General features: G+C 39.4%; 1 protein-coding gene across 2 annotated transcripts; it reads right to left on the reverse strand.

The window, feature by feature from the left end:
• Positions 1-53,781: 53,781 nt before the first annotated feature.
• TRIQK (triple QxxK/R motif containing) lies at positions 53,782-210,502 on the reverse strand. Of its 2 annotated transcripts, XM_059863553.1 has the most exons (5): positions 210,400-210,502; positions 192,258-192,338; positions 164,932-165,017; positions 123,781-123,831; positions 53,782-54,861 (listed from the first exon to the last, which is right to left on the reverse strand). In XM_059863553.1, the coding sequence occupies exons 2-5, from the start codon at positions 192,316-192,318 to the stop codon at positions 54,730-54,732; spliced, it is 330 nt and encodes a 109-aa protein (XP_059719536.1). In that variant the 5' UTR covers positions 192,319-192,338; positions 210,400-210,502; the 3' UTR covers positions 53,782-54,729. The 2 variants fall into 2 exon arrangements, with proteins under 2 accessions (XP_059719536.1, XP_059719546.1); XM_059863563.1 differs by lacking the exons at positions 53,782-54,861; positions 123,781-123,831 and adding an exon at positions 151,914-155,003.
• Positions 210,503-288,358: the final 77,856 nt, after the last annotated feature.

Raw genomic sequence — 288,358 nt, forward strand, 5'->3', positions numbered from 1 at the left:
ACTACTTTATTATTTGTAAGGACAAAAGAAAACTACTGCAGATTTTATAGGAATAAAGTTTTTTTGTTTCTCAAAGGGTACAGGCCTATCAAATCTAGGAGAGAGAATAGCCTCCAGTGCAGATGGGTAGGTATGAGATACCCTCTCACTCCTGCTACTACTTCAGTGCAGCTACAGTAGTATTATTTTTAGCAGAGCAGGTGTAGAAAAGGGTGGTTTTGAAGGAAAGAAAACAAAAAAAAAAACCCTACAAATAAATTAATTATTTATGCAAGTTAAATCAAAATATGCCCCATATAAATGTTTAATCAGGTTTTCACCAACTTCTCTCCATATGCTCTGCCTTTCTCAACAGCAGATTTCTAATGGAATCACTAAATATAGTTTAATAGCTTTGTATTATGCAATTCAGCTTCTGCTTACAGAGTTTTTTTTAATTCAAAGCAGCTTCAGTAAAATAAGCACTAAAATCTCTCAGAGTTAATATGTAAAGAAAAGTAGTAAAAACTATTGAAGGATTTGCCTTCTGCAGCCTATTTGTCACAGACAAGTGTTACAGGAGGTGAAGTCATGTGATATAAGCAAGTACAATCAATTCACATTGGGACAGATGAAAGCCTTTGTCATATTTGAGAAATACAATTTGTATTTATCGGACAACTTGTTGGGACAGCCAAAAGAGAGGGCACTGGCTCTTTACTTCGGGATTCTAGAAAGATACCAAAACCTTCCACTGCCTTTTTTTTTAATGTTTTAATTTTTTTCTCAATTTTGGAAAAGCATTCAATTGAAATCAGAGACAATTTGGGACTTATTAACCCCAGCTTGTTCAGTTACCAGGTTTTACCCTACAGGGCCATTTTTTTAGGAGCGCCTAAGAAATAAAAGTCAGTATCCTGGGTGGGCTGCCAATCATCACCAGCAATAACAGCTCCTCAGGCAAACCAAAATACCTACAGAGGTCTTCTTCCTTTTCTAGCACACCAAAAGGCTGATACACAAGTGCTCACTCCCCCTTTCCCAAACGCAGCAATTCAATACCCTCAGCTTTCCCTCAGCACTAGCCACTCTGTTTCTTGTCTTCCTTTTTATACGAAGCAGCTGGTCCCTGCAGATTAACAGAGCCCAGCTGCTCTCCAGCCACTTAACCCCTTCTGAGCTAGTTCCACAACCCCACAAAGGAAAACAGCATTGTCAGCTTTCCAGGACTCTCCCAGGGCTCGCAATAGGCACATCCCTACCAGCAAAGACAGTATAGGCTTTAATCTGGGGAGAAAAGCTTGCCATGGTCTGAAAAGACTTTTATACAGTGTAGTAAGCCTAACTCTTTATAGAGGTTACAGACAAGGATGTGATAGAACTAAGTAGACTTGAAAACAATAATGTCAACACAAGTGTGTTAAGGATTTATGGATACTATCTATAATTTGTTTGGTTTGGTGTGGAATGATCTCTGCCCTATAACTACCTTAATTATTTTGTAAAATATTCTACTGGTATGCTGTCATTTTTCAAGCATATTGTGTAGTGGTTAAAAAACATTTAGACAGAGCCCCATATTCAAAAGGATTTATTCTTAGGGCTTGTGAAATCCTCAGAAATATGAGGTCAATATGATATAGGTATTTGTGATGGCTGAAGTATTTGTTACCTGCTGGAGAAAATCACAAAAATTAAACATGTGTAGTTCTGTTGAAAATGTCTATGTATGAATTTAGCTATATTTGCAGTAAGAATTTAATTGAAAATTTTACACTGACTATTTTTCACCAATCTAAACTTATGAATAATCATTTGAAATTAGGAGTAAAGGTGTTTAAATAAAATGTATTTGAGGAGAAGCCTTCCCTCTTGCAACATAAAGTGATTTTTTGATATCTTTAAGCACAGAGCAACTACCAATACCTTGCGAAGATGAAAAAGGGATAATGGAGTTTAAAGAATTGAGACCTATGAACTTAAAATTTAATTTAATTATAGATCCAGTAACCTGTTGTCTCCCATTCCTTGAGGTTGGTTTCAATCTATAAAGTTGTTTCTCTATCACTATAGCCATCTCCTTCTCCCACCAAAGAATTTCCTCTTTGGAAGGCTGTTGTACCCTTTACTGGCAATTCTGGTGTGAGATTGCAATCTGCTTAATATTAGTTATGTTGTCTTCCAAATGAACCCTCTAAAGGACACTCAGGATTCATGTAATTGCAACTAGAGCTGTTCTCCACTTCCCCAAATAGGCATCCAGACAAGTCTGGACACCACCACTCATCTTTCCAGACATTATGTAGTTCAACTTTTGCTTTGATGTAAACACTTCTTGTTGCATCTGTGTCTCCCTTCTCCAGCCACGGGAGGAACTGTGGCTGACCAACAGAAACAAGCAACTGCTTGCATCTCAGCCCAGCCACTAAGACTTTCTGAAAACATGAAGGTGTAGGGCAATAACCCACCCTTTTACTCCTCCTCAAAGGCATCCAGTGCTCTTTCTCATCTTTGGCCACATTGTAGTGGCTCCTTTTTGTGGGAGTCCATCAGGTTGTCTTGTATCCTCTGGACCAGAAGGCTTCTTCTAAGTTTATATGAGCCAATATTTTTTCCACATGAGAGTCGTGAAATTCATTGCTTCATGATGTGCTTCTGACCCTGGAAAACCCCAGAGCTACAAGAGATGGAGACAGCTGTTAGTCTAGCAGAAACTGCCAGGTTTGCAAAGACCTTGCAAGAGACCCAGAACATCAGCAGAATTAAAGGGCCCTGGGGGAAGAGCAGACCTTACCTCAAGTCAGACCAAGAGCAGAGCAAAAGGGGAAACAGGAAGGGAGAAGAGTTAAAGTGAGAATAGCTAAAAAGTCTAAATCTGAGCCAAAAAGATCAGCTGGAGAGCTGCTAGTTTATGCAAGGGTGATAGGTAATGGTCTAGGGCTGGACTAAAGCAAGTGTGAGGCAAAGAGTATGGATCTGGTCAAGTTGGGAAGGAAAGGATTGAATACAGACGTGTATAAAGTGAGAAGGTAATACAGAGCATAAACTTTAGAAGCTAAGACAAACATGTCTTAGAAATGGAGTATTATTTTCATTTTGAGTCCGCTCCTTCTTGTGCTGCTTGTAAGTAAACTAACACATTAATATATGATGTTGCCCCAAGTGCAGGGACTGTGTTCTTTGCATAAAAGAGACTGAGGGTTTTTGCAGGGAGAGGAGCAGGATTGAGCATGAAGGACTTCAAAAATCCTTGTCTGATTGTTCTACTTCTATTTCTGAGTAGAAAACCAAAATAATGTGGAGCCAGCGCAGTCTCCATTCATTGATGCCCTGAGAAACAACTGCTGCAAAGGAGGAGACAGTGGGTTTTAGAGGCTGAGAGACCCTGCCACTTGCTGGAGAGTCTGAAATCAAACTGCTCACCACTTCCTACACCCGGTAATCAATCACCTCCTAGTCTCCGGTCATTTTTCATCCCATAATATTCAGATCAAAGCATTCTTGCCATACCATCCCTTTCCAGAGTGTAATGTAAAAAGGTTAATAGTTGAAGGTCACCAGCCTCCATCTCTCAGCACCTTGCCTGTGCCCTGCCCTGTAGGGTGCAGCTGGTGCGGGGCTGGGGCGCAGCCTCCCTCTCGCCCGGCGAGCAGATGCGCCGGGCCCGCCGCTGCCATCAGGGTGCACCTGTTGGGCTGCCACCATCTGCTCGCCAAAATGGGAACGAGCCACACCCAGCGCCGGCTGGCCGGCTGGGGACAGCCTAATCTCCTCCTCACAGCCTTCAAGCCGGCAGCCACAGCATGGGCCACACAAAGGTCGCCTGCACAAAGGCGCCAACCAGCTCGGCTCAGCCTTGGGGGGCACCTAATCTCTGGCCATGGCGGGGGGCTGCCGCCTGTGCTGACAAGAAAGGGCTCTCTGAATTAATCCGGAGAGCTATTACCTGACAAGAAAGCGTCCTGCAAACTGCCCTTTTTTTAAAAGAAAGAAAGGTATTAAGTTAACATGTATACTAATATTAAGTAAATTAAGCCACAGTGGTATTTTTGAAGATTATTTAGTGATGTGTAAGCATTGTAAAGACGCCGCCAGTGCTGGTCCTTACTAATGGGGATGAATTGTGAGCTGCATAGGCTGAATGCTTGCTTTGGAAACTGGAGACTGTGCAGCACAGGCCACAGCCGGCTCCTGTAAAGAATTACCTGACTTGCTGGTGTGAGTCCCAGCAGCTGGTGTCAGCACTTTCCAAAAAATATGCTCTATCTGGAACCTGTCACCAAAGTGCTTAAAAATGCCTTTATTATCAAATTTATAAGAAAGCAAGAAATACATGAAACACCAACAGGACTTATGCAAAAAAAAAAGGTTATTTCTGAAACTTCACATTCCAATCTCTTGGCCACAATGAAATACTGCAGAACCAAGACATATAATAGCATGACCTCTTCAGGCTCTGTTCCAGTGTTCATTTTTGACATATTTACCAGCATTCCATTTAACACTGAGGTGATAAAAGAGACGAAAAGACAACCTGCCTACACTGACCCTTGTCCTGAGCCCTTCTTGCAGAGCACCCTTATTTCCATTAGGCCACAGTAGCAGCAGCATCAGACACTGGCTTCTTTATGATGCACATCTGAGCTTTTTCTGAGTGTTTTTCCCCATTAAATGAAGAAAGCTGAAACCTTAGTGTCTTTGAGGGAACCCCCTGGTTTCTGGGATTTCATTCTATAATAGCTCAAACTCTCCAACACTCCACGCTGCTAATGCACCAGCTCACACTGTGCTGGACAGGATCACTGGTCCAGATCTGCACAGGTGATTCTGGAAACTGAGTGAAAGACTGGTTTTCACCCAACCTCCCTCCTCACAAGCAGTAAGAAAGCAAGATCCCCTGTGTCTGAACCCTTAAGTGCAGATACCTTCTGTGTTCCATCAGCACTCTGTACTGTTTGTTTGCTTTTTTGTCCACCTGTGTATTTATGCCCGAGGGCTACACAGCGAGCTCTCGGAGACAGACTCATTTTTGTTATGGGTCACTGCACTACAATGGGACTACAATCTTCTTTTTTTTTTTTTTTGGCATCAGTTCCCAGCAGGTACATTAATAGAAATATAGCAAAATAAAATAATAATGACAATATTGTAAGAGCTGCTCATCACCCTTAGGCTATGCAGCCAGAGAGAATTATTTTGTTATGGTATATATTCAAGCAAAATATTAGATGTTTCATCACTTGCAATATTTTAATTTAGACTTGATAAAGCAGTGGAGAACAGGGTAATGATTTTACCTCTGGAGGGATTAGGACTTTTCTATCTTCAAATTTGCAGCAGCTATCTGAAGGCAAACACTGAACAGAAATACATTAAATTACTGTGAGCAATCCAAATTTTTTAAGGAAGTTAAATATTAAGATATATAAATAAATGACAAGCTCCCTCTTTAAAATATGCACAAGGTAATTCAGAGAAAATGTTAGAACAAGTCCATCTGCTAAATTAGTTGCAAGATACTGGTGGCTACTTTTCCATTTACACTAATGATGAGAAATGTAAAAGGCCAGCTTCATAATTCAGGGTGTTCACTTCAAGAGGTTCCAAGAACACTTATGCTAAATGTGTCTGTCTACCTAATCAGCCAGTTTCTTCTTTCCTTTAAAGACTGAAATACAATTACAGAACCTGTAGTCCCACTTTTGAAATTTCCCTGGCCCCACACTAATATATATTTCAATGTAAGGAAAGCTGGAAGATGATAGAGTTGAATTAACACCTTTAAACTAAGCATATTGCATTCTCTTAAATCAATGGTTTCACTTGTGCCCTCAAGCAATATGTGATTTGTAAATTTGAGACATGCTACCTTTAGGCAGAAAGCAATCTCTTTAAAAACACCAAAGTAGGCAACATATGGTGGCACTGTGCAATATGAAATTGTTCTAAAGATACAAGTTTCCAGCCTCAGTGGTACAAGCCCAATTTTAAATAAAACATAGAATCATATGGTTCCTGCTTAAACACTGCAGTGAAAAAAAGCTGGCTAGATGGTCATCCTCTAAACGACAGAGGGAAGAGTTTACACACGCACACTTGGAAACCCACTGTCTACAAACACGCCGTTACCCACTACCTTTCAATACTTGTAAATACTGAAATACGACAGCTTGTGTATTTGCACAGCCTTATAAGCTCATGGATTTCTCTCTTCTTATTTTTATTTTTGGTTGAATCACACAAACAAAACAAGTTTTGGTGTCAACTTATATGTGTGTCTCATAAAATACACATTCTATGTTCACATTTTTCTACCGCAGAGACCAGCTGGGTCACATTAGTCATGTCAAAGCATGTCAAGGACTATAACATGTAATTCAGCCCAATGTTACGGTGAAGGTGAATCTGTTCCATTACCCATGCAGAGAGGGGATAGTGGTATTTTAGCTTGGGGACATGACTTTTTACTTAACTCTTCTCTTATTGACAAATGTATGTATAAATTCCCTAAACATAGCATAACTATTTTTTTTTTTCCATTGGTCACAAGGAGAGGAAAGAAATCAGAAGAGGGAAACATGTTTTATTGTTGGTCATCAATTATCTGATCGAGCAGCTGAACAATTGATTTGAAAAGGCACAGGACTAGACTTGGAAAAGGAATTATTACTGTGCTGGTATGTACATGGCCAGAGCCCAACTTCTCTTCCAATTCTTGGCATTACAAAAACTGTACAATTACTTTGGTCTGTAATTTAACCTAGCATACACTGTACTTCACTGTTCCAGTCTGGAAAATGAAGAACTCTTCCTCAGGAATGATTTTCTTGTAAAATAGGGGTAAAGAAGTTTATATAAAGGCTTTGTGCACTTTTGTCTTGTCTCTGTAGACATTGCACATTCTCTTTCCTGCAGGTGGACCTCAAGAAGGGAAATCTGAATGTTCTGGCCACTAACAGCTCTGATCAGTCATTAATTACATAGGCCTCTTGCCTTGATTGGGTTGTCTCTCAGGCTTAGGGTCCTACAGGTTTTTTACAGCAGTCTATGATAATCTATGGGCTGTATGTTGGTAAGAAAGCAGTGAAAGAGCCATTGTGAGCATGGATTTCTTCTACATAGGAATTCTACAGATTTTATGCCACATTATTGATAGTGCCAGATTTGTCAGTTGTCCTCAAGCATAGACACTGGAAAGGAAAGCAGTGCTGTGCTCTTTTGGAAAGCAAGGAATTGGATTAATCAAGACCTCTTAGAGAATGTATCAGCTTATTCCTGTGGCAAACACCTTCTTTTCAAACAAATGACCTCTAGGCTAGTCCTTCAAAACTGGATATTTAAAGGTGTTTAGACATTTAATATTCATTGACGTCAATGAATTTAGACACATTCCTTTAAGATTCTGCCTCTGATCCTTGTGACTGTGAAAGGGTTAGGGCATGGCTTGCTTTTATCTGGTCTCCATCCCCATTTGATCACCTTCTTCAGGGATTCAACAGTGACAAATCACAGATAGAAACAATGAAAAGTCACAGATGGACTAGAAGTGCCTAGTTAATTTAGGGAAGTTTTCTTTTTCTCCTGGTGAAAAGGTCTGAATCCTGCTGAGCTTTGTGTTTGTCTGTGCCCCAAGACAGCAGAACATCACTGCACATTGGCATGCCTCTGCTGTTGCAGGGGGACTCCTCAGGACAGACCAGTGATGTAGTAGCCTCATCTTGTCTAGAACACCGTGCCATTTAGAATATTTAGGGCAATTACACCAGCTCTGTGGTTGGTATGGGACCCAGAAATAAAGTAAATATACTGGTTTTATTTAACCTTCATTTCCTGGGCAGCATCTACATTCAAATCACCTTGAGACATGCCTTGATGAATACTGCAACCTCTTCCTTTCTGGATTCCAAATATGCAAAGCAAAACTACCTTTTCAGTCACAGGTTTATATGTGGATCGTTTTGCTGTGCATCTTCCCTGTTTTGAAAATTTCCACAGGATATGAGTTAGTGTGCTCTACAAGGGCTAATTTTATCACAAGCATTCTTACCCACTGCTTTTCATCTGCTGTTCTACTTACTTTTGCATGTCAGTAGTTGTATTAATATGTTGTGTAATCATTGCATTTCTGACTTCTAACTGGATTTTTGGAAAGACAGATGGACTCCTTTCACAAAACAAGGTATAGTTGTGCTGAAGTGTAATGAGCTGGGAGCTGTTACAGGGGATATTGATCTTATTCCAGCTTTTTACATGTTATGGTACTAATTGTCTCAGGGTTTCTTACCTGATAAACAGAAGAATGAGATTACACATGTGGACTATAGTCAAAGTAATGATGCCAGGTAAATATTTTGTCACTACTATTAATAATGGCAATTATGGAGTTCACTTCAGCAAAACCAAACACAGGTAAGACCTTACAAAAGACACACTTGCAACCAAAAAATCTCAAAAATAAGAGCAAGTTAGGCATCATATTGCAGAGGAGCCAGGAAACAATAGCATGATGTGACTTTTTTCCATGATTTTGTATCAACAGTGAAATGCTTCTCTTAATGGGATGCATTAAAATGCTGTACAGGGGAACAAACAAATACAAGGTAATTAAATGAGTTACATTATGATCCTTACTAAAACTGGATAGCTTATGCTTGACTTCTGATTTTTTTTTTAAATAATGTCTTTTTATAGAAAAAACACTAGTGACATTAAAATGCTCAGTGATAAAAGAGAGTCACGTTTCAGTTTTAGTTTACAGGGCCCTTTTGGCAAGAATTGAAATCCAAAAGGAGTTTTTGCTACCTTGCAAAACTTGGACTGTAACTTGGTTTATTTTTAAACTAATTAGAGATTCATTCCACACTGCCAATCTAGTATTTGGGTACATGTCTTTGGAAAAGTTCCAAAAAAGTGACACTCAGTTACCACGGTTACACCCACAAGTGTATCAAGTCTACCTGGAAATGATCAACCACAAACTTAACTGGTCCCCTGCGCATACAAATGCTGTGACCTGTGAATACAATGCATTATAATGATCTACAAAAACTATGTTTGCTGGGAATAAAATGAGATGAAAGGATGCATACAGGATTGTAAAAATCCTGGTAATACTGTCAGACAGGAGACATTGTGACAACCCTCCTCTTGCCCCTGCCCCCTTCTGCTCCCACCCATTGAAACTGGGTAGAAGATTTTACCTATTGGATTGTGCTAGCAAGATACATGGGATGTTTGATTAGGTTCTCAAAATTTCAGAACAGGTTAGCCTGCACTTACATTTTCACAACAGGAACAGGTAATATTTGTGGTATTCCTTGGCAGCAGATAAGACCCGGGTGAAACATGGCAATTTTAAATATATATTTAAATCAGAATTCTAGGACTGCTGAAATGGGAAAATCAAACAAAACAGAGATGTTTTTAATATTGCAATAGCTACACATAAAATTTGCATGTACCTTTATTCAGAAGTAGCTTTAACAGAAGTACTTTTCAGTGAAGAAAGTATTCCTATTCCTGTACGGAACCGGCCTAAAGACCCGAGGTATGCATATATCTGTGTGGAGAATACAGAGCAAAGAGTATGTGATAGATTTGGCAAGTCTCTCTTTTTTGTCTTTGCCTAATGCAAACAGGATTCCACATGTGATCATTTTTTCAGACCTCTCATAAATACAAAGCAGAGGAAATGTTCTCATGAACCCCTGCAAAGAGAAGTCATCAAACTTCACCTCTGAGTTGTAAAACAGTATCATATGCTTCAGGTACTATGATAAAATCCCACTTGCAAATGCCCTTGTGCTGTCTGGGTTTCATAAATCAGATTGCAGTACAATAGAAATTCGATGTAGAAGGAGCCTGATAAACCATCCTGTTCACCTCATTTCCACTGCTGCATGTTTTAGGCTGTTTTGACAGCCCTTGTTTCAAATGGGCCAAGTGGTGAGGCTTTCATTATATCCCTTACAATTTTATTCCATACTTTAATACATCTCATTGTCTGGGAATTTCCTCCTCTCATACAGCTTGAAGTTTGTCTGCTTTAATTTCAGCCAATCATTTCTTGCAATATCCCCTCTGTGCTAGGCATAAATATTTAATCTTTCACTTGAGGTTTGAATCGTTTCAACAACAGTCGAAAGGAATTGAGCATTTGCATGAATAACAGAAATATCTAGAATCATTATAGCTAAAAAAAAATGTGGATTTTGGAAAGGAGATAAAAGCTATGTTTGAGAATGTCGACCACCTTTTTACTACCAGAAATTATAAAATTACTTTCTTGAGTGCAGAGTTCATTTTGTCTCACTGTTCTGATCGCCGACTGTTTAAGTCTCCCTGTTCCCAGCACCTGCTGTAGACCATCCTTGGGGATAGAGTGCTTGGAGTATTCTGAGAATTTGGGGTTCACAAGAACTTCAAAGCCTGCGAATGTCTGGTAATTCCCTCATTCTTAAAACAGGGAAAATGTGAATTTCACAGCAATACAAAACATAGATCCTAAATGGTTTTCAGTGATCACCAGTAACCCGTATTTGTTGTGTCTGGATTCATGGGGAATTAAGGAGGGAAAAGCATTTAAAGACCATTCTACCTTTCTTTAATAATTTTATCTACTTAAAGCATGAACATTTTCTACTATTTGTATCTGCAAAGGTCTGCACTAACTTCAGCCAGTGCCAGCTGAAGCCAGAACCTTGACACATGCTTGCTCGCTACTCTGAGTGCAAGAAACTTGTGGTATCTTTCCGCACTTGAAATTCTTCCCCACTCTCCACAGTCCCTAATAATATCCTGGACATGTACCGTCATCTTTATTCATGAGAGTGCAGATGCAGCCAAATTAGTGGCAGCAAAGCACATTTTACACAGTAGAAAATACAATCTGTCTTCTTTTTGATTTTTTTTTAATAAAAAAAGTTTTATTTAAAAAAAATCAGACAGTAAGATTTAAATTCAGCACCACCCGTTGCAAGAGTCTGTTTAAAAATGCACAGCTGGCTTGATGATGAGTGACAAATCAAAAGTCAGAGTGAAACTTCCCAATCATCTGAGCCCTTGCCACCCGATTAGCAGAAGAAAAACAGGGCAGATGGAGGGAGACGCAGCAGTTCGGAGGGAACAGATGGCCACTACGAACTTGATATATGAAATTAATAACACTTTCTCAAATACAATTAGTAGCAGGAATACATTACCTGAATTTTCATAACTGTGAGCAAGCTGACATTAAATGAGGTTTTTCAGATTAACAGTCAATATAACATTGATATTTGGAGAGAAATAAAAAATTATATGGAAAGTAATAAGGACCTTTCTGCTTTTTGTGCTATAACTGATTATGAGTGCCCAGCTGTACAAAGCCTGCATGATTCTATAGTTTGAAACTCCCCAGATATGTGCTTTCGTGATTAACTCATTTATTTCTTAAACCAAAGACAGGCAACATGAGGTTTCACACAGACTCTCACCGTGTCTCACTGTGTCATGAGAATCCGTCTTACGGTGACGGTTTCTTCGGTCCTTACAGCCAAGGGCTTATAAAAATTTGGAATAAAATTTTTGGAAGATAAGATTGGTTTTAGAAATCTAAGCCAAGATGTCTTACCATGGTGTATTTCCACATCTTCTGAAATGAAACCAGGTCCATTTACTTAGTCTTTAATTGAGCCTCCAACACAATTAGTCTGCTTTGAGAATGCTGATTCCTTCTTTTATAGATAGTCTGTAGAGAGGGGATGGGATTCAGAACAAGAACAAGGGAAAACATGTAGTGCATTTCAAAGCCTGGCTCAAGGCTTGGGAAGAAACATTCTTATAATACTGCACATAAGCCAGTTCAGTGGATTGCACAGACACATGTCTGGGTGAGGGAGTGACAAGGACCTTGCTTGGCTCCTTACAAGTCCTGGCATACCTAGGAGGATGATTAAGTAGGTGTTTCTTTAATCATATGTACTGACACTTTTCACAAACCAGAGGTGGTAGAATCAGCTGAGAGGTCATTTTCTCAGCTTAGAAGAAAGTGTCACAAAAAGAATTAATAAAAACAAATGCTGGCACTCTCCTAAAGAAACAGAAGTAAAAATTACTGTTTTCAAGTTAAAACTGGCTATTGTTTTCAAGTTAAAAATGTCTTTTTTAGAATGTGAGCATACATGTACATACACCCACCAAAGAAAGTATTTTATTTTTCCTAATATGCAATTTTTTACTGCAATGCAACAGCTGTCCCCAGAGAACCTTCCATTTAGAGTTGAAACCTTCTGTCATTCATACTGGCTTTTGAAACTTAAATTCAGATGTATAAAAAGGACATTCTTGAAAAGAGAGGACCGGAAGTGCAAGAGATGGGATTGAAAGTGCAAGAGTTATTGTATAAACATTTTCCTGAAATGGTCTGAAGTAAACAATGGCATTTTCAGTCTACAGGAATTAAATAGCTTTTTTCTGCTTAGAACTCTCATGAAAGTTCTAAGAAACTTTTTAAGCCCTTGCTACTTGATACCTGGGATGATATGGAAATGTAGTTAAGATTCTTCCTTTCACTGTCACACAATTATCACTTTTTTTCCCCTTTCCTCTCTGTTGTTATTTTCTTTATTGTTGCTCCTCAGCCATAGTCGACAGATGCAAATGTAATTTGTTTATGAATCACAGCACATATTTATGTGAATATACCATATGAATATGCTTGCAGTATGATTTCAGCTGGGTGAATACTGCAAAAGATGATTTGCAAACACTGCTACGAATAAAGGGCATGATACAAAGCTCATTGCAATCCATGGGATGACTCCTGTTGGCTTCCAGGAGTCTGGCTCAAGCTCCAAGCCAAGACTTTCCATTCAAAGGAATACTTGCTTGCTGATTGTCTGTTGTTCATGTTTATTCAGGCAGAGCTTTGTTTGTGCAAATACTGGGATGAAGCTTCTACTCGGGGTAACGCACATTTCTGCACAAATACATGAATTTTCTCTTTGACTACATATGGTCATATGGAAGTGTTATCAACACAAGAATCTATGAGTAATCATTTTTGATAATGATTTCAATGAACTATGGAGAGTTCAGTAGTCACAGACACATGTATTTTATCTAGTTTTTCAAACAAAGATTTTTCTGTCCCAAACAGAGCTGCCAGTCCATGCTTGGGACACAGTAGTACTGTGTCTGGAACAAACAGGTAGAGCTTGGCTTCATGTTGCCTGAAAGCAATATCACACTTGGCTTCAACAAAGGCAGGTTCAAGATTGTTCTCAGCACTGTCACTTAAGAAAAATGCTGAAAATAGAGATGAACTTGGGCTTTAGGTTTCAGAGTTTTTAATAATAATAATTTTCTTACTACTTTAAATTTCAGTTCTGCAAGGTGTCATTTTGATGGATGTTAAACTCACAGGACCTTATAGAATTGGGTTTGGGTCACTGCCAGAGAGCATAGCTGTTATTGTTTGGTCTTGTATTCATAGACAATGTCTATTGTCTTTACCCAGATAAGCAGGTTTTGGCCAGAAGTATCATTTCTCACTCCAGACACACAACAACATGATTGGCATCAGACTCTAATGAACAGTAATGAGAAAAAGCGTTCCAACAACAGAATGAAAATGCCTTTTAGTGCAAATGTTAAAGCATCTCTCTTTTGATTTCCACTGCCAACGTTTAAGTTGCAGAATTTGGTAATGTTTATTCTTCAGTTCTAGAAACTCTGCAACTGCCTTCAGTCTTGTCTTTTTCACTTTCTTGCATGGCAGAAAATATCTTCAAATGACGATACAAACTGGCACCAAACAAAACCTTTCTATGTATTTAAACTTTTGCTGTTCACTTGACTTAGTGACCCAGTGGTATTGTCCAGAATTGCATTAACCAGTTCCAGGCAGTGGAGACAAAAATTCCTTTCATTCATCAACAGATAAGGAGTTTTGACAACTATCCCTTGGGAGCAAGAGAGGAAAAAAAAAACCCCACCAAACCAAAAAAAAAAACCCAAAAAAAAAAAAACAACCCAACAAAAACTCAAGGAGAGATTACAATGTAATAATGTAAAAAGCACAGTCAAAGAGCCAAAGAAAGACTGGAGGAAGCTGTAGGGCTGCCTGGGCAGACAGGGAGACTGCTATCAGAATTGAACAAGAGAAAATCCAGATCTCCCTTCCACTCCTCTACCTGTTTCTTCTCAATGTCACTATCAGTGCACACAGTGATATAAAACAGGTCCAAGAAGTATTCCAGTAACTCCTCAGGACCACCAGGGCAAAACCAAAAACATTCAGGGCTTGACACTTAACCAAGGCAACATGCCAAGCTTATCACATGTGAAAAAGCCTTGTAGAGGAAAATAATCATCTTCATGTTCACAGGGTCTGGGTGTTAACTCTCCAAAGACTCTCCTGTATTTTCCACTCCTTTGACTATTGCAGATGAGGAGGTTATTTGCACGGAAATTCAAACCTCTGAATAGATTTTTGTTAACTACAGAGCATGGGAATGAGACAGAGATTTCTCTTTCTATCTTAGTACTGATAATAAACAGGGCACTTATTACTGCAGAGGCTTGCATGGCAAGATGGCCCAAAGGATGGTCAGCTTTCTGCTGTGAACCAGAAATCACTCAAGGAGGGAGCTGAGGAGGGGACAGCAGTTCCACTTTCTCACAGCCTTCAGAGTTTCATTTTCCCCCTCTGTTTTGCAGTGGAAAAATAAATTTTTCAACAACATAAAAATGGCTTGTGTCAACAAACTGTAGTGACCCCTAACCAGAAATGGGCCCCTGTCCAGCTGACTGCCAACGTTTGCTTCATGTCTTTCTTCACCTCTTATGCCTGGAGGCTCTGAGTCCAATTCCAACATGTTTGGTAGTGACACCTCATGGAAAATGTTCTTTTTGGCTCCTACCTGAGAGGACGTAGAGGACTGGTTAGCTGGAAACAAAGAAGACCTAAATTCAAGTTCCTCTTCTGCAAGATTCAGAAAGATGAGCCATTCATTACTCTACCCTCCTGAGACATTATTAGGACCTCCCTTAGTTCTCTTCTCCCCAAATCACCCAGTGCTCTGTTGTAGCTTAGTGCTGTACCACTGGTTATTGATCATGATGAAAGAATAAAGTTTGTTGATGAGTCTTTTCTAGGAATAAATCAGGGCATACTTTGAGTTTAGCATCTGATATAACTTGAAGGTAGCATGCAGTTCATTTGCACCTGAAGATGCATGATCCTGTGTGATGCTGAAGGCTTCAGATCCTCAGCCCTTAATCACAAGTGTTAAGCATTAATCAATGCTAATTACAAATATCATACTCATACACATGTAGCCATACAAGAAAAATATCACTAATTTTAATTGGATGCTTCCAAACATATTAAAATTTTGTCTTCTTTTCTTTCACTGAACACTACTTTATTTCTCCTCATTAGATTCCTGCTGCCAGTATCTTAAGTTCCCCTCCAGTGTAATTCATAATTCCCCTTGTGTTTACTTTCTTTTGAGTTGAGGACTTGAATCTCTGAAATGCTGTATATGTGCTGAGCACTTGCTTAATACTTAGCTCTCCACAATTCAGTGATGCTCAGCTTCACAAAGTATCCAATACTATGATATTTGGAAAATCATGAAAATTAGGGAGAAAACTCAGAAATACTGTTTAAGGCACAATTTTTTACACTTCCATCTGCATGGTGGCTGGCCAAGTGGAAGAGGCGGAGGTAAAGACAAGCATAGTGTTTGCATATTCTGAGAAAAACTTCCTGAGACTTCTTTCTGAAGGGATATGGGAGTTGCATACATTATTTCTACCTGATGCTGGAGGGACATTGAAATATTCATTTAGTCAGCATCTAACATCAGCGGATTTGAGAGCACAAACTTTAATTTCTCACTGGAATCAAATGGAATGACACTGACAACTAAAATAAAAGAGATACAGATTCTGTCCCTCCTAAAAACACAAATTGCTTCAATGTAGTTTTTGGTATTGTCAGTTAAAAATCAATAAATTAAAAGAGAAAGCCTAATGAGTATGTTTATGACCAATGGGAACATCAACAAGCATCTGTTGATGAGAACCTAATAGAATTAGTGCTGAAGAAATATGACTTGGTTTACTACCTATAGGATCTCTGTTACATTGGTGACATGAATTTATGAAATGTTATTTTTCCTGCAGGTAAAGAAAACATTAGTTAGGAAATACTTGCTTTGACTGTTATTTTTCTTACCAATCTATTAGAGAGGCTGCAAATGCTGAGGGTGCTGTGATGGCTCTGTAGAGATCATCTTGGTTTCTTACTCACATTATGTAGCCTTTAAGCTAAAGTGCCACAGCTGGAGCCTGGAAATAGTTGTATTATTCACATGTCTAACAACCATGGGTTTGCAATAATGTATTACGTAGGTAAATAAATACTATGGTCCTTACAGGTAGGTCAACAAAATGAATGAAACTGATGGTTCTGTAGGTGAGAAGCAAAAGGATTAAGTCCTCAATGTTGTCTTCTGACTGGGGTCCTTTTTGCCTAATTTCTCTTTCTGGGATTTCCATCGATGGTAAGTACCCTCTATGGAGGGCTCCTTTTCCTCAAGCTAGTCTAAGGATTTCTTTTCTGACCTCACACTTTCTCTCCTTGCCTCTCAGAAGAACTTGCTTTCCTGTGTTCCAGTTTTCTGGCCCATCTGCTGCCCTCCCACACATGGCAGAGGGCAACAGATGGGTGATAATCATGCGGAAAAAGGCAAATGGAGGCCATGCGGAGGGGAAATGCAGCTCTGTGGCATCGTGCCCTGGCAACACAAAGCCACCACTAGTCATCCACTGCACACACACCGCGAATCCGTCAGTGACAAGTAAGGCGTGTGGCTGGCTGGAATAGGAACAGTTTGGGACACTGCCAGTGCTGGGTGGCTGGTTTCCCCTGGTAAACATTGTCACTTATGGCACAGCACTTCTCAGGAGTAAGCAAAGAGCACCTTGTCCACCTCTTCAAGAAAGGCTCATCTCCATTTTTGATGTGAGGGCAAGATGACATTTCGAGGTGTCCCATTTAGGGCTCCTCTAGGTTGCAGATATAGAGCTAATTTGTGAACCAGTGAGCTCTGATGCTGGATGGAAGGAGGCAGGCACACAGCAATAACTAACATGTTTGCACAGGTCTGAATCCACAGCAGCTCATCTGCTTCCAGTGACAGCTTGCTAGGACACGTAAAGTCACCAGCAGGAGATGACAGAAGAAATGGACTTTGCAATGTCAGTCAGCCACAGATGACTGTGTAGCTATCAATACAATCCTGATGAAAAACAACAATGTAAAAAAAGAGGCAAATATCATATGAGGGTATTATCATGTTTAAAACAGCAGAAAGGATATCTCTCTGGTATGTTGGTGCATGGCTACCTCAAAAAGGCAAATAAGAAGAATAAAAAGATTTGCTTATGTGGCCTATTGGTATATTGCAGCACAAAGACCAAGGATTTGATAGCCTTAAGGTTTCTTTCCAGTGCAATGTAATTCACATCTCTAGGAAGTACATGCAGTCCCATTAGTGAAGAGTACCTTTCCCAAAGAAATGAAGCCTACCTAAATTACAGTTCCATCAATCAAATGGTCTTAAAAATTTTAAAAAGTTTTAATTGCATACAGAGCTGTAAAACCTTACAACAGATACAGAAATACTAACAGGTTGAAGCTTAATATTCTGCATCAATTTCTTTAAGTGTAACTTTTCTACTATGTTATGAAATGGTATGTAATTGTCACCAGTGACAGGACTTGAGAAAATGGCCTGAAGTTGTGCCAGGAGAGGTTTAGGTAGGTTATTAGGGAAAGGTTTGTCACCCAGAGGGTGGTTGGGCACTCCTAGAACAGGCTCCACAGGTAAATGGTCACAGCACCAGCCTGGCTGTGTTCAAGAAGCATTTGGACAATGTTCTCAAGCACGTGGTGTGACTCTTGGGTTGTCCTGGGCAGGGCCAGGAGTTGGACTTGATGATCCTTGAGGGTCCCTTCCAACTCAGCTTGTTCTGTGATTCCATGACATCCCATGTGTTAACTAGCAAGCTGGAATACAATATATAAATGTGGTAAATATGCTGAGCAGTTGTGCATGTTGTATTACCTTATGTTTGAGAAGCCAAATGAACAGAGAAGTTCTGACCTGCTCCCTTCCAGCAGTGAAACACTCATGGAATAATGCCAATGCTGCTAGATAGATAGGCAATATCATCTGCAAAACTGCAAATAAAAACTCTTGACTGTTCAGACAGTATACACAACATTCAAAACTTTGCTTGTTCTTAAAAAGTATTTTTACTATTCTTGTTTCCTATCCTATAGAAAGAACTTGTTCATGTTTCTACCATATACATACATATACACTGTATATTTGAAGGGTTCATTTTTCCACTGCTTCTTCCCCCACACTTTCTCATATTTTACCTTTCAGTTATCAATCTTTTAACAACAGTATTTGAACAGTAAAGAAGATATTTCAAAAGGATTTTATTAAAATTACTTTAAAAATATGCTTTCCAAGACCTTGGATCTACAACAAATAAGTAGTAGTATGGTTCCCAGATAGTTTCTACCTACAGTGAGATGCTCCAAAGTGAAGTGAAATAAAAATGGATAAAAATGAGACAGTGGAAGGAAAATACACATAGATGCTAATGACAAATGATCATGCTAAGAGATAAATTATTTGTTAAGAGAAAATTATGAGCTAGTCTGAAAGATCTGTTTGCTCTGTAAGGCCATTTCATAATAAACAATATCAACAGGATTTTACCATTGTCCTGTGCAGAACCAAGGTAAGGAAGAGCAGTACCAAATCTATATTAGTTTTGGAGGATTGGCAAGGTAAGACTAATTTGATTTCTAAATTTTCTCGCAAGCCGTTTCTTGTCCAAAAAGTAAACCCTTTGCATTCCATATTATTTTCCAAGAATAACAGCTTTGGATGTTTAGTTTTGCTAAATTAGAGAAGCTGACCACCTGTTTGTAGAAAAACAAGACATTCTTGCAGATGGAAGTCCTGAGCTATGATAAGGAGTTCTAAAAGCAATCGTGTTGGGTGCAGAGAGTGAAGTAGGCAAAATACAGACACAAAAAAACTCTTTGTGGACAGTTTTGAGTGTAGGGTAGATGAAATGGAATAAAAATCTATAAATGTTCTCATCTCCAGTTTCATAATAAATAGCAAAAGCATCATATCTTGAATTCTGCAGAAATGTACAGGACAGTATTGATTACTGTAAAAGGAACAGCCTTGTGCTAGCAAAGAGATGGATGAGGTTCTTTATATGCTCTTGAAGATGAGTGTCCCATAAAACCGGAAATTTGCAGTGTGTATATGGCCGTTCTTATATACAAAATGGTCCTTCAGCAAATGAATTATGATGTGTCAAAATGACTCATAGGGACTTTGCCACAGTGAAGTGTGTTTGAGAAAATTGCTGCCACAGAGTAAATATTTTTTATGTTGATTAACAGTAACACAGCTGGCCTGTGACTTTGCAAATTTAATGGAAATTTCAGGGTTAATGAATGAAACTAATCCTCCCTTGCTCTCTCCTTCTTTTACTTTCTCACACATGCACAAATACACACCAAGTTTGTACAAAAAATCTCACTGATGTTGTTGCTAATGAGAAACATCCATGCAAATCAACATAGCTGCACTACACAGTTACCAAAGAAAAGTACAGAGGTTTTAGGAGACTGATTTCTTCCAAAAAAACACATTATAGTGGACTGCACTGCTGTATCACAATTAATAATCTGCCTTATCACTATTAAAAGTTGTGCATGATAACAAAAAAAAATGCAAATAAATGAGAGACACTGGGGGGAAAGACTGATTCCCAAGAGAAATCAGAAATGTTCCTGAGCTCTATGACCTGGCACTTGAGAGGAGAGAAAGGTCCTTGCTTTGGGGTATGGCCTTGACATCTCTGCTCATAGAAAGATTTCACTTTAAATCTTGCAAGGTCAAGCTTCTTTTGCAGGTGTCTGGGTCCCCTTTTTATCAGTCAGGCTAGAAATTTCATACTTTAAGTGATGATTTTGCTTGGTTTTCTTGCCTGCACTGCCCTTGTTTATGCTCCTGTGCAAATGGCGGGGTTGGGCAGGGCTCCTGCAACTGCTTTGCAAATTCCTGCTGTTGTAATTGCAGATTCATCACCTTTAAGTGTGCATATTCTGCCATAAAGAGGACATAATCCCACAGAGGATCATTCTCAGGTCCTCAAGCACTTTAGTTGCAAACAGTGTTGGGAGATAAAGACATAGGTAGTAGCTCTGCAGTTTTGGGCAGGGATATAAGACATCATCCTCCTTGTCAAGGAATTCCTGGGGAGTGGAGGTGGATGGTGTGTGCCATTTTCAACTCTGATTCCTCTGATCCCTTAATGCTGTCCAGGTTCATTAAAACACCCCATTATGTACTTCCAGAGGCAATATAAAAAGGAATCTACCTGCTGAAGCCAGTGAGAAAATACAGCAGGTGAGTGCTTACAAAAGCAAAAAGAAATCTTACAAAAGGCAAAACAAATTACAAATAAATATATGGTTAGAGAAATAAAACAGCACACCTCTTTTCTGAGACACCAGGCTAGAACACAACCCTCGCAGCATGTTTTAGTGTGGTGGGCATTAATCAAAGTACTTCCTATTCTTTTATTTTCTTCCTCCTGCTCTACCTCCCCATACTTTTATTTTCCTTAGAACAATTCTATAATAGCCACTTACTTTAACTTCCAGAAAAAAGGTTTATAGAGTGCAGGGAAATTTGATTTGCAAATTCAATCAATTCTATATTCAGGAAAAATAGATAATAATGATTGTAGAACCAACAGATACCATTGACTTACTGAAATGAATCCATTCTAATAATACTGATCTCTTCCCAGATCAAAGGAAAGGTTGGATAATTACTTTTTTTTCCCCCCATTCATACAATTACATTTTGTTTGCAAGTTTCTTGAGGCTCAGCTTGCAAAGGCTTTAGAGGCAGTTCTGTGCACCTTACTTGCCCACTCCTCCTGAGACAAAATTAAGCAAATTTTCCACATGATGTGGTTATGTAGGCTTCTATGCAATTTTCCTGCAGAAGTCACAGGAATGCTCTGTGCATTTGGTATGCCTAAACTCTGTAATACTTGTCTTGGATGGTGGAGCATCAAAGACTCAAGGTCTTTCAACATTGGCATAGCAAAAACTTGAGAATGGTCAGGATACTCCCTACAGAAAAAATGCTCTATGGAAGGTGAACTGGGATGGAGACCATCATCAGAGGGTTGGGCTGCCTGGTCCTTTTTGCTGACAAGACCACAGGAGGGGCAGCTGATGACACCTCAAGGAGCCAAAACAGGAGGCACCCAACTCTTCCTTCTCTGGCAACAGCAGCAAACCTGACTGTGAACTTGGCTATGGAACAGTTAAAGACAGACTGCTCTCCTGAATAGGAATGTCCTGGGCACTTTTCTGAATCCATAATGCCATGAAAACCCACTGGCCAAAATCTAATTTGAAGCTCTAAGGTTTGAACTATGAATGAAAAGTTATACATGAAAGCACATAGGAAATAAATGAAAAAACCCCAACAAAACAGTAACATTGTCCTATAAATAGTGCTTGGCAAACAAAAGCTACCATCTATTATGACATGGTTGTCTCCATTTGTCTGGAGATATGACTTCCAGTTATTATGGTTACATGTTATTAGAAACATCTATATTTAGGTCTATCCAAGAAAAGAGGTGGCATTTGTAGCAAAGAAAGAGCATAAATAGCTTAACTGGTTTTACTGGAGTGGGATATAAGTCCAGTAGGACCACTACAGAGCAAAGCCTTGCCTTTCATATGAAGTGTAAGTTCAAGGTCTCTGAATGTAGCTTTACAAACCCCCCGTTTCAGTGATTTTTCTTCTGTGTCAAGCCCTTAACTATTTTCCAGATTAATTTCAAACGTGAATGAAATCTCCTAGAGACATGCTTAATCAAATATGAAGGCACCTTTATGATTCTCTTAGCTGACAGAAAAAGTCTGACATCTTTTAATCTCAGCCCTTCCTCAATCTTGAACCCAAACCCAGTTTCTAGGTAAGTCAGACTTAGCACCTTTTTCCTGTTTTGATCATTGTGGCACAAAAGAGCCAGGAAATCCTACTGTTACAGAGGGGAAGATTACGAAAGATCATAGAAGCATCTCAAAACCCTTGCCATTAGAAGATTTAACACTTGTGGAAGTCTTTCTAAGGGTGTTGGTTTGATCCATGAAAAGCATTCATGAACATCCCCACCACAGCATGGATGATTTGTATACACAACTCCCACTTCTGCTCATGGGATAAATCCACATCACCTCCCTCAGACATACAAAACCAAAGCAGTATACTCCACATCTTCCCTTCCAAGAACAGAAGACAATATTCCTCTGTGTGTATGCATGTATCTGGTTATTTAGGTGCTTCCCTGCCTTTCCAGATACAAAACCAGAGCTGATGAAGTACAGTGTACTCCAGAATTTTTTTCTTTTTCCTTTCAGTCCATTCCTCTTTTACACTTATAAAATAAAAAAGAATCATCCCAGGAGAATGTTATATCTGTGTAATTTTTTCCACTGTATCGATAATTACTGTATTTCACGTGCGCCTTTTAATTACTTAATGTCTGAGATTAAAATTCAACAGCCTCTCTCAAAGAGAAAGTGCTTTAATATCTGAAGTGCTGCTCCTGTAAATTGGCACCTGAAAGATAGGCTAAAAAAGGGGCATAAATACGAACACTGCCATCCTTCCTAACTGACTGCAATACCAACGAGCTGCACCGACTTTACACAGACCTCCCACATTCTTGATAGGATGTTTTCTAGCAGAGTGATCCACAAATATTATCATTCAATGACAATACAGTTTTATCAAGGTACGTCTCAATCCACAGGATGCAAGCCCCACACAACAGACGGAAGATTTGGCGCGGCGATGCGCACACTGCGTGTGTTACTTACTGGTTATTGCAGTGGTCATACCGAGTCCCGTATGGCGCTACATTAACGAATGGCATGCAAGCACCTTCTGTTGAAACATCTGCGACAGGGAAATTTCAGGCATTTTTCCAGATATTTTTTTGTGCTCTCGACCAAATTTTCATTAGGGCTATAAAACCTGGCAGGCAGCATTGTTGTGTATGATTTTTTAATAAACTGGGACATGCCTTTGTTAGAGGAGTGAAGAAAAGGGCTCTTCAGAGACTTCTTCCTATTACAAAAAGTTCAGGAAACATATGACAGCTCACCAAACCGTGTCTCCTAACTTTTTTTCTGTCTCCTCCAAGACTAAGATTTCCTGCCTCTTTAGATGTATACAAAGATTTACAGGTTTTGAAATGAAACCAAAAATGTAGATTTTTTTCTATCTATCAGATTAAATGATTCCAACAGTGGCATTACTAGAGAATGTGTTCAAAGAGAGAGCACATAGCTAACATGGATTTTTAGCATCTTTTTGATGCCTGCTGCCAGGAATCTCACAAAGGATTTTCACTTACTTAACAGACAAGGTCCCTCAGAAAAAAAAAGGAAGAATGGAAAGCAAATGCACACGTGCATATCAGATCTCATACACAATGCAAGCCCAGCCTTACTCCTTTCTCTTTCTCTTTTCCAGAAACATGCCATTGCCTGCTCTCACTCCTCTGCTCCCCTGCAAGACAACAGCCACCGGTCACAAATTGAAGTTCCATTTTGCAATTCTCCCTGCCACACTATGAACACTAATGCAGAACAAACATTCTTGGCAGTAAATATGTACATTATCATTATGTAAATAGGTATGTTATCATTATAGCAAAATGATGATGTTCTTTACTAAGTCTATATTCCCTTTCCAAGAATATTATGTAGTTTGAAGTATAATTTCCATTATGCCACTGGGGCTGAAAAACACTTCAGTTCAACAATAATTAGTATACCTTATATAACAAAATGTTTACCATGGATAATGATGATGTGCAATCCTAAATCTTTTTTGGACAAACAAACAAATGCATTTTTACATGGTAGTGTTCAGCTTGAGTAACCAACAGAAAGCATTTTCAGACTAATACCCATTCCCACATCCAAGGTGAGCATCATATTGACATTTTATACCAACAACACCATGAGCAATAACATTTTAAATTGTATGAGGTGAACGATCTACTGTTAGCATGAAGGTGACTTCATTTCTGAACCTTGAATGAACTAGAAATGACTGCATGTCACAGGCTGCTGGCACTGTTAACAGTGTTTACATGAAGTCCATTGCTCAAGCATAGGTAAGTATATCAGCACAGCAAAACCCAAATCCTTAGGTTTTAATAATTCAAAAAGTTCTTGTGATCAAAGAGCAAGGCAAGGCCAACTCCTAAGTCCAGCAGCTGTAAGCTACTTGTACATACCTACATGCCCCATGCTATTACCTGAGAATCTGAGATATGTGTGTCCTAGACTGAGGTAAAATAAGTGCTGAATTCTTACAGAAAAAATAGAATTGCTGGCATAAGGAAAATTGGATGAAAGTGTTAATATTTTCACGGCTTCTTTGGAGGTGAGTAAATGTAAATACTTGTCTCTCATTTTCCCTGAAAAAGTGGATTAGTTATTTAGAAGTATGTAAATGCATTCAAAATGTCTTCAGTTTCTTCTCTTTCCTTTGAATGCTGCTTTGAACTGAAAAATCAATTTTCAGAAAGGAAGATATGCCAATTAGAATTAAGAAAAAAAAAAAACAAAACAGAAGAAAGGAAACTAATTTATAAATTATAAAATATATAATGGCCACTTTCCCACTGTTCTGCTACCCTTTCTATCACATACCACATTGGAATTGTGAAAATATTGTATGAAAATATGCATATGACTCTCAGCATTCTTCATTATGCACCAGCTCCCTTCAGAAACCTTTTCCTGGGAAATATTAGATAAGGAGGATAGCCTTTGAGGACTCTCACAGAGATTGTGCATGTTGATTCCTCCTTTCCCAATGCCAATAATGAGATAATTGTTTTGCATCTTCAGGCAAGTATTGTGGAAGCAAACAACAAGCTACTTTTCCCTCACATTTCTATTGCCTTTTTACTTCAAAGTGTCTGATGCACTTGTGTTCACCACACAGGTGTGTAAAGTGTTTCTGCACAGGATGCAAGCACACATTGTCACTGAGTGGTTTTCTCCTCTGACATCAGTAAACAGCTGCTGCTGTTGGGCTGCCCAGTGTCTCTGGCCAGGCAGGACCAGCACATGTCCTGGCCAGTGCACTGGATCAACAGCTCCCAGCCAGGTCCTGCCTGTGAAGCCAAGCCAGTTGAGAGGAAGAAGCAGCAGGGAAGAATTTCCCATATCCCTTGGATGTTTGTTTCAATTTTGTTTCAAACTGTTCAAACCATGCAAAAGTCTAATTTCTTACCGATCCTCTCCAAACTTAAGGTTCCTCAGCAAAGAGTATTACAAGATGAGACTGTGACTGCTATAGCAGAAGCATTTCTCTTTTAGTCCTGCTGTTTAGTAGCACCACTGGATTCCCCTTATTCTTCTACTGAGCTCCCTTTTTGTATTCTCTGAAATATCCATTATTCATGCATCTCTTTCATATCATCTGAACATTTTTATAAAGCTGAAAAGTCGTGCTCTGTTCAGTCTCTTTGCACACAAAAGCCATACCATACCTATCAATATCTACCCTTGTCTAGGATACCTTTCCTACTTCTACCACACCTTCTGCACACAATACATGACATAGCTGATTGATAAGATAATCCAGTGATATTTTCAGTCATTTTCCACTACAAGTGGAAAAGAAAATTCAGTTTCACATAGGCAGTTACAGCTTGAATGATGCAAATAATTGACTAGGAGAGTTGCTGGTCAAATGGAAACAAGTAATCTAAATGAAAAATTCATTGCAAGTCAAGGGGAAGCAAACAACATCAAAAAATCCCACTTATTTCTGCAAAGCAAACAAACTAGTTTTAAAAAGCCTTATCATTTCCAGATGAGATGAAAAGTTTCTTTTATTCTAAGGACTTCAGCCATTTTAAAAGAAAACTTATGGAAAAGTTACCCCAAAAAGCTTACTTTTTTTTTGAAATTTAAGGCAAAACAGGTGGCTGGAGTGAATGATGAAAAGGAGCAGTATGAGCAAATGGATATAAGCAGCACTTTATAAATCAGACCTGAATGCTCTAGGTTTTCCTCTCTAATCTAAGCACCACAATCAATGTATTTCATGTTCTTGTTGCTTTGATAAAGCCAGTTAGGACACGTACCTGGAAGATTTCCACTGATATTTAGCATTAGGGTCCAGGTCATCAAAGCCAGCATTGGGCTGCTCACACAATATTGTGCTGTTGGAGCTCAGACCACTTCCTACGCCTGTAAGATTTAAATGTAGCACTTGGACAAAATCATCAAACACAGCATCATCCACAAACACAACAATATCCATCAGCCAAGTCTTTCCAAGACAAAGAGTGAGCAGAGGATGTATCATGGTGTACTCTAAACAAAGCAGACAGAGTGCAAGGAGATCAGTTACTCAGACTGCTGCTGTACTGTGGACAGTAACTAAGTGTTGAAGCTTCTCATTTCTTCCATGTGAAAAATGCAGCTGCTGAAAGAGATTGACACAGCAGTATCATGTAGATAGATGCATCTTATAGTTGTCTAATAGAACAATGATTTGATGTAGCCCAAGCCAAAACTGAAACAAAGCTTTAAATAGTGGGAACAATTAATTATCAAAAAACATGCCCATGGAACAAGAGGGCACTGCCATAATTTTGAAGTTTTAAACTTTCTGGAGTTAGTACTTCTGTTTCTCCAGCTGGTGATATTTTCTCAATTTTGTGCCTGGCAAAGGTCTCTCTCCTCTCTTCAGATAGGTCAAGAATTCTGTTGAAGAAAAGGTTTAAGGATCTGAGAAGATTTTGCAGATTTTCTCAAGAATCCAACATGTTCCAGTCAGTAGCAGGGAGGAAGATGTTGGAGGTTTTTCTGTTTTTCACGGATCTTGGTTATTTGCCCTGAGCCCAACAGAAGCTGCTGTAAGACCAACTTTCCAAAAGCTGGTGACACATTATGGAGGAGGAGTGTCATGGTGGAGCCGTCCTTTGTTGAATGTCACATGTCTGGGTTAAAATACATGGTTAATTTTTTTAAAGAATGGCACATAAAATGCTGTGGTGCAGGCAAGAGGATCTCTTGATATCTGTATTTTGCATGCCCTTTTGTGAAAAGAAGAAAATACACATTCCTCTCCCACTGAATGCAGGCAGCCCTGCAGATTGATTTTGGTCCATGCCATGAGGTTAATGCACAGCTTGATCTGCACTGACATGAAAATACCATCTGCATAACCCCAGCTTGCCTTGCTGGGAGAAGAGAAGATACAGGCCTCAGCAGCTGGTCTCAGCTACTCTGGGAAAATATTCGTCTCCAGACCAAGTTTGGATCCAGCCATATCTGGCAAAAGTATTATAACTATATCACATGCATACTCCAGAGAAATCTTAGGAAGCTTAATGGAAGTTCAGTTCATATGTTGAGGCTGTTACATGAAAAGCATCAGGAAAAGCATAAACTGTTCCTATTTCAAAACTGTACCGGGAAATAGTATATGGTATAACTTCACAGCACCGTCATGAGTTACTCAAATATTCCTAACTTCACATACATAACTCAAAAGAAGACATTTTCTTTCTCTTTGGTTAATATCAAAGTAATAGTTTTCACCCCTAAGCTGTGCAACAGAAAGCTGATTTCCTTTTTGGTGAGCAGGACATAATACTGAATCTTGCCATAAGCATGCAAGCACAATAATCTGTTTTGTGCATTACACAAAGGAAGGACTACACTCAATCTCCTGAACTTTCTGACAGCAAGAGTGCAAGTTTGAAACAATGCTTGTCCCAACAGAAAAAAAACCTTTCTGTTCCAGGTCCTTTCCTATTACACCAAAGAAAAAGGCTTTTGTTTGTTTGTTTGTCTTGTGTGGGGTTTTTGTGGTGGTGGTGGTGGTTGGTTTTTTTCAGTTTTCTGTTTCCTTAAATATAAGTGTGCACTCTGTTCATTTAAAAGTTAATTGAGCTTAGTAAATTACTGTGATCTTTCGTAATGTACCAAATTTTTAAAAATATCAAATTTGTAATCAGTTTAGTATATTGTTCCACCAGGAGTGACTGGAGTGGAATAAAGGTAATTATAAAGCCACAGGGCAACATTTACCTCAGCTAAAGTCAACATATGGCTACTCTGTGCTCCCCACATCGCATGGCAGCCCTGCTGAAGAGTGGGAGCAGAGCTGTCAGGAGAGCCTTGCCCAAAAGCCCAATCCCCTCAGGCTCAGGGATGCTGCTCCTGGCGGTGCCTGGTGCCCGTGGGGCTGGCTCTGCCTCCCGCCCCTGCGCGCGGCCGCGGCCAGATTGCGAGGTGACATGGTCAGCCTGATGAAGCACACAAAAGCTTTTGGCACTGCATATCTGCAATATCATGGACAGTCAAGGAGGCGCCTGTTATAAAAATACACAGTGAAACACAACTGGAGGACTGCTCTTTCTCAAAGGCTAACGTAATGCATTCCTTCTGTTTAGGCTCATTTTCCAGCCTTTCACATTCTTTGTGAACAAGAGTTATAAAACAAGCCTGATGCAGTCCAATTATTTTTACTTTGAAGGCCATTAATCAAGATTGACTAAGAAAATGAAGACAGCTAAGCAAAATTTCATATGTGACTAGAGTGAGATTAAAATAAAACCAGATGGGGATGGACAGAGACGTTAAGCTGCTTTCTCTCCCCCTTCCCTCCCCTTTTTTTTACTTTTTTGACTCATGTAATAAATGTCTTTTACAAATTACAGCACTCTTATTTTCTTACAGTAAATCAAATTGGGTCATAATGTACAAGTGGTCTCATTGCTGAAATGTCAAAAATAGAACCCGCCTTGTTCTTCCAAAGCAATTCCTCAAATCTAAACCAGCAGTGTGGCCTGACAGTCTATAAACCATCTACCTGGATGCAGATCCCTTTTAAGGTCACTGTCTGTAGCTGATAGAAGTATTTCACAAGCATCCAACATGAGCCATACGCAGAGATCTATAGCATGCAGTCATTTGCAGCAGTCTGAATCAGAAGGTCTTACATACATTGCATTTCTACAATTTTCAGGGAATTTATGGAACCAGGACTTTTTTTTCTAAAGATCAAACAACTTTGAGGTAATGCCAACCAGTGGGCCTATAAAAAAATCCGAAAAAGCTTGCATTATTTTCACAAAACCCCTTTTTAATTGATTAGATGAAAGCCAGTGTACACACTGAGGAGCTTCTTTAGAGATTTAAGGACACAGCAAGAAAAACACAATTTACAAGGACAGGTAAAGATCCAGAATGATGGTCACATATCATGAAGATTTTCTTTTTATAAAGTGACTATTACAAATTATCTTAGGTAAGAAGATGAAACAGTCATGTACACATTATTGCCCTTTATAAAAAAAAATATTGGATGAAAAGAGGGGAAAATTTTTCAAAGTATTTTTAGACTCTCAATGTAAAATAAGCTCTGCTTTGGAGCCAGATTTTGAACATGTATATACTTGGTAAGCAAGCTCACTTACAGCAGTCCTGACCTCTCCAGAATCACATTTGACTAAACACAACTATCTCACTGCCAATCAACCCACCAAACAAAAAAATCCAAAGTAGTTAATCAGTATCTCATTTGGGGGGTCTGAGGCATACTAATTTTGCAGAAAGGTGACCTGGTATTGTCCAACAGAGAGGCTACATCCCCAAATTCTATTGTGCTTGAAATGTCGAGGCAGAGATTGGCCCCTATTCCTATGAGAACATCTTGTTTTTAAGAAGAGAAGATCATTCACATGTAACTTGAAATTTTGTATGTTCTATGAGTGAATATTTCTTTCCCAAACTTTTTCATGCATCACCTGTCCTAATGAACACAAACCCACAGCTTTCTTCCACCCATTCACTATAATGTTGCAGAAATAAGCCTGGAAGGCATCTCAAGGGATCATTTAGGCCATCCTCTCCACCAAGTCAGGATCAGCTGTTCCTAAATTATTCTTGACAGATGTTTGTCCAACCTGTTTATCAGGCCTCATACAGTGAAGTTTGTACAGGCTTCCTACACAATCAATTCTGGTACTATCACAGAAAAGATTTCCTCGTGTTTACCCTTAATCTCTTTTCCTGAAAGTTAAGCCTGCTACTTCTTTTGGACATTCACAACAGTTTATTACTTTCCTCTTTGCAGCTACCTTTTAAACATTTGAAGACTTATCATATACCCCTTCAATTTGCCTCTTTCTAGACTAAACAACCTCACTGCCTTGAGTCTTTCCTCACAGGTCATGTCTTCCAGACCCTCAATCACTCACGCTCCTCTCCTTGGACTCTTTCCAAGCGATTCGCATCTTTCTTAAAATGCAGTGCCCCAACTTGGACCCAGTGCTCCAGATGAGGTGAGAAAGCAGAAGGACTATTTCATGTTTCTTACATATGCCAACATTGTTTATACAACCCAGTATGATGTTCGGGAGTTTGGTAACAGCCTGACCTTCCTCACTCATGTTCCTTTTGTGTTTGCTCTGGCCCCCTGCTCCCTCACTGAAGAAAAACTAATTTGCAATCCACTTCACCCCCTTGCAGCCCCCACTGAAGCCCAAGCACGCTGCCTTCTCTTCCACACTGCATTGCACCCTCTCTGCTTTAGTCCATTGCCCCAGTTTTTCAAGATCATTTTCACCCTCCAAAGCCTTTGCAGTCCATCTCAACTGGGCATCATATGTAGTCTCCTACCTAGGTTTTTAACTAAAATAAATAATGGAACTGGACCCAAGAAAAAGCCTGAAGGATCCACCCTTCTGGTCAGACAGTGAACTGGCAGTGAGAACTTTTTGTGTGCAGTTTCCCACAGTTACATTCTGATGGTGTATCCTTCACTTATTTTAATTGAACATCATGTGGGACAGTGTCAAAAATCTCAATGAAGTCAAGATGCATGACACCTATTTCTTTGCGTTATCCAGAAGTCCTACTAACCTTAATTCCTTCTGTAGTGTTATCTGGCATGTTTTGTTTCCTTCCACTTGGTAATTTATTGCTCTGCTATCTTGTAGGAGTCTTGTTACTGTTTGCATTTTTTTTCTGCAGAGAAAATGAGTCTTACTGACTTTTAATTCTGTTAGTCCACCTTTCTTGATTTTTAAGTGAAAATTACTTTTCATACAATGTTTTTGTTTCTATATTTCACTTTTTAAAAAATAAAATAATGAAGTTTATGTTTCTAAGAGTAGCAGAATATTTTAAAGCAATAGCCTACTCCATATAGTCTTGAAGACCTTATTCTCTTTGTCTTATAGCTTCCCATTCTTGCTTGGGTCTCCTGTCACTATTTATTTGTTTATTTCTTTCCTCATGGTACTTGCTCCATCCCAGCCTATTTTCTTCTTCAGTTCTTGCTGTCCCTTTTTTGACTGATAAATGGAAATGTACTTCAACAATATTCAAGTGCAATTTAAGCTTTTGAACCCGAGGTATTTGTGGTGCTTTAGTGTAAAGGTTAATTCACCTAATTCCTGATGTTCACATTCAAATATCCTTATGAACAGTAGATCACACGATTGTCTCTGAGGGTAAAGCTGCTTAGGAGCATAAAAAAGCTGCGCACTCTGCCTTGGCTTTTCTCAGATCAGAGAGATTTGAGTGGTGCTGATAGTAGCTTTCAAAAGATGTTACTAGTGGCAAAATTCAGTAGCTGTCATCCTGGATGCTTGTTTATCTCTCTCACATTCTCCTTCTTAATTTAGCTAAACATATACCTAGGTCAACCTTCCATTGTCTGTTGCCCTTGATAATGCCTTTACTCGCCTCATTTCCCATGTCTCACTTGCTGAGGAATAAAAATGCAGATGTATTATTATTACAGTGTACAGAGAGGGATGAAAGAAAAACCAGAGACCTGTTTTGGCCTCTGCAAAGCCACAGTGTTTTGGAAGGGTGGTTTTGTGGCATTGGATTTTAGATGGCCTCCACCCTGAAAAAACAAAGCAAGCAAAATATAATTTTGAAATTATAAGGTAAACAATGACTTAAACTTTCCCATTTGCTTGAAGGTGTTTTTGAACTAATACTATTCCTCTGAGCCTGTGATTCTGCATTTCATTGTATCCATTTTATATAGGGCTTTCTGAGAAGCTGAGCCTTTCCTGAAACAATAGCTGTGGAAGATTTCTGAATCAGCTGCAATGAAAGCACACACCTTGCCAGGGCTCTGCTTAGCTCACCTTGCAGCACCAGCAGAAGCCAAAGAGCTGCTTCTCCAGCTATGCCAGTTTCCCACCACCTTCCCAGTCTCTGCTCTCACATCTGTTTTTCCAGCTCTCTCTGACACTTCCAGACACAAACTACCTCTTTTTTTTCCTCCTAAGTGCCTAGATAAATAAAGCAGCAAATACAACCTCTCACTGAAGGAAAGTGTTTATCTATTTTTGTAAATAACAGCTGTGTGGAGTTAGTGAATGTTCATTTCAACATATTTCTATGGAAAGCTGCAAGTATTTATATAAAAAAAACCCCAAAACAACACCACCTTTATTAACCTGGTCTACTTGTTACACTGGTCTGCTCTGGACTCTCTTTGAAGTTAATGGAAAACCAGCAGATCCCTTCTATCTCCAGTTCTGTGGAACCGGCTCACCAGCAGAATAGAGCCAGCACCACTGGAACCCCTGTAATACCCCACTGCTTTTGGGACATCAAAGTGGGAAAAAATTCATTCTCCAAGTGAGTATCTTCAGCTTGAGCCCAGATAGTTCAAGATTCAGCTATCACATATCTCCTTTCAAAACAGAAGAAAGATTAATCCATTTTCTTACATTCTTCACAAAAGTTCAGCATCTCTCCCCTGTTGCACCTGACCTTAGGTTATCAGAGCACTGCACAGGAGGTGCATTGCCATGCTCTGCTAAAGACATTGGTGGTCTGAGGCTTTCCAGATGCCTTACAGAACTCAACCTGTTCCCTAGACAGCAACACCTGCTTGTGAACTCTGCTTCCCCGCTCAGGTGTTTTCTTTGTCACATGTACCATTAATGATCTGCAGATGGGCTGAACTGCTGGCTAGTTCATCACTCCAAGGCTTGACTCAGGGAGGAAAGACTTAATCCAGATGGGATTTAACCTGCAGTGTGTTGCACAGGCTGTCCATTCGAAATTGTTGCCCACTAGCCTAGAGCTAAAAAACATTTTCCACAGTGTGTGGTGAGACACACTGACCCTGCAACACATTGGTAAGCATCTAAGAAAATAAATAGTCTGTATTTGCTAGTATTCACTGACAATTAATGACAGAACTGACAGAGCCTCCCAATCCTGCTCCTTTGCACGGTCGAGGCTGAAGATACTCTCCTGCCTACTCACCAGACACATTTTATAGCCCAAGCAGTGCAACTCAGTGAGGCGTTTCAGCCAATGTTAATGAAGTGGAATTTATGGCAAAGGTTGAAAGACAGAATAACAAAGCAGGTAATTTACTCTAAGAAGTGTGGGGTTTGTGGTCTGTTTCCATTCCCAGAGGTAAGGTGAGGAAGGAAAACCTAATGGGTAATACATAAGAGTCTCAAGACCAGCTTGATTCAAAGTGGTGCTTTAAACTTCTCGAGTAAGCCACATATTTGTGCCTCCTTGTCTCAGTGAGCAGCTGTAGGTTAAAATCATGCATGGTGGAAATGAGCAGTGTGGAAAATCCTGACATGGAAAAACACCTCAAGAGGAAGCTGTGAAGTTATTTCCTGGTAGTTTGGGGCTGGATGGAAGACAAGCCTGTACTTCATCTCAAGTGTTTTCATCAGACTGTTGTGTGAGCTTTTCAATGATCCTGTGCTGAGTCCAAGCTACAATTTGTTTAGGATACTAAGGAAGCCAGGAAAACTTTCAAACCATAACACGAGTGACTGTTAGCTCCTACATAGAGGCTAAAATATTAATACAGTGTTTCAACAGCATGCAGGCATGTCTACTGGGACAGAAGTCTGCCTTCAAACTTGTCTTGCTCTGTTTCTCACCAGCCTTTCACCCCACATCCTCTCTGGGAAAGCCCCATACTTTTTAAAGAACTGGGCTCTGCTACCTTTGGTCTCACCTGTTCCAAAGAGCAAGTCATAACTATGTCTTAACCCATGTGTCCAGGGTTTCTTGCTAGCAGAGCAGGAAAGCTGGACTGTGTGGTTTCCTGGGGGGACCCTTCTAGTAGCCAGACAGTGCTACCTTCAGTACCAGTCAGGAATGCAGTCAGCAGCCCTTTCAGCACATGGTATGATAACATCACACCGTTTTGATATGGTCATACTACAGCTTTTAAAACACTTCTAAGAAGTATATGTAAATGACATTTCATCTGCTAGTGTTTAAGGCCACCTCAAACCTTCAATGAGACCATCAGGCAATAGCTGTGCTCCTGAGGCAGATTTTGATGGCTGCCCATACAGAACAGTCATCTCTATTTGCTCCAGATCAGTAACAGTAAATGAAGAACAGTTTCTGGAGCCCTTCTAGTTCTGAAAACTACCTTGACTCCTTGTATTGTGTCAAACAAGTATTTGCTGAATTTAGTGCCTTATTTCTTCCACCACCAGTTACTGATACCATTGTTTATGGTTATGGCTATTATATTTACCAGGTGTCAATGAAGAGATGCATTTGACTCTTTAGTGTAGTGAAGACCTTATTGTAAAGAAAAATGAGAGGTTTTTTTCTTCAGTCACTACCTATTTGGAATAAACTCTGAAGGAATTAATTCTGTTCTCTTCCGGATGGGTGAATTCACATAAAGAAAGTGGAAAAAGAAATATTATCTCTTGTAGGGAGGAAATGCTTCACTTTAAGATAGGAAATAAAAAGGATTATGGAATTTTAGAAATAATTTCTTTCTTCCCTCCTGTGCTACCCTTGTTTTGTCTAAGATATCACTTCCAGAATATCTAGGCTGCATGCAGTGTTGAAGTATAATTTTCTGTCATTACAGTCACACAAAGTTAAATATGCATATGCAGTTCTCCTTAGGAAGGGTATGTTCAGAGCCTTACCTGGCTACTTTAAATGCTTTTGCCATATGATCTCTCATACCAAAGAAATCATACAGAAATGTTTTTCATGTTGTAGAAGACAAGGACCTATCTCACACTAAATTCATTCTTTTCAGTGATTTGGCATAATAGTGAACTCTGCAGAGCTTGCAGCTCATTTCCAGTGTCTTTGTGCACACACAGCTCAGTTGTTGTTAAAATATCTGACTTATAGCATGAACCCACAGCAAAGAAGGCACTCCAAAGACTTAGCTGTCTGGCACTTTTTTCTCAAATCTTACTGTTTTACTGAATGATTTCTCTCTCTCTGGCATGTCCACGCTCTCCTTTCACATATCCTGTTGGTCTGTTCAGGGGTTTTTTCCAAATATAACTAAATTACAAAAATTATTTATTCGAAAGCCAAGTATCTGCAGAAGTGACAATTTTAAATGTTTGATACAGTATGTGGCTGGCATGAGCACATTTGGCTTACCACTGCACTGGAGGTATGCCATGCCAAATTCTCTAACTAAAAGCACAGAGACAAACGGGTGGGTTTTAACATCTGATGGCCTGTGGCTCCTCAGCCTGAACCATACAGTCAGATGTTGGTTACAGCTCCACTGACAGGGAGGAAACCTCAGAATAGATCTGCAGCAAGGTGTGAATTCGTGCCTCTGGTCTAGGGTACAGTAGTTAAGGCAGTTCACTAACACCTCTACACACTGTAAGAGTATAAATCAGTATTTTCAGTCTGAGGAAACAATACTTTTGAATTAGGTCTACTTCTTGATCATCACCACCCTAAGAGAACTGTTTGCTCCATTGGACTGTTTCGGAGTAAGAAATTAACTTCTGAGATTAAAGTGAGAAAGCAAACTGCATATGAATATATCCAAAGAACAAGGAAAAGAGCAAGCATCTGGAAAAAATCAAGTTCACTCTGCTTAGATTATTCCAAAACAAGATTCTTAAAAGTTTTATTGGGCACCTGAGAAATGTCTCACAGTCAGGTTTTTCACCTGGTGGAAAATGTTGGAGGTGCCAGTTCCAGAACAGCCATCAAATCTATCACACCTACTTATTTTCTTGTTCTGTAGGCAAGTAGCAGACTGATATTTCTAGAGGCCTCTCCTATTTGCTACAAGTTTCAATATGTTCTGTGCTTTGTGGCCCCACATTTTCATCAGGACCTATTTCATCTCTGCAGTACTGACACTAGCTAAGTTGTCTATGTGAGGCAAACTACAGAGCATCCAGGTACCTGAGCAGACCAGGCATCCGTGTTCTGTCTCTGTGCTCCAGCAGGATTTCAAATACTGGAGAGCTCAGTAACATACACTGACTGCCTAAGAATTTCTAGGCAGAGATGTAGTTGCCAACATTTTAAAATACTGTGCCTGAGAAACTACTGTGATGTTAGTTGCTAGAAGCCACTTTTTTTCTGTCAGATCTGCAGATTGAGTCTGTTTGCCTTAGCTTAGAATGTTGAACTCCCCCAACCCACTCCCCTTGCATCCCCAGCCCCCCGCATGGCCATTTCCATCTTGGACAGGAAAATTAGTGCCAAAGTGCTCATCAACCTCATCAGTTTACCACCAACCTCATCCCCTTTAGCACACACTGTCCTGACCAAAGACATCCTCACAGGTACCAGACCCTGGCTTGCAGAGTTAGTCTTCTCATTTTATGCTAGTTTCTGTTGGGCATCAAGGTCTTTTTGTTTTACAATTCAGCTGAGACACTTGAAGGCGCACATAAAGAACACTTTAAGACAAGCATTCTGGCTTGGCAGCCTCTATTCCCACTGAAGCAAAAGTGAATTTTACAGGTTTTACTGAAGACACAGCTACAGCAAGAACAAATATGTCCAAGCACCTCACTCCAGCTGTCTTGTCTTGTAGGTGAATGTTCTTCCCTTTAAAGAATATGCTTAAAGGGACTAAGCATATATGTAGAGGGATTATCTCCTGTGACATCTGTGACATCTAAGATGAATGAATAGTGGGTACTTAAATTGAAATTCAAGAAAGCATTGAATGAGTCAGAGCAATTAATTCAAGGTCTGCCAGACCAGTTAGCCTATGACCCCTTAAACACTCAAAGAGAGGTAGACACAACATTTGAGTTAAATAATTATAATGGCAGTCTCACTACTTCCATTGATTCTAGAGGGAGCCAGGTTCTGTTAGTCTAGGGAAGAAATCTAAATCAATCATTGTCTTCTAAAACAGAGACACTGATGTATACAATCCCAAAAGATTCCTTCATCAGTTTGGAAAGTATGTGGATCAAGTTCACACCTCCTTTACACCCTTGGCAGACACACTGAGTCCCATGAGATTCTGCAGCTATAATAGAAAAGAATTTAAAACATTGAGTCATAAAGACAACATCTGCATCTCTTTCCTCCTGCCTTCTCCCTCTTCCACCTTTTCCTTGCATTCTGTTTTGAGATGCTTTGAATATACACGCATGAAAATTGCAAGGGGATTGCTCTGTTCACCTAATTAATGTTAGCATTGCAAATTAAAAAAAAATTAAAAATGTAAACATTTATCTTGTAGGAACCTACCTTTCATTTCTTATACATTTTCATAAAAGTTTTTTGTTTCTTAGTTTTTTTGTAGCTTGGATTTTTTTTTTTTTTTTTTTTTTTGTCTCCAGGAGAACATGTTCTCTGTACAAATTGGTACAACAAACCCAAGCAGATCCACAGGCAATCATTTAAGGGAAAATGTTTGCCTTATACATATTCAATGACAAACCAAAGTGTTCCTGTATAACAGCTACATAATATATATTTCAATAAATTATTTAAGTGTGTATTTATGTAGAGGATCTGAACAGCACTAAGAGCACCTTTCTGATGCATGGATGGCTATTCTGGTCTGGAGGAGAAATAAAAACTGATTTTGCAAAGTAATTTTTTGGTAGACCAGGGCTGCAAGTGCCATCACTCCACACCCTCTCCCAAGGACACTCAGCTTCAAAGCTACTGAAGGACTGAGGCTGCCCTGTGTGCTGCCAGGACACTCCTCACAGAGCAGCCTGTATCTCTTTGTGCACCTCCCCTTCTCTTTGTGCCAGAGTATCTGTTTGCACCTTCCTTGCCCAGCTGCCTGCAGCACCCCACCTTCTCACTGCACTTGGTGGCACACAAGTGCTCCCTTCCTCGCATGTGCCCCCAGCTCTCCCCGCTATCACTACGGATTATTTTTTTGAGAATTAACCCATCCTGCATGTCAACACATTCCATAGGGAGCATGGCACAGATATGATATAGATTACAGAAGAGCTATCCAGACTGAGTGCAGGATGTTGCAGCTGACAACACTTAAATAATAATTAATAAGCCACACACCTTTTAACTACATCCCTTCCATGATCTGTCTCAGAATCAAGTTCTTCTGACATCAGATGAACAAGACAGGCTTTATGATTTAACTTTGCTTTTTCAACTTTTTTTTTAACATACAAATCCATGACACAGATTTTGCTTCTTTCTGCCAGTCCCTTCTCCATTATTCAACATTAGTTAGAGAGATAAGACTTGTTAACTTAAATGTGTGCAGAGTAGAATATTTAGATTGATGTATAGAGATGTTGCTCATAAAAGTATGCACAAGGCCTTGACAAAATCATGCAACCTGTTTTCTCCAGGCAGTTAAAATATTTTCCAATTTAGCCAATGACTAGACTTATCCCCTATTTTATTCATGAAAACAGTGTCAAAATGCGAAATAAGGGCATTCTGCTTCCTCCCCTAATTTAAAATATCATCTTGAATTGGAAATGAAACAGTTTTTAAAAAAACCTTACATGCCTGAAACTCATGATTTTTTTTTTTTATGCCGAGACATTTAATTCCCTCCCCTCTTTCAAACTGTGATTTCTTAGACAAGTGAGTTTTTTTTCCAAATGCCCTCAACTCCCATGAAATAGTTCCAAGACATCCTCTCCAGTTATGTCAATCAGTTTCAGGCAGTCTGCAAAGAGACATGACATTTCATAACAATGACATACCAGCCTGGGAAATGAGTGGTGGGAAATAACTGGTTTGCTTAAAATAATCTCATTCATCTACACAGACTCATATATATCTATATATACATATATATATCTCACATATTATCTGTCTTCAACTTAACCCAGCTAAATGCAAAAAATATTAAAAAGTGAATTAAAAATTGAAAGGCTTGCTACCTGGGAAAAGATTCAGGTTTCACAAGTAATGAGTGGGAAGGAAAAAATGTCTGATTTCTCTGCTGCTCATGGGTATTTTGATTGAATTTAACACATCTCAAGCTGCCAAAAGCCAATGCTACTCATATGAAGCAGTACTGCTTCTCCAATTAAAAAGTGGAAGCACAGCTGCTTCCAGGCAAGTGGAAAGGAAAGTTGGATTGAGTGGCAGCAAAGAACAGGAGAAAAATAAATACATGTGCTAATTCTTGGTAAGGAGTTTATTATTTGGATGTTTTTGCAAGCAGTTGGCTGCTGTGGTTGTAACAAGCCAGGGCACAGGTGGAATGGTTGTTACTGTGTGTTACCAAAGGAAACACGGGAACATGAACTCCTTCCCTGACCACACCTTGTTTTCTATTCAACATTTTTACCAGCCTTGTTCCCTCTCTCTTTTACTTTCCTGCCAGGAAAAAAATTGTATATATTGGACCCCTGTAGTTCACTTTTCAAGGATAAAAAGATTAACAAAAATTTCTTTTTGAGATAACTCAGGAGTAAGATTCACTTCTCAAGAATAAAAAGATTAACAAAAATTTCTTTTTTGAGATACCTCAGGAGTAAGATCTGTATAGATGAGGTGCACTCTTCTATGGTGTTTGATCAAATATAGACAGTTTAAAAGGGTAGAATCCAATCCAGCTAAAGTACTGGTGTTTTCTCATCCTTCCTATTGAACTGATGAGCAGACTAGGTCTCATACTAGATCATCTGTCAATATTGTGCTGCGTATTTTACACAAGAGCTGTGAAAAGCAGTAAAACTGCCTTCCATTGCAGGATAGTGCACATACATGCCAAACAGCCAATATCCACCACATGCAAACATTATTGCTATAACATTAATTAGCATACCAATAATAAAACATAGAAAGTAATCTGCCATCACAGTCTTGTCCATTTCTCTTCAGACTCGTGGCTTTATGGAACACAAATAATTAATTAAATAAATATAGCAGCCTTAAAAGAAAACCTGCAAACAATTAAAGACAAAAAAGTAAGACATTCTCAGATTCTAGGATGTGTTAGACTTCGGAAAGCACAAATTGCTCTGAACTTTTCCAAATATCCACAAATCATTATTGGGTCAGATTCTAGATCTGACAGCATACCTTTTGGAAGTATTTGGAAACCAGACATAAGTTTGAGAGTGCATCTTAAGAGCTGAGAAATCCTCAGGTAACTGTGAGATACCAAATCACTACATATTGACTAAGAGAAGTTATACATGTGCTTTCATTCTTCACCAAATGTGAAACAGTTTGAAGAGGCATAAAATAATCCCTGTAACTTTGCACTCCTTTTGGTCTGTGTACATAGAGTCTATTCACATAGAGTTTATTCATCTCTCCTGACCTGCAGGTACTTGTGCTGTGATACCAATTCTGCTTTTCAAAGGTGATTTTTAAACGATGCATATAAGTAAGAAAATAGACCAAACAACAAGATCTATACTAGATAATTTCCAGTAATGAAGATGGATCAAATATTGTCCCACCCTACAAGGGTTCAAGGTCCAAGAGGGTAGGCAATATATGAACTTCCCCTAAATGAGAGCTGTCAGATGGACTGAACTTTCCAAACTGCTTAAATCACACAGGAACTTACACTGCATTTTAAACACGTGATATTACTGTCCAAGAGACAGGGTTTTCTAAGGCAATTTGGCATTTATCCTTGCAGGTAGAAGTTGAGTGGGGTTTTCAGAAATGCCCAAACACCACTTAAATCAATGGGACTGAAGTCAGTCCCACTGAAATCAATACTCAGTCAATACTCAAATGTTATTTTGCAGTGACAGGCAAACTTTCCAATGGCTAAATGCAATAGGGTTGAATCCTGTGCCAAGTCTATTATGCCAATGACTGTTAAATAAAATAATATAGAGTATTTAAAAAAGTTCACCATTCTCTGCCTTTCAGATGTACTTGGAATATTCTGCTTGCATGCATTGAGAATAAAGTATTGGACAACTTAGTGCCAGGCATATGGCTAAAGCAAATCATACTGCTGCCATGTCAAATTGTTATTCTAAATAAGTTATTTGTTATTTAAGTTAAAATCTAGACCAAATAACAATGCAGCTCTCTTATCTGGAGGAGTAAAATGGCAACTAAAGCTTTGTGGAGCTTTGTTGTAAGGAAGATCAAACACAAAAGGCCTTATAAGGACTTATAAGGTCAAAAGAGTGAAAATGTCATTGCTATTATCATTCTCTTTGTTAATTAGATGCATATCACCATAAAAACACCTTCATTTTAAGAAACCAACAAAAAAAAAACACAGCAAGCAAAAAAACCTCTGGTAGTATTTCTGGGTTTACTTTCCTTCTATTTCTGTTTTGAAAACCAGATGAAAAAAGCAAGAACAGGTTGACTGTACTGAACAAATTTATTGATAAGTAATATACTCACTATAAGAAGAGACTGGAATTATTTTTAACTTCTAATTTAAATGACATTCTGAAAAAGAATATGATGAAAAAAATTAAAATTTAAACACACACATTCCCCCCCCCCCCCAACTTTATGGGTTTGGCTAGTATTTTGAAATAACTAAATTTTTCAGTTCACTTCCCTTGATATATGGCAACATTATTTCATTAGTAATAGATTTTCTAATAGATAATTATTTTTGTTTGCTGAAATGCCTATGGTTTTCTTTCATTTGATCTAAACCAAAGTTCTATTCCTAAATTTTCAAATCTATTATCAAAGTTAAAAAAAAAAAAAGCTTGAAATCCCAAAACATTATTTCTTATCCCTAGCTAGCAATTGGTAGCTAAGGGCCAATTTTTCAAAACCATTTTTACACTGTGAAAATCATGGCTCACAAAAATTTGAAGTCTTCATTCTTAAGGCATCACGTAGAAATGCTGACTTGAAAATACCTTGTCTGAAGCAAACTCTTAAAAGTAAGTTTTTCTAAAGTACCATGGTGGAGTGATGCCCAAAATTCTGAACAGCAGGTCCCATGCATTTGGTTTATGGACAGTCACTTTCAGATAAAGAATTTTTACCAACTTGAAAGCTGACTTTTGCAGTATCTCTTGAACTGTCAGCAAGACCTGCTAGAATCCTGACAGAGCCAAATGCAAACCTGGCTTAAGCCCCACTCTTAGGAAATAAAAAGATTTGCTGGTGAAGTTCCTTCTCCTTTGAGATCCTTCCGGTGCAGATGCGATGCTTATCGACAGGAATGCCTCACCCGTCCCTTGGATGAAACAAGCTCTGCTGGCAGGAGGATTTGATGGTTCAACTAAGAGTATGCTAGGGAATCTGTCCTAGTAAAAGTGTCATAAAAAATAAATTACACTACCAGATCACACAACTGTATTAACAAAAGTTGTTAAGAGAAGATCTGGCTTGTGCAGAGCAAAGGATCATTTGGGCAGGAGAAGCTTTTGAGATAACTTCAGGTGAAATTAAGCAGACTTCAAGAGCTGTGACCTGGTGCTAGGCAGAGCTGCGTGTTTTTTCTCTGTGAAGCAAAGAGCACTAAGGCTTCATGCAACTTCATTAGTGCTGGGATTACTATCTGACCTTGCTCACCAATCTGAAAGCAGACTCAGACCCTCACTGTTCATCATTACAGGCAAGGTGTTACCAGATTTAAATAGGTACCCTCAAAGGAAAAGAAGATCAGTACATCAAAGCATTATCTCTAGTTTATTTAATGTGGAATGGCCAAATGGCAGGCCTTTTTCATGCTTGAGGCTAGAACTGTAAGCAATTATATCTGTACCATTGTAACTGATACAGGCAAGCCTGTATACTTACCAGGATGTCTTTCATCCTGTTTAGTTTATATAGCATTATCACCCCTAGGAGCCCACATTGCTTTCACAGTTTTCTAATGTTTTATAGACATATTTGGTCTCTAGGGAAGAAATGAGGTACAGAAAAATAATAGCCAGTCCCATCCAGATATGGGTATCTGCCTTTATCTGCTGCTTTAGCACTACTGTGAAATACAGGCTATTTTTACAGCTTAAGAAAATATCTGTATCAAAGCAACACCACAGTAAAGCAGCAAAAATACTGCATAATTCCGAACTCCTGCTAAGCCAGATCTGAGGATACACTAAAACAGAGCTAAAGAGAACACAAGTGAAGATCTTCTCTGCGGTGTCTGACTGTGGATTTATTGTTGTCCCATGGCTTGGGAGGCCTGCAGAAAGCTAATATTATTCAATCTCCACTCAACCTAGCTGTGCAACCAAATCTGAGCATTTCCCTTCATTGCACTTAGCACGTGAAATGTTATTAGCATTCACTAAAAACCTCTTTGGGGCAGCTGAGATGCCTCCTTCCCCTTCCCTGTGTCCCTCCTGCAGTGTGAAACACATCCTCTCCTTCCAGCTGCCCTGCCCTTTAGGGACCATCCTCCTTGTGAGGAAGGCTAAATGCTTTCTCTGCAGCAGTACTTCAAGGGAGTTTAGAAAACCAGGCTTGTGACACCACGGCAGAGTGGAACACAGCCCCAGGAAAGGGCACTCAGAGCAAGGAACTCTGGACTCTGTTTTCCCACATAGCTTTAAGTAGCATTTCAGGCATGACCAAAGCTGTGTAGCACGCAAACAACACCTTCTTTTCCATGCTGGAGTAACTTCTCCAGCATGGAAAATGGTCAGGGGAGGAAAAGACAGGGGAAAAGATGAAGTGTCTGCAACAGTGAGTGATGTGTTGCCACCAAGTAACAGCCCTGTTTCAGCTTTTATCCAACATCCTAGAGCTTTTGCCTGAGTCTTCAAAGTCTTCAGTTGAAGACTTTGTTCTGTGAAACTGAGAAGTAATTTGTTCATGGGAAAAACAGCAACAAACAAGAAATGCTGCTCAATATTTTGATAATTCTCTTTCTTCTTTTTTTGATAATCTCTTTCTTCATGTACCTCGATCTGACCCCAGTGACACCAGTAACAGAGACTTCATCTGCCAGAATGGCTTTGGACTGGGGATGCCTTTGGCTTTTATATACAGGTGAATGTGTAAATATGTTCTGCTACTTAGGTGCGTGTCATTTGTCTGTGGTAGGTTCTGCTGTGGGACAAAGCTGCTTATTGCTCTCTGCTCAACTTAGCCTGTCCTCAACTGAGTTTAGTGGGACATTTGATTTTCTTTCTCCTTTGCCTACCTGTCAGTAGGAGCTGTGGTTTTGGGATATGATCCAGGAGGCTGAAGGTACATCTGGAGGGACTAAACCTAACATAAACTAGGAAAGAGCAAATGTAAAATCCTAGGTGGATCAGCTGAGATCTCTGGATGATTTTGTAAAAGAAAGGGTTGTGCCTTCAAGTAAAGCAACAGGAAAATAAGAACTTTTTATAGTATGGCTTGAAAATCTTTCCAGTCTCGAAAAGACAATTATTATCATTAAAAAGCAGGTATGTACTTTTTTCAGTTTAGAGGTAAAGATTGTGCTCTATAGAAATACTGGTGCAAGACTTGTAACAACCAAAAAGTGTTCTCAAGAGCATTTCTCATAAGGGATGTGTCTCTCATGAATTTCATGTAGCAGACTAATTGGGATGGGCTACCTTTTGTCCTCAGGAATTAATGACCATATGACTTGTGACACAAGCCAGCACTTCTGTAGCTCAGCTTAGCACTCTGATTTCTCCAGACAGAAGAAATTAATCTTGCTACACACCTCTACAGAAGAAACTCATCTCTCAGTCACATTGTTTTTAATGTGATGCTAAATGCAGTCACATCAACATAGACTGCTTCAGAAGGCACTGGATGGGAGGTGGGGAACAGAAAGATTTGTTTCAACAACAGAAGAAGAACTAGAATTTTCCAAGTCTTAAAGCCTATATTCTGATTCTTCTGCAATGGTTTACTACCCTTAACAGATGAGCACTGAAAGTTCAAAACTTCTTTCTTGGGGCCAGATCCTGAGACATCTACGGCAAAGGAAGTGGCAAAATTAAACAGAATGGAGAAAAATGGGTTTTTCAGGAGATAAGGGAGCCACAACACCTGGGTGTCCCAGAATTAAATGCACAAAAATCTCTTTCTTTCTTATGAAGACCAGTTCACTGCATGGACAACAAATTGCCATATGGCTCTTTTATGCTGGGTTTTACATTTGCTCTTTTTAAATTTCACTCAGGATAATAATGAATTTTATGATGAAGCTACATCTCACCATCTAAAACAAGTTAGTGGCAGACCAGTGTTGAATGGTAGTCTCTTGCCTTCCCTTATCCTCCATCATCTTCACTCCTTTTCCTTGCACAAGCTCTGAAATTCAGCCCTGTGCTGGGCTAGGTGAATTCCCTGGCAAGACAGCTAAGGTGACCAAAAAAAGTGACAATTTTCCTACTGGCTTCACAAGCTGAACCAGAGAAAGGCCTGATGAGCAGCAGATGTGACCCAAAAAAGGAAGAGGAAGAGCCTGACTGAGAGAGGAGCAGGCAAAAAGAACCTCCCTCTTGGCAGCAGTGAGCTGTTAAACTACCCCAGCTTCACCCTCAGAGAAAGGAATGTGAAAAAGGGCAAAGTAAACAAAACAGCAGCAAGGTTTTAAAGGTGCTGGTGGAACGTGCTGACAGGGGAAGACAGACCTGGCTGGGTTATGATGACCTGTTGTTTTTCACCCTGACTCTTGCACTTGGATGGAGAAAGAGCTGCTGAGAGCCGCAGCCTCAGAGGGAGCTTGAGGAGGAGGGGAGGGAGAGAGGAGGAAGCAGGAGGGTCTGCTCTGGCAACACTGATTCTGGATAATTTCTCACATCCTTTGATAGGGAAAATAGCCTCTCATGGGAAATACAGAGCTTTTGATATTTGATGAAAGTTCTCATGAATATTTTGATATTTCAACCTACCAGTGACTCCTATGGACAGGAAATGTCTTATGGGAAGCAGAATAAAGCAACTTTTAAAGCAATCGTCATCATATTTCAAGCACTACTAGCTAACAGGATTCTCAAGTTACCAAAAATTTTCCTCTGGCTAATATAGAGCCTATTAGTGGAGTATTATATTATTTGTCAAGAATGCTTTATAACACTGCCCATGCCTGCCTACATGAACTAGAAAACCACAGTCAGCAGTTTGCTAGTGAGATTCATGTTTAAATGCTGTTCTGTTGCTTGCAGCCTGGGACAATGCGTTAAATAAAGTCTTGAGAAGGAAGACACAGACAACCAACCATTCAGAATCTGAGTGTGGCTTGGGGAGGTACCAAGACGGTTTGTATTGCTGCTTCTAGTGACAGCACTATGTAGAAGCACTTGCAACATTCTCCTCTGGAGTATTTTCATTCTCCATCTACTTCCCCTTTTTTCTGCTCCTCTATTGTTCTGCCTGATGGGTAACATAGTAACAGAGTGGAAGGCAAGACCAATAACCAGAATATAAGTATTTATTCTTCAATACAACCATTTCCCACTCTAAGCTTGTACACTTTTACTTGGCTGGATCTCCCTCTCTCTGCACTGCTCTTTGAGAAAATGCAACCATGGGTATGGTTTTGCTGCTGTTTTGCATATTGCCTCTCAGCTTTTGCTTAGCCCTAACAGCTATTGTGTAGCAAATGTTTCACAGCAGCTCATCTCCTAGTGTAACTGCAAAACCAGAATACACAACATGGGAGAAATACCAGGTTATAAATTCTTTTAGAGCTTTTCAGAATGTTCATAAGATATTTAGCAGGACAAAAGCATGACTGATCAAATTATTTGAGAGCTTTTAACTGAGCATGACAGCACATGACTTGTAGTTGGTTTGTTATCTTGCAGAAAGGATTCAAACTGGTCTGGAAAGAAAAAACCAGGAAGGGAATATGGGAAACCAAGGCTCAGCCTATGATGTCCTTAAAAGACTGTGGTCAGACAAGCAAGGATGTGCCACTCCAGGATTTTTTCAGGAGTGACCATTCAGAGAACATTTTTTCTGAAACAGAAGAGGGAAGAATGAAAATGTCACTTCATCAGACTGATTACACTACTCAGCTACAAGAAGGACAACTGTGATACAATCCCTGCTCTGATTAGTGTTAAAAGTGTAATGGATCTTAAGTAATTATTAAGGAATTATCATAAGGGAGTATAATTAATACCTATTATTTGTAATAGGTATCATGCATGTGGATGCATTTGAGAAGATGAAATCATCAATCAGAGGTAAGAATCAGATTTTGTCCTCTAAGTGTCCAAATTAATCATTAAACCCCTTTAAATTCAGGTGTCACACCTGACTTTAGTCTGTTTCTGGGGTTATATGTCATATATTTTGTTCTATAGTCTGCTCCTATACAGAGGAGAAGCTGTCTTGAGAACCACCAGTGCCTTACCATGGCCTTGTCTGACCCATCTGGGAGTGATGAAGGCACCCATCGTGTCCCCTCCATGGTGAGGATGGCAGGAGCTGGCTGGGGGCTGGGTGCCTCTTGGCTGGAGCACAGAGGGCAGTGCAGGACTAGCCTTGCAGGAAGTGGGATGGAGGTGTGGTGGTTTAACACCAGCAGGAATTTAACCTCCAAATAAGCCACCCCCATTCTCCACATCCCTTCCAGTATGGGACAGAAGCAGAGGGCTATGTATTGAGATAATTCACTGAAAGCAAAGAGCAATGGAATAACAAACTCACAGAAACACCAGCAACATTAATCACAGAAGTATGCAAAAAGAGAAGATGTTCTATCCCCAGGAAAGGTGTTCACCACCAGGAACAAAAACATGATGAACATACTCTGTAGGTCGCAGGCTGGCTTCCCCAGATGAAGATACGATGGTGACCATTCCCGCACACTGCCATGCAGCAGCCAGGAACAAAGGCCCTTTAGGGACTGCTCCCATGCCCCTGGCACTTGGCCATCAGGAACATGGCCATGGCTGGGGGCAAGAGGGCTCCCACAGCTAGTGTTCTGCCCCTCCCAGCCCAAAACAGCAAAAAACAATGACAAACACAGAAAAGCTGCATCTTCCAAGTCGGGCCATGTTGCTGCTCTGCTGGGCTCAGTTTTGCACAGGTGCCTGTTCCACAGTTTTACACCTTCACCATGCTGGAGGTCAGTCCCACAGGCCCCTGCTCCTTTCCTCCTGCTCCGCTGTGCTGCCCTCAGCTCAGCTGGGCTGGATTTGGCTCAGCTCAGCTCCTGTGGGCTGGGCTCCCTTCAGCCGGGCTGGGGGTCACCCCCACCAGTCCATTCCCTGCTGGTGCTGCCATCCAACACGGATTTGTTTCTCCACCCCCCTTTCAGCACCACATCCTTTACCTGCATTATGGAAAAAAGCGCAGGGGCACCTGCAGGGCAACAGAGGGACCAGAGCCATAAGGCCAATCCCAACATACTGACTCCTGCAGACAGAAAGAAACAAAATCACACTCACTCTCAGGGCAGGCTCATTTTCTTCCTGAGGCCACGCCCCCAGTGGTGACATAGATGCTCTAGAATTACACTTGGCCACGCCCACACCGCGCTAAGCTCCGCCCCCCGCAGCCAGGACCGTGCCCTGCTGTGCTGGGGTGGGGACAACTGGGGTCCAATTTGGGCACAAACCAGCAAAGCTCTTCACAGCTGAGCAGAACCAGCACGGGCACAAACACTCCTAGAGGCAGCTGAGCCAGTTTGTTCTTCAGCACGAATCTGATACATGGGACCCACCAAAAAAACTTAGAATTCCTATTTTTCTCTTCAACATAAGGCCTTTTTTGTAATAATTCACTATAAAAAAAATCTGTGATCATTTGCTTTTGATTAAACACTACAACACCAAAAAACATTGATGAAGCTCATAAAGCTCCAGTAGTTCAGGGCAAATACCTTTGCCCATTTTCAACGTTGGACTGCAAGAGTCATATGAAAGTGTTACTGGAAATTCAGCAGGCTACAGGGGTGAGAGCTGGTGAATTGTAAAATTATTTTGTCTTTTCAAGCCTGATAAAACCTGTGGCTTCATTCAAAGCTTCATTTCTGGCTTCCTTGCATGGTTCAAGAGCTGCTTCAGGGGACATGAGGCACTTTCCCATGAGCCAGGTGTATCCCAGGAGTTCTCTGAGGAGCACCAAAGGGTGATTCCAATTCAGCAAGAAGTTTCAGCTCAAAAAGAAAAAAGGATTTTTTTCAGTTTGGTCCCTTTTCCTGATTCAGGTTTCTTTTCATCCTTATATTTGTCACAAACCCAGAAGAAACCCAGCTCTTTCTGAGAGCAGTAGAGAGTACTTAGAGAGTTTTCCATTGAAATTTTGATAAGACAATTGCAGAAGTATTGCAAATGGCCATCTTATTTTTCCCATGGTTATGAATCAAGCATGTTATTTTAAAATAGCATGGAAACAGACATCAGTAAATCAATCCAGACACATTAAATGGTAAATCTTATTTTTTCAAATATTACCTCTTTTCTCTGTGCCCAGCTTCTGGAAGACTGAAAGATTTAAAAAAAAAAAAAAACTAAAAAACACAACCCACATATCTAAAAAAGCCAAGTTTTTTTAAAGCTTGAGGATTATTATTTTTTCATCTTTCCCCAGGTGCCTGGAGTGAGCAGAGGTTTAGATTTTGCCTCAGAACTGCTGTAAAAAGTTAATTTAAGTGAACTGCTATATTCATGAACAAAGAGACTTTTTACACTCAGTGACGTGGGTCATTAATTGGACATCTCATTCATCACAGACCCTTACCAGAGAAAACAAAGACCAAGAACAAAAACATGGCCCTGGCTTTGTCAAAAAAAAAGAAGAAAAAAGAAAAAAAGTTTAAGGAATCTGCATTTAATCAAAACATGCAAAACAATCTCCAGATACTGTCTGGCAACAAATTTAGGATTTGCGGAGCTGAAGTGTTCATTTGCTTGGCTATAAATATTACGTTGATGAAAGACAGTCCTAACTCTGTCTTCCACCACTTCACTTCTGATAGGGAAGTTAAGGTTTTATGTGTTTGCTTAGAAACCCATTAGATCTAACCTTTCCAGAAGAATTACAAAGGGGAATGATAAATGACCGTGTATCAGTTCAGGGGAGGGAGAGGTTTCATCTGGGGTACTGCAGGGGTAGGTACTCGGTCTAGGCATATTTGATGTTATCATTCATGATGTGGCATATAAATGAAAATCAAAGATTGCACTAAGGTGGGAGGAACTGCTAATGCTAGAGAGGAGAAAAAATTTAATATGACATCAGGCAGTTAGGAAGAGGAGCAAGAAAATAAGATTAAAAGCGGAAAAATGCAAGATATACCTGTGAGAAAACACTCCAAAGAGAGATTTAGTGGGAGGAAAAAAACAATAATGTAAGGGCTGAAGTTGAGCTGAATATTAGACATTCACTTGCAACAGGGAGACAACAACAACAAAAGCTAAATGAGCTGTTAGGTTTTCACAGGCCTTAGCTCACAACTGTGGAATTAGTAAACCTTTTCCATATGAATTGGCAGCAAAAGCACATTTGGAGAAAGGAGATGATCTGTGAAGTGTATGATCAGAGTTTTGTATAACTAAGTCAGAGGTTGCTGACTCTTGCTGACTATTAGGTTCTGCAGCATCTTGGCAGAAAGATTTTCAGCTACCTATGCAAGCCTTGCCTCAGTTCTTTCTATGAGCATAAATGTGAAGTCTGAAGAAAGAACCAAGAATTTGGGGTTAAATTTTTGCACAGTGGTCTCCCTACTTCACTGCAGAATTTAACCATCAGTAAACATGGAAGAGAAAAATACTGAGCTGCATACAAATAAAAGCATCACAGACACAGTCTGTTCTGTGGACTTAGCACAGCATGGGTTGTGCTAATTGCTGATTTTTATTTGAGCATCTATACTGGGCTGAAACAAAATCCTTGCAGTTGAAATTATCAAACTGCAGTATTTGGTGATGGAGTTTAAATATAATTTTGAATGGAACTTCTCGGGAAAATATGAAGCTATACAATAAAACTTTACACAGACTTTTATGTGCTTATGTAAAGCACAACACCTTCTGAAAGAAACATTACAAAACAGAAAGCAAGAAATAATTTTAAAAGTTCAGGAATCAGAGAAAAATAGTGAAAAACCATCTTTCAATTGGTGACAAAAAATGTATAAATATCACTAGTACAAATATTTGCTAAAATCTGTGCATTTGCAGAGCATACTATTTAGAATATACACAGCATTTCATCCTCCTTAGGATTAGTGGCTCCTATTAAAAAAATCATATGAAGAATAATTTTTCTCTACTCAAATATAAATTTTCACACTTTGTTTAAAATTTTCCACACATAAACCCCTGGTCATGTTTTACACAATGTTACCTGTTCAATGACTGTTCACAATCAACCTGGGGGAATAACACCAATTTATCAGGAACTGGGTTCAGCTCTGAAAGATTATCAGAGAACACTATAAAAATGCTTATGTTTGCAAGAGACCACTAGGAACTGTACCTTATGCCCTGTAAAGCAGCCAGGGCAATTTTATTAAGGTCAGATGGCACTGGAAGAAAGAATCACGAAGAAACATATTAAAAAAGGTTTTTATAGAATAGTCTTTTTGTGAGAACACCTTAAGGACTTAAATGCATGCATACATATATTACTTGATTTTATTTCCATGACTTCATGTACAGTCACCAAGCTCACCAGTCAAAAAGTTTCTTTTTTATCCCTGCTGTCTCAAAACTTCACTGTACCTGTGTTTCATACAGCATGAAAATAAATTAGGCTTTTGTCCATCTCACTGAATATTTTAAAAATCCAGCAAAACCAGATCAAAGAGCAAAGATTTAAAATGCAGATTTGAAAAAACTGTTCAAAATGCATTCTTTTATAATTAATTCATTTTTAGGATGTTAAGACAGGAATTGGTGGTGTCCCTTTGAAGGCAGACACTGAGCCCAGCAGTCCAGTGTGTTCTCCAAGGAATGAGGTGAGCAAAACCAGGGAGCCAAGTTTTAGTGCAGGGAGACTCAGAAGGGGGAAGAAGTGCAGAGCAGTACATCAGCACAGTCCTGTTTCCGAGCTCTTTTCTCAAGGACACAGCTACTGATTCTGCAGTCACAGGTAGCCTAGCAGGAGGTAAACAATCCTACTGGTGAAGTCTTGAGTCAGACCTTTCCCCTTTTTTAGGTACATTGAGCAGCACTCTCTTTAAAGCTGATTTAAAAACATGCATGTAAACGAAAATGTGAAGAAAACCCTTTTATAAGGTGTTTTCTTACTTAAAAGCTGTATTTCTGACTTAGCTACTGTCCAAAGAACTGCAACGGTTGCACCATTTTTTACTTTCATTTGATTAAGATACCAAGTTGTTCCTTAAAATTGCCTTGACTATGCTAAAGAGTTCTGGATTTTTAAGAATCACTTCACTATAGATCTATTCCAGATACCAGACTAATTTTGCACTGATTCTCTGCATCTTCAAGTTTCCTTTATGAAGTACTGTCAACAATACAGGAGTGACAAATCCAGCATTAATCACAGTATTGTCATCAGTATGGTGACATTGTCTCTAAGTTCTTATACCCAAGGTGGCTTCACATCATGCTGATATTTCATGCAGATCTGGCTGTTTAAGCTAATATCCCCTCCATCTTTCCTAGTCCTAGGGGACATGTTTGCAAGAGGGAATCCTATTTTAAGATTGGCTGCTTTGTTCCTAGAAGCATGACCTGACATTCACTTGTGTTACACGGAGCTCATTCTCCCAGCATATCTTATCAGTCCCTGTCGTTATTTTCTATTTACCTTTTTTTTTTTAACCGTTTGCTAATATTACCAACAATGATTTTATACAGTTTTTCCTACTATTACCAAGGACAGTGTGTGTAGACAGAGAATAAATCCCTGAGAGACCCACTAGAAACCCCCAGGAGACAATTATTTCAGTTTACAATTGCCTTTTACATTCTGTTGGTAACTAGGCTTAACCTGTACAATATTTGCTGTATGTATTGCATATACTGTATTATACCAAAATATTGTGGGAGACTAGATTCTTTATGGGTATTTGTTATTCCAGCACACTTTTCTTATCAATCCTCTTTGTGAACTTAACAATTCAATTTTTGACAGAGCTCTTTTCATGCAAACTGTGCTGAATGCCATTAATAATTACATTTTTAATTTTTTTTTCTCAGCTGGATTGCCTGGATCAATGTTTTCCAGGTCATGCTATTTACCTTCTTGACAGTAAATGAAAAACAAATAAAAGAAACTAAATGCACAAGCAGAGAAAGATACTAGATAAAGACAAAGTGTATGAATTTACATTTCGGACTTTTTTGAAATTATCATTATAATGAGATGTTCAATTTCAGTAACTGGCAAAACTTTATAATATGGTTTTAGTACTATAGCATTTTATGTAGAAGTAAAACTAAGATTTATATTTTCATTTAGTTTTTTTTTGCTGCTGGGAAGAATTTAATATGTGTGTACCTATATTATTTAAGTAAAGTGCATATATTATTTAAGTAGAATTAGAACATAGCACACATTTAACATCCATGTTCTTTAAATATATTTATTCTATTGGAAGATAGAGACTGACAGTATTTGCCAGATGACAATCTTTACACATGATTTGTTCATGTTACTTTGGACAGGACTTAGAATTCAACTATGGTACACAAAAGAGCATTCAAAATATCTTCATTTTTTATTAAGTATTACTATTTGCCTCTGCTGGGCACCATGAGAGAAGAAAGAAATTGTTAGGAGCATTTTCTTCTTATCTTAAAATACATCTGATTTAGGAAGTGTTGTTTGTGATTAATAAGTCTACAGCATCAAGAAACTTCTTTGCGCTTCATCACCTAAGCAGGACTGTCATCTTTGACTCCTTTTGGTTCTCTGCAGTCTTGAGATGGCTGCAAATCCCTCAAGAGTGTCATAACTCTGAACTGTAAGTATTTGATGATTTTGTAGGAGATGGTCACAAGTACAGAGTGATTTACAGCAGCACTCTTGTAAGAATACAGCTGATTGAATAACAGTAAATATGTCCTGTCAAGGAATTATCAGAAGGAAAAATATATACATAGTGAAGAGAATATATGAATTGGACAACTTTTAAACAGTACTATTGAAAATGAAAAAGGAAATACATTTAAATATTTGTAAAATGGGAATAATGGAAATGAGTATTTTTAAATTTCCTCTCAAGAAATTCTAAAAACAAACTTATACAAATTTGAAGTTGTTTGTCAGTATGGGCATTATGCTACACACTGTTATAATGCTAGGAAATCTATTATCACTTCTTTGGGTTAGTCACTGAGTTCCTTATTGTTTTAAAACACATTCAAGAGAAAAAAAGCCTGCAAACCTTGGAGAAAAAAGCAGTCTGAAGCAAACGGGAGCTTTTTCTATTGTTTTCAATACACCCCAGAAGCCAGCTTGGTTGGTCTTCATATTAGGACTTGACTTCTTTTTACTCCATTATTTTCAGACACATTTCAGATTTCCACAGCTTCAGTCACAAGGTCCCAGATATGAGTGTTCTCACTGAAGTCATGAGTCCCAAATTGGTGTAGGACAGAAGAGAGACCTCCTTGGTGCAGAAAACTCACCCATGCCTCTTTTGGCATCTGCAACACAGATAAAGTTTCAGATAAAGTTTTCATCAAAATTCACAGACAGCAGAAATGCATTGATGGCATTTTGGGCTAAAGCAAGTGGTTCCACTGCTGCTTTTTAGCATCATATAAGGCATTGTTGAAAGTTAAACATGAGTATCAAACATGCCTGCAGTTCCAAGAATTCTTTCAAGATGGCTTCAGAAATTTGCATTTCTTAAAATCCAATCTATCACAATTGTGCCACAAGCCACAAGCCACAAGCCACAAGCTGGGACAGAATGACAGACGTGTTTTAAGGTGAACTACTTTTAATGGGATTTAGGTGCCCAGAATGTTTAGAAGTCTTATTTGGAAGATTTGGAAGTCAATATTCTTTGCATTAGTAGCAAATGGTCTTAGTATTTTGGAAAGGTGGCACTTAGTCAAATATTTATTCCCAGTGAGCACTCAGACAGCACACTAGAGTTTGCAATATCATACACAGTTGAAAAAAAGACCAGTCAATCCATAAACCCTTGTGTTTTAGTGCCCTCTGAAAGGCTTCATAGTATGGTGTGGATTCAAATACAGAATGCAAAGATGTTACATTCTAGAAAGTTTATTCCCAAGTCAGAAGTCAAAATATGTCTATAGGGCCAGTGGGCATTGAAAAAAGATGAAAACAATCAAAAGGTCCAGAAGTTTTCCCCTATAATTTTTATTATTAACACTCTATCTGAAACAAAGACTATAGAAAAGTGTGAGGGGGAAAAAATACCAGCTGCCAGATCATTTTGGAAGCTGATCAGACATTTCCAGTTTTGCTGTGCCTTTTTTCCCCCTTTCTTTTCCACATAAAACATTGCAAAACATTGCAATTGCAAAGAACAAAATGAAGGGAAGATAATCCCAACCACCCAGAAACATGCCCTGGATCACATAGGAAGATCATGAAAGGAAGGAGGGAGGGAGAAGTATACCTCTGAGATATATAGTTTGTGTTTTTAAGAGCAACACTAAAAAGCCAAGGACCAGAGACTCATGAAGAATGAGATTATGACAATCCAGCTTGGCCTTTCTCTACACATTCAGATACTACTTAGAGGCATACCAGCACCTACTCCATCTGCCAGCTGAAGTGTATGACGTTACATAGTAGTTACAGCTCAAAATATAAATTAATTTCAAGGTCTCATGGTCTGGACAATTTGCAAAGAGATATCCACCAGCAGCTGAGTTACACAGGGGTGTCAAGGCTTCACATCATAATTATTACAGTTCCAGTATCCATACAAGCCAGGTGTTTCTTTGGAAGAAATAAGCATAAAACCTAGGCCAGGCAGAGATGGGAGATTTGGGAAACAGAGAAAACATGGTTTTTCATTACTTTATCACCAACAGTATCAGTTTGTTTCACGGGGACCTTTATGAGCATTAGACAGTCAGACCAGCTCAGGGTGATAATTCAAGGCAGCAATGGGGGTCCCAGGTTCCCCTGTGCTTTCTGGGGCTGGAGGCCTGCCACCCATTCCAGGAGAAGGCCATCTACCTTGGATGGCAGCCATCCAAGGGCAAAATAGTTCACTCCCTGCTGGTGACACAATTTCATGTTCCACTGTTTTAGTGGGAAATAAAGATTAGTTGCTATGGCAAGTGCCCGTTTCTGAGTGCAGCTGTCTCCCAGGGTTCTTGTCTGTCCCTCTCCACACTGTTGTTTGAAACTGTCTTCAAAGGGGGGACAGGCAGAGGTGAGAAACCACTGCTACCTACAGACATAGTTAACTAAGTGACAAGCTCATTTTCACACGAGGCTTTGCTTAGAAAGGGCTGCCTGGCTCAGTCCTTCAGGAAGTTCAGGAAGATTCTGAAGGAAAACTGTTTAATTCAAAGCTTTGTGGCAGCAATTAACCCATCAGCTTCTCAACCATCTCTAACTAGGTGCCAAAGGAGCTGTGAAGACAAAAATTCCATAGGGCATTGTGGTACAGTGCAGGGGACAGAGCAGCTTTTGCATTTTGACTCAGCTTGTGCCTTCATAGCTGTGAGAAAATCTTTCAATCTCTGTGATTTTATTCTTATCTCTAAAAATTTTCCTTTTCCTGTGAGACTAGTTTTCAGGGACACAGCGTCTCTCAGCAAGTACCATGTTGTTGCTGATTACACTGTTACCAGTCCTAGACATGATTCAAATAAAATGACTACAGCCTTTAAAAATGAAAAATGTAGCAAATCATCCCTTGCATTTTCTTTTATGTAGTCTTGAGCTCTTTTGCTGGGATATGAAGTTATGCTGATGGGTCTAATTTCCCAGGGTAAGCCCTGGCCCTATTCCATGCCCTGGAAGACATTAGTCCTCCACAGATTCCCAGCCATTCTTTCCAATGGCTCAGCCATGGCCTTGGACAATGGTCTAAACACTGCAGACTGGATTGCATCAAGCTCAAAAGAGTACAGAAAATAGAGTTGTACTCTACAGTTTTCCTACAGAAGTTGGAAAAGGAAAAAAGAGCTGGAAAAAATGCCTTATAAGGTAAATATTCTAGGGCATAATAGGGTTCAGCTAAAACAAAGACTGTGTCCCAACATGTTCAGAAATATAGCAATAAAGAAGGACTTCCCAAAAATATGTGTTTCAACTTCTAAAATGCATTGAAAAATAATTTTTCGTTGTAGCAAGGAACAGAAAAAGAAAATCAGAAATGTAGGTAACATCAAATTACAATGATGTAAAGGCAAATTGTTAAGTGTAGGAGGTTTTCATTATTTAGCTTACAAGACTTTCAAATTGTTGTGTGTTTGCCCATCTTGTCTGGGAAAATTTTCATAGCTGGCCATTCTACATTGAGAATGAGTATTTTCCATGCAGACAATATTTATTTTAACTCAAGGAAATGTTGCTTTGGCTTCTTAATTAACCAGAAATCCCTAACACCAATTGTAGAGTGTTCAGTTTCATAGGATACCACGTTGATCCTATCAACAGCCCTTGCCTTACACAAAAAAAAGTAGGAGCTCCATGCTTTGCGTTGTGTCCTTGCATTGTAAAAGTTCCATACCTCTATGAAATCCATCTCACATGTGGCAGAACTTCACCTTTAGGTCGGGTTCATATCCTCCCTTTTGTGCATTTCTATGTGAACTGTGTTTTATGTTAAGAAAATATTTGTAGAAAGCAAAACAAGAAGTGCTGTGAATCCTCTTGCCGTGTGAGAAAGCTGCCTCCAGTGTTCATGCAGCATACTGAAACAGCTATCACGGATGTTTTGTAAAGAAAACCCAACCCAAACCTCTTGAATTGGCTAGCCTGTGACAGTGCCAATGCCATGCCAGCTGTGCCTAGACTGACACATATTTCTGACCACTGGAAGGGTTCCTTGTGTGTATTGTGATGCTTTCCACTGGCTCTCAGAGATGTGCATTTGATCCATGTGGAACCTTAGCACAACTACAGGGGATATCTCCATATATCTGCCTCATTCACAAAGCAGTTTCAAGCACAGTGGCCCATTTATACCTCCCTCAATTAAGTGATCTTTGCTAAGTATTTACAAGACATGTAAATTCAGAGAAGGTCCAATGAAAAAAACCAAGCCCTGCAGGCAATTCCCCAACTTTCCACTGCTTCATAAATAAGTTTACAACAGCAGTTCCCAAACTATAGTCCACATCCAGCCAACAATCTGATGATCTGCTCCATGGAGTGATGCCAATTTTGTCCTGTTTTTAAGTAAGGGTGCAGGACAATTTGTGGAAAAGATGTGGTCTTGGCATGAGTCTGGGAGCCCTCCACTCCTGCTCTCCCACAGGAGCAGTCCCCTTGTCTGTGCTGATAAATGGATCTAAGGGACTCACACCAGAACACAATGCTGGGTTCCATCTCAGAGAGGTGTTTTCCAGAGACCTGAGGGATGTGCCTCCTCCAAATTTGGCTGGCACTTGCATGCCTGTACACCCTGGCTGAACTGCAAGTGGAAACCTCTTGATGGAACACACTGACAGGGAAAGCCAGCAGCAGTGGTTTGACCTGGCTCTCTCAGAACATAAAAATTCATAATCATCCCAGAGCATGTGGAATCAAACAAATCATCTCCAGAGTTAAAATGTCTAAGAAGGCATTATGGACGTTACAAACAAATTACCAAACATAATCAGCCAGATCATCAGCTGGTAGAAGTTGGCAGAAATCCACTGTAGGAACATAAGTTTTGTAAAACTAACCTGAATTACACCAGCTGAAAGTCTTAGTTTATTTTTTCTGCCATAGTGCACATGGAATAACCTGGGTAATAAAGCCTTTCTTGTTTTGGGTTTTGGGTTTTTTTTTTTTTTTTTACTTTTGATTGTTGTATGAATCTTGTCTTTATATACACATGCATGCCAATAAATTAAAGGGTCAACTCTCTGTTCCATCTGCTCTACAGCAAACCATTTGCTGCTCTTTAAATGACAGCTGCTTGGCCCAGGAACATGCTTGGCTGCCACTGTGCAACACCCATGTGTGCTGCTGGCACAGCAGCTCAATCCCCCAGCTCCACCCTGCCCGATCCCAGCCAGCCCGTGCCCTGACCCAGCACCTCGCCTGCCATGCTCAGGAGGCAGCCTCAGGTGCCACTGCAGGGCTCCCTTGAACAGGAAACATTTCCCCCTCTTGTTCATATTTTCCATGCTATTATAGCAAGGGCAGGAGGTCCTGGTCTACAACCATGCTTGTGTTTCAAAATAAGAATAGCATAAGGATTGTCTTAACATGTCTAGGACTAGTCTATAATTTCAGATTTAAGAAAACTCTAAAAGCTCTACAGAACTGTAGCTATGGTGCCCACAATAGGGGGCTTATCAAATTTCTGCATTGCATTAGGAGCTTGCCATTAAGTTTTATTAATTAAAATTATCTGCTCTCACCCTCTTGAATTAATAAAATGCGGCAGGCATTCACTGCAATATTACAGGCCATGGCTGTTCTGAAAATACAGTTGCTAGGATACCTTCATAATTTCATCCTCACGTTATACTGGTCTTTCAATTAATGAAGAAACATTCAAGTTACTTCTCAGCACTTCTATGCATGTGTTTGACCTGTGCCTTCACTCTTCTTGTGTGACACTCCTCCACGTGTTTGCCCTCTAACCCCAGTGTGGGAAACAACAGATTGACCACAGCCATTTGCAAACTGTAGCAATGGTGCAACTCTTCTACTTGGCCTTTTCATGTCTCTGTTAATATGAGGACAGAAAACCAGATGTCTTTACATACAGTATTTCTTCACTGAATGGACCTGAGAAAATAATGCTTTTTCAGGGGCTATTTTGCAAACCTATGTTATCCATTATCCATTTAAAACTTTTTATAGCACAACCTCAGCAGTATAATGCCTATTAAAGAATGAGATCCTGCAAAATTATATATTTCTCAAGGCAGTTATCTAATAAAATGCATGAGGTATTCTCATTAGATAGGAGGAGGCAGCCAAGGCTCTGGAAATACTCAGTCCCAGGACTGAATTTGTTTGAAAGTCTGATGCAATCTGATAGACTACAATGGAAACTCACCTTGGATACACATGCTAAGCATTATCCTCTGCAGGAACACAGCCCCTGCACAACACAAAAGGCCTGACACAATCTAAATGAAAATAAAGTAGGAAACAGGCATTATACAGACTTTCTATTTTCTGAATTTCACAAGCAAAGCAGAGCATGCACCCTTCATGTTATTCCTAGAGTAAGACTGGATATTCAGAAAATACTCTGGCTGAATATTTGGTGAACGTTGAGAAACAAAGAATAAACAAAAGCCATATCTGCATTTCAAACTCTTTTTAATAATTAGATCAAATATAATATGAAAATCAAGTGAACAACCAGAGCAGCTACTGGCACTTTCAGACAGATCACCACATCTAAACAGCTGATCTATAAATAGTCTGCTCACAGTATTGCAGCACATGCTGACCACACAGATGTGATCCTGCAAAGCAAGTACCAGAGATTGTACACAGCTGTTTTCACTTGGTTAAAGCCTGTGTGGTCTTTTCTCCAGTACAAAGAAATACTCTCAGTTTTTTGAAAAAATTACAACTTCTGCTACATGGACTAATAGATTTTTTAATGTTAAATAGGCTCCTTTTTGTCCTGGAAATTATCAGTGGCTCAAAAAGCAAATAAAGGCTCTCAAAGAAACAAGCAAAGTAGTTTGCATAAAACATTAGGAAAATATTCCCAAAGCACTCCAGAAATTTCACAAGTTATTAATAATTTGACATTATTATGTATGATTTGTTGAACACACAAGCACGCTTGAGCAGACATAAGGAACACCTACAACTGCCCAAGAGGCACACACTTCATCCAGGAGCCTGACTTATCAGGGTGCTTTGTGTGAAGAGGTGCTGAGTATTCTTGGCTCTCACTGAAACCCTGGGAAGCTGAGGAGGCTCAGAGCTTGCAGATGTACAGAGCATTGCAGAAGATGTTCAGCATTTAAGAGCTCTAGGAACTCTGGACCGAACTTTGGTGATGCCATTTCTCTCCCTGGGAGCCTCAAGAAAAATGGTTTCACTTTTCCCATGCTATCTGGGAGCAGCTTTGACATTCTGCTGTGTCCATGCTGCAGCTTGGCTGTTTGCTGTGGAGGAAAACCAGAGCCTGACAAGAAGTACCCCATGAGCCCCTCTGTGCTCAGGGCTCCCACTGCAGTGTTGTCAGCTGGTGCTGTGCAGTGATCTGCTCCTTTCTGCCAGCAAGCCCCAGCCCACCAGCTTGTTCTCTTGTGGGCTGCTTCTGAGGAGCCCCACAGCCTGTGTCAGCGTCCTGTGCATGAACATGCTGTGGGCCAGGCAGATGGACTGGTGATAGGGCATCCTGATGTTGGTGGCTTCCATGGCAGAGGAAAGCTGCTGTCTGTGTGAGCTGTCCCAGCCCAGAGCTCTGTTCCTCTGTACGGTTGCTCAGGCTGAGCCTTCACTGCACATAATGCCAGCTCATAGACTCACTTCACAGGAACACGTAACAGCGCTGGGGAGGACAAAATGGTGCTTTGATCTACATGACAAAAACGCTATTTGCTAGCAATTGATAAATTGACAAAATCTGCATCATCAAGGAGAAAAATATATATATATGATTTCTGATTTCAGTTCCTTCAATGTAAATGAGTTGCACACATATTTGGCTTTCTTCACAAGACTCCACTTGTTCTATTTGTTCTCTTTATTCTATTTGTTTTAGGACATTGTCTTTCATTGTTATGTTCTCCACCCTCCTGTTATAATCAAGTCTTCTGCCCTTTGTTTATGTCATGCCTATTTTTCTTTAATTAGACCTTAATTATAGCCTGTGACTATAACTTTCTGCCTTTGGCTGTTTACAGAATTGGTTTTCTGCCTTTCTCTCATACATACGTTTCGCTCCTCCTTTAGACCTCAGCTTCTATATACAGTCATCACCTTTTGAAAGTGCAAAGCAGGACAATTAGTCATTGTAACAAGTTTTCCAAGGCTGGAAGGTCACATTACAACTCTTAAACTTCAGTGGTTTAGATGTTTGGAGATGCAATGTGAAAAATGTCTTTGATCTTTTTATTGCCTTGGTAAACTTTTTATGGGGCAATCCATTTACCTAGTCCATTAGAGAGCTCAATAAAATATTCTGTGTACAAAAATACTGCACTTCACCAATTACATATATATATATATATATATATATATATATATACATATGTATATATATATACACACATCTTTGCTCTGTAAAATTTACACTTCTGTGCAAAAGTCTAAAATATTTCATGAATAAGAATTGTTTTACCCTCAAAGCCCCCCATTGCAGAAAATTAGTCACTACCTTATTTTCTCATTACTTTTAATCCGCAGTATTAAGCATCCTGTTTTGAAAGTCTTGCCTCCCACTTACTGAAAATGAAACCTTAGACCTGGCAAGAGTGCAGCTGATGGAATTGTAAGCACAAGTTAAATGCTTGTTCATGAAGGCAACCAGATCCACATATTTCTGGTCAGCTGTTACCCTATTTTTATGTCAAATTAGCCCCACAAAGGTGCTTCAGTTTGCACGCACTCCATTCTAAAAGACCAGACTTCAAAGATGAATGCAAACTCACAACACAAACCAAGGCTGGAGCTGGAGTCACCAGTTTGGACTCCTCATTGCCAGACCCAATATATACATTAAAAGTATAAATATATACATGATACTGGCAGTGTCATCTTCTCTCACATCCAAAATGATCTGCTTTTGACTTCTAGACAGCAGAAAAGAAATTGCTGGCAATTACAAAACCATGGGCTCTGTTGATGATAGCCCCTTTGAACTAGCTCAGCTCCTTCTCTCTGTGCCACTTCAACGAGATGAAGTAATCACAAAGGCAGCTTCTCTGATCACAGAAGGTTCCTCTCCCAGACTGAGTAGCACTTTCCCACAGTCAACATAAGAAGCATGGAAGAGGGCAGAAACTGGATCAAATCTTCTCAGAATGTATGAAAATTTGGTTTCACTCCTCAGAGAGGACTTCTCAAGGATCTGGACTAATCAAGAATCCTAGGACTGGAAGCAGCAAAGTGAGGCCAGTGTGGAAGAAAATTCGCCATTCCTGCCACTAGTATGAACAAGAGGAAAGTTGGGCTATGGACTGATATTGGGCTATTCTCCTGACATAGCAGGAGAATACCCTCACCTTCAGTAGACACCATGGCCCCAAACGCCCAGGCACTTTCCTGGTGGCAGCACCCGTGGCAGGTCTAGAAGTGAAGGAAGGTCATGGCTATTTCACTGCTTCAGCAATCATTTACTGTAGGCAGTTGCCTACTGTGTTTCTTTGGCAAGTTTGAAGTGAGCAGAAGGTGGATAGGGCCTCAGTTAAACATCTGCTGACATCTTTGGAAGCCAGTTCACATTTCAGTAACACTATGCTTTAAAAAATTGTTGAGGTGGCAGAAAGCCATAGCTGTCCTTGTTGAGTACCAAGGTTCATTTGTCCCAGCCTAAGAATACAGACTGTTTCCTTTCCTTTTTTCAGCCACTGAGTTGACTGGATACTTTTCTTCCTTTCTTCCCTATCTCTTGTCTTTTGCCTTTGTTGTACCATCATGCCTCCACTCCATCACAGGTCTATTTTCCTCTGTTCTCCACCTTGACTTATTTGCTCTACAGATGGACTTCCATGTAAGCTCCCTACCTCTGGTCACTGTTCCCCACTGCCCTGTGAGCTCACTCATCCAGTCTCCATCTGCTTCATGGGATTTCAGTCCCCCCCAGTTAGACTCATGGAGGCTCTCCAGCCTTCCATGCTAGAGGCAATTGTACACATTACCATTCACTTAGCTCATGGGATATATACCCTTCCTTCCTTCTTACCCTGCTAATTCAGCAATTGACCTGCATTATAGACTCATGTTGGTTGCAAGAGGAAACATGGTCACATCAGCAATCATTAAATTGGATGGGTGAGAGGATGAACTGCAGTTACCTCATATGCTCAGCAGATTTTAGAGGGAAAAATCCTATGGAAAGCCTGCTATCTCAGAGGGTCACAGCAATTCACAGTGTTAGTTACTTAGAGACATGTGAGGGTCTTATTCCCAGTGCTGCCAGCATCATAAACCTTTACAAACACAAATTTACTTGGCAAACGAAAGGAACTAACAGCAGACTAAAAAAAATAAAATATTTCTATTAAGCAATGTAATCTTACAGGTATACCAGCATCAGTGCCCTAACTGCTGTTTAAACCATGAAGATTCTGTGGTCCTGGAGAAACTAAACAATTCCCCAGTAAGAACAAACAGTAGCATGAGGCCTCTAATTGAAAGCCTAGCTATGGTTCTGCAGTACACATTGTAATCCCACTAGGCATGATGTAAAACTATATTTATAAAGTTAGAAATGGATTTAAAAAGCTCAGAACCACAGGACATAAATATAAAATTATAGGATAAAATATTGCAATACTTCAGATACTATATAAATACAATTTCAGGACCCTTGAACCTATAGTGCTCTGCATTGCACTATCAATGTAGGAATGGATGAACTCATTGATTTCAGTACTTAAATTCATGTTGTCTCAAAATAGAAAACAGAGCTCAGATTTAATCCAAGGAGATCACTCTCTGTAGCTGTTTGTACCACAGTTGAGAGAATGTATTTCAGGTTTATCTCCAGTCCCCTTCAGAGGCAATATCCCTATAAAGGAATTACTTACATTCAGCAGTAACATCAACATTTTAATTACTATAGAATGAATCTGATCTCAGTCAATCCCTGATAGGATCTAGTCAGGTAAAAATCTGGAGAAATGTACCAGTGTATATCAAAACAGTTAAACTGATTTTTGGCTGCAATTTCCCCTCCAGCTCTGCCCACTAGCACTGAAATATTATTTGTTAGATCTTTGGAGAAAATTTCAGGTATTGCAAGTGACATTACTAACATGTTAAAACAACCAAAACAGTCAACTTTAATGAATGTCTGTATCTGATATAGCAAGAGAAGTAGAAGGGTATATCTTGATTTCTTTTCCCTTGAAACAAAAGCTAGACAGGTCAGAGTGGAGAAAAACTTCTCTGCAGAGTACATGCAATACCATGGCATGAGGCAAGTTATAAGCACTGTTCTCAGGTATCACACTGCAAGAGCAATAGAGGGAAATCCATGCATGTTGTGTTCTGAACAAACACTTTTTTCCCAAACTTATTTAATGTTAATGCAAGCTTTACTCATTCTGTAAGTGTGCTTAGATTTGCAGAAGTCATTTTTGATTCTGAATTCTGTACACTAAAATTGATTTTCTTTTTGTGCCTTGATTGTAGACTCATTAGGGCTAGAAAAGGCCTCTAAGATCATCAAGTTGTTAACATAACACCTCTGTGTTCACCAGTAAAACCTGTCCTCAAGTGCCAAATCCAAAAGCCTTTTGAACACTTCCAGGGATGGTGAATCCATCACTACTTCCTTGGGTAGCCTGTTTCAAAATCCAACCACCCTTTCAGTAAAGAAGTTTTTCCTAATCTAAATATTTTTTGGTGCAACTTGAGGTCATTTGATCTCATCCTATTGCTCTTTAACTGGGAGAAAAGGCTGGCCCATGCCTGGCTACAGCCTCCTTTCAGGTAGTTGAAGAGGGTGAGAAGGTCATCCTGGTCCTCCTTTTCTCCAGGCTAAACACCTCCGGCTCCCTCAGCTGCTCCTCACAGGACTTGTGCTCCAGCCCCTTCCCCAGCTCTGTTTCCCTTCTCTGGACACGCTCCAGCCCCTCAATGTCCTTCTTGTGGTGAGGGGCCCAGAACTGGACACAGCACTCGAGGCACAGCCTCACCATTGCCGAGTGCAGAGGAATGCCATTGGCCTTCTTGGCCGCCTGTGTACATGCTTGCTCATGTCCATCTGGCTGTTGACCAGCACCCCCAAGACCTCTTCTGCTAGGCAGCTCTTTGTCCTCTCATTCCCAAACCTGTAGCATTAGAAGAGTTTGTCGTGACCCAAGTGCGGGACTCAGCACTTGGCCTTGTTGAACCTCACACCATTGGCCTCAGCCCGTTGATCCACCCTGTCCAGATCCCTCCACCCTGCAGAGCCTTCCTACCCTGCAGCAGATCAACCCTCCTGCCCACCTTGTTGTTGTCTGTGAACTTACTGGAGGTAAAGTGCATTCTTTCAGTTTTATTATGTCTGCACATATATCTAGGACATTGGAAAGATGGATAATATCCATCTCTTGCAATCAGGACTTAGGACATGAAGTGCTTCCTCAGTATGATGATCCATGTCATTCAGCCCATGAGATGGGACTGTGAGTTACTCCGAAGTGCAGACATCTCAGTGATGGCATGAGTGCAGATGTTTGAGGCATGATGTAGCCCATTTCCTATTCATGATCTAATTCTCCACCACAGCCTTGAATACACCCTCTCCCCATCACTACTCTTTACCCCAGAAACGAGTTTTAGCCTTGGTCTTAGATCTTTTCTCACCTGGACCAAGTGCAGAGATGATGCCTACCCTTGCAGTGTCTTGCTGGAGACGAAGGACAAGTTCTTTAACTCCACCATAATTTGGAGATTACAGTTTTGTGGTAAGGATTTAGGAGTCTTACCCCAGTATTATTGTAACAATATGAGGAAATTTGCTTTCTAAAACCAAAACAGATCCTCTATTCAGCTTCGCTCTCACTGAATTTCTCCCAGCCAGGTCCCCCACATTAGGCCTGTTTGCAGTTCTTGAGACACTGCTCAGTCCCAATCCTGATGGAAATTTCTTTCTTTCTCCACATCATTTTTGCAGTGCAGACTCCCTGTACACAGCATATTAAGGCATTGAGGTATAAAAATGAGAATATCTGTAGAGGCTTACGCCACCCTTACCCCATTCATTTCAAGCCTCTTGCTTAACTAAAAGGTGCCCTTTATATCATCCAGCAGACATGCCATCGAGTCATCTATCCCACTATATGACCCCCCAGGCACTCATTCACTTCATCTGAAGAGGAACTCTGTGCAGGGCAAAATGAATCTTAGTCCCACCCTCATAAAGATCCAGCACATACTGGGACATGGCGTGCATGTATTTATTGATACAGTAATCACAGCGAGTCACATTCTCTTTCTGTGTATTTAATGGAGACATTATTATTCTGCCCCCTTTGCCTCATTATAATAAAATCTTACCTTGGATTTAATAACTAAAATAAATCTGCTTGAGTCAGGCCAAGAGCTAAGTTAGTATTCTTCCTAAGGACCATCTTAGCAATGCAATGGAGAGATGACACTCTACATCAGCCAGCATATGATAACCTATCTTTAATTTCTCTCTGCTCTGGTGCTATTATCTCTTCTCTGCCACAGCTGCATGCTGCTATTGTCAGTGGTAAAGACAAGACATCTCTAATTAGAGGGCAGGATAAATTGCTTTTATCTACTTTTAACATGCTTTTACATGGCACCTGGTACACAAGTCTTAGCTAGGCAACGATAATTTGAAAAGCAAATCACTGCTTGGAGAAATATGATACATTTTAAAAAGAAAATTAAATGTATAGAATAGCAGAATCAACATATTGGAGATTGCTGAGCTTTAAAGCTGTCAGAAGTCTTGTATTCTTATGTTTTATATTGAGTTAAAATAAGCAATCACAGTCTATATACCCAGCAGTTTCTCTCCCTCTGTCTTTCTGGATGATCCAAAGAGCAAGCTGTGATTTTGGAACTATACATGCAACACAGCAAAGGCACCCTTGCCATACAGCAACTGTGTCTTCTTTGATGGTAAGTCCAACTGAGCAGTTTTAAAACATGCTCTACAGGATCAGCATTGACTCATGCAGAATCATCCCTGGAATGAACCCATCCTGTACAGTAGAAGTCCACAATTACTGTTTTATATCATGCTTAATAAAAATGAAATGTAAAAAAAATGCAAACATGCAGTGACAAATGTTCAACTCTGAAGAACACAACTTATTAGCAAATGATTCACTTGTTCTAATGAGTGTCCTGTTACAGAAAAAAACAAAAACAAAAACCCACCAAAAATCAGCTAGAAAGGTCCAAAAATTACTGATCTTTTGGTAGCAGCAACTATCAAATATCAGTCAAAAATTTCATCTGCCTCTTACATCTCTGAGTTCAGTTCACATAGCTGGGAGTGCATGACTGCTGTACTAAAACCACACTGTTCAATCCCTTTGCTCATCATCAGAAAGTATCAAGTGCTCTCCCATGAAAGGCATTGCTACAGAGACATATATTCTTTATAATGCACTGTCAGTTGGCTTCATCTGCACTAGCAGAGTCAGGCAGGGCTCATACTTCTAACACATCCTCCAGGCTTTTGATTACACTTCCTTAAAAATCTGTTGAGCTTGTCTGATTGTTAGGAGCTTTCTGAGATATAAAAACTTCATAGATCCAAATGATGACTGGGCCAAATTATTTTATTTGCTATTTACTGCAACTTAGCAGTTTGGAAAGTCTATAGAAACATCCAAGAGTGACAGCTTGCAGGGAAAAGCTCAGTAGAGCTTCTGCTGTTAGTTTAATGAAAGGGAAATCTCTCTGCCTCCAGACTATGATTTCTGGAGGCTCAATTTTCTCCTGTGGTGGTGTGCTCATTACTAAACATGCTCACGGAGCTGTAGTCTGCAGCATGTACCAGTTGATATCTGTCAGAATTCCAAGTACAGAGCTGATAAAACAGGGTCAGGGAAAACATCCCAGGCTGGAATAGGGTTGTAGTCACATTGCATGAGTTTCCATCTAATGATAAAGTTGTAAGGGTCTTGTTTTCCTTAGCTCATTTACATGAAATGTTCTGCTAAGAGAAACCACTTGCTCTCTGTGTGCTTTAATTTGTAAGCTAGGTGGCCTTCTTATTTGAGCCCAGATTGGGTCAGAAAGAAAGCAAGCAAAGCAGTTTCACCAGGCCATACTATTAATTTCTCAAAGCCTGCATGAACTGTAAAAGAGATGGTGTGCATGTGGAGCCACTCACCAGAGCAGCTGACTGCAGCAGGCGCATCAAGAAAGGCGATGGGAGAGCAGAGGCAGGGCCATCCTGGTGGTGGTGGCAGCCTAGGGTAGTGAGGAAAGCTTTGCAGGGAGACTGAGTCCCTATTAATAACCTTGCTGGTGCTTAGGGGAGAAACACAAAATCAGGAAACCCACTTTTCATTCAACTTCAAAAGGGAGTAACTTTCAAGAACAGGTTGAGAAAAATTGCCTCGGTGATAACCTGTGCTAATACACAAGGCAAGAAATGCTTGACTGGGATATCTTAGCAGACACTGAGCAAAACTATGAAGTATAGGGGGCAAGATGCTTATAACAATGTTTGATGACTTATGCAAATCAAAAATTTTAAAAGTGAAAATGCAATTTAATTGTCTGTTTTTAATACAAGCAAAATATTTAAAAATCAAGTTGAATATAACAATATTGCTTAGAAATCAAGCACTTAGAAGTTATAAAATGCATTTTCTGTAAGTTTGTTAATACAGTCTCTGATAACCTCATCAAAAACCATTTTTGCATGGCATTCTGATTTCACTTAGGGCAGAAGTAGATCATGCTTCCTCAGTTAATGAACAACTAGCCATTCTTCTTCTTCCTGTCCCATTTGCAGCCCCCTGACGCATACTATTCAAACAACCTTTGAAAATCAGAATGATTAATGTTTCTCCAGTGCTCATCACAATGTTATCCAAATCTTGTTTAATCACACTTATCTTTATAACAGCCTTGTGAAGTGATGGAGCGGCTACTCTTTATGTTTCAGCTGGGGACATGAGGCATAGATAGTAATCCTAAAGTGTCTACTGATGCAGGGTACCAAACCTAAGACCTGTGAGACCACTTTTTTGATTAGTTGGCATTATCTTGCTCTTTGTACATTCAAAACAAAACTGTTGTTGATGTCATTTGGACATGAAAAATCCATCTCAGACCAAAACCCTTAAAAGGCAAATTAATGCAGAAGCTCTGCTTAGTTTATCTTTTTCAGAATCACTTGGGTATGTGCTGTAGAGATGAGAACTGAATTTACTTCTTTCCATAGGTATGTAGATATTAATGCATTGATATACACACACATGTACACAAAAATGTGCGTGTACATTCATTTAATTTTTTTTTTTTCCCAAGGAAGGAGGTAAATTACACTATTACAGATGACAAGTATCAAACAACAGAAAACAAGGATGGCAAGGATTTACCACCTAAACACTGCATAATATGTGGCATAACAATGTTGCTTTGGGCTAATTTTAAATTATAAAATTTTTCTCTGATACTCAGTTTTCTTCTTTTAACATACTGGTATTGTTTTGTTGGAACATATCCCTTATATTTTTTCCGCTGACTTTGGTCTCCTTGAGGCATTTTTACCCTGTGAATGACTAAGTGAATAAAAGGATCAGATTAGATGGAAGAAGCAAATTCAGCAACAAGCACTTTGCAGTACTTATCATCAGTGAAGAAGGTCTACATGTCTCCCAGATAAATAAGCAAAGTGAAAACCAATGTAAATACAGGGATAACCTCGATGAATTCAGTGCTACAGACAGAAAATGTACTTTTTCAGCGAGCAACACTGACAGAATCTTCCTCAACTGGAGAGTGACATTGTTCTAAATGAAGAATTCTATGTGCATCATCCTCATCTGCTGGGACTAGTTTTTATTCAAACTACAAAAAATTGGCCAAGCCCTATTTGAAAATTGAAGCTGATATTTGTGCTAATAAAATATAATTTATAAATATGAAAAAGGGGTTAAGTTTTCCTTCACAGTTGTAATGTTTTAGGACATTGTTTTCCTACATGGGTAGTGGATGCACAGGAAAGACATTTATATTTTCTCTACTGCAAGATAACATGACACAATAATGTACTATGTAACTTGCATTGGTATCTACATGCCAACCTAAAAAGGCTCATTGTCCTTATTAGACTTAATTAGATCCAGCCACAATCACCAATGAAGCTGTCACTTAAATATAGAACCAAATGTATGGATCAGATACACAACTTTAATTGAAATTAGTCAGTCCTAGTTGTACTTTTTTCCAAAAAATTGTCTTCCTAGATAAAGGACATATTTATTTTAGCTTTAATTTTTGCCAGTTCACTGTGAATGCTAAAAATAAAAATGGATAAATTCAAAAAGGAGATATTGTTGTAAAAATAGGAATGTATGTGGTCTTTATTATTTATGAGTGACTAGGGAGTCCAGGCAGAAGGGAAAGCTTGCACTTACAAAGCAAACCACATACCTTAGAAATATCTTGGGCTTTGAGATAGGGGGTGTTTGTTTGGTTAAAACATACATTTAAAAGCAAGAAAAATTACATTTCTAGTCAGTTCAACATATAAAAACTTGTGTAAAATCCTGCAGATAGACTAAGCATGATCCAACAAATGGACCTTTTCATGTAAGAGTGATTCTCATACAAAGTCCACTCTTGGTGACTCTTTCTGGCATGGCAACACAGAGTAAGAAAAATATCAGTTTTGAAAAATCAGAATTCCATCAATCTAAGCACAGTTCAAATGCATCTGTTGACTTTCAACACCAGTGCCTAAGCTGAATTTGAGCTTTTCGATGGAAGTTAACATGCTCTGCTGGCAAACTCCCCCAGCAAACAGAATCCCTAACACATAAAAATATCCATCCTCCTATCCACTACAGATTTTAGAAGGCACATATCCACATTGGCTATGCTCACAGTGAAATGATTTGCAAACAAAAACTGGGAAAAAAATCTAGCTGTTACTAAGAAGACTCACAATTTTTTCTTCCTGAGTAGAATCATACCTTTGGTTATAAAATGCCTCTTCACATTCTTCAAGAGCATTTTCTTGACAGAGCAAAGGCACAAGTATTAAGGCATCTAGTACTACTTGCAAATGTGGTGATGGTGGACTATTGATGCTACAGCTCATACTGATTCAGCTCCTGTGTTACTGGCACTAGAAGCACAGTTTTCAGCTCAGGTAAAACCATTTATCCAGAGATAGCAGCTTTGGAACTGATCCAAGTACAGAAAATTTTATACAAATTCCCTCATAATAGAGAAGGCTACATTTATCCATCTTCAACTTTTTATCAAAGACAAATAAACAATAAAACAATAAAAATTCAGATCAATCTCATTGCAGCAAAGTAGGAGAAGAGGACTTTTCTAAGAGGAAAGTCTACAGGTTGAGGAAGTTTTTTTTTTTTGTTCCCTCCTCCCCAAACAGATTTCTAAAGTGGAGACACAGGGAAAAGATGACAAGCAAGCAGAGAAAAGATTTATTTCTGGTCAAGGTTCCAAGCCATCCATCAATTGCTCACATGTAGCCTAATTTAGGCACTTAAGCAAGTGAGGTAGGAAAGTGGATGAGAAAAGGAAATGGCTTGTTGCATTCAATATTCATTCAATAGCCAAAAGGCTATTCATATGATGGAAAATAATCTCTCTTATAATCTTTTCCCCACATAGTTTGTTATGTAAAATGACCATAATTTTTATGATAGAAGCTGATTTTAGGTAAATGTTCCAGCCTCAAATCTCCAGGTTTAGTCTAAAGTTCTACCTTTTCATGTAGCACCTTTTACACACAACACCTCCCCTTTCTTTGGCAAGTTTTCTGGATTTTGGGACTGTGAATCTAATCTGGATTTGGTTGCTTGGGATCCTCCCTCTGTGTAAACTGGAGCCATCAATAACTTCTTATAGATCTCTGAACTGTCTTTTCCACTGTGAAATGCATTTGTGGTTTTCACCTTGTCAAGCTGTGTCACAGTGGGTATCAACCACAGCTGATGCTGGGCAGCAGAAGATTTACAGGAGAATAGCCTCATGATGTTCCCTCTCTACAGCAGGACACACCACCACAGTCCTGGCTGCAATGTGAAAGCTGGTTCATGCTTCTAGACAAGGGAATCTAATCCCTTAATAACTTTCCCAGGGCTAGACAGCAGTGTCAGGTTTTCTCTGTTAGCTTTCCTTGAGAATAGCAGAAACAGACAAAATTTCCTGTAAAAACATATGTACATAGCAAAAATTATGACCAAAAAATGTCTTTCCAAGACAAACAATCCACAGCACCATTACCTTTGAGAGTTCAGGTATGTATTCTCATATGTAGGTAAATCTGGTTTGCAGCTCTGAATGGCTCACAAATTAATGGCTTTAACTGTTTGAACAAAATTGCAAACTTCCACGAAAAGAATTACAGCAATTTCTTTCCTTATCATGTTTTTCTAAATCACAGAAATCAAAAACTCTGACATTGCTTCATCTGAGAATGTTTTCTTTCCTGAAATTCATATTTAGACAACATATTTATTTTTTAAAAGCCTTGCTTTTTTGAGATTGAACTTGAACTCTGCTCACTGGTAAGTCTGCATTTACAAGGCTAGCAGCTAAAAATAACACATGAGGAAAGAAGTCATGTGGAACAAGTCAGGGCACAACACAAACATTAAGAAATAAAATTCCTTGCAATATTCTGAACTCATAAAGAAGTTAAAGTTCATGGTCACAGAAGAAAAAGCTCACATGAATCCTGATATGGTAGACTAACTATTACTATAAATTGAAATGCAGCCTACTCCAAAATATTCTTTTCATAGTGGTATGGCAATATAGCAATATCAGTAAAGATGAGCAGGTCACCGCTTTTTACACACCCTGATTGTTGTAAGGTGTTTCCTGGATTTATGCAGGACCAGTAGCAGAATTTAAAGATACTGATAAAACTGTAGAAAACCACTGCCATGAATAAAACCATTCAAATGAGCTTCAATTTGAGAAACAGTTTGGAAATCAGTTGATTTCAGAGTCAAAACTCTGCACAAAATTGATAAGACAATAGGTTCTGCTGGACTGCAGCATTATCTATTACTTGCAAAGTGCTTTGAAGTTTTTAGGAAAAGCTTGATCAGCAAGATATTAAAACATAAATAAGCTTCAACATGACGTTTGCATATTGAGAGCATTTAAAGTTAGATACAATTTTTACTGAACTTTTAATGATGAGAAACAAAGGCCCACAAGATTCAGTTCTATAGTATCTTCAACTTAGTATATCTTCCCCAAGAGCAATAATCATCTTGAAAATATTAATATTTCCAATAGTATTGGACATAACTATGACATAACTACCACAGCCCTCCGTAATAATTCTTAGGAAAATAACTCAATTTATGGTAGTTTTCTAATAATTAAATTTCAAATTAGAACACTGATTTTTGAATCTTCTTTGCCATGTGGTTAAAAATTCTTTTTTACCCAGTTCTACTTCAAAATAGGAAGGCCAAGACTTTCAGACTGCCAGGGCAGGATAAAGTGGGTTTGTGAATGGACCTAATCGTGTGCACATGCAAACCAAGAACAGTGGCCTTTTATACTGCTGTTTGTGCAGCACAAGTCATGGAAATGTGAAGCATAAATGTGCTGCTGCCTTTGGGCTACTGAGTAGCTATCGCACAGCAATTCATCTCAAATTAAATGGCTCCAAAGACGCAAAATAAGCATGGCATTCACCTGCCAGCCCTTCCTTTATTATGCCTGATGCCATCGTGCCGTGTTCTTCCACTGTGGGTGGACTGTTTGCACCACTGCTGGTCTGCCCCTGGCTGCAGCAGTATCACTTTGAGTTTTCTTTCAGCAAAACTGCTTTTATTTGGCAGCATCATGACATCTATCACAAGAGTCAAGAGCAAGTCCTTTTTGCTGCTTTGCCAAGATCTTGAAACTCACCTCCTTGTACAGTGAGCAATTTTGCCCTGAGCTAATGCGATTCTTGACCTAAGAATACCGAGAATCAAACCACTGTCTCTTGGGAGAGGCAGATTTAGCAGAATAATATCAAACTCATCGAATCACCATGGCAGCAGAAAGAGAAACAGAGTTCTACTGAGTGAAAGGATCTACAGATTGGAGGCAAGGACACAGAGAAAAATACCCTCTTCCCTCCCTTCCTCCATCAATACTTCGGAAAGAAGTTCTAGAAAATAACTGTGGGGAGGGAAAGCTTTATCATTGTAGGTGGAGTGAGGGACAGCCATCAAAAAAAAGTCACTGGGTCCGGAGGGAGCCCAAGGGAGATTAATCAGTGTATGTGTGCACACATGCAGGATATAGCTGGAGATTATTCATGTAGCAACTTAGTGCCTGTGATCCCTATCTCTGATGTTAGCTGAGGTATGTTGGAGAACACCTGAAACATCTCAACTGGTTTGGCCCACTAATCATTCAGAGCAAGGTTGTGGCACCCTCATTAACACATTTAAATCAATCTGGCTGCTGAGAAAGTAAGCTGCACAGCAAAGTAAACAGTGAAAGAATTTGGGCTGTTATCAGCTCTTCTCATATGCAAAGAAGTATTAATTGACGGAAAAGCTATACTCTGGTAAAGTTTAAAAACAGACTTGCTGTTCCCTTCATAAACAATCAAAAAGAAACATAATTACCCAGAAGTAAGGCAAGAAAAAAGAGAAGAAATGGATGTGGTCCTCTCTCCTTAGGTGGCTGCTGCTCACCTGTGAGGTTTGGGATGGAGAACTGATGCCCAACTGTATCAGGTCTGCATAGGAACCACTACACAACCCACATTTCATCCATCCAGCTGCAAACCTGCTCCGTGCTGTACACGCGGTATTAATGTATTCCTTCAAAATCCACAGGGAATAAGATAATAACCTAAATACAGGACTGGCAGTTCTGATGCTTGAACTGATGCACAGGAAGAAGGACAGAAATAATTGAGGCAGCACTGTTTACCTCCTAATTTGCAATGAGATGTCAGTGAGGCTTGCAGTCCCCCCAATTCCCTGGAACACAAGAGAGTTTCGGCTCACTGCTGTGGCTGGTTGTGTCAGGGAGCAGAAGGAGGGCAGAAGGAGGGCACAACTCGCAGAGGAAGGAACACATTGCAGTTTTGTGTGGCGAGCATGTTCATTTTAATTGCTGGGGAACAATGCTACTCCACACCACCCACAGCTTGGGCCTGTGGCTTAGTGGCACAGTCTGTCCCTACACATGCAATATGGCTTGCTTGTTTTTTATTATTTTTTAACATTGACTTTACAATGAACAATTTAACAGTTTCCTTGCCTGTTTTGGAGTGACACTTGCACGTTGCTTTCACTGTAGCTTTTTGTAATTTGAAGATCGTGTTTCTCTCACCTATGACTCTTGCCAGTTTGGAAGGAAACTGCAGAGGAGTTTTTGGTGCCCTGAGCTACTACCTCAGGCAAGCAGCTGCCTACTTTGCCTCTTCAGACAGTCCAACACTAAAGGAGGGTTAAAAACGCTCTTTATGCATTGGGAACACACTGATAGTAAATCTGTGCTATTTTAAAATAATCACAATGAAAACCAATGTCAGATTTTCCCTGGTGCTGGCATGCAACTGAACCTTACATAGGGTTCCCCTTCTTGGAACAATTTTTTACTAATCTTGATTTGTTTAAACTGCTTTGGTGCATGATTTGATGGAATGTGTGGAGCAGAAGGAAACTTCGGATTGAACGCCAGATGCCTGCTTCATTCCTCTAACCTACAGTGTTATTAAAATATTACCAACTGGTTCTCAAGATCTATCCACTGCAACAACTTAAAAATAATTTGGATATCAGTTTTTTTGCTTACTGTTGTGTTGTGATTGTTGTCTCTGTTGTCACAAGTATGAATATCAGGTAATGGGTACCATTCATTTTTGTAGTTAGTAGTTTTCCTGGGGTGCTAGTGACAGGAGAAATGTATGCATTAAAACAAGCGTGATGGAAAGCAGCTCTCTTTATAATTTCAGCCCAGCTGCTGTATTGATGGATACAATCTTTACCACATGCTCCAGGTGGCTTCTAATGCCTGACTCCCTGCAGAAACCTCTATTTACACATCTTAAACCACTTATTGGATTTGAACAGGATTTTTCAGCCTGAGTGCAGTAACAGTGTTCACTTATGTAATATTTGTAAATCCTGGCTTTACATTTCACTCACCAGACTATCTTCAGAGGTATTCAACAGGGCCTTTATGTGGTGTGATTCTTGCTTTTTAGTGAGATCCCGTCAACATGTATGGCTACAAAGCACATTGCTAAATTTATTTTCCATCATTGTCAGGGCTTTACAATGAAGTGTAACTCAATTAATCAGCCCTTGCTGAATAGTGCTTTTCTTTGTCACCCGATTTCATATAAAATTCATCTGAAAGCTTTGTATTCAAAGTTCACAAAGGTTAACCTTTATTCAGGGCATGCATCTCCAAAGGCTCTAATCAACTTGTCTACTGTTGTTTAAAACTTCACTTACTACTGTACCAGTTGCTTTGAATTATTGTGTTTGAGACCTTTATTTGATGCCTGAGTGACTGAACAGACACACTGAAGGCTGAAAAATAAAGGGCTTTTATAATTATGGATGGGTAGAGCACTTACTAAAGGTTATATATTCCATCTTGTCTTATGCCTTACAACTGTCCACCACCCAGATATTTACTGTATGCTTTGTAGCTGTGCAATAAAACTTCAAGTGTTCTCATTCCCCCAGTAATTCTGTGCACAGCCCAGATCTTGTATAATGTTTAAGGGACTTAATAATAAGTTAGTGTACTAATTAGTGGAGACAACAGCAGACACCCATGATTTATAGCAAATGCCCAACAGATGATTACACTGCTGAACCACAAGTAAATCTTTTCAGCAGTGAGCCTTTACAATTAATTGCACATCAGTATACTTATTTTGCTCCTTCATATGAAAGAAAAGGGGAAAAGATGAAAATGTTCTCTTTGAAAGGTGGACCTCATGGTGGCTGCAGGTGTTTCTGCTGATAGAAGACATTGGTATGCAGAAACGGAACCATTTTCAGATAGGATAAACTTCTATTCCTGTCCTCCTTTGTTTAGTATGAAATATTATTCTCCACTTGAGTGATGTTTGCATTCCTTTCCAACACAGCTGGTTTGATTTGTGACCTAAATACAATGACATACATACCAATGATCCGTTACATGAGCCAACATATTTGGGATTCTTGAAGGTGGGAATGCGAGGGGACAGCAATCTGACTACATTATTTTTTATAATTTCAGTGTAAATTGCATATCAGCACTCTTAAACCTTTCTTCTGGGTGGGTTTTGATTGGGTTTTTGTTTGTTTGTTTGTTTTTGGGGCTTTTTTTCTCATTTTAGCTGTAATGTTCCAAATCTTAAGGCAAACTGAGAGATAAGGAAATCTGATGGAGGGGAGGAGACAAAGAATTTCAAAAAGTTTCTAACAATGTACTTTTTGAAATAATATATTTATTTTTTAGAGAAATAGGTTTCTCCATTGATATAATAGAAAATTTGAGACTATCCACAGTAACCATTTTTCAAGCAACACTACTATATTCACAAGGCTGCTAATGACATGCTGCATGGCTTCAGGGCAAATCAATTAATCTGAACATCAATATCTCCATCTGTGAAATGAATATAATAATTCTTCCCTTTTTCTTAATTAATTTGCCATATTTTCTCTCCTTGCTTGCCAAGTGCCCGTAACATTCATTGTGGAGGTCTAATTCTGGGGAGCAAGAGGGGCTGACCAGCAGAGAGGTCAAGAACTCAAGGTTTGGTCCAAAGTGCTCCCAGATAGTGGGGACCTCCCCAAGAAGGAGGTCTTTTTTTCTGCTTGCCACAGGGAAACACTGTTCTATGGAGTCCAGGGGAAAGACTTTTTCCCATGACATCCAGGGAGCCCACTCTGACCCCGTGTTTTGGTCACTGGCCAGTGCTGCCCATCTTTGGCTTAGGGGCATTTGTGCATGAGGCTGTACCTAGAGTCAGCTCCCTTTGCACAGTGCATCTCTGAACAGCTATCAAAATATTTTATTCAGAATAACTCTAAGGCTGCCAGAAGCACAGCAATAAACTGCCTTGGTCTCTCATGAGGTACTGACTAAAAGCTCACCACAGTTGATGGGCAGTGCTGTCACTACAAATGGGGTCCGCAGTGCTTCAAAACGATTAGAGCCAATTTTACTTGGGAACCGTCTCTTCCAGGAGTTACCTATCAGTCACTCTGCTGGCACATTGCAGTCACACTGCTATTACAGCCTAGTCACAGCCCCATTACATGACAGTTGCTTTAGAGCACAGAGCAATCCCATTGCACTTACTGTATATTGACAGTTGTACGATGCCACTGTCATATCACAGATATTTCCTTGTCATAACTTAGCGACATTGTAGTCACACGGCAGATACTTTTCAAGAGCATGCTGAATCTTTTGCATGGAAAACTCTGATAATGGCAGTCTCTGCTTAGTTATCTCTTACCTGTAGTTATGTCAAAAGCATTTTGTGGTGGTCATTTCTTCTTGGTACTTTGACTGTCGTGCAAAGAACCATGGAAAAGTTACCATTGCTGACTACAGACCAAGTCCTGGATCCTTAGAACCACTTCAATGTAAAATTACATTGGAGCTAATGATCTTTACAGCCAGCTTTATATTTGATAGATGCTGCTTAATCTTACTGTTGAAACACTGTAGGCATTTCCTCTGAATTTTGAATTTCTGCCCTTATTAAAGCTATGTGAATAATTAACCATATAATTCTGTTTGCCTGTTTTCACAAAAAAGAGGAACCATCTTTTTTCCAAAACATTCATCATATAATTTCTCTTTTCAACTTTGTCACCATTGTGTTGCATGTATTTAATAAGCAGCTTGTGAGTTGAGTATCAGTACTGTTCAGATGGCATAACCCTGCTCATTCATTGACTGAGGATTCCAAGGAGAAGCCATCACTGCTGCTAATGTTCCTTCAGGATTTTTCTACAAAATGCTACACTGGAAACTGAAGCAGATTTTAAGAGACATTCCTCCATGTGTCTTTGAGAAGTAACCTTTTCCAGCTATTATATCACAAGAATATTTAGAGAGGTAAAGGAGCAGTATATGGTCTAGGTGAGAGAGTTTAAATCCTCCGTTTCTCTCAATGGAGATTTTGCAGTATTGCCATTCCTGTATACTTATCTGAATATTACAAAATCTTCTTTTCCCTAAATTTCCATCACAACATACCAGCAAGGATATTTTGTCCTAATTTAATTCATCATCAAAACTCATCAGCTTGAAGTTATTTCACCCCAGACCCTCCTCTAGTTACATAAAACTTCCCAGCACAGAAGAAATAATAATAATAATTTAAAAAATACCCTCCAAATTTTTATTTTGTCTGCCTTTGACACTGTAATGAACTATTGATTCCATGAATAAGTGTCCAAATATCCTGTTCAAATAATCTTGGGACTCATCATTTGAAGACTGGCCTTTGTCCCATGTTCCCAGCCCTATGGTTGGACTTCATTATTGATCCTACACATTGCAGGAGTTGCTGCTATCCTTCAAGCACTGAGCTGGATATACCAGAATATTTTTTTCTTAGTTGCAGGCAATGTCTGCTGAAGACAATATTATATTTATTTTTTAATTGTAAGATGTGAGGAAAAAAATAATTTTAGGTCTTTCTTTTAATTATTTAATTGCTGTCCCTCCCTTAATTTCCCAAAAATCTATTTGTTTGCTTTAAATTATCTCAAAGATATGTGCTGGTCCTCCTCAGGGGAGGAGGAACATGCTGTTTCTATATACTCAAAGAAGCACTCACTACACTGGATGTCATACCACAGCATGCCCGTTCTGGAAGGGGGACTGATTTTTAATACAGGCTGGTACATTGATTTGTTTTCCTCTATCTTGCATTGCAGCATTATCTTCTAATTCTTCAGCTGGTATATTTGAGATGCGCCTCTAAGTTCTTTCCCTAAATGTCTTGTTCTCAAATGTTCTTGTTCACAAAATGAATAGCATGCTACAATTTGCATCAAATCTTTATAAAATTCAAAGACAAAGGCTGTCCTTGAAGACTCTATCACTGATACCAGTGGTGGCAATATGGATCTTGAAGCCCAAATTTTAAAATTACAATCCCTTTGCCCTTTGACAGTGTTCAAACTTGAGTATGACAATGTCAGTTATGTGAAAACCAGGACGTTTTTAAAAGAAAATCCAGCAGGAACCATACAGGTTTTGTGTCTGGATACTTTATAGACTACTTGTGCCAGTGTTTATAAATGACATAGGTACATGGTGTGCCAATGCAAAACCACATTAAACAAGAAGCCTGACGTTCTGGTGATGATCTAACATTTACTCTACTTGATACCCTTAACACTTACACTCATTTTTAGCACTGCATTACTTGGTCTCTTGAAATAAAATTGATAATTAAATAATCTTAGTGGAAAGTCAAATTAGAAAAGAAGAAATAAGAATTAACATTTTAAGAAATAACCAGGGGAAAATGAGAAAATTATCCCACAAAAAGAGATTACCTTAATACAAATGAAAAAGAAGCTAAACAAGGAGAGGAACCTGAACACCCATAAAGGAGTTTGCAAGCTGTCCTACATTGATTTTATTCTTATGATTTTAGAGATAATATCTGATGACAAATGAACACAAAAAACTAAACCCTACTTGTACTGTTATATGAATAAAATCATAAGCAGACACATTATGCCAACCTGCCAAGTGAAGGCTTCTAGGAATTTCCCTTCTCACAGCACATTGCATTCTTACACCACAGACATACTCAGCATGGAGCAGATCTGCAGCTGGTCAGTGGCCTCCAGATTTAAGATTTCTACCAGAAACCAACATGCAACAGATGTTCATGTGGTCTCGTTTTGAGGCTTTACGTGGTGGGACAGATTTTGCACTAAAAAAAACCTATTTTTTTTAGGTACCAAGAACTCACCTCCAAAATTCAGACCTGAGCCCATGAACTAAAATGTGGTCTATGCCAGCTTCAAAGGAATTGCTCAGGAAGTAGACAATCTTTTCAGAATACTCCATCCCTATATACAATTTTCCTAGCACCTCAAAACAAACATATATTTTTTCTCACTTTGGAGGAAAATTGGTTGAAAGCATCTGTTTTTCATGCCTCCACACTTTTTTAATTTAAAGAGCAAACCCAGAAATATATAGCGGAACTAATATGGGCTACAGTCTTTTTACACTCATATGTACTATCTGTAACTGAAGCAATAAAACCTTCAAATACAAACGACCTTTTTTATGTCCACTTTTATTTGTCTACCATTCAAATAATAAAGAAAGTCTATAAAATAGTTCTACTCTGTAACTCGTGAAGTTAAATACAACTCACCAAAATAATGAAGGAACAACGTTCTTTTAAATATAGATCCGGTTGTAGCTTAATTAAAGTTAAATACATTCCATTGCTATGAGGCACTTCACAGCAATACACAATTTATTATCTGGAATTAGTCACTGGGTGAATAAAAAAAAGAAGTTAAATGCTTGCTGTTTTAGATTAAGGTAGTAGAAATGTAGGATGCTACCAATCTATTTTGTCATTATTTTTAAACCATGCTAGCAATTAGTTTCAAGAAATTATAAGCAAAGACAAGGAGCTGATTCTTGGATTCTTTTTGTTCATGCAGATAATTTAATTGTATTTCTATATATTTCAAAATATAAAAATATGGTAAAAAGTTTCAAGTTAGTATGCTTTAATTTTTAAACTGTTGATTAATAGGTTAATTTATGAATTGAAATTACCCTTTATTTTGGGTTGTTATGAGCAGTATTCTGCTTGTCACTTGGCATTACATGACTCGTGTGTGTAGTGTTTATTGTGTATTATTCAGATTAAAAGTTTGTGTAGGGCCAGTATAAATGTCCTATAATCTACAGCAAGGAAGTCCTGGCTAGGGAGCTGGTCTGTCTCTCTGGTTGCACAAACACTAAGGGGATGACTGGCCAGCACACCAGAGAAATGACTGCACCACGGGGCCTCGGGCCTGCCCATGGCTGAGGGTCACTGCTCAGCCAAGCTCTGCCCATGCCAGAGCCCACATGCTGCAGGACTAGCTGGCCAAAAAAGATGATTTCACAGGTCATGTGCAATGCAGACCTCATTTAACTCATTTAATAAAAAATTAGCTGTTCTGGAGTGGATACACAGATTGTGTTGATGGTTTCCTGAGTTAAAAATACTTGTGACTTAATCAGACCTCAGTTCCAGAAAAAAGACCCCAATACTTGCTTTACACAGAAGTAGAATTAGAGGGTTTTGTCCAGAAAGTTAACTTAAAAATTGGAGATTGTCTTTCCTTTGTATTATAATGATACCATGACTATGCATTGCAGAAGGTTCCTTAGTTTATGCCCACAAACTCGCCCAAAAAAGCCCAAAATTTGAAGAAGTTTGAATACAATGACTGAATACAATGATTTACTATTTGATTTTTCAGCAACTAGAGAATAGATGTGAGGTGGATCAGAAAATTCCAGTGTGATTTTTTAAAATAGTTTTAGGTAAATTGGAAATAGCAAAACATTTGGAGGTCAGAGTGACAAGTACAAGAGGGAACACACCAAAAAGCAAGTAGGAGTTACAATGCAGGTTTAAAAGTCATGGTGGAACTCTAGGTACTAACAAGCAATTGTGAGCCAAGAGAAAATATAATGTTACTGAGGCACGTGTGACAAGACAGAAATAATGAAAACAGAAACTGTTATGCAATAACAGTCTCAATGCAGAAATTATTCAGTGCCTGAAATGGGCACTTCCATGAACTATCACAGAATGCCAGAAACACAGAGTGGTTGAGGTTGGAAGGCACCTCTGGAGGTCATCTAATCCATCCTGCCTGCTCAAGTAGAAAGATAAGTTGGAGAACACGTGCACCTAAGGACAAAAAAGGAAAAAGGATAGAACCCTTGTTGCACAGGAAATCATTACGAGAAGATCTCACAGCATAGCACAAGCATGACAAATTACATGGCAAAAGTTCAAAATCACTAATGATTGGTGCATAAAGATGATGTGTCATAAAGGTTTTTGCCTAAAGAGAAGGACTTCATTTTGCCAACACGTACCTTCCAACTTCAGCAAAAAAAGTCATTGGATTCCAGCAGTACGTGACTGGATTGCATAAAGGTCATGATTACCTGCTGAGCCAAATGGGAAATGCAGATGAGACACCACTTTCCTTTGATGAGCCATCCAATAACATCATTGGAAAAATAGGCACAAAATCCGTCATCATCAAAACTTTGGGGAATGAAAAAATGTGCGTTACAGTAATGCTGGCAGTGTTAGCAGATGGTATAAAATTGCCACCGTATGTGATCTTGAAGCGGAAAACAATGCTGAAGGACCAGCTGCCTACTGGAATATTTGTTAGGTGTCAAAACAAAGGATGGATGTCTACAGACTTAATGAAGGATTGGCTGAACATCGTTTGGAGCAGGAGACCAGGTGTGCTGGTGCACAAAAGGAGAATGCTTGTCCTAGGTACATTCAGAGGGTATCTAACACCAGCAATGAAGGATATCATTGGAGGAAAGCAGGCAGCCCTTGCAGTCGTACCAGCAGGAATGTCACAACTGTAGGTGCCTGATGTAGCAGAGAACAAGCCCTGTAAAGAATGCTTGTAGCCTTTATGGCTCTTGGCATGGGATCCTGCTGTAACTCCTACAGGGAAGATGAAGTCCTAGTGAAGCACAGCTTTGCCATTGGCTCAAGACAATATGGGATCAGATAAATCCAGATGTTGTCACTTAATGTTTTAGGAAAGACTGAATTTCAAATTCCATGAAAGGAGCCAATGATGATTTGAATTCAAAGAGGAAGATGAGGGTGATGAAAACACTAAACATGGGAAAGAATTTGAAGATGGTGAAGAGAGTAGCAGTGATAGAAATGATTGTGCCAAGTGGAAAATTTAAACTGCAATTGTAATAGACCATTAAAGGTGAAAATAGTCTAAATTCAGGCAAATAATTTATGAAATTTCTATCCTTGATGCATGTCGGTAAACAGATATGTAATATACTTCTTTGTTTATGACCTTTTTATTTAGGGATATTATTTTTAATTCAACATCATTGTCCCTGGGTAGCATGAGATATTGTCTTTAACTTAAAAATGCTAGGGAAAACATTTAATAGACAATATTCTGAGAAAGCAGTATTAGATGAAGAAATCTGAGGAGATAACAAAAGCAATTTGTCTCCAAACTATTTACCAATCTGTCATGTAAACAGAACATTTGTCAAATTATTAAAAGAAAAGCCAACAACAAACAAACCACTTTTCAACTAGTACTGCTACTGGACTGAACGATAAATTCCCTAAGTTTGGGAAAGACAAGGAGGAGGATTTGTTGGGAACAAGGTTCAAAGCCTTGCCCATTGTTTTTATTTCAGTGTTGACATTCATCAAAACCCAAGGAAATAACCCAAGTATTGCTTTGGCAACCTGTAAAATGGGACACAAAAAGGCCAGTCTGGTTCTCCTCACTCAAACCAAAACAATAGAGCTGCCATTGCTCACCTTCATCTCTGGAATCTGAAGATCTGTAGAGTTCACAGATCAAGCTGCTTCAGAGACAGCTGAAGAAGGAAGCTACGTCCAAGACTTTGATCCTTATTGAAACCTTGCCAGAAGAGATCCAGCTCTTGTGACTTCACTTTGTGCAACAAGGCTGCTGTCTACAAGCAGCAAATCTCGAAGGTTGGAGCTGAAAGCCATGAAATTCTCACCCTGGAAATCAATAGCTCACCAAAGCTGTGCTGTAGAACAGTTTAAAAAGTCAGTGTCCAACTTTAAACTCAACACATATCTGTGCCAGGAATGGCCTCCTGCAATGAAGGGCACCAATGCAGTTGCCTGTGCTGGAGAAAGTGAGAAGCAGAGACACCAGCAACAAGGTCAAGAAAAGACAGGAGTGAGCCAACAAAGTCTTTCCACTGACTTCGGCGGGATTTGGATATATTTGCAAATACCTTCTAACTCAAAGGTCAGCAGTGGAAAATTTGGATGTTTAATATTAGTCTCTTTTTTATAACAAAATATTCTCAGCCTAAGAATTTCCAGGTGTACAGCATTTTTTGTGTTGTTGTGTGGAGGAGATCAATGGTCTTTTATTGTGAAATACACTTGCATTATAACTGGTTCCTCAGTACATTTATTTCTTCAGAAACATATTGCCTTATTTATCCATTCCTATCAGCTTTTCTTTTCAGTTTTTTTTTTTTTTATAAACATTGGTACTGGATATAGAGAAGCCAAGAAAATTCAAGGCAAGGTCCAAAGCTGACCATTTTTTCCTTTCTTTTTAATGAAGACTGCAAACCAGCACTGATGATTTCAAAATGTATGTCTACAGTTTATAAGCACATCGACCTCCCTGCCATTCTGTGATGGAGCCTTAGAATTCACACAATGCCTGTCACTATTTTTCAGATATTTAATAAATCTGGCTCAATGATTTTCTGACAATTCTCTACCAAAATTATTCAGGCAGTCTGAGACGCTCTTAAAAAACAAAAAAAAAGGAAAGAAAGAAAAAAGGTCAAAACCACTGCTATAGGGATTCAATTTTGAGTCAATAAATTGTTGATTAATCTGGCTCATGGTGTGTATAAACTCAGGTTTAGCTCTATTGGTAATCATCTCCAGAGTGCCATACAGCTGCATGCTTTCATTTCACACCAAGGGAGCAAGGATTAAATCCCTGATGGAGAAGACATATAAACAGGTTTAGTCTCTGCAACAAGCACAGTCCCCATGGCAGCATATTTGTGTATACAGCATGTGAACGTGTGGAGAGGAAGGAGAGACTGGTTAAAAAAAAGAAAAAAAAGAAGGTGAAGGGTGACAACAGAAAGGAGAGTGAGAAATCCAAGTGGAGCAGGCAGTAAGTTTAGCAGGGTGCATTGCTGTTTGCTAGGCACCTCCACCAGCCACACTCAGGTGGCATAGCATAAAATATCTCCCCTGCTCTGAGTGACAACATATGTGGGGTGACAGTCTGAGACTCTGAGCTGTTGTGTGCAGGCTGCTGATAGCCCTAAACTCCTAACAGCTCCATGAGCTCATTAGTATGCCACCCTGACCATTAGGCCTTCTGTAAAATGTGGTTTTACCCAGACCCGTATTTTCCATCGTATAATCTTCACAAAGCTGTCCCAAGATCTCTAATATAACAGTGTTAAACAGAATGCATTTGCAAGGCTTTCTTTTTTTCTCAGAGAATTTTAATCCCATTTATTGGTAACTAGCTTTTAAAATGACATTTTTCCTTGCTGCATTTAGCTTAGTCCAAGGGGAAAAAGAAAAAAAAAAAAAGATGCCAGATGTCACGGGGCCAATAAGCAGGTGGGCCGAAGCTTCTGTACCAATTCAAACTGGCACCGCATCAAACCTGGTGGGTATAACCTTTAATTCAGTGCTTCCCTGGCACCAGATCTAGTGCCATCTGCTTAGCTTTGCTAAGCTGTGCTTGTTTCTGTGCAGGGACGATGCCAACAATGCAAACTGTCTCCTACATGTGCAGGGAATCATCGGTGCAACTAGTTTTTCAAGACCCATATGGTGGCATCTGCAAATGTACACTGTCAGCATTGCTACTTGTACCACCCTTCGTGTTTAAGAATGGAAGGAGAGAGCCCTGCTTTGCAATTCACATCAAGCTGAAAGGATATTCTCTCCCTCTGCACTCCGGCTTTTAAGGGCAACCCTGGGACAAAGAGAACATGTAGCTTTAAAAGAGGAAGCAGTATAGAAATCAGGCTTGGGAACTGGGGAAAATCAAGAAACAGTTGGCAAAAAAAAAAAAAAAAGAAGATGATTTTATAGAAACCCTCTTAAATCATTGCCTGAAAGCTTGCCCAGTGTAGTTAAAGCAAAAAAAAAAAAAAAAAAAATCACTTTATCTTGACTCTTGGGGCTATTAAATGGGTTCAGTTCCAAGTCACCCCAAGACATGAACACTTTCACTCGTCAGGAATGGATGTCATTCTGTCACCTCTTCTCCATGAGGTGCTACCATCAGAGGGACACAGTAGGTAGAGGCTGGCTCCAGCACAGCTACTTTAGTGTTTGTTCCAGGCATTAAGAAGAATGGCTACCCACACAGAGTATGAAATTATAGCCTATGCACAAAGATGAGCAAACCAGAGCTCTTAAAACTCCTTTCAAGCTCCCCAGTTTAAGTTTCTCTTTCTTTAGAGAGCAGCAATACTTTCTTCCAGCTGCAAGGACAGCGAGGGGGTATGTGGCCTTGGACAGCTGGTGCCTCCTCCTGTCCTCTCCTGTCCTGTCCTGTTCACTCCTCTTCCCTCCTGCTGCCACACACTATCCTCCAGAGCACAGGCTTTGCCAGCACTTTGCAGAGCCAACAGGTGTGTGTGTGCTTGGAGGGGAAGGGCAGAGAGGCACCATCCTTGCTCACACCTCTGAGCACTGGCTTGGCATTTTCCACTCCATGATTTGGCCAGTCAGACAACGCCACTGGCTCTGACATGTTCCCACCTATCACTTATGTCAGCAAGCAAGTTCCTGACACACTGCTCTGCCAACCATCATCAAAACACCTCTGTGCGGTCAGGAAAAGTATGTGTTGACCACAAAGAGCAGCTCTCCTCACTGCAAAATGATTAAGTGCTCTCACAAAAGGCCAGAAAAATTGGCACTGAGGGTTTTGAACAAAGACCCTTCCTTCAGATTGCAGATGCTGTGGTGGAATGGTTAAATACAAATAGAAGAGTTTTCTTCAGTGGAATAACATTCCACATTTGATTTCATAGGGCTTTTCTATTGATCTAACAGTCTTCAAAAAAATCACATTTATATAGAGCATAATTCTACCTGACAGTGTGGCTTCAATCCTCCTTCCCTTTCTCCATGTTCCTCTGATTCCCAAAGAGTTCTGTAACATTTTAAATAAGGAAAAGGTTAACCCAGCAGTTGGGGAATTATGAAGCCTGCTTCCATTGTCCTTTTAAACCTCAAACAGGTCTCTATTCCTACAACAATATGGGCTCCCCCCTCCCTTCCTTTAAGTGTCATTGCACTGCCGCTGCATCATCAGTATTTCCCTCTCTGGGTCAAATTTTGCTTATAGGTCAAAGAAGAGGCAAAAATTATTCTTAATTTGCCTGAAAGTTATGAACATTCACTAATTCATATCTTGGTTTCAATCTGTTTGGATTGAACATGTAACACTGGTATTACTCTTTATTTTGAATTCTATCAGTTGGGTTGTCTTTCCTTTATTTAGTGCAAGAAAACTGATCAGCACCAAACACAGCTGCAAGCCATGTCATTGGTAATGAATGAGGACTTTTTTGTTGCTGTTATGAACTTGCAGATAGCTTTAAACTGTGACCTTTAAATCACACTAGTCCAAAACTGCCATTTTTTATTTTTATACTCCATATGTTCCTTTCCTTGACATTCTATCTCCTGAAAAAATTATAATTAAAGATTATAACTAATAGAAATTAAAACTTCCTTTATGGAAGGAGCAGTCTCTCTTAGGCAGAAAGATACAAGTAGAAGAAAGATTAATTTATTACTTTGAGACATTGACAAAGAATTTATGCCACAGTAACTGGCTCTGAGTGTAAGACCATAATTTCTTCCTCTAAATTCACTATGATTGGTGTACAACCTGCATGAAGTTTCTGAAGTTTCATCATGCATACTTCTACAAACAGACAAGACGAAATTGCACTTGTTGCAAGTTTGATTTGGGTGTTGCTAGAGCATTGCAGAAAACAGTTAATGGCCCAAACCCACTGCTTGCTCTGTTAAGCAGCATTTTTGTTTTTCCAGGGAAAGATTATTTGCAAATACTCCCTCTTGTGATCAAAGCTAGAAAGCCAATGGAATCATTTCCCACTGGTTCAAAACTCACTGATTGACATTGTTCAGGTGTTACAAGTAGCCTGCATGCAGGATTTTTAAGCCCTTCCATTATTTGATCTTGTAAAAGTGATTGTTGCCTTTCAGAGACATTTTAAAAAGGCTCATTCATATCCTGATGAGGCAATGCATATGCTGAGTTTCTTATTTCATTTCATTGCGCATGTGAAGAGGCCATATTTGAAAGGACATATTTGTTTCTCCTTTCCTGGTTGATAAGACAATATTTTAAAATTGCATTGGTTGGTGAGTCTTCAAGGAAATAAAGGAGTGTTTAAAACAAAACATCAAAGATCATTTTGTCCTCTTAGTGTCTTCACTGAGTTAGAAAAACATCCTTTATTCTGACACAAATACCTTCACCCTTGGATTTCACCCTTTGACATGGAGTAGACACTGGGCATTATGAAGTGCAAAATACCTGCCTTAGACTTTCCAGAAGAGGGATTAAAATGCATACAAAGATCTAAAAAACAAAACCAAAATGCATAACCCATGTTTGAAAGAGATCTTAAGCTGCCTTTTCCTGCTTAGTCCAAAAGAAATGCTGGTCTAAGAAAATTCATTTTAAGCCCATGGAATGACATCTGAGTTCTCACTCAGAAAGCTCAAGTTTGCAAAAATCTGACTGCATCTCTTAACTAATTTTTATTTTTCATAAAAATATTAATTAGGCCCTCAGTGTTGCCTTGTGCAGATTTAAGTCTTAAGTTTAGTGTCCTCCTGTTACTGAGAGTTTGTCATTAGTGCCTGCTCTTTGTTTACCTCACAGCTCACTAGAGGAGCGCCACCGTTGGTTTTGATCCATCAGGAACCATGGAAGAGGAATGACACTTCACAAATGAAGTCTTGGGAATGGTTTGATGAAGAGAATTTTGGTTTTGTTTTGTCTTGTTTTGGTTTTGGTTTTTTGTGTGTGTTTTTGTTTTGTTTTGTTTTATTTTGATGCTGAGAAGGTGTTAGTTAAAGGCAAAAATTTGCTAGGGAAGGTAGAAATTAAATACCCAGACTTTAGTTCATTTATGCCATTTCACCAAGCTCTAGTTGCCCTTTCCAGCTACCCAAGGTAAATTAAAAGGAACCATGATCACTCATGCTTTTCTATGTGGAGACCAAAACTGTGAATGCATCTGGATTTGCTTCTCTTTCTAAAAATTACCACATGAAATGTACACACACTGTTGCACAGTCAGTGGAGAGCCTCTATCCTGAGCCACATCCAATCATGTCTCTGGAGGATCCCAGCTCTACATCACTCTCCTTTCCTTGCATTCCAGTGCAGAGGTTTACCTGGTTCTTGTTCCTCTGGGTTTGCTCCTGAATGTTTTTCTGGATGATCTTACAAATACCACTGAAGTGCCTGAATCAACAAATAGCCTTTGCATGCTATTTTACTGCTGCATGTTCTATGCCATTTACATTCTATATCTAAACCTAGAAAATAACACTCATGCCTTGGCCAGTTTTCTTCCAAGGTCCTCAAGGCTCAGCAACAGAGTGCCACATGCTCCAGAGTAAGAAACGATCAATAGAATGTGCCCCCAGTATTTTTGTTCATCTCACTTATTTGTGCCAAAACATTCATATCAAATTATTTATTTCCTGTCTGTAAGCAACAAGTTAACCTTGGTTTGTCTTAGCTTCTGAATAAAAAATCTGCAAATAAACTGAGTAGAATAGAGCAGACAAGGCACAGCCCCTAAGCCCAAATTTTGCTAGAGCACCAGACTTGCATTTCACAGGAAACAATGGTCAGGGTAAAACCCTTTAGTGCTTTTCACACTCCACTGAATACTGTTCTAGTGCATTTTCTTCAGGGCCGTTAAAAAGCACACACAAGAAACAGTCTCTGGGTTTTGGAAGTTTGGAGGACAGCAAGGCTGGCTCTCTGCAAGCAGGGCTGACCTTTCTAAAGCATTTATTCTGGCATTCCAGGGGCTGAATAATCTGAGAGACAGACATAGAGTGCATATAAATAAATGAATCACACAGAGGAATATGAGAATTCCCATGCAGGATATGCCTTTTGCAATGTGTTAACCCTTTCTGCAGAAAATTTATGGACAAAGATGTTGTGTTGATAGCTCCAGTCATCTGAGCTAACTCTGCCATAACTTCATCCATGTGGAGTGAACTATGTCTTCAGCAATGTCTGGAATGTTCCCACATCTGCTTAATTTGTTTCAGAAATGCCAGCAGTGTCACAAAAATGTTCATCTACATAGGCTTGTACAGGGTCTCAAGCTCTAATAAATACTACTACTTATGAATCAGTGACATTATTTTTGTGTATTTAAACCGATTAAACACAATGAACAACAACAGAGACAAGAAAAGTATAATCCCCACTGCCGTTACATTCCCATTTAAACAGATGTTTCCTTCCCTTGTTTTATAGACTGGAAGAAGTAAATTAGTTGCAGAGTTTGACAACACATTTTTTACAGCAGCTTACAAACTATTTAAAATCACTAAGCAGGAGTATTAGCATTGCATTTGCTCCAAGGCTACTATGGTGGTGAAATAGGTTTAAAGGCACTTCCTGAAGCCTATGAATGATTCAAACCCACTTAATATGTAAAATCATATATACATGCCCTCTCTCAGATATTACATGCTATGCCTATCTGCAAAGGAATATCCACCAGCATCTAAAGTATAGTCTTTATTTTTATTGAGAATTCCAGCTCTGAATGGGATCACTTGCCAACCACTGTAGAAACATATAATCTCTGTTCACAAAGAATTTATAGTAGGATTGTAAATCAGAAGGCAAAAGGAAGATCGAGTCAATGAACAAGAGTATGAGAAATCCAGGAGAGGCTGTAGAATCCTAGAACACTGAGATGCTTAACCACGCTCAAGATTCAGACAGCCAGGTGTATATTGATCTTGTCAGAGCATGTGCTTATCCTTTTATGTCATTCCTGGTTGGCAAAACCAGTCCCTGCCTGTTCAGCTGATAATTATGCAATTATGCTCCATCCTGACATGCTCTCTGTCCCCACCCCCAAAAAAAAATTGTTATCAAATCACCCTGGGAACAAAATATTAGTATTTATTTGCTGTAAGGAATGCCTGTCAGAAGAAAAAAAAAAAATTGAGGTGGAGTTGTGGAGTTGCACTACCAAACTGTTATAGACAAACATTGAAAAGCATGGGCTGAACATATTTTTATAGAAGGTTGTCCCGGTTCTCACCAGGACAGGGTTAATTTTTGCATAGTGGCATGGCTAGGGCCTGGATGTTATTCTATACCACCTAACTTTCTGGGGATGGGGCAGGGCTCCCCTCTGTGTAGGGGTAGGGTGGTGGTGGCTCCCTGTGAGATATGGTGAGCATTTACATGTGAATCCCTCACATCTCTTAAACACCTTTGTTATTAAATATCAATGCTGTTACTGTTAGTTTTCTTATCTAATTGCTGGGTCCAGTAAATTGTTGTTATATCAACCTGTGCTTTTTACCTTTTGTTCCTCCAATTCTCCTCTCCAGCCTGATGCAGAGGAAGGGGAGGAGTGAGGAAGGGGGTAGTGAAAACCTGGAGAGTGCTTTAGAGCAGTTTCAGTGGGAACACTAAATTGGAGAACACCATTCCTAAAGCACAACAGAGGTGGATTTCCATGCTGTGAAATGCACATGTTTCAAAGAATACACGAAACCTTGGTTTAATTCTTGGCCTCACATGCAGCACATGTTGGGTTAGGTCCTGCAGGAAACATTAAAGGTGGAGGTGCATGAGTGAATATCCAAAGGTCAGGTCAATCAGCAGAAGGAGTTTGCACAGAGGCAAACTACCAATTTCAGGTATGCAAGAGCAGGGAAAGATTTGGGCTGAGAAAACACTGAAATACAGCTCTTTTGGAGATGGCTGAAGTGTTGTGGCAAATTAACACTTTCTTTTCCTGAAAGCTGTCTTATGACCTTGGGGAAGGAAGTGAAAGGAAACTCTATCCTGCTACAGCCTCAAACCTCTGCTGTGTGGCAGGAACACTTGCATGGTGTCAAGGACCACCTGGTCTTACAGCCTCCACATCCCTAGGATGCCAATATGCTCTTAGTGCAAAAGATGGAATCAAAGACTAATAACATTCAATCTGCACCCATCCTGAAGCATGGCAGTGAGGTAGCCCATGGCAGTGAGACAGAGAGCTCCACATTATGGAAGCGGAATCAACAATTCTTTGTTTTCTTAAATCAGAAGCTTGCTACTATGAACAAGCAGTGCTTCTCCTAAAGGCTTCTGTTTTTCCCGACTTTGTGACTTCAGCATAGTCTCAAAGAAAATATAGACAAGAAAAAAAAAATCTCTGTAGTGTGTGTAACAGCTTGTTCAATGCAAGGGAGAGAGACACTGTGGAATCAAAAGAGGACAACAATGTCTCAGAGAAGTCTCCAGATGATGAGAAAAACTGAAGTAGATTAAATCTGTTGGCAAACACACTCTCTTTTATTCACTTCTGCAACTGAACTGCTTGATCCATTAGAAGAATGGCATTCAAATACAGCCCTCTGGCCTAGCTACCTGCCTGGAGGTTGGCATTAGCCCTCTGACAATATGGTTATGAGGAAGATGCAGGAGACAAAATATCTGTTCTTCACAACAGAAGATTCACATCAGAGACAGTACACCCATATGACTGAGCAGAAGGAAAGTTTGGGACACAAGATACATGAGCAAAACTTCAAAAACATTTAAGAGAATCTGAAGTCTGTGGAGCAGAAATTCAGGAGAGACATGAAGAAGAATACCATCTTAAGAGGGAGAATTGAAGAAAAGCATGTTTGAAGTTACAGCAAGAACACAAGGACAGGAAAGTACTGGCACAGCTAATGCAAACTGTTACATTGATATATACGCCTTGATCTAGAATAACTCTGGATTTGAACTTTTTATACGTTTAAAAGAAAGGCAAAGAATAAATAGCATTGAATTGGTTTGGATGAAAATATAATACTTAGGAAATGAGAATTGAAACCTGACTAAGAAAACCAATGGTCCCACAGAACAATAAAAGTAGATAACATATCTGTAATTTAAATTGCAATGCCCAAAGTGACCCTAGCAGTGCTGTCATGGGATCTAAGAAACCTACAATGCAGCTAGGTGCTCTATGTGCACCTCTCCCACAGCTCTGCTGATTTCTATGCTAAGAGAAGCAGCAGTGAAAGTAAGAGAAAGTTGAAGTACACTGTGGGTTTAGTTCCAAGAAAGGACCAAGCAATCACCTGTAAATTATTTGGAAAACAAATAAACAAACCAAAACCAAAATTTAAGAAGAAAAAAAAAGAAAACAAAATCCCCACAACAATGATAATGACAAAACAGGAAAAGAAATTGAAAAGCAGTTAAGTGGTGCACTCTGAAATGTCTCCACTGAATTATGATAAGTATGTATTAGCTGCAGTATGTTTATCTATGTCCACAGGAGAGGATTAGCTGCAAACATTCTTCTGAGATAAACCAGAACTATTTGGTGCTGGCACTGTTAAATTTTTGTGATATGCAGGTGTTTGAAGTATGTGTGCAGCTTCCTCATTGGTTTTGTTCCAGGTATTTCCACTGAGAGCATTTTTACACACTAGATGTGACGAGGTACGTAGAACAATGGCAAACACTCTGTGCATCTAACAAAAATAGCTTTATTCACATTGAGACTTAAAATAGTTTTGTTTACTAAAGGCAATGAATGTAAATACTCCCTTGGGGTCAGTCAATTTCATCCACTTCCAGTTGGCAGGCATCCCCAGAGGCTGTGCAGTGCAGTGCTCCTTACAAATGGACACCAGCACAGCTGCCCCATTTCTGACAGGAGAGAGGGCATGGTGTGAGCAGGGGTTTAGGGGCCCTTGGGTAGAAGGGTGGGTGAAAACACTCCTCCACGGTGCCTGGTATCTTTGTAATGCACCTGTGCTGCACCAGAGCCCTTCTTCCTGCCCACTACAATTTCTGTCCTGCTCTAAATGGCTTCACACAAAGTCAAGATCTGCAGTTTGTCACCTCCCACCTCTTCCTGTTCCCAAAGCCTTCAGCTCAGCTAGGCTCTAAGGGTCCAATTTTCCTAACCCTCTTGAGGTGACAGGCCTGGAAGATTTCTCGAGTGACTTTGAAAGTCACCTGCTTTCTCTCTGTTTGCTGTCTTTTCTGATATCCTCTGCATGCTTATTGCCCTGAATGTAGTAGCTATCATTTAGCAGTAATTTAGGTATTAATTTCAGAAGTGGTGCTCTGTGTGACTTACAAAATCTAGGCACAATTCTGATGACTCACTCCAATAGCCTTGATGCCAACCTAGACACCTGGAGAGGAGGTCAGTTAGACAAACTCCCTGAAATTTTACAACTGCACATTTTTAACTTCTCCAGTTTTCACTGAAAAGCAATGTGTTCCAGTTAGAGGATTTTTCCAAATAAATAATTTCCTACTTCAGCAAATCTAATGCTTACTATGACTTAGAAGTATTTCAGTCTGCCAAAGGACTACTTGTTAATTGTTCTTCTCCTGCCATTCCTGCTGTTCCACAACTGCTTGTACACTATATGTACCTAAGATGTTGAGGCAGCTCTCTCCCTTCAGACTGATTCATGTGTAAGGCCACTATAGACTTTTACACTGCGTGTTTTAATGTTTTTTCTTCTGCCTGCTGAAAGCCACATTCTCAACTCCTATGCAATGTGACCTTTTGTTTACATGTAGTTTCCTGGGTGTTGGATGGTTTATTTTTTTTTTAAATCTTCACGTGTCAGTGTTCCAGTTTCTGAAACACATTATTTTGTTCTATGGTGCAATGAGACCTTGAAGTCTCCAACTATTTATCTACATGCACCCTTCTCCACTACATCTGTCTTTCATCACAGGTGATTCCCTCTGGAATTCTGAATTGTCTATGAGAGCACATTGGTATATCATTACTAGTAACAATAAAACTTGTTTCACTCTTGCTTTCTAAAATCTCACATTTAACTTCTCATCAAGTCGTACAACTTTCAGATGAAGCCATCAAGGATTTTTTGGCACTTTTTGGATGAAAGAAGTGTATTTCCAAACATTAAAGATTACAAGTTACTGATAGGTTCCAATGGACTATGGATCTACTCCTGTGTCTCTTGAGTTAATGGGATTTTTACTTCTGGTCATGGCTGGGACTCCATCTGGCTTTCATTAACTGTAATGCCAGAAGCATTAAAAATTTCCATTAAGTAATACACCTAAAGTGGACAAAGGTTTACCTACATTAATTACAGGGCAAGAATATATATATATATATATATATATATATATATATATATATATGTGTGTGTGTGTGTGTGTGTGTGTGTGTGTGTGTGTGTATGTATATAATGACTTGAAGTTAAAGTCTTGACACACTTAATCTGCTCATAATTAAGGGAACAGATTTATTAGTGCTACTAGAAGTTGAAAATACCTATGTTCTAATGGAACTTATGGACTTCTATCTTCCTAACTTTTATTCTGAGATCTGTAAAAACAACAAAAAATAATTTCAAACGGCTCACATAACAATATGGCATTAAAATATTCTGCTATGCATCTTAAAATGACAAAACAGAGCAAAATTACCACAAAAATTAATGGAACAACCCTAAAATATCAGCCCAGAAATCTCTATGGTCTTAATTCTGCAAACTGTTTCAGTATGTCCTTTAGCCTTCCACACTAAGCAGAGCACTGTAGCACACAACTAATTATTGCCAAGAATGTCAGTAATAGAACTGGATATCAAGGTAGAGATACAACTTATCAGAACATCGAAAAAAGATCAGCAGATACGCATTCTGCTCAAGGCTTTGTAACTACCAACCTGAACCATTCTCTCATCTTCTTCCTCTGTAGGCCTGTAGAGCATCTTACCCACTTGTCAGGTCTTACCAACGGCTGAGACTGAGCCACATTGTATAAAGTGATTTTTACATCTCTAAACTGTTAAAAAACCTACAGCTTTTAAAAAAATCTTTTTACATGTTTTTAAATTCCTATATTTTACATGAGGTTTCAAGTTCCGTGAAATTTCAAGACTTTATTCTGAAATAATCTGACAACTTTTCATTCCCAGTTCCACCTTCATGTATGGTCTGGTCTGCTTCTAACTATTGCCTTTAATCAGTTGTGTCATATTTTCAAATATACTTTCCACTTCCTGGTTTTTTATTCCTCTGCTGGACAATAACATGTTCCTTCCTAGTTCTTTTTCTATGAAGCAAACACACCAAGATCTTACAATCTCTTCTCATAAAAGCAATCCGTCATTCCTCCCAACAACCGTTATTCCAGTTTGAATTTAGATGTCTTAATATGAGTGACCAGAAACTGCAAAAACTTCTCTGTATGCTCATAATATGTCTTCAAGGTGAGACATGAGGCTCAGCTGATTTATCTAAGGGCAGAGCCTGCCACTTTCTTGGAAGCGCCTCTTGGATTTCTCAGACATATCCTGAAACCAATGAGGGTATCTTGCTCCCTCTCCTCTGCCATTTCCTGCCATTGAGCTTATCAGAGAATTCCTCCTAGTTGCCCTTCTAAGTGACTGCTCTTGCACATTCTGCTATTGAATTACAGCTCTTTTCTGCTATTCCAGTCCTCTAGGTAACACAGATCTTCCTGCATTATGCTTCGATCTTCTCCATATTGACAAAACCTCCAATTTTGTCTCATTACCACACTGCCACTTTTTATGCCTTTGTCATTACTAAAGCTATTAAGGAAAGGTATGAGGAGAGGAAATAGTAACCAGAGGGAAAACCTGAACACATAATTTACTGTGCAGCAACTGCCCACATGCATCCAACTACCTGTAGTGAAACAGAGTGGCTGTCTCCTATTTATCACAGCACACTGAGCAGCAAGTGTCTTGAGAGAAATAGGTACTGTGCTTAAGCTGCAAACTCACACTCTTGCCCATGATGGTCATGACAATTGATTAGGTGTCCTTAATCAGTCCCTAATGATCCCTCAAGGATCCACAGTACCTCCTCCCAGCCTGATGATCCCCTTCAAGCAAGAGCCATTGCATGATTATGTTGTACTCGTTCAGCTCGTTAGCTTTTTTCCTAAATTCCCTTCTAATCCCCATTCTCCCTATTGCAATTAGTAAATTCCAGGGGAGCACTATGTGAGATGCCCTGCTAAAGTCCAAGCAGATTTGACCTACCCTACTTCTTAGATAAGTCACTCAGAACCTGTAATTGCCCAGATCACAATTTTTCCTTTCTTAATATGGGTTTATACTTCCTATACTCCATGCATGCTCTCTACCTTGTAACTTATAAAAATAACAGCTATCAAACTCTTACTGTTTCATGTGTCATTGAAAATTAACTTCATGTTTACTCCTGATGCATGATAAAATTCTGATTTTACTTCAGCTGTGGAGATTTCAGATTCTCTTCTTTTTCCCTTGGGTACCATGATTATTATTCAATCTTGAACCTTGTTATTACTGAACAATGATTCAATAATTACCTATTATTGAATAATTAGTCATCTTTGTCCTTGGCAAAAACTAGGAAAAACCAAAACATTTTGGGTCTGATCTGTAGCTAAATCTTAACCTCATCCCCTGCAAAGAAGAATGTCTTTCTTTTTTGTTCTTTTGTTAGCTTTGCTACCAATAGCTTTCTGCTATTTCATAGAAACATAGAACACTATCATCTGGTCCAAGCTTTCTTGGCAAACAAACAGTCTAGACAACACAGCCCAGCATCCTGTCCAGCTGAATATCAAAAGTGTCCAATGCTGGGGAACCAACCATTTCCTTAGGGAGATTATTCCAGTTTTGTGGCTGATTGTTCTCATTGTGGAATATTTTCCCTTTTGTGTCCATCTAGAATCTCTGCACAATTAGAATCACAGACACATAGAATGGTTTGGGTTGGAAGGGACCTGAAAGATGAACCAGTTCCAACCTCCCCTTGGGCAGGGACACCTTCCACTAGACCAGGCTGCTCAGAGCCCCATCCAGCCTGGCCTTGAACACTTCCAGAGATGGGGCATCCACAGCTTCTCAGTTGCACAGATTGCCACTGGCAATCTCTTCCAGTGTCTCACCACCCTCACAGTAAATAATTTCTTCCTAATATCTAAGCTGAATATCTATCTTACTTTCTTTCATTCCTCCTTGTCCTCTCACGACATGCCCTTGAAGAAAATCCTTTTACAGATTTCCTATAGACCCCTTCAAGCACTGGAAAGTTGCAATAAGGTCTCCCCAGATCCTTCTCTTCTCAAGGCTGAACAGACCCAGTTCTCTCAGCCTGTCTTGGTTTAAGTCTGTTTTACTTTCAATGTATTTGTACCTGATGTATTTTCTACATTTTCTCCTTAAAATTTTTAGAGAGATTTTGCAGTTTTGACTTCAACATATCCCAGGGCTCATCCATATTTAAGACGGTGAATTTTTAAATCCAACACATTCTGCTAATTGGGTTCTTAATGTCTTAAACAGTAAATAGACCTTACTTAAGCACCTATTTTTATTTAGATTTCATTCAATTCAAAAAGAAATCACTGCTGATCAGAATAGAATGTTATTGTCTGAGACCGTAATTTTTGTAACGCTCTCACTACTCACACCAATTCATAAATTCTTGTTGGTCTGGCAATTTTGCATCAATAGGGCAGCCACCACTTCCAGAACTAACTGCACCAGGCAAACCTCTCATGTTAGGCTGGCTCCTTCAGCTGTGGCTGAAGTCTCCTTTAACAGCACAGCCCTACAGCTCCTGGCAACACTCCCTCTATTCAAGAAGCTGTCCATTCTGAATCTAAGTGTGCTGATTACCACTATTACTGCCATGTGGAAAATAAGGTGTTTATTAGCCTTCTCAAAAACAAATTTATTCCAAATGTGTTATTTTGTGTGCTGTATTCCTTTTGAGCAGTTTATTGCACTGTTAGTATTTAAAGTCTTGCACTAACTTTATTTTTTTTTCCATTTCCTTTGACCAATTTTTTGTCCACTCCTATGGGTTGCCACATTCCAAGCTCAGGTTCCCTTTTACCAGGGTTCACATAAAAAGTTTCAGGTGAGTAAGAAGTGTGCCCTGACAGCCAGGAGTGCCAACCTGGGGTGCATCAGGCACAGCATCACCAGCAGGACAAGGGAGGGGATTGTGCCACCCTGCTCTGCACTGGGGCAGCCTCACCTCGATAGCCGGGGCAGTTTTGGTGAACACAACATAAAAAAGACATTAAACTATTAGAGAGTGTCCAAAGGAAGGCAGTGAAGATGGTGAAAGGCCTTGAGGAGAAGCCATGTGGGGAGTGGCTGAGGTGACTTGGCTTCTTCAGCTTGGCAAAGAATAGAGTGAGAGGAGACCTCATTGCAGTCTGCAGCATCCTCACAGGGGGAAGTGTAGGGACAGGCACTGATCCCTTCACTCTCATGACCAGTGACAGGACCTGAGGAAACGGCCTGAATTTGTATCAGGGGAGGTTTAGGTTGGATGTCAGTTGGATATCAGGAAATTCACCCAGAGGGTGGCAGGGGACTGGAACAGGCTCCCTGGAGAAGGGGTCACAGCACCAAGCCTGAGAGAGTTCAAGAATGTTTGGACAATGTCTTCAGGCACTTGATGTGATTCCTGGGGTGTCTTGCACAGACACAAGAAGTTGTACTCAATCATCCTTGTGGGTCCCTTTCAACTCAGGATTTTCTGTGATTCTAGGTTTCCCTTATCTCTGGATTGTCTGCTTTCACAATCTGTATCAAGAAAATATATTTCTCAATTTATGGTCAAATACTTATTTCTTATAAAAGGCACACATTTTTCTAGTCAAACAGACAATACATTGTATCCCTCCAGCTACTTAATCTGCTTAAATGATCCTTTTCTTCTTAGTGGCCATTCTTTTACAACCTGCTATTTCTTTATCTATGAGTTCAAGAGACCTACATGCACATGAGAAGAGCTTTTATTTTTGAACTGTAGAAATGGTAGGAAGCTGTTGGAATTTTTTTCCTAGCTGGGGTTGATCCACCAGCAAAATGCTTTTCTCATGTAACCATTCATCAAAGTATTTGCTGAATGACTTTTAGTTTTGAATAAATGACTGCAACCCAATTTATTGTGAAACATTTCCACTTTTGATACTCAGTTCCACAGTCTGAAAAACAAATTCCTGTGATCAGAAGCTCTGTCTCCAAAGCCAGAATTTTTTTTCCTCAGATGAATTAGTTATTTGTCATTAGTATTGCCAACAAACGAAATACATTAAAACAGCAGCTGGACATAAACAAGAAACAAAGTTTTAGTTACAAAATTAAAAATACTGAAAATATTTACAGAAGCATTTTCTCAGATCTGATTTTTTTGTATTTATCTCTTTTTGATCCAGCCAACATCCAGAACGCACTGATACTCAGAAAGAGTAATAAGAAAAAAAACCATCAGTAGCTAAAAATCCCAAGCATATAGTCTTCAGGAGGAATGGCATTTTGAAGAAAAAAGCTGGAGTTAGAACCATATTCTGTTTATTTTCTCTAAATGAATTGGACACATTTATAACAAAATAATGCAATTTTTTATCTGTTAAATTAATTTAGGTAAATTAATTATAAAACAATTATCTGAGGTTTTTATGTCATGCAGGAAGTGTCATTTATATGCCAGTTGTATGCAAAGAGAGAAAAGGTTGCCCTCTTAATTTATTTTAATGCATGCAACAGTGGAACACGATTTAATTGAAACAAAAGACAAGAGGATGAAAAGAATTTTTTTTCTTTTTTTTCCCCAGAAAAATCCAAAGCATTTGCATTCAGGGCCTTGAAGCATTTCCACATTATAAATTATATATTTATATGTAAATGGACTTCTGGCTTCTGTTCAGAATATTTGGCAAATTGAATGTTAGATTCTGCTGTCTTTATCTCCATTGAGTTGTGAACTATTCCCTGAATATTCCTATAGATTTCTAAAGCTTTGCATAACTTAAGCTACCATATGTAAGCTACATGTGAAGGGTTTTATGAGAAAATGCATGCGTCTGTGAGTTTTCTACTCCCCATTTGAAAAATAGGGTCTCATACCTGCAAACCTGAAGCAATTGAACCTTGGGATCAAAACAGAAGGTTTAGACTCCTCTTTAATATAAAAAAAAATTTCACCATTGGCATCACCTCCCTTCCATGTTGGCATGAATTCATGTTAGCTTAAAATGAGTGTTTTTGAGGAAGAAATGAGAAAGGAGAATAAAAGAAAAATCCTGGTGTACTTACAATAGTCCATGGATTGACAAGGAATACCCTAACACTGAGCAAAATCGTGATCTCTCAAAAAGGGGACACACGTGCAGGAGGGAAGGAAATCAATTCAGACTATCCAACAAGGTCTTTGTTTTGCTCAGAAACCCCAGACTGAATCCAAGAAATCTTTTCTGAAGAAACTACTTCATATCTTCTCAACTTGAATGTCAATTAACTGTTTCCTGGAAAAATTATTTTGTCAGTGCAGTTCATGAGCAGTTCCTAATTATGAGCCTTATTTCACAATCTTCCATAATGACTGTACTACTGGAAAGACAACAGGTTTAAATTACTCAACTCTGACTGCACAAATTGACTTATCATGTTAAAGGTGACTTGTTAATAGGAGCTATAACTTCAATACCAAGGAAGTGTAGGAAGACATATGGCAGAATACACTTTACCATACTTCTTAAAAAAGGGAAGGTAATACGTTACTGAATCTTTTATTGTTAGTGGAAAAGAAGTCATAGAAAATGACAATAATATGGCAATATGAATAATAATGAACCTTGGAAGAACTTACCTTTCCTAATTATTTCTTACCACAAATAATTAATAAAATATTTGTTTTGTTGACAATTGATGCATATTTTCCTTATAATGCTTCTCATGAAATTTTGTCGTTGTTTGGGGAAAAAAAAAAAAAAAACCAAGACAAAGAGAAAAAGAAGAATTTGCCTTGGTTTAGAAAACTGAGGATCTCCATCTAGAGATCTCGAATTTCAAAGGAAAAGCATTCCAGAATTCCAGGTGAATGTTTGAACATAAACCCTCTACCCCAAGGCCTTTTTAAAGAAAACAATTCAGTGGTTTTCTCTTTGGAAAACATTTTAAGTACTGCAGTCAGAGACCTCATGCTGCCATTCATTTATCTGGGCTGGATTCTCCATCACTACGTTTGTCTCCACCACACTACTGATAAAAAAGCAAGAGTATATTGTAGGATAGCATAGAAATTTCCAAGTAAGTTTACACTGGAATTAATTAAGCTTTATAGCATATTATAATGTACAGGATAGAGTCCCACACTCTTTCTGAAGCCTGAGCCACCTCAGTTCCTGCTACCTCTACAGTGCTTTGTGAGAGTCTGTCTGAGCACCAACTCCATGAGAGCAAGAAGACAGATGGAGGTACCAGGACATCATCTCCACCTCCACCTAACAAGTCCTGATGTATGCCAAAAGTTGAAATTTTCCACTCCAGAGAAAAGAGATCTCCAGAAAAATTGTAATTTCACAGTTTGTTGATATAGATACAAAAATTTGACACTAAATGATAGAGCTGATACTGCAACAATGACATAAGAAACAGGAAAAATGTTAGTTTGCTGTCACATGAAACTATTAAAAACAATATTTCACAAATACAAATCTGATAGAAAGTCTGTTGGTTTCCATATGTAGATTTCAGAACACTACTTTATAGAAAAGCTTTGTTCCAAAAAGCTACGAAACAAGTATTCTTGGTTGGAATCCCATAATATAATTTTACAGCAGAATTTAAGACAGTAGCTCTACTTGTCAAAAGTTCCAAGGGAAAGGTAGAAGCTCCTGCTGATAACTTAAGATGAAAAATAAATTCTGATTTTAAACTAAGACTTTCTATTTTGGAACATGTATTTGCATACAGAATGGGGTTTGTGTCGTTTGAGCAAAAAGCCTTTGCCTTGCAATAGAGAACAGGGGGTGGGCTGTGTCATGAAGCTCAGACACAGTAAATCTGGAGCCATATTTTCGTACTGGGCTACCCACGAGCTCAGAGGCACAGCTGATCTCCTTCAATCTGGAGTCCCTCCTGGAGTGTTAGTAAATAACTAACTGTTCCACTCAGGCAGGTGCTGTTACAAGGCAGATTATAATTACATCTACGCTGTGGTTGCAAAAAGAAAAACACAGTGCCTTGAAACCTTAAAATTAGAATGACTCCAGGTTCACCCAACTCTATTTAAAATGTGGACTACAGCAAAACTAGAAAGCCCAATAAAATAAAGTATCACAGCCACCTAGTATAATTAAAGTGAGTCATGCAAGGGATTTACTGGTTAACTGGTATAATTCCCCCTGGATGGGAATAGATCTGATCTGTAGCCAGCACTGCTACAAACACTGTTTCTCTCTCTGGAGTCCAAAATAAATATCTCTGTTGCATTTTGAGGGGTTACAATCTCCTGCAGGGCAGGAGGTCAGTGCCCTCTTCAGTGTGACACTAAGCAGAAAAGGGGAAATACTGCCGATGAGAGTTTTGCTATTGACTTCATCTAAGCCAGGACTTCATTCCAAGTGTTTCACCCACTCTTAAATTTTAGTAACGCTTATCTTATCTATCCTAAGAAATTTAAATGGCAAAACAACATCTGACATGCATGTAAATCTAGAAGCTTGGAATCTGGGGTGAAGGAAGACAGGTTCTCAAAAATTGGTTCCACATTCACTGAGATATGCTCAGCCTGCTATGGGAATCTCCAACGTGTTAGTGCTTGATCCTACCTTTCCCCAATGTCAAGGCCAACATCTCTTCAAACTTCCAAAGGAGAATGTGGTAACAGGCATGCAAAAATGAGTGAACTCTGCCTTTTTCTGGTATCCCTCATAAATCACCTTTGTTTGCATAAAGCCCAAGGCAAAGTCTATTGAAATCAGTATAAGCCTTTTTCTTTTGGATCAAGGCCATTATCTGTGTTTCTCCTGCTTCTTTCTCTTTTGGCTGAAATGTCACATCTCACTTAAGCATAGAAGGGTGGCCAACAGAAGAGATGGAGCCAGCTACAGGAATGTCATGAGAATACATGAATGAGACATGTATATTCATAGAAAGATTCATTTTAAAACAGAGTAGCAGAGCGAAGACACATCAGTTGCTCTTGCACACTGATAATTTACACATTTTACACATTAGTACTTTGCTGTTCTACAGCAAAAATGTAGTTACTATAGCAACTGGTTTGTCATATGACCAGGATTCTATTTTTAATAGCACTCAAAGGTACATATTAACATGCATAATATACGGACTACTTATGGGGGCTGAAAACATATATATTAACATTTTAAACCTTAAAAGAGACAACCCTTGCTAATTTCTTTTACTATCTGCATTTTTTTATTAGGCTACCTATCTAAAGACTCACAAAGAGTGCTGGAATGAAAGTGTCATTGCAGCTCCTAGTGAACTGATGCAGTTCTCTCCTTTGTGGTACAGGAGACCAGAGGTGTCTACGAGGTTCAGAGCTCCTGAGAGTTCCAGGGCACTGCCAAGGTCCTGATGGATGTTTCCAAGAGCTTTGGCTCCTGTGTATCTTTATCACCACCTTATCGTCTTCTCCTTCTCCCTTTTTGTACCATGCTCCTGAGCAAGCTTATTTTTTTGGATGACTTATGTTGAATGAATCAAGAAGGCATCTTAAAGCATCAGTTTCTTTTCTCAGTCTAACATATAAATTGTTTCTGTAAAGATGTCATCCATCTGCAACAGACACACATAAACCATCTCCCAGTATCAGAGAGCTCCTGGAGTCCCTTTCACATGATGGCTGATATGACACCTTTCTCATTGCCACTAAACAGAATTTATCAAATTGTAGATTTTTAGTCCAGTGGTCAAAATTAGTGTAGAAAGGGATGTTTAGGGAAAAAAAATAATTTTAGAAAAGGGGTGGGATTGGGCTGTACATTTTTTTCTTCTTGTCTCATTTGACTTTAACACTGACAAATTTTTGGTGGTGTGGGTTGTGGGAAGGACTTACTGATTTTGAAACTCCCATACTGAGACCAGAATACCCCTACAATAATTTACTGCAGCAGCCAGGGAATATACTGCAGCAGAGCTTCTCAGGTTGTGCCACTTTACAGTTTGTTTTGGAGGCCAATGCAAAGCACTCCTATTGCTCTATTGAGCCTTAAACTACTTAAAATTGTAACTGGTTAGGGAGGGGGAGGGATCCCAATTCAAATTATTTCATCCTTTTTGCTCCCTGTGGAGACTTAACATGCTGTCAAGCCCCCTCTGACTTCAGCTGATGGCAAACTTAGATGGTTTCTACTCCAATATATAGTTTTAACCTTACAGATCCCTTAACACAGAACTCCATCTATACCATGCCCTATAGCCTTCAGCAAAGTTGTCCACGTTGCAATTCTGAACTCTCAAAGGTAACCTTGAAGTATAACTCAGGTTCTTTCATGCTATAGGAGGCTTACAGGAATCAGTCTGCATGTCACTGACTTATGGGTAGCAGAGAGGCGACAGATGCAGAGCTGCCAGAAGTCAGGAAGGAGGACTTGTGGTATTGCTCCTGCGTGTCTGAGCCCAGACAATCAGGTCAGTTCTCAACATCTTGCAGGAAAAAAGTGCATCTGTCTCTCAGCACGCTCATGTCATCCATGGAGCCTTCAGTCTGTGGTTGATGCTGCAGCTGACATTCTCTGGCCATGTGACTGTGTTGCTGGTTGTCTGGCGTGGCTAAAATTATTCTCACATTGACCCAAACTTGAGCATCAAAGGAAAGTGTTTCTCTTCTGGTGTCATACTCTTGCAACAAGTGGCTTCTAGGGTGCCCACCAGTATTTTTCACATGAAAAGACATGCAAACAGCCTATGCAAAGAGCCCAAATGAAATCATCCCCTTGCCTGACTTAAAAAAAAGGTCCAAAAGCCAGCATCTCAAAAGGTTTGGGATCACAAGGAGTGTCACAGTTAAAGAAGGTTTGTCGTATTCAGTGGCTAAATGGTTTGGACAAGTGAAAAAGACCTTGCATTAGATGGCAGCTCTGATATCTTGGCAGGAGGAATTTGTATGCAATTATTTGTGCAGGAGGAGAGAATCATGAAGAATGCCTTCTATAAATCCCAGTAAATAAATCAAAACTGCTATCGCATGCAGCTCTGTTTCCATTACTTTGCTATTATCATGGTATACAACAGAAAGCTTCATTATCTATTTACATCAACACTCTCACAGGCCAGAATGCTTTTTTGCTTTCTGTTGCCATTATGTTGTATTATGTGTGGCAATGCCATAGCAACCCAAGATAACACAAGTAGTGTAGGGCAACAGTGTAATATTTTCTGGCTTTTGTTTTGAATGAGACAGAACACAGCTACCCACTCTATGCAAGCTATACACAAATACCAAAGATTTAGCAAAATAAGAAGCAATTAGCAAACCAACAGTACTTATTGCAAGCCAGCATTTGTCTCCCTTGTGTTCTAAAGGTTTAAAATCACTGAAGGGTACCACTACAGCATCTCAAAGGACTGAGCAACGCATACAGCAGTGTTGTTCACAGGTCTGGTGTATGTCACCACCCACTGATACACGTTTGATCTAATTGAACATACATAAGAGACTTCTGGGCACCCATGTTGTATCCATCCCATCTGAACTGGGTCAAGTCTTGAGTTAATAGGCTAAAGGCTGAGGATACCTTAGGATATGTTTATTTGGCAATCACCACAGCAGTGCTATTTGTAATAGAACTGGTTGAGAATAAATAATCAATATGTGCAGGCAGAGTGGAATGACATTTTCAGTCTCCTGAGACAATGAGTTCAGAGTGCCTTCTCTGAAACATGCACTGATTACCATGCCATGACCTTGTGTGAATAACGTGTTTGGGCAATCAGGCACGGAAAGTATAAAGAGTATGATCAGCCAAAGTATCAAACTTTCATCCTGCTTGTTTAGCTTGTGCCCTGAAATCTCTCTGATACCCTGGGGATGATGTAATCTGCCAGAGTTCAGCTTTTCAATATATTGGGACATTCACCATAGATTGTCCATTGCTAGTGGCGTGGTTTTGTGTCTTCTATCTAAAAATGACACACAAGCCAGTTCACACAAGCAATATACACTCTTGTAGAAGGTCACTTTGCATTAATTTGACTGCTTTTTTCCCCCTTCATCATTAGAGGGTTTTTCCTGTGCTGAACTAACTTAGTTACATTGGACAGGGACCAGATGACAACCATTTTGCAAACTCTGACCTATAGATGCTATCTATGCACAGAAACCAGGCATCTAAAAAGATTTAAATATGCTTTGATAAGCGCCAATAAAAATGGTCTTACTGCCAATGAACAGTGTTACAACTAATATTCCATTAGAGTTAGTTTTGAGCATTGTTAAGGTTGACTTAGGTAGCTACTGAGCTGATGTTCAGATGTTTGGGTGGAAGCGAGAATCATATTTGAGCAAACAGGTAATGACTGAAACAGCTTCTTGACCCAAAATACAGAAGTATGCAAATACCCACAGGAACCAAACTTACATGGATGCCAAAGCTTTTCTGACCTCCGTGTGTAGGAATGGATGAAAGAGAAAGAAATGTTCTCAGAGGCAGACGAGGCAGATTTGGTTAGTGCCAGAATCAGGATTACAGTGAGCCTCAATGGAAAAGCCCATCTGGAGCAAAGGGTGCTGTCCTGGATAGGCTTAAAGACACAGATAAGAGAAGGCAAAGTAAAGCCCCTAAACAATCTGGAGTAATTTGATCTTCCTGTCCATGGAACACGATATTGGTATTTTCTTGTAAGCAGAAGTAAATGTACACTCCTGACTAATATGACTTTTTTCCTTAACTGGTGTGATCTGTAAAATGTTCAAACTACTGGATAATTTCTTGGGTTAAGAATGGAAATACACCTTATAAATATAGTTGAGTCACAAGATTATTTCACAACCATTTAAAAAGTGCTCATTTTCATAGTGCAGGTGAAGCCAGAGTTAATTAGCATTAGTCACTGGAAAGAGCAATAACTCACCTAATTTTTTTTTTTTTTTGCTTTTGCTAAATGGATTGCAATTACCCCCCCAGTAATACAGTGAGAACAAAGTTTGATACATAGAAAAAGTATTAAAAGCAACAACAATGCATCATGGGAGAGTAGTAACTAAAGAACAAACTGAGTTCAGCTTTTTTGTTCAAATTTGGAAAAAAATATTTCTCCTAATAAAGACAGGTACTTTCAACATGGTTTTCATGGTTTTCTTTCAACCCTGAAAGATTGCAAAGATTAAAAACAAGAAATCTTAAATAAGCATTAAATATTTTTATAATTGCATACATCTGTATTATTTTATACAGATGTTTACAATTGGGAAGGCAACATAAGAACAACCAAAGGTCTTTTCTGTGTATAAGCAAGCAGAGCCACATGTTCAGGAAACTGAATAAAACCTATTTATTGTCCCAGTAGGTTTGAGGTTTGGGGATTTTTTTCCTGTTGTTTTGCTTTTTTATTCTGGTATTTCATTTTAATGCAGTTTGTTAGCAGAGGTTAAAAATATCCTAGTTCCATCCCATCAAGTGTTAATAATACTGTTAAAGAATTGGATATCAAACATTGCTGATGAGATCCCAATAGTCAAGGGAATGGCTAAATAATTCCATAGCAGCACAGAATGGACACTGCAAGTACAAGGCTATACAAAATCCAGGGTTTTCATTACTGTCCCTAGAAAGCAGTGAGTAATGCCACCATTGTCCCCCAGATCAAGCTGGAAGATGAAAATACTTTTGCAGTTCACTAATCATTAAATTTTAATATGTCATGAACAGATAGGTTGCTCTATTTAGCTCAACATGCAGAGCAAGTCTCTCACAAATCCTACTGTAGGTAAAAGCTGAAGTCTACAGAATACAAAATGCTTTAGATTTGCATCTATTTTACAATATATAGTATTTTTTTTTTCCTAAGGACTATGCTAGAGAGACATGCTGCAAAAATCCAGAGATGCTGCCAGCAATTAGGCAGTTGGGTGACCTAGAAATCTTCTCTGTTACACTTGTGTTTGCTTGCCAGTTCTTCATGTTCTGTCCTGAAAGACTGTTTTGTTTTTGTTTACACAGCTCTTGTAGGCAGAATGAGTAAACTTTTTTCCCCTGCATTTGCCAGGTTTCACTGATACAGTATTGGCGTCTCCATTTAGAGGCTTTGGATGGGCATTTCAGAATATTTGGTTTGACCAGAAATCAATTTTCATGTCACCTTAAAGAAAACAGCTTTTTAGAGCTGAAAGTATTTGGAACTATCAATCAGGTAGAGCTGACGATGAAGCTTACTTGTGGTTTATAAAAGAGATCCAGATGTAAACCTTACTTAATCTGAGTCAGAATCAGTGAGGCACCTGCTAAAAGGAAAAAAACCCACCTTTCCCAAAAATATCCCAAATTTCCCATCTCCCTCCTTCCTTTTTTTTTCACTGTAGGTGCTATGTCTGTTCTGCTGAGATATTTATAATCTCCCCATGCAAAGCCCTCCTTTGGGGGTCTCAGGCTGAGCAAGGAAATAAGGCAATGGGAGCTCTCAAAGGAGAAGCAATTTTATTTGCTGCCTGAAATATTTTGGCAGAGACTCATTAAGCATGCAGGGGAAGAGCTTAGGCAACTGCCTGAGATGTTTGTGAAATCTTCTGCTCAAACTGTCCAAGTATGTGATCCTGACTGAAGACAACATTTCAAAATTCAATAAATTTTCTTGCTTCTTGGAATAGCAAAGATTAAAATTGTACATTTTTGATATATGGAGCACTTTCTCACTTGCCATTGTCTGAAATGAAAGGAAAACAAAAAGAAAATGGTTATGGGCTTTATTTCTAATTTTCAGAATAACTATTTTCCTTTGGGTAGGATCTAATCACAGTGTGTTCAGAGTAAGGGGAGGAAGTTTCAGAAACTTATAAATTCCAAACATATATTTTAAAAATACACTAATTTTTCTCTTGATCAACAAATATTAAAGCAAAATGTAAGAAGAAATAGTTACTAAAAGTAGAGATATAAATATAGCAGAGGAAGTATAAATTTAAGCAATTATAAAAAGCAGAACTCCTATAGCTAGTTTCACTGGAAGATCCTCAAAATATATTAAAGATTAAAAAGCTTAAGACTTCAGTTGCAGTATGTTCTTACGCTGAATATTAAGAAAACTGAAAGTTCTACTATTTAGAATAATATACACAATAAAAATGTGATGCTGCTACAGAAATATTAACACTTTCCTTACCAGAGTTTGTAATTTAACATACTCTGCTAAAGAGTGCATTTTTATAGCCACCTGGAGCAATCACCAGAATTACCAGAAGAATCAGAACAGGTTTTTTGACATTATATTTTTCATTGCATACCACTTCTTATAGATACTGTCCACTATTGAACATTTTTAGACATTTCCAGCTCCAAAATGCTCTGAACTTCCTTCTCTGCTCTGAAAATTTCTGCAAGTCTGAAAACAAATGAAAATAAACTGTTTTACATTTTTGAAGTGGAATAGATTTTATTTTGTAGCAGATTAAAATTAAATACTCTAAAGATAGTACTTAGCTTGCCACAAGCAACCTACATGACTATATTCAAGCCACTGAGTCTATTTCTCTGTGTTCCTATAGATAGCAAAAGATACTTCTATATTTGCCAACTGCAGTGCTTTGTGCATATACTTAGCTGTCATCTCACAGTTCTTCTGAAACCCATGAAACCTGGAAAGACACTGAATGCATAAATGCTAACTCTCCATCTCCTTTTGCATCCCTTTTCAAAATGCACACAATCCATACCAAAAAACTTAAGGCTGGAAACAGGACATGCTCTAGGCACTAGTTTTAGAGGAACTTGCAAGTGGACCATAAATTTTACAGCATATAAAAAGCAGAAGCCTGCAAATAGCAGGCAAACGCTTGCTCAGTTTAAGACCAAAATAATTTTTCTGTTTCCAGACGTAATCTTTCACACTGCTGTGTGTACCTCCAAGAGACACGAGTACAACCCTTGCACCCAGCACAACTGAGGCTTCCCTCACACTGCAGTCCATCCATCCATCCATCCATCCATCCATCCATCCATCCATCCATCCATCCATCCATCCCTACCAGCAGGGTCCAAGCTGTGCAAGCTGCCTTCTTCCACACAAGGGACGTGCACTGCTTTGAAGCAGTTCATCACCTGGATAAATAATGCAGCTGTTTGTTTTGACAGCTGAAAAAACCATCACTGTATCACTGACATGCCACTGAAGATGTCAGAAGCCAGGCCATTTCACTGTGCTGAAGTGCTTTTCCTTTTATTGCCAGGCCTATAACGAGATTATTGAAATGATTCAACAATAGTCAAGCTGCAGTTATAGATACTTGTTGAAAGTAAATAATAAAAGCATTTTATCAGAATTGCTGTCATTTTCCTGTTGAGGGATACATCTGTTTCATAAGTACATTTTTATGTGTGCCTGCCTTATGTGAACCTGCTCTAATTTAGTTACACTGATAGGTACAGTTGTAGCTTTCTTTCTAACAGTATTAACAGATGAATAGGGCAGTCATTTTCAGACAGCAATTTGACACAGCTACAGTCAAAGTGGATTGCATTGAGACTGCAACCTAGCAAGAACTAGGATTTTATTATTATTGTTGCTGTTACTTTGCTGTTAGGTTGGCTTTTTTCTTTTTTTTTTTTCTTTTTTTTTCCTTCTGTTTTTTTCTTTTTAAGCAGGCTACTTGTTTGGCATGCATTAATTTTAGACAAAAGTCCAAAGGAAAACTAAATGGGGGTCAAAAACATTCTTCTGAGAACACCAGAGGTAAAGTGCAGCCTACAGATAGGAAAAGGTACAGACAACATCACCTTTCCTAGTCCCAAATAATGTCCAGAGATGCAAATCCTGATCACTCCATGCAGCTGTCCAAAAGACATGCAAACAGTGAGGGACTTTCTTAGACAGCTAAGGAGAACTGCAAAGCAAGTGGATGCAACATTGCATTTCTGAGGAGAGGAATCTGTACCTGTACTTGGAGATACAGGGAAAACACACAGTTTTGAAAAGCAAGTGCTTTTGTACTCAGACCCAAACCTCTGAGCTATCCCCTTGACAAGTCTAGGTGTTGTTGTTCAAATAGCAATCCCACAAACCCTGCTCAGGCACCTAAAGGCAACTAACCTCCTGTCCAGAAGCATTTGTCCACATTTGCTCCAAGAATCAACTTGACCACTTCCAACCAGTGTTAACTGACAAGGGTCTGAATCCTACGAAGTTCCACCCAGAAGTCAGTGACCTCACAGGGGAAAGACACCTGAACCAACATCCCCAACCTAAAGAAGTGAGGTTCAAGAGCATAGGTTCCCCTTTCTGCTTGACTTCAGGGCTAACTAGCCAAAACACTGCCAAGTGTCCTGGGCACTGGTGGCCTGGGGCTGCCAGGATCTCTTACCTCCACTTTCTAGATCCTTTAAGCAGTGAACCTGTGGTCCTGCAAACATAAAGATAACTCTTTCTAATTCCATGTTTATGTACTGTAGGTTTTCTCTCTTCCAGGGGAAGTAGGGAAATGCCTTGTTCTTTGAACACTCACAAGGAAAGCCCCATGGAGCTTTTCTCCCTGTGCTTTCCTCACAGCAAGCTTGTCAGGGAAGAAGATGTTTCACCCAAGTCTTCACCCACACACGTTACTCCATCACGCAATGTTGCATCAGACAGCAGCATCCACCTTGCATCTATTTCCAGTGGTAAACAAGGCAATGAGTGGTAATGAACAGCTCCAGGAGATCATCTGCATCTCCTCTCCAGTGAAGGAGTGGTTACAGTGACACCCCTGCCCCACCACCCCACCCCTCCTGTGTGATGAGACACAAGGAGAAAGATGGGCATGAAGAAACTATTTTATTGTTAAACAAATAATTACTTCTTCCTGAGTTCAGAGGCTCCAAAGGCTAAATTTACTGGAAATTAAAATGAGCCAATAAACAGTAAGATAAAACAAACACTGAATTAACAGCTTTTCAGCATACAAATTTCCTCTGCTATGAGTTTACCGACATCAGTGTTTAACTTTCTTTTCTCTAATTTTCTAGATGCCTACTCTTAGCTAGCAAAATCTGTGTAGTGGGGAATTCTGTTGAAGCCCTCTTTCCTTTAATTTGCAAGGAAAGAAGAACAGGAGCCCAGTCAGCCTCCAGAGACAGTGGATTCTGAACAATATTGCAACTTGGCAATAATGAAATCCTTTCATCCTCTTTAATGTTTGCACCTGACAGTTAAATTCAAAAACTGTCAATTACTGGAACCTAGAAATATCAAAGTGTGCTTCATTATTGATTGCTACTACTACTCCAAGAATATCTGTTGGGAGAAACATGGGCACAGGCTGCCCATCTCCTCCTCTGCTCCCAAGAGATATGGGGCAGCAAAACCTTACAGGGTGAAGAAAATTGCAAAGCCAGCTTGGACTGTGTCAGAAAAGTTTCTTTCATCAACTTTCATTTTTCAATACCCTTTGTTTTGCTTAGAAAAATACTGCTTTCCCTCACATTTATCTCCATCCTCTTCTCCTTTTAAATAATTTCAGAAGGAGAAGGTTAAGCAATCAACAACCCTGAGGGACAACCTAAGTCAAAGGTTACCTTCAGGGGTATTTTCCTTAAATTTATTTCTATAAAAATATGCAATGGGAACAAGTTATCTATTCCACAGCAGAGAGGAAGGGAGAGCTGCAGCTGCATGAGCTCAGAGACCTGGCATGATACAGGCTCTAGAGGAAACCCCCCCAAAAACCTCACTCCAGAGTATGGAGGAAGAAATGAGCTCCTCCCTGCTCCTGGGAGTCCTGCCTCTGCTTCACTTCACAGGAGCTGGCAGGAGCACTGATGGGAGCTTCCACAGAGCCAGAACTTCTCCCCAGGATATGAGAATCAGCACAGCGCTGTTAAACACATCCTGAAAATCTGCCACGTCTCATGAAAAAAAAAAAATTGGAGGTGGTTTCCCCTTCTCCTCTGCAGAGAGGGAAGCTCCTCACACTGTTTGTATTACATCCAAATATCTTCTTCAAACAAAATATTTCCCTTGTGAAGCAGCACAGCCAAAAACCTGGAGGAAACCTTGGTACAACTTTTCCTCTGAGATGACAGTCCTTACTGGGAAAAATAAGAGCACAGTTCTGTGACTGGGGAAGACACTGGCACTAGCAATGTGGGGTGTTAGATTAAGAAAGGGAAAATACAGTTGAAATGCTATTGTTTCTAAAGTAAAATCTGATCTCTTAGTGTTGTTAGCCTTTTTTAAAGGACTGAAGGCACACTCAAAATTTTTTATGTATACACATGTATAGATAAATAGTTAATTTATACAAATATATTATGTATGTTAGGCATTAAAAGCCTGACTAATTGTGGAAGTTTGTTTATTTTACCCAGAAAATATAGATAAAGATCCTTGAGGGTAGGGCATTTTTCTTCCTAGTCATACAAGGATCAGCACAAGGAAGCTTGGCTAATACCAGACGTTCCTGGACAGCACAGTTGCATAAAAGGTAGGTTACCTTTCTTGTCCCATTGCATTATTTGCTGTCACTTTGTTGATAAAGATACGCCCATCTTTTTCTTCCTAGTTCTCAAAGCTTTGCTGCTCTTGCATTTAAAAAGAAAATTTCAGTAAGCCAATAATTTGCTGTGCTTTAGAAACCCAACTTAATTTGGGTCTCTGTTTACAGTTGTTGTACAGACAGCTGCTTGTTGTCCTTTTCTAAGTGATCACACTGAAAAGAAAAATTTTGAAGCTTTCTACCCTTCTTCTAAGTCATCTGGCCTGTGAGCTGTGGAAGCAGCAAAGTCTCTTGCCCTAAACATTACTTCCCAGCAACCCACACTTACATTCCCATCCAGTACAGATCTTCCCACAATACCTTCAGTTCCTCCTTCAAATCCTCCCACTTGCTGGGTCTCATCCCCATCAGACAGAAAACTCAGTAGTAGCTTGTGTGGTGGCTTTTTGTGGAACAGGCATCCAGCAGTGTGTTGAGGAAAACACATCTGTTCCTCCACTGGTGCAGCTACACAGCACACAGCTGCTGGGCTCATGCTGCAGACGCACTCTCAGTTGAGGATTTAATTTTGGCTATCCTCTTCTATCCACTTAGTAAATTTTCATTGATTTGGTACATTTACATCTTTGAAGTCAGTTATCGTAGAAAGTGGTAAATGGGTTCAAAAAGATAGGGGAGATGAGAGGACTAAGATTTTGTGATTGTTTAAATTTTTTCACATAGAGCTAAAAGTGCCTACTCTCAAAAAACGTCTTTTAAAATATATTTTATCCACCAAACATTCCATGCAAGTGGTTAATGTGCCACAAGGAACAGAAAATCTGGAAAAAGATGTTTTCAGACTACTTTTCTTGGGCCCAGAGTCTCTTTTTTTCATTTCCACATTAAACAAAAAAGCCAGTCATATGTAGGTTAATAAAGTGAACACAAGGGAGATGTACCTCTAAATTGGAGCCAGACGGTGAATAACAGAGCAGGAATGTACTTAAACCTCGGTACCAGCTCGTGACAAGGTCTGCTCTCTGTCTTAGCCCGTGGATTTTGGAAAAAAGCTTCAGGAGCTAAGAGAAAAACTTTCAAGCTGACAAATACTCCTTGGCTGGAAAAGGCTCCTGTTTTAATTCAGCACAGATGTGACTTTTAATGAAAGCATTATGGCTTTGCAGCTGCATGGATGATACAAACCTTTTTAAAGGAATAAATGACTCAAAATGCTTTATTTTCACTGCACCATTATGTTTGACCTTTGCTGGGGTGCAATCCTAAAACCAGCTACAATGCTGTTTATGCTTACCTGTCTGTTATCCAGCCTAATCTTGGGAGAAATGGGGCAGCCTGACTCCTGCTAGATGAGAAAAGAGAACAGCCCCTACCTCCCATGCGGGATTTAACGCTTTGCAGGATTAGGTGTCTGGTGAGTATAGACACCAAAGGTAAACAAAAAGGAAAAAAATCTAAATGCACCAGACAGGGAACTGCAAAGAAATACTGGGTCACATTAGCACAGAGTCACTAGATAACTGAAAACTAGGTCAATGTGAGGAACACTGGGAGCTTTTGCTACAGCAGCCATTCTCCAGAAATTAAGCTGGATCCAAGGGCCGGCTATTTGGCTCGTATTCAGACACCTGCTTCACACAGGCATAGGGGTAAATTGTAAACCTCATTTCTTTCCTTTGTTTCATGTCTTAATTCTGCTGGGCAAGAGACAAGACAGACACCTGTGTAATAAACTTTTTTTCCTATTTAGTCAGGTAGCATCTTCTTTATCTCACCTGGCTTCTGTCTGATTAGAGTCCAGTCGTTTCCTTCCATGAAGCAGCAGCTCTGGGGGGTAATTAACCACACATACCTTACAACAGGATAAATCAGCTCCTAGAGAGAGGCTGTCTCTTTCCACCTACAGAAGCTCAGACCAGACAGCTTTCTGATAGCCATTAAGGTGCAGCAAATCCCACCCTTATTATATACAACCCCACTGTGTAATTAAAAAAATAATCCTGAAGTCAAGCATATCTTTTCCATCTCACAGAACAAGCACTGTTGCTCTGAACATGCAATCTAAGGCTAATTTTAGATAAAACCTTTCAGTCCATCTTCTTTCCTGCTACTGTTTCTGTATATTTATTTCAGATTTGTTCCCCTACGAGGAAGAAGAAATCAACCCCCTGTGGTCAACATTTTCTTTCACCCAAAATGCCCTATATTGACACCACACTAGCCTGGCCCTGATTCTGCAGAGCACTTATCCATTTATTTAAAGACTGCTGAATCAAGGCCAGAGGTACCATCCTGTGCTCAGCAGTGAACTAATAAGCCAAATATTGTGGAGTCAAGTTCAACATGCCAAAAAATTCACATTTATCAACTTGGATTCCTGGAAGTCTCCACATTTCTGAAAAAAATTTGGACTTTCACTGATTATGCTCTCTGTACTGGTGGTGCAATATATTGCATCTTCTTACCTACTCAGTAAAGTTTTAAAAGTATTTACCAATACTCCTGTAAATCATCGGTACAACAGCCTCCAATAACTGACCCATAAAATGTGTGTAATATGCAGAGCATATGGAAATAAAGAAAGCATTGTAAGAGACCAGTTCATTTCCTAGGGTAGCTGGAAAAGGAAATAAGGAAACCCTGGACAGCTGATGAGAGAGCCTAAACAATTCTGTTTAAACGGAGAAAGTTTAAAGTTATTATTCTTTAGCAAATCATCCTGAATGAATTTCATCATTCTTGATTCAAATGTGGTTTTTTGACACTTTAATTATAAAGAAACCATTCCTGAACTATACAATATGAACAGAGATGCCATAAGTTTAAGTAAAATGCTATTACCAGCTCATTTTGCAAAATTCACAGCCTCATTCAAATTAAACAGCATTTCTCTACAACAGATGAAATGAATATTACAAAAATGAAATTGTATGCATGGGTTCAGGAATATTTTAATTATTTTATACTTTCTATACATATGCATGCATGTGTGTGTGTGTGTGTGTATGTGGTTGTCAAAATGGCATGCTTGCAGTTTAATAAGTATATTTTTTTTTCCTCACAGTAAGATACACTCTTATGTTCTTGTAAATTAGAGACATTCACTACAGCAGTATAATGAAGCAATGTTCATTAAAACAGGATATGTAGGTAACACATTCACATTCTATTACCATATTACAGCATCCACTTAACTAAAATACAGATGACTCTATGAATTCAACTAATTTTTTTGCTTGTATTCTCCTGCTCTTCATTTATTACTGAGCTACCACATTTATACACATTTGGACAAATTTGCTCCAGAATAAAGCACAACCAATCTGCACAGTACAATGTTTACCTCTCACCCCTTGTCTTTTTTTTTTCCCTTCTCTTCCCTTTTCTAGTCACAAATCATTTTCACAAGCTCTGACTGATTAGTTGTCAGTTTTCCCCCCATTTTAAATTTAACAAAACACCAAAGTTGAGCTCAATTTGTTTTTCTTTAATAAACACATGCTTCTGAATAATGCAGGGTAAGCAGTTACTTCAGGTATTACATAACACTGTAGCTCAATTGATAATATTTTCAGCCTGTAAATCATTTCCCAAATTTGTATGACAAGCACAGTTCGTATGACGTTTAAGCTAGTGACTCGCTTTACAAATTTATGGACTCTTTTCTTCCTATAATGCTAGAAAAAAGGAAGCTTTAGTGCTAAAGTATTTTGATTCCAAAACGTTGCAAACTCTGTTTCACACTTATGGGATCTCTGTTCCTCTGCCATGCAGTGAATATTCAGGCAGCAAAAGGGCACTGCAGAGGGTACAGAACATAAAGGGAGACAAATTGTAAGAAGCCCTTTTCAACATCAGCCAGAAGTGAATTGGAGCCCTTTGCTTTACCATATATAAAAAAAGAGAAAAAAAAGGCAAAAATCTTTTTAAAAAATCTTTCCTTAGGGAACAGAGCAGACATTTGTAGAACCTCTTTTCTTATAAGGTGTCCTCAATTCAATATTAGCTGAGGGAGAAAAGCAAGATGATAGTTGCAAACAGAAGCAAAAGCACAGCAACAAACCCAATGTCCCATATTACCTCACTTCTCCATTTTCACATTCAGGGTAGACAAACATGCAAATTTAAAAAACTTGTTACACTGAGGTAAATATGGTGATATTTTTGTCCCACTGGCATTAAGGCAGCTTAGGCTTTCTCTGAGTTACTCAGCTCCTTACTGTACCTCCTTTGTCCAGCTCTATTAAAATACAGCACATGCAGAAGCATATTAATTCAAATTGCACAGTTGTATATACACAGACTGACCTGATTTATAAGAACAGTCTTCAGTAAGTACTTAACACCTTGAATCTCCAGCTCAGCTGCACTCAAATAACATATATTGGACTCAATTCTCACCTCAGCTTGCTCAAATACAAAACTCCCTGTGGTTTGGGGAGCTGGTGGCTAATCAAATGCCAACCAATTAATGAAAAATAAGAGGTAAGATATTAGCTACACTGAAAACCACCAGCCAGCACAACAGGAAACAAGGCTGAGTGAAATTATAATTTCAGAATGCTATTAATTATTAGCAACTGAAGAAGGAAAACCAGTCTTGTGGTTAAGAACCTGTGATAGGACTTGGGACCAGACAAGTGACTTGCTTCTTGGTTGTGTTGAAGTTTCTCTGAATAACTTTGTGTTGGCCAATTTCTCTCCCATATCATTATCTTATATCTGACATGATAATACCTACACCTGTTTGTCTTCCTGCTTCTGAGTCCTCTTTCCTCACCTTCACCCATAGAAACACTGCTATGGGAAGTACCCTCTCCTAAGTGCCTGGTACATTTTTTTTTCCTTTTCATGAAAAAATACCCCATGAGGTTTAAGTTAAAGGAATATGATATGCAAAATTTTACAGTACGATTGTTTTTTAAAAAAAAAGGCTGTTAGACTTGCTAGAGAAAAATGCTGAGGTCTCAGTGAAACTATATCTGTATGCTATTCATAAAACACAAATTTTATGCATATTAAGTTATTATATATTTCAACACTATTCAACCTTACCATATCACAAGCCCTAAGCTTGACTGCAGAAACACTATTTTTCAGCAACACTGAACTGCACGAAACCTTCTGCAAAATAAATGGAATCAGCTATGAATTAAACATTATTCAATCTTAAACAAGTCTGCATATATAATTTTACTATAAAATCAATAAAATTTTCCATTTTTTTATTAAACCATATAGTCAGCATTTTTCTCTAAGCAAGACTGTCTTTTGGTGAGGTTCTAGGGCTTATATTACGCAAAACATCAAAGTCCAGGGCCCACTTCATGAATATATATACCTTTTCTTCCAGCAACCTCAGCAATTATAAAACTTGCCTAATTTTTTTTTATTCTGCAATGAAATACATTAATTGAATGGACAATATGCACGCTTGTTAAACCACAGGGGGTTGAGTGACCAGATAAAAGCCTTTTTTACCCTTATCAGGAGGCCATACCGTTTGACTGAAAGAGTTATCTTCCCACAAATATAATCAATGAAGTTTAAATTTAATATTACGTAAGACAAAAATGCAGAACTGCTAGAGTAGGCAGGAAAATTAAAAGCTTTTAAAATAGTTTTCCTCTTTTTTAGCTGTCTGTACAGCGTGACATACCCCAACACACTGACTACATTAATACATGTATGCCTGAATAGATCAATACCCAGAACACACTTGCTCATAATGCATTACAGATGGTTCTCTGCTAATTATTTACATTTTGCTGTGTGGAGGCTGTGCTGCTTACTGCTTTGATGATACTTTGACTTACTGTTTTGATGACTCCAAATAACTTTGAAGACTTCAAGGTGATGCTGTGTTCCACTTACAAGTCTTCTCTTGCTCGTATATATGTGCTTAGCATGCAAATTGGAAGATTTCTATTTACAGGCCAGACACTAAGTGAAAAACAATCTGTATCAGATAATCTAAAGAAGATAGTAACCTATGCTTCTTATCCATTGCTTCTATACTTGACCAGTCAACAATTCAAAATCTAAAAATTATTTCTCCGCTTGCAATATTTGTGTTGCTTTCTTAAGTCTTGTGAATAACTATATTCAATATCTATCCCAAGTTTTTCAGGAATAAATCTCACACACTGATCTACCCTATTAAGTGTCATCCTCTGTCAGTTAATTTTCTTCATCTTATTAAAATATTTATTATAAAAATCTTATTTTTAATAACAAAAGATACTTTTGGGGGAGAAAATTATATTATTTAATGTAATTGAAAAGAGCAGTGCTATATTTATCAGTCATAATATCATTAACTAATTCATCATTCCAAGCATGTACATTTTTTAATATACCATTTCCATTGTTTAGCTAGAACTATGAAGTCAATTTAAATTTACATATTCTTTTCTGATCATCCTGAAGGAAGAATTATATAAATCAGAAAAGCAAAACACTTCAGAAATGGTCTTGTAGGGGTGGAAGAAAATACTTTTTTAGTTTAAAGGTGGAAGAAAGCTTTTGCAAAAACTTCCAAATTACTTTGTTCTTCTGAGTCACTTTAATCCCTTGCAGAGAATATCTTCTGGAGTGACCTCCTTGAACCTTTGTGACCAAGGCAATAAAACACCAAAAGACCTAGAGATTAGAAAAGAGAGTCTTGAAACTAAAAAGGGTGTTCCTCAGGGCTATAAGTTACACCAACAGAGTGAGAATGAATCCCAGGGGGAAGGGAAGATCCTGTATCCCTATCATTAATTATCTGCTTCGTAATCTACTCCCATTATAATTGCAATACTTTCCAAGTGCAGCTCTCCTTTCTCATGCCTGCAGCAATGCACATTGTTCCCTGTCTGACAAAACCAGTCTTTGTTTGGGAATCACAAGCTATGTAAACTGCAGAGTAGTCTTTAGGAAAAGAATCAGATCTTTGTAGTGTTTACACTACACATTTCTCTTCAGTGTTTTATACACATGATTTGCCCATAGAAACTCACAGATATTCTGATAGCATAATTTAAGAGATATTGATCTACATGTCTAAATGCTGTTTTGTCCTTTGCACGGTTTTACTCACCCTATGTGTCCTCATTATTTGCTTGCTCTTCTCTATTATGCTTGTTCTTTCCTGTTATTTAAAAATGAAGAAAACCAATTTTACTCTGGGGTACAAGTGAGGACACCAAAACCTTGCTCAGAGCATCCCATAAGAATCATCTGGACCACAGACAAGCACAGTGCATATGTTTAAGAAGAGGAGTGTGTTTAATCCTGCAGCTCACTCAAGTGGCCTCCACCGCGCGCTCGGAGCGCTGTCCACCCATCCAGCAGGAGCTGCAGGCCAAACAAACTCCTGCACAAACCTTCAGGCCAAACAAACTCCTACACAAACCTGCCAGAGACACCACAGCCTGACCCCACCCACTGCTGACCACCCCATGCCACAGTGTCCCTGTAGCACCAAGTGCTGTGCCCTCTATTTGCAGAAGACCACCCTTGTCTTGCCAGGGCTGCTCTGGCTCTGTCACTGCACATGCACTGATAACAGAACATCTCTCCTGGACATGGTCCTGGCCCTTGAGAAAGACAGGAAAGAAAGCTTTCAGTGAAGACAATAAGAGGTGAAATGCACGCCTGAAGTTTCACAACAATGTCAAGTTTAATATTTATGCCAATATTTTATATGGCCATATATAGTGTAGACAAATTTGAGAGGCTTTCATCATTTTTTGCTCCTGTTTTTTTTTCCTTTTCCAGAGAGTGCAAAATTGCTGGAACACTCACACTCCTTCAGTTGGCAATGCTATTTTTGCTAAAGCTAACTCCTGATTATATCAAATATAATTCAGCAATGGCTCAGCTGTTAATGAAATATAAGAAAGAACATTTAAAAAAAGAACAAGGCCTATGGTTTTTGAAAGGATTTGTGGGAATTGGGGAACAATTACCATTCACTAAGACACTTGTTTTGCCAGCTGCATACATATATTCTGTCTCCATGAAGACCCCTAATCCACAAAACTGAAACAGTCTTTCAGGAAAGGCAATTGTTTTGTGAGGTTCGTTGTTACAAAGGCAAGCAAGATAATCAAGAACTGGTCATTTATAATTGTATCTTTTAGTAATAGATATACTGGCTTGAATCTGGAATGTTTCTAAATTACTTTTTAGTTATTCAATATCCTTTTTGCCTCTTTGCTTTGATTTTTTTTTAATAACTTGGGACATATTTTGTCTTTAAAGTTTGCTGTTTAATTTTCTAATACTTTTAAAGCACAGAAGAGAGGTGGCAATAAAGTAATCATTTTACATTAAGCATCAGGAGAGGAGTAATGAAGTGGAATCACAGTGTTCAAGTCCTTCATTTACAAAACACTCTTTTATCCCAAACACCTGCATCTTTCCCCAGGCTAAGGGAGTATTTTGACTTAGGATGTTAGAAGCTCTAGTGCATTATCACTTCAGATCACCTACAGCCAACTGATTCTGGGTGCCAATTAATGTTATTACCACCTAATCAAATGCTGCTTAATGCAAACTGTGGGCTATACCCTTGGCTTTGTATACAGCCTGAGATTCACAGCTGAAGAGAAGAAACGATTTGCCAAGGGCAGTTTACAACAACTGCAAATATTACACTAATATCTAAGCCAAGACAGAGAATTAAAAAGAATTATATGTATTTCAAGAGGGAGATCTTATTATAATTACTTCCAAGGTATTATATGCAAAGGTCATATTGTCAAGAGTATCACAGGTTTAGAGGTTTCAAAAGCATAAAGCTAAGTAGGACTCACTCCATGTTCTGTAGGAATATTCCCAAAACTGGAGTGGGGGAAGGGTGGACTAGGCAATCTCCAGAGACAACTTCCAACCTCAGCTGTTCTGTGATTCTCTAATAATTGGACTTCCAGGTGGTGGGCATGCAACTGTGATATACAACCATCCATGGTACACAGTCTCGTGCCCTCTCACAGCCATGTGAATGGCTGCTCACATACCAAATCCAAGGTATCTCCCTTTTCACCTTCATCTTCCTGAGAAAACACCTTAATCAGCAGCCTGTAATCTAAGGTGGCATTTTCTGAATTTCTCCTATCTTCTCTCAGGTGTTACTACAGTATTAATGGTAAATGAACAGACACAGCAAGCTTGGGCTTCCTGTGTTCAGGAGAAAGCCCGAACACAAAAGGATTAGCTACACTCATGTTATCATATGAAACACCAAAATATGCACTGCAACATGTTTTGGAACTCAGAAACTCAGGAAAAACTTTCCTGGGTGATGCCAGAATCACTGAATCTCCTTGGTTTTTTGGTTTTTTTTCTGTCCCAGGAGCTGCCAACAGCTCGCCTCCAGATCCCATAAGGGCCTCAGACACTTGCAGCTGTCTCCTGGGAGTTTGCTGGTAGAGTGTCATATCCCTGCAAATGAACAAAGAGGAAGCTAAACCTAAGATAATCCTCCCTTGCTGTTATTCTCCAGCTCCTGACACTGACAAAGAAAACAGCAGCACCAACTCTCTCCACAAACATAAGCACTGGTCAGCATGGGCTTTTCCACCAGATCAAAGTTCACTAAACAGAACATGCACAAGCCTCCTCCTATAAATTCTGATGGGGCAAAACTTGCAGTAGTCATATGATAAAAATAGCTAATCAAGCTTTCACTTTCCCAGTGCAAATTCATGCAAAAGTTCTGACAAAACTTTCTGACAGCCTTAATGCCTTTGTCCTATTCTTTCTCCTGACAAGGAATGACATAAAAACATGAGGACTAAACCCTAGTGCTGATTTGGTTTGGCTAATTTATCAGGAATGCTCACATACTAGTTTTTGATCCAGCTCAAATGTGGACTTAACAGACCCAATACTGTAGTGTGCAGCCACCACCTTCCTGCAAAGGGGAGTAAGTGCTTCTCACACTCCCAGCAAAGACCATCCTATCCACATGCTTTCAGGATTTTGTGTGTCAGAGCGAACAGCACACTTCTCCACTTCTGACTCAATTTCAGAAAACCTTGCACACAGATTGAAATTTTCCAATATATTCCCGGAATGCCATTCAATTTGCATGGGAGCTAGGCTTCAGTAGCTGGGCCTGTAAAATGTGTTGGGTTAGTTGCAATCCATTCACAGAATATGTGATCACTATCTGATACATTATTTGAAATGCTGCCAAAACATACTTGAGAAATAAGTTATCTCACAAATTATTTCTGAAGAATTTCTTTTCTATTATAATTAAAAGCCCACTTTATATACACGAGGCATCTTATTTCCTTAATTATTATCAAACAGTTCCTGAATGGTTTATGCATTCATCCCCAAACACCCAGGCCGTTATTCCCCACTGGAATATAACATACACTGAATAATAATTATATGAATATCTAAATGGCAAATATTCTTTTCCGATATCTGTTTGCTGACCAAACTTTTCATTATCAATTAGACAAGACTAAAGAAGGCAGAAAAGAGCAGTGTCATCCCAGCAGATATGCTCTATGTGCTATGTGATGCCTTGAGTATAGGCACACTTTGGACAATCCTGTAGCTGATTTACACTTGACATCATTGCCAAGGGTTCTCCACCTGGAAGGGCAAAGTCCACTGGCAGACCACATTGGGTCCCCAGGCCTTGCAGAATCCATTCTTCAAGTTGTGTTTGATTCAAGTTCATCATGCCCAGACCTTAACTGCTGACACCCTCTTGGTCTATGTGGTCTTCTTTGCTGGCCTTTCAGATCCAGCTTGAGAAATTTCTCTCAGAGTTGATCACCACTGAGTTTTGATGCCTACTGCTTTTATTCTTCTCTTTACTACTATTTTCTAGTAAATATAGACACAACCATATTCAAACATTTAAAGCATTCAAACAAAATCATCATTATTCTCTTTTGACCAAGTGCTAAAATAGTTTAAAATAATGGCATTCAATCCCTTAATGGGATTGAAAAAAGTTTAAAATAATGGCATTCAATCCCTCACACCTTTCTCCAAGGTGAATATGGCAAAGAAACACTCTGAGTTTTCTGGTTTAACTGTTTGGATTTTATTACTGTGTCACACATGACAATAATCCTAACAAACTAGGAAAACAATATTTTATTATATAATAACCTTGTTTAGTAACAAATTAAATTTTTTGTGTAAAGCTTCATGCAGCTATCTGAAATCCTAAGATATGCTTGAAATTGCATAGAAATATGGGAATTATAGTTTTAACAAAAGAGAAAGGCAATCAAAGTCCAGGGTTTCTGTGTGCTTGAAACTCCTATTTAATTCTCAGCCTAACTGCATGAGGTCAGTGCCTTGATTCTAATTCTCAAAGAAGATAACAGGTAAAGTCATTACCATATTAATAGCTGCTTTTAACTTAGACCACCACCAAGGCAGCTGCAACTCCATATGCTAAAGTTTACTGTAAATGGTTGCAACCATAATGAAGGCTACTGAAATTTAGCAGTAGAATATTTGAAGAGGTAGAATCTGTGAAACTAACTCCTAGAAACAGGTCAGAAAAATGCAAAGTGCAACTATTTGGGAATGCGACTTCATAATTCAAGGTCCTTTTGACTTAAACCTGCTTTTGCTGCAATTCTTCCCACTAATTCAAGAGGTATAATGGTAAAATATTTGTACCAGAAAAACATAGACAGTCAAACTGAGAAAAATGTGAAAGAGTAAAAAAGGGGTTTTATCTGGCCAGTTTTTGAACAAACAAAAAGCTAGTAATGCAAATTGCTGAATAAAGTATAAAGCTTTCTGAAGTTTAGGCTTTTAGACATCAGGGCTTTTTAAAATTTTGTTTCTTATTGAGTTTCTTTTAAGGCTCTTGTTCTAGCCTATTAAGGAAGTGTGGTCTTGCTGTAATTACAAATGAAATTTTAACTCTCACATCGATGAAAGAGCACAGCTAGTTCTTTTTGAAGTGATATAAAAGAGTCCATGTAAAAGAAAGGAGTCATATTTTGATGTAAGAAAAATCTTGGCTACAGAGTTTCTTCAGAGAACGCTCAAAAGCCAACAAAAGTTGCCTGGGAGTTAGATTAATTTTAATGAGCTTCCAGGAACATTTATGACATATCTACCCCAGTGACCACAGGTGGATATCCCTGCTGGGTAACACTTGGCTGCTCCTGAATAAAACAGCAGAGAGAAAACAAACAGAAGAGAGGAAAGAAAAAAAGAAGATATTTGTGTCAGGCTACACTTAATGAACACCTGCACTTCACAGGCATGGGTAACTATTTACCACCTTCTTCTCTCCAGATAAATATCTACTAAGAAATTAGTCCTCTTTCTGTATCAGTGACAAATTAAATGAAACCCTTGAAGACTGCTTGAAGGCAAACCACGCATAGGTTAATTTTCCTTTTTTGTATGTCAGGAAAATAATCATCAAGGGAGCATCTAATTAAAAAGGACTCAAACCTTTGAGCACAGTCATGCTTGTTGCTTCATAACAGAATGACTATTGACCTGGACATGGAGAATGCAGTTAAACAGAGCTTCCAACTTTAATGGTCCAGCTGCTTGGCATCAGGGCACCCATCAGAAAATCACCTGTGTAAACTTCAAACTATCCACAGTAAGAGAAACCACAAAGTATTATTATGCATGGAAGAAAGGTCTCAGCATCCTTTGCATCACTGCTAGCTTGGGAACTTTGCCCATTTGCCTTGGTCTGCCTCCCCTCCTCTCATTTGCAATGGTGATTTATGCACTGGGGGGGCTGTGCTTGTGCAACATATTTATGAGCCCCAGATCAGTTACCCAAACAGGGCAGAAGCCTGAATGCAAGCTGTGTATGTAGTCCATGTGCCACAGCTAACAGGGGAAAACAGCTAACAAACACCAAGAGTGCCCAAAAGCTAATTTCACAGAGAGTGTAGAAGGGCAGCAAAATAAGCAGTACATTGTAGATAGTGCTGAATAAAAGTCCTGATCAGAGCATGGGAAACAACCACCCTCCACTGCACACCGCAAGCAAACTAGCGGCAATTTCACAAGGGGAAGCCGTAAGTTCCTCCAGAGCTGCCCAGAGCAGAAGCTGTAATTCTGGCATGTCCAGCACACTTTTGCTCATAGACTGACATCTGTCCCCAGCAGCATGTGCCATCCTGCCCATCAGAAGTGTCTGTAAAACACCAGTGTCCTTGTGGTATGACAAACGTGTATGCCAATACAGGACAGCGTGTTTTTCAAAGATGCTCAAGGACTGACAGGAATCTGGAATAGCTGAAGAGTTAATTTTAAAGGCTAGATGTAGAAGTCATCTTAATGAAATTTACTTAGGTGTCCAATATAAATTAGCCACCTGAGCACATCCAGGAATTTTATTCCCACTTAGTTTGAAATCCTGACCACTGGCTGGATGTCAGTTCCTCTGGAGAGGAGTGTTCACGTTCAATGAGCATAAATGGAAATTAAACATTGTCCAGAATAGCCATGGAGGGCCAGATGGCTTAGACTTGTTTTAGATTAAGACACTTGCATTTAGGTAATCAAGTATGGATATCTTAATATCAGACTGAACACTGCCCTGAACTTCTGGCCTGGCCTAGGAAAATATTGTCTTCATGGGTTGAGGAAAAGAAACATCTGCAATAAACTTCCCCAAGATCTGCAAATAAGAAGTGTGTGCAGGAGTTTTTTGGCTCCTGACTAATCCAAATGGGTCACTTTCAGACTGTAAACCTTATGAGCAAAGAGCAACTCACAGAAAAATCACAGAGCAGTTCTTCCCCAGGTATTAATCCCTTATTACTTTTTGGTTTGCCTTTAAAATATTCTAGAGGAAATAATTTCATTTAAGTAATATTGGCACTTCTTTCCTTCTATTCATCTTGATCCCCTCTTTATTTCTCCTACACCATAAATGATAGCATTTTTGCTTCACCGTCTCTCTTTTCTTGTTTTGTGGCCTCAAATGATTCTTTTTATAAGTGATTATACAATCTTCTGCTGCACTGACCTGGATCTGACGAAAACAGACCTTGTATTCCATATTTTAAATGCTAAACAAGGAGAAAAAGGATGAAAGTTCCATTGGCAAAAGATTTTTCACTCAGATCCTATTTTGTATCTACTGAGGGTTTTGCATTCAAAAATTTTGGATACACAGTAAGAGAAAAATACTTAGAGAGTAGCAGTATTGGTATTATTGCATTAATGTCAAAACAAATGTTCCATGCTCTGATGGCAAGCAAGTCAATCCATCACCAAGGGTCAATTGCTTTTGCTAAAGGTGGCTTAGTTGTCATTAAAACAAATACACTGTTGTGACAAAAGCATCATAGGAATTATGCTCTGTGCCCCTTACAAAAGGAGCCTTGACATCCTACAACAAAACTGGACCTTTGGTACAAAAGGCCAAAAGCTTCAAATAGTCTGTGTATGACAGAAGAGAACAGGAGAGGTCAAAGTGCACCTCCTGGTGTCTTATGTCCTCATAATAGCCGCTAGTGAAAAAATGGATTATCCTAGGAAATTGGCCATATACTACAAAGGCAGAGAAAGTACTCTCAGTGCTCTTTGCCAGCCTGTCAAGGGAAATCCTGACCTCAAGTCCTCAGCGATTGAACAGCCAGGTACCCAAACTGTTTCACAATCAACTTGGGACACCCCCTCTGCCTTGCCCAACATCCCAATTCTGACTGTGGCCAAACTCCAGTGCTACTGGGAATACTGGGAAGTATATTACAGAATTTGAGATTCTGCCTTGTTTGGGAGGTGTAGATTTGCAGATTCTTTCAAAAATATTGCAAGATGTTTATCTCACAGCGTGTTGATACCAAAAAGATCCCTGCTACACTGTAGTCTTCATAAACAAAACGATATATTGCCTCAAACTAAAATAAGACAGTAATTCAATATGGAAATTTATAGACAACATGTGACACTTGAATTAATCTTAAAGACTGCATTTACAGTCCCCCCCCTGCCCCTTCTAACACATCAGGAGAATCAAGCAAACAAAAGTCTATGTTTCTGCACAGAGTATTTTATGTTCAATACTTCAATATTTATGCACGGCATTATTTACCCTACAAAACAATATAGATTTTGTGCTTTTCATTTATTCAACACTTAGGAATTGCTAATACCCATAGGTATATTACACCCACAGGTTTATTCCTTTGATAATGCTAACCTCAAGAAAATGAAATTTTACATTTTAAATTAAAGGTAGCTCTAATTTGCAATCATAATGCACTGTAAGAAATCATTTTACAGTATGTGTGCCAAAGGAGCTACCTTATGCTGGTAAGGAACACCATGGTAAGGATGCTGTGAATGAATGTGGCACATGAGAAAGAGGAAAAAGATACATCAGGTAGCTCCAGCTTCTGACTATAACATCTCCACACTGGTAAAGCAATTTTAGATGTGGCTGATAACCTGCCAGAAGCCACCAATCTCTCCAGCCTGGCAAAAAAAATCACTGACCCACTACTCACCTGCAAAAACAAACCATGTCTTTGTAACTATGCAGAAAAAGTGATGCCCCCGGGGTATCTCCCTCTTTGAATGGCCTCGGCGTTAACTCTTCTGTAGATGAACATTTTATCGAGAGATTTTTCTGATCTTCCTGCGTGAACAGGAAATTCTCGATGTACCAGTTATTCATATTCCTACTTAGCCTAGATCTATGCTGGGTGTCCATGTCAGTGATCCCTATTCAAAGAAGCCATTCTGAAACAAAGTTGCTAAGGGTCTTCTCAGACGATTAGCAACTGAAATGCCAGCCTGCTAAATTACTATTGTTTAATTCTACTCCCGGACCAGGGAAGCTCCTGGTTCATCACTATCTCTTTCTTCAGAGCTAGGAGCAAGAGACCCCCCCCAAAGAAAGCTTGGCTGTACCATCTCCTGTACACACTCATATACTCCGAATGGTGTAAAAAGGCAAGGTTCACTCAGGATGATGCTGCACTATCTTATTTAGAGTTGCCTAATATATATCACGCCTAAATTGCTCCCTGAATCCCAAAGATCACTCCCAGAACCCTGCTACAGCACACAGCAGTTAATAAATCTTCAGAGTGCTACCATTTCTCAAGGTGTCGTTTGTTGTCCTTAACGCAGCAGGAATAACAGAGTTCATGTTCCTTGACAGCCTTAAGTGTCCTGCAGAAAGAGACTGCCCATCCCTCATAAACAGCCACACGGTTTCATAGGATTTGTGGTCTGAAAGGGGCCAGATGCTCCCTCAGAGCACTTCCAGAGGTCAGAGGCAGCGGTGCCCAGGGTCCTCTTACACTCCTTGTGTGTGTTAGCTGGTCTTATATTAGGAGAGCGTCTTAAAAAGCCTGTATGAAAACAGACCCCTTTGCCTTCAGGCATTGTTTGCTGCCACTGATCGTAGCATCAGAGTTACTCTCCCTGATGTGGTCTATCGAGTATTTCCTGCTTAAAACTAATAAGCTGTGAGAGTGTTATTTGTTCCCCCACCTCCCACTTTTTCTAATTTTCACTGCAAACACAGCTTATTTACACTCTGTCTCTTTTAAAAATCAAGTGTCAACCAAGTGCTAAACTGCTGCTATTTGCCAACGTTTCATTAACACCTTATTAACTTCCAACAGCTGAAGGTGACTGGACCCTCACCTCTGTTTATTTCCTCAAAGTAACAGTTAACTGAAGCATCAGGATAGAGGCACCCCTGCAAATATGACTGAAAACAAATATGCATGCGGAATATAATCAGGCACAACTTCAGCCAGATCTGCTAACTGACACATCTAGTTAATTTTATGCACCGTCACATACTATCAAGTTTGGAGCTCAGATTTTTATTAGGATGATAATAAAGATCTCTGCTTTTCTCCCCTAGTCCATATCAGAAACTGGCTAAAACAGAAATACAAACCTTGTCCAAATTAGGCCACGAATAGTTTGCTATTTCAGTTTAAATACCAGGTACAAAGGTGTGATCCTCTTGTCATGTAAATCAGCACAGCTCCACTGATTCCCATAAAAACTGTAGTGATTACACAGCTGAGCCTCCCCCGTGTGTATATATGTATATACATTCTTCGGTATTGAATTCCAGTCTACGTAGATATAACTGTAAAAAAAAGGCAGGGGGGGTGGGACACGGGACAAGGCAAGCCCCAAGAAGTGGGACTCCCAGAACAGGAGGATGGGAAACATCCTCCTTCAGAGGTATCTCTGAAAAAACGGAATTAAAGCTTTTCTTCAGCTTTCCCCTATTCCCCTGCCCTTACCTCCCTCTCCTACCACCCACTTGTGTGTCCTCATTTAATTTGAAAGGAAAGGGACAGGAGAGCTTAGATATATATGTTTGCTACATCTCTCTCTTTCTCCGTTTTTGAAACCACAAAAAAATCTTTCCTGCCAGTATGTTTTTTTTTTTTTTGAACCCACTCTTCTAGACTATCATTTTGCACACCTGGAAAAAGTAACTGATTTGGTGGAAAGCGATATAGAGATTTTTGTTCCTCTGCCCAAATAGGCAGGGGCATTGAGCTCCAGCAATGTTGGAGGAGCTGGAGCTGTTATGGTTGTTCTCCAGCGCATACTTTTATTTTTGAATGGCATATTATTTTCTACGACTGCATAACGTATGTGCTAACTGCAGGAGCTCAGCTGTCAGAAGGCTAGTTATCACTTTTCACTGTCCAAACAGGAAGAATACAGATGTTTCCAATAAGCTAAACAGGGGGAGGTCTCTCTATGAAAAAGCATTCAAGAACTTGAACTAATCAACAATAAAATTTTCATGCATATAGTCAAAAAAATCACTTTCTGAAATAATCACTGGAAAAGCTGGTAAATCACAAAGCAGCTAAGGTGAGAAGAGTAAAAGGAAAGGAATTGGCCAGTATTTAGTCAGAAGTCTAAAGTCCATAAGTACAAAGAATCATATGGGTGACTAATAAAACATGGATAAAATAACATGGATAAAATGGGATGCCGGTGTCACTAACAAAAGCAATGTACCTAGATATTTGAAGGGCAGAACCTTGAATTATAGTTCTCATCTCAAAATATTGTGTTAAACTAAAACATTTAAAAATATTTGCAAGCTCATAATATGAAAAACTAATGTAGCTTATCTGATTTTTTTATTTTGCATTTACCCAGGAACACTCACAGGTTTTACTAGTTGTGGTATAAGCTGGAGGATAACTTTTAATCTTTTATTCTCTTAGTGTTCACTCTGTTTATGCTTATTGTTACACAGAGACTTGTGTTCAAGGATTTTAAAAAGTCTGTAGGGTGGTATTTTTTACTTGAGGATTGAAATGAATGCTTTGATCTCAGATCTCTGCAAGTACATTGGACCAAATTTTGGTCTCATTATCACCAATTTAAATCTGGAATAGTTCCACTACTCTCTGTAATGTTACTCCCAATACATGCTGATTTAACTGAGTTCACAAGCTGGTCCATTGACCTAAGCGGTGTCAGTGGGAATGTACTGTGAAGAAAATTTGATCTACTAAATTCAAATCCTCAAGGTGTTGTTCTAGCAGCCAAGTTGTTTAGAAAGAAAACACTGAACTTGAATGTTGACCCTCCATCCCAGCTGGATCTCCACCTAAACTGTGCTCCTGCTGTAGCCTTTTAAATAGATCAGCAATTTACATTTTAAATAGATCAGCAATTCAAATCAGTGAAATGCCAGAATGTAGGTAGTGTGTGGTGAGGAGATTTAGCACTACCTGAAATTTCATCAGTGTTCAGCAGCATAACTCTCCCTACATTTTCTGAGGGCAGGGACTGGATGAGGGGGGGCTGTGAGGATTTGGTGACTGCATGTCTGTACCCAGGGATGGCAGAGGTGACTGTGAGATAAAGGACAAGCAGAGATGGACATAGTGTCCCAGATTGTCACCAGACCTTGACTGGTGATAGCAGATGGGCTGAAGCATGAACCTTGCTGGGGAGAAACATGCCCAAGGAGCATTTTGGACAACTGAGGGAGGCACAGCCATGTTCTGGCCTGGCATGGTTTGTTTATGTGGATGTGTCCCACAGGTATTCAGAGTGTGGGGAATGGAGTATATGGAGCAGGGATGCCACAAGATGATTGCTCTGTGTTCCAATTTGTACTCCTTCAAATGCCCAAATATTTCCAAGAATAGGAAGCATTTGTTCCTGAGAGTTCTGGGATCTGCTTAAATGGATGTGGGTGCCTCTAGGTTTAAATTACAGTGGCCTATAGGTTTTTATATCATATTCTTGAATTTTAGTGCCAGAGTAGGAGATCAAAATCACACCAAAGATAAATGGCTGGTTGTGAGAGCAATGCATAAACAGAGGCAAATGGAAAGGCCAGTGTAAAAGTGTACAGCTTTGTGGTGTTTTCTTCTGAAGGTTCCTGCCCACGTCAGTCTGTGTCACACGGTGGCTCATCAGGCCCTGCTGGACAAGGATCTGTCCTTCTGCCTTCCCACAGAGCCACACACACAGCAACAGTCACTTGTCCGTGAGGGCCCAACGCGTGCTCCATACAATAATCCTGGGGGATTGCTTGTAAGGCAGAAGCAGCCAGTTCTTCTGAATTAGTGGTGGGAAGAAACACAAGCATCACAAAATGAGATTTTAATGAGATGTTTTGTTTGTTTGCTGCTTTTTGCTGTGCTTCCTAATTTATTTGTCCCTCTCTTCTCGTATTTAACCATTGCTGCTGGGCAGCAAAAAGACTTGGAACTACATTATGTGCACCGTTGACCTTCAGCATTAATCTTACTGTGAATGGGTCAGATGATTTGGGGGTGATGAAATGCCGCTGCAGTTCTCAAGCCCAAATAATTTCCCCGTCAAATAAATGGTGAAGCTTCGATACTTATGCTCATCTACATCCCTTCCTGCACACTCACAAAGAGACTTTAATTGCTGCCGCCAATTAAAGGCTGCAGAGGCACGCACCCCTCGCCCCCCACTGTGCTAGGTCTGTCTGTCCTTGTGTCGAGGAATTCCACGGCATTTTATGCGCCTCCCTCACGGCCTGACACACAGCGCAGAGCAGTGTCACACACCTCCGCCTCTGCCTTAAAAAGCATCTGCGCCAATCACAACACAATTATTCTTAGTCCCTCCAGCTCTGGCGTTTGTTCACCTCACACCGGGAGGAAGAATAGGGGGCATTTGCTTGGGATAAACACGAATGACTGTGGGAGATCCTCTCAGGAGCAGCTCTGTCAACGAGGACATTTGCCTCCTTGACAGCCCCACGCAGCCTGTCGGCTTGGCTGCTGCTCTCCACAAGAGGAATGGCAGCATTTCAGGCTCTTAAGGGTGTGATTGATGGGTGTTGTCGGTCCCTACCTGTCAGCTCATTGCACTGACAGGCGTGAGATCCCCCAGGGGAGGCAGCCTTACACAATACAGCCCAGCCGTCCTGCTCAGCGAGACCCTGATGTCCCTGTGCAGCGCTTCTGGCAGGTGGCAATCTGCTTGGCAGGACGGGGGAAGGGCAAATGAGGGGCTGGGAGCGCAGCTTTCGCTGGCAAGGGCAGTGACATCTCTCTCAGAAGTACCTGGAGACGCCGGAGCAGGGCTGCCAGAGCAGCTGAGGCAGGCTGGCTGCTGCAGAGCGCTGGTTCAGCCTGGGGTTAGGATAGATCCTGCTGCTGCAGCTGCAGCCGAGGGGACGTCAGTGGGAGAAACTTGTGGGATGCTGGCACGACTCCATGGCTTTGCATGTGCAACATTAAACACGTGCAGAGGGTTTACAGTACGTGCTCCTGAGCCCAAGGGATGACAGAGGTGATAGAACCATTTACCCCCGCCTGGAGGAATCCCCCACAGATGCCCATGGCAGGGCTGGCACACGGTAGGTGTGAATTCCTCACCCCACAGGAGCAAGGCTCAATGTCATCTGACTGTTCCTCTGGTTTTGCATCTAACTACATAGAAGAGGCTGGTCGGAAAAATAATTCACCCTAGGAACCAGGAGCTTTTTTTCCAGTTTGTGTTTGACAGCAGGAGGTTTAGGGCTATTTTTCAACATTGAAGTTTAAAGAAGATCTTTTCATCCACAAGAACATACAAAACCTCAGATCATTCAGCCAGTGTTAACAGGAACAAAGCAACCGCAAGAAAATCCAGCTGCCTTTCAGCTGTCCATTCCCTTTCTAGCTGTCCCCTTCTCTTCCCCACCCTCTGGCCCTCCAAACCAGCAGCGGTTAACCTTTGAGCGGCTCTCCCTGCACCTGGCTCCATCGGCACCGATGCTCGGGCCAGGAAACCCCAGTGGGGCCACCCAAAGCCCAGTGAAGTCAGTGGAAATACTCCCACTGGCTTCAGGGGAGGCTGCAGCAAGCCCAGCTTGAAGCAGAGCCATCTTTCCTTTAAAACCTTTTGCTCGACAGTTCGGAGCCCACAATGTCTATGCATTAATACTTTTGGGGACTTGCTAGGGTGCCTGCAAGGCAAGCACTGACGTCACAGCTGGATCGCTGCTTTCAGCTGGTGCCTCGGATATCAGTCTCACAGCTTCCCTTTCCCCTCCAAATCAAAGGCAGCGGCTGCAGCTGCACAGACCAGCGAGTCTGTTTAGTTTGTGTGGGCCAACAGCCACCAGCTGTAGAGGCTGCTGTGCTTTTTGCTGGATGGGAGCTTTTAATTCCAATAGACAATGTGTACAAATATTTCCCATACCAAAATTGTTCCATATCTTCCTAAGTTAATTAAATGCTAATTTTCTAATGAGGTGGCAACAATGGCAACAACCTGTTATCAACATGCTAGCTAGGTCCCATAACCAACCGGTGAACACAGAACCCTTCTGCTGTTATTAAACTGCATTCCTATATTAATTAATTACTTTTGCAGCTGTATTATTCTGAAGCTGGACACAAATGTGGATAGCAATTAAATGAAAAAAAAAAACATTTAGATCATTTGAAGATTCCAGGGTTGCTTTGTGGAATTTATTATTTCTCAGTGTTGTTATAGAAACCCCTCATGTGTTTTCATGTCTGCTGTATGCTAGTTTAGCAAGAAATGGTGAAAGGAAAACTCAGGATGAAAATGCTATTTGTTGTGGTCTAAACCCAGCCAGCAGCCAAGTCCCACACAGCTGCTAGCTCACTCCCCCACCAGCAGGATCAGGGAGAGAATCCAAGGACAAAAGGTAGAAAACCCATGAGTTGAGATAAAGACAGTGTAACAGGGAAAGCAAAAGCCATGAACACAAGTAAAGTAAAGCAAGGAATTAATTCACTGCGTCCCATGGGCAGGCAGGTGTTCAGCCACCTCCAGGAGAGCTGGGGCCCATCACAGATAATAGTCACTCGGGAAGACAAACGCCATCAATCCCAACATCCCCCCTTCCTCCTTTTTCTGACCACTTTATGTACTGAGCATGATGCCACATGGTCTGGAACAACCCTTTGGTCATTTGGGGTCATCTGTCCTGGCTGTGTCTCCTCCCAACCTCCCATGAACCCCCAACTTCCTCGCCGTTGTGGACAAGAAGCAGAAAGGGCTTTGGTTCTGGATGAGCCCTGCTCAGAAATAACTAAAACATCTTTATATGATCAGCCCTGTGTTCAGCAGAAATCCAAAACATAGCCCCATACCAGCCACAGTGAAGAAAATTAACTCTACCCCAGCCAAAACCAGCACACTCTTCAATATACATTCAGCATAAATTAAGGTTTAAAAGTTTCCTGAGTTGTGCAATAAGAATGAAATCTTGGAGTTCAGATGGAAGAGTGTGGATGTATCTGTCATGGCTTTATACTCAGAAGAGGACTTAGGTGCTTACAACCTGGCAGAGTTGGAATTTATGTGCTTACATCCAAAAGAGAGATTCTGCTGTCTGCTTCAGGAGGTTTCCAAACTCTAAGCTCAGCTGCCAGTACAAAAGCTTCCCAAGCATCTTGAATTTGGGTCATACTCAACAGCTCTTTGGTGTTAAAAAGATCAAGTTGCCCAGCATCCACTTCAGGCACCACCTTAGTTCAGACACAAAAATATGTTCCTCTGTTTATCTTCCCTCAGGGCTGGTTTAAGCACTCCAAGATTTTCTACCAAAGAGCTCTGAAATTGGATTTTTCATAAAACACAATGGCAGCTATTGATTTCTTTAGAAATATGGCTGCTGGAGTCCTCCCCTGGTCTAAGTTACTGTAGTATTTGAATGGGATATAAGATGCAGCTCAATGCCTTACTATGCCCAGTCAGAGCTCACAGAACCACAGAAGGTCCTGAGTTGAAAGCGACCCTCAAGGATCATCAAGTCCAACTCCTGACCCTGCACAGGACCATCTCCAAGAGTCAAACTATCTGCTTGACAGCATTGTCCAAACAATTCTTAAACTCTGTCAGGATTGGTGCTGTGACCACTTCCCCAGGGAGCCAGTTCCAGTGCCCAACCACTCTCTGGGTGAAGAACTTTTTCCTGATATCCAACTCAAACCTCCCTGACACAAATTCAGGCCATTCTCTCAGGTCCTGTCACTGGTCATGAGAGAAGAGAGCAATGCCTGCCCCTCCTCTTCCCCTCACAAGGAAGTTGCAAACTTCAATGAGGTCTCCCCTCAGCCTCCTCTTCTCCAGGCTGAACAGACCAAGTGACCTCAGCTGCTCCTCATGTGGCTTCCCCTCAAGGCCCTTCTGTAGTATTGTCCACAAGGGTCCCAGGATGAGGGAAGAGATGAGAAAGTTGACTCCATGTATCAGAAAGCTAGGTTTATTATTTTATGATAGATAATATATTAAAACTATACTAAAAGAATAGAAGAAGGGATTTCATCAGAAGGCTAAGCTAAAAATCGAAAAGGAATGAATAACAAAGGCTTGTCTCTGACACAGTCTGCCCAGGTGATCTGTGATTGGCCTTTAATTGGAAACAACCAGACGAGACCAATCACAGATTCCCCCTGTTGCATTCCACAGCAGCAGATAAGAATTGTTTACAGTTTGTTCCTGAGACCTCTCAGCTTCTCAGGAGGGAAAAATCCTAAGGAAAGGATTTTTCATAAAACGTCGGTGACACCCTTCTCCATCCTTGCTGCCCTCCTTGGACACTCTCTAATAGTTTATTATCTTTGTTCTCTTGTGGCACCCCAAACTGCCCCCAGGATTTGAGATGAGGCCACCCCAGTGTAGAGCAGAGTGGGGCAATCCCCTCCCTTGCCCTGCCTGTGATGCTGTGCCTGATGAACTCCAGGACAGGGCTGGCCCTCCTGGCTGCTGTCAACTCATTTTCAACTTTTCACTGACCAGGACCCCCAGAGGAACATACTTCTCTTGTGATATACTCTAGTCAGAAGATTTCATCTCCCTGGAAGTTATTGTGAGATTTTAATCCCCTCTCATAGAAAAAGAATGGTAATTTCCATCAGGACCATGACTAAGAGATCCAAGAGGTGCTCCACTTTGGGCAGAGGTGGCACCTACCACCATCAAGAGAGCATTCAGATGGTGGGGAAATGGAGAAGTCTTCTTGATGGCATTGAAATTAAAAGCTTGTTAAAAAGCTATTCCAAAGTGGGGAAGGGCATAGGATTTCAGACAGGGTCCTGACTTCCACATATCTGTGTCCTGTCATCAAGTATGCTTCACCCTCCAGCACTTCCATGTGCTGTTCATGGACCCTGGACACCCAATCAAGGATCAGAGACTGAGAAATTGCATACATCAGTGGCAGGGTGTTGTGATGGGTAAAACCTGCACTGGGTCTGAATCCTCTTAAATCCTGGAATTTTTATTTGGGAAACTCCAATTATTTTTCTGTCAGTGGCCAGCATGCTTCAAAAGGACAAAGGACAAACTTTTCCCCACTGCTGCAGAACAGACTATGTTTATAATGACTAACAGATTTTATTAGGAATAAATTTTATGCACTATGTTTACATAATGAGGTAATGCACTTCCACGTAGAACATTTTACAGCCATCCTCTTAATGGTATGAATTTCTTCACAGTGAATTTCTTTACAGGTGAGATGCACCTGTAAAACATTTCTTTCAGGGCTTCACACAGCCAGTGTAAAGTGTGTGGGCTTCACAAAGCCAGTGTCCTACAAAGGAATAATAAAGTCTGCCAGGAAAATTAAGACATAATGTAAAATTCATGTTAAATCTGTTTAAAACAACTTGCTTGCTGAACTCAGACAAATACTTCTCAAATGTTTGCATTACATTAACTACTACCTGAGTTAAGTAAAAAAATACCAAGCTGATAGTAAACTGTGTTTACTATCTATCACACTAAGGAATAGGCAGACAATTACCTCCACTGTATTCCTGTGTGCGGTATTCCTTTCTACTGCTAATGTGGATAGAAAAATCCTTAGTATTCACCCTTAGTAGTTGATGACAATGACAGTAATAATAATGATGATGATCATGATGATAATAGTGAAATAATTTACATTTAAATAAAATGTTTCCATTAAATAATTCTACAAACTTTGCAAAATGATGCAGTGGGACCACTTTAGTCAGTTACTGAAATGCAGCCACCTCTGGAGTGAATCACAACATCTGCTCTAATATGAGTAAAATCAATCCTCTATGATAGATTAGGATCAGGAGAAGGAAAAAGTACTATCACCTAACAATAAAAAGGAAAGTATTTGAGTTCAGGTTTGTAGGAAAACAACAGCTAAAACCCCTTTGCTTCAGAGAAAAGTCCTGCAAGGTGTTTAGTAATTATTATGTTTTTGAGGTTTGCTTCAACCTAATGGCAAAATCTTAAGCTGTGCAGCAATCCCTACACTGTAGTGGAGGAAGGAAAAAACCTGTCTGTGACATAACCAGCACTGCAACTTCCCTGGCTGTAAAACATATCCTGAGGAGGTTTCAGGAGGAAGCCTGTTGGCACCATGCACTGAATGAAGTGAACTGCATTTTAAGATGACTCCTTTCATCCCAACCTATCACTTTCATCTTAATGAATTTGGTATTATTCAGCACAGTGGATTTAATTAAAGATATTTAAAATATTTAAATTATTAATGTTTTAATAATTAGAAATAAGTATTTTAATCAGTGACTGAATAATGTATATTAATAAATTCATTTTTTTGCAAATAATGGGCTAGGTTTATTCATTTCTCTGTATTTTCAATTCAGCACTATTCAGAAATTGCAACTCTATTATACTGGCTTGTTGCAAAATATAGTGAGTGCAAAACATCTCATTTAATGCAGCCCAAGAAAACACACATACTTGTGGGAGAAAGAAAATGACACAGTCTACTAGAGCTCTGCTAAGATCTCACTGGTGATTAGATACGGTGGTGTGAAAAACACTGGAAAAAAACAAATCACAAGTCATAAACAAAAAGGTTAAAATTATGCCAGAGAAAATTTACAACTTTTATACCACTAGAGATAGGACAAGATGTAATGGCACTAATTTGGAAATGGGTAAGTTTTGATATTAGGAAAAAATTCTTTACTGTGAGGGTGGCACTCTGAGACATTGGAACAGGTTTCCCAGAAAAGTTATGGACATCCCATCTCTGGAGGTGTTCCAGGCCAGGTTGGATGGAGCTCTGAGCAACCTGGTCTAGTGGAAGGTGACCTTGTTTAGGGCAGGGGGCTGTGATCTAGATGATCTTTAAGGTTCCTTCCAGCCCAAATCATCCTATGCCTCTATGCATGTGCCCAGAGTCTTGCTCAGGAGAGTATCATGCATAACTTGAATATTCATCCCTCATACAGGCAACAAACATGGGCTAGCCTGGGAGCAGCTGGAGAAAGCCCTTCAGAGACCACACACCCACAGGTAAATTTAATATGGCATGAAGTGGGTCAGACAGGTTGTTGCAAAGGCCACCTGTGATTCCACTGTGGACTGGGAGCAGACATCCTGGCAGATGGTGGCCTTTTGGTGGCATATTCACTCGTCTGCAACTCCAGAGTGCCTTCTGCTCTACAGAGACTTCTGGTGTGTCCAGCTGTTCATTGCACACTCAGGATCAGTTGATAATCAGCCCTTAACCAAACCCACCTCTAAATTCCCTTCATTTCTGACCAGGGTTGGATTTAGACACCAGCCTACAGACAATTGAGCAAATCTGGGTTCTGCGTCCCCTGTGGCTTCTGCTCACCCTGCCATAAGCATTCCTGACTTGGTTTTGTCTCCAGGGTATTGCTTGCTCAGGTCCACTGCAGAGACCAGCCCTGCCTGCCTGGAAGGCTGATGCAGCAGCAGGGAACACATCAGCTGCACTGGCCCTGCAGGGACTCTGAACTCCCAGAGCAGGCAATACCAATGGGAAAAGTGTGTCATGATGGTGTAACCACAAACAGACTTCTGCCTTCCCCAAAACAAGGTGCCCTGCCAGAGACACTGCACCCATCTCTGTGCCAGCCACAGTGAATCAAGCCACTATCTGCATGGGCTTTTTTTCCCCCTTTAATGCAGCTGCCATATATCCAAAAAACCAAGTAATTAGGAGCATAGCAGTATTAGTCAAATCAGCTTTGTTTTTCAGAGGGATGAAAGGCAGTGATACAGTTGACAAGTAGGGAGTGTCAGTGGGTGGGAGTATTACAGTTTTCCAAGCTGTTTTCTTCCTTGTGAGCAAATTTTCATTCTTGCAGAGACCTCCTGCATAATTGCTGCTGGAGGTCACACAAGGTTTGTTTTTCCCAAGCTCCAAGGCAGAGTCAACTGGCCAGAGGCTTGGGATTCAGATGGAGAGGAAGTGCTGCTCCTCCAGGCCATGGCACTGCTGTGGATTTGAAGCTCTGGAAGAAGAGCATGCTCGGCTTGCTGGTTGCTTTCATTTCACTACCATCTATTCAGCCTTCCACATCACTGATTATTCCTCCACTGGGACATAGATGGCCCAAAGCTTTTTCCACTGAACTTTCCAAAGAGGAACAACAGTGTCTTTCCTGAAATACTTGATTCCAGTTGCACCTCCAAGGACAGCTGTGATATCTGCCTTCAAATTATTAAGACTAGCAAAAAGTAGAGGTTTTTACAGACTATCCTCTTTCTCCTCCTCATTAGCCTGCCAACTTCATCTCTCAGCTCATGCTAAGGTCAAGAAACACCTTGTGTGAGGACCAATATAATACAAAAATACAAAATCTCTCACAGAGTCTCTGTATTCCTCAAGACTTCTGAGACACAGAACTTAGAGCCTGAACATGTTGCTGGTGGATCTGTTTTTGATATTTGGCTGTGAGGGATGTAATAGTGGGGTATCTATATAAGCTATAATTTAATGAACTGAGAGCTTTATTTGTGCAGGTCTCTAAACCAGTGCAGTGAGATAGCCTGGTGTTTTGTAATGCTGTTTCACTTAATTAAAATATTCCTGTTGGCTGGGTGGAAAGATGCGTTACCCTGTGTCTACCACGTGATGAAAGGAGACATCAGGAGTGTACAGGACTCCTTCCTCAGACTCCACAATAGCTAGGGCCTCTGTAGTTCCTCTGGAAGAGAATTAGCATACGTCTTACTGAAATGTTTTTGGGGTTTAGTATTTGGGGGTTTTTTTCTGGTGTGTGTTTTTTCTTTCTCCCATATCCATATCCAGCTGCATCAATTTCCTGATTACAAGAATTAAATTGTTTAGTTATCTGTAATGTGCATAGACTTCTGTGAAGCTTTACAAAAGAACCTTTGCTGATAGGCTAAGAATGGTTTATTGTAGGTTTATTATAGGAACCTGCAGTTCCTATAATCCTGAATTGTTAATGAACTGAACAACTTTTCCTCCTTCTTAGCATGAGAAACACTTCTCATGATCTTACTCATGAAAAGATTGCATTGGGGTCCTCTCATAAGTTTTCTTGGGTTTCTGCCATTGGAGGAGGGAATCCATAAGCAGCAGCATCTGGCAGAACATCTGCATCAAGTCCCTGCTGACATCCCAAGATCTGTCTGCCCAGGCTCACTCCTCCCTTGATACAGAACTTGACACATCGTGTACCCCACTGCCAGACAACCTCAGCAAATATTTCTCTCTCAAAGGGAGGCTGTGTCGGTTTTTCAGCGTATTCATCCTGTGTTACCTCATTGCTCACCTGATGGAAGACTATTCAGATCCTTTTCAAACTGCTTAGGCTCTCTGGAAGGAACTTGATGAAGAACCTTGATCTGAGCAAGCTGGAAAGCCTGGTCTAGGTGCAAAGATCAAATCTAGCCTTCTCCAGACCAATGACCAAGGAGTTTTAATTCTTCACAAATGACAAGAAAACTCAGTAACTAAGATAAATGCCAATGAGTGAATGTGACCAGTCTGTTCCTCAAGGCTTTGCAAGGAAGCAACAAGGAAGTGGTGAAGGTCCTCATGCCAGCTCTGTAGCTGTTTGGTTGAAATCCAGTTATATTTTTTTTTCCTGTTATTCTACATCACTTTGAGTTATACATTATTGTAAATACCCTCTGGTAGACCCTTTCAAAGCAATTGAGTAACTCAATGTTTAACAAAGATACATTAATTTTCTTGTTTAAGTTCTGGGAAATACAAGATCATTTTTCATTCTGAGTTGGCAATGACAATCCTTAAACTAGTGGTGGAATAGGGGGAATAATAGCTTTGTGGAAATTATTCTAGAGATCTGTACTGTAAGGAATGGTGGATCAATGAAATCTTCCTTTCTGTATTTGTATTCTTTTTTAAATTGAACGTGTTTGATGCCTATGCACAACTCCTGTGCTGCAGGAATAATTCTTATTTCTAAATGCCCTTGCTCGTGGGGCACATTTTTTCTTTTCTCTATCTGTAAAGATGTATAGAACAAAATCCATCTTTTTCTGCAGATAGGAATTAATTTAGTAAAAGATATCTCTTCTGTGTACAGGAGCCTAATATAGTGTAGAAGAAACACTTGCCACTGTGGGTTTGAGGGTGCTACATTCACAAGCCAAGTGGGCTGTCTCAGATGCGCTGCCTCCCCATCACCCCATAACACTGACATGAGCCCAGTCACAGCCGTGGGTACACGAGAGGTTGAACAATGCATGGGAACAGTCTCCTGAGCATTTATTTGAGTCCTTTCATTTGGTCTTCAGGCATTTCCCACTCTGTGGGAGCTCAGCACATGACTCCTGATGTCCAGAGCTACCGAGAGAACCCTTGGGGGGCTCGGGAGTCCTGGAATGTTGCCAAAAGCACTTGGTGGCTTGATTTTGATCCATCTAGAGATGTGCCACCGATGTATGAGGAAATGGAACCTGCGAGAATCACTCGGGTGTAAATGGTGAAGGGAAGATATCATTATAGGGTGAATCACAAATTTTGGGGTTTCGGTACAGGGGGGTTGTAGAGACAAGATGGAGGAATCAGGGTGTGCCACCAGGCTCTTCCTTCTTCTTCCTGTCTTCCATCTTCTGTGGTGGTGTTGGCACTTGTGGATTGGTCTGGGATGAGGGTGTACTTAGTGACGAAGATGATAGGTATTGGGGACAAAAAGTAAATATGATATACGTAGTTTTTGTTATAAAAGATGTGGCCGCCTTGGGGGTGGGCAGAGTGCCTTTGGCTGCCGTGCTGGTCAGATCCTTCGGGCAGAGAGAGGACTTTTTAGATAAGAGATAATAAACAATACTGAAGACCGAAAAAACCTAGCGTCCAGTCTCATCCTTTGAAGCCCAGCATGCAAGAACCATCCTGAGCGTGTCTGGGGGCAGAGACAGACAGCCGACCCCAGACCACTCCATCCTGATATCAACATGAAAATTTCCTAAGACAGAAGGTAAAACCCACTGAAGGTAAAATTTCAAAGCCAATGCTTTTGTTGGAGTCGTAATTCTGACATTTCTGTGGAGAATTTACCAATTCTCATCATCGCAGTCTCCAGAAAAAGTCATACATATTACAAGTAACTCTTATTTTGAGGTAACCCTTAACCAAAGGGATGTAATTACCACTCTGTAACATTTCAGATAAGAAGCTATATTTGACCAAACTGCATCACTGAAAAATAAAGGCCACTCTTCTATTAATTAAAGGCAGCTGATTTATGAGAGGCAGTTTATGAGAAAATAAAAAATTCAGATGTATTCTCATGAATAACAGTCATGTTTATAACTTATTTTAATGTGAACTCAAAAACCTCCATGTATAAGTGCAAGGACTGTCAAATATAATTCACAAGAACAGGCTGCTCTTCAAAATAAACATGTATACCATGTACTGGGAGAATGCCTCCACATAAATTGACTAACTTTAAATTAATTTGTGGCTTTGGTAATGATCTAAAAAAGCACTCTACTCTCCTTTCTGTTTAGTGCATCCTGTTATTATTGGAGCAGCAGAGACTGAGTGGAACAAAGGCAGAGTATTGCCTGAGAAGAGCAGTTCAAGAAAGGCTAGGATTAATGAACACATAAACATAAACACGGTCACCTGCATTCAGGAACTGTTTAGGGCAGCGAAATGTAGAGGGTGAGGAATTGTAGAGGGTGATCTTGTCCCCCAATGAGTTGCAGCTGGACCAGTTGCTGAAGACTGGAGGCAGGCCTGATCTTGACAGGCTACACCAGTAATCAGTAAGAACTACTGCTACATAAGAGTAAGGAAAGAGGAGGGAGAGGAGTCAGATTACTGTGAGGACCGGGAAAACTCAGTGTGTAGACGACCTGCCTGTGAGGAACATTAAGAAGGTATGAAGGTATTATTTCTGATAATATGAAAACCTTGTGCTATGATGATGATAGAATCTGTGCTATCTAAGACAACAGCAAAACCCCATGATACTGTTGGTAAAACAGCCCTCCCTTAAGCAGACAAGCACAGCACCTTAGCTCATCTTAAGCTGAAGGAAGTAATCAGAAGGGAAGTAGGGAAAAACCAGAGTTTCACCATGCTTGTGGCTCTAAAGGCTCCTCAGGCAAGAAAGGCTAAATAAAGCTGCCCTGAATTCACAATTTGCTGTCCTCACCAAAACAGAAAAAGTTTTAATACATTACACAGTAATAGTGACTTGAGGCCTCTTCAGCTTCAGCCAGGTGAGAGCAGGTGAGATGGCAGGTCACTCCCCAGCCCCTCCTTGCAAAGGATAAGGGTTCATACTTTCAAAGAGCAGTAGGCATGAGTGTGGCATTCTTTGACTGGATAGGAGTCACACAGACAGTAAGCAAAACAACTATGCAGAACAGCTTGAAAAGAACAACAGAAGACAATTTTTCTGGCACCTTCCTGGGAACCTAATAAATAAAAGTGAATTTACTTGTGGTAACCAATGAGGCACCAGTAATGGTAGGAGATTCACCCTGTAGGTTAAGCTCTGCTCTATTCTTTTTGTAGCCTGTCCAAAGCAACCCAGGACTGCAGTCCTACTCTAAACACCAGCAGCTACCCACTGAGCAGGAGAGATGCTTTAGGAGTGCAGAATCAGCAAAAGGGCTCCCCTGCCATTTCCCTCCACATCCCCCCTCTCTGCTAACAGTCTCACAGGATAAAGTGCCTCTAGAGAAACGTGGACACTGCCAGTATCAGAACATTCACATTTAACTCTGTTTCAGACACACAAAACTACTCTATCTTAGCATAATGTGACTTTTTTACACATGAAGGCAGCAGCAACTACTCTGACCTATGCTTTGTGTAAATCCCCAAATCCTGTTTCTTTCTTACTTAAATAAATGACCCATTGGTCCAAGAAGAAGCTGCTTTGCTCCAGACACCTTTATTTCCTTGTGGCCCTTTCATCATCCTATGAAAAAGAAGTTGTGGTAGCTCTGACTTAGCTCTTGAGCAACATGAGCTGTGAGGTGGTTGGCTCCTGGAAGAACTGACCATTTTGCTTTGATTTTCTTCCAGTCTTGTTTCTGGAGGAAGTGCAATAGAACTATGACATCTGTTTGTCAACAAACTTCATATTCACCTCCTGTGGCTGCACTATTTTAAATTTCTACAGTATCTTTGTGAAATGGCAAAAATACTACTAAAGATCTCTATGCTGCTCAGTTTTTCCATGGTCCAGCAAAACAAAGGTCTTTGTAGCTCATATTTGTAACTGATGTGGACATACTCCTTTTAGGGAGAGTTTGGGCAAGGCATGAACTGTGGTCCAGGGTGGAGAGCTTTTCTATGCTGTATGTAGCTATGGAGAATAAGACAACAGAATCAAGCCTATTGATTGACTAGTCAGGTATTTATTAGTTTTTAACATGCAAAACCAGTACAATAATCACAGAAGCTAGAAAAAATGTAGCACTGAAAAAAGTATTCATGCAGAATGAGTATTGTACTTGAACTATCCTCCACAATCATCAGTCAGTCTGTCCCAATATTTATAGTTCATCATTACAACTGCCAAAACTGGCAACCACCAGGATTGTTGTCTCAATTAAGGACAGTAAACAGATTGTCCCATTTTTTTTAATGAAAAAATCTAAAATGTAATACTTCACAGTTTAACATGTTTATTCATTTAAACGAGCTAAAAAATAGTGGTGTGACATCTGCTTGAGAGACACTGGTACCTAACATTTTGGCTGTCTCCCCACTAATTTCATTGTGATTAAGGGGGGATAAAAGGATGAGTAGAGGATTCTGTCAATTAAATGAATTGATGAACTGCAAAAAAAAAAAAAAATTTTCACTCTTGGAAATGTGTAAAAGAAATACATCTATGAAAATGCATTATAGCAAACTAAGAGGATGATGGAGAAATGTACTGCAAAATATCTCCACTGGCTCTTTCAGGAAAAAATATTGTAAGCATAAGATCACAGATAATCTTTGCCAATTTATTCATCTCATGGCTTCACTTCCCAAAGTGCAGGCATAATCCACTGTAAAATCTTTTAGGATGCAGTTCCAACATCGCATTTCTGCTGTCTTATTTATGTGCCATACTGTTATTTCCTTAGTCATAAGCACCACTAATTACTATGCTACTGTAAGTAGAACTTGAAATGCGATCAAGATCTGTAGTATCTTTTTTGCTGGCACTCTAACTTGCCTACTCTGCTTTTCAAGTACAGCTCTCTACAAAGAATTGTCCTGAATGCATTTGACCTTCACCAGCTGGCTCAGTTGTGCTTTATAGGGACAACAATCCTTTATCAATCATCACTCTGCTGGGAGCTCCTAGCAGCATCTTCCTTCTGAAAATGGCAGCATTCAAAACTTGGCCCTAAGTCAGCAGATAAGCCTCTTCCATGGTAGCAACCTTCATGGAACAGGCATGAACTGTTTTGTAGGGCTTCCACTGTGCTTTCCTTTAGTAGAATTGTTTAAAACCTGTGTTTTCAAATAAAATTTATAGGTCAGCTGCTCTAGAGGACACCTAAGTAAACAGATGAGTTTGCTTATGTTGTAGCTACTTGCAGTTATGTGTTGCAGCACCATCTCCCAGTCTACATGTCCTGCTAAAGACCTGCTACAGCTGGTCTGATGCATGGAAGGAGCTGATTCTGAACCACATGGCGTCTCATATGACATGCAACAGTGAACTTTAACTACAACTTTTCTTCAAGAAAAGTTTAAATGTATCTCTCGGGTCTCTTAGGGAAATGCTTAACATGCCTCCTAAGCTTCCAGTAAAATATATTTATGGATTCTAGGTAGCAGAACTAGAGCCTTTCCTTGGCAATGTTCACTAGAAGCACTAGTAGAAATACTAGACTGAGGCTTCTGTCCTGAGATGGTCTACATGCTGGCTCTGCTTTTGAAGAATCAAAGAAAAAAGGAAAACCATCTAGGAAGATTTACAGAGCAAAATCACTTCTGGAAGACTGTTATGCCTTCCTAGCCAGAGATTCTTCCAGACAGGACATCTGCTCCCCCCCACAGCACAAGGACTCAGCGCAGGCATCTCCTCCACAACCTCTACTAGAAAGAAATTCAGTTTACTGCAGGAGTAGAGGGCAACAACTGATGTCTACCTTTTCCTTCGGGTGAATATCTTTGGAAAAACTCATTAAGCCAGGTTTGCCACGTAAATTATTTGATCAGCAATCCTTCTTTGAAACAAGCATATAAAATTACTGATTTTATAATGAAAAAAGTTTTGTACACATGAAGGGATAGAGCTGCATGAATCAACTCCAGAAAGAGATCTGATCTATTAGTATTGGGTAGGATGCCAAAGGAAGTTCTCTTCATTGTCTTTTAAGTATTTATAGGCCACATTTAGTTTTATATGAGTTTAGCAGCTAGAACTGCCTAAAGTAATCCAGATATTCTAAAACTGACATCAGTGCTCACTTTTGAACATTGTGCTGTTTACATTGTTTTAATGTTCTTTCAAATGTATACATAATTCAGTATGCTCAAAATTAATAAGAGAACAAAAATAGAAAAAAATCATTTATTAATAAAATAGACACCGTGCAACTCATACAAAGATAGATGGTCCAAAATCCAAAAGGCATATTTCAATCTTAGACATAATTAAGGGCAAAATAAGCCACATGTCCCATTAGGAATTACTGTACTGATAGGAGAGGAAGTGTATTTGCTGCAATATTTACCACATATTTCTACATATACTGAACAGAAGTCTACCTGCTCTAAGCAAAAAGAAATTTTCCTGCTACATGAGAATATCCTTTGAGTACCTGAAGGGAGCCTACCAAAAAAATGGACTTTTTACAAAAGCATGTAGTGACAGCAGAAGAGAGAGTTGATATTGAGAAAAATTTATTCTGAGGGTGGTGAGGCGCTGGAACAGGTTGCCCAAGGAAGCTGTGGATGCACCATTCCTGGAGGTGTCTGACACCAGGACAGGGCTTTGAGCAACATGCTCTAGTAGAAGGTGTCTCTGCCCATGGCAGAGGTACTGGAAATAGACGGTCTTTTGCATCCCTTCTAACCCAAACCATTCAATGACACAATGATTTTATGATCTTTCATGCAAATGAAAAGACCTAATCCAAACAAAGCCAATAGACAAATGGCAAACTGCGGGCAATATGGACTCATAAGCCACACACTGGGGAAGCTGATAGAATCACATATATGCACACTTCAGATTTGGTCTGATTCCCAGTTATGGGAAATGGAATATTCCTGTCCTAGGAACTTCATATTCATAAATTTGACAGTAAGAATTGCTTGCTTTTTAACACAACCAATTGAGAGAGCAGGTTATGAGAGAGAGAGAGAGCAGGTCATTGAGAGAGATGACCTGCATGAAGGGAGTAACTACGTATCTTTCTCAGACCATACATGACCCAGAGAGCTATATGCTGACATTAAGGAAGCAATCCCTCCAGCATGTTATAGAACCTAAAAACTGCTAATGTAGAGTAACAGGAGAGGTCTGGATCTTCTGTCACATGTGGTTGGGTGCTGGTGGAGTTAAAAGTAAGTCACATGCAAGGAGACAGCTTGTGATATGCTTTTCCCTCCACTGGAAGTTGGGTCATGTGTCAGATAATGTTTCACCATAAATTCAACATGTTGGGAGGTGTTTGGTCAAGTGTGCAACTAGTAGTGCACTGTAAGTCATATGCATACAAAAATGTTAGGATTTTGTGTCTGTAAGAGTCATATGTAGAAAATGAGATATATTTGCATATATAATTTTCTCTTTCATATATTTTTCGGAAGACTGTTGTACTCTGAATTTCTAGAGTTGTTGTTTTGCATGGCATAAAGTGAACAAACATTATGACACATATGAAGTGGATCCTTAGAGACTCATAATGTATATGGTCATAGTTACTATATGGTTTAAAAATTAACTGTATTGATCCAAGTTTCTTAAGTGGTGATAATGGGACTGTGTCAATTTAAAAGAAATATATTTTCCATTATAATATTTGATGTGATTTGTATCCCTTTGTCTTCAAAATCACTGTAAGAAATCTTAGCCAGGCATCTCAGGAACAAGACAGTAAATACCTCAGTTGCAATTAAATCTAACATTCAGCTCTGAAATTTATGTCAAAGGCAAAACCAAGCCTCAGAATTATGAAAACTTTTCTGAAAGTCAGTCTGCCTAAATTTCCTTGCGACATTCAGCACCAATGGCTCTACACGTTCTTGATATCAAACTGAATCGGAACCGAATCTCAGTCTGAGAAAGACTGACCACACTTTTAAGGGGATCAAAACAGTCTTTACATCCACAAGCTCAGTTATATGCCAAACTCAAAGCAGAAGAGAATAAAGCCAGAATTTTAAAGCTCCCTGCAGCTGCTCTGACACAACAAATTCTTCAAATGGCTTTTGGCTATCAAAAGGAACAAAAATGCTATCTACAGTGCCTAATTTGAAAGGTACTTTGCAAGAACTGAAGGATGTAATGGAGCCAAGATTTACCAGTTATTAGTATGCCAGGAGAAAAAGTGTTTTCTTGTTACTTACAGTCTCTCACATTAGTTTGATGATTAAAATGATTGTATAGCTGGAAAGGAATGTTTTTATACAACATGCCCCTAATAGGTAGAGCAAGTTGATACCAAAACCATCAGGAAGAGCATAATTAAAACACAATTTTGACTTTATATTAATAGTAGACCAATACACTAATTAAAACCAACATTGACTAAACTTTCTATTTACACTAGTTCAGACAGCACAGGAGGCAAAGAACTGTGTTTCAGAAGCATATGCGAATGTTAGAGCTTCTGTCATCCAGGTGCCATTTCTAACAGAACACATGTGTGCTGAACAGTTGGCAAAAGAATGAAAAAGATTACTGTAGATATATGGGCACACAGAATCTGGAATGACAGAAAATTAAGTCCATATAGAAGGTGACAGACTGCTTGTAAGAAGATATTCTTTTCCTACAATTTCTTCCATCTTCATGCATGCGCACACATGCGCAAGAAAGATTAAAAGGGAGAGAAAGGATGAGGGTGTTTTGATATATTATGAACACAAATGAAGAAAAGACTTTTCATTTGGTATTTCTGCTTTCTTTTCAGAAAGGAACAGGAAACTAATATGGTTATTAGGAAGCTCTGATTCCTAAATTCAGTCAAGGCAGGCACTCCTGTGAAGTCAGCATCAATACCCATGATAATAGTAGCACCTGTCTTTGACATCAAAGTTCTCTGCCTGAGAAAAACATAATGTAAACAATAAACTTCATGTATTGTACTGTTGCTCCTGGCTGTGGTGTTAGACAAATACACTTGGCCAGGCATAAGTGTTCTTAATTTGGAGACCTGGAATGTGACTGATGTATTGCAAAACTTTCTTATGAATTTGGACTGCAAGAAATGGCATCGTTTACTGTCTTACAGGGAAGGGACTGTGTGTTCCTATGTAGTCTTGTTGAAGCTGAAGAAATCTTGATGATAGATTCATTGCATCTGCTAGTTTTCATCTGGATCCAGATCAAGGTCAACTTCACTGGAAACATTAAGATAAAAAAAAGCATAGAAAGCCAACAAAAATACCAGTATGGCTGTAAGGACAAGGGCAACTTCCTGTAGAAATAAAACAAAAACAAAAACCTGTTAGAAATAATACCATATTTTCAGATTAATCAGGAATAAATATTATTTCTCTTCTACAACGCACATCAAAATAAAATCAGACATAATTGCATAAGGCATTGATACTTTAATGATTTCTCTATTGTGGTTACCATTCCAAGTGTTGTAGAATCCATTCACTTAATGAAGATTTTGGTAAGTCTGATATACCATCAGAAAGATGGTATTTAGCTTAAAAATCTTTAGTCTTACCTAGAAATAGGAGCTTTATATAGTTTTATTATCCAATTCCTTCTTTTTTAAAGGAAAAGACAGAATTCACAAACCACAGTTTTGAACACAAATTTAAGTTATGAATTTACACTGTGAATTTTGATGTTTTCTAGCAATATGTTACTGCTTTTTGCCAACAAATTTGTAATTTTTTAATGAAGCAAACACAGTATGGTGGAAGTCAATGAAAATTGCTACCTCTACCTCCCAACCTCCTGGCATGCAGTACAACATGGAACTACAAACACCCTCAGAATTGGATTAAACTTTTCTTTCTTCAGCTCTGCAATAAGGCAAAAAGCACAACAATTTGCACTTGCCTCTCTTCCCATAAAATATTGCAACTTGCTGCATCTTCCTTAATTAACATAAAAGAGACTTCCAAAGTATACATGATTTATAGCAGCTTTCAGAAGCAGAAAAATGTTTTTATACTACACATTATACTCATTATGTGACTGCCTATCATCTTAAGGCTGGACTCTGTAAAAATGCAATTATAGTACAATCATCCTCTTAATATTTCTTCTATTTCCTGTATTTCTTTCCTTTTTATTTCATTCAAAGACACTGTATTTCTCATTTTTAAGTTTTTATTTTTCTGTAAGAAAAATAAAAACACTTCCTATAGTGTTGACTCCCATTTTGCTAGACAATGAAAGATGAAATATAAGTTTGAGAAAAATCCTTATGCCCCTTCAGCTCACAGAAAGTATGACTATGAAGCTAACAACTTCTACTGCTTGACTCCTGATCATCATGATGAACTCTTAAAATTATGCACTTGAGATGCTCCAAAGTTTAGTTTGTACCTTCAAACCCACTTTCCCTCTAAGGAAAGCAGCAAAACTTCCCCTCCAATTCTCAGCTTCACATTAAGCTATAAAACAATTACATCAGAACAATACCAATATACATTTCAAATGAGAGAAGAAAAAAAGTTCAGTGATTTTATAACAACTGATCTGAATGGGTACAGAAGATGTCACATCAAACCTACTCTGTCAGTGGGACTGAAAGAAGATGCCTACAATGAACTAAGACAACAAGACACCCTTTACTGTCCAAGGACAGAATCTGTCCATCCTGTGTCCTCCAAGAGGCCAGGTGAATTCTTCTCAAAAATTACCATTTCTCCCCTTAGACTAGAAGGGAGTGCAGATGGTACCTTGTGTGTGCACTGTGGGATTAATCCTACCCAGCATCTCAAGGCTGGTGGTGGCTTTGTGACCAGCATTGTGTTCACTGACATGAAGGAGTTAAAACTGTGCATTTCATTTTTTTAAGTCTAGCCCATAATCTGGCATTCTTCTATAGAGCAGCATTTAATTTGCATTTACATGAATGCATTATATAGTTTATCAGAATGTTGGATCAATAATTCAACATATGCCATCTAATAAATTTTGAAATACTACTGCCTAGTTGGCATATGTTCTATAGGAGCATATTCTTTATTCTATAGAAACCTTTGCTTTCTATTTTATATGGATGATTGAGATGTACTTTAAATTTGTTTTACCACATTAAAATTGCTCCTGCAAATTTGCCGAGGCTGTTGGCTACAGATTTCAACTACATTTTCTCTTAGAACTGTACCATCCTCTGAACTTCATCCTCCTGATTTCATGATTTGATTTTAAAAAAGTACATCTAATTCACTCATATATTAAAGGAAAGTGATTTTTGCTTTGTTGCAGTTGCAACACGTCAGTATCTCACAAAAGGGCATGGCAGCATCAGACAGGTTTCATTTATTTCCTTGTATCCACAGCTGTGCTCCCAGACCCATCTGGCCACACAGCTACTAATCTTAAGAGGATGTAATAAACAAGTGACATACAACTGCAGGCTCCATCTGCTCAGGAGAGTGGACAACAAAACCACACAATGCAAGCACCATTCGCACTTGACACAGAGAGCAAATTCATTCCAGTATTAAAAAGTTTTTTCCTTGTTTAGATGTCACACTTCCCACGCTTTCTGCTTTACAATAGGGTTACCTTTCCCCTCTGTTCTCCCCAGTCTCCCTCCTGAAATGCTGTGAGTAGCAGCAGCAAACTTTTCAGGAACCTTTGCATTAAAAATTTGTTTCAAAGGAAGTGGAATTGGGAAAATTTTGAGTTTTATTCTCAGGCTGCCCAGTAACTGCTTGACAGAAGCAGTTCTTTAATTCCTCTGCCTAAGTTTCACAATGACTAACACTGTGATAACAATACTATTTCCCTTGCACAGCCATTAGGAACTGTGTGGGTGGATCAGTATTTATTATCCCTGGGAATGAAAAGTCTTACTAAAACTCCAGGTTTGAGAATTATGCAAGAACCTTAGTTTTGAATTACTGAAAAAAAGCAGAGTAACAAAAATATAAAATAAATGGCCTTACAAAGGACATCTGGCTCTCAGCTAGGGATATGCAATCTCTTAAGAATTGCATCCATTTTATGGACTTTTATAAACATAAATTTTGCAAGGTAAATAGCAAATGAGATGCTGCACCACTGTACTGTACTTGCAACAACATATATATATTGTCATTTTAATTTGTTTTATACTTTTCAGGCTTTGTTATTTGTATTTTAAGTCATGCATAGAAATGAAATGTTAAAATACTCCCTGCTTGGCATATCTAGCTCCCTTTCTCTTGCACTTTATGGATCATCCCCATCATCCTCTGCAAAATCCATTTACTCAAAGGATTTTACCATGAATAATTAAAGAATAGAGAAAAAGTTCTATAGAAATAAACTTAAAATGATCAGAGGGCACTTTCTCCTTTTTTTTTCTTTTATATCATGGTACAGAACACTAGGAAACAACATTTCTATTCTCAAATCCCAAAGTACAGTCATAGAAACCTTTAAAAAGGAACAGAATTTTCTATTTTATTCTCTTACATGTAGAATAGCATATGTAGCACCCTACTGATTTCAGTTTGGTTAAGTTTTCCAGAAACTTTTCATAAAGGAAACGCAAACCATTACAGCATGATGTAGATTTAATTCTCTTATCATTTTTTGTCAGTTTTATGTCTCTCATGCCAAAATACTTGGATTATGTCCTCAAATTCACCCTAATGGAGCAAGTGGCAGAGCTGGGATCTAAACAAGATTAATTAGGAGAGGGGGTGAGGAAAAAATGTTAGCTATGACAACACAAATCTGGACAATATGTATGGCATTATCATATCCTACCCATATAGAGAAATACCATATTTCCAGGAAATGTCTGGAGGAGGAGTTTACACGTCTTTTAATTGTCCTTCAAGTAGAATCACACCTTTTTTACCTGAAACGTGCTTAAAATTAGGTGAAAGAGGAGCACAAATTGCTCTCTTTGAATTGCTAAATTCTCCCTAGCTCTTTCTGAAAATAGACAAAAAGAAAATCAAGCTGACCAAGCATACCTGTAAAAATAAATATATAGGAACTGACAATCTTTTTATCTCATATAGGTTTTAACAGAAGAGTTTAGGTGGATATTTGCTGTGACCATGTTTTAGAGTTTCAACAAAATTGTATTTATAAATGAATGTTTACTTCCTTAATGCAGGACATTCTACAGCTAACAGAAGGCAACAAAAGTAATTTATGAACTTTTATCCACACTTTTAGGTTCCAATTTTTACTGTGAAAACTTCAGATGGAAGAATCATTGTTGTCTCAAATAATGAGAACAAGGTACTATTAGAGAGTCATCAAAAACACCTGGCTATATGCCTACAAAACAACAGGATTCATTTTTAAAACAGCTAGATGCAAAAGAATACATACAGGTATCAAAGATGCATACAGTACTTATGAAGAGGAGTATTCTGCCTTGAAAAACTGTGACTCTAAGAAGGTCTTTGGATTTCATGAGTAACTACTCCCCCAGTGTGATTTCTGGATGTACAAAGGTGGAGGGATTTCCAGCAGGGAGATGACCAGTATTTATTTTATCATAGAGAAGAATTGGAGGTAGTTTGGTTACAGCATATAATTACATACACCTGTATTTAAGTACACTGTGTGGGGTCCTTTTATCCTGTTTACAAGAAACTTTCAGGGCCCAGCTGCAGTTAGGTAAGTTCAGCCTTGAACTAAGATGCCATTTTCTAGGAGCAAGAATGATCAAACATTCTTCAGCAAAATATGGACTTCCATATCTGTGAGTCCTTTATCAGCTGATCTCCCTCAAAAAAGTATGTTTTTATTTAGCAATTGGAAAGAATACTTCAACTTTGGCTTGTGTGAAAAGAAGGACCTGGCTGCCAGGAGTCAGCAAACTCAGCTCTCCTAGCTGCTCCTCTCTTTTAGGGTCCTGGGAAAACTCAGATTACTCCCATAGTCACTGCTACATCCCACAGGTTATTAAAAGTAATAGCACCCTATGTTAAACTGCTCAGACTTTTTTATATAGCATCAAAAGTTTTCAGATGTTGACATTTTCCTCCAATTGTATTGATTTCATTTCCAGGATTTGAGGTTTTGCTGTTGTTGATTATTCTTTGAAGTGCTACAGACTGGTCCTAAGTAGAGACATCAGAAGTTTGAGAAAGACAGTCTACTTCTCCAAGCTGGTATAGAAAATCCTCCTAAGATTTTGGTGGGTGCATCTTCTTCACATCTCAAACCACCATGATTATGATACTTATGCATTCAGGCGAGACAAGGATCTGATTTTGTTCTTCTCTTTGTACGTGTTGTTTCCCCTCCCTTTCATTTCAAGGTCAGGGATCAAAGCCTGGCTACAGGGATAACTGGGAATATCACACTTTATCTGCTGCTGGCACGTTAAGCTGCTCTGCATTTTGTGAGACATGTAAGTTGGTTTGAAGACCCAGTATTTTGGCCATTACAGAGTGCTAGGACTTTGCAGAAAGTATTTGGATGAAATTTTATGATCTGTAACATACAGAAGTGCAGATCAAATGATTTAATAGTCTCCTGTGGCCTTAATTTCTACAAAGCTATGAAACTGTATCTTGACAAATGTAGTTCACTAACTTAGCAGATTATGAACAGCATGAAATTGGAGAATATCTTTTGTTGAAATGCACCAGGAATGTGTTGTTATCTATTCCTATCTAACTTGTTCCAGATGAGAGAAACTCTCCATAGTAAGGTATCTAACTACACAACAGATTAAGCAGATAAGCAAAAGAATGACAGACAGTAAGCTCTCACTTTGTTTAGGAAACATTTTTTCCTTAGCTGAATCGATGTACTGTGTTGCTAATAACTCTCTGTGGAGTGATATTCTGCAGTCAATAATGTCTTTGTAAGTAGTTTGCAAATACTACTGTTAAGATTTGTGCCTACCTTTCAAGAAAAAACTTCATCACTTGTTCCATGGACTACTGATTTGTTCTTGCAGCTGGTGGAAAAAAATCTCTCCCCAGGAACTCCCATAACTTTTGGTCTCTGCATATCAAACTTCAGCTATTTGGGGGCCAAGCTTCCACACTTCTCAAACCATTTTCTGCTTGTCACCCTCCTGCTGGCATGTTTTCCTCACCCAATGAGAGCAGAGCTAGCACCAGTGGTGGAAAGGCCTTCCGGCTCTACTTGGGAAGGATGAACAGCTGGGCTTCCAGCAGCACAAGCCCCATGTGGGGGGCCAACAAAATGACCCAGAGAAAGTTCAGAGGCTCCCTATTTGGTACTGCTACAAAGGATTTTGCCTTATCCAAACACCAGGAGACATATAGCACATTGCTTTCTCTTGGAGCTGTTTCTCGAGACTGGGTCCTGCTTTTCCAAGAGACACAATGTATTTTGGCACTGTCTACATTAGTGTCACATATACAAACAGAGCCAGTACAATAGCTCTGCTACAATATTTAATCTTTAAATATGTTTAAAGAGCAAATATGACACACCAAGTACTAGCATGGTCACCCTGCCTGAACTAACTTTGGATAGTTATTAGTACTCAGCTGCTTCTCTGACATTATTAACACAGATAAAAATCCCTCATTGGGGAAATTAAAAAGTACTAAATGCCAGTGACTGAAAGAAACTTTGTTACTTTAAACCTTGCATTAAAATGACAAGGCAATCAAAGTTTGACAAGACAAGCTAATTAGTATGCCAGCGATGAAATGTGAAGAATCTCCAGGGGATTGGTTCTGAAAAGTTTTATGTCATTTATAGGGCCTTTTCTTAAGCTAATGTTGTCAGCTCTTATGGTGAAATACACAACAGTTGAATTTCATTATCCTCGTTGAAATTAAGGACTAAAATCCCTTCACTATTTTCTAGTCCTCTTTTTTTCTGCTCTAAATACTACACTAAGTCTTAGTTTACAGCCAGGCATGTAATTTCTTCAGAACACTAATGCAAAACAACCCTAGAGTTATCAATGACTTAAAACAGCCTATTGTTTTTAGTGGCTGTACGGTGCTTATTGTGTTAGCTTATTGTGTGTATGTATTTCACAGAACTACAAACATATTCCCCTTTCCCAAAGAGTTTATACTTTTACATTTATCCTTCCTCTACAATATTTTTATTAGCTTCAAATTAGCTTTTTATCATAAAAGGTTAATTTATTTTGAAATGCTGCATACTGCATTGTGTACTGAATAGATACGTATATAAACAAAGCACATTCCAAATACACGTATGTGTCTGGTTTCTTCTCAAAGACTTACAAGAACTTTGGATATTTCTATTTAAAGTGCCTACTTATTACATTGCATTGTAGTTATATCACTTTTTTTTTCCTCTCAACACAGATTTAAGTTAATCAATTGCTACAGCACAGAATTAGGACCTATATAATAAAAAAAGACTAAAATCCCAGCCTTTGGAAGGTCAATCATGTTGCTTATTACCATTTCTCATGCCAGGGAAAAGGAGGAGCTCTTAAGAGACAGTGGGGAGTGGAAATGGTTTTCTGCCTGGTGTGGCAGGTGAATTCCCTGCTGACCTACCTAACCTCTCCAGGTGCCCTTAAACAACAGATATGAGACCCTGGAATCTGAGGACCAGGGAGATGAGAATGGGGATGAAAATCCATCCAGGTTAGAGGGGTTGCCTAGGGCAGGGCAACCTACCCTGCAGATCAAAACCTCCTCAATTAAGAAAAAAATAAGGGTATAGTCATTGGTGACTCCTTTTTGAGAGGAATGGAGGGCCCAGTATGCCAGCTGGACCCAGCTCATAGGGAGGCGTGTGAGCCTTGGGGAAATCACCAACAAACTTCCCAGCTTGGCATGGCCCACTGGCCATTGCCCCCTGGTTTGCCAGGTTGGTACATACAAAGTCCCAAGACTAAGGATGATCAAGTGGGACCTCAGGGCATTGAGACAACTGGTCAAGGGATCTGAAGAACAAATTGTGCTCTCTTCTGTCCTGCCAGCTGCTGTCACACCAAATATAAGTTGTCAAGAATTATTTCAAAAATTATCCAGAAAACAACAGAGGAGGATTTAGGATAGGTGTGGAGGATGGATATAAAAAGATGGCACTTGGCAGCTGGAGGATCTTAACGCCAGACTGCGCAAAACAAGCCGTGCTCGAGAGAGGGGTATAGGTTATGGGGCTTCACAACTAAGCCTCTCCAGGGGCAAGGAAGGAGATTTCCCTACAGACACTCCAGGAGCACCTACTGCCCATGGTGAAGTTCTGCTGCTGGAGGGATTGGGCAGGGTGAAGAGCTGTCACTGTGAAGTGGGAAGGGGAGCACCTTTACCCCAAGACATTAAATATACTTCACTTCCATGTTGAGCACTGTGGGGTCTAAAAGCAGAAGTGCAGAGTTTACTTTACAGAAATTGCCCACGTTCTGGTAGAGGTATTGTAAGATTTACTAAGCCTGAGGTTGTTGGCATTAAGCAGGCTCAGTGAGAAGGAAGTATTTAAAAGCCCTGCCTTCCTTCCCCTACAAGCAAATCCCCAAAGGGAAAGATGCCCAACTTACCTTCCTTTTTGCTTCAGCTCTGCCAGTTTTTTTCAGCAATTTGGAAGCAAAATAAATTACTGTAATCTATGGAGACAATCCATATTTTTTTTTTAAGGTCCAGAAACACAAAAAATATTACAGCCGGAAGAAAATATTTTAAAGACTTTTTTTTTTTTTTTTTTTTTTTTTTTTTTAAGGCAGAAGCAGAATTCTAAACCTGAGACATCACACACTGCAACTAGCAGAACCCCAGAAACACATCCACTCAGGACCTGGAGAGCACATGTGCACCTTGATGGCAAAAGTCCTTTATTCACTAATACTCAATTCTTCATTACTTATAAGATTACACACATGCTTTCCCATTCCCCCTCATTTTTAGGAAAGAATTACTTAAGAAAATAAGGAAATGAAACAGGTTTTGAAGGACTAAATCTCACACTCTTCTCACTTGTGAAAGACATGCAAAAAACGTGTTCATTTTAAAAGAATTAGGCTGTACACTAAGCCTCCAAGTAGAACATCACTTTTAAAAGGTCACGCCATTGAAAGAAAAATGAAAAGAAAAAGGAAAAATTTAATAAGAAAGGAAGGAAAAGGAACTCAAAAGGTTAATAATTTATCCTTTAAACAAAAAAGGCAATCTACTTTTTCTCATTAAAACCTGACACACAGCACTAACTGAGGAGATTATGTTGTGAAAACATACTGCATCACACGGTAATGCTTGATCGAGATCAGCAATCAGGAGCAAAAAGAAAGCACTGTTTCGTGATTATAATAGCAAATTCTGGAAGACAACCAAATACATCATCTGGCAGCCTAACAGCTGTTACAGCTTGGTAGTAATACCTTGGCATTTGCTATAAGCTATAACTTGAAAAAATTGATTTCTCATCTGCCAGAAACAAGAAAATGTTCTCCTTTTAACATTTCTGAAGTTTCTTTTACTAGAGTACCCAAATAATAGATCTACTTTTTTATTTTCCTCAGGTTTTACTCTTGCTGTTAAGTTAATAGTGTATCAGTTAGATTAAAAAAAAATAAATCTGAGGAAAAAAATACTAGAGGCAACATAATAATGTGTGTTCAGACAGGTCCCGTTTTGATGACACACCAGGTAGTAGATACAGAGAATATTTCTAATTGTCCTCCTTGCTCATATTCACAGCTGTGATCTACAGTAATTGTTATACTTCATACCTGCCCAAAAAGGGAACATTTTCAAAATAAAGTCTAGTACCTTTCCATATGCTTTCCTTTGCTATTAGTTAAGCCTTCTTTTTCCAAGTCAGAAGCACTACACAGGGATGCAGACTGAGACAATAATGCTGAGAATTAACAATACTTAACAAACCCAGTCCTTAAATTACTACTGGTATAGGATGAGAAGAGGAACATGAGAAATGTTTATTGTAATTTGTCTAACTATATGAAATAGTTAAAGAATTTGTTCTGTGTGTAGACAGGCTCCCTAAAACCATCAATTTTCTAAGCACACAGTGCTTTAAACCTTAAAGTAAGCAAGCATCATAACAAGGACATAGACTATGTAAAATCTTTCAGCACTTCAAATATTCAAGTCATTTTAGGGTTAAATAAAAGCAGTTATTCATAAATATTTTAGATTCTAGCATTCTACTTAGATTTTGAAGTGTCATAAACAATATCTCTCAGAAATCAATATTCACACAGTACATCTATGGGGAAAAGAAACAAACACAAAGGTGGTTTGAGCTATCAAAGAAGTCTCTACCTTTACGCCTAGTGCAGTTTTCTTGGCCTCTGCTTTTAATCTTGTAGCTCTTAACATAGGCCTGGTTTTCTTATAATCTTGTTTCCCTAGAGTAAAAAAGCATATTCAATGAAAACAACATAAAAACAATACAAAGAATGTGAGCATTTATTTCAGTTGAAAAGTCAGATTCAACATATTAAAAACATCCCACAGTCCAGCATTTTAACAACAGCTACTCTGTCACACAGGGATTCAATCTGTGGAACAACCATGCTTAACATAGACAGTGACAGAAACAAGATCTGACAAACCAGTGTAGAACCTGTTACTCCAGAGTGACATCAAAATAGATCTATGGATAGATATCCACTAGTACAATGTTTAATAAATTGCTCCATTGGAATCAGTCAGCAAATAAGTTGATTAAAGGTAGATCATGCTTTTCCCTCTCACTGAAATCAAAACAAACATTTTCATTAGAATTTTTCTTGCTTAGTCATCTCTAATGCACATATAAATGTGCAAGACGAGACATTCTGGTGAATGTAAAGGTTTTTAATTCTGAACTGGGACATTATTTGCAGGTATCAGAACTCAGAGACATGGAGAACAGCCGAAGTAAATGCTAATAAAATCATTGCTTGACACCATCTGCTTGTAGAAACATGTTACACAAAATCTTCTAGATTAACTTTCTACAAGTTACAGGGACAATCTCTTGCAACCACAAAGACTGCAGCCCAGGGCTTGATTACACTGAGTCCATATGAACTGAGTTCAGAGGAGGACACGTAAGCATTCAGAAATGGTAGAAAAGGTAAAAATCATTTATTCCAACTTAATAGCGAAGCATCAAACACCTGACATCTCTCAGGGATATTTCTGCTGTCTGAAAGGCCTCTTAGTGTTGTGTTATGAACTATTAATCATAGCTTCTTTAAGTTAACAGAAGTCAAGGTACAGATACAGTCACAAAAGGAGAAGAAAAAGAAGAATCTGTGAAGAAACTGCTCAGAGGGATACAGCCTCAGTACAACTGCTTTGGCTTTTTAAAAAGTCCTTTTGATTTTTCCCCTCCTAATGCATACATTTTTTTTTTCTTTATGCCTAATTCCAAAGCTAAACTATAATGCTTAAAGCAGAGCATTTGGCCTTTTTCAAATCACTAAGTTTACCTATTTGTACATTAACTTTCATTACTGTTACAGTCAAACAGTTTAACCTTTCCTTCAAAACTTTGTCCAGTGGTTTTATCCCATTTATCCAAGCAGATGTGATTTTACATTCATAATCAATAATGCAAACTTCTCATTTTATGGCTACCTTGGAAACTGGGATATTATTGTCTAGTGATGAAATTCTGAAATGTGAATGTCTCTTTCCAGTAATATACTGGATTCATGGAAACCTACTTCTGACTTTGTCTGCTCCTTGTATTACCCTGCTCATACTCAATACAGAGATTGTGTAGCATAATGTAAATGCTGAACTCACTTTCAAATTACAAATGAATGCAAATTACAAATTTGCTTTCATTATATAATCTCTCCTCAATCCTATGGATTATATATTGGGAAGGTCTCCATACTATTCTTTGGTCAGATATTATTCATGAAAGACTTGAAATAACTTAAAAATACTCAATAACAAATGGAAAAATAACTGAAACCATATGTATTAGGAATTAAAAAAAAAAGGCAGTATATAGCCAAGGAAACTCAGAAGACAGAGTGAAGAAAGGATGACAGAAAGATGATTTATGTCAGAGGCTTCAATATATTCATCCAGTCAATACATCCTACTAGCAGGACAGGACCACTGCAGCATTATTTTTCAGAAGACAGTAATATCTGATAATAGGATGCATCAGGAGTACAGTAATTTTTTAGAACAGCTGGAGAAAGACTTGCAGAAACCACAAAAATGGCTAAGTCATGAGATGACATCAGCCAGAGAGAGAATGTGTTTCATCTCCCTGAAGTCCCACACTCATACTTATGCCATGAAATAGTTAAAAGATCTTTCAGAATTTCCATTACAAATGGCAGGAGTTTATTACTCATAAAAATACACTCCAGGCTGAAATTTGGCATAGACACACCCCAGCCCTGAATTTTTTTGTTTGCTGGGAGCCAACTTTCATAAGTGATGCAGCTGTTCTTACTTACTTGTGAACAAACTATAGAAATGTATCAATCTGAAATGTTTTAAGCATGAAAAATATCTTCATTTAGAACTATATAAATGACAAACACTAACTTCAATCTCAGTTCTCTTAATTCAGGTTTGCTGCTCTTCCATCAGGGGTAAATGAAACAAGACAGTCAGAAATCTCCCTTCCAGTGATGAAACAGCATGAGATAATGAAAATTAGAAAGCCTGGTAAGGTCCACTAGGACTGGGGCACAAGTCAGCTAGTAAAACCCACCTCCCTTTTCTCCCGTTGCACATTCTCCCTCCTATTCTCCAGCTCAAGCGTGAAGATGACATGAGCAGGGGCAAATATTGCATAGAAGACCCATCTGTGAAATATATGGATGGGCAGAACCATGTTTACTCATCCTAATGAGAAAGTTTACTGGTGCTCTTTCCCTTGGTTTCTGACACCCTGCTACTCTTTATCCAGTATCATGGCTACAGCTAAGACTGTACTCTACTTACCTAGAGAACACTTCCAGATTTATATTAAGTCTGACATGAACAACCAACCCTCCAATAACAACCAGGCTATTTCAGTGATGACTCTAGAACTGGTAGTTCTCCAAATCCATGCACCTGCCATTAATTTACCACTCTCCTTGCTAAATGTAATAGCCAAAAGGAAAAAAATACAGTAGGGAAACAGTCTGAGTCCACCAAGTGCAAAAGTTTAAAAAGGGCATCTGTGGACTTCTTTGTAATGAAAAGCAGATTCAGGAATCATACTAAAAGACTCTTAAAACATGTGAACTTTCTGAGGCCTTGGGAAAGACATCTGCACTGCAGGACTACAAAGAACAATGAAATGCAAAGCTCCTGTCACGTGAATACTGATCATTACCACCTGGAAAACAAGCAGAAAAAAGTAATACAGGCTCCCTACAGCCTCCCTTCTTTTGGGCTTGCAAATTCAACCAGTTGGGATAAGTATATTCACACTCTCAATGGCTTCTAGTTTTATCTCACTTATCCTGCAAGCTGTCTTGTACATTTATCTGTCAGAGTCATCAGTTCAAGCTATTTCTTCTTCTCAGGAAGTGATCATCAAAGCCAGTTGAGACAGACTCATCAGACAATGCCCCATTTTTCTGCTTTATCCAAAGCCTATCTGAGACACCAAGTTTTCCTGATGGAATATATGAAGGCAAGAAGCCAAAAAGATACCACTGGAAGATTTCCAGAACAAATCTTACTTTTCCTATTCAACATAATCCTTACCTCTTTGACTAGTCATTATTGTAATCAATTTGTCATCTCTTCTCTCAAACTCTAAATTCTAGTGCCAGCTTCCCTAAACTTTTTTTACAACTACTGCTGTTTAATTGTTTATTTTTAAACAAATGCACTAGTTCTTTCCTTTTCAGGTCCTTCACTTCCTTTCTATTTTTAAAGCCAAAGACTTAAAGTACTCCATTATAAGGCAACTATTTTTACTGACTGCAGCTCTCTGCTTGTCCTGCTTCCTGACAGTGCCTCCAAAGATCATACACCTTCCCATCCAGTGCTTGAAGTAGCCTTTGGCTGCCAGAAACTCTACAGAGCTCCCCTGGCACCTCTCCCCTTCCTTCCATCCTTCTTTTCCACTCCTTTGGTGGCAAAGTGACCTCAGTAGCACCTGAACTGAGCTATGAAATGTTTACAGACCCTGCTTGGAAAACTTTCCTGGGATAGAAATGAAGACTATTTTACTAGCCATAGAATTAGAACATGGTGAAGATAAGGAAGCTTTTTAGCTACTAAAACAACTATATTGTGAAAAATGACAAGGGATGCCTCCTTCAGAGTGTATATTAGAGATGCATACAATATGCAAAGTGAGTTTTTTTTCTCTTCATGTAACTAGGAATAAAAATCTATGCATTTTACAATATTTTTTTTATTTAATTCTGCTTACAAGGAAAATTGAGATCCCATAATATATTACAATCAGAGATGACCTGATCTTGTATATTCAGTATTCTTTTTAATTAAAACCCTCCAATGACATGACGATAAATGCAAAAAACCAATATAATATGTATGCTAGGCAAGTTCATTTAAGTTCTGGATTAATTTTTTTTTTTTTTTTAGTCTACAGAATTACTGTGACACTGCCAGGTAGTATGCACACCACTGTAACTCTGCATACACACCAAGCTCCTTTATGCCTGCAACCGAGAATGCAGGATGTTGAGCATTGCATTACAGAAAACTGTCTACATTTAGGATTGTGTTTAAAGATGCTGCTGTTTAAGACACAAACTGAAAAAAATCTACCGAATAACTTCACCAAAAAAAAACCAAAACCACTTGTATTTCCAATTTCTGGATATTTACTCTTTCATTCTAACAATAGCTCATTACTGGAATTGAATAACAGACTAAAGACTGCCTCTCTGCTTTTCAATTCATCAGGCTTAAGCAGAAACAGGACTGCATCTTTGGCCTTTGTTGATGCTGCTGTCCAAGCTTATTATCATATGAATATCTAGTTATTGTTTTATAAATGTTCACATTTCAGGAGCTCCCTGCTTTCTTTTTTCTCAGCAGACTTTACAATATCCACCTTCATTATCATCATGTGGCAGCATTGCTCTTTGCCTGCATTTGCTACTTTAAAAATTAATGCACTGCTATTTTCTGAATACTGTACTGCGTAAGCTGCTTATGAGTACATTATGCTATCAAGCAAGCACATGCAGAAAAGCTTCCTAAACTGTTATTCTTTCAATGAAAATACAGCTGGTTCTGCTTCAAAGGCACTTCTTTTCACCTGCAAATGGACTTGCTTCTACACTTATTCCTCAATTCATTGTCTTTTATTTGTGTCTGCAAATCTTTAATTGCCTTTAATTAGAAAGAAGTAAATTCAGTGCTTTAATCTTGCAAATACATTCAATCATAATTATGTCTGGGATGAATACCAAGTTCTATTCACTGACTGATCTTTATAACAAAGGTATATAAATTTATTGTCCGTTTATATAGACCACATCAATTAAGCCACAATGGAAAACCAAATAGATAAGAGTCAAAATATTTGAAATGAGAAATGTGCAATCTAAATTTAATTACTCAGACAAATAATTTGAAGATGAGTTATTTACAGCATGCCAAAAAACCTGACAGATAGTTAAATTTTTTAATCACGCTACAGATTTAAAATTCCTTTCAACACTTTCAGTATAATTTGTAACAACCAACAAACTGCTGTCCTGAATCTTTCTGTGCTGGTATTATAGTCATACTCAAAACATTAGTAAGATGTTTTCCATACATTAGCAATCCATTTCATATGTTAAAGTACTGCTTAAGGATCAATAAAACTACAACTAGAGGGTAAATTTTAGTTACCAGTAGCAGTTTAACTAAAGTACCTTACTGTAACTGATACTGAAAACCATACTAAAATACATACATATCTAATTAGAAACTAGAGACAGATTGTGGCAAGATTTACTGACAAACTGCAAGTGTGAAATCACACACCTAGTTAAGCTGAAATCAATTGATTTACTGTGATTATTGACATGAATTAATGAAGGTTCCAGGAACCCTCCAAAAAACCCTGCAGAACAAACAGAAGAAAATGCACTTCTGCTCTTTTCAGGGTTTCCACAGTCTGACTTCAAGCATCCCATCCTTTTACCTGCAGTAACAAGGGTAAGGGAGAATTAGATCTCATTAGCATGGACAAAGGCCCGGGATGGAGGAAGGTTCAGTCATGGCATCTTCCACAACCTCCCTATGTGCAAGACACAGAAGATCACACCCATTACACCTGAGTTCAGTTTTAGGTGATTGCTAGTTTAGGTCTCTCTTTACTCCCCATAAAGAGGTTTCTCCAAAGAGTGAGTGACAGCAGCCTAGCACAACCTAAAGAGCTCCCTGGTGCTGCCTGTTTTACTGTCCAGAACAACTAGAGATGTTCAGAACCCAAGTCAGGTGGGTTGGCTCCAACTCTATGGTTAAGCAGAATAAATATGAACCAAGAAATAGCTCAAAGGGATAAATGGAGAAGAAGAATCAGATCCTACATGACTTTATCCTGATTCAGACACGGCCAAATTACATTTGAAGTAATTCTCTTGAGTATCATTAGTACCATAGAGAGAAAATCACAGAGCCACGAAGGGACTGTGAATTGCATTGAAACCCACAGCCTGATATCCATTACTGCCCAGCAATGAGGTGCTGGTTCCCAAACCAGTTAGCTATGCCTGTGCTACAGAGCCACTGCACTCTGTACAGTGTAATTACCACACTGCTTCTTCAGAACCGCTCCTGTGGACCAGCTGTGGTCCTGCTTTAAGCTACAGCCTCAGGGGATAGGTTAGAAGACAGTCCTGGGGGTCATATGATCCATCCCTTCAGAGCCAGTTTTTAAACTGCATTCAACCTGAAAGTCAGCTCCAGTGAGTCTGGCAGCAAGTCTAGCTGAGCTTATCCAGCTGAGTTTTTAGTATTTCTAAAGGTAGAGATTCCAGTACCTCCCTGAGAAACTCTTCCCAACATTTGGGAATCCCTCTAGTAAAAATATTTTTTACCTCCCTACCAAGAATATTCATATTCTAACTTGCCTTTTGTTCTACCATTGTGCACCTTTGAGAAAAGCTAGGCTTCACCCTGCCTGTAGCCTCCTATTAAGTATTTGTAGACAGCAATAACAGCTGAACTTTCTCTTCTTAAAGCTGTAAAGCTCTCTCAGCCTCTTCTTGTACATCCTGTGCTCCAGATGGACATCCTGACCTTCACTGGACTCACTCTAGTATGTCCATGTCCTCCTTGTTTTCTTCTGCATGTGCATGGCCCTTGCCTTTTTCAACTATCAGGGAAACACTTCCGTGGAACCAGCTAAATGGCTGACAGCTGAGAGAGAATTTAGTCATAACATCACATTGCCTGAGGTACCTTAATGCTACCAGTGCAATGGAACTAAAGTGCACCAAAGGAATTCAGCAGGGTCTGCAAACAGCAAGTCAATGGACTAAAAGGTTCAGATCAGTTTGCACTACCACCAATTCCCTAACTTTAGAATAGTTTGTAGTTTGTTTTTTAGTAGGAGTAAAGGCAAGCATTTATTTTCTTACATGCCCTGGGATATAAGAAAAACTGAGTATGAGCTCAAAACTGATCTCTATCATCTCATACACAGCAGTACAACTTTTCTTGAAGTGCCTTTCTAAATGCCAACAAGTTAGGTGTCTGGCATGGGGAAAGAAGTGTTTTCTAAAGTGCTTTGTAATACCATCTAAATACCTACACACCTGCCTCCTAAAGTGCATGAACAAGTATTTAATTCTATGATCTCTGAGAGATTTTTATCCAGTCATTGTACACTCACTGAATAATAGAATTTATTTCAACCCAGTGAAACTCTGTGGAACTCTGCTCTCACAGAACACATCTTCAACATGCCTGCTTCATTCTGAAAATAACTATTTGTTTAGAATGTTGAGGAACCTCAGAAAAACAAGATTCCATGGGAATTTCAAGCCTAACTTCAGTAAAAATCAGTCTGCAAACCACACAGCATTATAACCTCTGTCTGAGAATTGGTAACACAGCCCTAGCTCACATCTATGGAAACAAGATCAAACTCTCAAGTATTTATTATTGTGTTTTGTGTTATGAGTGTCACACAGATTAATTCAATGGCCATTCTTTTCCTGAGAAGCAGAAGTGAGATTTTCTTCTTTTTAATTGCTGTGATTCTAAAGGGAGTTTTTGGAGTCTTAGGTTAACAGAAAGATTTTTATATGTCTTATACCTACAGAAGAGTGTGTCTGTACTCAGAAAAGGCATGAAAACCCCCCACAGCCTCTCTATTTTATTCAGGTTTAATGGCAGCTCAAATCACTGACCATTTTTCAATCTTGAGAGATGGAACAGCTTGACACTAATAATACATTTGCAAAGGACACATCATCATTTAACACAACATTAAGTGCTCAGGGACAACTTTTTACCGTAGACACAATGTGCTCTGAGCTCAGGGTTGACATTTAATGCTACAAAGATAATCCAACCAGTCATTCATGAGGGGTAAATTAATTTTCAAGCAACTATATTTCAGCTTTAAGCCAACAAGAAGGACGCATTAAAATGAATAACTTCATTTTATGCTGCATGCAAGATTTAAAAACCCCAAAATATAATGCATTCTTAAGTACATCAAAATATACCCATTTAATTATTGCTATCTTTCCCTGATTCCAAACTAGAAGTCTGGTAATATTTGCTAAATATAATATTCTGACTGGAAGCAGAAAATCCCTCAAATTTTCTATAATTGCCATGAAAAGCAGCGTTTCATTTAAAATGGTTCACATTTAAAATTTGTATTAGCCACACTTTGATTGTAACAAGTAATTAAGAACATATTTAAATTAGCATCTTTTCTGATACTTAAGGAATATTTTAAAAATCTATATAACTATTTAAGAAAATAAATTCAGGAAACAAATTACTAATAATGTACAGAACAACAAATAAAAACAATAAATCAGCTAGTCATTCAGGGAATTTGTTTTCAATACCTGTAGAATATACTCAATTAACTGTAAGACTATAACGAAAGATCTGAAGAGCAGCACTAAAAATATTGATGCTTACTACTACTATTTGATAGGCAGTCCTTTTTAATGCCTTTCAGTGCTAAACTATCTGTTGCAAACATGTGCTTAGGTCCAACAGGTGCATACCTACAGCCATTAAACAGTACTGGCTCCATGTAAAAGGATCCTCCACACACAGGATGGCAGCTCTTCAATTAGCCTTTCCAACAATCTTGCTAACATTTCCTACTCAGACAGACAACTATGAAAACATTAAATACCTTTCTTAAAAAAAAAAATAACACTATTAATTTGAAAAAGATCACTGGGTGGGTACTTAGCTTCTTTCTTCTCCACCTACATAATATATACAGACTTTGTACATGTTGTTTTGAGTACATTTGTACAACTTTGCTATGGAACAATTGCTTGCAGTTACACTTTCATATAAACAACCACATTTTAGTACAAATTCTGAAAATGAAAAAAGCAAACCAAAACTACTACTGCAGAGACTATTTACAAGAGCACATAATAACAGGCCAAGAGAGAATGGCCCCAAAATTTAAAGAGAGTAGGTTTAGATTAGATATTAGAAAAAAAATTTCTCTGTTGTGAGGGTGGTGAGCCTGGAAAAGGTTGCCCAGAGAAGTTGTGGATACCCCATCCCTGGAAGTTTCTAAGGTCAGGCTGGATAGAGCACTGAGTAACCTCGTCTGGTGAGATCTATCTCTGCCCATAGCAGGGGATGGAACAAGATGAGGTCCCTTCCAACACAAACCCTTCTATGATTCTGTGAAGTATCCACTATCAATGCAATTAAAAGCCACATTTTTATCAAACATTTGATGAGATGATTTTGGGGGACCAGAAACTATTGTACTATTTCTTTGATGATAAGAGGTGTGAAAAAGGCAGCATAAGGTGTGGTAAGAGAGACACGCAGAATACGAGTCTTTCTGCCTCTGATTCAGGCTGCACCCAGCTGCAATTTGGCTTACACTGATTTTATTAATAGCTGGCAGCAAACAGAGGAAATGTGATATAAACCCCCCCCCCCCCCCCCCAAAAAAAAACAGATACCAATAAGAATAAGGAAACAATCTTATTGGTATCTTTTATGTACATACTTTTCTTACATGTTCAGTCTGCCTCTGACTCTACTCACTGTTATAAAGTCTTTCTCCAAGATAATTGCATAAGCATTTCTTACACTTACTCAGTTTGTAGGTTGAATATTTATGCCACAGTTAAGAAACCTGCCATTCCTCAGTTGAATTTTATTCTATTTTTCCAAGCCATTTCCCTGATTTCTCAAATTTAGTTTGAATTTGCCTCTCATACTGGTATAATTCGCAGACTAAATTCATCGTCCCACTGCCAATTAAAATACTGGGTCCAGGCCACTCTGGATCCACTAGTAACTACTGAGAACAGCTTTCCTATCAGTTTGGTACTCATCTTGCAGTAGCTTAATATTCATATATCTCTAGTTTGTGTACCAGAATACATTGACAAGGTCAAGGTAAATGGCACCTCTTCCTCTTCCCCATCAATGCTAAGTTTGTTACTCTATCAGAGAAGAAAACTGAACTGGTTTGACAAAACACATTGGCTGTTGCTGATCTCCCTGTTGGACTGTGGATCCTTACAAGAAACTGTCCCTATCTTGAAGAGCTTACTGTGAAGGATGAGGAAGCTGCAATCAATAATTTATGAATATTATATGTTCCATCTATCTGCTTGTTACTGTGATGTTGGCTTTATAATTACCAGAGGTTAGCTCCAATAAACACTGGCCTGTGCTTAGGCAGGAAGGTAGGAAAATACTACTAATAGTTCTCTATTGAAAGCACTTAAAGACAAAAAAAGGAAAATACAGAGACTGAAAACCAGGTCATCCTATTCAGTTGCCCACAATCAAGCATATCCGTGTAACAAATGTTCCACAAAATATCTTCTCTGCTCTTCTTATCTCTGCAACTACAGAGCCAGAAATTTATACCATTGTCTTATATTAATTATTGTCTTTTGACCTTGAACAGAACAGGAGCAACTAAAATCATGAAATCAATAAAGGAGAAGTCAGATACTCGCTGGGTTATGTTTTTAGGAAAAAAACCAAAACAACTTGTATATGATTCTAGCACCAGGATCAAAAGGAGCCTGGTCAATAGGATGCCGCCTTCCTTCATTCCTCACTGAAGAAAATCTGTTCAGCAGCCTTAGCCCATCTGAACTGTCAAGAAATTCTTCTAGACCACATCTCTGGCATTTAGCAGGACCAAATCAACCACTGCCTGAAAAATTTCTTCAATAACAGTAATTTTAAACTTCTTCCTAATTACTCTGGTGTGTATTGTGCTACTGCCAGACAACACTACTAAGTCATTCCAAAAATGGTTGCTGAATAAGCACCGTATCACCAAGTACTGTAGCAACACTATGAAACCTTCTGGATAAAGAGTCACTGGTGCTTCAGGAGAGGAGACTGTCTCTCTGCTGTAGTTGACATCACACTACCTGACATGTCCAACCTTACTGGGTGACTGGGGCCAGTCCCTGGGGCATGACACAGGGACTGTGTCATGTGGGACTGTGGCACCACAGGAACCTGGAGTCATCCCTTCTCCTATGTCTGATGCTTCTCCAAAAGCACCCTCCAAGGAGACACAGACATCCCCAACAATACCTCACTAACCTTTCTGCTGTGGGGCTTTGCTTAAAGAAGGGGTGGTGACAACTAGTTCAGGAAGGGAATGACACAATCTGTCACCCACACCTTCTTTTTCCCAGTAGGAACAGAGAGGCCTTGGAGATGGCATGGAAAACCTGAGCAACTCAGGAACAGATGAGGCCACATGAAATATAATAGAGGAGTTTTGCCGCAAATACCACACCACATCTGTTTCTATCAGCTTCAGTTTTCTATTCTCACACACAATGGGATGGCACTATTTGAACAGTATTAAAGCATGTATCTGATTTCATGAGAAACAAAGAAAGCCTTGCAGTAAACAAATATTAACAAAGTCACATGATGAACCAGGGACGGAGCACCAGAGACAGTACAGCTCAGGAGAAGCTAGGGCCACTTCTCCATAATACCTGCTTTGCTGGGCAGAAATCCCTTTCAACATTAACCTGACACTCTGCTGCCAAGTTTACATTAATTCACCACTGGTCACAATTTGCTAAAAAAATCTTCCCAGGTCTGAACCAAACAAAGCTTTGACTGGAGCTAGAACTTGCAGGGAACAGACTAAATTTATGGATTTAGTACAAGGGATAGGATTCATGCTGTTCACCTAGGAGAAGAAGACCTGCAAGAGCTGAGGGGGATATCCTATGAATAATCACAACCATGCTTGGAAAGTGAAAGTAGGAAAACATCTGAGTCAGGAGACCTGCCAGAAGTCAGGCACTGTAAGAATGGCAAAACTGTGATCCTGAATACCTTAACTTCTGATCCAGTGTCTTATCCAGTGGATAATGCTTCTCTCAGAATTGAAAATAAATAGAATGCTCTGTGCCAAGATGCAGAGATTAATTTCTTACTAGTAAGTCATATCCTTCTGGACCAGCTGTATATAATAAAGTCGTCCCAAAATACAAGGTGCAATTTAATAATTCTGCCTAAGGAAAAGGTTTCCAGTAATGCTGAGAGCATTTGCAGTTCTCACTTCAATGAAGCACACTGCAAAGGATGCTTCGTCAGACCTACATATCACTGTCACTCCAGAAGTCAATGCACTGACAGTCGTAGCAGAGGTGGATGTCACAGGATACTGTGAAAGTGATTATGTAAGATGGAAAAGCAGATTTTTGGAGTCTCACTCCAGCAATGCAGAAATGAAAAGCTTTTAATGGAATTAGCCAAGAAGGGAACATCTCTTGTACACACCACCGTTATCCCTTGGGATCCTAAAATTACTTGTGAGGAATAATCTCTACAACTCACTCATAATTTTAGCATGCCTAAGAACTACATATCTTCAGTTCACCTGTAATTTAAACTTCTTTCCTTCAACAGAAACACCACCTGACAGGTCTTAACTAAAAGTGAATGACAGCAATAGCAGCTTACTTGAAAGTGTAAAGGAAATGCATATTTATGAGCACCCAGAATAATGGTTTATGGACCTGAGAGCTAAAGGTGTAATAATGTCTTGAAGGCATATTAGGAGACAGAATTTTACCTTCAAGAGCCAAACTAGGCTTCTGTCAGTTATGAGATGGGGGTTAAGATATTAGGATAGAGGAACCTGGCTAACTTTTAAATTTAATTTTTCAGACCTTCAGCTCCATCCTTTTCTGAAGGCCACAGAAAAGGAACTACTCATGAGTGCATAGGTAAACAATGGCATCCTGCTCCTAACTTCAGGACTGGACTTACTGCCTGATAGGTGAATGTCTGGAATCCTTCACAAATACTGCAGTCTAAAATACACAGTGAAGAATAGCTAGGCTTTATTTCAAACCTTCTCTTTAGAAATACAATTTTGTCAAGTAACTTATATGTTTCATTTTTTCCAATAACTGACATCAGAGTGATGGTAATGATTTTATCTGAGACCTTTTGATTTTATTTCACCATTTGCATCAGGATCACTGCTCTGTTGATATTTTAATGAATAAAATCAGTTGGTTTCAGTAATAGCCTTACTTTGAACATCACTATATTATAAATTATTTAAATAGTGAAAGACATGTATTAGGGCAATCTATTCAAAGAATCAAAGGTTGCTCCCAGTATCATTTTTTTCCAAATCTTTATTCCACAGGATGATCTTTTAAGTATGATGTGTCTTGTAGGAAACATACAAAAGATGGAAAGACTGTTTAGGAAAAAATTCCACCATCTGGAAAACTATTTGATTAGATCAGATAAGGCATGGAGCTGTCTTCTATTCCTGAATTTTTCACAAAATTACTGTATGACCTTGGGAAATCTCTTTTCCTTGCAAGACTTCGGTACTCATCAAAAACTCTTGAGATCCTAGTCTAATGGTATAATAGAAGTAAAAAAATACTCATGAATGTTATCTATTGGAGATGATTCTCTGATGGCCTATATTAATTTATTTTTAAAGACTTTAAAATTACATTTACAAATATAATGAGAAATAATTAAACAAGTACCTGAAAAAGTAACTGAATCTGCTACTGACCCTTAAATTCAATTTCTTATTCATTAAAAATGTGTGTTAAATATTTATAAATCCATGGACAAAGCAATTGCAGTTTCTGGAATTAAAAGCATAGAAAATTAAACAGAATTAAACAGATAACTAACTTTTAGCTATGCTTTGTTCCTCACAAACTGTATGTGGACATTGCTCTGATCACAAAGGTCCTATGTACCAACCCCTGCATTCCCCTGATGAAGTCCCTCTGTCTAGAGTCACCTAATGTGGTCTAGCATGTGACACAAGACACAGAACATCAGCCAAGCACCAGTAGGTGGCCAGTGATTTAGTCTTACTTCAACTTCTGTGAGAGAGTCCTGATGCAAACCATCAGCACAGAGGAACCCCATCTCCCAGGTGGGCTCCCAGCAGACAGGACAGGCACTGACCTGTGCAGATGAGAGTCTATTTGTAAACTCTCTGAATGGTCCTCTATTGACATTCCTCAATCTGGTTGATGCTGTTCTTTAAACACACCAGAAAGGACACTTTCATTATACATAACATGCAGAGTGAAAAGTAGTCAATACATTTCTTTTTCAAATTTTTCAGTTCCTTGCAACCTAGAGGTTTGTCTCACATTTGGAATGAAACATTTCTCTGAATGTCTCATTTTGCAGATAGATAGGTAGATACAAGAACACAGAAGAACCACAAAAAAAGCCACACACCCTCCCTATGGCCCGTTTTTCAACAGCTCCATTCTTCAGAAGAAAAGAGACACAACATCACTTTCAGTAACAACACGGCCCTTGTGACAGACATGCTTTTCCTAGAGCCAAAAAAAAGCCACTGAATCTCATTAAGTCAGTTCTAAGAATTTAGCAAAGGGTTTTTGCAAATGCAGAATAGACAACACTAAATTATTAAAACAGTATTACTACAACATTTGAATTCAAACAGTGCTCAAATGGCAGCCCTAGTCGACACATCAGTGTGACATGTTAGTGACCAACAGTCCCCAGACCTACATGTGCCTTCATAACTTTCCACTCCAGGTGTTTACTCTGCCATAACCCAGTCTAGCCAATATATCAACCTATTCCAAGATTTACCCAGAACAGAGCTCTTCCAATGTCCCCCACACTGGTGTACACTTCCAAGATATGAGCAATTCTGTGGGGAAGATTCCAGTAACTGCTGCACACCTGCATGAATTTCATTCAAAATGTGATAAACTAAGTTAAAACAATACTTGGCAAATTACTGGCTTTTCATATGCTGTGTAATAAATAGGTGGAGAAAGAAAACTCCACCTAAAGAAAGCACCTCAGTCAGTGATATATGCAGCAGAGACAGAACATATTACTGGTGCTCTTACGCCACCACCTTTGGTGCCTGCTGTAAACTGTTTGAAAATCTTCCTTTTTATTTACTAAATAAAATATGTTCCTAGGTTCCTTGTCAACCTACAGACACTATGCATTTTTCTTTTCTGTCACTGCCTGGAAATGAGCTAATTGCTAGAAGTATGTGGTATGAGGTCCTTTTAGTTTCCTACTGAGATTTTTTGATGACAAAATGCCTGTGTCACATCCTGCCATTGGGACATGCTGTAACAGCAAGGACCAATGGGTAACATAGGAAAGTCCTGTCTAAGATGTACAGCTGGGGACCCTCTGAAAAACTGCACACTATATTTACTACCAGGCTGTTAGGTACTGCACTTCTGTAATACAAAGAACAAGAAGTGCAGCAACACCAAACACACACTCAACAATTTATTAAAAAGCTCCCAAAACAAACAGCAAAAAATCATGCTGTGGAAATATTGTGATAGCTTCACCACAACCTCTGTGTTCGGAGCACAGGCACTAAAAAAACAAAGTTTAGTGTTATGACCAAAATGTAGTCCATATTCCTTATCCCTTATCTCTCTCCTTTCAGCATGAATGTCATGTTCTCTCCAAATAAAGAAAAAAAAAAAAAAAAAGGAAAAACCACTGAAATTCAAGATTATGTTGTCAGGTCTCCTGGAATCTTGATTTTGGTAAAAATATTCAGTATTAATTTTTCCACAAGTAAAACTTCAGTTAGAAACTTATGGTAATCCCTCCAAATGCATTCTCTTGCTATAAATATCTATGAAAGCTGCTCCACTTCACAGTGAAACTTTGTCCATATGGAACATATGACTAGGAAGGACTTGGTGAACTACTGAAATCCAGTGCTTTGCTAGAGAAGGCACATGTATCATGCTGTTTTCTTTAAAACTGATCATAGAAAATGATCAGTTGGAAAACAAGTTAGAGCTTTCAGTTTGGGGTTTTCTGTGGGGGGATTTTGGTTGGTTTGTTTTATTTTATTTTTTCTTTAGCCTACCAATAGGACATTACCCGAGAAGCTCAATCTCCTATTGGTAAGAAAACTGCCTTCTGTTTCCTGTTATGTTTCTTTATGAACAATTTATACAATGATGGACTGTGTCTTTCCCATGTGTTTACTTGGGAAGTTCCAAAAGAACCATATTTGTCTTAATTCGTGTTCAGCTGTGCTAAACAAGGCTCTTCTTGGTCTTCCCTAGTAGTTCTTTCAGCATTTTTTTCACTTCTAATTCATCTTTCTTAAACACAGATGAGCAAAACAGTACTCAGTACTTCAAACTCACTGTCCCCAGTACCCTATTTAATGGTTTTAATATTTTTTATTACTTAAAATACATACAAGGATAAAGTACACTTTTTTCATGACTATGGGTAATCACTAGGAGCAAGGGAACCTTTCCACTAAGATTTCCAGCCAATGAATTGATATCACTGGTTGTCAACTAGCTGGTCATCAACATACACAGTTCTTTGATACCACTTTGGCCATAAACAACAAATGGTGAAGAAACATAATTAGCTGTTCCAGCACCAAAATGTTATACATTTAATCTTCACACTTATGGATTGGATTTTGCTCCCAGTTACAAGGATAAGCATCTGAAATAACTGCTAAATTAAGTAGTGTGATACCTGTCCCCAATTTCCACCATGAGAAAATCCAACCTTCCTACTCATGGTCTCTTGACTGTAGGAAGTGTTTCTCTGCAGACTAAAAATTACCTGAAAGGTAGCTGAATAAAGCAAAAAGAATTTAACACTAAACTATACTTTTAATTATTCTTTTTTCATCTGTGGCAGAAATAAGATGAGGAAGACAACCCTCTGTGGGATACATTTTTTCTGCTTTTGTAAGAGCCAAAATGTTTTATTCTCCCTCTCCGAGGAATACATGAAAGCATTTCCCTCTTTGTCCTTTTCACAATGATTACTCATTAGAATTTGATAATTTTCTCTACACAAATATGAGTTCTTCCATTAAACCATTTGGACAGAAGCTCTTTCATGGAGTATATATGCTACAAGATCTCTGGTTTTCCAAGCTGCCTATCAAGACACACAGAGCCTCCTGTATCACAGACATGAGTCTTTCTTGTAACTCTACCAATCTTTTCCATCTGGTATTGTACTTAACAGGTGGATTTTCTGAGACACTTCACACTATGAAGTATGTTAAGGATTGTACCTTCAGTTCTATTTGATTTGCAATTTATTCAATGTTTCTCTCTGTGCGCTCTAGTTTGCACAGTCCTCATCTATTCCAGAAAAGACAGAGAGGATAGCAAAAGTATTTCTTCAGAGACAGCCCCACTAGTTGGGGGTTGCCATTTCACTCCACTTCTTTCCACTGTTCAGTAGGCAAAACACCACTGCACTACACCTGAATGTTATGGAAAAGGCTGAGCCAAAAGCAGGACTGCATTCAGGTTTTGTTATGCCTTCCACACATAGGAAAGGCAACATCATTGCTCACTGAAGACAGTGTAAAATACCTCTAAAAATACATGGATTTAAACTATTGTAGTTATTATTCATAAAGTAACACAGCCCATAGGCCTGATCTGACCCACAGAGGCCACTGGATTGAGATCAAAACTAATTCTGAGAAACTGAGGGAAACTAACATAGGGCACGAATCCTTCTTACGCTTCCTAATCTCTTCAATCTGCATGTTATATGGAATAACAACTCTTCCTAAACTCAGCTGACATGTGGCTTGGCTTTGCAAAGTGTTCAACAGCAATGTGGCTTGTGGCACTTGCTGGTCTGAGTTTTGCCACACCAGTTCCTGCAGTGTGCTGTCCTGGCTTTAATGTGTATTAGTTGGTGCAAGCAGCCAGATGATGAAGCAGACCAGGGAATTCACTCAACTCACAAACTGCTCAGCACATGTTTTACTTCAAGCTGGATCAAAATGGCGTACAAACAGCTCTGCCATCCCAGAGGATGGTAGACTATACACTGTGACATGGTGGCAGGAATCAGGAGAGGTAGACATTGTTAAAGGTCACTTTGTAATGTCGAACTGTACCCTCTGAATATCAGGTTGCACATGCACCAATATATTTAGACAACATGAACAGGAACTGGATTTAAAGGGTATGCTCACTCCAATTGTTACAACAACAGTCTCTGACACATGTGCCCACTATGCCCACTCTCTCCCAAGTAATTTCTACACACAGCTTAAGAGGGAACTGAAAATTGCCTGGAGCAATCTTCTATAAGCAGTGTGCAAGCAGCCACTCTGTTTTAGGGATAAAAGAGTTTAACAGTACCATCAGGGTTATTCGACCTCTGTGCCAGAAAGCAATACAATTCTTGCTTAACCTACCAGCGCAGACATGAATCATCAGCCCAAACTCTCACCATTCACCTGTTAGAACAGAAGCCTGTAGAGATTATTCTTACACATCTCCACTCAGTGCCTGCAAAAGGCCCCATTAACATTCTCCTTTAACTTAAAACTTCTCCCTGCTCTTCAGTTCACAGTGACTGCAGGTCCCTCAGGCCAGTTCTAAACTGACAGCTTAGACTCGTTCTCCCTGGTAAGGTGCAAGCAGGAGATGCATTGCCACAGTACACAGCATCATGGCCAGGTTAATTAGTGCTGATAAGAGACAGGTCCAGTCAAGGACTGTGCTCAAGAGGCCCAAAGCTGAAGGGTTTAATGCACAGTGTGAGCTCAGACTTACTCCAAACAGCTTCAGTAAATCTGGGCCTCTTACCAGTAACCTTGAGCTGAAGGGACTATGTCTAATGCTGAGATACTGTTTCACTCCATATGCTAGTTCATTATCCAGCTCCTCTGTTTTGACTGCCAACAAATAATGATGTTTTTCAACACTTCTCCACTAGGAACTGAATGCACAAACATCGCATCATAAATGCCACCCAACATCTGCCAGGCAGTTACCATCTTCCCATGACTATCACCTAGGCTGAACCTGAGCAAGTGATTTACTGACAATCTGTGTCACATCCTCTTACCTATCACACCCTAGATCACCCAAATACCAATGCTTATGAATGGCCCACAGGTATTTGGTTAAAATATCACAAGAAATTATTTCTAACAAAAAAAAAAAAACAACTCCCCATGTATTCTAAAATTATTGTTACTTAGTTAATGTAAAATCAAATATTGCAACTGAGGATATCAGTTTTGGTACAAATCTACAGCACAAATGCAAATATGCTGATAATGATAAGATATCCACAGAAAATAAATGAACAAAAAGCCAGGCTTTTCCACTTTACCTAACAGGTGGTCAAAATTCTTGAAAATACTATTGTTTACTCTATGAGTTATTCTGGAACAGTATCAGAAGCTTAGCTGAGCAAAATTCCCTCAGCTGGTCCCATAGTGAATAGGGTATCTATGTAACTGAGATCATGACAAGGACCAGATTTCAAGTAAAGTATTTCTAAAATTAAGCAACAGATTAGTGACTTGCCTTATATTATCTGCAAATTTATTAAGTGAAACCAGAGTGCTCAATCAGGGGAAATTATTTGTTTTCCCACATTCCACTTATTGTAGAGCTCTTCGTTCACGTCACGGTGCTTTTCTGTACTGATTCAACATACTACACAAATGAAATATCTCAAAATAACTTTGAATGTGTGAATACTTTCAATAGTGCTTATTTTAATCAGCCTTAACCATCAAATAAAAGCTAGTCACATGATGTTTGAGATTTCTGTAACTGTAATTCAAATCAAGCAAATGCCTTTTCTTATTTTCATTCTAGCAGTTTGAGCTTCCTAAGACCATTCTCCTTCTGCCCTGTAAGTTCTTTTCTTATCCAACACTTTAAGCCTGCAAGCAATATGTAGGGCTGAGCAGACAATCCCATAAATAGTTCAAGACCTTGAAAAGCACAATGTAGCCAGTTCCTAATTTTCTTCCAAAATAAGGCATAACACAAGCAAAAGCTTCCACTGAAAAGAAAAAATATTTTTAATAAAATCCAGTTACAGAAATCCATGACAACACGCAATTAATGGACTGCATGATAGCAATCGCTAATGTGCCTCATTACATTCAATTTATTACAAAAGCCAGATGACTATTCTGTGGTCATGCTTTTCCTGAACATGGACATCTAACACATTCTTTCAAGGCCATAAATAGGTGCAATACCTGATGAACTATGTAATGAACATGGTCACATCCTGAAGCATGAAATACAAAAATCCCTTCAGTTAAACTTCTTGACTTGATCCAAGGTGACTCGTATGTCTTTCTTCTTAGACCACTGCCCCTGCAATGCTTGTCAGACTCTTTGCTGCCTTCATTCCTGCTAGCCCAGACAGGGGAGGAGCAGCAGAGACCACCACTTTCCATGGTAGGACAATGGCCGGACAAAACTTAACTGCACCCAAAAAACCCAGAGCGACTTCTCATAGCATTATAGCTAAAGAAATGCAGTTACAACTATGAATTATGTTCACCTTACATATCTATCAAGCACATCCTGAAAGATGCATCTGTGTTGAGCATTTCATTCTCATGCCCGTTCCAATGCTTTGTTATGATGAAATGAGAGGAAATCCAATTTGTAGTTCACTACCCAGCTCTCCTTGCATTTATATTAATGCAAAAACACCTACAAATATAAGCACATGCACCACACACAGAGAATGTGTATATATGAACACTGTACACACTGAAAAATTATGTCTGAGATTTTTCAGAAATGGGTGCCTAAAATTAGATTCACATATTCACACTGAGATGAGAGTACTTTGAAGTCCAGCTTTCACACATGAGCTAAGATTTTCAAAGCCTGGTGAAAGAGTTTCTAAAAATGTTAAACTGCTCTGCTCGTGAATGTAATATATACATGCTTATATGTGTCTATAGTGAAAATGTTATGTATTTTGCAAAGGATTATAAGAGTTTTTTCTTGGTTGACTTTGACTACAGAAATAAATTCATTGAAGAATTGAATGAAGGTGAGAGTAAGTACAAACACAAATATGTAACATTGCAACAGCCCTGTAGACACCGCATACCTTACAGGAATTGCAAGAGCTTGAAGTAACACCATGCTGAAAGCCAGTTCAGCAACTGGAAACATGTCAAATTTCACTCTCATTTACACCTATACCAACTTGTAGCAACTCCACTGAGGGCAATAGTGATATTGTTGATGTGATTAAAATAAGAGCAGGCTATGAGCCTCCATCTGCATAAGAGTACTAAACAAGTGTAGTATGAACATATAATAAAAGTAGTATAATCAAACAAGCTCAAAGAAACTTTGCTGCAGAGAGGGGATGGGAGCCAAGGGTTTAGATACACAACCCTTCTCCTTAGCTTCTCTTCAAGTGTGTGAACACATTTCCACAGTCCTCTGGATCTGCAGCCACCCCTCCCACTCTTGCTCAGACTGAGTCTATGTCTGCCCAACAAATGAAAACTAAATAATATCCTCACATAAGTACATATCCAGATCTACCATCACCTTCTATGCTCTCAGCCAAGGCAATAAAACACAGCTCTGCAGCTTTGGACTTACGAAATATGTGATCACAAGCTGGATGTGCTTAAAATTCATCATCAGTCTTCACAGAACATATTTAAAAACATCCCAATCATCACAAAATGTGGATTAAATTAGTATAGCCAGACTAGGCTTTGCTTCACAGCAGTGTTTTCCTCAGCTGCTCCTGCTTCAGTTTCCAGAAAGTGATTCCACTGGCATAAAATTAAAATCAAAAAAGCACTAACTGACCAAAGGATGTAGTTCATTTTTTGTAACACCAAATTCATTCTTCATAAAACTTCCTCCCAAAAAAAAGGAACTGCACATGGTATCAGTGGCCTATCACTGTGAAGTACGAAACTCAAATTCCAAAACTTGCCAACAGTCACACATAATAGCAAAAGGAATGCTTTTTTTCCTACTTCTCTTTATTATGTGCTTAGTAATAGATTTTTATTAGAAAAATTCAAGACAGCAAATGTAATGTTCCATAAGCAAAAAAAAGGTACATCAGAACTATTTTTGGTTTTTATTTTTTTTCCAATATAAATAAACAGTAGGAGAAGACTTTCTGAGTAGTCAGTATTTGTTTCCCCTCCTTTCCTTTCCCACAGTAAACAGGCGACTGACATTGAAAAAAGGGAAAAAAACATAACTAGTTAAAAAAATAGACTGGAGAATTTTTATTCCATTGACATCTGTCCTGCTACATCTTTGCTTATGGCAGAGGAAAGAAATCTCAATGATGTAGATGTTGCCTTCTGGTTCCATGCCTTTTCTTAACAGACAAAAGATAGAGGAATTGCTGTTTTGTGAGAAATGGGGAAATGTTGAAATTTTCAGTACAAATTCAGTCCAAACATTTTTTGCTGTTGCTATTATTTCAGAAATTATATGTAAAATTTTCATTCTGATAATAAGCATTTCCTGATCCAAAAAACCCACATTTCATGTCACAGTATGCATCATATTTTAAATAAAAGTATCAAAATGTATCAATTTCTCTCTTTTTAAGCTGAAAAGGAAGGCTGATAGTGGCCAGGTTTTTTTGAGTACTCAATAGCACTACTTAGGACAAGGGAGATAGAGGCACACTAAGTTCATAAAACCACAGAGAAGGTAAACAGTAAAAGAAAACAGAAAAGTTGAGGTGGTAAGAGTAAAGACAACTCGTTAGCAGTAAGGTAGGTAAAAATGGTAATCTGCCACAAGAAGGGCCTCTCTCTGAAGACAAGACAACAGGTCCATGCTCCAACTGGTAGCTGGAGGTGGGAACCCCAGAGATGGTGCTCCCACTAGCCCCCAAGCTCTTCTCCATCCCAGGGCTACAGTGACATCACAGCCTCAGCCCTAGGATGAGGCACCTTTCTTCTGGACAAGTCACTGGTCTCCGCACCATGGACATACATCACAGCATACGTCACAGCTGAGACGTTCACAATACACAGAATATCACCATGCAATGTCAGAAGGCTTTAAGCCTCTGCCCATACAGAGTAACATCATGTCACTTCAGAAGGCTTCAAGCCTCTGCCCTTTTTGTTCTTTAGCCCAACCTTTCATACTTTCACCTTACATGCATTGTACCGGTGTGCCTTCTGCTCCCTTTGGTGATCGGTCAGTGCACCTGGGCACTCCATGTCTCATTGCTTTCAATGCTTTCACCTGCTTTTCACAGCTGCAGCCCCCTGGGGATGAGGCTGGCTGCAGCCCCAGTCCCAAATATCACAAACTGTACCTACATACCTACAAAGGCCCAGCTTTATCCACAAAGTTTTATCTGTTAGTTCAGGTGGGCACTGCTCTCTCTACTGCTGCGCTGCCGCAGCAGGACTCAGGACTCTTACCCAGTCCCCTTCCTGCCCCACGGCTCCCCATGTGTGATGCCAACGAGCACCACCTCCATCACCAAGTCACCACGCTCACTCTACCAAAGTGAGTAGCTTTGTGCTTTCCAAAACAAAAAGAGAACATATTTTCATTCATAACTTTTACTCCTTCCCAGGGGATGTGAGGAGCCTTATTTGCTCCAAAGAACCCCCGGGCTATGCCTGTATAAGCTCCAGCTCCTAAAAGATCAAGCTGGCAAGTCAGGAGATGTAGAACAGACAATAGGCAGACCTTTGAGTCTACAAATTGAAGGTTGAATGATTGGCAAACAACTTCTCCTCATGAAAAATTATGCTACAGCAACACAATAGTAATGGGAGCCAAAAGTATGTCTATTCCTGATTTGTAGACCAGGTTTTAGTTATGCTATAATCCTCTCAGTATGCCTGCTTAGGATCCCACAATCACACAAGTCATGAACACTACCCACAAATCCTGCAGCTTCCATGCCGAGTAAGCGACACACCAGATGAAGAGGGATGGAAAATATACATGTGGAATTGTTCTGGGAACTTAAAGCACACATAACAGTAAACAAAGCAAATATGGTACAAAACCTGTTGCTATTTTCACAGCATTTGTGGAGCAAAGCTGCATAAATGCAGAAGGATGCATACTGCCTCACACCTTTCCTCAGATTCCAGCAAATTAAGCACAGCAGCACAAACAGCAGCAGGGAAAAGGAAACGCTCTGCAGAAGAGCTTCCCTGTTTGCTGCTGCACTACAGGTACATATTTGGGTATGTGAGTGAGAGATGAGCAAGAAGTGTTAAAATTACTTTTCCTCATAGTTTCTTCTACAGCCTTGGCTGCTTACGGAGATTTGAACAGGGAGAGATCCCTTAGTGCCATCCCCCCTTCTCCAGGCACAGCTAAAGCCAGTTTGAAAAGGTTGCTGTGGTTGTCCCCTGTCCACTTGGGGCTAGGCTTCACAAAGCCATTGCCAGTTTGGTCTGAAATAACTAAGACTGTCTCTGCTCCCCACTGAGAAGGCAGCGCCACTGTCAGATACTGGAGCACTAGCTTAAGTGGCACTACAGACAAATTTTGGCTGGTGTCAGGAGAGATGGCTGAAAGCCAGCTGACAGGGAAGAACAGTATCAATCTCTGTGCTGGGGGAATCCTCTGAAAATGCTACTGAAGCAAACAGCAACTGCGAGCGGCACAGAGGCAAACAAGACACGAGTGATCCTGTTCTCATGGAGAAGAGAAAAAGGCAAACGGCTGAACTGAAGTAATCAACATGAACTTGAACCATGGCACAGGGCAAACATGTGGCATGCCGTATGGAAACTCAGAACAAAACAGAAAGCTTGGAACAAAATGAAATTAAAAATCTGCTTCTATTTCAAATTACTCCACTAAACATCTAACTGAAAATTGTGTTGGAAGTTGATATGACTTTGTGACATGTTGTTCCTTGAAGGCTGCCATTTTCCATCAAAAAAAAGGTACGAATAACGTTTCAATCTGGTTACCTTCTATCCAGCAAGGCTAGAAAACATTAAGTTGTAAGCTAAAAAATAACATCACACCATTAGTCAGCAGGAGATAATAGCTGTTCAGCCAGCATCTATCATAATGCTTCCAACAATCCATAGATACCAAATGCCTGGAAAAGAAGGCCAGTAATCACTCCAAGCATGAATTTTGAGCTTTAAATGCATTAGATGAATTATTTTTTTTTAAAGACAGGCCCTGTGCAGCCTCACTTTGCTTACTGTTTCTAGATATAATCTACCTTAGAAAGAGTGACCAAATGTCCATCTCCAAAACAACTAAGCCTGGAGCATTAGAGCACTCTGTGTTCTGAGGGATCATCTGTTGAACAGCTTCACACTAAAACATCCCTGCAAAAGTACCAAAGCATCAAATCTAAGTCTTAAAGAATGACTGCGTTAAAAAAAATTCCTTATGTGTAATTTCTAGTATTTGAATGAAATCAGGCCAAGAAGAATCAGGAGAAGTTAAAATGAAGAATCTAGAGCATCTCTCCCATGAGGAAAGACTTGAGATTTCTGAGAGTACTTACCTAGGAGGAAAGAGTAGGTTCAAAGAGGATTTCATCAGTGTATAGAAATACTTGAAGGGAGAGTACAAAGAAGACAAAGCCAGGTTCTTTTCAGTGGTGCCCTGTCACAGGACTAGCGATGGGCACATACAGAAACACATAAGAAAAAACCTTCTACTTTGAGGACAGTCAAACACAGGAAGAGAGGTTGTGGATTTCCTATCTGTGGAGATATTTAAAAACCATCTCAACACTGATCTGGGCAACCAGCTCTAGGTGGCCCTGCTTGAGCAGGGCAGATGAATGAGATGACCTCCACTGGTCCCTGTCAACCTTAACCATCCTGTGACAAATGGATGAATTATTACCAGTTATGCAAAACTATATAACAACAAAAAAAAGTCAAGCAGTAATTACAAAAAAACCCAAAAAACAACACCACTTTTATATTCATTAGGGCAATATTGGATGATATTTGTCAATAATACACCCATTTGTCCTATGATAGCCCAAAATGGTTACACATAAGACTCAAATACACATGCAAAACTCGATTTTTAAATCATATCCACACATTTTCAAACTCCCCCTCTTGCATTCATTAAGTTCAGAGAACTGATTTCCATTGGCAAACTGTATAGTGGTACCAGTGAATGAAAAGAGTAGGAGCAGAAACAACCATTATCAGAGCAAAAGGCAAAGCACAGTCTATTCATGCTCTCTGTCCTCTAAGGAGTATTGCAATCACAGTAACACCTCCTAGGTTATGTAGTTTATTTGCCTGCCAGCATGAGATTCTTCCCTACAATAATTTTTAACACTTGCTTTCACCAACTTAAGAGCAATGTGTCACATCTGAAGAAAATGAGTTTACTATGAATGCCCCCCCATAACCCTAGCTCTTTCACCTTGAGAACGCACATTGTAAACAACCTTTTTTCCCCAGACACTTGCTGTTTTCTGCATATTTAAACAGATGTGTGTGCTTAGCAACTGTAAAACAAAGTAATTTACTTAAATAACTGTGTACAGATTAAGGTATTTCATTTTATATATAAAATTTCAAAATACTGTGACTCTTTTATATTATTTAACATACAGAGAGAGAATCCTCATATATGGATTTCAAAAATAGTTCACCATTGCATTTAAGCAAAGAAAGAGGGATTTGCATTTGCTATGTGATTATCTATGTGAAAGTACATGTGTGAATGTACATACTTTGTATACATGTTACCGAAATAAGTATTAGTCAAGGATAGAAAAAGTCCTAAGGAAAAAAATTAACATGTTTAAAATATCCATTAGTGTGAGAATAAATGCAGTTATACAATGCAAAAGGTCTGTAACATTCAGTGTATCAAAAATTGTTATGAATGATGAAAGTATCTTGTTAGAAATGCCTATATATGAAATTAGAGACAAACAGGAGAATCAGGAAAGCTCCAACAGTTCAGAAACATTGTGAAGCCACTTTGCTGCAGTATTTTCCCTAGTGTTTTCAAACACACAGCATGTACTTTATCTGAAGTCACTCAAAATACTGTCTTCAGAAAGCTGAATGACTTACTCAACAGCATATACAAAATGAAGGTTTTGATGAGGAATGCTATGTTTTGTTACACTAGTGGGCCTTGCTGGGGAAAAAAAAAAGTTTTGTTTTTATTTTAAGCACACAAACTTTTCTTTCAAACTCTTACCTATTTGTTTCCTGTACTGGTCAACAGGAGTCCTTGATGTGGAGGCATCTTTTCTACCCATTGCTTTCAATCCAAAAATCACTGTCAGTACCAGAAAAAAAAAAAAAAAAAAAACCAAAACAAAAACCACAGCATTATTCCTTAATAAATTACTAACAAAATCAATTGTTTATAATATCAGAAAAATGGTAACAAACAACATTTATATAATTATACACAAAGACATAAGCCTTCCCAGAGTACAATGAGACACTGGAGTTAATCATCACTATTCTGAAGACTATTAGATACATTCTAAACATACCTTTTTCTCCATTGCATGGGTTATTAACATTACAGAATGCCTGTTAGTTTGAATGAAAATAAAGAAAAAAGAAAGGATTTAAACTGATTGCACTGTAATTCAGCATTTGGTACCACTGTAATTCAGCATTTGGTACCACCAATTACATTCCTATGTAATTTATTTCTTTAATAAACCAGGGAATGAATGTATTGTGAGCTGTTTCCATTATTGAAAATACATTTATATCACACTTAGGAGTCGGAGGCAGGACTAGGCTGTGTGCATCCACAGGTGAAATTGCTCAGGAAAACAACCTGCAGACGAGGAGATACCTAAAACACAGCAAACCCACTCTCTCCTATTTCCTGCCATGGGCTCTAGGTATCTGCGAATGAACAGGAAATGAAGAACAAAAACTGAAAGCTGGGGCTGCATGCATTTTACACCTCTCAGGCATGGTATTGATAGTTTAAATCACCTTCATTGCATTTAAGTAACAAGCAGCCAGACTCTTGAATGGGATTCTCATGTTGGACAGTCATGTTGCACAAACCCTTACAAGGAGGTGACACTAGGACTGCACAAGGAACTGCATAATCATCCATACAAAGATGCTCCTTCTGGTATATTGGTGCTTCCACACCATTCATGTAACTGAACAAGCATCATCTGAACACTGCTCTAGAAAATTCCTGAAGTATCTTTTAACATGCAAAACCTTATGGTTTTATATTCATCTCTCACAGGGCTGCCTCTCAAGTGGCAGATACTACAAACACAGTCACTTCACCTCTTTTTCCCTGGTTACGAAACAAGTGGCTGTTACAGTCATGCTTATTGCCCAAAACACCGGGATTGAACCATTTTAGCTGGGCTGGAGACATTACTCACCACAGTGATGATAAGCCCCACCATCTGACTGCCTCTGCAACACAGGAGTCCCAACATAAACAACCACACTCATGAGAGGTCTGACGTTTTCAAGAAGTGTCAGATTTACTGTTCAAGCACAGAAGATGCACAGCAGCCAATCCCTGCCTTTTCCAACTGGCCCTGGCGAGAACCATGCCAAGGGCAAACTTCAGCTGAATCATCCTGGGTAGCCACAAACCATGTGCAGATTGTGCACATATGGCCATGGAGTTATCTGCAAGAGTTGTACTTTTCTGTTAGGCATAACCAGCTGTGCTACAGCAAGACAAGAGTCCCCGGTCGCTGCCAAGGCACGCTTTCTGGGAAGTGCAACTCTGGAAGGCACTGAGATGCCAAATCACGACCCAAAAAGCATGCCATGGCACTGCTGAACACTGCCAGCATCCCAAATTTAAAGCAACCACTATTATTTTCTCCATAGCTTCAAACATGATTTAAAATATAGCTGCAGGAATGATGCCCACTAGTTATTTGTGCATTTTAAAACCACAAAGTTTATTATTTTATATTTATCTGTTCTATAGGAATTACTCGCATTTAATGTTAAGTGACAAATCCAGGCTCCTTAATTTTATTTGTGGGACAAAATGAACTGGGCATAAAATGAACTGAAATACTCCAAAGTCAGCAACCTTTTTAAAAACGTATTCAGCAATAATACCAAGATAGAGAAGAGTGCCACTAGTTTTTAATCTGAACTAAAAATTCAATTAATAGCCTTTTAATTTTTCCATACATTACTTTGGTTTAATTCAGAGAATACTCCCTGTTTTATGCAAAACACTGTTGCAGTGAACTGTAATTCATTGGGTTGCATTTCTTTCCCCTTCCATTATGCTTCACAGGACTGGGTTGTATTTCATAACATTCACATCATAATAATTAGAATGGAAGAATAAAAGTACAATTTGAACTTTCAGCTAACTGAGAAGATAACATACATTTTTACACTGCAAAACTAGTTCTTGGCTTTTTTATGCCACTGTTAAGAGACTGTTTTGACTTGCCTTTTGCAATTTCCATAGTCTACTAATGGTTTATAACAAACATCAGCTGTGAAAGATGTTTGCAGTTTTAGCAATGCCAATAAAACTGAAGAAGAAAACATAGGCATAGATTATTTCCTGATTTAAAATAAGCCACAGAGATACTGGCATTTGCCTGCATGGCTCAGTGTCACCAACTCTCGCATCTAGAACCTCGAGTCCTCTTTGTTCTTCAAAAGGATGCAGTAATCATCATTCATTCCCACTGCTTTGATGGCTACATAGCAAATGCCTGAGAAACCCACAGAGACATTGGCACACAGAGCCCAGTGTCTAATAAGACAGCTAACTGCATAGAAGATCAGCCACAATTTAGAATGTGTTGTGATAGATGTGGAAAAGGAATAACAGGTCTATACTAGCACATTCGAAACCCAATTTAATTCCTTGGGGACAATGGCTCATCACCTTCTCTTCTAAGAATCCCACATTCTTGGGAAATTTGCCATGAGCTAGATTTAAACTAAAATATGGATTAATAAGAGGTAATATTTATTTATGAACCTTGCTGTAGGAGTGGTTTTCAATGCAACTTTCTAACCATTTTTTGATAAAGAAAAAGCCTGAAACCTTTGTGAGTTACAAAACTAATCTTCCCCATTTAAAATAGGAGTGGTCATCCTACAATAACTGGTCATCTTTACTGTAAAAGAAATTTACACTTAGGTCTCTGACCCTTTTGCTGCTTCTAACATCAGCCAATAGAGGGTCTTCTGGAGCCTTCTCCTGTATTTCTTTCCAAACCAAAGGGGTAGGCAGCACGCCATGCTGCATGCATCCCAAGTAGCCTTCAAGCCCCTGAAGTTTTAATGACTACACAACCATTTAATAATACATGTAAAGGAGCTTATCACTGCTCCTTTTACTGAAAATACTTGACAAGTCATTTCAGATAATATGAAAACAATGTGAGCCATCCTCAACTTTCAAGTTTTATAAAAGATGGTTTTAAGAAAACAAAGCGAGGCCCCAATGATTTTTTATTTCTGCTTCAGAGATGCTACAAGATTAAAAGACATCTTTGTTTTTATGATACTCTTCACTATTTTTTCACCCCCTTTGCCTTCCCCTCTAGTAATTCACCTCTGAAAGTTAAACACTCAGAAAAACACTTTGTTCCTCTCTTCTTTTACTCCTAAGCAGTGGCTGATAATATTTAAAACACAAAATAAATTGCTTATTATTACCTCTGTCAATAGCATTTGGTGAGATAAAAACCAGTTCTAAATGTCCACTCAAGGTCTAGCTACACTTTCAATCCCTATTCACTGTTCTTGATGTATACATAGCATTTTCTACACCAGTTAAAAAAAAATTGAAGAAACTACATTAATGAAATAGAAACTTACTATGACTGACTTTAGAAATACCAATAAAAAATAAGAATAGGATCTATATCTACAGAGATTGCACTTTGTACATTGGTGCAGTACAAATGATTAATAACAATGATAAGCCTTAAAATGTAAATCAGCATACTCACAATTCATGCATTTCTGCATGTGTACAAACTTTCTTAGCAGTGATATCTGACAGCAAGTCTGCACTCTCCCAGTATGTTGCCTAAATATTAACAGTGGGCACATTAAAGAAATAATCAGTGAAATTACTGGTTTTGTAGCTGAGATATAGTTAGTCAGCTGAGAGAAAATAAGTAAAACTTCAGGACACAAAAGAACCACTACAGAACGTAAAGCTACTGAACCAAGTCTTTGCCATCTGTATATATGCAGAAGTTCCTCATCTTTAATTGCAAATAGATATCTACCTTAAACATAACTCTTTCTTTGTTTTGTTGGATGTAATGCAGGTTGATCATCTGAATTCATAAACTGATTCATTTTAACATGATTGAAAGATGCTATGAAAACTTACTGATATCATTGAAGGAACTGGTCTTCTCCCAGATAACTCCAGAGCTGATAGTTTAACAACTAATGGATAGTAAAATATTTACAAGTTATAAGAAAGCAAAAATAGCCTTATATCTACCTCAGGTAAAATTCAAGGAGCACACTGGACCATCTGGAAACATCAAGTTATCCCAAAGAACTGGTAGCACTGCATTTAAAGTGGAAAGCCATCTGCACGTAAGTATTTTGGAAATTGTTCCTGCTGGTTATTATAACTGGCTTTTTTTTTGCTATTGTACTGCTGAAGTACAGTAACTAAGGTCTGTCTACACAGCAGTGTAAGCAGCCTGCAGCCAAAATTGCTAAAATAATGTAGATCATTTAACCATACTGTAGCCAAGAAAAAGAATTTAAAAATCCTTACTACTATTACTACCTTAAAAAAACCTACAAACCAAATACATTCATGTTCTTTTGGTAAGCCTTACAGTAGTCCTCCATTCCTCTGGAAGGCCTTTCTCAAAAAATGAGACTATTATTTCCAGGGAAAGAGTCCCCTGCCCATGCTGCTTCTTGCAGAATCTATCTCTGCTTTATCTGGGGATTTATTTATTCTTCTGTTAATAAAAGGAATGCAATACTTCTTTACTTAATTTAACCTTGAAAGCAGCAGAGGTGATTTAAATTTAATTAAATTTTGGAAAATTAATCAAAAACACAGGATCCATAACTCCAGTCAGAACAGATATTAAAATAATTTCAACATTCTACGCAAGGACAACAAACACTGTACCACATCCCAAGATTCAAACAATTTAGGAACTACAAGTTTTACTCAGACATGTATCACGCTGTTTCATAGCTTCATGTAAGCACTAGGAACAAAACACATATTGTTACTTGCAATTAGTACCCTCTGCACTACAGGGAAAGGAGATGCTCTGGTTTTTTTCAGCTATACAATACCTACAAACTGCATGAAATTAGCTCTGCATTTATTTAACAATAGCAATAAACAGGTAGTAGTTCATAGGAATTTTGAGCATATCCTCATGAATATTTCAAAATCCTGAGGCAATATATTCTGAAAAACTAATTTCATCAACAACCCAGATTAGTCCCACTAAATTTCAGGAACATAACTCAGACACACAAGCTATACAGGAGGTCATCTCCACTCCCTTTGCAATGGGTGAAGAAAGAAATGTAATAGTTAGGAATCCAAATCATCTCTGGCAATCTTGCTTTCTTGTAATAATGTTCCTAATTCTCCTGAGAGTGCCCAAAATTTGGTGGGACTATTTACACTCAAATATTTGCATTTTCTCATCTAGTGAAGAGTCTACATAATTTTGCTAAACATGGAATGATTTTAAACATGTGAAGAGTTGAAAAGATTATCCTTAAATGTACTCACAGCTAGGGAAAGAGTGAACATTTCCAGGGTGGCAAAACCTGAATAAGATTTTTTTTAAAAGACTTCATATTTATGTAAAAATGCTTTCTTAAGTAAAAGTAGGCTATTAAAAATGTTAAAAGGTACCTTCCATTCCCAGAAGAGTACAGTTTGCCTCTGCTTCTACAGGATGAAAATGCAGTAGACCAAAACACACTTATAAAAGCACTACTTACACAGAAGAGATCTATTTTGCAATTGGTGTTATTCTTAGTATAAAAAAATAGGAGATTTTGCAGAATATTCCTAACTGTAGTGATTCTATGCACCTTACATTTTACTTTCATTATAAGGTTGTTATGCCTTCAGAACAAGATTCCCTGCTTACTTTAGAGATGAGTACAGCTATAGCATGTGTGAAACATATATTCAATTTAATATGAAGACAGATCTTCATCTGAACAAATTTAAAATTCTAAACGTACAAAGAGGAACTTTCTTCCCCTATTTTTATTAATCTATGATGGCACTGATGTGTCAAGAAAATATCCTTTAAGAAGTTCATGAAGGAAAAAAAGCATACACATGGTTCATTTCTGCCTTGCCAGACAGTTCAAATGTAGTACTTCAAAGAGAGAAGAGTAATCTCTGCTAAAGGGACAATTACACAATAATTGACACCATATTTCAGAGTAACATTCTTCAAAATAACTGAATCTGTCTAAGCATTTTTGGGGGGAGAGGGAAGGACATGGGACTATGGTAGAAATCAGAGCTAAAAAGGGTTGAAGAACGGTCACCCAGACCACCCCCTTGCCCAGAGGCAGATCTGCCAAGGATGGGTAGATGGGTACAGCTTCCATGGGAGCACCTGCAGATGCTCTACAGACACCTCTGTGGCAAGAGGTGTAGGGAAGATGTCACCACCACCACACAAAACAGAGTGAAGCACAGCTCTCTGCCTCAAGAGCAAAAGTTCATAGAGTCAAGAGCAACAATGACAAACAATTATTTGCTCTGCCCCAGTAATTGACATGTCAGCAGAGGACACTTTTGCAGTTCAGTTAAATCCCAGCAATTTTACTCCCTCTTTGATCCCCGCCACATACCCCTTCAGCACTCATTTCCTTTGATAAAGTAGGGACTAACCTAAATAACAGGTATAAAGCTAGAGGTCAAAGACCTTAAATTTCAAAATCAGCTAAGTCTGACTAAGCACTTCACTTCCAGTAAGTTATAAAGTTGCCATTATTAGATGCAATAGAGTCCCACACGGTTTTACCGAAGTCTTACTCCAAAGTCTGAGACTGTTTTGCCCTCCTAGGTGTTACAGCAAGAGGAAGAGTGACTTCTTTCCCTTCCTTAAATGAGAAATTAAGGCCTCTGTTCTCCCCTCTTTAGTTGTGGGAACTGACAAAAGTTCTAGTTTTCCTAAACACTACTTCCTTCCTGGGACTGCCACAAGCTATGGCCTTGCTATAAGCCTGAATGCTTTAATTACACACACTTGTTAATTTCTCATTTGTAGATTTTTAAGCTTAGGCTCATTTTTGATGGAAATGAAATTCTGATTTCTTCCTCCAGTGAGAAGAAGTATTTAGGGATTATCCTTCCCTTTAGTATATCCATCTTAAACTACAGTTCTCAACCATCCAGAGAACAGTGTTTCACAAAGTTTTCAATATTGCAAAATGGGATAATGACCTTTACTGAAAATAAATCTTGTAACTTCTAAAGTTATTCACACACACACAAAAACTGGAAAAGGTAGCAATTTCATATTTATCATGCTTTTATTTCTATGATGCCTTTCCTTTCACTTGCCTTACCTTAAGACTAGTAAAACCAAACGATTTCAGAGTAAATTATTTAAAAACTGAAATAGTTTTTTAAAGTAATATATCAGAACAAGACAAACTGAATCTGCTGTAATTCTTCCTTTCTTTTCATGCTCTCATACTGTTTATAAAATACCCAAACTTTTTAAAGTATGTGAGGTTAAGTCTCCACTTAATTTTTCTCCATTAATTCTAACACTGATATCCACTTTCCTTGAATATGCCTATCATTCAAGCAGAAGCCCAAATCTTGGCAAATAAAATAATCTTAATAACTGAAAACCAGAAGAGAAAATAGCCACAAATACATCATGCAGGCACAAAGCCGGGAGGCAAACAAATGTGCCCTTCTGTAACATATTTCACTCTAGTATCACACAATGTCCCATCATACAACTTCAAGTCATAGTAACTGCCAAAACTGGTCACATGTTTATGGCCAAATGATTGCTTCCCTTCTTACCCTGAGCAAGCCTGCAAAAGTTGAAAGCACTCTACAAATGGCAGCAGCAAATAATACTTCAGTCCACATAAACCTAATCGTAACACTTCAGCAAAACTAAATTATTAGTTCCATACTAAACCTGGTGTACAAGCCTTAAAGGAGAATCCTGGAGGCCCAAGGGCCTGCCAGAGCTATAATGCCTCAGCCCTGGAGAGGCTGAAGCTCCCCTCTAAGATTAGGGTCAGACTACCACCGGCCTCTGCAGGCACATGGTAATATCTTAAGTTCTATTGGTTTGTACAGTTGTTCCACCCCAGTTCAACCCGCATTCACCATATTTGTGTTCTCCCTAGAATTAGAATGTTCTCCGCTCTCCCAATCCCCACTGGTCCCAGTCAGTTTGCTCAGTGTTCCACCCCTGTTACCCTATTGGTTCCCCTGGTTGGCTGCCCCCCCCCCGCACCACTTTCACCTGTTCCCACTGGTCCTTGACACACAGATCGACCCCTTTTCCCCCCTATAAGACCCTGTGCCCTCAGTCCAAGTCTGTCTTTGTCCCTGGATCCCCTTTGAAGCAATAAACAGCTTTCACATCTCCAAAGAAAGACCTGTCCTTCACCTCTTTCGTCAGCCATCATGGCAAGTATGCTCCAGGCCCCGAAAGTGCTGGTCACTCTCAGAAGAGCCAGCTGAAGCTCACTGCTTCAGGTAATCTCTCCATCCAGCATTTAGAACAAATGCACATTTTTTTCCTTTCTCTGAAGCTACTGCAGCTCAATAAGTATTAAAAAGGCTTATCTATGAATAAAGAAAAATAGTTTTATGCCATTTTTTTGTTTGCTTCACTCGCTGTATTAAGCATTCAGGAAAACAACTCAGCTTTAAAAAAAAAAAAAATCATCTAGTCTAGTCACCAGGCAAAAGAAACAATGAGTTTTAATTTGGTGGGTTTTGTATTTATGTTTTCCTCCATTATTCAACAGCTCATTAAAGACAGAGCAATCACAGAATTGGTGAGGTTAGAGGAGACCACAGTGGGTCATCTGGTCCAACATCCCTGACTGAGGAGGATCTTCCTGCAACATATGGCACAGGGCTCCATCCAGATGCAGATCTTCCCCATAAAGATCAGAACATAAAACTTCCATGCATTTCATCAGCCTTAACACAATATATCTTTTTTTGTACTTTCTTTCTTTAAAACTGAGACAAAAACCAGTGGATAACCAGTAGCTAACTTAAGTGTTAACAGAAAAAATGTAAAGTTCAGCCCTACGACACTTAATAATGAGCTTAAAAGTCAGCCATAGTGAACACAGACCCATACATGTTAACAGCAGCATTTTCAAAAATAAGTCCTATTTTGTTTTGAAGGTTTAGGCCATAAGTGGGTGAGAAGTTTAATATGGCATAAATAACTTCAGCTCAGTAGTTTCCCAAGTAGTTCAAAACAACAGGCCAAGCACACGCTCTGCAGATTTTATCTAAATTGCTCACGATTTAGCTCTCCTGAAAACTACCCAGAGATCCCATTTAAAGCAATGATTTTTAAGATAAAGAATAAAGTAATAGCTTACATGATACCATCTCTTTGGGAGCTTTATGTTGTATTTGGGCAAAAAGGGGAGTGTAAGATCATTGATATCTATCTAAAATCTGAACCTTGAACAAAGATTGAAATAAATGAACGGATCAAAATCAGGCTAAAACCTTTATATGCACCAAATGAAAAAATAAGCTTTGATAATCATCAGAAAATCTGGTAAACTGTTTCCTTGCCTCCTTTTAAAGCAGTGAAAATTGTGGAGTGCAGCTGGGAAGAAAGCCAGCAAAATGAAAAACCATCAACCAGCAGAAAATTATCAGTTGAAATACAATGTGAAGATTTTGGATGAAACCATTTGTGCAAATGCCTGTTTGGGCTCTTTTCATGGCTCTTCCCACTAATGGGAGGAGACTACAGCCCCATCTCTTCCCTCTGCTCCTGAACAGCATGCAGGTGCGTGTCATAAGGAAGAGATTTTGCTTCAGGGTTCGTTGTCTCAAAGAATGCCAGAAGAAAGGATGACACTGAGACAAAAACATTTTAAAAAGTATTCCTTTTGTTTTGAGTAATTCAGTATGAGTGAAATTTTATTCACCATAAAAATAGTAGTGAAATACAAAATTCAACACTTCTTTATGGGTGGCTGCTTCAGAAGATGGCTCCTTTATTTAAGATCCTGAATTCTAATGTGTTAAAGGTTGGCCTTTTCTGGCCTAAAAGATTCCTCTGATGAGAGACTCCTACACCACAAACCAGAACAGTAGTTAGACTGCTAAAAGACATCATTTGAAAAGCAGTTTGTGAGCATTTCTTATGGAATCTAGCCTGATATAAAATGGCAGATGACAATCCACTCCATTTGCTCAAATTTCCTGAGTGCATCTCCCTAAGCACTAGGGAGTCCTTGGGTGAGAAACCAGGACAAGGGGTTTGCACACGGCCTTGGCTAGAGGAAAAGCAGAATGTGTGCTTCTGCCATAAAGTTTTATTAGGAGAAGGTGATTGCACTGCCTGAAATCTAGCCTTGTAAATGACATACAACAATGAAAAACCTTCTAGACCATACAGTAAAATGAGTTCAAATTGGTTTTCTTAAAAACACACCAACATCAGAAGAAACCACAGGTCTGTTCCCTTCTCGCTCCAATTGCCCAGTCTGGCCACTACTGTATCAATAGCTGTACAGCTCTGTAAGTAAAAGTTTAAGGAGAGCTGGGTCAACTCCAAAAATGAAGCTAAGTTGCCTCCTCTTTTACCTTTCAGAAGACTTGATCCCACACACTCAGCTTTGCAGTTGTCCCCACACTGATCTATATATTTATTTTAACAAGGTGAGTAAATAAAAATGTGTAACAGTATAGTACAAGGGAAACACCCTTCCAGCTCTTCACTATTCCCAGCAATGCACATAAATGTGAAGGCTCAAAACTAGAAAAGAGACAAGTTTGGTAAGAGAGTCATCCCCCGGGCTTTTTCCTACACACATTATTCCCTCCCCTTCAAGGTCCCCTCAAGGTAGAGTACATATTCTATAGTGCCCTTCTATGGTCAGGATACAGAATTGAACTAAGCCTATACAATATACATTACTTGTGTGCAATAAATGACAGAATACAAATGCTTTGAATTCCTTACTCTGCATATATGGCTATGTTTTAGTACAGCATCCACATTTACATCATAATTTCCACGGGTCTATATAAACATGCACCAAGATAAACAGGCCCTCTTCCCATGCAGAACTGGAAGAATTCACCCAGAAGCCTTGCTCTGTAAATTACTTCAGATGTATTTTAATGAAGCCATAAAAGATATTAGCAAGTGTGCCAGGAACTTTAGTTTTAAATTATTATGATCTGTTACTCTAACAGAAGTTATTAGTATAATTTAACCCCACTGGTGTACTTAAAATGAAAATAGTTTCAAGCTTTTTTCAATAGGTTTTGTCTCTATAATATTTTTTCCAGAAAACCCTCCCTCTTTAGCCTGTTGGTCTCTAGCTTTGTATACACAGAAAGATACTAAAATAACCCAGGCTTTCAAATTATCTATCTTTCAGAATAAAAAGTAAGCATCAATCTAACAATGCTTTATTAACCTTTTCACTCCAAATTACAGAAAGACTCATTCATAAATTAAATAGCATGTCAAAAAATTCTGAGGAAAGCAACATCCACCCTTGCTTTTACCATTTCATGATTTCAGAATAAAAAAAAAAACCAGTAAACTATTAGCTGCTGCAATTCTTAGCAGCGCCATTAAAACAATACTCAAATTTGTTGAAAAAACATATCCTGAAAGCTTTTCATGCTGCATATATATACAGCAAAACAGAATCAATGCTTTTCATGTCCTCTGCAAAGGGAAGAATGACAAATTCAAACAGATTCAGCGTAGCCTTGCCTAGGACACTAAACAGTATATATGTAGGAGGGCCTCTGCAGCAACCAGGTGGGAGGGAGAGCTAACAGAGCTGGCTGAGGTAAGGCACATGTGTGGTCAGAAACACCACAGCAAACGTGAACCCAATCTCAAACCCACCTCCCAAGGGCAGTTCTACAAACAGAACTAAGTCTGTCCAGGACTTTCATCATGCTTTCAAATTTTTCAGGACATGTTTTCCATCAAAATAAAACTAGATGCAACATTCCTGCACTGGTCTTATTATTCAAACCATGCTTCTACCTCTCCTAGGCAGCACGTTCTTGACACTGCCCTGCACTTGAATCCTCTTTGTCTACAGGACCTTCCTCACAAACCTCTAAGTCTTCCCTCAGCCACACCTCTAAAAGATAAGAATTTTCCATTCTGCACACACAAATCCAGCGTTCCTTGTTCCTTGTCACATGCACATGAACTACATTCTAACAGACTCATGTTATCATGATCTCAGCCATGCTTTAAACTTCATCCTTTCTTCATCAATCCAGCAATCACTGAACTATTCATTCTTTGCCACTATGCTTGTGTGTTTACACAAAGACAACTGACCAAAACGACAAGCACATCACACCTGATGCGAATGCTGGGACAAGTCCCCACAGGCTCTCAACCATTGTCAGTGGCCTCCCAGCCATTACTTCTGAGTGCTGGCAGCTCAGCAGCTCTTTATCCATTTTATTGTTACTGTACAGTTTGAATTTTAAAATTAATTTTAGTTGAGTAACAGTAAATCAAGGACCTAACCAAATTTAAATGTTAGCAATATAAATAGTGTGCTTTCACTTTGACAGCCAAGACACAAAAACAAAACAAGTAATCCACTGCTTCAGGTTAACAATTTCCTTTTGGCAGGAGTGTAAGTAATACAAAACTGGTCTAGCAGTAAAGTAAGTGATGCAATCTTAATTGGAGGCAGTGTAACCAGCTCCTCACACAATGAGAGCAACACACCGCCTACTAAACAATTTCTATAGCATACATATTACGTGAAAGAAAGATCAATGGTTTTTAATACAAGCTTTTAGGCATGATCACTTCTAAAAGCAGACAAAAGTCAAGTTTAAGCAGAAGGCGGTGATATGGTAAAGCCAAGCTTGGAAATATCCTCCACACTGACTTGATACAGTGACAAATTGAAAATATAGGTAATTTAAAAAAAAAGTTTTAAACATATTCAATTCAAAACCACAGAGGAGTCTCTTCAACAAGCTCTGGGTATCTGAAAGGCTTTAAGATGTTGCTGACCCAGGTGCTTAATCTCCTGCCACAGTTAAGGAGGCTATAACAAAGGACAACAAAAGGGGATATGTTCTGTGCGCACAACCCAGGATCTGATTCCCAGCCTCCACATCAGCACACAGCACCCTAAAAGGAATGTGAGCTCAGGTGAGGGAAGTGAACTGAGGGGCAGGTATTGCAGGCTCCTCCATACAGACTGCAATCTCAGGTGGGGAAAAGCAACCAGCTGGCACCATCTTAAACTACAGCATTTAAGGCTTCTAGACTACATCTGTCAGAGCCATTTGTGAATAAATTTCAGTGTAAGAGTTTGTAGGATTGAGAACTTCATATGTAAAGATTACAATGAAAACACAATAGATAAAAAGCACAAAAAGCTACACAGGCTGATTGATAATGTAAATGTAAGAGGGAAATATCATGGGTAAACGTAACCTTTTCTTCATTTACACCACACAGCACAGCCAGGGAGAAAACAACTGAGACTTCGAAGCCCACTACATTTGCAACCCAATCTGTTTGCCTAATATAAAAAACAGCTCATGTTATTATTTTGTTTCACTACTTACTTTTTATTAATAGAAATACATGAGAATTAATTTAACTTTCTGGCTAGAGGCAAACATCTACAGAGAATGCAACCGCATTTTTAATTTGTTGTCTCACCTAAAACTAGTAATAACAGCATTAAAAAGTGACAACAAATTTGTGTAGAAAATGGGGGGCTTCAGCTTGTCCTCTGGATTTTAACTTTCCAAGTATCATTTCCAACACTAACCTACTGCCATCATTTGCTCTTTTCCCCTCTCACACTTGTCCTTTCTGCCATGACTTTTTCACCATAAGCTTCTGCTGTCAGAACAGTCTTTCCTTATTTATTCATTTTACCAGCTCAACGTCTAGCCCTGGATTTTTACTGCACCCTTCCCTTCTTATCTCCGATCCTTCTTTACAAACCCTTCTGCCTCTTTTTTGATTGTAAAACACACTGAGTGAAGGATGAATACAAGAACAATCACAACATATGAATGAACAATATTTTGATGATGTATGTATTATATTTAAAACTGCAAAAATCTCGGGACACAAAAACTGTATTGTGCAAAGCTCCACTGTATCACTGCAGCGTGTGTTTAGAAAGCCAGAATCAAACTTAAAAAATCACTAATGATGATTTTTGCCCTGTGGCTAAAAAAACGCAAAACAAATGAGAAACAAAGGAATTAGCACTGTCCCTGTCAGGAATGCCTCAAGTATTTACTCAACTCACTGATTACAGGGGTATCTGTGTGCAGCTAGTGATATAAAAGCACCTGGGATTCTGTGACATTTTCCCATGACCTTCAAACAAAATTCTAAATAAAAATGTATCAGGAATCATAGGCTCTTGCACATAATTCTGTGATATTAAAGCTGCACTAATGCAAGTTCTATTTGAAAACACACATGCAAGAACACACATTGCAAACACACATTGTTGTTCTTCCACAGCCATGCCAGTGACCATCTATGTTTGTCATTACATGTAACAACAGCTCTTTGCTCTACAGCAAACACCACATTTTTTCTAGAACTACCTTTCCTCCCTATTTTTGTTTCAAAAGGAAAAAAAAATTGTTACCTGCTTATTTTGTGTGTCAAAAAATACTTCAAGAATAAATCTGATTATTAAAGAGCTATAAGAGACACTGTTTCTTCATCTCCTCTACCAATCATGCCGCAAGGTTTATGTTGTACATAATGCTGCAGTGATGTATAAGATCATCATGTTAGTTAACTAAAAGCAGTTTCAACTGTGCCTATGATTGATCAGCTATGGGACTATTAAAACATTAAAAATGTTAATCTTTGTAATAATCTCCTGAAAAATTTTTATATTAATTTAAACTATGGATCATTTTAATATTTAATCATTGCAGACTTCACTTGGAATGAGGATAGCCATTCACTGAAAAGCACTTCATTTTTTATTTTGAAAAATGATCAGCTAGTATTTATTTTGTAAATCTCTTCACATATTTTCCTCAAGCAAAGTAAACCTGCAAGCAAATGAAAAAATCCACAAGAGCAGAAAAATTTAAGGCAGAGTTTGGGTCAGAAAACATTGACTTTCACACTCCTGTTTCCCAGGAGTAACTGCATTACAAGAGTGGTACTGTATGAGAGTCAGAGGACTGGGGGAGACTTCTACTGCAAATGGAAATGACTGCCTTCTTTGTCTACATCTTACAATCACCTATGTTGCATTCTCTTCACATATCTCATAACATGTAAACATAATAATTCACTTTTTCTTCACAAGTACTTAACAGAGTGTTTTTTAACAGGCAACCCAATTTTGTAACATTAGCCCAACTCCTAGCCTCTCCTATAATTCACAGCTTGACTTGCTTAATGCAAAATTTATATTAATATGTAAATACCCCAAACAAAGAAACCCAACAACTTCCTAGTCATGATAAAAACTCACAGAAACTGTAAAATTCTAACTGGAACTAATAGTAACTAGTCTTCATGGTATCAATTAATTTTGAAAAGTATTTAAAATTATCTAACCAAAACTAATTCATGGTCTAGAGAAACAAATTTCACAGAAAAATTCAAGGTATCTTCACTGCACTGCAAAAATAGAATCCAAAGAAAACAACTCTTGTCTCGTTTTCTACATCGGGTCTACTAAAACTGGATGTTCTCTGGAGCTACTGCCATAAAGTACACTGAGCTTCAGATGCCGTTCAGACTGCGCTGCGGGAATTTGGCTGAAATATTTGAATTAAGTAAATCCTAAAAATACCCCCTGAGCGGTACCAGAGGTTAATATATTAGCTTACATGACTAGACTTCATTCTTTATTTTTGACCAATAGTGAGGTAGAAGATTTCCAAACTGGCACACAAACTGGCTTCCTAATCTGAAGAGGCTGCAGAGTCTAACAGCAAGAACTACGAAACCCAGAACAGGCAGAAGTGAGTGTAGCATCTTTCAATGCATATAAACTTACTCTGCATAGTTCAAATTCATGGAAAAAAACACAAGTAACCCAGCAAAAACCAGTAATAAAGGCACTGCCTTTACTCCCAATTTTATGAGGAAAGTATGTATCTCCTTACATATTATCATTCTCTAAAGTATGTTCTTAAGGAAAAATGTATGGAAAAATCCTGGTTATTCAATGTGATGCAGTAATAAACTCTTGCTTGTACCTGATATGGAAGGCATAGTCCTGTTTATTTGACTTTATAGAAGCCACATATATGTCTTTGTACAAAATTCAGTGTAAGACTTAAAGCTAAATACATAAGGAACTTTACCACTGCTGAAACGCATCTCTATTTTAGTAATCTGATTTGAAGTAGTCTTTCAAAACCTAGATGTCTAAAGAGCTCCCGCATTTGCATTGAGAAAGTATTTTCTGTATTGTTTTTGCAAATGCAAAATTCTATTTCAAAATCACTAAGTTAGTCATAGAACATTGTGGTATTCTCTTCTTGGCTACATAAATCAAATTCACAGAATTCCCAAGATTGTTGATGGACCTTTTGAGGTCATCTACTTGTGCTCGTCTATTCCTGCTCAACCAGGTTCAGCTAGAAGACTCATATGTACATAAATTGTATCTGAAGTAGACTTTCATCTTTCCAACTTTCACAATAACATATAATAAGTCCTAGATTATAAATTGTATTATTGAATGATGAAAGACAATCATGTCAACAAAAAAACTGGCCAAATTTTTCTTTAGGCAAGAAGACAAGCTATTTTCTGAACAATGGTTTGTCTCCAGCCCATTTTGTACCGAAGAGTGAAGTGATTCAGCCAAGGATGACATGCCAAACCACAGTACTTAAGAAATGGTTCAATTTTCCCAGCATATCTCTTTATACAGTTTTCCACTATAGAAATACATCTTTAATAGCAGGTACCCTTCCACTCTGATTAGCTCTTTAGGAATGAGCCTGGGCCCCAACAGGAAGGAACTCAAAACCTATGACATGCAATTGAATTACTGACTGTGAAGGTGTGTGCTGCATATGCCGCCCAATTACACCATAAGCTCTTTCAGAGGGGGTTTCTGATACTACTATGATCTGTCCTTGTAACTGTGTGGGCTGATAGAAGGTGGAGCAGCTTGAGAGCCACATGAACAGTGTGGCAAGGAATCCCCTGCCAACACTTCACATTTAGAAGTTTTTGCAGCCCACATATTCTCACATATTTCTGTCCAGGATTTTCTGAGCACAGGCATGACCAGAGCACTCTGCAGAGAACACAAAGGAGTCCAATGTACCCAGAACACATCACGCCTGTAAGGCAAACATAGCCAGCTCAACACTCCGGGTTGGATCAGATTTACTGCACACTCGTAGCCGGCCGAACACACCCACCAGCACTACACGGCCCGGTCTCACTGCACGTGGGGAGTCAGCACACAGAGAGCAACAGATTGTCCGGCTCCAGACACCCTAAAACCTTATACAAGACAGAGTTTCGCACACACACCCAACCACGGGCCAGCAGCATGTGAGCAGTCGTGCTCACGAAGGAAAATCGTGAGGTATCCTCCCATGGAGGAAGTGCAGGCTTCGGCCAGTTCGGCCCCGCTGGCGTGCCCGGGCCAAGCCTCGAACACAGCCCCGCCGAGGACACCTCGGTGAGGGGTTTGTTTCCCTCCAGTTTGGCTGCCTCGTCAGGGTCGTACTTCTTCGAGCACGGAAAAGCAGGCATGGCAGTCGAGGGGTCCCGGCACGGTGAAACGGAACACCAAACGCGACCGCAGGACAACCCAGCACGATAGACATTCCCGCCCACGCCCAATATGGCGGCCACACAGCCGACCCTCTCCCACCCCAGCCCCTCCAGCCCGCGCTCCGAGGGCGGGGCCACCCGGATTGACAGCGCGCTCCGGCCAATCGCGGGGCCGCGCGCTTCCCGCCGGCCAATGGCAGGGCGGGCCCGCGGTGGTCAGCGGGCCGGCCGCGCGCGCCGCCGGCGCGAGCTCTCCCTGCCCGCGGGCCAATGGCGGCGCCCCCGCGGCGCGGGAGGGGCCGGGGCTGGGGCAGCGCCCGCTCGGGCCCGGCGGCCGCGGCCGCTCGCCCGCCCCGGGACGCGGCGCGGTACCTCGGGCCGAGCGGCAGAGCTCCGCCTCCTCCCTCCTCCTTCGCCGGGGCGACTTCCTGTGCTAGCGGGGCTCCCGCCACCTCCTGCCCGAGCGTCCCCGCCTCCCAGTCCCGCCCGCTGTGCCCCGGCCCCGCGGCGTTTGCGGTGGCCGGGTGGCTCCGCTCGCCTGTGGCACTCGAGTGTGTTGCAGGGTTTTCCAGGGAAGCTGCTGTGTTGCTCCAGACTTGTAGAGTGAAAAGCAATTAGCCACTTTCACATTGTAGAATCACAGGATTGTTTGGATTGGAAGGGACCATAAACAATCATCTAGTTCCAGCACCCCATCATCACAAGGCAAGTGGGATCTTAGATTCGAAGTCCTAAAAACAAAACACATGGAAAATTATGAACTCCAACAGGTAATTCTTCGGGTACCTTGAGACGGGGCTGGATCTTCTGCTGCAGTTAATTCTTTTATTTCTGTGCAAGAAGCAACCCACTGACTCTTAGAAGAGTTCACTGATTAATATTGAAAGTCCATGCCTCGATTCTTGAGAAATGGCACTTGTTGACCAAGTGTAGCGCTCCCTTGTAAGGAAAGATACACAGAAAAAGAAATATTTGCATTTGTTTACCTCTGCAACTTTGGAAGTGAAAGCTGTACACAGGTGTACTTTGCCATCTTTCTAGATGACATGGAGAATGAGCCTGCAGCAAAGTTATTACTCAAGAGTTTGTGTCTGGCTTGCGTACCAAACCACAGTTTTCTCCAGTCATTTCTATAGCAAGATTAATAGATGCTTTAAATGATATGGCTTTCATAGAAGAATAGCCTGTCCTGATTTTGAGTCATGAGGCAAAGTACCTTTTTTGTATCCTTTTCTTTTGTCAAGAAGTCTCACACTGAGGATATTTAGCTGCTTTGAATGTGGCAGTTCACTGGACACAACATTACATTTTCTTCCCAAGATATCTTGTGCCCTTCTGGGACTGGAGTTGCCACAACCAGCATGGGCACCTTCTGATTTTTCTGTGTTCAGAATTTTCAGCAATAATTTTATTTCATCCATACTCCTAATGGTAGGGCAGAAACCATATATGTGTAAAATAGTTTAATATTTCATTTTGATTCCTTGATTGTTTTAATATGATTCACTTAAACCCAAGTTATGCTCATGGATTTTTGCATGTGGTATTATGAAAAAAACAGCAATCACATTCAAACAGGCATTACATGTAATTTTTGACTGTAGAATCACAACCAGAAAAAATCCATGAAGAAATATCAGGGTCAGTGTTCTTGGCTACATTATTTTGTATTATCTGAACCACTGCTGAGGACTTTGTCCGCGTGAGTCTTAGTAGCAAAATACATCTGGTTCTAGTTCAGTTTCACCTAATTTGACCTAATCACAATATTCATTTCACTACTCAGTTGTTCTTCTAAGTAATAAACCAGTGTATGCCCAGCAGCCTCAATACTAATCTGTAAAAAAGCCATAAGGAATTATGAATTCATGAAAAAGAGCTCTATAAGCACTGAGATGTTTTCACCATTTTAGTTTCACTTTTTCATTTCTTTATTATTAATCCTCATTTTATGGGAAGATTGTTTCCCACTGTGATTTTTTTCTGCAAGAAGGGATTCACACTGGTCAGAATGGAATGGTCAAAAGGGCAGTTGACTTTTAGACAATGAAGTGCTACTGACAAGCTTGCTGTGTTTAGTGGCATTAGAAGCAGCCTGGGTGGAGTATATGTGTCCTAGGATATTTTTTATCTGTCTCTTATGGGTAGTGATAGAAGAGGGGTACCATTACTATTATGTGACACTAAATGCAATGTATGTCAGTTAGAGAGGGATTTTTGTTGACCTTGCCACACCCATCAGTTTGCTGTCATATCTCTGGATCAGATTATTGTAAAACTTCAAATGTATTTTTAAATTACATGGTTTTATTTCACAATTTTTTAAAGCAAATATATCATCTGTTGTTTTCAGTGACTGTCTTCTACTGTTTTTTCCTTCTGTTTTCATTCTTTCATAAGATCTTTGGCTTCTTCTGATAATTTGACAAGAATCTGTCCTTTTTTTCCTCATCATATGCAGTGGTTTTTAAGTTTCTGATTTGTGAAACTTTTCTTAACAGAAGCGTAGTTGAGCCCATTGAAAATAAGTTTCCTTTATTATTTATCTTTTGCAAAGCTCTAAGAAGCCATTCCTGAGCTTTTAGAGTTTAGTTACTTTAGGTAAAAGCTTGGGAAATGATGCTCAACATCTTTGTTCCAAGTTGACAACACAGATTAAATTAACATACAGAAAAATATCTCCCTGAAGTGCAACAACTTGTCTGCTGTCTAACCTGATGTCTCCTAATGTATGTCTAAACACCAAGTTAAGTTCAAAGATGTGAAACAAAGTTCTTAATTATTTTTGTTCTATTAATTTTGTTATCACCAAGTAAGAGTTTTTTCCCATCACTTAAACTGAACTGTAGCCAGTATTGCCAATAAAACAGGTACTTGATTTGGGCTACTATTCAGACTAACATTGAACCTCTCAGGTAATACCTTACTTCAGAACTTCTACATGGTACAGTATTCCCCATCTAACCACAAAGCTAAAACTCTCTTCATGCTCCTGTCACTTCCTAACAATGTAATTTCTGGTGGCTTTGACAGGTACAGTCTTGCTCTTCTCATACCGAACCACAACTGCTACTGAAAGAACTAATCACCTTAGCTCACCCCATTATCCATATAATTCCTCACTTTGCATCTCTCCAATGTCTCTCAGTGTTGGCTCTGTACACACTATGTCTTCATTTTCAAATCCTTTCTTCCTGTCCTGTCTTGTTTTCACTTAGCTTTTATATGTAATTTCTCACCTCTGCCTAATAAAGAATTCTGATTCTGCTACTTTTTTTTTTGTTTGTTTTGTTTTTTAATAGCCCTGTTTTGCTTCCTCACGTGTCTCTGTTTCTCTCAAATGCATCCAAAAGAGAGCTACTGTAATTTCATGCTACTGGTGTGCTGTGCCTACTCCTATCATGCTTGACACCACTATCCCTAAAATCAGGCATTCCTAGAATCCCTGCAGCATAGCCCCAGACAACTGTCCTTACCCATGCTTCCTGCAGGGATAGGAGGGTTGTGGAGCCCATCCTCTGTTCTTCCAGCCTTCCAGCTGAAATTCTCAACATGATGCCTGTTGTGATGGATGGTGCATTTTGTGACACAGACAGCCTGCCATTAGGAGAAACCCATTTCACTGAACCATCCCATGGTAATGACTTTCAGTGACAGACTGACCTGGGCTGGCTCAAGTCAGCGTGCTGGAGGTGAAAGGCTTTGTATTCCATTACCAGGACTCTGAGCCATCAAGTCTGCTCCATCCCACCCCTACTTTAATCTGTATTGATAGACTTGGTAGCATTTTCCTAAATGCTGTCATCCATACAGATGTCTGCCGTTGTTTGGTTGATGTGGTCAATCAATACTACATTAAATGTTACCTTCAGTTTACCCTTAGTTGTCTAAAGTAGATGTGATGTTTTCATTATTTATACATCTATGCCATTAAATTATGCATTCCAGATTAAAAGAATAAAAGACTTGTTTACATTATTATTATTTCTCTGGCATCAACTTTTGGATTTCTGTGTAAAGAAATTAATCTCCTATCGGAGGGGGAAATGGGGACTGACAAGCTCTAGCTCCTCTAGCTCCTGTTGCCTCTAGGACGTAATTATGCTTGCAAATACAAAACCAGAAAAAATCATAAGCTTAACACAGTAGACACTCTTGAAAGTTTCCTCTCAGCGTGAAGCTATGTTTTAATTATTATTTTTGTCTGCATTGTTCAGATCGACAGTGCACCAGCTAGAGTAAGTGCTTATCCTAGTTAATTCTTCATGAGACTTATGTCACTGGAAGATGCATTTAATTTATTTCCTTTTGCTTTCCTTAAGCTGGCACGGACTAAGTGGTTATCTATAAACATTCCACAAAGGTTTTACTACTTTAGGGCCTGTTGAGTCAATAGGAAGCATCAAAGGTCTTTGGAACAGGCCCTGTTACAAGACAGAAGTAAGCTGTGATTTGTTTGGGAACCTTGAAGAATAAAGGAAAAACTCCTTATTTGTACTCTAAAATATTAACAGATCTCTCTATATGGTAGTGATTTTCCACTCTTGCAAAGTGAATTGGGATACTTAGACATCCCCACTTACATATATATATATATATATACACACACTATATATGTATGTGTGTATATATGTACATACATCCCCACGTATTTATATATGTATGTCCTGATTCCAACTGAAGATTGGTAGCATTATAATAAAATCTTTTTCTGTTGCAATTTCTGCTTGCAAATATTATTCTGCATAACACAGAGAATTGCCTATGTGACACGTAGTTGTTATACCTGAACAACTGTCATCTCTGTTGTGGAAGAAGATTTTCTTATTTGCTGATTTAATTAGGTAATTACAATTATGTATTTAATTTTGGGGGAAATAGCATGTTTTGAAAGTTACTGTGACACTAGTTTGCTTAATTTTATTTAAAAAAGTAACCTGCTAAGTATCAGAATAAAAGCTATCTACTACAGGATCAAATAAAAAGCTCAGCTTCCAAGAATGAATGTGGATTTTGCAATGCCAGAATTAACCTAAGAAATGCACTGCCTCCAAATATTAGTGTTGTCATCTAGAAAACAAAAACCTTTATAAAATTTTATAAATTATTTGTAATATATTTTGAGATCAATACTCTCCAAATGACATGATAGTCCCAAATTATTAGGCTGATACACTTAAGGCTATTTGGAAATATTTCTTCTCACTTAATGTTTGCTTAATGTGGACAGTGTTAAACTTTTATATAATCAATAAATTTTATGGACAATTGACAAAATGATTCAATTAAATGATTACATGATACAGACCAAAGTAAGTATGGTTCCTACAGTTTTGTCTCACTCCTCCTGACGCGTATTCCAGAGACAGTTTAGCTTGTCACAGGCAGCAGTTCAATGCATTCTCCAGATTCATAGTTTACATCAGAAGAGGATGTTCTTCTGTCTTTATCTATCAGAGAAGTTTTCAGCATCTTTTCTCTGGGAAGGTGCTTATATACTGTAATCAGACCAGAAACTAACGCTACTTTTAATAAACTGAGGTTTGGGAAGTTATGCTAAGATTTCTTATCACTATGAATTTCCATCAGCTCTCACATAATTTTTACAGGTGTCTACTGTGGTCTGCCTAATTCATCAAAATGCTTTCCAAAATACAGATGATAGGAGTGCATGATTTATTCAAAAAATTATCCCATCAGTGACAAATTCAGAATTAAAGCATGTCATTAATCCTGGAATTTACTTTCTTATCCAACAAGTAAGCATGTGCTTTGTCAAGGCTTTGCTTTGAATTGAAGGCTTTGCTCTGCATTGAATCATTTGGAAGCAGTGACCATAATAGTTTAAAACATTAGTTTTTGGAATAAAGCTTTCCACCTTTCTAAGTTTCACTTGTAATTTTTTGTTTGGCTTCACTTAAAAATGGTTTAATGATTCCAGACCAACAGTGGATTTTTAACACTCTTTTAATTTCATCCTCAATGTTATTTTCTATTGGCCAACCTTTTTGTTCTCATTTTTTTTATAAAAAATGAGTTTCTGTTCCTAACTGGAGCTTTGTCAAAAACCTTAAAGCCTCTGTGGCTCACTGTCATTCCCAGAAAAACCTTATTAAAGTGTGTCTTCAATAATAGCTATTTTTTGGGTTCACTGTCTGTTTCTTTAATATCTTTAATGTGTGCTCTATTGATTTGTTACTAGAAAAGTCATCCTTCACCATTTCTTCCCACAAACACAAGTGGACTGGCAAAATTCTGTAAAAAGTCTAATAATTCACAATTAGAATTCAGGTTTTTAGCTTGACAGCCTCTGCCTACTTATGGCTTGTGCTGTGACTACAGGCCACTGAAGTGTGAGAGCATCTTCAGGAGTGTCCTTTTGGCCATTTTTGCTGCTGGTCCTTTTCCGTGGTTGGGAGGGATGACAGCAGAAGTGGAGGCAAGAGCTCTTCAGCCACACAGGCACCGGCTCACTCGCTGTGTGTCTGGCATGCTGTTCCTGGCAAGGCTGCCCATCCCAACACCTTTTCCCTTTGGTAATGATTGACACAAGACAGAAGGATCCTTCCTAGAAAGATCCTGGCATCACCTGTGAGGGAAAACAGATGGGATTTTTACACAGCCTGAATTCAAGAATAATGTGGATGCTTTTTCTGCCAGCACTTCAAACCACTAAAGAAAGTACAGAGACAGCCCAGGTTTCCTGGCTGGCCACGAGTCCAAAGATGTAAGGTGATGAGGTCCTGAATTCCCCTTCACTGAGATATGGCTTTGTGGGTGTCAGTCTCCCCTGTGTCTAAATGTTATCAAACCCAGAGTTCAGACACTGAATCTTAACAGCAGAGTAGTAGACAGCATTCATGGAGAGCATCCCTGTTCTCTTCCTTGCTTTGCAGTGGTAGAACAAGATTAGAGCAGTAAGAGGCTGGAACTTCTCAAACCTTACAAATAATGGCCAAGCACTGTTCCAGTTAACTGAGACAATACTGAACCAAAGTGATGTAGCTTTGGACTGTAATGTTTTGTCCTATCTGCTATATATTGAGGCTTTTCTTGATGCTGCCCTGCTTTAATGGCAACATGGATTTAATTTTTTTTAAATGAGATTTGTATCAGAATTATCTGAATATAAGCTAAAATTACCTCAAAAGGACATTCAAGATTAGTACAGCCGAGTGAGCCATCTTTTCAATATCTTTATTCAAATAAAACATGTACCAAAATGAAGGGCAGCCAGATCTGACTGGAATTACTTCAACACATATTGTAAATACATCCTTACTGATAGTACTAATGATATGTTGAATTATGCATTATATAAATACACAACAAGATATTTTTTGCCTGAAAATATATAAAAATGAGCTTTGTATAACACTATGAGCTAGTGTCCAACAACTAAAAAGTGGGTCAGTTTCAGAGGGGGTCATTAGCTTCCAAGGAGCTGTAAAAAGGTGTCAACACCAGTGTAGGATAAAATATGAAAAAAACATGCCATTGCATAATAAGAAGCTATTTCTTAAACATCAGTTGTAAAAAAAGTCTTAAGTAGCTCAAACTAACGGAAAATTCATGGTTCAAACCCAGTCTGTATTTATAAATAAAAAACTGGTTTCTCAAAAGATCAGGAATTAGGATTAACTTTCTACTGCAAAATCTTTTCCAGGATAATTGAATTCTGTAGTGACAAAGAGAAAGTACATGCAGATAATTAATTAGCAATAATTCAGCATGGAGAATTAATACTTACTCTACATAATAAGGTGAAAGGTAGTATAGCTGAAAACACTATTATTCTTAATTATGGATATTTTTGTGCATATTATTCTTTCATCCAGTATCAAGTATTTTCATTCTTATTGAAATATTAATTCCTGAGTTATATGCAGAAATTCTCATCCTGCAAACATTTATGTATATGTTTTATATTGTACAGTCTAGTGCTACATTAAGAAAAGTTCTAGCTTCTAAGGACTTCAGTTTTCAAGCACCTCTTTTAAAAATCAGCTTAACATAAAGACAGTTTTTCCTTCCTAACAGGCTGAACATTTTCACATTAACAGAATAAATAATATATTAATGCGACAGGTGATAGGATAAGTATGAAGACTGAAATGCTGCATTTACAGCTTTAACATGTTTTGAGAAAAATCTGGTCAAAGCCATTTTATGAACAGAAAATTTCTATTTCCCTTTTGGTGTAAATTGTCTTTACTGTGGAAAGAGGAGTACTACTGGGAGCAGATAATATTTTTTTAATCTGTTTTTCTAGAATGAATGCTTTACTTTTTCAGATTCATAGCCTGAATCTGAAGAGTCCTATTCTAACCCTAATCATGCAAGTGATGTCATAAAAAGTAACTTTTTATATAAGTTTTAATCACATATATTTCAAATCTCAAGTAGGCTTTTCAGACAAAACACTGTTTAGAAGACCCTATTATAGCATGCAGTAGTGTGTGATGAGGAGATGCTACATTTATTTTAGGAGAGAAAGAAATCTGTATTTCATTTGTTACACTGCTAACTTCACTTTAGGTAATTGCATTCAGCTTTATTATTGCCCAGAGCAATAACTGATTGTTAGTTATTGAAGTCTGAAATGATTTTTCTCATTTCCCAGGGGAATCTGGAGATTTACATGGTGCACAGCAGTAACTAATAGATATAATCTGGTCATAATGTAGACCTATAATGTGTTATTTACTTGTTGCGAACATGGATGTTGAACATTTTAACATTTCCTCAAGAAGTGTTGCAGATTTTACTCATGATATGTGAACTTTAATTGTGTATTACTCCTATTTTCACAATGGTTGCAATGCTAGCAGCCATTAGAAGGTATATAAAACACTGGGATCACACACCTGTACTTACCCAGCTGCTCAGGAACTTGAACACGTTTTATTCTCAATTTCTAAAGTGTACACACATGAGTTAAAAATAAACTATGATAAGTAAATTTCATCAAAGAGTTTGACTTGGAATACTGTGGAAAGGTGATTACATTGGGACAGAGAAGGTTTTTATGGAGCACAGCTTGCTTTTCTTGCTGTCCTCAGAATTATTTGTATTACTTTCCGTACCAGTGTATGTGCAACCTGGAGTATTTTAAGTAGCTGTGTGCATTGTTTTATGAATGTCTTGTGCTATTCTGTAGCCAAAGGACATTGAGGGTGTGCAGTCACAAGAAAAATGGATGTATTCTGGAAGCATCAAATGTTTTAAAGATGGGATTAAGGTGTCTGAACTTGTGTATGTAATGCTATTTTGCTTGCTGTGATGTATTAAGAGCCTGCCCCCCAGGACCATCATATAAGGCACAGAGCCTGCAGGATTTTTGCCTTTGGAAGCAGCCAAGTGAAGTACCTTAGGGCATATCAGATGTCTTATGACACACCTTTGTAGTCGACAAAATAGCCCTCTGAAAATCTCCTGCATTTATTCAGTGCCCAGAACAAAGGACCCCAAACTAACTCCAACTTTCTTTAAGGTGATAAATAAACTTTAAACAGCAATTGCTTCAAACTCATCTGTTCTGTTTCTTCCTTTGAACCACATTCAGAAATAGGGTCTTAGAGAAAGAAGAAGAAGCTGTTCTGTAAACTTGGGTTCATTCTGACTTTCTCAAAATCCTGTTTTGAGGTTACAGTAAAATGAACTGTTAATGTTAGATAAACAAACCAATAATATGAAGTAAAGCAATCTTAGCCTAATAATATATAATAACCATGCAAGTATGTTATACATTATACTCAAGTAAATAAAATACCAACTGCTGATTGTATAATAGTGGTAAACATGTTTTATTAAAGTAGGTTTTCCTTTCCATCAAATATGAATGTTTTATGAAGGTTTCAAAGTATTCCTCATGGAAACATTAAGGAATCTGTTCTTCTCTCAGTCCTCGGGGGATTTGTGACTGTTATTCACATTAAATCTAATGAGAATTACTGACATAAATACCTGGTGCATCAAGAGGCATCCAGGCTCTTAATCCTTAGCATCTTCATCATCCTTTCTGCACAAGCTCCACCTCTTCCCAAGCTGCTGCTGCTTCCATTCCTATCGCTCATTTGCTCAAACAAAAACATTCCTGCTAATGTGGGAGTGAGTACTTTCTTTCGTGAGGAAGATTGCTTGAGGAAAATCCCCCTCTTCGACTAATTGTGGTGTGTGCTTTCTTTTGTGCTAGAGACAGATACTATTCCACACAGCAAAGATCTGGATGCCATTTTTAAGTTTTATTGGGATCTGTATTGGCTGGGGAGGGAATCAGAGCTGTTCCTGCTCTCTGGATTCAGCTCCAGACTGTTTATTGTCAGGGTGGGAGATGAAAGGCAAGAGAGAAGGAAGAAAGCAGTAAAGTGAGGACTGCAGGAGAAAAGGAGGGGGAGTGAGAAAGGACAGGATGGATCTGTGCTCTGATAAAAACAAAATATACAATTAAGAGTTCAAAGCCATTCCTTCCCAAACAGCAGTGAGAAAGAGCAAAATAAATTAAATACAAGCAATACCATCCTCCCTTGAAACACCAACACTTACTATACTCCCTCCCTCTCAAAACACAGAGCAAACACCCAGATCTGTGACCTGGAGTTAAGTGTCCCTTTAAAGCTTACAATAGCTGTTCAACATGAGATGCTCAACTGACAGTACCCTCTCTATCTCAAAGCACAGTCCAGAAGGAAGGTGCTTCTTTTTTTGAAGCTTTCCAATGCCAGCCTAAATTCACTGCCTCATCTGCATCTGCACAAACTATAAATAAAAACACTTGAAGCCAAATGACTGGGTTCCAATGGGTAATCTTACACATTATGTTTTGATGGATCACTGCCAATAACATGTACTGAAAATGTCACATTTCATGCTAAAGCCTTATATCAGGTAACTCCTGCTCTGGACCATCAGCCAAGGCCACATACATAATTACTAACAGATTATGACTTAAAATTTTTTTTAAGGATTTCAGTCAAAATTAAAATTACTTAATCTCTCCAAATCTTGTAGGGCCATTTTTTTTCCTGTGTCTTCATTCTGATCTATTTCATCATTGTGGTATGTTCTCTGCTAGTTCTTTTTCCTGTCCCCAGTCACCTCCCTGAAATTCTTCCCTTCATTTTGTCCCTGGACTTGCATATTATAGAAAGATGCTGTAATAAAGAAATTTCATATTTCTGATGCTGTCTGTTACAGCATTACTTCTGCCCTCACTAATCCAAGCTCTCACACATTGTCTCTTTTAAATTATATGAGGTTTTCCTAATAGGATTTTTTTACCAATAAGTGAAAAAATCTACACAGAACTAGAAGATTTTGAGAACTTGTCATACAATAGCTTACCTCATGAATCTACTGCCTCTAATTGTTGTCCTCATGCATTTTTCCTATAGCTACACCTATGTTTGTCTGGCTAGATCAGAACAGCAGCTCCCAGTCTTTAATCAGAGCTCTCTTTTCTATTCTGATTACAAATCCACCATTATGTGTTTGTCATAGCCCCCTGCACATCAATTTTGCGTTCTCTTCTGAAGACACTCTTCTGCAAGATTCATCAGCTATGTTCCAGAAGAATTAGGTGAATGTGGAACAGACAAGGAAAAGCTTTGGATACTGATGTAAATAAAATATATTTTGTATGGCAGTGGAATAGAAAACTTGAAGTTTGGTAGGGTAAATGCCCAGGGAATGGGAATGGCTGGTAGGAAAACATTTAAGCCAGATGATAAAGGTAGTAAAATACCAAAAGGAGTATGGTAATACTTTCATGGAAGAGTAATACAATGGTAAAATTTACCATAGATAACTTCTGGTTTTTTACTAAGAAGATTTCTAACCATTTGGGAGCAGAAGGACTGGAGTAACTTTCAGTGGAAGCATTATTAACAAGAAATCTGACCCTTTTAAAGACAGGCATTAAGAAAAGGCCCCGGTGCTTGGATAGGCAGGAGGTAGACTTAGTGATTTTTATTTATAAAAATCCAGGGATTTTTATTGTTCCTTGCTTTTTTTCACTGACCTTGAAAATGTATCTGTGAATTGCTAGATCTCTTTCTTGGGTGCTGAATGAGCTATTATCTCTGCTCTATGGCTTTGTGTTGGTACCTCCCAGTTTATTCAAAGTGCTGGTAACATTTCCTCCTCTGAACACATCTACCTGATAAGACTGAAGACATATTTTTCTATTTCAAGTGTATTAGAAAAATATACTTAATTTAGTGGTCTTTGTTAACTTCATTACTAAGCAAAGTAGGGATCAAAATGCACGATTCTTCCTAATGTAAAGAACTGACACTCTGACTTGGTAAAACCAATTTTATTGAAGCTCCAACAACTGTTAGATAAATATGTCAATACTGTACATGCCCTCTTTGGCTTGCAACCATGTACCTGTTTTGGACAGATTAACTCAACAAATAAGGCAAGTACACATTAACTGTATTGACTATCAGGAGAATAACATATCAAATACACATACAAAAAATAGATTACGTTTTCAGTTAAGAAACCAGGACCTATTAAAATCAGCTTCTAAAATTACCTGTTTTAGTGTTTACTGCTGTTTGATACTCTCAGACTGTGTGTTAAGAGTTCAGAGCAATTATTGGCTCCTGCATTTCCAGAAGACACTTCATTAGGAAAAGTGGTTTTTTCAGAGGCAATGGAAGTTTCCACCATTCTTCTTGTCCATCAAAGGCTGATAAACAGGTCATCAGCTACTAAACCTGCTTGTGCAGAATGGGAGAAAGTCCTATTGAATTAAGTTTACAGTTCCTTATGATATTAGTAATTTTTGCAGCAGTTCTGATTTCTCAGAAATTGTTTAATTATCTCCTCACATCTTTTGCCCACACCTTTCTTCAGGGTTTGCACTGAAATATCTCTGTGTGTTTCCTAACATACTCCATATGGACACCTACAGTCAAGACCTTTATAAGAACAGTCATAAAAATTTCCCTAGACCTTGAGACACAAATTCTAACACCCTATCTGATACAAAGCCTTTGGTATGGTCTTCCATTAAACAGCTCAGGGCAACAAGATATTTTGATGGTGATGGTAGGGAAGCCACTGCAATATTTTGGTAATATCTTACATATTGTTATTTGGCAAGGTGAGAGCCACCACAGCAGGATACAAGTGCTTTCAGGGCAGAAACATCACTGTCCCTGGGTACATGTAGACATTCTGAGCCATTTGTACACAGGCTGTTACATAATCTTCCTCCCATGTTTTACCTTGTAGGCTGCACTATTTGTTTAAAGCATGAGATAGCAGTGCTTATGACTATAATTTTTAATTGGCCTTTTTACAAATAAAAATGAACTACACAAAAATGATGTTTTTCCACACTTTAAGGGATTATTAAATGACTTTGTCAACTCCAAGAGGATAACAGAACCCAATGTTTTTCAGTTAGAGTTTTTCCCTGTTGAAAATTGCCTGTTGTTTTTATTATTGTAAGAACTGGTCCACTGAACTTAGCACAGCCTCTGAGGTCTCAGTGAGAATCCTATGATTAATGAGGTAACCATTAATGTCAGTAGATTGAACAACTGAAATCTGATTATATTAAAGTGCTTCCCAAACATTAGGGTCACATTAACAGTTTATTGAAACAAGCTGATAAAATTTAAAATGGTCATCCAATTCCCGAGGGTTCCTAATTGTTGCATGATAAATCACTCTTAGAGAAATCTATTACAGTGTTCCAAATGTGAAAATGTAATTTACTGTACCATTAGTGGGTGTTTGAAGCACATCAGTTCTTTCATGGGGAAGTTTTGCCAGAATAAGACAAAACTCTGTATATGGAGGGGATTTTTCTTTTAGATTGAGATAATGCATGGGCCTTGAGCTGCTTAAATTATATAAGAAACATGAGCCCTCTCATGGAAACTAATCATCTGACAGTGACTTGCAAGTCTATTGCAAAAAGTACAGCATGAATGAGCATTCATCTATGTTTATGGTATTCTACTTACAAGCATATTTTTGCAGAGATTAAAAGTTTTCATGGCTCAGTTATGGTGGCTTCTTACAGAGGAAGAATCAGCTGAAAATTCACACATTTCTGGTTTCAGAACTTCAGATGCTGAAACAAATTATTGCATGGAGGGCCTGAGTTATTCAAACCAATATCCACAGGATCTGGGTCTCTCTTTATAGTGTTTTTCCTTTCAATGTCAGAAAATTCCCACACACACCTGTATTTACATCTTTCTTTCCCCAGTTTATTTATTGTATAATTTTATTACTCTCAGTCTGTGCCTAGAGTTTGAGTTTCTGAGATCAATGCACTTATTTCATTGTGTACATGTAAATAAGTAGCTGAGTGATGAGCATCTCAGCATGCCCTAATTTAGTCTCTAGTTCGGTGGTAACCCCAGTCAAGCAGTCACAATGACCTTAACTTCCAGCAAGAATGAAAAGTGGTTTAGTACTCAACAAAACAATTTTTAAAGAAGGAATAGTATCTCAGCTTCATCCTTTTCATGGAAAGAGGGCTAAGATATTTTAAAAATGAGTGATAGAATGGGAGAAAAATCATTGAGTCATAGAATGGTTTGGCCTGGAAGGCACCTTAAAGATCATGCAGTTCCAACTGCTCTGCCATGGGCAGAGACACCTTCCACTAGATCAGGTTGTTCAGAGCTCCATCCAACCTGGCCTTAAGCACTTCCAAGGATGGAGCATCTATAACTCCTCCAGGTAACCTCTCGCAGTGCCTCACCACCCTCACAGGAAAGAAGCTTTTCCTTGTATCTAGTCTAAACCCTCCCTACTCTGTTGCTCTTTCATTTGAAGCCCATTCCCCCTTGTCCTGTCATGTTCTTATAAAATGTCCCTCTCCATCTTTTTTGTAGACTCCCCTCAGGTACTGAAAGGCTGCAGCTAGGTCTTGCTGAAATCCTCTCTTCTCCAGGATGAACAATCCCAATTCTCTCAGCCTTTTCTCACAGGAGAGGTGCTCCATCCCTCTGATCATCTTGGTGGCCTCCTCTGGACCTACTCCAACAGATCCACATCCTTCCTGTGCTGGGGACTCCAGGTTGGATCTCACCAGAACAGAGCAGAGGGGCAGAATTCCCTCCCTGCTGCCCACACAGCTTTGGGTGCAGCCCAGGACACAATTGCCTTCCTGGGCTGTGAGTGCACATGGCTGGGTCATGTCTGGGCCCTCACCCACCAGCACCCCCAGTCCTTCTGGGCAGGGCTGCTCTCAGCATCCCCAGCCCGTGCTGATACCGCGACTCGCCCCAGCCCAGGAGCGGCACCAAACGTTGGTTAAAAATGTTGGCATTTGTACCTCACATCCTCCCAGTAGGTACCTGGCTTTTTATTTTTAAGTGTGCTGTTCTACCTGTGACAAAATTTGATTCACACTGCATGTGAATTCAAAAAACTGATGGCAGGATGTGAACTTATTAGTACTGCTTGCAGCTTGGTAGCATCTGGGAGTCTCAGCTGCACAGCAGAATTCTGTGTACAAGGAGAGGCACAAGCAGAGGACAAAAAAAAACATGTTTCAGTAAGTTTCAGAGGATGAAAAAATATATGGCAGATGGATGTAAGGAAGTGAAATGGAACATTAAAACAAGCTGCAGTCTTAGCATTGTTTGCTGTAGGTTTCACACACACACACAAAAAAAAAAAGAATTCTAGGCTGGCTGTGCAGAGAATAATAAGGTGCAGCTTTGTGAAAAGTTGCTTTTCCCAGAGAAAGCACATCTGGAAGAGGAATTAATGCCACTTCTTCTTTTTTATACAGTGCCTCAGTGGTCAGAATAGCCTCATGGGAAATTCAAGTGCAATTTTCCAGGCTTAGTAGTGTAGAAGTTGGATTGAAGAGGATACAGAAAAAAAAATTTGAACAGGAAAAACTCAAGATTTTTTAAATGGAAGAGACAAGAATGAAATACAGTTACAGTTGAAGAGCAGACTTTTTAAATGGGAAAAACATTTAGATTTGTATTCAGATGAAAGAGGAAGATGAAATTAACCAAAAGCAGAGAGTAAGAGTGACTCTCAGGTCACTATCTTATGGGGGCTTAGGAGAGATCACTCAGTGGAAGTAATACAAAAGATATAGTTAAGCTGTGGAACTCATTGCTGCATGATTGTGAAGACTAAAAAGTGGTGCATTTTTGTTCAGGTTTTTTGTTGTTTTTTTCTTCAAAAGAGATTAGACGTTTATGTGAGATTGGTTCATTCATACCTATTAAACATGACTGACCCAATGGGACCTTCAGCTTAAGTCAGTGAACAATGGTGTATTTAATTTTTTTTCTTCTCACCTGCTTATTACTTTGATTTCAGATAGAAGCCCTTTGCAAAAAGGGTCCCTAAAGATGATGAACATACCAGTTTTTCTAGGATGCTGATGAAAATACCAGGCTTTCAAGGGACCTTTTGAAACCACTGGAATGGGTCTGCCTGATCTTTCTGAGAGACTGAAGCCTGTCCAGACGTTGAGCTGAGTCTGACAGGGAAAGCACATTCCCTTTTGAACTTCTCAGATCTCCCTGAGTCCTGATGGAGCTCAGGCATCCAGCTGCCTTTCCCCAGTCACTAAGCTCAGGACTGAAACTGTGTGAGATTCTTTCTCTTTCTCTTCTCTGGGCTGTGCAGCTCCTTGTTGTCTCCATTCACTTTCAGTCCTTCTATTAACTTTGTTCTTTTCAGTTGATCAGTCATCTTTCCCCACTGCAAATGGAGGAAGGGGAAGAAATAATAGTCCCAGGGACCAGTACATTTGCTTTTTGCTGTGAAGTACTTACAGAATAATGTACTAGTTTGGGGGGCTGGGATTTTTGATTGGGTGGGGGTTTTTTTTGGTGGATTTTTTGTGGGGTGGTTTGTTTGGTTGTTGTTGTTTTGGTTTCTTGTTTGTTGGTTTTTTGATGAAGAAATAGGATGGAAAACTGAAAAAGAATATGTAGAGATGACATTAAATGCTTCACCTGAGGAAGGAGAAAACAAAGACAAGGCAAGCCAAGAAAAGGAGACAAATAGAAGGATGCATGCTTCTGGGTCAAGTTCAACTGTTACTATGAAGTCATTCCACTGTAGTTCTGATTCAGATCAGCATTTATTGTTCACTTTGGAAAGTCCAGAATGAGCTTGGAAAATTAGTACCTGTAAAATGTGTAAGAGTGACAGAACCTAGATGACATGGCAGGGAGAAACTTCTGCTTTTTTCTTCTCATCTTTGTGCATTTCTTTTCTCTGTCTTCTATAATCTGACACATGGGATGAAGGATTTAAGAAAGGAGTAGAGCAGAACATGTGAAAATTGTCTGGTGCCACAGCCATGCCAGCACCAACACCAGGAGTAGGGAAGAAAAAAGAAGGTTAAAGTCTCAATCAAGAGTGTCAGTGGAGTGAGCTGGAGGGCTTATTTTGAGTGTAAATTTGCCTTATGCCTTATACATGGAGCAATACAACATGCATTCAGACACACTATTACACTTGAAGTTTCACTTTTTACTGTAAGCATTTGAAGACACATGATGACAAAATTTGTATGGTCCACCTACAGTGTGGCTTGAGAATTCTCCACCGGTTTGTCCTCTGTGCACAGATAGTGTGTGCCTAGACTAGAACCTCTTCCAGACCTCCTCACCATTGAAGCTATAAAGTGGACTTACAATACTGGAGCCACTCAAGGCCCCAGCAAATCAAACCTCAGCCCTTCCTACCCTGTGCCATACTGATGTATGTTAATAACAGAATGGGTCGGGTTGGTCCAGCCTCTCTGCTCGAGCAAAGTCATCCCAGAGCACATGGAATGAGTTGCAGCCAGAAGTTTCATGAATATCTCCAGTCAGGGAGACTCCACAGCCTGTCTTGACAATCTGTTCCAGTGCTCAGTCACCCACAGAGTAAAGTTCTTCATCATATTCGGGTGGAACTTTCTGTGCATCGGTTTCTGTCCATTGCCTCTTGTCCTATTGCTTGGCACTACTGAGAAGATCCTGGCTCCACCCTCTTCACACCTTCCCTTGAAATACTTAGATATGTATTGATGAGGTCCCCTTTCAGCTTTCTCTTCCCAAGGCTGAACTGGCCTAGCTCCCTCTCTTTCATGTCCTTGTAAACCCACACAGACAGAACACAACAGGTATACACCCCCACAGGTCAGAACACAACACAGAGAAACTGAAAAAACACATTGATGAGACACACTGGTAGAAGTGCTGAGCCCAGTTGGTGTCACCAGTTGGTGTTGGAAGTAACAGTGCTCAGCATTTTGGAGGACAAGTCTGAAGATCCAGCCACCACCCCCTTATCTCTGACCAATTTTTTTTGTAGAAGTGGGAAGAGAGCTGAGGAAGTGCCTCATCTAGCACTAACATAGTTTCATTGTGCTGGGTTGCCTGTATGAAGAAAAGTGACATAGAGTCCCCAGGCAGGTGCAAAGGAGAGCCCCTTCATTGCAAAAACCAGCCCTTTTTAAGCAGTTAGCTGGTTATCAGTTTACACAGTTTTAAGGCACAACAAGCCCGAGTCATCCAACCTCCCTACAGCACGATGTGAACATGTGGCAGTCACGCAGCTCGTCTCTCACGTCTCTCACATCTCTCACGTCTCTGTCTCTCATGTCTCTCCACCCCATTCCCACTGAGTCACTCTCCCATAGTTCCCTTTACTTAGCCTAAGCAGCAGGCCTGAGCCGTGATTTTACAAGGGTAAAAAGGTCCTTATTTAATAAGGCTTCACCCATGTGCAACAGTTACCTAAAAAGGTCTGCCTCTCAGACCAAAGGGGTACTGCTGAGGTTTGCATTATACTCACTGCATCACTGAAGAATTGGCAAGAAAGAAAGAAAGAAAGAAAGAAGAAAATAGACTAATGACAAACTAATAAATTAGCAGACTGTTTCCATCCATGACAGTGACTGATTTCCTAGACTATATGATATTAATTCACTGCACAGCTATTAGTTTGGGAGGTACAAGGCTATACTTCACTCACATGCTTTCACTCTCCTTTTTTATTCTGAAGGAGTTGGCTGACTTTGAATTGAAGACTGCAGAGTCATGGTGGCTGTGGATGTGCCCCCACAGAGTTTTTTAAATACACCATTTTATTGGGGAAAGGTTCTTCGGATGTAACTTGTCTGTCAGTTTTTCTCTAATTATTGTTATTACTGCAATCTATGAATAATACATATGAATTTCTGTGGATTTATAATAACTATGGATTTTTAGGTTTTGGCATTAGAAACATGAATGTTGCCATAATGTGCAATTCAGCTCCTCTGAAGTTGCTGAAGGGTTTGCATGCTGGTTTGGAAGAACTGCTTGCACACATCCCATTGCTAATTGGTGCTTTAAATGGTTGGCAGTAGAGGTTTTTTGTGATATCCTCTGTGTGAAATTGCCTTCCTGGTTTTGGTAAACTCGACTGAAGTCAATAGAACTACTGCAGAGATGAATTTGGACCTTTGTACTTTGTTTATTCTAGAAAAAGAAAAAAGAAAATATATTGCCTTTATGGAATACGAAAATATACATAGTATTTTCCTGAAAGCTCTGAAAAGCTTTTTCAGAAATACATGTCGTATTTTCATTCTTGTAAATGTGTATTTTATTTTCACAAAAATACTACTTATTAGTAGCACAGTTAAATAAGTGTTTTGGATGTACAGTAGGAGTTTCTTAGCTCAAATGTGATTTACCTTATCAGCTATAATGGCTACCAGGATGAATGCATATTTTGCTGTAAGTTAAAATGCATATTATTAATATTTTTATAACAGTTTACATTTATATAGCGTCTTTCATCCCAAATACCATAGTGTATTATGTATGTGAATAATCCCATTGAACTGGTGTGAATAGTCCATTGAAACCAGTGGGACTAATCACACAAGCAAGGCTATTCACATGAATTAGAGCTATAGAGTCTGGCCTTCATTATAGAATGTATTTTTTTCTCCACAAAATTGTCACTCACCATACATATTAGTTTTAAATAAATTAATTGCAGAGGAGGTGAAATTGCAAATGCTACTTCTTTCAATATATTTTCAGAAATTTACATATATGAATAAGGGTAGGAGGCCAAATAATTTAGTCTCTCATATATTAACATAATAGTTTAGTGCTGATTTAAAATGACGATGTCTCTTGCTAATGGCTCATCCCAAAAAAATTTGCTACAAATAAGGAGCCTAATCCCAGAAGTTTTTACTTCAGGAAGTAGGTTTTAATCATGTTAAGAATCTTATTTCATTCAATGGAATTGCTCATGAGTTAAGGTTCTAGGATCAATATCAAGGCCAGATAAACAAGTGGCTAATATAATTGATTGCTCTTTGGTCTATATTAAGCAAGCATTTTGCACTGAAACAGCAATTTGAGGAATCAAAATTGGGTGACATACACTTTAAGTTCCAGTTTTCATTTTTGTGAGTTAGACATGTTCAGAAAGCAAACTTTTTGTGAGATTTGGAATATGATGCTTAATCAGCTCTAATTAAACAACATACCAGCAGTACAATTCCCTGGGAGAGTGATGAATTTGGCTCTATTTCCAGAGAAAGGCTTCTTGCTCTTCTCTGCTTGCTTGACCTTGTTTGTTCCTGCCTTCTGAGCCCACCTTGCCCTGTGTCTGTGCCTTTGTGGAGCCATACATTGACCTTGCCAAGGGCTAATCTGGCTGAAAACTAACTAACTTTTTTTTTTTGAGCCAGTTTATCCCTACTCTTTGTCCAGATGAAGTCCATGACCATATCAGTAGCTGTTCCAACATCAGGGAGAGGGTGATGCTCCTCTTAAAGTGCAAAATGGAGGATACCCTTTCTTCAAAATTGCCCATGAAACTACAGCATTAGGGCTGAGATCATCAGGGACCTGAGCATTGGAAAGGCTTTAACACTTACTGAGAGTTGGTTTTCCCTCGTACACAAACAGAATGAGGTGTCTTGGAAAGTTATCCCAGGACACAGAGGTACCAGTGCTGGTATTCAGGAGAAAGTGGCAACTTCAGATTGTATGGGCTTTCAAGAGGCTTTTATCCACCTTTCTGTGCCCAGGACAGCCAGGGTTAACATTTGACAAAATGTCTGGCAAAGTGTGAAGATCAAAAAAGGGGTGCAGCATGGTTCTTGAACCTTGGCAAGGTTCTGGTAGCAGGGGGGCTACAGGGGTGACTTCTGTGAGAAGCTGCCAGAAGCTTCTCCCATGTTCAAGAGAGTCAGTGGAAGACAGACCTGCTGCTGGCCAATTGCTGTGGCTGTAGCACCTGCTGTGCTGCTGTGCTGACCTGGTCCTACCAGCAACACTGGTAGCACCTCAGGGATGATGTATGCAAGAAGGGGGGGAAAGTTGCTGCACAGTTGCATCCAGAGAGAGAGACAGAGTGAGAATATGTGGGAGCAACATCTCTGCAGTCACCAGGGTCAGTGGAGATGGCGGGAGAGGAGCTGCTGCAGGTACCAGAGCAGAGATTTCCCTTCAGACTGTGACACAAACCATGGTGAAACAGCTGTGCCCCTGCAGCCCATGGAGGTCCATGGGAATGCAGAGATCTTCCTACAACCCCCATAGCGGATGGATTCCTGAAAGAGACTGTGACCACAGGGAGAGCAGGAGGATTCCTGAGAGAGACCGAATTTCTGAATTTCAGGATGCAGAAAAGAATCCTGAAAGGATTTCTGAGAAAAAAGTCTCCTGAAAGAGACTTTTCAGGATTCCTGAAAGATTCCTGAAAAGTCCTGGCAGGACCTGTGGCCCCATGGTGAGAGCAGCCCATGAGAAGCACATTTACTGAGAGGACTTGTAACCCTCCAGGGAACCAACACTGGAGCAGCCTGTTCCTGAAGGACTGTACCCTGGGAAGGGACCCACTCTGAAGCAGTTTGTGAAGAACTGTAGCCCATGGGAGGAATTTACATTTGAGAAGTTTGTGGAGGTCTCCTGTGGGGGGAATTCCATGCTGGAGCAGAAGCAGAGTGTGAGGAGTTGTTTCTCTGATGGGCAAGGAGTGAGAGACAACCTATGATAAATCTCCATTCCCTATCCCCTTGCACTGGCAAGGGAAAGGAGGGAGAGAGAGAGCTGGGGGAAGCCTAGGAAGAAGGGAAGTGTGAGGGGAAGATACAGTTTCATTTATAAGATACAGTTTTATTTCTCATCCTGCTGTGATTTGATTGTTAATTAATTCAGTTAACTTCCCTAAATCTGTTTTGCTTGTGAGAGGAGCTGGTCAATGGTCTTTCTCTGCCTTCATAAGCCTTTTATTATATTTTCTCTCCCCTGTCCTGCTGAGAGGCAGAGTGATGGAGCAGCTTTGATGGTCACCTGTCACTGAGCCTGGGTCAACCCATGACATCAGCACAGGGACAGAGTCATTGGGGATGCAAAATCCTTCAAATCCCCATACTGCCTGATGTGGAGCACTGACCCCATTGTTTTGGAATCTTACATGAGGTGCTAGCACATGGGCTTAGGAAAACAGGGACTTCCTTTTCTTATTTGCCTTTACAGTGCAGTGCAATGCAAAATACCTGCAAGAGGGACACTAGGGGGGAGCCACCCTGGCAAGTGGGGGACTCCCTTGCAGATGTATGAGGTGATTGTTCTTACATTCTTGATTTACAGCGGGCAGAATGATGATGAGAAAAACCAGGAGAGCCCCATTCACCCACCAGTATGGTAAAACCAAGCATATAGGATCATGGAATTATAGAATGGCCTGGGCTAGAAGGGATCATAAAGGTTATCTTGTTCCAACCCCCTGCACCATGTGCAGGGACACCTTTCACTAAGCCAGGTTGCTCAAAGCCTCACACTACCTGACCCTGAACACTTTCACAAATGGGGCATCTGCATCTTCTCTGAGCAACCTTTTCCAGTGCCTCCCCACCCTCACAGTAAAGAATTGCTTTCTAACATGTAATCTAAACCTATCCCCTTTCAGTTTAAAGCCATTCCCCCTTGTCCTACCACTACATGTCATTGTCAAAAGCCCCTCTCCAGCCTTCTTGTAGGCTTCCCTTTAGGTGCTGGAAAGGTGCTATAAGGTCTCTCTGCAGCCTTTTCTTCTGCAGGCTGAACAAGCCCAGCTCTCTCAGCCTGTCCTCATGGGAGAGGTGCTCCAGCCCTCTGACCATCTTCCTCTGGACTTGCTCCTGCAAGTCCAGGTCCTTCTCATGTTGTGAACCCTAGTGCTCAGTGCAGTATGTATTACCCAGCTAGACCCTAACATCTTGAGTCCAGTGAGGAGGCAGGTCTGGGAATGAGCCCTAGATCAGGGTTTTCATGAGAGATCAGTGTGGGCTTGCTGCTCTCCAGATTACCCAGGGGCTGGGCGCACAGCTGGTCAGTAAAGTTAAATTGCATTCTCATGCGGGCAGGTGTATTGGTGATAACCTTGGTGTCTGAGGAAGCATGGGCACTTGGGGACTTGGTTGCTTTCCTGCTATTGAAGTTAAGCAGTTCAAGGGGCTGAGCAATGCTTGGAATCCCTTTGCAGATGAGTCCTAAATTATTACAGAAAGTGTAATTTATCTTTATATAAATGTGTGTGTGTGTGTGTGTGTGTGTGTGTGCACATGTATATTTACATATATAAATATATAAATATTCCATGTAAAACTTCCTTGTTTCCTGGTCTAGAGGTTGTATTACCCCATGTCAAGGAAAGGTAATAATCATAGGAAGCATATGAAACAAAAAATTTACTTTTAAGTTTTGTATTCATCATAAGGGGTTGTTTATTAGTTCTGAATATCATAGGGCCAAAACAGTCTGATTCTCTCTCAAAAAACAAAGATCGCCTCAAGGTCATTTAAGAATTTCTGAAGGTCTCATATGAAATCGTAGTAAAGGATTTTTTAGCAAAATTTTTAAGAAAACATGTTTAATACTTTGTGGTTTTAAGTATTTACTGCAAATATTTGAGATTTTCTATACTTTTCATACTAATGTCATACTTAAAATAAATCACAATGTGTACTTCTTGTGATCTTTTCAGAACGCAATAAAACAGATTGTTTTTAATGGCTGTTCCAGCAATGAAAAATATCTGTGTTAGGTGGAAACAACAAATTGATGCTTTTTCAATTCCTTTTAATGGCATGAGGATCTTTGCAACACGCTGTGAAAAATATTCTCTTAATGATAGGCCTGTGGCACAACTTAAGGAGTCATCAAGAAATAAATGCTCTGCTGTCTGGCTGGCAGCTTGGTGTCCCTTAATTGAAGTATTATAAGATTCTGTGCAGAGTAAAGCCTCCAGGGTTTTGTAGCTAAATGGCACGGACACCTCTGATGAGACATGCAGATGAAGATGTGTCAATACAATCTTCACCAATTTGCTGTAATAGCAGAGACTGATTAATTTTATAACCACGGGTGCTTCTATTAGCTAACCTAAGGAATGATTTAGACTTTATTAAGCGACTTATTTCTATCTTTTTCGAGAGACTTCTGCAGCATAGTTTATCTCCAACTGCTAGACAGCAACACTTTTTCTAATAAGGATTCTAAATTTATTATTTAAGGATGGATCATGAGCATAACTCAGTTATATGCAGCTTAGTGGGGGCAAATCTTTGTGACTTGGCAAATCAGCTGTACTTAGGTCGGTGTTTCTCAAAAAATAAAGTGGCTTGATATCCTATGCAACTGAAATGGCAGCTCCTGTATACATTTTTAATGTACAAAAAAGGAAATTGAAGCAACTAAATCAAAAGTGTGTGGCTCTATATTTTTATCTTTTTTTTTTTTTGCTAGACTATAAAACTATTTAAATATTTTATTATAATTGCTTATGGACATCTAGCGTGATTTGGTTACCCATAATCAACCAACACTTTATATTTTAGGGCTTTCCTCAATAAAATATGAATCACCACAGGAACAATGCATTTCATGATTGCTTTGCACAGTGCTGGCTGTGCAATCATCCTTTCTCTCAGGACTCCTGTACATTCTGGACACAGCAGACAGTCAGAAAAATGTCATATCCATTTTCTGGATAGCAAAACCCCCAAATTGATGGCTGTCATCAGCTTCCTTACCCATTCAGCAGGAAAACTGATGGCCATGTTTTTTCCATCACAGAATGCCATCATGCCTCCCACTGAGGAAGCTCTACGTCCTTCACTGCTGCCTCATGACACAGCACTATGTTGAAGGAGAAGGTTTGTCCAATGAGTGGAGACAAGCCTCCTTCCTTAGTCTTACTTACCACAAGTACTGGAGCATACTGACCTTGTCCTTTTTCTTTTTCTGTTGGCTTTGTGCTATTTTCCAACTAGTCAGCCTCATACACACTATTAAAGAATATGCTGTTTACAAAAGTCAAGTTCAAACATGTCAAATTATAGCCATCAACATAGAGATGGAGTAACCCTCTTCCAGACCATGGTCCAAAGTTTCACTCATACGCTAATGACAGAGAAAGCAGTTTCTTTGCTCATCATTTCTTTGCTCGTCATTGTGCCAGGATCTCAACACAATTTAATTCAATCTTGTGCTCCTTTATTTACAGTCTGATTCTGGGATGGACACTTACTGCCTAAACTCATCTGGTACAAGGTAGGAGAAGTGCACGTACAGTCTGAGGTTCATATTTTTCCCCTACCAGGAGAAACATGAATGTGGGAGGGTGTTTCTTTTTATGAGGGATTTTTCCTCCTGTCTCCTACTGGTTTTATGTTTTGATTTGCCTTTTTTTTGGTGAATGTGTGATTCATCATTTTTATATATTCATTTTTCAATTGTGGCTGAATTCATAACACTATTTCAACATCTATTTGTTTGAAAATTTTTTATTACTTGCTTCATAATTTCATTTCTTTGACCAACTGTTGAAATTTTGAAATAGTAATAATAAATTCCTCAGTGGTGAGCAATAAATTTTCCTTGTTTTTCTGCATATTTAGTAGCAAGATTCTCCAGAATCACAGTATTTCAGTACTTCATTCTTACAGCTATCTGAAAGTTCAGTCTTCATAATTACAGGAATCCCTACTTTTTGATTTTCCTGAGATCTTCTGAAAGTCAAATTATTTCTAACATTGCCTCTTGTAGGTTCCATATACATTTTCCTCATGTATCTGGTGCAAGTTTCATGCCAGCGGTTGTCTGATGTGGCATAGCAGATCCAAGTGCTTGTCACTGCAGACACGTTCTAAGAAATCATTCTCCAAAGTCTTGTGGGAGCCAAAGGCAACTTTCTTGTGAAGAACAGAAAAAGCATCCCTTTGGAATTGAAGCAAACATTGGTGATCACCTTTCATCATACTTGCTTTGCTTTTTCTTTTTTCCCTTCATACATAGGCTTCATTTTTTTTTTTTCCTACTCTCCAAACTGGTTTTTCTATCATCCCTGGAATTTTAGAGCTTCTGATCAGAAGTGGAGCAGCATGTGGAAAATGGCTGCTTTATTACAAGCAGGTACATGACAGTTCTGTCTAATCTGCTTCCCTCAGTACTTCAGGCTTGTTCCTTCTGCAAAGATAAATTAATAGTGACACTTTTTGCATTTATGTTAAAATGCTATAAGAACCTACTCTGATACTTACATTTCTCACTGAATGCTACCCGGGCAGCTCCATGATACCCCACTTACCAATTAGTTTTCCTTTGAGATCTTCATGGGTAGTGAGACTGAGGCTGCTGAGAAGTATTGTGGCATTTACTGAAGATCCATTCCCTAATGCTTGAATTGGTAGCAGAGAGACACCTGTCAAGGGAGCTACGACAGACAATTGTCTTAAAAAAGTGTATTTATAATGTGTGTCTATGTGTGTTTGCATTTACACATTAGTTACCAGAAATATGCTTTAAAAATAATCATGTATGACTAGATCACTTTATAAATTAAAACACCAGCCTTTACTTCATCTTAGAATTGAAGCAGTGCCTCTAGCACCCTGTCCCCTGCATCCTCCTGGAGAGGCAGAAAAGAGGGCTAAGCTCAGATGGGTTCATTGGCACCATATTACCCCATCCAGTGAAGTTCCCTAACCCTTGAATTGGTGCTGTACCTAACACTGATTGAATCACTAGACACTATTGATTTTGGCTTTCTAGAGAAGCCATTCATACAGCCTACAGTGTATAAAAGAGCTTCTATTCTCCCTGAAAATGATTTAGTATAAATAACTAAAATAAATGTCAGTGGGAGATCTGTGAACTTATTAAGCACAGGTAGACCTCTTGATGTGTTGCACACAGGCTGAATGTGTATGTGTACAGATTTAAATAACGATACATCTATTTTCAGTCCCAAGTTTGGCACAGGACCAGAATGGACCTCAGAGTGAGTGCAGATACCCCAGACAAATTACATAATATGCATCTGCATAGGGAAACCCAGAGCTGAGGCACACCATGTCTGTTAATCCTACCCCAGGGGCTACTAAAGGCTGGAGAATGCATACTCATAAATGCAGACTGTGCCCCTGGTCACTGAGGGTGTCCCTGGAGACTCGTTTGTACCTACTTTGGCAAGGTGGTTTTGTGTCTTTGAGGGTGACCAGAGCTGGGGAAGAAATTCTGCCTTATGGCTAGAAAGCACTGTCTTGTTTGTGTCCTGCATGGGCACGCTGCTTTCTTTGGCCATTTAATTTGGGTGCAGGTTGCTCACAGTCCAGGTAGGTTTCTGACACACCCAGGGGTTTGGTACCTCTTCTCCTGTCTCGCTGAAGCAGGAGCATGTACTGGTGAATGCTGGAAAGTAGAGACCCTGTGCCTTCCCCAGATTCCATCTCTGCCCACCACAGGGCATCCGAGCATCTCCTGGTCATTAAATTAATGTCTTGTTTAGGCTTTTTAGAGGTGAAGCACAGAAAATACAATCCCATGCCAGATACTGGTATTTCAAGTTAACTCTGACTCACAGTCTGCTGCAGGCACTAAAAATCTCTCTGTCATCTCTGATAGACTCTGGATCAGGCAGATACTGAGGCTCTAACAAAATATTCTACATAAGTGCACACACACACACACACACACACAGACATATACACACGGTTCATAAACTATATACATCTATGCATCGCTTAAAATTTTCAAACTAATATAGCATAATGCTAATTTATAGAGTGGATCCATTGCTCTGTTGGATTTTGAAAAATAAAAACAAAATAAATCTTCCCTAAAAATGGACAAGATTTTTTTATGTTGCATGTTCTTACAGCATGACAGCCATTGAAAGAGCTATTTAGTATGTTACATGGTTTAATAAAAATAACTTGTCTGGCAATGTCTGAAAGCTTTTGCAGCTGCAGGGGCACTTCTTGGAAATAAATTTGTGTTTACACAGGTGCAGCCATATTTAACAAAATTTTTATATGCAATGCAAACAGCTGCCTGTCTGTTTTCTTTGGCAGAGCTCTTTCCAACTGAAACAATTTGTATCAAACATATCTCTCTGTGATACCTATGTAAACAATAGACAAAATTCCTGTGAAAAGAAAAGGTTTTCAATAATGCACTTTTTAGATAAACTGGAAAGCAGAAGCACCTTGATTAGAAAGCTTGTTCCTTCACAAAATATTTTGCATTTGAGAAGGGCTCTGGAGTCCACCAAGAAAGTATTAAACACTCTGTAGGAAAATTCTGAGTTTTATCGATTTAAAGTCAAGCTGAAGCATTCTATGTTCAATAAAAAGCACTTGGCAAATTGGATATTTTCCTTAATAAGAGCACTGCCAGTAGTGATGTACATTATATTATTCAACTTTTGTAATATTTTTATATAGATAATGAAGTATTTCCCAAAATATTTAGTCATAATTCAATTTTCTTTTTTTCTATACTTTAAATATTTTATTATATTTTTTTACATTGTATGAAATTCTTGTTCATTCAGAAAGCTGTTATTTACTACAGTCTTAGTAACCCTGCACTTTTCACTTCTTTACAAATAATCATGCTTTCGAAGGGCTGACCTTTTGCCAGCTTGCTTTCTTTTGGTCAAAATTCTGTAGATTAAAAGTCTGTGCAATTTAAATTGTGGTCTGGAGTTTGGGTTTCAAAGACACCTTCCTCAGCCTCCTCTGTTCCCAACCAAAACAGTGAGTAGGAAAGAAAGATTTCTTCACTTAATTTATCTTGATGTTCATAATTTCTTTCACTATTTGCTCATGCAAAAATGTTTTCTGTTTAATTTGCAGCAAAAAATTGTTAATGCTAATATATACTGCTGTGGATTCAAATTACGTTCAAATATTTTTGAACCCATACACAAAATACAGTTCTAACTTTAAATATCAGTTTAATTATTTCAGCAGTGATGAGGAATATTTTTTTGTTTAGATGAAGAGCAAGCTCAGCAACAACATTATCTTCTCATGAATATTTTTTTGTTCTTTTGTAACCATGCAGTATAGCAGGTGAATCCAAGCATGTGATATACTTGATCAGTCCTTTTACTTTATCAAAGAGTGAAGTGGAGAAGCTAACAATGCTTCTGGCAGCCTGGCTACAACAGAAACCTTGTGTCTAGATAAAGATTTTCATAAATTATATATTTGTGTAACTCCACTGACTTCAACAGAAGATCCAGTGGGCTTTGTGCTGTACTTGCATTTGTGTGGAGCTGACACAGCTTCTGAGTGCTCAGAATGACAAATCTTTGTTAGCACTGCTGCAGCTTCGCAGAAAGCCCTTTATGAAATGCAGTTTAGCCTCCCAGCACCATGGGGGCTTGTCACACTCTCCCAGGCAGTGTGCTGGGAACGTATTTTTAGTGAGGTCGCTTGTTTGTTCTTTCCCTGTGAATTTTCCCCTCAGTATAAATACAGTCCAACAAATGACCTTTTCTTAATCCTGTTCTGCACACAATATGCTCACATATCTCCCCACAAGATGTATTTACATATACCTATTATAACCCTATATCCATATATAGAATGAGGCAGTTCACCCCTGCTTGGAATTATGGCACAGAAGAAGATTCTGTGATTGGACATTTGCAACACTTTCTGAATTATTCTGGCCTTCTGTTTGAACTTCAGTCTGATGAGCTGAAAACACAGAAGACATATTAAAGAAAGTTGTATTCTGTATGTAAAGGCTGCTTTCTTTTTATATGACTGCATTAGTAGAGAGTAGTGTGAGAACCAGCTAGAAAATGAAAATTCTTTTGGGGTATTAAGCTTCTCTTTCCCATCTAAATAGCATTTAAATCATTAACTGCAGAGCGATTATTTGTTTCTAGGTTTAAGAAACATGCTTCTATCATCAGGCATGCCTGCACACTGGTAATTGTGTAAGCTTTGTGGCTTTTTGAGTGATAGATTTACTAAGTAAATGAGGATTCCACATATGCCTTAAGCTCTTAAATTTTCACCCTGAAAGGTTTTACTACAGTGTTTTTAGCTGAGCTGGACTATGGGCTAAATTAGGAAAGCTGCTCACTGACAACCAAGGAGCTGGAAAATCCAGTAGATAAGTTCACGTTACCAATCTTTTTTCCTAATAAATGAACAATTAGATAGAAGAGGGTATTACATTAAACTGAAATTAAAAAAACACTAGTAAAAAATAGATGGAGCAAATTTCATCTTGATGGAGAAAATTTTTTTCCACATTAACTTGGGATCATGTGCTCAAGAGCAATGATTTCATCAGAAACAGAGCTGAGTCTGGGGCAGCTAACCAGAAGAGTTGAAATTGTACTCCTTTGCTTCAGTAAGTACAAACCAATGGCTCTTACTGCGGCTGAAGATTCTTCTAAGCAAGTTGCCTGACTGCTGGACCCTAACGCCTTTATGAGCAATCCATTCCTGTATCTCAATAAAACCATAGCTTGCTTTCCACCAAATTCCCTCTCCAAGTGCATGACCACCCCCTCTCTGTTCAACCTCAGCTCTAAAAAGTATTTACGTTAACAAGTAACAGTATTAAGTATATGAAGAATGGCATTAAGTCTATGAAGAACCCTCCTAAGTCTATTAAAAACCTCTTAGACAAAAAAGTTCTTTACAGAAGTAATTATTATTTGTTTCAGTCATTTCCACATTTAAGTTACTTTAGATATACTTTATCTAAACCACTCATAAAACTTGTTTTATTTCCTATATGGTCTGTTATTTTTCTATGCTGTCTCTATGTGATAAAGCCCAGGTTTGTAGGGACCCTGAAGGATGAAGTGATGTGACTGTGAGCAAGCACAGAGAAGCTGAAGATGTACTTTAAAGGGATAGCCATGCTCTTAAAGTTTTAGTCATACAGGTCCCTGAGAAAATAATTTATTTTACATAGATAGTCTAATGAAGACTTGCTACTGGGATCCTCCCCTTGAAAGGAATTCTAGGGCAGCAACTCTGAAAATAAAGAATAAAACCTGTAATCATTAATGCGAACTGTAAGTTTAGCACGGCTAGGATAATGTGAAGATGCAGTAAATCAGGCACTAATATTAAAAAGATAATAAAAGCTATCTGAAACCAATCAGATAACTATGTTAACTAAGCTCAACTATGAGGCTTAACTGCATTCTTTGGTATAAATTGTATCTTGAGTTATGTCTTCAGAACAAAGACCTGTGCTGCCCTGTACTGGGCAATGGATGAGGGAGCCTTACTCATTCCTTTATCATTAGCTTATAAATCACCCCTCTTCCCTTTCCTGCTTTCATCTTACTTCCTCTCCTTGAAGATCCAACATCAATTTGGGTGGTGCTGCTATGTGACTGCCCCAAGAAACTCTATCTATATCTGTGCTTTAGCACCTGGGTTGGGCATCCTGGAGGAGCAGCCTGGACAGGACTCCTGGACCACACACTTCCTTTGCAGGTAGGCAGTTCACCCTGCCCTGTACTGATGAGGTCAGTAATATTGTCATTCCTGTACAAACACGAGCAAGTGTCCTTACCCCGGGTGCATAAACATGAAGTTGCTGGGAATTAATCCTCCCAAGATAACAGCGGGGAGAAATGAGGCAAATATACTATTGTATCATTTAGACTAATCAAATACACAGTAGAATTATTTTAGTTGTGATAATGCTAGTTGAAATAAATTATTATACAGGTACTAGGAAATAAAAGTGGCCAAGGACTATTTGCTAACTTTCAAGCAAGTGACACATCTCATATCCGTATAAAAAAAATTTAATTCACATTGCCTTTTATTTCCCAAAATAGAACAGAAACAGTTTTGCCCAACATAATCCATCTGGGAGCAATCCTAGTTCATTTCAGTCTCCCTCAGTACTCCTGCATACTAGTTCCTGACTGACATGTGCCAAAACTGGATGGGAGAATGTGCTAACAATAGTACTACTGACAGCCCTGGCCATGATTATGCCATGGCTATATTTTGCCATGATCACCCTGCCCAGCTTCCTGGAACTGTGCTCCCTCGGTTCAAAGTTATTTTGTAGACAATGCAATATTTTAATTTTGCTAGAGCTAAGGATTTATATAAATCCCAGATTTATATAAAATCCAAGATTTATATCAATCTCTGCTCCTTATCAAAAGTACTTAGGTCTCAGCACTCTCCAAAGGACTTCAGTGATTTTCAGAAGAATGTTATATCATTTCACAAAGACAATTAAGGGGTAGTATTTTTTTTTAATAAATTGGTTTATAAAGGATTGCTGACAAGGAAGATACTGGGGTTTCTTGCTTCATTCTTGGCTGAGTCTCAAAAGAGTGAGAAGCAAAACAATCTAGCACCTTTTTTTCTAATAGTCTCTGTATTTTTTAGGGTGAGAGTAAAGATTACTACTCAGCACATGGCAACATCTCAAGTTCATGTTGGTGATAAAAGAAGTCCTGTATCCTAGGACTTTAATCTGAAGTCCTGCAAAGCAAAAGCCCTTCAGTAGCAAGGACAAAATCTGTTTGCTAAACAATATAGTCTCATTGGTCAAGTGCTTCTTGGTTTTTCAAAGCTCTTGAGAAATCTGACATCTTTCATTCTTGAAGGTGTTCAAAGCTGTTCTCCTGAGCACAGAATTTATTTGGCTTTGTAATCAGCAGGTGTTTTAGCAAAAGCAGTTTTTTTAAGGAGTTTTTGCCATATTGTGTCCTTAGTCTGGACAGAGTCACATAGTTTGAAAACAGTCACAACCTTATCAGCATTCCAGTCAATTGACTTTAGAGCACAAGCTGGTGACTTCAGTTACAAGCCTCTGCTGCCATCGTCTTTTATTATGTAACCCAAGTTATATTATTGCATCCCTGGTCTGCCTGTGATCACTCTGCCACTTCATTGTTCTGGTCTTTTCTGTTTGAAACAGATGTTTAAAAACATTTGAATAAGATATTTTAGTTTGTGGACTTCTTGTCATCATCCTGCAAATTTACAGCAGTCAGCAATGTAAACATGTACTTGACAAACTCCAGCAGCCTGTAGACTTCAGAGTTCATCCACTCATTTCAGCAAGGCAGATGTTTCATTTTAATACTCTTCATACTATAGATTAGGATTATGCTTTTTCTTTCTTTTGCTTTCTTTATTTCTCTCTTTGAAAAGGGAATAAACCTGACATGCTACTAATGTCATTTCACACTGCGGGCCAGATGGCGAAAAATGCAAAGGCTGCAACTCTGTTTATGTATGGGAAAAAAAGGAATTTTGTTTCTGAAAGACTTTCAGCTCAATCATTTGTTACTTTAAACTAAACACTAGATGATGAATAAAGTAGGACTATCTGAACTTCAAAAAGGTCCTTGAGATTAAGTGCTTAACAATGTAATGCATCTGGAGGAAGAGTATTACATTATTCCTGCTTGCTGCATTGGAAAGATGTTGGGAATGTTTTCACTGTAGTGGCTGCCTGTGAGCAGGGTGCTTGAAGACAACATTTGGCAGTGCCTTGGAAATTTCTGGAGATATAAATCATATTTCCATCACTTTTTATTATTATTAGTGAAAGATGGTACTTGAACAGACCGTCTGTGCTAAAATAGCTTGTTTTATCTGCCATTTCAAAGCAACAAAATTGTGTATTTACGGAGAATTGTGTAAAAATGCTTGCACAGCAATTCAGCATTGTTCCAGGTAACTTTAGACTCTGAAACTTAGGGATGGGAAAGTTTTCACCCAGCAGGTTTCTCCTGATGTGCAGTTTATTGTAGAATTCATCTGAAATTTGTGATTCTACATGATTTTTAGAGAAAGACTGAGCAAACAAACTGTCTTTGATTTGTTTACTTTAAAGCAAATGTTTCAGAAGAGATCTCAGTTTGGAGATCAAACTGTTTTGGTTTGTTTTCCCACCCTATGTCTGTGGAACAATTTTAGCACATCCTGAATGCTGCAGTCCAGTTGCCTCATTCTGGTGTTTGGATGGACAAGGTGATATTTTCCATGAAATGCCATTACTCTTCAAAAATAGAAGTGGTTCTCATGCATCACTGAATGCTCCAATTTGCCAGAGAAAGTCAACCCTCAGAAAATGGTGGGAACGGAAAGGAAGCAAATCCCAGGTGCAGAATCATATTCCACTCTAAATCTTTGCATTAAGAACAAAGTATTTCAGTTCTTGAGTTTTTATTTATTTTTAATTAAAATGGTGGGGACAGTTTGTTGTTTAGGGCTTTTTGTTTATTTGGTTTGGGTTTTTTTGCTTGGGTGAGTGGGTGGCTGTGTTTTGTTTGTTTGTTTGTTTTTCCTATTGGGAATTTTACTTCCCTAGCTATCCTCAGTAATTTCCAAACAAACATGAAAGTGAAGTTTGGACTAAGCAGGAGGAAATATTTGGTTCCTCAGTTTAATGAAGGGCTTTTTCATTATTTTTCCTGTTACTGTGTCATCATGGTCTCTCTATGACACCAGGTTGTGTCTGGAAGAAGAAACGCCTTTCTTCAAATGAGTTATGTCAGATTTTTAGAGGAAGGAATTAACTATGTAAAGGGGAACAACCTTTTGAGATTAAAATTGCCTGGATGAACCCAAGAAAAACTCAAATAGAAGAGCATTGACCATCCTGTGACCTCACAAAATTGCTTCCTTCACTCTTGGCTGAACACAGTGATGATCTATCACAGTATGCATGAGAATCTGCCGGGATGTGTTAGTATATTAGACCCTGGTTAAGAATGAAAGGCAAAGATAGGGTAGATCTTTCCCTGTAACATTTCCCTGTACTGTGCACATAAGTCTTCTCCAGAGCCAAAGTGATCAGGAATAAAGGGAAAATACAGCAGAACTCTGAAAATAAGTTGTCAGCAGTATTTTTGACAGTTCTACTGATTACAGTAGAAGGAAGCATCAAAGGAAATTATACAAGTCTTTGGTTAAGCCAGGTAAATGCAGGCATGAAAAATGGAACTTCGATTGTGTGTTGAGACTTGAATTTAGGATATTATCAAATAAAACAAACTGTGTCTATTGTGGATGTAGTCCTAAAAGTCACGATCATAATAACACACCACTCCTACTGCTTAAGAAATCTATTTTGTCCAAATATTCATGCATAAGATATAAAAAATCCGTTATTGCTGTTTATATTTTTGTTATTCAAAATGCAAATTACAATTTTGAAGTAGATCAGAAGTAGATGAGGAACTGAAAGCTCCAACTGAACCTCATCAAATGCCTGCACTGTTTGAATGTGTCTGAATCTAATCCATCCTAATACTTTTTTGATTTTTGGCCTAATCCACATTAAAATAGAGACTTACTTAGATAAAAGTGAGCTTTTAATGTGAGTGAATGACTTCACAATTTTTCCAGCTTTCATACTGCTAGAAATTCCTGAAGAATAATTTATCATAAAAGTTTTCCCCTTTTGCAAACTACCATATCGTATTGTAGACCATAACATTGTTAGTCCCCAGTTTACACACAAACCCCAGTCTACATCCACACAAGATTCAAGTGTGTGTTGAACTAAGCATGGCTAGAATTTTTGAAATACATTTTTGAATAAATCTACTGTCAGTCTTCTTTCAGTCTTTTCATTAAGTCTATCAAAACTGAGAGGGAGGTATTTTGATATAGAAAGACTCCCTTACAGAAACAATACTGTGCAGTGTGACTAGAAAAGTCTTATAAAATCTTTTTGTGTTACTTAATTAAAAGATGATGGGCAGAAGGGATAATAGGTTGTTTCTCAAATTCTAATGAATTTTATCACCATAATGATGATTACCAAATGTCTGTATTTGCAAAAGAACAGCAGTTCATAAATATCAAATTTGTGCTATTATTAAAGTGCAGAATGTGCCAGTTTTTATCAATATAGGAATCTGGCAATTATCACTAAAGCCATTAATTAAAATTAAGAAATAACTAAATAAGGAATAGGAATGCCACTTACTTCTTAACATCCAAAGAGCAGAAATATCTACCTATTATCCTTTTCAGGCATCTGACACTGTGACAATGGAATAGAAGGTTGTCACGGCATAATAGTCCCCAGCTGTTGGGTGGATGTGTGCCGAAACTGAGGCATTTATCAAAAACAAATACCAGGGGAAGCTGGGAGACATTTATCCTGGGACAGCACTCTGTTAAATCAGTGGTGTTTCTGTGCCAGCAGGTGACTGATGGGTGTGCTCTGTCCAACAGGTGTTGGTGTGGCACAGTGGTCCCACACCTCAGAGAGCCATGTGGTGATGTCCAGGGAAGGCAGGCATCCTCACACCCTGCCTCCATGGGGGATCTGTGAGGTGTCACAGCCTGTCACCCCTCCAGGGTGCCTCGCAGGGCACTTGGAGGACTGTGCACAGCAGGGCCAGGACCCTGAGTGTGAGCAGCCCAAGGGGTGGGGATGACCCAGCACCAGGCACCCCTGGTTTCTCCACCATTGCATTGGTAAAATCGACTGAGAGGGTGCAAGGCAGGCAGGAGAAGGTCTGACACTGCAGGGCACAAGGGTGGGAGGAGATCAGAGAACAGTGGAGGCTTGGGGAAGGAAAAGGGACTGTTCTTTCACTTGCTACAGTGAACCTGTGGTGCAGCTGGAGCCAGGCAGAAGAGCCAGAGGCTCAGCATGGAGCCACACCCGCACAGCCAGGGAGGTGGTTAGTGCACACCTCCATGAAAGCAGCCATCAAACCCCCGTGGAGCACTCACTGCAAGCCAAATGAAGTCTGTGGGAGGAGGTGTTGCTGGAAAGGACTATACTCATGATTGTCAAGACATTAGTACTCACTTGCAAGCCTCATCTGCACAGGACAGAAAAGATTTCGAAGCAGACCCAGTCTGGCAAGGCAGTGAAGGAGGAGGTGAAAAGGGTACATCTTTTTGAGGCAAATACCAGTTACCTCTGTTTCATAAGAGGCTTTCTGCTCTCCTGGCATTGTGTTATATATATCTCCAACCTCACTCGCTGCCCCCTCCTGTGTAAAATTTACACAAGCATTGAAAGATTGTGGAATACCCAAGGAAATAATTTTTCAGTCGATTGAGTTCTTAATGGAAAAACCTCCCTGAATGCTATCTTACAAATTAGAAGATCCCCTGCTTTCTAAATAGTTCAATTGAAATCAGCTTTTGTATTTATCCTTCAGGTCATTCAGGCTCAAATGTTGTTAGCTCTGAGTCAAAAAGTCAGATTTTTAAAGGGAAAATGTCAAGTCCTTTTAGGCTTCCACTGACCTTTTAAACCAGATTAGGGATTTGAAGCATTACACATGGATTTCTACATTTTATATCACAGTATTTAACAAATGATCAAATACAACTCCCAAGAATACTATTTTTACAAGCTTGACATTTCAGGCCTTAAAGGATGTTGCTGGTCTTTCTTTTACATAAAATTACCCTGGAGAAATTCAGCCTGTTTTCTGTTCCTTCATTTCTCTTTCATATGAGGGGAAGTTCGGTGCATTTCATTCCATGCTGTTGTTCTCTCTCTGGCATTGCAAGCAAGAAAATATCATGATGAAATCTTTGAGATATGCTCAAAATGATTGCTACAATAAATTCACTCGGTGGGTGTCACATGTGGTTAGAGCACAAATCAGGCAGTTATGGATGCCAACAGGGCCCTAGGAATAGATCTGACCTTACTTTTGTGGCTGGACTGACAGATAATGCCAGTAAAATGCACTAAATCTCCCAAGGTGGAAATAATAGAAACCCTCATGGGATTCCAAGTGCTTCCCTCACACAGGTAGGACTGAGGAAATGGATGCTGGAGTGGGATGATGGATGTGTGAAAGGGCACTCCTAAACTGAAGGACCAAGCTGGGTTGAGTGCTCAGAAATTGCAGACACGGTGGGAACAAGAGGAGGAGCACCATTCTGAGCTACTGTGGTCTGTAATGGGTCTCTGTCAGTCCCACATCCCACGAGCTGATCAGCTGGCATTGCATGATGGTGATACCCACAGAGAAATGGAGACGAGGTAAATTTCCTTCCTGTTCTTGGTCAAGGGAGGGAGATCCTACTACGGAGGTATCACGTTAGAGGACTCAGCTCTGCCTTACTGGCTGTTCAGCCCTTCTGTTTTTTTCTGAGGATGGCTCATTAAGTGCTAATCATGGTACTGGAATTTTTAGGTGGACCGTTTCTCTGATCATAGTTGGAAGGAGACCAGAAAATGGTCACATGGACCAGCTAGGCATCAGACAGCAACAGGGTTCAGGTTTTAAATGCTCTGCATTAAACCAACAGCTTCTTCTGTGTTTGTAGTGGAGATAAGGTTTGTCATTTAGGCACATGGGTTTTGTTTGTTTGAGTGTTTTTTTCCCAAACCAGACCAAGACCTGTAGATTCCCTGACAAACTTTATTGGTAGTTTCAAAATCTCTGAAGTCAGTATTATTGTGGAATGCAAAGGACATCTCAAGGATTTTTCACATAGTCCCATTTTTTTCAAGCTCTCTCCCTGGTGACTTGACTCCAACCCAGACAATCAGAATGCAACATTCTGCTGTACACTGCAGTCCAAAGGGGTTAAATCACAAAAGTTTGTTACCAGTCAGGCACTCTCCATCCCTGATAAATAAAAGGTGTTAAAAGGGTAAATTTGTAGAAAAAGGGCAGACACTGCCTTCAAGTTTCAGCTCTGTGCTGGTAGCATTTAGTACAAGTGTTTGTATTTTGTTTGTATTTTATTTGCCTAATAGGCAGCTACTGTGCACACCACAGTACCTGTATGGGGGTGGTTAAGTAGAGGCTTGCAACATCTACACATTCTAAGTGCAGAGCTTACCTTCTGAAACAGAATTCCACAGTTTCAATTGCACAAGTTATTGTTGTGTTGGAAAGGACTGAAGAAGTAAGTCTTGTTTTAGCCAAAAATAGTGCTGACTTAGAGTCTGGTCTGGTGACTGCTAACTCTAAAGTAAATGCCATACAATGGTGTACCTCTGTATGCTTTGATACTTTCTGCATTCTGACATTAGTAATGTCTTTACAGGATCCGAATAACTCACTTTTCACATGTTCTACATCTGAAAGGGAAAATAAAAGAAGCAATCAGCAGCTCTCTGCCTGGGATACAAAATTACTGTAGGCTGAAGCTAACCTGTTGTAATTGGTTAGAGCAATTATTTACAGTCCTTAATGCTCGTTTTGCTGGTGATTTCACTATTTTCAGCTCTTCTTACTGATTGCTTTAGAATTCTAAGATATTCAAAATTATGTTTTTAACACAGAAAAAAGCTTTTGTAGCTTATAGCCAGATGTAGAAAGTCATGACAACACCTAATGATAAAATTACCAAAGACATCTGACAAATGCCATTTTGTGATGCTATTGGGTTTTTTTCTAAAATAAAATAAGCAGCCATGCAGCTGTTTTAAAATATTTGTCAGACTTTATCAAAATCATTTACCTATCACCATATATTTGTTTCTTGTAATGGAAAATACCTGTAGTGTGACAAGAAGATGAGGTTAATCTGAAGCAAATCAACATGATAGTTTTCCATTATTGGAACTCAGACAGGCTCGTCAGCAAGGGATGACACAGAATAACAGTGCTGCTGCTGTTACACAAATATGCATTCACAGAACAAAAAGCATTTTGAGATGCGTTTTCCTTTTGATTTGGCAACACTTGATGATGAAAACCAGGCTATTCTGTTAAAGCTCAGGAAGGCAAGCCCCTTTGAAATAACGTGTTCTCCTTGGAGCTTCTACTTTGCTCAAGTTTATCTCCTTTCCTTCCACCAAATGATAATTTTGTTGCTTTAGCCATTATTGGAAAGACAGAATTAAGAAAAGCTTGCCAAAAACATTTGATTTGTCATGTGCTCCAGTGTTAATGGGGAGTACTTGGTCTCTGATACAAAAGTTGCATTTAATTAATTTTTAAATTTTATAGGACAGATCTTCTGGTCATCTGTTTTTGCTTTGGAAGCAATTATACATGGATCCTTGTTGGACCCTCCATCTGACTATAGGCACTTTTGTTTATGCCAGTCAGCTCTGCATTAACAATTAGATGTTTGCTTGAGTTACACTGAATTTTTTTGCAAAAAAATGCTCCTAAAAAAGAGGAATATTGCACACCCAGCTCCCATTCAGAATGTTCAGGACTTCTTTCCTCCATTAACCATATGTGGCAAGAAAACAGCACCACAAAACTGAAATGGCTAATTACTAATGATTACATAATGTTATTGCATTGCACTTTATCTTCAATTTGGAGAACATCCTGTCACAACAGAGCTCTGTAGTAGGTGACAGGAGTCTGTGAATTTTGCGAAGCCTAGAGGACATAATTTTTCAGAGTTACCAGGTAGGAGCGCAGATTCAAAACACAAAATCGAGGATAGAGAAGAGAGTTTGACAATGTTAAAACCCCTAAAGTTTTGGAAATTTTTATTTGCTTGGTTTAAAAAAATTAAAAACCCTCAGCTCTTGCTTCAGAGAATCTTCTCTCTTAAGTGTGCTGCAGGAATAGTTTTCAGCAAGTTACTCCAGGACCAGCCTGTCTAATGAGGAACTCAAATTAATTTCTAAAGCAAATGTATCACTGAACTGTACTGGTGGAGCTCCTGGTAACCAGTCAGCCACAGTCCTGTCTTTGCCTTGCAGCAAGGTGTGACACAGAGGTTCTGAATCAGTGCAGATGCAATAATAGTCCTGGGACCCTGTCAATGTGCTGAAGTCAGCTATAGGATTTCTGATTTGTCATCCCAGCTGCTATCTGTGCTCAATAGCAGCATGGACCAGGCTGGGAGGCTGTCTCTGTCACAGAACCCCTTGCACTCTGTCACATACTGACATCTAAGGATATCATTCAACAGTGCACAACTGGTGTTTCGCCTCATTTTTCCCCTTTTTTTTAGGAAGTTAGTCTTTCTAAACTTCAAGAGCATCATGAGAAGCATCCCAAGTGCTGTGTTCTGCATCCATCCTGCCCTTTGTTTGGGAACACGTGACTAGAATAACAACTGGGGTTTGAAGGGCTGGTAAAAGCTCATGACTTTCAGACAGCCAAGAGAGAAAGAGATAAGGTGCATATAAAATTAGATCTGTTTCCTTTTCTAATGCAGAGGGTGTTCCTATGGTCTTATATCAACAGAAAGGCAGATACCATGCTTTCAGAAGCACATGGTTGCCTTGCTCCCGTTTATCATCTACCTTTACCAGACTAAATTAGCCAGAACAGGAAGATCTGGCAGCTGTTCTCTGGAGTTCAGGCTGGTTTCCCCCCACATGGCCTCGGTTTTCACATCTCTTTGTACATGGCCTCTCCCTTCTAAGTCGCTTCATCTTTCTGGTGTCTCCCTTTTCCTCTGCATTGGGCTAAAGCAGCCTGTTTCCTTAACTCAAACTCCTGCTCAGTCCTCACACTCCAGTCAGCAGCTCAGTGCTTCGTGTCTGTGCCTCAGGTTGGTGCCAAGTTTCCCTGTCCATGTTTGGACATGAAAACATTGGTTTTCATGTCCAAACCCATGTCCATACATGGGTTTGGACATGAAACTCTTTTTTTTTTGCCTGAGAATACTTTCCCTTGCCCTTTGCTTCCAGGCAAAAAGGCTTTTCTTTGCTAACTGTTACTTTACATTTATATTGGGTCTATCTCCTCAGAGCACCCCAAAGCACTTTACATGCTCTGTGCAGGAATCAGTGGAGGGTGAATGCATGGGGCTCTCTTGTTATTTCTGTATTCTTAGTTACACTACTCTGTGTCGTAGGAACTGACTTGGTGACTGACAAGGTTAATTCTGCTTTGCCTAATTCATTCTAGTAGAAAAGCCATGAAAAAGTACAGTTTGAGTGCATAGAATTTTAGAGGGAGTATCAAGTACACTTCCTTCACTGTTTTAATCTTGCTCTAAGGGAATATATGAGAAGCACAGTTGATAGGAAAGAGTATTTACATAATTTAGATTATTGCAGAGCACTTCATTTTAATACCTAGAAAGAGTGGAAAGAACAAGATTTTTGGAGATGGCTGTCTGGGCAGCAGAACCATCCTTATCCAATGATGCAAATCAATCCTTTCAACAGTCAAGGAAACCAGGATTTGGGTGGTGTTCATCAGAAAAGTGTGGCATATATGAGAAAGGAATACGATTTTACATTTCCAAGTACATGACTCTATTATATTTCAGCCTCTCATTTCAAAAGCTACAAACAAGGTATGCAAGGTATACTGTTCATGTTGCTTAATCAAAAACACATACTGGTATAACTGTCATCTTTCAAGAACAAAATATAATCTCATGTTTGAAGGATTTATGACCATAAAACAGCAGTTGTTTCCATGCTTATGTCAGAATAGAGGAGGAAGTATGATCATATCCAATCTTAAGAGATCAATACTTCACAGCAGTCAATTCAACAAGCAATATGGCATAATAACTTTTATTTTGAAGGTAACTTTTGGAAGGGTAGCACACGCCTGATAGGAGGGAGATGCCCTGTGGAAGGTGAGGGCAGAGCAATCATAGGCTATGAACAGTGAATGTTTGCATTGACCATGTGCTTCCAGTTGACTGACCCACTGATTTCAAAGGACTTCGTAAAAGGACTTGGGTTTTGACCAATGCACTGCATTTTTCTTTTCATACAGCAGATCAGCCCGTCCATCTGTCCTGCTCTGGGAGCTCACAAATGTACAGCAGACACCAGCAGGTCCCTGTTTGTCACAGTCCATGCTGCTGTCCTCAGGCTCCCCACTGCCTGGTTAGCACCTCCTGCACAGAGGATCTCAGAACAGGTCAGATTGAAAATGCAAGCCATGCCACTGAAAGGGGAAGCAATACTGATACAGCGTGGGATTAAAGAAATTTTTCTTTCATCTGTTCAAAGTGTGGTGAATAAAAACCTGTTCATTCTCCAGAGGAAAGGGCATTAGGAAAGTCACACTCCTGGCATGAGCATTTCAGTCAAACGTCCTCTTCTTCCAAAATGCCTCTTGTTACTGCCTCGCTGAATCCATGAAAATTCTTCTTTTAGCTGGAGCTGCTGTAAAATAAGTTCTACATTTACACTGAATGCCATGGACTTATTGACTGTGGTGGCCTCAGCAATTCTGAATATACTCAGTTTTACAATGCCTGCACCTGGCAGGTCCCTGGACTTGTGAAGATTGCTGTCTCTGGATAGCTGGTTCTACCACTCATAAAGCAGAGCAGCCATGTGACAGAAATTAAGATTGGCAAAAAATCATGTGGTTCAATGCCTCATGCTTTTTTACAGCAAAAGACCATTCCATGAGGTACGTTGCATGGTGGTGGTATTTTGTGGAAGATGGAGTTTGGCCTAACAGGTTCTGCCCAGTGTAACCCTCAATTAACTCCATTGCTGGTGATGATTACTGTAAGTTCACTGAGCTCTGCACCTCAGATGCCTGAGAAATTCAAGAGGTAATCAAGAATGACTTTGAGAGGAAAAATGGTGACCAGGTCTTCCCTGTAGGCTAAAAGTCTTTTCACCAGAATGCACCAGAAATCCCTTTTTAGAAGTGTTACTCCCTCTATAACCAGGGATAAAGCCTGTTGTACTATCTATAAAAGACTTCTGACCATCTGTCATGGTCTTCTGATAGTACCCCAGTTGTGCTTGCCCAAAAGAAAAACAAATTCTTACTGCATCCCAAAACATACAATCATAAAAAAGGGTACTATTGTTTTTAGCTAGCAATAACACTAGAAAGAGAATTAATGGAAGGTCTGTTTATGTAATCTCATTATTTGGTCTTTATTTGTAAGGGGATTATTAAATGATTCTTCCACAGTTGTTGTGGCCTAGAATAGAGCTATTTCTTTCCAATTTATCCAACAATTCTGAATACTCCAGCATTTCATCAATAACTCTGCCAAGGATAGATAAACTTATGGTCATTCATTTTGATGACTTTATTTTTCTGAATCTGAGCTTCTTTCTGAGTAATGTACCCCTATGTTGATAAAGCATTTCAAGAAAAAAAAATCCAAATGTCTGATAAGAATACAGTGAAGCTCCTCTTCTATGTCATCCTCTCCAATGATTGCCGTATGGAGACAAAAAAACTTCATGCCATCATGGTATGGGCAGCTTTTTCAGTATTTACAAGTATATTGATTTTGATTTCACTAAGGTTCCTCAAGGCAATTCAGCAAAGATTTTTCAAAGGTGGTATTTCACTACTCTTAAAACAACAAAATTAACTGGATAAATGAGTCCAAGCCTTCCTTTGACCGGTTTAAAGAGCTTCCATTATCTTCCTGTGTCCAGATTGAACACAATCCTTCTTTGTAAAGATGAATACATAGAATTATAGAATTGGAGCTGACCTTTTGCAACACAAGAGTACCAAAATGAACACTGTTTGTTCACATTCAATTCCCACAGAGAAAAGTAAAGTGAAAATAGCAAGGAACTTCAAGCACCAAGGAGGCCTTCAGGCAATGGCACAGTCGTTTGGAAGGTGAACAATGTCTGATTCACGTTTTCATAGGGCTTAAGAATCTCAAAAACCTTGAAACAGCCTTGATCTGATACCACATTCAAGGATCATTTTTCTTCTCTAGGTTCAGTTTCACAGTAAGTGTAACCATGGTCCAAGAACATTGGTCCAAGTACACTATTCTGTGAGTATCAATATATCCACCTGAGCATTCAACAGCTTGCAATTATTGCATGATCCTCCCACTGCATGATCTGCCGTGTTCTGTCCAATGTTAAGGCCACATCATGCCAAAATCCTTCCTGTTGAAACAAAACATGTGAAGGAGAAATATAGTTTTAATTCAACATTTCAGATCAGAATACATTTACATTCTTCAAAACCTGGCTTTACACTTGGAGCAGTTAATCCTGCTGAGCTACTCAGACCACTCCATAACCCACCCAGGAGCAATCAGCCCGGAGAGTTTGTACATGCAAGCACTTATCTTTGTAGGTCACATTTTAAAGCTTTGCAAATGATGAGCCAGTGGTGTTGGTGATTTAGAGATCTCACGTGGCATCTTATTTTTGTCATGTGGAGATGGAGATGGGTCAACCCACTTCTCCAGCCCCGCCTGGCACCCTGTTTCCTGTTATGTGGAAAGTGCACATCCATTAAATGATCTGTGAGAGGCTGAAGGACCCCATGGAACACAGAACTGGGAATGGATTGCCACAACAGGAGTCATTTCTCCAGCCAGCAACCTACTCTCTCTCCTATGTCAAGAAGCCCTTGGGAAAGTAGAAAATAAAAGCAAAATATTGCATGTCATCTGCATGTGTAGGACATCTGATCTTCTCCAGGGGATATGTCTTCATGTATTCCTCCTCAGTGGCAACTGAAGGGAGCTGTGTGTCCCACCCAGTGGGGAGGGTTAGGAACCCCTGGTCAGGAGTAGTCATTTCAAAAAGCATCTAGGGAAACATTTGGCTTTCAAGTGCTCAGATCACTTGCCCTGGCAACAGAGCTTCAGGCCCTTTCCCCTCACCTTCAATGACTTTCCCAGAGCTTTGTACCCAGTTGTGTCCTTGCATCAGCAGAGCAGCTCCTCCACCTTTACCTTCTGCCCATGGGGGCTGCCACTTGGAGCCACAGTTCCATCCTGCTCGGACCCCTTCCAGCCTGGGCCTGATTCCTGGAGGCAGAGGGCTGCCCACTCCACATTGGCTAGAGGAAGCTTTGTTCTACAGCTGTCCTTGGCTAATAGACTCTCTGAGACCTGATATTCTCCAGGACTTTTTGCACAAACAGCCAGAAAGACGGAGGGGGACAGAAGGGGCCTCAGGGTGAAATAGTTGCTCTATTGAAGTAAGATGCAAAATTCTCTTTGACTTCAGCAGGGTCAGAGTTTTACCCTGTAGCTTTAATTAGCTAGCATTGTTGTAAGTGTCCTGCGCTGCTACAAGAGGAATGTAAAGTATGGTATGTTCAATAGTGATGTGTACATAAATGATTTAAGGGGATATAAAAGAGGAGTAATGCACTTAAAAGGCATGAAGTGACAGGAACTGGCTTGTTTAAACCCCTGTGCTTCATAATAACACTGAAATCTATGTGAAGGCCCTGTAATTTAACAAAACAACCTGGTTCCCCCCAAAAGAAGTATTTGTGAACCACTGGGAAAAGTGTCACAGAAAAATGATCTCACAAAAAAACACCATAAAGGGAGTCCACTTTCAAATCATTCGGCGTGTCCCTTCTAATAAAGACCTGAAGTTTTCGTGCAGATTTATGGATTTTAAGCAGGATAAGATGTCTGCCAGGAAGAGGAAGAAGATTAATCTTAAACCATCCTGCAAAGGGGAAGAGAATGCATGGTATAGGATGTTCAGCATGCTGGAGTGTAGTGGACATAGGAAAAGCATGTCATGGTGTCACAAGTAGTACACAGTGGCAGAGAGCTAATGTGGCAGAGCAAGGGATATTTTGACAAGAGCCACAGTATGAAAAGTGTTCTATGCAAATGCTGTGCCTGGAGTAATGAATAGTGTAATTTTTTTCCTCTTCTGAGAATTTCAATGGAATGGACACCTGGATTTCACAGAAAAGCCCCCACAGAGGAATTAAAAACAATGTTTTATTCATTTATGAAGCAGACTTTGTCTTGTGTGCAGATTTCATCATTTCATTGTCTCTGGTATCTCAGAGAAGAGCAAACAGCTGGTTCCTCACTAGATGCTTCCACAGAGGATTTATTTTATTTTTGTTTCCCAGGAAAGCATCAGTCTATTTGTGCAGGAAAGAACCAGACAATGCTTCCATATTTCTGATTTCTAACCCATGCTGAGTAAAGAGGGGCAGTCCAGTTTGGGAGGGTGGAACAGGGAAAGTCCCATAATTTTCTGGTCCTTCCTCACTGAGTGTTGGCACAAGGAACATTGAGGCCAGGTACTACCAATGACCTGGAAAAACTGCCCAAGATGTGCACAGGGCTTCAGCTTAATAGAAAGCCCACAGTCCAGGATTCATCTTGTGCATGTGATTGCTATGTGTTCAGCTGTGGCTTTGGCATCACTACTGCTTTCAAGACAACTGAAGTGAAGCATTTCATATGCTTTTCTTTAGCCTTGCCCAAATTTTAAGGCTTTGGAAAATTGCCTTTTGATATTCTTTCAAAGCAGAATTATAGAAGAATTTAGATTGTAAAAGACTTATAAAGTCATCAAGTCCTTAACTTAGTCCATTAAATTAGCCCTGCCATGTCCACCACTAAAACACGTCCCTAAGGATGATATCTACACATCTTTTAAATATCTCCATTGATGACGACTTTACCACTTCCCTGGGTAGATGGTTCCAATGTTTGACAACACTTTCAGTCAAGAAATCTTTCCTAATATTCAATCTAAACCTCCTCTGGCACAACTTGAGGCCATTTCCTGTCATTATATCCCTTGTTACTTGGGTGGGTAGAATGATACCAGATATTTGCTTGTTGGGCTAGAAAGGCCATTCTGCTCTGTGTTTCAGTTGCAGAGGTATGCTCCAGTTCTTATTTATATGAAGAGATTTCAGAGTCCTAATGTGCTGTGTATTATAAATGAAATACTAGCAATTCTTCTATTTTGCATTGTGTTTTTAATTGCTTACATGATAGCTCTGAGAACACACAATAGAACTCAGTGTGTTTTCTTAAGGGGAGAAAAAGTTTCTTTCCATCTCCTTTGTTATTGGTATAACATTATTCTTTGCTAATGCTATTTAAAACTGAAATTTAATGTTTTATTCCACAATTTTCTCTAGTTTCTAAATGGCAACCCTTCTTCCTTTTAGGAAACTCTGGGGAGACAGAATGTCTCTATCATGAGAATCCCTGCATAGGGGAATTAAAAAAACAACTTGTAATGAAATATGCTACAATTGTATAAAAATACTTTGTGTGGGACTTTTGCCTGTGGCAGTTTGTATGCACATGAATGACAGTATTGTGTGAGACAGAGCATTGTGTTGTTCAGTGCCAGTGTATAAAGCTACACGCATTTTGCATAAATATTTGACTGCTTTCTGGGATGTCTTGGTGGTTGTTGTTGTTTTGTTTTGGTTTTTTTTAAGTAATGTTCCATTTCTGCAACCACTCCTTGAATTTGCATGTTTTAACTATGGTTGTTACAATGTGGAAATGTTCATGTGCCACTTCAGTAAATTTTATCAAACTGGGGAGGGAGAAAAGGGGGAAGAAAGCAGCAAACCCATATCTATTTTTTATCCATAAACTCTGCATTAAATACAAGAGGTTATGGTTTTAGTCAGGCAGTCCTTTAAATTTCCAATTATTTGGGCTTTGCAGTTTTCCACATACTTATGAATCACCTCCACACTTCCTTGGAAATCCAGGGATAAGACGCCAGATGACAATGTATGAATATCTTCAAATGTTTTCTTTCAGTTTTGCAATCCCAAGTGCACTTATGCAATGAAGATCTTTCTCTTCTCTAATACTCCAAAGAAGACATTTTTTGCATAGTTCATTTGATGATGAAAATAAGACACTCAAAATTATCTGGACTGATAACTTATTTGGATCCACTCTTTTACATCTTCTTTAAATTTAAGAAGCAGGAAGGATACATCTACAGGGTGAGAGATGACACCTTGGAAGCTAGGGACTCAGAGGAAGATTCAAGGGTAAAAAATAAAGAGAAATTAATCTAGAGCTTTCAGTGCAATGCCCAGAGGAATCTAGTTTCAGCTTTGTAACTTGATGGGCCAAAGAGGTGACGTCTCAGAACACTGAAAAGACTCATGATGGGAAATGTGCTCCTGTGCACACAGTTTTAAATTGGAAATTTAAAGTTTGAAAAAAGTTTTAAGCTTCATGTGAAGCCTAGAGAAGATATGCTAGAAAATACTGTGATTCATTCAGATTCTTTAATAGACTGAAAAATGGCATGGAGACCAAAGTGATGATTGGATGATGAATTCCAAAGAACCCATCATAGTCCTCATTTAGTCTAACAGAAAATGATATCTGAGATCAGGCATATTGACAATGTGAATAAAGTAACATTTAACACTGTGAGTGATCAAACCACTGAGGTAGAGCCTCTGTCTCTTGGAAACTCAGCCAACACTGGATGCCTGGCAGGTGTTTGATTGGCCACCCCTGCAGAAATGGCAGTCAACCCACCATCCCTCACTGTAAGGGTTACTGGGTAATAGAGCAGAATTGGGTTATTAGACCATTTGAGCTGGGAGATCCAGTGAGATCATCTAATGCCCCTTCAGGCTGTACACCTGATCAGGTCGAAGGAAGCTCTCAGAAGGCTGGTTCAGGACACAGAGTCCTCTCATTGCTCCCATTTTGCGGCTGCTTCAGACTGGTTTGTTCACCCAGCACTCTCAGTTGGCAGCTGTGACACTTCCCATAGATGTCACAGTAACCAAAACTGAAGGGAAGGCCAGAATCGAGAGCAGCTAGAAGCTTTGCCCAGTAACAAGTTGGCAAACTCAGTTATCATGTATATCCAGCTATCACTCCAGGGCAACTGCACAATTGTAAATGCATTTTCTGCCCTGGGAGTCTCACGGAGAGCATTCCCAGGACGTACAGTGACTCACTAAACACCCAGTAGGTCTTGCTCTAACCCATCTCATTTGGTTAATTTTTGTATGTGCTAGTGGGCACATGGAAACACCGCAGAGGACATGCCTCACTGTGCAGCTGGCTGTTTTTATCATTCCATGACTTCTATCTACCTGTGCCTGGAGCCTGGGTTACAGGCCTGAAAGAGTGCTTCCCAAGGTTTCTGGCTGTACAGATTTGTTGCAGAGAAACTCAGGGTATTTACACTGCATTGAAATTATTCCTTTTTAGATAAACAGTGTTTGAATTTCTCATATATTTAGGATTGAGAAAGCCATAATTCAAAACAAAATGCAAATCCATGCCCCAGCATGTCCAATTAAAAAAAGAAAATCAAACAAAAAAATTTATTCAATTTCAAAGTGATGTGATGTGGAAAGGGGTGCTAAAAATGCCTTTCAGATGGGAGGAAGAATGAGATGAGGAACAAGCCACAGAGCATGGAGGTAATTTATTCTGTGTGCAGTGTGAGGAGCAGGACTGACAGAAGGCTCAAGGAGTCAATCTTTAATTTGATTCTGCGAGCATCCGACTGGCAAAACTTGAGCCAAGCTCTGCAAGTCTGTGGCCAGAGCAGGAGGAGTTCACGATCTCTACATATGCTGCACTGCAGTTCTCCAATCTGTAAAAATTTAATACTGCAGGTTTTCAAACATTCGTCTCACCAGAGCAGGAACCACTCAAAATGACCACTTCTCAATCAAACCCAGGATCTCCATGCTCTGCTGGTCACCTCTGAAAAGAATCATGCTCTGGCAATAACCAGGCCTCCACCAAAATTGCTGCTATCAGTCAATCGATTTATCTTAAATGAAGAATGATTCACGCAGGCAAAATTTAGTAGAAGTGAGAGGCAGTGATTGTCTCTTTGATCAGGTAGAGCTGATCAAGATGAGCTCCTATGATGCTGGTCCATTCTTCCAAGGCACTAAAGTAACCTCTTTGACAGCAGATACCGGTGGAGAGGAAGAAATGCGCTCCCCAGCCAGTGCTGATCTCAAGTGGGAGATGGCAGTGAACAGCCCACACCTCACTGAAGGCAGAAAGAAGCCTGGTGCCCGTGTGCTCTGCCTTGCCTTGACTCCTGAGAGGTAGGAGGCATCCGCTTGTCTTCCCTAGACGGCTCTGTAGAAACTGGAAAATTTGGCAAAGGGACATTGCAATGAACCTCGTAAGCGTCCAGCCAGCTATGACTCACTGTTCCATTCAAACAAATCACAGCACGGTGGGAACCACATCTCCTCAGACTCTCTTTCTGCAAAGGACTGACAGCTTTGAACTGAGGAGGTCAGTTACGTGCATGGTAGGTGAGTTAGGAGGCAAAGCTAGATTCATAGTAGGGCAAAATCCATAGCACATAGCACATCATCAAGGTAGGCCGTCTGTAGGCTTCCGAGCAATTCCCACAGATTCATTTCTCCTTTGCACAATTTCCCAAGCAAGAGGAGGACTAATGTTTTAATATTGGATATTGCCATTTTTAAGGTTCTAAATTTTTGGTATTTCTGCAGAACAACTCTTGCTCTCATTAAGTATAGATTGAGTTCAGCAGTTTGCTCTGACTGTGAGCAGAACTTGACAGGGTAAAAGATGCTACACAAACACCTAAGACAAAATGTGAATTATTTTAACAAGCCAAGCAGATAGAGAATGGAAGGAGAAATCATTGTGGAGAGAAGGCAAGACACCTTATTCAAGGTTGTTCCTTAGGTCTGTGGTAAATTGTGGGCAGACAGTTGACTTACATAGTCTCTCCAAACAGATAAAGTGTGAGAGTCTTTATTTGTTACCATCCAATATAATCATTATATTTGCATTGAATTTTCCTTGGCAGGGGTTCTTCATATTACTAAATTCTTTGAAAGAGTGATTTAGCTGCTGTAGGTTAATAAATGAAGATTTTACTCACAGGGAAAAGCCACTATTTTCAGTCTTTTAAAAAAGCATATTCTGAAGAGGGAGGTGAAACAGCTGAAAAAACTTACTGCACATGGCCAGTGGAAAAAGCAACAAATGACAAAAGTTAGAACATGTTGCAATAAATGAAATCAGCTACACTTTATCCTAGAGATTCGTTCATATGGTCTTAACCCTATGTGAAGGGAAACCTGATATGTTTTCCCTACTGCAAAATACTCAACAGCAAACTATGTGAGCCATGTCCCAGTAGTTCCTCATTCACACATTACTACATAGAACAATTCTGAGCATTTATTTTAACAATTAGATTGTTTGCTTTTTAAAATAAACTTTAATAATAAAGTTGAAAAAAATTATTGCTATTAAAAAAAGAGGATTTGATTATTTTCAGATTTGGTGCAAAGAAATAAATGCCCTTGAAAGCGAATTGTTCCGTTCTTGAAAAATCATCTAAGGCTTTCTGTCCATTCATGTGAAATATTTAAGCAGATACATATTCTCTTCCTTACTTTTATGTGAACACCCAGAGCAGTTCAAGAGCTTTTTCAATACGATCTTTTGTGACAGAAAAGCAGTTTCTGCAAAATCAAATTTCCACAGGGAAAATTTATTGAGTTTCCTTTTCTCTAGGGAAAAGGGAATTTAAATATTTAGTTCTGAAACATGCTTAGAAGTGTAAGAATTACCTCCAAGCTTAAAATTCTGTTTTCTGGCATCTATAAATAACCTGTGTGTCTCTCAGTCATACACATGGGCAGTGTTAGCAATCACTCTGGGTCCCAGGCACTTCTCCTGAAGGACACAGAAAGGCATCCCTTCTCACTTTAACCTGTGTTTCAAACTTGACTAAATACAATTATCAGCCTTTTGGGAGACTGCAGATGGGAAAGCATTGTACATCTTGTATTTTCAGGTGGAATTGGTAATAGCTCGGAGTGTGAAAGAGTTTGGTAGCATTTAATCCTATGGCACTCCCCTATTGATGAGGTTTCTTGTTATTTTGCTCCCCTACTTTGTCCCAGAAAGGGGTGACCAGTTCAATACTGCACAACACTGCCTGCGGTTCACAGCGTGGACAAAACCACGTTGCAGCCCAGTACAATCCTGAGTTTTCATTGTGATCACTGGCAATTGGAGTTGCTGAACTATCAAAGAAAAACTCAGTTTTTGGACTCAAAATGTGAGTTTGCTCCACAAAAACTCTGGGCTAATCATTTATTGGGTTTTTTTATTAGTTGTTATCAGCTATTATATGTTTACTGCGTGTTGCAATGATTGTAAGCTATATTCATTATTTTGTCTGCTACTGCTGGCTGTTTTGTGATCTGAATAGTCTGAAACATGGCTGGGAAGATGAAAAAAGCATAGGCAATAACAGAAACAAAAAGACCTATTAGGTTAAAATGATGAATTATTATAACTAAAACATCTGAACATTCTTAAATTAATACAAGATTAAGTAGCACTACTAATAAAGGTTTGCAAACCAGTGAATAGTTGTTAAGATGAAATGACACTACTAGGAAAGGCTTGCAAATGGAAGGTTGAGCTAGTATTTCTTGAGATCACCTGGTATGCTAGCTTTTTATTTCTTCTGTCCTGAAAACCATGTTCTCCTGTTAACAAAGACCAAAAAGCAGTACACATCTATTTCTGGAAATGAGGTTTCAGTGAGTGTCAAGGAGTAGAGAATCAAGTGTACAATTGTGTTGTTCAGTATCCCAGACGTGGCAATGAAGGTGAAACAATATCTGCAAAGAGTGAGTGCAAGACTCTATTGTGCAGAACGCTTATGTGACACCTTGGAACCAATTCCTGAGATCATAAAATGTTTCAGAAGTGCAGTGTAGCAAAACAACTGGACAGCTATTAGCCCTGGAGACTGAGCTAGCTGTGGTGTCTATCTTGTCTGTGTTTCCTATGTCTGTGCTAGGCTTGTTTCACCCATATAGGAAAATAAAGTTCATATGTAGGGAAGAAGCATTCTGAAGGAAACATTCATGTGTACTGCAGTATGTTATCCATATAATTCTCTCTCCTGTTTTAGACATTGTAATAACTGCACATAAAATTGAAATTTTCATTGTGTTTTACTTGGTTTTACCTATCATAAAGTACAGTTAGTCTACAAATTTGTAACCAGAAAAAAACCAAAATGTGTATAGTAGCATCATTTTTTTTTTTCTTTTTTAGAAGAGGACTGGAAATATTTATGAATAGTGAGAACATTTCACAGCATACCAGCAAGGTTAAAACTGAATTGATTTCCAGGGAATATGTTGCAAAAATCAGCTGTAAGGCAAAACAAGGAGAGGGAGATTTGGACAGGGTACAGCTGCCACATGGCACAGGGGAGGGTCTGGTAGCCCTGGGCTGAGCTGAAATGAGGTCCTGGGCCATGGTCAGGTGTGGGGAAAGGCCTCAGGAGAGACAGGGCCAGGAAGGGCTGTGGGTGCTCAGGTACCTTTACTAGCTACCCCCAGGGCCCAGGTGCCTCTAGTAGCATAGCCACCCTTATTCTCTTAAAAGTCTACAAATGATACTGGCAGAGAAGGAAAGGCTCACAGGATGTGAGGGAACAGCAAGGCTTTCAGAAAACTTGAAATCCTTAATTAGATGCAATTATTGGAAAAGAAAATGTCTTTTCATGGTGCTCTTCATACTTGTAAAACCCACCTCCTGCCAAAGGTAGCAGGAACTTTAATGGCAGACCCTGTGTAAGAATTTCATGAAGGGAATATTTTAAAATAAGTAAATAAATTGCCCCACTGAAATTGAAGAAAAAAAAAAAGGCAACTCCAGATGTGTTAGTTTTACAGGAAATCCTGTCTCACTTGGATGGATATAGAGAGCCTGAGAAACAGCAGAACCATTAGGTAGCAGAGGTGAGAGAAAGAAAGTTACAGAAATACTTTACAAAGGAACACTATTCCCCCTCTGTATATATGGACTGCACATACAGAAGGTTGCACTCTTTACCAGAGATGTATAAAATCCCTGCACAAGGTACTCTTTCTACAGCTGCCCTTGAGATATGTCACAGAGCATCCCTGTTGCTAGACAGCTGCTAATCCTGTGTTAGGCAATGTAGCCAAACCTGCTTCATCAATGCAAGAAAGCCTTTGTCTGTCACAAAAACCTCCTCTGAAAAAAAGAAGAAATATCACCTGAGAAAGAAAATTAGTCTTAAAACAGGTCTTGAGAAAAAACAGACCTGGGCTCTGTTGAGCAGCGGGTTAGAAAGTAGTTCTAGATAATAAAACTACTTTTCTTGAAATTGTCCTGTCCTGAGACACAGGTGCAAATTTCCAGAGGGCCTGGTGAGGAGGGTGCACTTTGACATCACCCTCCCTTACAGATCACACCAGATGGTGAGCTGGCAGTTGCTCAGTTGCAAGCCCATCCCGTGTGCCTTTACCCCAGCCAGATGCACACATCAAGTCTTGTCTTTTTAAATACTTTATCTGTCAAGGTGAAATGCAATGATCTTATTAATACATACAGGATTCAAAGTGGGGGGGGCCTTATAGGTCAGAATTAGCCCAGAATTAATTATGTGCCAAGTAGCAAAACTTTTCAGAAGTGTGGCTTACACCCTGTTCTAGAAGCTCTGTAGACACTGGTTCGCACCTCGTGAGTGCCAGGGTGAAGGACAAAGAACTTCGCCTATTTAACTTCAGTTCAAACTGTAAAACAAATCCCATGTTTGAATATAGCCAAGCCAAGCTTAGACTGCAAATTTGACACTGTGTTTTGCTCAGTGTGGGACATCTACAGTTTAAAATGCAAGGAAATAAGACAGAGTAGCATGCCCCAGAGCACTTATTTAGTTTCATATTACACTTTGCTTGCTATTTTGGATGAAAACCTGTATGATGCAAGGCAGAACTTTATTATGAAATGTTCACTGACTTCGCTGTGGGCAGACAGATGAGTTTTTGGGGTCAGCTTTTATCTGTCATCAATCAGTATGCAATGTTTAGTGGTGGAGGGCAATAAAGCAGTTCATCAGAGTGTGATTTGCAATGGGGTAAATTTACCATAGAATCGTAGAATATGCTGAGTTAGAAGGGATCCATCCATATAATTGAAATCCATCTCCAGGTCCTGCACAGGACACCCCAAGAATCACACCAGGTACCTGAAAGCATTGTCCAAAAACTTCTTGAACTCTGACGTGCTTGGAGTTGTGACCTCTGTTTGAGCATGTGAGACATTTCTGTCTATTGTCCATAAGGAAACCCAACTGCAATAGCGAGGCATCCATTTATGCCCTAAATAATCAAGATACTACAGCTGTGTCTTATTTTGACCTCAGAAATTGCTGCATGTATGCTTCTAATAACTGCTTTGTAGTATTATACATAAAGTATCTTTTTTCTTTTTGGTTTCATAACCAGAACTCTAAAACAATTTCCCACAGCTAAAATACTATTTGTGCTTGGCTTTCTGCTGCACGGATAAGCTTTGTATGCTGCATTGCAATAAGTTATTCTTGCTGCAGAGATTGTCATTATTCTAGAAAATCAAGGCACTGGACCATATCCAAGCACTCAGAAACCTCAGTGATAACAAAGAATTTATATGTAGGGAAGGTAAAGTACAGTTCTGTGCCATCTGTATATCACTGGCTTTTAAATCCAGTTCGCTTTGTAGCTGGATTCATGTAGACATTGAAAGGGACTAGAGAAAGAATGGGTCTTTGTCTGCTTGAAGACTTACTTTGGATTCATGCCACCTGTCAGACTTGACATAAGGTCAACAGTGCCAAATACTGCAAAGATATTAAGGAGAATAAGAATGGATTTCTCCCTTGTATCCATTGACAGCAGCAGACCTTCTGTGCCAGTCATCCATCAGTGCCAGTGAGACAGATTCAGCATCCTGCCCTGGCCTGTGTCTGTGCCGCCTCTGACCCTGGATTAACATGAATAAACTTGTAAGTGGATTCTGTATGAGCTTGCCTTAGAATACCAGGTCTGATGGTAGGTGGCAGATGAACTGAAATGATGTATTCAGGACAGATGATTGTGGAGAAAAGAAAATGAGTTTAGGTAATGCTAGAAATTTCCTTCCTGGATTAAACATTAGATATTTCTGCCGAAATGATAAAGCAGCAATATAGTATTAATATGAATCCTCAGATCCTTGATTCCTTGTCATATGGGTGCAATGTTAGTATAAACTAGTGAGCTAATTTGCTAGAGCCCATTTGAATTGCCTCAGTTGCACTGGGACCACCAAGCTTGGGGTAGCAAGGGAAATCTCCACAGAGTGCTGCTGCACAGACACAGGGGCACAGCAGACTTCTGTAACATGAGCTAGCAAAATTTTTAAAAATCAACAGAATCTTGTTATGTGTTGCAATTCAGGCTGAGCCCCAAAGATGCACACACAAGATGGTTACAGGGTTACTCACAAGTTACCACTTGTAATGGTTGTCACTCATAGTGCTCTCTCAAAGCTCCTTTTGTCACCACTGACAATAATAAAAAAGAAACATTTCATCAAAGCCTATAAATCTCTGGAGGAGATGAAGCCTGCTATTCTCAAAGAGCTTTACCCAAACAAAAGTACATCTCTCCCATGTTAGGAGGGTGGACAGCACAGGTAGAAGGAACAGACAGGTGGCCACCTTGTTCTGGTTACAGAAAATTTAGTAAGTCAGCCTGAGTTGTGTTTTGCTGTTAGGCTATTAGAGATGGCCCATTCTTTACGCAAGTTGTTAAGAAATGGCTACCAAAAGTGTTCAATCATCCATGATTCAATGAATGAATAACAAAAATAAACCAGACGAGCATCAGTGAAACTTCGGAGAGTGGAAAAATGTTAAACCTTTCCTTTCTCCCTTGTGTAGTTATGATTGATAGGAGAACCTTAAGTTCAGCAGAGGGGATATTTTAAAGAATAGAAGGTTCCCCATGATTTCAAGTGCAATTTTTCTTGTGCTCCATTTGATATGTCGCAGGATCTAACAACATTGATTTGAACTCATCTAGTGAAGTGCCTGCATTTCTTGCAATTAAAGTGAGAGTTATGGAAATGGGAATACATTAAAATGACCAGATATTAATATATTGTTTTGGAAACCAAGCAGACTTACAACAAGCATGACAGTTTTTATCTGAATTTGACTTAACTGAAGGAATCATTCCTATAATAAAATTAAATATTCACATCCATTATTATTATCGGTCTAAAGACAATAATTTAAACTAATATCAAGATGCATTTTTAAAAATCATCAATCTGCCATCTTAACTACATTATATTCTACCTTCAGGCTCATGTTGTAGTTTTTATGAACATGATTCAAATAAATTGGCTCTTTTTCCTCCGTGGCTTCTTTAATTACTTTGTTATTATCCAAGGAACTGGTTTAATTTAAATGAACACAGTGTTCTTGCTACTACTACCCAGAGAAAACACAGGCTCAGAACATGCTGTTTTGCAGTTACAGTGTGTGCTTCTGCATGTGGATGCCAAAACTGGTTTGGGCTTACCTATTTACCTACCTTCATGTGATTCAGGAGACTCCTGGTAAGCCCAGCATAGTCACTTGTCCTGAAGACCTTCTTGTGTCTCCAGATAAAGAGCAGAGCTAATTAGGCAATTAGATTAAAGGACACGTTAGAAAACATTTATTATATACCTAGATAATACAGTTACTTAATTTTATGCAGGGCAATGTTCCTTTACCAACCATTTGTATATTTTTAATCAAAGAAATGTGTGGAACAAATAAGGACAATAAATCAAGAGTATTTGCTGTTGTGTCCTTATAATCCAATGGGTTGATAACTCAGTTCTGTACCTAGGTGTAAGATTCTTTCTCCCCCTCCTTTTGGTGTCTTTCCAACTAAAGTACATAATAAAATACATAAGAGGGTGTTTAAAAAAAAAATACAAGCAAACATTGGTACTTCATAAAATATTTAAAGACCTTACAAAAACGCAAAACTGTATTTCATTTCCTGAAACAGTTATAGTTTCAAACTCCATCTATTTCTTTTAAACCAAACCCATATGTGTTCAAGGCAGTTTTAATCTGTGGAAATACTTTATTTTTGGCTAGCCTGCATGAGTGAACATTAAGTATGAAGCAACAAGTATGGCAAGTCAGGATATTGAGAAGCAATTGTACTATCTCAAAGAACAAATTGTTAAAATCTGACCAATTTCAGCTTGTATGTCTTTTTCTGTGATTAAATATGAGCTACGTGACTACATTTTACAGCAATGGTCTAGGTAGATATAACATTTTGATTTTTCTGTGTGTTTTAATGGGGAGAAGTCTTCCATCTGCTACAAAGCTGGCATGTTATGTCACTTCTCTCTACAGAGGACACTGTCGCTATCTATTTTCAGAGCTGTGTTCTCATGTATGGTCATATGGGGGCCAAAGCATCACGCAGATTACTTGCTTTTGTTCTTCCTTTATCACTTCCTTAGTACTGGAAGGAGCTCTCAGAGGCAAGCAGCTCGGGACAGAGCACTGGAATGAGCAGGGAGGAGCAGCTCCCGGTCGCCAGTCCCACAGCACGGACACCTTGGGAAGTCATTGCAGAACACCTGAAATTGCAGCTCCTTCATGAGACGGCATTTCACACCATCCTTGTACAGACAGAAACAACTGCTCAGAATACCAGCCAGAGGAGCTGGGTGTCTCTCTGTGCTTAATCTGTGCTTGCTGTAGACAGCAACCCTGGTTGGCCCTGATGTATCTCCAGCATTTGATCTAATTTCGGTTGCTGTTAGTCAATTAACACTGTCATCACAAAATCAGATGGAGACTATGACACAAGAAAGGGTCTGTGGTTATTTTCTTTTTAAATGTGATCTCTGCTGTGCATAAGGTTTATATTTGCTTAATTAGACCTTTACTATAAACATTAATGACCCTAAGGCCAGCTGGATTTGTTTGAGAAAGGTAATAAGTTATCTGACAGAATAGTTTGATCTCTGTATAGAAATTTTAGTCCAGCTGGAGCCTGACTACATCCTCCAGCTTCCCATCCGTTCATCTCACACATCTTTTACTGCACCACAATTCCTCTTGCAGCAGCCTCAGACAAGTCAGTAAAAAAAAAAAAAGTAAAAAGCCTCGTCTTTCCCTTTCAGATGGATGCTCTGCTGCCCACCACAGCGCTACATCCTGAACAATCATTGCTTCTTGTGACTACTAGGAACGTGTCAGGATCTTGAAAGAAATAATTAGATGCCAACTTTGGATAATAGAGTATTTAAAAATCAATTAGCCTTAATGGGAATACTTCACAAGTTTTCTCATGATTCTGCTGTTTGACACGATGTGTTGAAGTGTGTCTCACAGACAAGTAATAGCCCAGTATCTCACGGGAAAGTGAAGCCTCCACTGTGATGTACTAAGAGTGCATTTTGCTGCTTATGGAGTCCATTCATTTCTTGCCATACCAGCATCAATGAACTTCCCAGATGCTGTCAGCATGTTTAGTGCACATGTCAAGCCAGCACTGGGCTGGTCCTGACATCAAACAAACTGGTGGCGATCAAGATATTACCTCAAGCTGGCAAGAAAGAAAAATAACAGGAGCATATAAGGAACAATAACTGAAATACTTAATCGACCACCCCAAGTTTCCTATATGTTGTGGCCACAGAAAAATTAATCTGCACAGACAACGGCATGGAGAGTGTTAAATAGAAGCAGATTGTATCTTTTGCTTCACAGTCCATGGAAATGTAATTTTAAAGGTGAAGTTTTTGGGAGCATTTTCTGCATTTTCATTTCTTGGGGTCTGTCTGGAGGCCAGTCTGGTCCGACTTGCTCCCTTGCTGTAACTGCATCCTTAAATATCTCTTACCCACAGAAGGCAGATTACAGACAAAGCACTCCTGGTCAGCTTGGCAATTTGAACACTTTTTGGATTTGTTTCTTCCCTCGCTGTTTTCTCTCTGATGTTGTGATGGGGCCGATTACTGACTGATGCTTGGTTCATATGTCCTTCTGAACACAGCTCTCCCCAAATCACATTGACTTGAGTGTAACATTTACTCCTATGTACATTTAAAATGCACACTTTGTTTTGCTGCCTCTGAGGAAAGGAAATCAAGGAAGAAATGCCAGTTTTTTCCCTATTCTCCTTTTGTTACATCTCTGAGATCCAAGTACATGAGAAGTGGCAGATTCAGGATCTATTCCCTTCTTTCCTGGGATGTAACTGAGCACATTTTTTCCAGGGAATGACCAGCATCAATAGTCAACCAAGTTCTCCTACACAGAATCTTGCTTCACCCTTCCTCTTGATGCTATATGCAGCTGCTACGCCAAATAATACCCCTGCTACACCTAATAATACCCCACAGAGAAGGTTCTTGAGAAACAGCAGGGAGATGAGGTATCTGAGTTTCATAGCCCAGTATAGTGAATATTTTGTCCATTATCCCCAGCAGCAAAGTGCCAGCAGGGCAGATCAAGCAATTCCCACACTTTCCAGTAGCCCTTTGCCTGGGGGAAAATCCAGGGTCCAGTGCCTCATCCAGCAGCTGCCCTCCAATGTCTCAGATATGTGTTGTAAATCCAGGGCCAGGGATAGAAAGGAATAAAAGAACCTCAGCCCTGCTTTGTCCCTGCTATTTCTTGACTAAAACACTCCATCCTACTTATGTACACACACACACTCACACACACACACACACGCACACACACACACACACACAAAAACAAAAAACCCAAAGCCAAAACAAATCCAAAGCAAACAAGCAGCAACTATTGAATTATTGGCCAAACCAACTTGATGTTTTGCTGATGCTGTTTTTAAAATGCTTTTGGTGTAGAACCAGTTTGATATATTTTAAATGTTTCAGGAGTTGAACAGAATGGCTGCTCATGTAGTCGATAAATATTTTTCTGCTATACGTACTAATAGCACAAAGGTACTGCATGGGTAAGGGAATAGCAGGGATATAAAAAAAATGCTTCATAAGCTAAGTAAACAAAAACACATATATAAATCAAAAATAGCATAAATCAAATTTTGTCTGTGGGGTGCCCTTTCGAGCATCAGAGCGTGGGAAGAGACTGCTGTGAAACATTAAAAAAAATAGCTCTATTTGCATCATTTCAGTGGTTCCAAACAAAACAGCCATCATTGCATGAGATGAATAAGGGATGCACTTTCCCCTGTCATTTTGCCTGGCACTTTCTGACATCAGCTGAAACTTTAAGCAGCACTCAGCCAATCCTGCAGAATTTTCATTTCACTTTGGCCATAAAATAAATAAATAAGCTAACCCACCCAGATGCAGAAGCATCTCTGCATAAATGGATTGTTCAGAGATCTCTCCTTGAAGTTAGTTTCTCAGGCTTTTTAAATGGGTAGCCTTGGGCTCATATATCTCTTTAAGTACCAACACTATGAATCACCTGGAAGAACTTCTTAAAAAAAAAAAAAAAAAGAAAAAGAAAAAAACCCTCTACAGTTGTAATAAAAATGAAAAATGGAGTTCCTTCTGGCTTCTACTATCTAAGACCTGTGTCATCGCTTTCTTTTCCTTCTTATTCTATTTTATAGACTTAAGGAATAAACATTTCCCAGGATTTGGCTGGCAAACATTTGTGTACGAAAGCACCTGCACAACTAAACAGAACAACAGCTTGTCCTTTACTCTGCTTAGCAATCAATTCTTTTCAGATTTGCATAGTTATGATGACACAGTAGCAAGGAGCTCTAAGCACTTTTTTCATCTACCTCCTTTTTTCAAGTGCTTATCTTTCAAGTATATTAAAAAATATTGCTTTGAGCTGTACAAGCTGATAGCTAGGAGCCCGAGAAAAGATCCAGGGACCATTGCTTCCCACTGCTCCTGGAAGCAGATGGGAATGTAGGGTGTGGCAGCACCATGTCCCCTTTTCCCAAAGCAGCAGGCAGAAACAGATAACTCAGCTGGAGTAGATGGACAAGGCTCCTTCTTAGCTGCCCCCATCAATGCTGCTGGCTCTTTGGTGGGTTTATTTAATGCTGCTGCTGCCAGTAAAGGCAGCCTGCAGCAGAAAGGAGGCTCCTGTGTGCCTGTCCCCTCCCTTGGACATGGAGCCAACCTGTGTTCTCTTGTCTTTTCATCTCTCTTTTACTAGAGTAATGATGAGGGATTCATTTTGAGTCATGAATAATCTATTACATTTTAAAAGCAAGGTGTAGAATTGGGGATTGGTTGCTTTTCTGAAGTGACTATCTTTAGGATTTAAACAGACTAACAGGACTGAATTTTGTGATTCTTTGCAAAATTTCATTGCAAGGGAAAAAAAAAAAGTAAAAGGAGAGTAGTAAAAAAACCCAACAGGGCTGTATTTGGCATCAGAATATGTTCAAGTATGGAAGTATTTTCTGTTCTCCAGTCAACAAGGAATTAATTTTGAGATTTGATTTCCTCTTTTTCAGAGCAAGCACAGTGAGAATTGAGGAACTACCAAGGAGACAAAGGATGGGAATACAGGGAGGGAAGGCATCCCATTGATGGTTTTGTTTGTAACTGTCTGGCTCTGTTCTATTTTTGTTTTCATAGAGGTTTTCCCTTCATCAACGCACTGCCTGCTTTGCTCCTGCTTTTGAGCCCTTCCAGGTCTGAGAGCAGCTGTGCTAGCCTTGAACATTGCTGCATAGCTGGGCAGAGCCAGTGATGACCCCGTGGGATTGTGAGAGACTGCAATACCCCCGGGGTGCTTTGATATAGATTAGGGTCTGGAGGTACTGAAGACAAGTGCCTTTCCTTCTCTGATCTTGCCATGAGGAAGCGTAGAGGAGGAGGGGGACCATTTCACCTGCAGCGTAGGATCTGGCATTGAATCACCTTCTGGGGATGGGATGCAGAACATGAACAGAATAAATTCATCTGAAAGGAGCTCTTGTGCCCAGAGAACAGTCCTGTAGTCAGGAGAGAGAAGCTGTGCATTTATATGCAGTGTGGAGGGTTGGCGAGGCTGCTCTCTGTGCTCCAAGCACTCTCTTGGTTAGACTTCAACATGACAGACAGCCATCAGGTGCAGACACAGATGGGAGATGTAGGAATTCTTCCTAGAGAGGACTGAAATAGCTCCTGACATTCAGAGAGCTGCACTGGAGATGGACACTTCACAGAGATGTGGGTAAAAACTGCCGTGGCTCAACGTGAGGGGGTGGGTAATGTGGAAGAAATTCTGTCTCCTTCAAAAAATAGCACATCCTGTAAAGAGGTGTCTTCTCCAGGCTGGGAGCACCTGAAGCTGCTTAGACAACTCCTCTGCTCTCACGGAGCAGCTGAAGCAGTTGGAAATTTGATATTTTTTTTCCCACATCCAGATTTGGGTGGTCTTCACTGCTGCTTCAGCAAATCCCAGGTGCTGCTACCTGCCCACTGTGAAGGGGCCACTTCAACACTCCTTGAAATGCAGGAGCACATCACATGCCTTCCCTGAATTATGCACAAATCAGTTATTGAAATGGATGTTCAGGGTTGACTAAATAACAGATTGAAGGATTGAGCACCAGAGTGGTACTCTGTACAAATGGAATAGGAATTTCCTTTCCATTCAATCAACCCTCTCTGTTTGCAGTGTGGATCTTTCTTTTCCCGCATACAACGATTTGCAGCTCCAGGTTTTGGGCTGCCACTACTTTTGTGCTTCTGGTTTGTTTGGGTTTTTTTGTTTGTTTTTTTTTTTATGTGCCCGTGGGAGCAAAGAGCAAGCAGAGTAATCTTAGGTGGAGTAGAGGTGCTTCAGATGGGAGCTTGTTAAAAACCATCACCTCTGCATGCAGGCTGGTGAGAAAAATGGTATCCAGTGTTGTACTTTTCCAAAAGAAAAGGAAGAACATGGCAAGTTAGCAGCTAGGACTGGAAAAATGCCACATTGTCTTACTTGGACAGGTTTGGTATTGCTTAATCAGTGCTTCAGCAGCTAAGCTGTGAAGGGATAACACACACTTCAAACCTGTGGTGATTCATAAGCAGCCCAGCACATACCAGCAGGAGCAGCCGTGGGATTCCACATGAACAATGCTCTTTCACTCAGATAGGTTTCAGCAAGCCCTTACTCAGTCTCTCACAAACTCTCTATCAGGGAAATTCTTTGTCCTGCTTCACTTACATCCAGTCCTGGGCTGGAATAAAGAAAATGTTTAACAGTGTTCATTCAGGAGCACTACAAATAAGGAGTGTACTGAATGCACAGAGGGATTTTCACATAAAAAGAGTGAAAAACCTTAGAATGAACCATTAGATCAAGGTGCAAACCAGCAGCACCTGCATTTTTATTGCATGTACACACACAAACAAACACAGAGACCCCAAATTGCCCAGTTAGCACTTATCCCTGCTTTCATTTCTGAGGAATATTATTGAAATGAACCTGGGATTTTGTATTCTGAAATGGGTATAACACAACGCCTCAACCTGCCCCCATACTGCAATCTTTCTTTCCAACCCCAGCCCCAACCCCAATGGACTTGTCAGCAGTTTCTATCATTAGCAACATAATCCCTCCTCTCTCCCGCTCTTTCTTTTTTATGTTTTCCCAGGGCTGCACCAATAATGAATAATTTACCAGTGTGGAGAAAGAAAAGTGTCACTACTGGAGTCTCAAGGCTCATCACTCACAAACCTGTCACACGGTCAAGAGTCATCAGTGCCATTATTTGTGTGAAGAGAAATTAGCACTAATCTACTGCTGAGTCTCTTGCTCCAGCCACTGTAAATGGTGCCAGTTTCTTAACAGAGCAGATTGTCTGTGCCACTGCAAATTGCATATCTCAGTAAAGTTAAAAAAAGGCAAAAACCCTCCTCACTCACTTCACAGAGGACATCTCACATGTGTTTAGTATTAGAGGAGAGGCACTGTGATGCAAAGGGCTGTTACCTTTCCCACAGTGGAGAAGTGCTAGAGATTTGATTTGCCTCTCTGCTATTAATAAATACCATTGAATCCAGAAAAGGGGATCCTAGCAGGGCTTTCAAAGGTGCACATTCCTGTGCAAAAAAGAGGTATGGCTTTCCAAGCCACGGAATAAGCATGTGAATGCTAAGATTTTAATTTTAGGGAGGAAAGGAAATGCCCTGTACTGAACTATGAAATATAAACAAGGCACAAAATAGAAAAAAAATGGTGCCTTGAGTAAATAATCAGGGCAACAATGAGAACTGTTGTGTGAGGGGCTTCCTCCTGTGAAAAAGGGAAGAGATGGGTAATGCGCTCAGTTTACTCCAGCAGTCATTTCCATCCATCAGTCCAGGGATTTTAAACCTGCTACCCTCAGCAGGTTTTTGGAACACCCACTACACAAAATCCACAGCAAAAGCAAAGCTGCCATTGGCCCAGCTCATCCCAGTGGCAGAAGAAGTGACAGCTGTGGCTCAGAAGCAGAAAATCCCACAGTCCCTCCTCAAGGCCTCAGTGGATCCCATCAAAGGGAGAGGTTTGTTCCCCACTGGGGATCAGCTCCCACATCTGGTGAAGTCCAAGCAGAGTTCCCGGCAGAAAAAAAAAATTATTTCCATCTCTAAAGGTTTCAAATTGTTTCATTTTTCTCTCTCTGCTCTTCCCTTTGTTTAAAATATTTTTCCAATATTAATTTCTAGCAAAATAAACCTGTGTGAATAAATGAATTATGAGAGCAAAACACAGTCTTTTGGATCATGAGGAATGCTTGCCTAAAGTCAGAAACATGGCTTTATAAAACAAAATTTGGAAACATTAACTTTTTTTATTTTGATCAGAAAAGTCCTTAACATGTAAAAACGTCTTTCCTTTCCTGACTCTGGGAAGATGTGCAGGGAGCCAGGTGTCCAGCCTGGCTCCGTGCCTGGCAGCCAGCCTTTAGGACTGCCCTCACACTTCTTGGCAGAGCAGCTTTGCCAAAACACACTCTGGGGGCACCCCCTAGCTACAGCAGCCAGCCTAATCCCCCAAGTGGGAGACTACATGAGAAACATCACACAGCCTTGGGCTGCATTATGGTTTGCACCTTGGACCCTCCAAGGACACTACACATCCCAACTGCCAAAAAAATCCCCTCTTTGGAGCCCATGGAGGTCACTCTGTCTCCACCTGAGCCTGCAAGAAGACTGAGTTTGCTGTGGAGGAGAACAGGGATAGACCGTGCAGCTTGGAGGTCTCAGTGTCACTGCGGGAGGAGGACCACTGTGTGGGAGGGCTCCTTACTGGATTGGCAGGGATCCCAGAAGTACCCAGCACTTATGGAAATTTGTGCATCCAAACACAAATGCAAAACCTCAAGGAGCTTTTAGATAGCAAAATAAGTGTGGGCTTTAAAGTCCAAAGACCTCCCCGCTTTTACATTTTTTTTCCCCCAAGATTTATCTCTTTTCTTTAACTGAAAAAAGGTAGAATCTCACACAAGTTTTCCACCACTTGTGCAAACTAATGCTCCTAAAGCTGGATTCCTGACTGAATTTCCTTAATGTCTTTCCAAAACACATCCTCTTCACTCTCCATCTTGTTTTGATTTTGATCGTGTTGCTACTCAAGATTGGGAAGTGACCATTCTTAAAAAAACTTAGCAGATGGCAGCCCAAAAAAATCCAGATTCTCTTTCCTTCTCCACTTTTTCCTGCTGCTCAAAGTAATCTATTCCAGTGTAGTTAAGTGTCCAAAACAACACACACCACTGCCAAAGAATCTCCACCTCACTGCACATGCTGCATCCCCAGTGCCCAAGGCTTCCTTCCCTAGAGTCAAGGGTTCTATTACTCATCACATCCTTGCCAAGAGAAATTACCTACTTTACAAAAAATGAAGGCATTACGAATGTGTCCTGTGACTGTGGGACCAGGAATCATGAAAGAGGACTGACCCTCAGTGAAGTCCAGTTACTGAAGGGAGAGAAGGATGAGATCTATGAAAGAGCTGCTTGACTGAAGAGGCATCTCCTGGTGGTGCTGGGGATCAGGTCACTATATCTTGCCTCTATTCCTCTTTTTCTCTACACAGCAAGCTGGTAGAAACCTCAATTAAAGTGTTTGAAGGGACTCTTCAGAAAGAAAGTGAGTGTGGCTGAGATAGGCCCTATTCAGGCATGGATTTTACTGCGATTTTGCTCAGGAACCCCTGATGCTTTCTACCTCCCTGAGCACATCTGTTGCTGCAAACATAACAGTATTTACCTTGTTAAAAGCAACTTGTGTCAAAAGGCATCAAGGAACAGAGTGGCTGTGGAGGCTCCTGGGAGAGATTTCCTCCATGTGCTGCTCCCAGCAGTTTGCAAGGTGAAGGAGAGGGCACCCTCAGCCTCTTGCCTGGACTTGCTACAAAGGCAGTCTTGGCAAACCATGGCCCCTTGATTAACCACGGGAGGATTGGTCTTCCCCTTCCGCAGGGAAGGCAAGAAATTCAGCTCTTAAATTGCCTTACATCATTCCATTGGCAAACAAGGGCTTTCTTCATCTGGCAGGGTTTATGTCGAAGCCATGAAATCTGCAACTGCAGATCTGCAAGGCAGGTCTTGGCTTCCCCTGGGATTTTCCAGTGTCTCCACCCCCAGCATGGTATCATCCAGCTAGGTGGTGGGACCATGGTGCTGCCTGGCTAGATGACAACTTCATAGATGACAGAGTAACACCCACAAAAGGCATTTTGGGTTCCTGCAGCTCCATCTATCCTGCCCAGCATTTCAGTCTTTTCAGTTACATTTATTTTGCCTTCAGGAAAGAAGTTTATTATGACCTTTGCTCAGAGCAACCGGAACCAGCCTGAAACACGAAATCTGTAACATATCTGATGATGTCAGTTCACACTTTTCTGCAAGCCTCCCCCAGACTGAGTCACCAGCAGGAGGGTTCAGAGTCAATACTCAATTGCATGAGCTTAAAGGTATACTGCCAGGGGCTAATTTATTGATGATTCTGAGTGGAATGAGTTTCCCGACTTGTTGCTGCTCCCTTGTCTATGTCCTAGTGCAAATGAAAGGGGATGCCCTTCCCATATCTCTGATTAGTAAGAAACTTGACATGATTCAATGATTTTCATTTACAAATACAGCTGAAGTATTTGCTTTAGTTATTTCTTAGCACACACTTTGTGCCCTTGTACCTTGCCAGGTATCAAATTTTTAAAAAAACATTCATAATTTAAAAGTTTTATAGGACCACTCTGATCATGTTTAACATGTTCATGACAAGCTGTCCCCCGTCAAAGGTACATCCCAATGCCTTGTTCAGCAGTTACGTTTGCTTCAAAATGGTGCTAAAACAAGTCAGAGCAGTAATCTGCTTCAGAACAGAAGATCTCAGGTCACTCATCACATGTATGACCTCCCGATAAACCTCTTTGGCTGGTAAACATAAAGTCCATTAGAATCTGCTAAACAGATGTGATGCACACCCATTGAAACTTCTGAGCACTCTGCTCTCTTGCTCCTTCATACCAGGCAATAGTGGCTGGATATCAGAGGTGTTGACTACCAGCAATCCACTATTTAGACTGGCTGCTCTCACAAGCAGCAAGCACTCCCTAAGCAGGGGAATGTCATTTTTTGTCTCTGCAGAAGTGTTGACTCAGAATGTCCTGTGGTACATTTCTTGCACGCCCATGGCTCTGAGCAGAGCGGTCTCATAGACCTCTGCAAAAACAGCTGCTACTGCAGGGCCACTGCAAAATTTGTAGCACCACTCATGAATGCCAGTATCTCCCAGTGACTTGACGAGCCTCTCTGAAAAAAAAAAAAAAAATTTTGTCCAAAGAGCTCTGTGATTGATGTAGTCTGCAGCATTTGTCTTTTGTCAACTCATGGCTGCCTCATGATGCTGTGATAAATCACAAATGCTATGGTGCACTAGTTGGTTTCCCTGCACTCCAAACTCATTGCAAATATAGATGTAAACAGTTGCTTTGAAACGTAACCTCTTTTTTTTTTTTTTCCAGCTTTCTTTACAGAGGCATGTTTTACAACCACTGATGTCTGCTTTCTCTCACACTATATTATTATAAATTAGCAAGGTCAAAGAGCTCTCCTTAGGAAGGTTTAAAACAACACTTTTCCCCTTTGGTTTTAATGCCCTACGTGAGGTTCTGTGCCATCTACTGTGTAGCAGCATACCTCCCACTTGCCTTTGTGATCCTAAATATCTCTGCCCTGATTCATTGTTGGGGCATGCAGTGGGAGCCAGATCACAGCACTTTCATGCAGACCTTTTGATAAGAGCACAACAGTATCCGTTAAAAGAAAGGAAATCTCTTGCTTGAGGGAAAACAAAAACACACATGCACACACAAAAAAACCCCACAGCAACCTTATATTATAGTCTGCAGCTAAATCTGGAACTGTGGACCTCAAGCCAAAACATAACCACAGTTTAGGGAAATAATATATATTGTAATTACAAGGTTCCACTACAACAACAGACCACAGAACTGGCCAGAAGGTGAGTTTGTCTTTGTTGGCAGTGGGAATACGGGTAAGTTTCTTTGGTTGAAATTTTTTATTTCCTGTAAAAAGGAGAAATGGAACATTCCCCTTTCCCCATCACTCTCCACCCAAATGGCAGCTCCTACATGCTCTGTCAGCTGAAGTTAGCTCCATAGCACAGATCTCTTTTCACTGAGCTATTATTTTACTAGTAGCTGTAATGGGCAATTATCTGTGTGACACAGCCTCTAGAGTGGCAGAAGACACCTCTTTCTCTTCCACTGACAGATTGAAGAGCTAAATTATAATTTAAGGAACCAGGTGCCCAATTCTGTCAAAACATCTCATGTGATGGTTTCTTATTCAAGAGAAAACTATACATAATCAAGTAAAAGTGCATGAGGGTTCCAGGTCTAAAAAGAGATATCAGAGACAATATCAAGTAAGTGATGTTAATGCAAAGATGACCTTCTAGTGATTGTGTGCTTAGGGTTTAACAGCTTAAGAAAAGCTCAGTAAGGAAAATAGATATTGCTAGCTTTGCTAAAATCAAAATGTAAAAATAATTCCAAATCAAACAGAAATTGACTGTCTGAATTTCTCAGAATAAACAAGAGAATAGAAAAATTAGTTAATTCCATAGGTGAGACAAAATATCTGGCAGATTTTAATTCTTTCATTTTGAAGAGTTTATGGTTTAAAAGCTTGTGAGCTAACACATGAGGTACTGTTATGATAAAATTTTAGTGAGAGTTCTTCCACTTAAATGAACAGAAAATGACTTTGAAAACATTAAATGATATTGCTTGAAGGATTATATGTAACATTCCCAGCATAAGTTTAATCAAATGTCAAGGTACCCTCCTCTTGCCGTCCCAAGTCTTTGATTTGTAAAGCAGCTTTTCAATAATTTAACAGCTAGAAATGGTTTAAAAGAAATAGAAATTGCTGGTATAGGTAACAATTTGTATTGTCTGTCTCAGACCTCATAACTTCTTCCCTTTCCTGTGTGACAAGCGTTGATTGGAATGGTTGTGAGCTGTTCTTATACTACGTTGAAAAAAAACCTTTGACAGTATTTTTCTCCCAACTCCAAGTTATTTATATAACACCATTTACTTTTCCTGTGTGTTGGTTTTGGCTGGAGTACAGTTTTCTTCACAGCAACTAATGTAGGGCTGTGCTTTGGATCTGTGCTGGAAACAGTATTGATAACTACAGGGATGCTTTAGCTATTTCTGAGCAGGGCTTACGCTGAGTCAAGGCCTTTTCTGCTCTTCAGCACCCCCAGCATCAAGCAGACTGGGGGTGCACAAGAGAGGGGACATGGCTTGGACAGCTGACCCCAACCGACCAAAAGGGTAGTCCATGATTCCTATGGAATCATGGTCAGTATATGAAGCTGGGAGAAGAAGTAGGAAAGGGAGGATGTTTGAAACGATGGTGTTTGTCTTCCCAAGTAACCTGTCCTGATGGAGCTCTGCTGTCCTGCAGAGGGCTGAGCACCTGCCTGCCCATGGGAAGCAGTGGATGAATTCATTCTTCAGCTTTGCTTGTGCATGGGGCTTTTACTTGACCTTTTAAACTATCTTTATTTCAACCCACAAGTTTTCTCACTTTTACTCTTCTGAATCTCTATTTCCCATCTCCCTGGGGAGACTGAGCAAGCAGGTGGCTGTGTGGTGCTTGGTGGCCAGCAGGTGTTATACCCCAACACCCTATGAAATATATTTTGATATTCTAGAAATAAAACTAAGAGGAGACTATGGCAGTGATCTTAGGGAGAAAGCTACTTCTAACCCAAAAGTTTTACATTGATAACACCTGCTGAAGGTGACTGGTAAACTTCACAGAATCCAACTCACAAGAGCTCTAATACATCACCCCTGCTTCAGTTCAAGCAGGGATGTCTTTGATCTCTCTCCTGAACTCAGCTTTGAGATGGTTTCAGAGACACACAGCATGTAGGAGTACAAGGTGAGCTTTACCACTGGGATTTCTTTTGACAGTCACAATCAAACATCAAAAGAAGTGAGACAAGCTAATTTAAACTTAAAATAAAGGAAACATGACACAGTGTTTGCTGAATGCTGGCTGTTCTCTTTGGATCTAGTGATGCCCCCACCCCAACATATCTGGGCAGGTCCTGTGGGAGTGCCTTGCAGACCCCGCTCTTCACAAAATTCATGCTCACTGTCTGAAATTTGATTTTAGAACTAGTCCTCTATGAGTCTCCTCTTGCTTCCCCTCTGACTATAAGATTCTTTGCCCTTACAGGCAGCACTCTCCACAGCCAAGATCTGTTCAGATGAACTGTCTTCTTACAGCTGGGGAGGACCAAAATAGAAAGTAGCTCCTCTTCCCCTACATGTATTTAGGGGCTAAGGGGCCAAGCCTCCCTGTTTTAACCCAGTTGTTTCTGTATCAATGACAGAAACACCTTCCTGTCCTCCTCTTTATGAACTCTGTTTCCGTTCTCAGCTGGGTTAGTGGAGCCAGATCCAGTGGCAAAAAACTGGAGGCTCTGCAGTCACAGCTGCACATACTACATTTATCCATGTTAATGGTGCTAACAGCCTACTTGTTCCCTCTTTTTGTCCTTCCTCTGTAGTCCCCCTCTTACCACAAAGGAAGAAGTAACTGCTGTGGCACTTAACTCATCTGCAAGAGACTCTGCTGAGAGCCTTCCTTTACTTCCCCTGCCCCACATCCAGTTACTCCTGTCCCGACTTCAATAATTTACCTGGAATCACAGCAGGGAATTGCTTTGCTCTGATGCTTTCCTGAACAGTGGAAATGATCAAAAGTATGTCAAGACACAGAAAATTCACAATTTTCAGTTTATTCCAGTGATAATTTTTTATTTCTTACTTTTTTTCTTCTGGAAACTTGAGATCCCAGATTCCTCCCAAAGAGTCCATTAGCACCCAATGTGTTGTCAGCCTGAAGGTGAAGCCAGAGCACCTGTGTAATCTTTGTCTCTTTCTCAACAGAATAATTTAGATCTGTTGAAGCTCACAAATGCAAAGCTTTTGCTGTCTAGCTTGAGAAATATGTATGTGTCTCTCTACATACACATGCATACAAATGTATTTAATTTCCATTTTTGAATCTTCAAACATCTTTTTTGAAATGTGTCCATCATAAAACCAGCACTGTAGCTACTTCCTACTTTGTGATTCAATAGCTACATTAACTATTTTGCAACATCTTGAGATTTAGAGCTCACTTTGAAATGTTTATGCCTAAGACCACTACTTTTGGAGGCACTGCTTGCCAGATCCACTTCTCTGAAAGTCTGCCACCATTCTTATCCCTGCCTGTCTCTCCACATTTGTCTTTACTGAAATGCAGTGTCTTTGTCTCGACCAGTTTGCCAGGCCTCATGTATCACTCTGACTTTCTCACCCTTACGAGCATTTCTTTTTCTGTCTACTTTTCCATTATCTGGAAAAGTTGCCAATTGTCATTTCATGAGTATAAAATTTGAACTTCAAATAAATAAACTTACAGATTAGAAGCAATTTTATACATGTTTGTATTCATTTTGTTCTTACAGCCAGATTATTTATGAATGCTCTGAACACAGGCTGACTCAAAATGACTTGCAACATGACAATTTCTCTGTATATGACTTCTCAAGACTGCTGAGACCCTTGCAATTGCTCTCTCAGGATCTCATTTTTCAATTACAACTCTACTCAATATTAAGACAAAATCTCTGTAAAATTTCTGTGTATTGTCAAATAAACTCTCAGCTTCAAATCATGAGAGCTGCAGTGATGAGAAGTGGTTGTGAGCAGAGACCTGCTGGCCCTAAGTACACAGTTATGGGGCCTACTGATCCCAATCCTGTAATATTGCTGATTTAAATCTTCTCTCAGTCTTTACATTCAGGTACTCTGCATGTTAACATTCCAGCATGACACCAGCCACTTAAAAATCATTCCTCCAGTGTTCTTAGCCTTGCTAAACAGATTTTTTTTCCTGTCTTTGGGTCTCTTTTTTAAATTTGTAGACTTCAAGCCTTCTATCTATAGTATCCTTTCTACTTATTAAATATTGGTGGTTTGGGTGTTTTTTTTAAATCTCTAATTCCTGCAGTTTGGTCCAGTTTTAATGAGAGGCAGCCAGGCAATTCTACAAAGAGCCAACATCTCCAGCAATGTGTTACCCACACATTCACCAGCTCATTCTTGGCTTTCTCTGCCTTTCTGTCACACAAGATCTCTCTTCCTGTAACCAGTGCCTTTCTGCATGCCCTCCCATATTTCCATTGAGGACTACCATCACCAGGACAGCATTCCCAGGAGCCCATGATTGTAGCAGCCACTGTGACCTCACCTTCCTCACACCCTGGCTGTGCAGCTGAACCAGAGCCAGAGCCTCCCAAGCCATGCATGGATCTGTGCCAGGAGCTGGGCTTTGGTCACCACAAGAAGTGGCTGCCTTCCTTCAGGCCATGCAGGTGACACAGCTGCAGAGGATCTGTGGTAAACTTAAAGAAAGCAACCTAGAGTAGTTTAAATAACCCCATTAAGCCCATTGAGATACACAGGTATTAACAATTAACTATTAGCTATAACAGATGTCAGAACAACAGCAGCTCCCCTTTTGGTGGTGTTTTATTTATATTTTTATATATTTATTGTATTTCTAACATCTCAAGCAATTCATTCTCTAACAGAACACAGACTTTTAGAGGAACAGTGGAGTAGAGTGAGATTGAATTTCAACATAATAAAAAAAAAAGAGCAAACTTTTCAGATTTTTTTTTAAATCATCTTAAAAGAAGAAAGGGCAACAAGCCCATTCCCTCACCTTTTGCAGATCTTCTATAAGAAAACATGGCTAATTCAGGCAACTGAACACACAGAGTGAATATTATTTCTCTTAGACCAGGGCTTCTAACAAAAGTGAGCAGGAGGGTTTCAGCTCATCCTGTGTAGCTGGCAAAAATGGAATAAAAACACCTTCAGCAAGCTGATCTCTTGTTATTCTTCTGTCTCCTGCCCCAACTGAGGCAGCACAGCTGCGTTCTGTACATGTCCCTGGAACTACACCGGGCATCTACACTGATATTTATTGCTTATTATCTGGTTATGAGGAGAATGGGTGGCTTTTAATGGAGAAAATAATTAATTTAGCATATAACAAGTAGAAATGCTTTCAAATGGGATGGAAATAAAGTTGAACATAAACACAGCCTTCAGAGAGAAAGAGGTTTGGCTGACTTTGGTCAACAACAACAATAATAAATGACAACTTCTTTTTGCCCACATATTTAACAGAAAAGGAATTTTTAGCCTATTTAATTTCTGGAATGTTTCAAAGTCCCCCCACTTAAGCAGCTCACCTGAGAGTAGTACATAGCAGTTACAAAAATGCCCCAATGATTCCACTTGATGAATATTGTTTAATTTCCTGCATCTCCAGTATGATGTTCTCTCTCTCTCTTCCTCTGAAACACCTGTGCTTGTGGGCTAAGAATAGGATCCATACTCAGAGCTGTCACAAAAGCAAAGAAGAACATCTGGGCTTCTACGTCCCCACTACATTCTGGCAAACGTTGTTCCACACGTGCCTATTTTACACTTTTGTCTTCCCAGCACACAGGGGGTTGGTTGTTTCTGAGGACTTTTCACTGTCTTGCTCAGGGGCAGCAGGGACAGCGGGGACAGCATGTTTGTCCATAGGCCCTGGAGGGACAATACTTAGAGGCTGATAACAAGACCAGCTTTGCTGAGAAGAGTGGTTGATTTGTCCCTGATATAACTCTGCTGATTCTAATGGCTTTTTACCATGGAATTTGGCCCCATGTTGTTAGATGTCTGCATATTAGAAACAGAGTCATTTGCTACAAGGGAAACAGTCAACATCTTATTTGCATCCATGCATATCAACAATGCAATTAGGGCAAACTTCTTTGAGAATTGGATTCAGATGGTAATTAAAGTATTGTGTTATGAATTTTAATTTGGCATTAGTGAAGTAAATTATTCTGTATTGCTCTGTTCTCACAGTTTGGGCAGAATACATTATGCTTTGCTTACTGAGACCTTTGAATTAAAAAAAAAAAGAGCCTAGTCCCTGTGTCCTTAGAATCTAATTGTGTGGAAGAAAATGAGTTACATAAAACCTTTTACCAGTGATTCAAAGTCAAACAGCAGTGAACATCATTCCTTTGATACCCTCCCACAATTTGGGGACTCAGTTGGAAGGGTTGGGGAGGAAACTCTTCTAAGCAGCAATAATTTGTAAGATTCAATTAAAAAAGAAAGCGCATAAAACCAACTACTTTGAAAAGACAGGTGAGATACAAACATTTTAAATAAATCAATGCCTACATCTATATCACTGATAATGATAGATGTGAGCTTAGAAAATCAGAATGAACTTATAAAATCATATTGCACCCCTGACATACATGTAAGAGTAATATGCATGCATATATAATCTTGGTGTATGTGCTTTGTGTCTGTAGTTTTGAAGGTATGACCTACTAAGTAGCACAAACCTAAGTTTTAACTATTAATTTTTTTTGCACTGATATTATGTTCACAAACAGGGTGCTGTTCCTCATGTCCCAAACTCCATGTTAGTAGTTGGCAGAGGGTTTTACAGGAAGATTAGTAAGGACAACACAATGACTGTTCAGATATAACTCTTTTTGAGCATAAGAAGTCTAGGTGCATGCATGTGGAAAGGAAAGGTTTTCAGTAGTTGTCTGAGAAGTGTTTCATGACAAGTTAATCTCATCATGCAAGATGCTCCACATGTTTGCAGTAAAAGACAATCATTACTTGCAGAATTTGCCCCCCAAGTCGACAAGACAGAGGGCACACTGTGATTCCATTCATATTATATGGCACACTAATCTCCTTTCTTCATCAATGTTCTCCTTTGATCCAGCCTCCTTCCAGCTCCTGCATCAACAGCATCCAGGCATTCTTAAGGTCTGACCCAGCAAAAAGGGCTAGAAAAGAGATAAAAAATCAGTTAAGTTCAACCTTTTTTGGCTGCATTGACCCTGGCTGCACACCAGGTGCCCACCAAAGCTGCTGTATCATTGCCTTCCTCAGGTGGACAAGTCCTGCTGGGAGTCTGCTCCAGTGTGGGCTTCCCACAGGCTTGCACCCTCCTTTGGGCACCCATCTGCTCCAGCTTGTGATCCTCCCTCCAGGGTCTGCAGTTGGATATCTGCTCCACCATAGACTTCCATGGACTACCTCTCCATAGTCTCCACAGGCTGCAGGGGAATCTCAGCTCTGGCTCCTGGAGCATCTCCTCCCCCAGCTTCTGTACCCTTTCCATCCAGGGTAAGCAAACAGCCAAACTCCCTCTGGGGAGCGGGAGACCTGGCTCCTGTTCCCAGCCACAGAGCTGCTCCCAGCAGGATCCCCAAGCAGGTTTGCACTATGGGGTTGGTGAGGGGGCCCCTCATCCCACATCCATGTTATGATCCCTCAATACTCTCTGTGTCCTTTGAAAGAGGCGTTTGCCTGACCTACTCTTTTATACCTAAAGGTATAAAACTGCGAGGTGTTTGAGTTTTTTGTTACATGGGAGAAGTGCAAGTCCTTTTGTGGTCTGCATTTCTTAATAGAAAAAATTGCAGCTAAAATTCCAGTGCATCAAACTGCATACAAAAAGGTTATGCTTTTAGTATTTCTCATTTAGAGAGCTCAAGAGCCAAATGTTTCACAAAGACTGGATGCTCTCATGAGAATGAATTTCTCCACGATTTTCATAGTAGATTAAAATGTTTAAGACTTAAATAATCTTTGGATGAGGTCCTGACCTCATGTTTGTATAAATATGGGCTTGTTCAGCTGAAGTCTATGGAGCTATATAAAAATAGCTCCAGTGGAAGAGAAGATCCAGCCCAGAATATGTCAGCATATGATCGGCCCCATGATATTGCCCAGCACCACACTGGCTGGCCCCATATGCTTCCAAGTGTCCTGACAGAGGTGTTTGCAACTGCTGTTGGAGCACTCAGATATGTGCTACACTATGAAACAGATGGCAGCTCCATGTAAAATAATATATCCAAAGGTACCTCTGCAAGAACCCTCACGGTATTTGTGTCTTTGAGGTAAGTTTGCTACAGATGTTAGCCAGAGGACATACTAAGCTTATTCACCGGATGTCTTCAGGGATGGTAGATGCTTCACCACCTTAG

This window comes from Haemorhous mexicanus, chromosome 1, assembly GCF_027477595.1.
Source record: "Haemorhous mexicanus isolate bHaeMex1 chromosome 1, bHaeMex1.pri, whole genome shotgun sequence".
Taxonomy (NCBI): domain Eukaryota; kingdom Metazoa; phylum Chordata; class Aves; order Passeriformes; family Fringillidae; genus Haemorhous; species Haemorhous mexicanus.

Excerpts from the sequence above, each read along its gene's own strand:
- TRIQK (XM_059863553.1), bottom strand. The coding sequence starts at position 192,318 with ATGGGTAGAAAAGATGCCTCCACATCAAGGACTCCTGTTGACCAGTAC. Across the intron at positions 123,832-164,931 it reads AAACTGCACTAGGCGTAAAG|GAAAGAACAAGCATAATAGA; the intron begins GTAGAGACTTCT and ends TTTAAATAACAG. Across the intron at positions 54,862-123,780 it reads AAATAATGAGGACACATAGG|ATGCCAAAAGAGGCATGGGT; the intron begins GTGAGTAAAACC and ends TCTGTGTTGCAG.